This window comes from Brienomyrus brachyistius, unplaced genomic scaffold (assembly GCF_023856365.1).
Source record: "Brienomyrus brachyistius isolate T26 unplaced genomic scaffold, BBRACH_0.4 scaffold27, whole genome shotgun sequence".
Lineage (NCBI taxonomy): Eukaryota > Metazoa > Chordata > Actinopteri > Osteoglossiformes > Mormyridae > Brienomyrus > Brienomyrus brachyistius.
This window is the reverse complement of record NW_026042306.1, coordinates 43,826-332,183: the sequence shown is the minus strand read 5'-3', so window position 1 is coordinate 332,183 and position 288,358 is coordinate 43,826. Positions and strand designations below refer to the sequence as shown.

General features: G+C 44.1%; 3 protein-coding genes and 3 long non-coding RNA genes across 6 annotated transcripts; 3 read left to right on the top strand and 3 right to left on the bottom strand.

Annotated features, from left to right (window-relative positions):
* Positions 1-47,216: 47,216 nt before the first annotated feature.
* On the bottom strand, positions 47,217-57,689 carry LOC125721052 (uncharacterized). The gene is made up of 3 exons (XR_007385665.1): positions 57,624-57,689; positions 57,108-57,455; positions 47,217-47,549 (listed from the first exon to the last, which is right to left on the bottom strand). It is a non-coding gene; the product is annotated as an uncharacterized LOC125721052 (long non-coding RNA).
* Positions 57,690-102,336: 44,647 nt separating this feature from the next.
* On the top strand, positions 102,337-241,733 carry LOC125721049 (H(+)/Cl(-) exchange transporter 7-like). The gene is made up of 16 exons (XM_048996988.1): positions 102,337-102,348; positions 106,007-106,071; positions 106,164-106,280; positions 107,796-107,850; positions 237,073-237,133; positions 237,487-237,628; positions 237,732-237,825; positions 238,551-238,729; positions 239,509-239,560; positions 239,665-239,792; positions 240,218-240,303; positions 240,426-240,558; positions 240,653-240,712; positions 240,989-241,165; positions 241,269-241,349; positions 241,578-241,733. Exons 2-16 carry the CDS (start codon positions 106,054-106,056, stop codon positions 241,662-241,664), a joined length of 1,470 nt encoding a protein of 489 aa, XP_048852945.1. The 5' UTR covers positions 102,337-102,348; positions 106,007-106,053; the 3' UTR covers positions 241,665-241,733.
* LOC125721050 (splicing factor U2AF 65 kDa subunit-like) lies at positions 128,589-137,613 on the top strand. Its single transcript, XM_048996989.1, has 10 exons — positions 128,589-128,747; positions 130,713-130,887; positions 131,235-131,338; positions 131,587-131,738; positions 132,089-132,205; positions 132,293-132,431; positions 133,659-133,738; positions 136,681-136,803; positions 136,895-136,981; positions 137,168-137,613. The coding sequence occupies exons 1-10, from the start codon at positions 128,699-128,701 to the stop codon at positions 137,543-137,545; spliced, it is 1,404 nt and encodes a 467-aa protein (XP_048852946.1). The 5' UTR covers positions 128,589-128,698; the 3' UTR covers positions 137,546-137,613.
* On the bottom strand, positions 174,384-175,471 carry LOC125721054 (uncharacterized). Its single transcript, XR_007385667.1, has 3 exons — positions 175,375-175,471; positions 174,841-174,887; positions 174,384-174,684 (listed from the first exon to the last, which is right to left on the bottom strand). It is a non-coding gene; the product is annotated as an uncharacterized LOC125721054 (long non-coding RNA).
* On the bottom strand, positions 176,225-186,530 carry LOC125721053 (uncharacterized). Its single transcript, XR_007385666.1, has 3 exons — positions 186,465-186,530; positions 185,949-186,296; positions 176,225-176,390 (listed from the first exon to the last, which is right to left on the bottom strand). It is a non-coding gene; the product is annotated as an uncharacterized LOC125721053 (long non-coding RNA).
* A 15,977-nt stretch (positions 241,734-257,710) lies between the features above and the next one.
* Positions 257,711-266,672, top strand: LOC125721051 (splicing factor U2AF 65 kDa subunit-like). Its single transcript, XM_048996990.1, has 10 exons — positions 257,711-257,848; positions 259,814-259,988; positions 260,336-260,439; positions 260,688-260,839; positions 261,190-261,306; positions 261,394-261,532; positions 262,761-262,840; positions 265,786-265,908; positions 266,000-266,086; positions 266,273-266,672. The coding sequence occupies exons 1-10, from the start codon at positions 257,800-257,802 to the stop codon at positions 266,648-266,650; spliced, it is 1,404 nt and encodes a 467-aa protein (XP_048852947.1). The 5' UTR covers positions 257,711-257,799; the 3' UTR covers positions 266,651-266,672.
* Positions 266,673-288,358: the final 21,686 nt, after the last annotated feature.

Genomic DNA, 288,358 nt, shown 5'->3' with positions numbered 1-288,358 from the left:
ATGGGGCAGTTTCCAGTTGAACCCTAAGGAGTAGGTTAAGTCCAGCCTTGGCTTCCAAGCTGACGTTTTTCTACATATGTGCTTGTGTATCATGGACAGTAAGAGGGGGCAGGCAAGGAGAGAATTTCTCTCTTTGGGGATCAATAGAGTGTTGTTATTATAACGTCTAAAACGTATGATGGTCTGTCGATAAATCAATAACAATATCAATGAAGTCAATGTTTATCTAAAGGAATCAGAATTCAGGAAAAGCCAGGGGCCGGACCGAGTGTAGGGGGCGTGGCCAGAGACAGCCTGCTGACTGTTCCAAATCATGGGTGCATGTTACAAGTCCGGAACATATTTTAACTTAGTACTAACTTAGCATCATATTTGATCTGATTCGACTGAATATCCCAGGTTTCCATCTCTCATGCATCTGGTGTGACGTGTTTTCAGACTCTCAGGCTGGCGCAAAGAAATCTTACGGGAATTGAACGTCTCACTCCGGTCAGCTGACCAAAGTTGGTAACCTTGGTATTGTGTGTAGGAGATTCGGTATAACTATAATTTCGTTCTCCATTTACATGCCCGTAGTGTCTTTAAGTGTTATGTAGTTTTGCCTGAAACGCAAAAATAAAACAAAGCAATTAAAGCCGATCAGTGGCTCAAATTCTGCTGTAGCGATTGAAGAACTTTTGTCGGAAGTTGGATTCGAACCCACGCCTTACTTCGGAGAACAGAACACCCCTTACTTTGAAAGGCCATTTTCGCTGCGCAGGAGGCTTTAGACCGCTCGGCCATGGGGCAGTTTCCAGTTGAACCCTAAGGAGTAGGTTAAGTCCAGCCTTGGCTTCCAAGCTGACGTTTTTCTACATATGTGCTTGTGTATCATGGACAGTAAGAGGGGGCAGGCAAGGAGAGAATTTCTCTCTTTGGGGATCAATAGAGTGTTGTTATTATAACGTCTAAAACGTATGATGGTCTGTCGATAAATCAATAACAATATCAATGAAGTCAATGTTTATCTAAAGGAATCAGAATTCAGGAAAAGCCAGGGGCCGGACCGAGTGTAGGGGGCGTGGCCAGAGACAGCCTGCTGACTGTTCCAAATCATGGGTGCATGTTACAAGTCCGGAACATATTTTAACTTAGTACTAACTTAGCATCATATTTGATCTGATTCGACTGAATATCCCAGGTTTCCATCTCTCATGCATCTGGTGTGACGTGTTTTCAGACTCTCAGGCTGGCGCAAAGAAATCTTACGGGAATTGAACGTCTCACTCCGGTCAGCTGACCAAAGTTGGTAACCTTGGTATTGTGTGTAGGAGATTCGGTATAACTATAATTTCGTTCTCCATTTACATGCCCGTAGTGTCTTTAAGTGTTATGTAGTTTTGCCTGAAACGCAAAAATAAAACAAAGCAATTAAAGCCGATCAGTGGCTCAAATTCTGCTGTAGCGATTGAAGAACTTTTGTCGGAAGTTGGATTCGAACCCACGCCTTACTTCGGAGAACAGAATACCCCTTACTTTGAAAGGCCATTTTCGCTGCGCAGGAGGCTTTAGACCGCTCGGCCATGGGGCAGTTTCCAGTTGAACCCTAAGGAGTAGGTTAAGTCCAGCCTTGGCTTCCAAGCTGACGTTTTTCTACATATGTGCTTGTGTATCATGGACAGTAAGAGGGGGCAGGCAAGGAGAGAATTTCTCTCTTTGGGGATCAATAGAGTGTTGTTATTATAACGTCTAAAACGTATGATGGTCTGTCGATAAATCAATAACAATATCAATGAAGTCAATGTTTATCTAAAGGAATCAGAATTCAGGAAAAGCCAGGGGCCGGACCGAGTGTAGGGGGCGTGGCCAGAGACAGCCTGCTGACTGTTCCAAATCATGGGTGCATGTTACAAGTCCGGAACATATTTTAACTTAGTACTAACTTAGCATCATATTTGATCTGATTCGACTGAATATCCCAGGTTTCCATCTCTCATGCATCTGGTGTGACGTGTTTTCAGACTCTCAGGCTGGCGCAAAGAAATCTTACGGGAATTGAACGTCTCACTCCGGTCAGCTGACCAAAGTTGGTAACCTTGGTATTGTGTGTAGGAGATTCGGTATAACTATAATTTCGTTCTCCATTTACATGCCCGTAGTGTCTTTAACCGGCTGCACAAACTGGATCCGCCTCCATTACGACACAACTTTGCCCTTATTGGCTTAAGAATTTAGTCACATACATGACGTATATCTGCTATTTCTCCCGAGAAGCAGGTAAAGCAGTGGTAACTGCTTTGTAGTTAATTTACCTGGTAAAATTAAGTTTAAATAAATGATATAAATACTGTAATAGTACTCGTGAGCTTTGTTTATTTGTTATTAGTTACTGTAATGTTGCGCTGCTTTATTTGTTTAATCGTCTAGTCTGTGGAGACATTCAAGTTAATCAAATAAGAATTGCACTGTACACTGTACATGACCATAAAAACTTTGTATCCTTGAAATAAATGTTTTTGATCTTTTCCTTGGCAGTTATCTTTTTACACAGGGCCTCTATGTACACGATAGTTTTTTTTTTCACGACTAACAGTATGGATCAGGAGTTGGTTATTGTAAAAGAAGTAATGTGCATGCAGGTGATATTTGTATAGATTTATCCACACCCTTGTAGCAGTGCTGCCATTGCAGTCAGATCTCGCAAACTAGGAGTATTAGTTGTCTTTATTTCTCTTTATTTCTTGACGCCAACCCTCTCCATTAATCCGGGCTTGGGACTGGCACCTACCTGAGCTGGCTTGCTCCCTTAAGTGGCTGGGTTAGGCTAAACTATATATATATATTTACCAAGACTACAATAAAACATCTCGAAATGTGTAGTCTAGCAAAACGCAGTTTAAAGAAGGTAGCCTACCTGGCGAAATTGCAAACAAATTAAGGGCGTTAGGCAGCCTTTAGATCCTACCCATCATGCACTGCAGTTTTTTGCTAATTCCTCAAATGGAAAACTGTCCATCCATCCATCCATTTTCCAAACCGCTTATCCTACTGGATCGCGGGGGGTCTGGAGCCTATCCCGGAAGCAATGGGCACGAGACAGGGAACAACCCAGGATGGCGGGCCAGCCCATCGCAGGGCACACTCACACACTATTCACTCACGCATACACTCCTATGGGCAATTTAGCAACTCCAATTAGCCTCAGCATGTTTTTGGACTGTGGGGGAAACCAGAGTACCCGGAGGAAACCCCACGATGACATGGGTAGAACATGCAAACTCCACACACATGTGACCCAGGTGGAGACTCGAACCCGGGCCCTAGAGGTGTGAGGCAACAGTGCTAACCACTGCACCACCATGCTGCCCCCTAAATGGAAAACCATTAAATACAAAAGGAAAACAAAAGTGCTGTAAGACTGTATACTTATGTGTATGTTAGTAAAGGCTGTAGCTGACACAACGGACCCCACTAATTAGAAAGGGGTAATTGTACACATGTGGCATCCAGTATGTTCTTCTATAACAGTTTTTAAAAAAAAAAAAAAAACTCACATTACACAAATTGGCACTATCAAAACGAGGATTATGGGGAAAATGGGGACTGTGATGGAGATTACATACACGTAGGCATGGTATTTAGTTTTTTTTAATCTGGTCACCTTCCAGAGTAATTGTAAACTAAAACCATCTTCACCCTATTTGATTCTTTATAAATGGACAATCAGTCGTGCAGTAAATGGGGGTATAGAGAGACACAGAGCTTGTCTAACAAGAAACCCTGGGAAGCTAACATTAATAGGGTGGGTATGGATAGCAAAACCATTGATACAGATTACAGATTTATATCTCACCTGAACCCTGGCGGGCTCCATGCCAATAGGGGTTGGGATTAGGGTTAGTTAACTTAAGTAGTAATATTGATGTGTATATTCTCCTATTCTCCAGTCAGTGAATCGTGAAACGTAATGTTAATATGTTTCTATACCTATATGTTCTGCTTAAAAACCCATAAAGGCAAGCACAGTGTTTAGACATTCTGTTACTTAGACTAGTAAACACTAAGATCCTTCAGCTTTCAATTAACCTGACACAACAGTCTAAACAACAAATGTGTGCCATGTCATTTGTCATCTTTACATCTTGTATCCTTTATATGGTAATTGGATTTTCAAGGTGGAATTGCAGGTCGATCATTTTAAGGATCTAGATGTAAACCTCCCTGGTGTTGCTTTAATATTTTTTTTGCACAATTTGCTTCACACACTTCCTCCAGCAGAGAAGCTTACAATACTACACCCCACCAAATGACTGGATGATGCCTTTTTATTTAAGGTCTGGCTGTGAGCCTCGATTACCGATACACTATCTTCAGGCTCCTGCCGGGATCAGTCAGTATGGTGGACCTTTGGAGGAATGGGTACAAAACCATCAGGAAAGTTTGCAGGTGCTTCAAGAGTATGTGAAGGCTTAGTTGGAGGAACAAGCCACACCACGAAATCGGAAACACAATGAGTTGGTTAATGATTAGGGGTTTGATGAAGGTCAGCTGGTGTGTTTGCGGAACCATGTTCGAGGTAAAATACAGGATCATTGGGATGCCTGTTTGTATATGGTAGTTCGGTGTCCCCAAGATCAGGGTGCAGTTTACTCTGCAACTCCAATGGAGGGGGACGGGGTTGTCCGTCAAGTTCACCGAACAGAGTTGCGTCCAGTACCACAGGGGGTTGTTATGTCAGGGGAAGATGTTCTGGTAATGTCTCCTGAGTCTGGGTTGCCCACAGGGGCAACAAAAATGGAATCGGATGAGGACTCTGTGATTTTACGGGGACAGGGCTGGTGGGAGGGGTCGCAATAGAGCATCCACAAGTAGGCCTCGTATAATGGAGGAGGTTATGTCCCCCCCGAGGTGTAGAGACCAGTTAAACGTTCGGTGAGGTCCACCACTGGTCATCATACCAACCCTTATAAGTTACCACGGTCAGTGAATGATCGTTCGGTTGGGGAGGAAGACCAGTGGTTTGGGGATAGAATTCTTAGCTGTGATCGTTGGGTCATCAATTTCATTTTGGGGAATGGATTGTAGCCAGGCAATTATAGGCAGGTATAGGAATTGCAGTTAGGACAGGAGGCATAGCCGGGGCGAGATGGCTGTGCATGCTCCGATGGTAGGGCATATTGGCAAAGGAGCAGGCACGGGAAAGACAGGCAGGGTCCTGATAGATTTGGTGGAGCATCGGCGGGCATATTGAATTTGCAGTGTAGCAGCCTTTCTGTTTGCTTGTTTCAGGGGTGAACAATCTTATCCGCAAAGGGCCGGTGTGTATGCAGGTTTTCGCTGCAACTCCCTAATTAGATTTCTAATTAGAGGACTGATTAGCTGAAGAGTCCTCATACCTGGTTTTGAAGAGCTGACCTAAAGGTTACCCCAAAAACCTGTTTTTTTTTTGTTTGAATGGGGCAGTGAGTCATGGGGTAAACTACTGTTCTTTAGGGGTTTTCAAGGTGGAATTACGGGTCGATAATTTTAAGGATCAGGTTGTAAACCTCCCTGGTGTTGCTTTAATATGTTTTATCTGAGGTTGTATCGTGTATTATCAAGCCAGCCGGCTTAGTGGCCTCGGGAGCGGGGTTTAGTGGGAGCAGCTGGCTAGTTTTATTTTCTTTTTTGTTTGTGTCTTTTTCTTTGTTGTATGTATATTTTGGGTTCATTATTAGGCAGGCTGGGCCTTTTGGCACCTGTAGTCTGGGTGCTGGATTGCCCATAGGGGTCTTTTTTATTGCTGTGATTTGCTGTGTCATTCACTAGTGTGATTTGTGCTGGATGTGTTTTTAAGGTTGTGCTGTGGCGTGTACCTGAGCAAACTTTGGGCAACCTGTTCTCTTGTTGGCTTTATTGACAAAGGGTGGATTAGTCTAATTACGGCCTGCTACAAATAGCTGCATATAACGTATAAAAAAAATCACCTTATGGGTGCTCCGTAGGGTAGCAAGATCTTGAGTTTTTTTTACAGTACTCGGGTACGTTTAAAAATTTTCGACCAATCAGCAAACATTATTCTGACAGCATAGCTGGGAAACCAATGAAAAGTGAGTGCAACGTTCTAGAACTTGACTTCGGGTTGACGCTCCCTATAAAAGAGCTGGGTACTGCTTCAAGGCGTTCAGTTGGCGCTACCTCCTGATAGAGTAGCACTGTACGGCTCTTGTTCCGTAAAACAACATCAAAAGGATGAAAAAAAAACAATATTTAAAGAAGACGAAAAAAATCAATTTTTAAAGAAGACGAAAAAAACATCGTCTAAAAAAATAAGCCAAAAAAAATAATATCCGAAGAAGGAAAAACATGCAAAGTAAAAAAAACAAACAAAAATAAAAAACAATATCCAAAGAAGAAGGAAAAAAACATCCAAAGGGAGAAAAGAAGAACTGAAGGGCCAACGAGGTAGGAGGAAATACAAATTTCGTTTCAGCACCGTTGGAGTGCCAAGCCGTGAAAAGCATTTGGCCAGAAGACAAGGTAAGTGTTGTACCTGTTATTTTAAAACAGCGCTTTTCAAAATGCTGCTTTATAATCGTTTGAGATCGTTAGCCAGTGTGACAGGTGAAGGCTTTTTGAGTTTACCAACATAAAGTTTTATTTCTGTATTAGGACATTGTCAGGAACAATGATGTGTTCATCGCTATGATGTGGTCAAAAAGCGATGCATTGAATCTTAGAAACATTTGTGATTTTTCAAACGATGCTTTTCCTTTTATTTAATCAGTAAAATTTCCATCGGTTTTATATAGTGCCCCTTGAAATATGTCTTTAGCTCATTTTCCGGGCATTTTACTAGAATGCATCCTGAGAAATACACAAGCTCTGCTGCATTTCCGTGCCTCGATGTTTAGTGCCGAGTATAATTGTTGCAGTTGCCTTTTATATATTCCATGAGACCTGTTGGTACCAAGAGAAGTGTGAGACTGTCAGGGTGAATTTATCATACAATCGCACGCATAAATACCTGAGGGTTGCCAGTCCTTTTGCGTTGTTACAGGAGGACTAGAGCTGACGAGTGTGTTTCTACACACTATCAAGGGCATTGTAGTACAGTTTTCTCAGGTGGGAGAATGCTGCCGATCTCCTATTTGACAATACAGCCCTTGATATATTAGAATATTACAGAACTAGAAGCCTTTTGCAAGGAAGAATGTGAGAAAATCCCAAGTACAAGAACTGAAAGCCTTTCAGCTGGCTATAAGAAGCGCTTGTAAGCTGTGATATCTGGCAGAGGAGGTGTTACTAAGTACTGATTACGTAGGGTGCCCAAACTTTTGCAGAGTGCCATAATAATGTTTTTATTTTGTAATTTTGTTCAATTTATGGCATAAAAAGTAACTATTCATCAATGTTTGCTGAAAATATTGTGTATTTTTCCCCCAGTTCCTAAAGAGACTGTATTAACTGATATTGTTGCTTTTGTAATTGAAAAGATGTTATTTGTCAAGGGGTGCCAAACCTTTGCATAAGACTGTACACAGTGTGTGTATGTGTTTATGTGAGTGTGTGTCTGTGTGTGTGTGTGTGTGTATATATATATATGTGTGTGTGTGTATATATTTCTGTATATGCATGTGTATATATATATTTATATATAGTTCACACACATTCAAACTTATTTGAATACACATTCAAAATTATTTTTATTATTATTATTTTTGTTTTTTTTTTTTTTTGTGTTTTAAAATTTTTTATTTTTGCAATGGAAATAAAAATAAAGCAGTCCTCCGTAGAGGAGGGGTGGTGGAGGGAATATATATATATATATACATATATATAAAATAATTGTCACACAACTGGGGTGACATGCCTTTCCTGCTCACCCAATTTTAGTTCACTTTAGTTATGCATAATGACCTTCTAGTCTCGATACACCCATATATATATATATATATATATATATATATATATATATATATATATATATATATATATATATATATATATATATATATATGTATATATATAGTTTTTTTGTGTTATTTTTTTGCAATAGACAATAAAAATAACGCAGTTCTCCATAAAGGAGGGATGGTGGATGGAATATATATATACATATATATAAAATAATTGTCACACAACCTGGGTGACATGCCTTGCCTGCTCACCCAGTTTTAGTGCACCTTAGTTATCCATAATGACCAACTAGTCTCGATACACCCATATATATATATATATGTACATATATATAGTTTTTTTATTAGCAATAGAAAAGAAAAATAACGCAGTTCTCCGTAAAGGAGGGATGGTGGATGGAATATATATATATATATATATATATATATATATATATATATATATATATATATATACATTTATATAAAATAATTGTCACACAACCTGGGTGACATGCCTTGCCTGCTCACCCAATTTTAGTGCACTTTAGTTATCCATACTGACCATCTAGTCTCGACACACCCATATATATATATATATATATATATATACAGTGCTCAGCATAAATGAGTACACCCCACTACATTTGTCAGAAAACCTTTAGTTTCCTTTCAGAATCAACATTTTCTATGAGATACTATATTACAAAATACTCTCACAAATGTGGGCCATTGATTGCAAACAAGATTTGTTGATTTGCACACACAAAAAAGTGATTTTCCTAACAAATTCACTCAAGCCCATGTTGCAAAAATGAGTACACCCCAATTATAGTCTTAGGAGAAAAGCCACACTTAAGACTACAAAATTCTAATTAACAGGCATTCAACCACAGGTGAGTCTAATGATTCATTTAAGAGGTGTCCAGCAGACAGGTGACTATAAAAGGGCATTACTTAACAAAGAAAGGCCCTTCCCATTTCATGCTGTCAGCAATGGCTCCACATGGAAGAGAAATGTCACAAAATCTGAGAAAGGCAATCATTTCTTTGCACAAAAAAGGTGAGGGCTACAAGAAGATCAGCAAAGCTTTACCTATCAGTCAAAATACTGTAGCAAAAGTGATCCAAAAATTTAAAAAAGATGGAAGTGCAACGATCTTACAGCGACGTCCAGGCCGTCCACGGAAGTTAACATCTCGAGAGGAGCGTCTGCTGATGAGAAGGGTTGAAGAAAATCGCCATGCAAGTTCACTGCAGTTAGCTAAAGTAGTAGAAAGCCAAACTGGAGTGACCGTTTCCCGTGACACCATACGGCGCACACTGCAGAGGAATGGCATGCATGGGTATCGTCCACGAAGGAAGCCTCTCCTAAAGCCCATGCACAAAAAAGCACGCCTAGAATTTGCTAGGGCCCATGCGGAAAAAGATGAAGACTACTGGGACTCTATACTCTGGAGTGATGAGACAAAAATCCCTGTTTTTGGAACTACTTGTTTCAAAACTGTATGGCGTCGTAAAGGTGAGGATTTCAAAGAAAAATGCATGGTGCCTACAGTGAAGCATGGTGGTGGCAGTGTCCTTATGTGGGGCTGCATGAGTGCTGCTGGTGTTGGGGAGCTGCATTTCATTGATGGTATCATGAACTCAACAATGTACTGCTCTATACTGAAGGAGAAGATGCTGCCATCTCTCCATGCACTTGGTCGTCGTGCACTTTTCCAACACGACAATGATCCAAAACACACATCTAAAGCTACTGTTGCATTTCTGAAGAAGAACAGGGTGAAGGTGATTGAATGGCCAAGTATGTCTCCTGATCTGAACCCAATCGAACACCTGTGGGGAATTCTGAAGCGACAAGTTGAGCATCACTCTCCATCCAGCATCCAGGCTCTAAAACAGGTTATTCTTGAAGGATGGAAAAAGATAGATGTTGCAATATGTCGCCAACTTGTTCATTCCATGCCTAGAAGACTTGGTGCTGTCCTTAAAAATCACGACGGTCATACAAAATACTAGATGTAGTACTTTTTGTTGCGGGGTGTATTCATTTTTGCTTCAACCAATTTGAGTAAAACTGAAGATTTTGTGATCCAAGTTATATTATTAACCTTAATTTCATGTTATGGAGTTAAACAAGTGTTCAATAAAACTCAGCCTTGTGAAAATTTTGGAAGTTATTCTTTTGTTCATTGAGCTACTGATTACATTCGTACTTTTCAAAGGGGGTGTACTCATTTATGCTGAGCACTGTATATATATATGTATATGTATATATATATATAGATATTTTTTCTTTTTCTTGTGTTTTTTTTTCGCAATGGATATTAAAAATAAAGCAGTCCTCCGTAAAGGAGGGATGGTGGATGGAATATATATATAAAATAATTGTCACACAACCGGGGTGACATGCCTTGCCTGCTCACCCAATTTTAGTGCACCTTAGTTATTCATAATGACCATCTAGTCTCGATACACCCATAAATATATATGTATATATATATAGTTTTTTTATTAGCAATAGAAAAGAAAAATAACGCAGTTCTCCGTAAAGGAGGGATGGTGGATGGAATATATATATATATATATACATTTATATAAAATAATTGTCACACAACCTGGGTGACATGCCTTGCCTGCTCACCCAATTTTAGTGCACTTTAGTTATCCATAATGACCATCTAGTCTCGATACACCCATGAATATATATGTATATATATATATATATATATATATATATATATATATATATATATATATAGTTTTTCTGTTTTTTTTTGCAATAGACAATAAAAATAACGCAGTTCTCCATAAAGGAGGGATGGTGGATGGAATATGTATATGCATATATATAAAATAATTGTCACACAACCTGGGTGACATGCCTTGCCTGCTCACCCAATTTTAGTGTACCTTAGTTATCCATACTGACCATCTAGTCTCGATACACCCATATATATATATATATATATATATATATATATATATATATATATATATATATATATATGTACATATATATAGTTTTTTTATTAGCAATAGAAAAGAAAAATAACGCAGTTCTCCGTAAAGGAGGGATGGTGGATGGAATATATATATATATATATATACATTTATATAAAATAATTGTCACACAACCTGGGTGACATGCCTTGCCTGCTCACCCAGTTTTAGTGCACCTTAGTTATCCATAATGACCATCTAGTCTCGATACATCCATAAATATATATGTATATATATATATATATATATATATATATATATAGTTTTTTTTATTTTTTTCGTAATGGACAATAAAAATAACGCAGTTCTCCGTAAAGGAGGGATGGTGGATGGAATATATATATACATATATACATTTATATAAAATAATTGTCACACAACCTGGGTGACATGCCTTGCCTGCTCACCCAGTTTTAGTGCACCTTAGTTATCCATACTGACCATCTAGTCTCGATACACCCATAAATATATATACTGAACAAAAATATAAACGCAACACTCTTGTTTCTGCTCCCATTTTTCATGAGATGGACTTAAAGACCTACAATTCATTCCAGATACACAATATTACCATTTCTCTCAAACATTTCTCACAAATCAGTCTAAATGTGTGATAGTGAGCACTTCTGCTTTGCTGAGATAATCCATCCCACCTCACAGGTGTGCCACATCAAGATGCTGATCTGACATCATGGGTAGTGCACAGGTGTACCTTATACTGCCCACAATAAAAGGCCACCCTGGAATGTGCAGTTTTTTGCTTTATTGGGGGTCTGGGGACTCAGAACCGGTCAGTATCTGGTGTGACCACCATTTGCCTCATACAATGCAACACATCTTCTTCGCATAGAGTTTATCAGATTGTCAATTGTGGCCTGTGGAATGTTGGTCCACTCCTCTTCAATGGCTGTGCGAAGTTGTTGGATATTAGTGGGAACTGGTACACGCTTTCGTATACGCCGGTCAAGCACATCCCAAACATGCTCAACGGGTGACATGTCCGGTGAGTATGCTGGCCATGCAAGAACTGGGACATTTTCAGCTTCCAAGAACTGTGTACAGATCCTTGCAACATGGGGCCGTGCATCATCTGTCTGAGTGGCTGGTCTCAGACGATCTTGGAGGTGAACCTGCTGGATGTGGAGGTCCTGGGCTGGTGTGGTTACATGTGGTCTGCGGTTGTGAGGCCGGTTGGATGTACTGCCATATTCTCTGAAACGCCTTTGGAGACGGCTTATGGTTGAGAAATGAACATTCAATGCACGAGCAACAGATCTGGTTGACATTCCTGCTGTCAGCATGCCAATTGCACGCTCCCTCAATGCTTGTGGCATCTGTGGCATTTTGCTGTGAGACAAAACTGCACATTCCAGGGTGGCCTTTTATTGTGGGCAGTATAAGGTACACCTGTGCACTACCCATGATGTCAGATCAGCATCTTGATGTGGCACACCTGTGAGGTGGGATGGATTATCTCAGCAAAGCAGAAGTGCTCACTATCACACATTTAGACTGATTTGTGAGAAATGTTTGAGAGAAATGGTAATATTGTGTATCTGGAATGAATTGTAGATCTTTAAGTCCATCTCATGAAAAATGGGAGCAAAAACAAAAGTGTTGCGTTTATATTTTTGTTCAGTGTATGTATATGTATACATATAGTTTTTTTTGTGTTTGTGAAAACGGGTCTTTAATCGGGGAAACGGAGCGGGTAGAGCAGGACGGAACGCAGGCATTGACAAACTACAATGACGGACAGGGCAAACAGGTAAGACCAGGACTTAAAATAGGTCATGACTAATCAAAGTAATCGGGCAAAGCAGGAGACGATCAGGGAAGCACACGTGGGTAATCAGGGGGCGTGGCACACACGAGGAGCGGACAAGCCGGGCATATATGTATATCTATATAAAACCTCATTAATGAGGGACAGGGAACAGAACGGACAGACAGAACTGGCACAGGGGAAGGAGCCAGGACAAGACTTGACATAAGACAGGAAAGGCAGAGAAACAGATCAGAAAGGGGGACACGGAGGGAACAGGCAGGACAAAAGGACCGGGAGTGAACGAAGGGAACATCGGGGAAAGAGGAGCAGAAGCCAGAGGGACGAGGGACAAAGAGAGGAGGGACAGAGACAGGAGGAACAAAGCGAGGGGGAGCAGAGGCAGGAGGGACAAAGACGGGAGGCCAGGGAGAGAAGGAGGGGGAACCAAGAGGAGCCCGAGGGAGACCCAGCGGGCGACGGGAGGCAGCCGGAAGGGCTGCAGGCGGCCGGGAGGCCGGAGCCGGAGGGGCCGAGGAGACGGGGTGAGGGACAGACGCAGGGACGAAGGAGGGAGTCGGAGGGGAGACCAGGGAAGGGGACGAAGGAGCTGGAAGGGACCCTGGCGAGGGCAAGGAGAGAGGGGGAGCCGCAGCAGACGGCGACGTCCTCCGACACGCCAGAGCGGGAGGACCAGCAGGCGAATGAGGAGCCGCCGTCGGGGGGCCCGCAGGCAACCGATAAGACGCCGGAGGAGGGACCGAGGCAGGGCGACGAGGCCGCGGAGGGGGACCCGCAGACGACAGCCGACCCGGAGGGCCAGGACCCGCAGGTGCCGACCAAGCCCTAGCGCCGGCGAGGGAGGGCGAGCCAGGGGGCTGGGCGGGTGGGACCCCAGCCGTGCGTCTGTGTCCTCTCCCCTTATGGGACACAGACATAAGGACCTGCGGCCGGGGTCGGGCTCGTCGGGGTGAGGGTACCAGAGTCACAGGGGGAGAAGGGACTGGAGTGGGGCCAGGGACTGGAGCTGCAGGCTGCAGAGGGGGCGCCTGCCCGGGAGCTGCAGGCAGGGAAAGCGCCTCGGACGTGGGCGCGGTAGCTGCAGGCAGCGGAGACGGCTGCTCGGGCTCTGGGGCCGCAGGGGGCACTTATTTTATTATATAAAATAAGTGTCACACAACCGGGGTGACATGCCTTGCCTGCTTGTGGGATGAGGAAGACTCAGGGACTGGAAATGGGATTAAAACTGAAGATGTGCTCATTCCTTTGTGTATTTACAAATTTTCCTTCCGTCAGACATGAGGAGTTTGCTGCTATATTTGGCACTAATAGAGATTCTGATGCTGCTATTTTTATTGTCTATTAGTTTGTTATTATTTACAAGTTCTGTTGTGTTTTTGCATTTTTCTCTTCTGGTTAATTAACTGCTGTCTGTTTGCTGTGAAGTATGAGTGTGGTGAGTAAGACTCAGGGACTGGAAGTGGGATTACAACTAAAGATAACATGCTTATTCCTTTTTGTATTGTTTACAAATTTCCTTCCGTCAAACATGAGGAGTTTGCTGCTATATTGTGCACTAACAGAGATTCTGATGCTGCTATTTTTATTGTTTATAAATGTGTTATTGTTTCCAGTATTCAAGTATTCGAGTATTCAATAAATGCTAAATTGAGAAATTTTGTGTATCGTTTGTTATTATTAGTGTGATATTTTACCATGCAAATAGAGGGGAAAACGTCCAATTATCGGCCAAAAAAAATCAGCAGCATATATCGGCCATCGCCTGACCCTTGACTTGAAAAACCCATATCGGTCGACCTCTAGTAACAGTACATTCTGTCCAATTCATCCATCGAGTTAAGTCACACACCCACTTGAGGGGGCACTCCAGCAGACGTGAGGATGGGGATGTTCTTTCCGCTATAACATCCACTGCAGAAGTACATCTCGCTCCTGTTCACAGGGCTTACTTCAATGATGAAGCAGGGCTGGTTGTCTGGACAAGAAGTTGTCCTGCTGCTGGGTCTCGGTGCCGTTTTTCCACCTAAGCTTGAAGGTGGAAATGTGTTCCAACTTGGTCCCTGGGACTGCAGCATAGCCAAACATCGCGAGCAGCGTCGGCCACACCCACCACCAGAACCATCACACCGTCCTATACACATAAAGAAGAACTAAAACATAGAGTGTTGTGACAATCTATGCGTTAATGTTTGGCAGCATAGGTGATTCATTAAAATTATACCGAAGAATGGAAAATGTGATATTTAGAATATTTTTTGCCATTTAGTAGCTAATTTAAGCACTTACCCAATGCCTCAATTTGTTTTAGGTCAGTAATGTCTGAGCCAAAAGAATGAATGTATGAATTTAATACAATTCACCCACTCCCACCCACACACAAATCTGAAATTCAATTTAAGACACTTCTTAAACATTAGTGCATTAACAAAAAAGGAAAATCTTAAGAGATTCAGTAGGATTTTCTATGTTAGACTTAAGCTAATAGTTCAATAGTTTTTACATATTTCAATATACCAATTTGACTTTAATGTTGAAACAGATGCTAAAACATGGAATAATTTCATAACTAGAGAAACATGTTATTCACAAACACTAGCAAAGGTAGCTTATAGTTAAGCTTACTTAAGTCAGCAAGTCAGGCTACAGTGTGTAAGAATAGTCGTAAACGATAATTTGTCTCAGTCTTACATGACAGAATAAGTAAACAGAAAATATAAAATGGCTGAAACAGCGTCATTAACGCCAGCTACAGTAGAGGCGCAGAAAAGGTGTCATGACTGAAGTATTCCCAAACTCTGGAAGACCGTATGCGAGCCTTTTTTGCCGCGTGTTTCTCCAGAGGCTCCGGAGCTCCGCTGGTTGACACAGCCATGTTGGTTCATGTGCAGGGGGACGAGCGGCAAATTTCTTTTTTGCAGGGTGGTAGGTTGTCACGCTCGATCGCGGGCAGAGCGGCGATCGTGCGGGCGAACAGGCAGAAACGGGCAGAAAGCCGTAATCAGGGCAAACAAGGGGTTTATTACCAATAACGGGGCAGGGAACAGAAGACGCCAACTAACATCAATGACAGACACTGGATTAGTACACAACAGGAACTTAAATACAAGAAACAAGGCAGCAGGAAACAAGACACGACTGGGCACGATCAGGAAATCACACGTGGGTAATTAGGGGGCGTGGCACACACGAGGAGCGGACGGAGCGGGCGTCACAGAACCCCCCCCCAAAGGCGCGCTACACCGGGCGCGCCCGGGAGGAGGCGAAGGACGGGACGAGACCGGGAAACCAGAACCTGAAAGACAAGGGCAAAAAAAAATCAACGGGGAACAGGGAACAAGACAGACAGGCAAAACTGACAAAGAGGCAGGAGCCAGGACAGGACACTACACAAGACAGGAAAAGCCGACAGACAGACCAGGAAGGGAGAAACAGAGGGAACAGGCGGAACAAAAGGAGCGGGAGTGACGGGAGGGAACGACGGGAAACCAGGAACAGAGCGGGGCGGAACAAAGGGACCAGGAACAGAGGACGGCGGGACAAAGGCAGGAGGAGGAACAAAGACAGGCGGGACAGGGACAGGAAAGAAGGGAGAGAAGGAGGAGGAAGGAAGGGGAGCCCGAGGGAGCCCCAGCGGGCGACGGGAGGCAGCCGGAGGGGCCGCAGGCGGCCGGGAGGCCGGAGCCGGAGGGGACCTCGGAGGGGCCGAGGAGGCAGGGCGAGGGACCCGCGGAGGGGCCAGGGAGGAAGCAGGAGGGAGCACCGGGGAAGGGGACGAGGGAGCAGGAGGGGCCCACGGCGAAGGCCCGGAGGAGGGGGGAGCCGCAGCAGGCGGCGACGTCCGGTGGAGGGCCGGAGGTAGGGGCCCCGCAGGCAACCGAGGAGCCGCCGTCGGGGAGCCCGCAGGCGACCGACCAGGCACCGGAGGGGGGGAGCGAGGCAGGGTGACGAGGCATCGGAGGGGGACCCGTAGGCGACAGCCGACCCGGAGGGCCAGGACCTGCAGGCGCCAACCGAGCCAGAGCGCAGGCGAGGGAGGGCGAGCCAGGGGGCAGGGCGGGAGGGACCCCAGTCCGACGTCTGTGTCCCCTCCCTCTGCGGGACACAGACATACCGACCCCCGGTCGGGGTCGATGTCGCCGGGGTGAGGGTGAAGGAGTCACAGGAGCGGGGCCAGGGACAGGAGCGGGGCCAGGGACAGGAGCTGCTGCAGCGCGGTCAGGGGGCGCCTCGGGAGCTGCTGCAGCGCGGTCAGGGGGCGCCTCGGGAGCTGCTGCAGCGCGGTCAGGGGGCGCCTCGGGAGCTGCTGCAGCGCGGTCAGGGGGCGCCTCGGGAGCTGCTGCAGCGCGGTCAGGAACAGGAGCTGGCTGCAGTGGGGGCGCCTGCCCGGGAGCTGCAGCAGATGGCTGCAGTGGGGGCACCTGCCCGGGAGCTGCAGCAGGCGGCTGCAGTGGGGGCACCTGCCCGGGAGCTGCAGCAGGCGGCTGCAGAGGGGGCGCCTCTGCAGGAACAGGAGCGCGGTCAGGAACAGGAGCTGGCTGCAGTGGGGGCGCCTGCCCGGGAGCTGCAGCAGGCGGCTGCAGTGGGGGCGCCTGCCCGGGAGCTGCAGCAGGCGGCTGCAGTGGGGGCGCCTGCCCGGGAGCTGCAGCAGGCGGCTGCAGAGGGGGCGCCTGCCCGGGAGCTGCAGCAGGCGGCTGCAGAGGGGGCGCCTCTGCAGGAACAGGAGCACGGTCAGGAACAGGAGCTGGCTGCAGTGGGGGCGCCTGCCCGGGAGCTGCAGCAGGTGGCTGCAGTGGGGGCGCCTGCCCGGGAGCTGCAGCAGGCGGCTGCAGAGGGGGCGCCTCTGCAGGAACAGGAGCACGGTCAGGAACAGGAGCTGGCTGCAGTGGGGGCGCCTGCCCGGGAGCTGCAGCAGGTGGCTGCAGTGGGGGCGCCTGCCCGGGAGCTGCAGCAGGCGGCTGCAGAGGGGGCGCCTCTGCAGGAACAGGAGCACGGTCAGGAACAGGAGCTGGCTGCAGTGGGGGCGCCTGCCCGGGAGCTGCAGCAGGTGGCTGCAGGCACAGGAGGCGGCTGCTCGGGCTGAGCAGGGGCTGCAGGCACAGGAGGCGGCTGCTCGGGCTGAGCAGGGGCTGCAGGCACAGGAGGCGGCTGCTCGGGCTGAGCAGGGGCTGCAGGCGGCGGGACCGGCAGGTCCCGTGCGGGCAAGACGGACGTGGTCCCTTTAAGTGCCCGGGGCACACGCGGGATAGCGTCCCGCACCGCGCGGGCCCCCTTGTTGGCCAGCCGCTCCGGCCGGTAGTAGTACCGCTCGAGGGGCGGGTAGCAGCTCAGCGGCGGCTGGGTGCTCTCCCCGGACTGGGGAAGCTGCCAGCGCAGGCAGCTTAGCTGCGGTGATGACGTCGAGGTCAGCCGGGGAGTCCTCCAATTCCCCGGTTAGGAGAGAAGCGGGGATGAGCGCGCACGCTCCCAAAACGATTGCAGGGGCGATCGCGTGCTTCTTCTTCTTCTTCTTCTTCCTCTTTGTCACGGTGTCCGCGGGAGGCTGCTCCACGTCCGACAGGACGGACGGCTGGGAAACAACCTCCGGGACGCACCGTGCGTCCAGCCCCAACCTCCGCGCTGTTAGGCGCTGAACCAGCTGGTTGAGGTGGGAGCGCACCTCTCCTAGACGATGCCCGCCCTCCGATGGGGACATCGCCAGCAGGAGATCGCAGCTGTCGGTGGCCAATTGCAGCGCGACGGGGTCCTCCTGGACGTCGGGCTGGTTCAGCCAGTAGTGTACCTCTTGCAGCAGACCGAGACGTTGGCTCTCGGTCTGCTGCTGTGCCTTGTTGAGTGGGTCTGTCATTCTGTCACGCTCGATCGCGGGCAGAGCGGCGATCGTGCGGGGCGAACAGGCAGAAACGGGCAGAAAGCCGTAATCAGGGCAAACAAGGGGTTTATTACCAATAACGGGGCAGGGAACAGAAGACGCCAACTAACATCAATGACAGACACTGGATTAGTACACAACAGGAACTTAAATACAAGAAACAAGGCAGCAGGAAACAAGACACGACTGGGCACGATCAGGAAATCACACGTGGGTAATTAGGGGGCGTGGCACACACGAGGAGCGGACGGAGCGGGCGTCACATAGGTGATGTCTCATTAATATTTATGAGAGAAGTGCTACATGATTGGCCAGTGCATGCCTTACAAAATGGTGCGGCACTGCATCCAAGCCTGCGGCACTCAGAGTCACAAATACAGTGGAAACCATTTGTAGTAATTACGTCTGTCTGGCTGATTTCCAACTAATTGATATTTGTATATTTATTACATGAATATAAGGTAATATAAGGTAATAGAAGAGGTATTTAATGGTTTTCCATCTGAGGAATTTGCAAAAAACTGCAGTGCATGATGGGTCGGATCTAAAGGCTGCCTAACGTCCTCATCTGTAGGACGACTTACATCAAGACTAGGAAGGTGCATAATGTTCATGTCTGGTTGCGTTTGTTGGTCCAGAAAGTAATTCAATTTCGCCATGTAGGTTACGTTCTTAAAAACTGCTTGGATATAGCCCGATTATATGCTGTGGGCCTTTTAATTTCTTTGTTTACCAGGTAGGCTACCTTCTTTAAACTGCGTTTTGTTAGACTACATATTTAGGGAGGTCTTTATAAATTTATAGTAGTCTTCATAAATATGTGCATAGTTTAGCCTAACCCAGCCACTTAAGGGAGAAAGCCAGCTCAACTAGGTGTCGGTCCCAAGCCCGGATTAATGGGGAGGGTTGGCGTCAAGAAATAAAGAGACTGTATCTTCACTGCATGACTGATGTCAAAATGTGTGAAATATGTGGTTGTATAAATAAATTCATTAAAGTAGGTTAATGATTCTGTGCTGTCTAAATTGTATAGAAAATTTCTACGTATAGCCAAACAAATCTCCTCCTGTTTGAAAAGGCATAGAAAAAGCAATTTAGCCACTAAAACTTTACAGTTTTTGTGAGGGACAGTCGAATTCTCTCGTTTCTCTCGTCAAGTTTTTTTGTGATCCTGCACCTACACTTTGCCGGCCCCAGGAGGATGGGCTCCCCCTTTGAGTTTGGTCCCTCCCAAGGTTTCTTCCTTCTTGGGAGTTTTTCCATGCTATCGGCGCCTATGGCTTACTCACTGGGGGCTTTGGGTGGGCATGATATAAAGCAAAGCATTTTCCCTCCCAGTTTCCTCCTCTGGTCCACATTGCAGGACCATCAGCCATCAGAAACAGCCAGATGGTCTCCTTCAGCTTCTTTAGTGTCCTTGGAAGCCAAGGCAGTTTTAGGTCTGAGAAGAGGTTTATCAGAAGGACACATATTACGTCGTTTGTCCTGAAATGTAACATGGGGAGGAAAAGTTAAGCGGTTTAGTCAGATTGGAGTCGTTTATTCAGCAGTGGCAGCGCCAGTGACTTAATGCTACAGGTGCTATAGGGGAGTGAGATTATTTAGACCGGGTGCTTTAGCTTTTCAGCTTATGTAGATGGTGTATAGAAGCACACAGCACGATAAGCTACAGCATGGATAAAATAGGATAAAATATGAAATTCTAACGTCTAGCTCACAGAGCCTCTATGTGTACTTTGAAGAGAAAATACACTACAAGTATGCTGTAAAAACCGCAAAAATGTCTTACACAATATACAGATTTTACAGATAGTTAAAGAAAAAATGAAACCAATATTTTGGGGGTGCTGTGGGGGTACTATGGTCATTGGAGGAGGAGCTAGAGCCCCCCCCCCCCAAGCTTTTCCTTGGTGCTGCCACTGTTGTTCAGATTAAAAGTAACATTGTCATTAATAAACAGTACTCTGATCAAATTTTTGCATGTACAAACACAATCAAAGTTTAACCACATGTTTAGACACAATTCACACACCTGTTACATTTCCATAATGCTAAGACTCTCTACACTTACTTCATCCACTTTCTTGTTTGGTACACAGTCATTTGATGGATGTGTAAGATCATTACCAGACCGTCTGCTGCAAACTCTACAGTTAATGAATGGCTGCAAAAACACACAGACACACAAAAACAGTATTTAAAGAGTGGTGGGCAATAAATACAGTGAGAGAAGGTGTAGTAAAGATATATCTAATGATTTAAGGCAGAGCTGCTGGAGTGCAGGGTTTAATGACACAGAACAATTTTAGAGGAAAGAGCTTCCAAAGCAGGGTCACCATAAGGCTATATTATACAAAGCAAGTTCATCTAAAAGTATGAACAACAAATCCCGTTTAACTGAACACTGCTCTGTATTAAAATACTGTCCTCCGATCAAGCTAAGTGGTCCTGTAGTTCACTATTTAAAGAGGTAAATTTAAAGGGTAATTCACACTGCACATCTACCCTGCTCTGACCAGGTTTAATTACTGGCTTTCTAATTAAAACAAGAGTTAAGTCCTGCCCTTTCACCACAAAACACCACACTGCCATTTAAGGCTGATTTCAACAATGAGTTTTAGTTAACCTGGCTCGATTGAGTTAACTCTGGGTATGTAAAACCCGCTTTGTAGTACAGCCCACAGGTCTTTAAATAAGGCCAGCTAGGGTTCATAGCTCGAAGCATAATCTACAGGTCACCCCTCAGATGATTAGCATTTGCTTCTGCCTGGTAATCCAGCCTTTAAGCCTGTAAACCTACTAAAATTTGAGAATAAGGTGAAGGAACTGGCTCTTTGAGGCCACCTATGTATTTGTTACTTTATTGTTGGCTAACTTTCCCCCGCAGGGCATCAAAAAAGTTAACATGAACCTAAATTAATTTGCTAACTGATATGTCCAATGCTCACAGTCACAGTGACTCTTTACTTACCCTCTTGTCCATGAAAATACAGTCAGCCCGATGGTCTGTTGCAGTTGACTTTGGACATTTTGTTGCTCTCAAGAGAATCTCAATGTCAATGTATTCACTGCTGATCTAAATCACATAAACACGTTATATACAAAATTGCCTACAACTGTTTTAAAGGCAATATAACAAACAATAATCACCCAAAAAATGGCAAACTGTCACAGACTTGACTGCAGCAGATTCAGAGAGAAACTGTGAGAAGGTAAAATTGACCAGGGCTGAGATATACAACCATCACTTTCATTGTGAAGAGACATTAAGCATCATATGCATTGAAATTAAAACATCAAAATCAATGTGATACTCATTAGTTCAGCTTGCAGATGATGAAAGTTTCACACTTTTGTAAACACTTTCTCAGCAGTTACCTTCGGACGGCCCTGGATGTTATAGAAATTCATGTGCTGACGGGTTCCTTGATGAGCATTTTCGACTGCGAGTTTAATGGCCGTCTTGTGAGTGCAGGGAGACTGTGGTAATCTTGCTGGGCCTCTGTGGAGATAAGCAGAGCTCCATAAGCCAAAACCAGAAGCAGCAGGCGGGTCATCTTCCTCTCAGCTTTGAAGGGAGAAGCAGGACTGAGGACACTGATCTGTGGTCCCCTTATCCAGCACGTCCAGGGGCGTGTCCTTCACTCGAAACAAACAGACCTTTGAACAACATTGGAAAACTCTTCAGGATGAATTGAGGCAGGTGGTCAAGTGGGTTTATTGTTATTTCAGCAATATACACAGTACACAGTGAAAGGAAACATTGTTCCTCCTGGACCACGGTGCAACACAAAGAAGAAAAACAGAAACAACACAAGATGACACAAGTGCGGGCAAGATAGAACTATACAGAGTGAAAGGAGCACAAACAGAGGGAGAAAGTGCAAGATAAACACAAGAGCAACAATACAATACTACAGGACAAGACAGCGCAGTCAAGAACACAGAGTGCAGCCAGAGCTAACCTGAATAGGGGTATCAAGGTTGCCAGGCATGCAGAGAAACAGAAAATAGAGGTCTACTTCACATACAACAACCCACAGTGGGTGTGGCAGGGAATACAACACATTACAAACTTCAAAGGCAACAACACCGTCACTGTTAACAGCAACGCCCTTTTAGCAAAGGAGCTAAACAGCTTCTTTGCTCGTCTGGAGGAACACAGAGCAGACATAGCCACACTGCCCCCCTCCCCCAATCTCCAGCACTCACAGACTCCCTCTGCAGGAACACCACGCGAGAAGGCACATTGCATCTCTAGGTGTGTGGAGTTTAAGACAAGGCAAGTGATGCTACGATAATATAATTCCTTGGTAAGACCCCACCTAGAATATTGTGTGCGGGTTTGGTTACCATACCTTAAGAAGGACATTGCTGCCTTGGAAAAGGTGCAACGTAGGGCAACGAGAATGATTCCTGGTCTTAGAGGAATGTCTAATGAGGAGAGGTTAGCTGAGCTGAATCTGTTTAGCCTCGAGCAAAGGAGACTAAGGGGGGACATAATCCAGGTGTTTAAGATTCTAACAGGTCTGGATGCTGTTCAGCCAAATGGCTATTTCAATGTTAGTTTAAATACCAGAACTCGTGGCCATAAGTGGAAATTAGCTGGAGAACATTTTATAACGAATTTGATGAAGCATTTCTGTACACAGCGTGTAGTTAGAGTATGGAATAGTCTTCCTGTTATTGTAACACAAGCTAAAACCCTGGGTTCTTTTAAATCAGAGCTAGATAAGATTTTTGAGCTATTAGCTAAGTTCTCCTCAAAGGAGCTTGATGGGCCGAATGGCCTCCTCTCATTTGTAAATCTCTTTGGTTCTTATGAGTCAGCTTACAGAGATGAGGTCCAGAAACTGATAGGTTGGAGTTCAGCAAACAATTTGGCACTAAACAGCACAAAGACAAAGGAATCACTGACTTCAGGAAGGATGGAGGCGACACTGGCCTGCCTAGATGGATGGATGGATGTTTTTATTGACATTGTAAGTACAATGAGATTTAGTTTGGAACGCGCCAGCAGCTACACAGTATATTTACAATTATATAGATTGTGAGGCATAAAATAAGGTGTGAGTAATATAACATAACGACATAATATAAGTAATCATTAATTAATCATTACAGATGGTATGAGGTGTGAACCGCTAGGCTGCTATGGCATGTTTGGTATCAAACCGATGGAAAATCACTCCAGTTTCCAAATCTGGTCAGTGGTTACCACGAAAGTGAATATATCAAAAGTTACACCAGCCTAACGAAAATCATCAATACAAGGGAAATCACTCTGGTCATAAATCTCAAAAGGACTGATACAGACCCCCTTCCGAAAGCCCGCCAAATGGATGGTCAGCCATTGGTCCAGGAGTCGAATTCCTGGTCACTCCTATTCACGAACTTTACACTATAAAACCTGGCACCTCAGAACAAAGCCAGGAGAGGAGAAACAGAAGGGAGGAGAAAACAAAAGACCATCAGCACGAAGAGAGGCAGAGAACATCAGCCCAAGAGAAGAGAAGCCCACAAGAAGCCCTCCTGAAGCCTATCAGTGAAGACCCAGCTGGACAGAGAACTGCAACCAAGCCCAAGCTTCACCAGGAGAGGGAATCAGAGGGGCTCCACTCCAACAACCGCTGCAAACACCGCGCCTCCCTGAGTGCCATCACCCATCAGCTCATCAGCCTCCGCAACCAACTGCCAAGACCCCCCCCCCCCCCACTCTGCAACCAAGTAAACAAACTTCCTTTCATTTATAACAACCTAAACTCCTATTCACCTGCTATATTACTTTAGGACAGTATTTCCACAAATTGCTTGCTTTGCAGAACAGTATTTTCCCTTTTAAGGTTACTCATTTTAAATCTGGTCATTGCATTTTCATGATTACATTGTTTGTGTCCACTCCGTTATTTCGTGTTTATTGTTTGTTAGGTGTAATGTCTGTCTTATGTTAGTTATAGGAATAAATGCATGTCTTTTACACAACTTCAGCCTCCGTTCATTGAGTGCTCACAAGAATCCCTGCCTGTGCGATCTACGCTCTGAAACCTCAAATTCGCCTGAAATATCGCGAGACTCTCTCTCATTGGCCGTGAGGGGAGCTTCGCTACCGATCGTTTACATTACCTGGTGACGCAGCTCGTTGGACAAGCCTTCTATTCTAACCCAGGTTATTACGTGATACTGGTTATTAATGAGTTCCATTTAAGTCACACATTAACAGACTCACGGTGTTTCGCAAATGAGTTTGAGCCGACCATTCAGCATAAAAATTGGTTAATAATCACAAGGCACAAGGTTTAAACTTATTCTGAGCACACAATTTAAACTTTTTATGACCGAACGTGCAGTGAAGAAGCGCTACTGTGAACTGGTTGCAAAAGTCGCACTCATGGCAATCTGAAGGCATTTAAGCGGGATCATATGGGCTTATTATAGTTATTTTTATTTCTATTATTAGTAGTTATATTATTTTGTTTTATTTTCGGTGATTTCATTGTAGTTCTTTCGTATTAAACTGCAGTAAACTTTAACCCTATGTCTGACGAGATTCTCAGATGTAGCGCTTTGTTTCCAGGTTCAATTCGGACGAGTGTCTCCGTTTCTATATATCCTGGGAGAGATCTCTCTATTAGCGAACGGGAATACTTGTTATGAGGTTCTAACCTAAATTATGTTGCGCTTGGACATAAGACCGATAGCTTAGTTACCTATCAGGATCATACTCGTATGTGTGTGCCTGCTTTAGACAAAGCAAGTTTAACACAACTTTGCGCTGTGAGCCAAGTGTGTGTCATTTAGAAATTGGGAGTCTCCTGTGCTTGAGACCCGCCGTGGTTAAGCACCATTTGCGACGAGATATAGTGCACTCACAATTTAAATCTGTCGCCGTAACGCGTGCGCCGTCTCGCTTCAGTAATTGTTTTAAGGGGTTTTATACTGTGCAAGGCACAGAAGAAGGCCACAAGCAGCATGCGCATGCATTAAATGTGTGTGTCACTCATCTAGCGTCGGCAACCGCCTAGCTATATCTTTGGTTACCTCTAGTGGTCAGGCATAGAACTACCACTCCATTTCGAAATTGCGCCTCTAGTGGCCAGGCATAGAACTACCACTCAATTTCGATATTGCGCCTCTAGTGGCCAGGCATAGAACTACCACTCCATTTTGATATTGCGCCCCCGGTGGTCAGGCATAGAACTACCACTCCATTTCGATATTGCGCCCCCGGTGGTCAGGCATAGAACTACCACTCCAGTTCGAAATTGCGCCTCTAGTGGTCAGGCATAGAACTACCACTCCATTTCGAAATCGCGCTTCTAGTGGTCAGGCATAGAACTACCACTCCATTTCGATATTGCGCCCCCGGTGGTCAGGCATAGAACTACCACTCCATTTCGAAATTGGGCTTCTAGTGGTCAGGCATAGAACTACCACTCAATTTTGAAATTGCGCTTCTAGTGGCAAGCCATAGAAGTACTACTCCATTTCGAAATCGCGCCTCTAGTGGTCAGGCATAGAACTACCACTCCATTTCGATATTGCGCCCCCGGTGGTCAGGCATAGAACTACCACTCCATTTCGAAATTGCGCTTCTAGTGGTCAGGCATAGAACTACCACTCAATTTTGAAATTGCGCTTCTAGTGACAAGCCATAGAACTACTACTCCATTTCGAAATCGCGCCTCTAGTGGTCAGGCATAGAACTACTATTCCATTTCGAAATCGTGCCTCTAGTGGTCAGGCATAGAACTACCACTCCATTTCGAAATTGCGCCTCTAGTGGCCCGGCATAGAACTACCACTCAATTTCGATATTGCGCCTCTAGTGGCCAGGCATAGAACTACCACTCCATTTTGATATTGCGCCCCCGGTGGTCAGGCATAGAACTACCACTCCATTTCGATATTGCGCCCCCGGTGGTCAGGCATAGAACTACCACTCCAGTTCGAAATTGCGCCTCTAGTGGTCAGGCATAGAACTACCACTCCATTTCGAAATCGCGCCTCTAGTGGTCAGGCATAGAACTACCACTCCATTTCGATATTGCGCCCCCGGTGGTCAGGCATAGAACTACCACTCCATTTCGAAATTGGGCTTCTAGTGGTCAGGCATAGAACTACCACTCAATTTTGAAATTGCGCTTCTAGTGGCAAGCCATAGAAGTACTACTCCATTTCGAAATCGCGCCTCTAGTGGTCAGGCATAGAACTACCACTCCATTTCGATATTGCGCCCCCGGTGGTCAGGCATAGAACTACCACTCCATTTCGAAATTGCGCTTCTAGTGGTCAGGCATAGAACTACCACTCAATTTTGAAATTGCGCTTCTAGTGACAAGCCATAGAACTACTACTCCATTTCGAAATCGCGCCTCTAGTGGTCAGGCATAGAACTACTATTCCATTTCGAAATCGTGCCTCTAGTGGTCAGGCATAGAACTACCACTCCATTTCGAAATTGCGCCCCCGGTGGTCAGGCATAGAACTACCACTCCATTTCGATATTGCGCCCCCGGTGGTCAGGCATAGAAGTACCACTCCATTTCGATATTGCGCCCCCGGTGGTCAGGCATAGAACTACCACTCCAGTTCGAAATTGCGCCTCCAGTGGTCAGGCATAGAACTACCACTCCATTTCAAAATCGCGCCTCCAGTGGTCAGGCATAGAACTACAACTCCATTTCGATATTGCGCCCCCGGTGGTCAGGCATAGAACTACCACTCCATTTCGAAATTGCGCTTCTAGTGGTCAGGCATAGAACTACCACTCAATTTTGAAATTGCGCTTCTAGTGGCAAGCCATAGCAGTGCCACTCCATTGAAATTGCACCTCTAGTGGTCCGCCATAGTAGGTTAACAACATCTGAGTTGGGTCTCTGGTGGTCAACTGCGGTGATACAACACGCATAATTGGACACACAGGTTCTTGCCTGAAAGCAGGAATCAACTTCACGGACTAAATCAGTTTGATCACAATACATTAACATCCAATTAGGTTATTGTTGCATAACTAATTGATGTTTACAATTGAATAAGAAACACAATTCATTTGGTTTGATTCCCGTTTAACCTTTTTGATTTATTTTAGGTTTTATTTCACCTTATGCTTTCATTCATTCCGTCTCCCCCAACAAGGGGACTTGCATAGAAGTTCAACCACTATTAACAACAGTAAACCAGTTACGTACACAATCCCATCAGGAAGTCGTTTGGATGTGATCAGTTGAGCCCTTCGGGTGCTGGGTGCTTACCATTCGCTCTCTGTTGGTTGAGCTTGTCTGTGGCTCTGCTGTCACTGCTTGTGATCGTACAGTTTGTCAGAACCGAAGGGGAGTTCTCAGCAATTGGATGCCCAAAAGCGTGTCAGCCCGGCTACACCCACTGACTCATTACGGGCAAGGCTGACAGGTACCTCAGGCGGTCATTACAACTTTTGAGCAGGACTTCGTTTAGGGTGAGTTCTGAGAACGGCCCTAGCTTGGACTCTCACTAGGGTGGGTGATACCTGAAGGCAATTTTGCCAGCCGATAAGCTGAGCTCCACCTGGGTTGTCTCAGTTGTGCATACAGAATACGCCCTTCCAAGTTAACATTGCTGGGGATCGGGGGAGTGGAAGCCGGACTCAGGCTTGCTTGGCTGGGAGAATGATTCCTGGTCTTAGAGGAATGTTTAATGAGGAGAGGTTAGCTGAGCTGAATCTGTTTAGCCTCGAGCAAAGGAGACTAAGGGGGGACATAATCCAGGTGTTAAATCTGGTCATTGCATTACATTTTTTTTGTATCCACTCCTTTATTTCGTGTTTATTGTTTGTTAGGTGTAATGTCTGTCTTATGTTAGTTATATCCATCCATCCATTTTCCAAACTGCTTATCCTACTGGGTCGCGGGTGGTCCGGAACCTATCCCGGAATGTGGAATGGGCACGAGGCAGGGAACAATCCAGGATGGGGGGCAGCCCATCACAGGGCACACTCACACACAAATCGTGATTATATTATTGCACTATACTGTATAAATAAAAAGTAAACTTAATACCAGTTGTGGTAATAAAGTGCACAGAGAGTAAGAGAGAGTAGGGTTTCACATAAACGTATGTTCATTAGCATTTAGTATTCTGATGGCTTTGGGGTTAGAAGCTCTTATTAAATCTGGTTGTTCTGCAATGCATACTGCGGTAACGTTTACCAGAGGGCAGAAGTTCAAACATCTCATGTGCTAGGTGCGTGGGATCTTTTTTAAATATAATTATGCATATGTAGAACTAGGGATATGATCCTGTTAAGTATGATAGTTCTGTCTCATTATTGCAGGATCGACATCCATAGTAACTGTGGTGATCTATCCATTTGTGTGCATGTCTGTGTGTGTGTGTGCGAGCGGGTATACCTATCCTACCCCATAGCGTGATAAATACCTGTTTTTTTTTTCCCTTATGGGGACCACGAAACTGAAAACCAGGAAAACTCTATTTTATAAAAATCTGTGACTGCTGTGGAAAAACTAAAAATGCAAAACCTCTTTTATTTTGCTTGGTTACTTATGGTTATGGTTAGGGCAGGGTGGGGGTTAAGATTGTCATAGTTAGCGTTAGCATTTATCCAATAGAAGTCAATGAGCGGGCCCCATAAGGATAGGTATACCCTATGTGTGTGCATGTGTGTGTTTGTCCCATATTGCCTGGGCTTCAGGATACCTCATAACCCGGAACTTCATCAGAAGTAGTTAGAAAATGGATGAATGGATGGATGGATGGATGGATGGATGGATGGATGGATGGATGGATGGATGGACAGATCAATAAAAGTACAGAACATCCATTTTACAAAGAACCATCAACACTAAATGTATGCACTGGTCATGCTCCTGGAAATTAAACTTTTCTGAAAAGCAGCATGTTCATAAATTAGCTGCTGTTATACCTTGGGGGAACAAATGCAGATGAAATTGTAAAACAAACTGCAGTGGCAAAACAGTTCTGGCTGCCTGTGCTGCCCTGCCTGCCCGCCCTCCTGCCCATTACGTCCTGCCTGTGCCACCCTCCTGCCTGCCCTCCTGCCTGTTTACGTCTTTCCTGTGTGCCCTGCTGCCAGTTATTCTGTATTTACATCCGGACTTAACTAATTGAACCATATAAACCATATAAATCAGGACTTTGTTAACCTGACTTCTGCCCTGTGGAGGATGGGCTCCCCCTTTCACTCTGGTTCCTCCAAAGGTTTCTTACTATGACTGAGTTTATCCTTGCCAATGTCGCTTTCTAATTTTTCAGGCTAGATCTTGCTCACTGGGACAATTGGGCAGGGACAAAGTAAAGTGCTTTGAGACAATGTAAGGCTATGAAAATGTACTATACAAAATAAAGTGAATTGACTTGAGTAATGTGGCACAAAGCAACCCTTCTTTGCCACAGGAAATGTCTGGTGCAATTTCTTTTTTAATTGTACATGTCAATTGCATAATACCCTAAACTAATTCATTATTATTTCTATTATTATCATCATCATCAGTATTTCATTAGTATTCCATGGTATTTAGATTTTTCAGGAATCAGTGTGTGTACTGTATACTTTTTAATTTATTTGCACTATGTGTAGTGTCTCTGCAGCTGTATATACTTGCTGCATTATGCACAAGAACTTCCCTCAGGCATCAGTATAGTTAATCAAATGTAATATTTCTTGCTTGTTTATTAAGTTGTTTTAGGTATTTTGTGTGTTCCACTTAATTTAGTGTAATTAGTCCTAGTTGACTCAGGTTTAGTTAGATTTTTCCTTCTGTTGTTCCTCTGCATCATGCTACTGTCATAAAATTTCAATGTCTTACCTAACTTAAGAGTTTTGTGCATTGTGTTTTGGAGAGAAAGAAATCATTACTTTTTTTCTTTAGATTCATCCACTGATTCTATCACCTATGACACATTCCCCCTGAATATTTGTTTGTTTATTTATGTATTTGCTTGGGGGATGGAATTAACAAACAGAAATAACTGAATGAATCAGGGTAGTGAAAAACATTTATAAACTTATCATTTTGGTATTGGTACGATCCTGTTCTGGTTAGTTAGCCGAGGGAGTAAATCATCCGGAGTTTCATCTCTCAATCTCCTCCTACACCCACTCAGCATCACAGTATGGACTCCCCAATGCAACTGATCTGCACGTATTTGTACTCTGGGAGGAAATTGAAGCCCCCATAGGAAAAACTCAAAGCCTACAGACATATGCACAAAACCAGGGGACATGCTCAGTTCTGCAGGCCTGGAAGTGTGAGAGAAGGCTATTTATTGAGTTTCCCCTCTGCCCCTGGTAAAGATGAAACATGCACAAGTCATTAAACACACATATACTTACATGAAAGTCTGACTGATACTGGAGCTTCCAGTGCCCGTAAACCAGGTACTGGGGTACTCCATTTCCTTCTTGATAATTAGCGCCATTGAAAAAAAAACGGTGCCTTTCCTAATATTAACTGACTCTCAGACAAATGTACTGCTTGAAGACCCTGCCACTATTCGCATTTTCCAGCAGGAGTCACAAATCTTCATTGCATTCAGTTTATTCTCAGATGAGCTCATGCATGTTTCTATGTGCATCTTTACACTTAAACAAATACAGCTAACCTCTGTTGTTATATTCCATATATATTTGTCGTGACTGGCCTTTTTTCTCAAATGATGGATTTCTGAAACTAAAACTGACAGTATTCTAAAATATTTATATTGCCACATCATCGACACATGTTCTAATATGACATAGCATTCCCCTGGACCATAGTGCGACTTAGAGACAAGATATAACATGCCCTTCACGGTAAAACACTAGATAGGTGCAACACTTAATGTCAACGTTGTCAATGTCAATGTTGACTTAATGTCAACGTTAAATTCATGGATTCGCAAATTAAGTAACACGGTTACAGTACAAAAACGAGCAGAGCTGTGTATGGCATGACTATCTCGCGGCGGCGACAAAATATGCTTATCCTTCTAATTATTCAGAAGAAAATATATTTGCAAGCACAGCCGTTCACGGCTTCCGTACAAAAAGCTGTCACTACGCTACAGGAAGAATACACGACCAATATAGGATTTACACAAGTCTGCTTCTTTTGTTTTATTTAGTAACAACTTTCACAAAAATTGACAGCAATACTGCTAAAAGTGCAGATCTGTTGCCAAATTAAATAAACAAAGAAATTAATCATAAAAATATTCAAAGTATATACAGCCAGGGGCGCCGCTAGCAATTTTGGGCCCTATGACAAAATATGAGGTTGGGCCCCCCTACCACACCCATTCAGATCTCTGGGGGCCCCTAAAGGGCGTGGGCCCTTAGAATTGTCCCAACTTTCCCCCCCTTAGCGGCGCCCCTGTATACAGCTAACCATTTCCAATCGAAAAGTACATACAAGTCTCCAATATAAGTTATACAATGGAGCGCAGATAAAACTTTTAAATAGTAATTAACCAAACTATATAAAGAATACAAGTTTGAATACAGGTAATTTGTATAAATTTTACTGTGTTCAGACTGAAAAATCAGCACCAGCCTTACACACATTGCAGTTCTGCTTTTTTCTTCTTTTAGCATAATTACCCGTTTCACGTTCACGAGGCAGAAGATCCCTGCAAATGTGAAAATTCACAAGTAACAGGCACCATTAACCTCAAGCCATAACAGTCTGCTAGCCTGAACAATAGCAAACTCTATGTATTACCAATTATTACGCAGGTTGTCACTTTATCAAATCATGACTGTTACTAAGAAGTGGGAGTGAAACGCGTGTCACGAGATCTCGCGATATTACAACATGACGAGATTTCTCGTTGGAGCGAAAAGCCGTTTCACGAATGCGCTGCAAATGAGCTGCTGTAAATATGTCGGCATCTGACTAAATTACTATAGTAGATACCCCAGACACTTTTGAATCTTTTGTGTGTCAGCATTTCGGGTGCCCAGCGGAAAATATAAATGGCGAAAGGGAGACAGACAAAACACGAACCATCTGTAAGGACTGTAGAAAGCTAATGCCGCACACAGCGGCTAATGCTACTACTAACTACTATGCAAAGCCATTTGCAGCACCATCATAGCTCTTTATTTAAATTCACTGCACCGGTGAAGAAAACATTTTTAAAAAAATGTTATGTTTATTATTGGGTGCTTTCCACTTCATGCACCCACATACAGCGCTAGCTTAAAGCAATGCATTCTGGTCCTGACGCAATGCATCATGGTTATATTTTTTATCGCCCGTTGCATTACGTCACCATGTCACATGGTACCAAAACTCCGCGAGAGCAAGACACATCAGGCAGCACCTCTTAGCAGGCTGCACAGGCTGGATCCGCCTCCATTACGACACAACTTTGCCCTTATTGGCTTAAGATTTTAGTTACATACATGACGTTTGTATATCTGCTATTTCTCCCGAGAAGCAGGTAAAGCGGTAACTGCTTTTCAATTAATTTACTTGGTAAAATTAAATTTAAATAAATGATATGAATATTGTAATAGTACTCGTGAGCTTTGTTTGTTGTTAGTTACTGTAATGTTGCGCTGCTTTATTTGTTTAATCGTCTTGTCTGTGAAGACATTCAAGTTAATCAAATAAGAACTGCACTGTACACTGTACATGACCATAAAAACTTTGAATCCTTGAAATAAATGTTTTTGATCTTTTCCTTGGCAGTTATCTTTTTACACAGGGCCTCTATGTACACAATAGTTATTTTTTTCACGACTAACAGTATGGATCAGGAGTTGGTTATTGTAAAAGAAGTAATGTGCATGCAGGTGATATTTGTATAGATTTATATTTACCCCTAGGTGATAAGTTTGACAGTCATTTCTTTTACCGTTTGGCCTCTCGGTTGAACATAATAGTGGCGCGAGCAGCTCCACTTGGTTTTTTAAAAATACTCAGCCATGAACTTTTGGTGAACTCAGGTGAATCCCTTCCTTCAGTAGTAAACCTTGGTAGTTTCAGCCGTTTACACATTGTCTCACTAAAAGGTTGATAATATATTTGTCCTTTTACATAGTGATAAAATATACGCGATAAAAATGTGAATATTCATAGATTCTGGACTAACAAAGTAGCTAACAGAAACTCAGACTAACAAAAGGTGCAAATACATACTCAGTTGGTTCCATTGTGTTGATTACATTATAATGTTTACATTGTAATGATTATATCATGGATATTTGGCATACTTTTTATAAAATCGTAATTCTTATATTCTGCGTTATATAGTGCTAAATAATATTCCATAGATGGATGGACTTTATTAATCCCCGTGGGGAAATTGTGTTTTTTATGTCTCCCTCAACTTACTCTTTGTGGAGTAAGTTGTCCGCGAAGTGCAGCTACCTGTTGGGGCGCCCAGGGAGCTGGGGGTTAAGGGCCTTGCTCAAGGACCCACAGACGTGCTGAGGCTGGGTTAGTTTCAACTGGTGACCTCATTACAGGCACAAGGACTGACCCCTGCCCCCCAACTGTGTATGAGTAGCATTTATGCTGTTTCTTGAGTGTGAGCTAGTACATAAACCAGCTAGTGCTCACCATTGCAAAAATACTCTAGCTTTCTGTCATACACATTTTTTTATTTTCTTACATTGTCCGTTTTTGTTCATAGTCTGTAATATTCTGAATAACGACAATGTAGAGGAAAAACAGATTAAATTCTCCTTGTTTGTAATTTCCCCATGTAATCCACTGCCTTGTGGTAAGAGGTGCAAAAGTCAGACGCGTTGAATGATGAGGATACGATATTGAGTTTAGTTCTTGAGAGGATTTATTCATATGATATTTTAACACACAGTACTTTGAACTGGTTTGTTTGGCGCAAAAGGGCCGATATGCAGACACCATCACACATGGCAAATACGGTCAATGACTGTTTCACTTTGCACCTTCAGCCCTGAGCCGCGTAATCTCAGCACCTTTAATAACAACCATTGCTGCCTCCTACAGGTGGGAATACACTTAGACAATAGTAAATATCACTAAGGCAGGCAAGTACCTCTCGTTTCAAGTGTTGCAATACTATATAACATTATATTATAAACAATAAATACGAATAAATAAAAACATTAAACAAATAAACATAATCAATAATATTCATGAATAATTATGCTTAATATACAAATAAAAGAATAGCTCCTGCAGATGATTTCAGATAACTACTGGAACAATGAGTTCTGGAGGGGAGCAAGCTCTGTTACATGCTATAGAAATGTTGATCTGATTCCTTTCATTATCAGATTGTTACCACTGTTAAAAACCACAGATATTGTATTCTGATTGTATGCATTTCCTTATTAGGGCATGTCAGTTACTTCTGTTAAAAAATCCGTTTATTCTGACGTCGTAAATTTCCTGATCAGAGTTTACCCTCTTTAAAGTGATGGAGGTCCACTTGTGCCAAAGATACATCGATATGCATATGAGATTTCGTTTGTGCCAAAAATATGTAAATAGCACACAGTCCATGTCGACTGAGCATGTGACAAAGAATTTTTCTGTGACAATTCTATTTTGTCAATGAGTTTGTCTGTGGAGCCCCTGAAGGGACCTAATGGTGTCCGCTAATTAGATACCCAGAAATAAACTGTGTGGCTCCTGCCCAAGCATTGCTGCCCAAACAGCAGCTTCCTCCTTATGCCACCGAGGGAGGAGTAGCCAGTGGTTCCCCTGCCCCTTCCCCTCTCCCCCCTGCAGACGAGGATCATAACCATTCAGCACCCGACTCTACCTCCTTCTCGGTGAAGAAGTGCCGTGGCGAAACACTCAGGCAGCAGGACGAGGTAGCAGAAATTCTTGCCCCTATGTTGGTATGTCCAAATCCTCAAGGGGGAGATAAGGTTTGCTCATCTGACACTGTAGATGAAGGAGTTGAACATAAGAACATAAGAACTATACAAACGAGACGAGGCCATTCGGCCCATCAAGCTCGCTTGGGGAGAACTAAACTAATAGCTCAGAGTCGTTAAAATCTTATCTAGCTCTGATTTAAAGGAACCCAAGGATTCAGCTTGCACTACATTATCAGGAAGACTATTCCATACTCTACACGCTGCGTAAAGAAGTGCTTCCTTAAATCCAGCTTGAAATGTTCTCCCGCTAATTTCCACCTATGGCCACGAGTTCGTGTATTTAAACTAATGCTGAAGTAACTATTTGGTTGAACAGCATCCAAACCTGTTAGAATCTTATATACCTGGATCATGTCCCCCCTCAATCTCCTTTGCTTGAGACTGAACAGATTTAGCTCAAGTAACCGTTCCTCGTATGACATTCCTCTAAGACCAGGAATCATTTTTGTGGCCCTACGCTGCACCTTTTCTAAGGCCACAATGTCCTTTTTAAGATATGGTGACCAAACCTGCACACAATATTCTAGGTGAGGTCTCACCAAGGAATTGTATAATCTTAGCATTACCTCCCTTGACTTAAACTCCACACACCTGGAGATATACCCCAACATCCTATTGGCCTTTTTTATTGCTTCCCCACACTGGCGAGAATGGGACATGGAAGCATCAACATACACACCAAGGTCTTTCTCATGATCAGCTACCTTTATTTCAGTGACACCCATGAAATACCTGTACTTTATATTTCTGCTCCCTAGATGGAGTACCTTATATTTATCGACGTTAAATTTCATCTGCCAGGTATCGGCCCAGTCACTAATTAAATCAAGATCCCGCTGTAGCTGCTGAGCCACTAATTCAGTATCTGCTACACCACCCACCTTGGTGTCATCTGCAAATTTCACCAGTTTACTGTATATATTGGTATCCATATCATTTATGTAAATTAGGAACAATAGTGGTCCTAAAATCGAACCCTGCGGTACCCCACTATGAACGCAAGCCCACTGTGAGTTGAAGGACATTGCCAGTGACCTGCTGGACCCCAGGCAGAACAGGCCTCACCATGCGACAGCCCTTCAGAGACTGGTCCTCCTGCGCATGGACTGGGGCATGATGCATCAGTTTAAACAGGAGCCTGGTAAATCCTGCGAGTGCTACACCAAGCGACTGATGGCAGCATTCTCCAACTACAGTGGGATGGACTCCACAACGGACCGAGAGTGTATGTGATGTAAAATACACTAAGATAGGTAAAAACTCTTTTGTGGACTAAGTAAAACAAACATTTTATGTTCTAGTTTTCTTAAAACTACTGAAACAAATAATTGGCTACACTGCAGTTCCGCTGTTTTGTTTGGCACCCCTGCATGTCGTGCATTGTGTGGAAAAAACCTGAAGGCTGAGGAATGTTACGTAACACAGCTAGAATGTAAAAACTCTCTCTGGTGTAATTCACTGCATAAAACCAATGGTGTTAAGTGTGATGTCTTCTTCATAACACTCCCTGATGTTTGTGTCCGTGACCATGAGATAGGGTGGGCTGCTTTTCTTCCTTCCTTTGACTAGTATTCCTCCTAAATTGTTCATCTGTATTTGCTGCATTGGTACTTGATGTGCGTGTGCCTTGTGTCACGATCGCCATTTAACGGGAGCGGCGGACGGGCAGGAAACAGGCAAGGCAGGCAGGATACGGGGATTTATTAGGAACACGGGGTGCAGGAAACATCTCACGCAGACGGACTTCAATGACGGACACTGAACTCTAGTAAGACATGAACTCAAATAGACAGGACTGATTGAAAATAATCGGACACAGCTGGGTACGATCAGGGAAGCACACGTGGATAATCAGGGGGCGTGGCACACACGGTGGTCAGACTGTCCGGGACCTCCTCGGGGACTAGGGCAGGAAAGTCTGGAGCTGGGTCAGGGACAGGAGTGGGGCCAGGAACAAGAGCCCCAGGGGGCACAGTCATTTGAGGCGGAGGGAGCGCCTCGGGCGTGGGCTCTGGGGCCGCAGGGGGCAGCGGAGGCGGCTGCTCAGGAGCTACGGGCAAAGCAGGCGGCGGCTGCTCGGGCTCTGGGGCCGCAGGGGGCAGCGGAGGCGGCTGCTCGGGCTGCGCAGGAGCTATGGGCGACGAAGGCAACTGCTCAGACGCTGTAGCAGGAACCCAGGACTTTATGCTCAGCCCACTGCTGTTAACTCCGATGACTCACAACTGAGCAGCAATGCACATTTCGAATTCCATCATCAACATCAGGCAGATGACAAGACTGTTGTGGGTCTCATCAATAAAAACGGTGACTCAGCATACAAAGAGGAAGTGTGATGACTATCGGACTGCTGCAGAGCCAACAACCTGTCTCTGAATGTTGACCAAAGAGATGGTTGTTGACGTTAGAAGAACACAAAACACAGAGTGACCACTCTCTGCTGCACATCGATGGCTCATCTGTGGAGATCGTAGAGAGTACCAGATTCCTTGTTGTCCATCTGGCGGAGAATCTCACCAGGTCCTTCAACATCAGCTCCATAGTGAGGAAAGCACAGCAGCACCTCTACTCTCCACGGAAGCTCAGAAAAGCCCATCTCCCATTCTCACACTCTATTGGGGAACTGTTGAAAGCACCCTGAGCAGCTGCATCACGGTCTGCTTTGAGAACTGTGTCGCCTCAGATCACAAGTCCCTACAACAGATAGTGATGACAGGTGAGAAAATCATTGGGAGTATCGTGTTAGAGAAATATGTACTTTTTTTATCATCATTTTGCTAGACGCTTAGAAACAACACCCTGCCGCAGCTTGATCTTAATTGAGCAATAACACGTCTCAAGAACTGTCGCTTGAATATTTCCACCCCATATATGGTGACAAACAATGTTCAATGTCAGTTGCATATCCTGTTTGTGTACCTCAATAAAAGACACTGCGAGGGGAGTTACTCTTTCGAAGTTGGCTGAGTTCGACTGAGAGGCTGACACCTCGAGGTCAGGACCGGGCTTCCCTTTGTAAGGAAAAGTGGTAAAAATGTCCCAAGGTTCTTGGTTGATCATTTGAATGCAGACAATGTTAGGAATTTATGATCATGGGGGAAGCCAGGGAGAGAATGGGGGTTCCAGTTGGCACCACTATGGTGATAAGGATAAGATAAGGTGATAAGAATTGAATTACAATGATCATAAAAGTCTCCACCCTGTCCTGTCCCGTCCCTGTCTCAGGATCCTCACACTCCAGGGGGTCACTCTTTATATGTAAATTCACTCACAACACCTACACACAACACCTTGGTGGGGAGGGCCTTTTTGGGTATAAAGGGGGGTGAAGAACTGTCTTCAATTTGTATCTGAGCTGCCTTTCAGTACCCGGTGTGTCTCTACACTGTATTACATTGTATTATTTTTGCTGTTCAATAAACCATCATTTTGCTGAAACTGCGGAGACTCTGCAAGTGGATTCCCTACACCTTGCAGCAAGTAAAACGTCATCACAGCTGTCTGTGTTGTTCTGTGTTCAGAGACTGGTTTGTTTCCAGCGCATCTTCAGAAGAAGATAACCCTAACATATCTCTCCCCTCCATCACAGATATTCACACCACACACTGCATCCGCAAAGCCACCACCATTGTGGATGACCCCACCCACCCCTCACATTATCGTTTCACCCTCCTGCCTTCTGGAAATAGGTCCCGGAGCATTCGGGCCTTCACAGCCAGACTCAAACAGCTTTATCCCCCTACTGGTCAGACTACTGAACTCTCAGGGACTAATCTGATACCACACACACATACACTCATTAACACACTTTATTATTTAACTACTATTTTTTATCTTATTGTCGCCATGTTTACAGTTACTTTTATTTATTTTTATTGCTACCTCATTGGACAACCAAACTGCGCCTTCTCAGTACTGGGTTTACTGTGCTGTTTGTGCTCGTTGGTGTCAGTTGTCCTCTCTTTTTGCACTGTCCTGCAATGTTTGCACAGTTTTTGCTCATTATGCACCATACAGTATGTTGCTAGGTTGGTATGTGTTAGTCTTCTGTTAATTTAAGTAGCACCTTGGTCCGAGGGAAACAGTTTCTTTTGTAACTGTACTATACTCAACTGTGTAAAGTTAAAAATAACATTAAAGACCTACTTGACTTTTACTGAACAGGTGCTAAAGTGAAATTACTTGCTTCTGGGAAAGAACTCCAGCTGAAATTCTGTACAACAATTATGGGAGACATATGGGAAGGACGCGGTGTCAGACCTGCCCCAGTGGGACGAATGTGGTTTTCCTAGTAACAGCAGCTTCAGTCCCAATCAGATAAGCCAGATGCGTCTGAAATTAGAGGAACGGGATCAGACTGGTTGCTCAGGGACTAATGTGGTAGAACTAAAACAGAGACAAATTGGACGGTGTTTCAATTGTGGGAAAATGAGACAAAGCAGGCAGAGGAGATGCGGGTGGCAAAGAAGCATGAGATAAGGAATGCAGAGAATGTGGATGAGGGTGAGACTCCTGTGAAAACTGTGTATTGAAAATTAGGGCCATAGTATTGTCATCCATCCTGTCAGGGTATGGAAATACACTGAGGGTAAATGGCCTAATGCAGGAAGTGTCTTAATCCTATAACATCCAGCTGATTCAGGCTGTGGGGGACAGTGTAGTACTGCACTCTTCTGGCTGGGACCTTGAATAAATGAATGAATGTTACATTTATACAGCCCTTTTCTAAGATACACAAAGAGCTTTACAGAAGCACTGGGGAGCCACTTCAACCCAAACGTGAGGCAGCAGGAGAGGGGGCCCAGGCAGAGAGAACAGCCAACAAGACGGGTGCTTCCACAGACAGGACGGGGGCCCCGGCAGACCAACGCTGACGACTCCTGGGACCAAGTCAACAGAGCAGCTGTCGTCATTGTGACTCACCCTCATACATCCATCCATTGTCTAAACCGCTTATGCTACTGGGTCGCGGGGGGTCCAGAGCCTATCCTGGCAGGATCTGTGCACGAGGCAGGGAACAACCCAGGACGGGGGGGCAGCTCATTGCAAGGCACATTCACACACCATTCACACACACATGCACTCCTACGGCCAATTTAGCAAGAGAGAACATGCAAACTCCCCACACATGTGACCCAGGCGGAGACTCGAACCTGAGTCCCAGTGGTGGGAGGTAACAGTGCTAATCACTGCACCACCAAGCAGCCCCACCCTCATACATGATTTCTGATTCTTGATTTTAATCCCCTTTTCTGTTTTTGGCAACATATAAAGTGCTGTGAATGTCACTGTCAGATTGTCATATCATCCTCCAGTTGTCCCTTGTCACCCTGGATGCACATTGAGTGTTTGCTAAATATTTTATCTTGTAGTGTTCCTGATTTTTTCCTGTGTTTTAATTTGCAATTCTCAAATTTCATGACTGGCATCCGTGGGGACGATTAATTAAACCTGTTAACTCTGCACTTCAATTTCAAACTGTTGGTAACATGTGTACATATTTTTGTCTGATCTTTTCACCACCAGGTGGCGATATAGCAACTCCAGAGTTATTGATGGCTAGAACAAAAAAAACACAGTAACACAGAGGTGTAGCTAAAAATTCTGGGCCCCTGACAGAATGTCACCTTGCGCCCTCTGTCGAATTTTACATTCTGTGAAAGAGATTTGTTGAGCCATCTTCCAATGTAATCCAATCCAGCTCTTTATTTGAAAAGCACTTTAAACAACCTTATGGACCAAAGTGCTGCACAAAGGAATAAATAAAAACATTCACACACTTAAAAACGAAGTAAAAGAAATTTAATAAAAACCAAAACATTCAATGTGAGTAAAAGGCCATTAATAAAAATTTAAAAAAATCAATTAATTAATAAAGAAAAGGCTAAGATTAAAATAAGATTTACTATTAAAATTAACATCTCACAATGTGTCAAAGGTGAAGGAGAAGAGATTAGAAGAGATTTAAAAACGGACAGAGGGGATTCCTCTCTAATGTGAAAAGGCAAGTCATTCCACATTTTAGGAGCTGCGACTGCAAAGGCTCGATCCCCTCTAAGCTCACGCTGAGTCTTAGGAACCGTCAGGAACAGCTGATCAGCTGACCTGAGAGAGCGGGTGGGGGTGTAAGGGTGAAGCAGCTCACAGAGGTCAGATGGAGCAAGACCACTGAGGGCTTTAAAAGCAAATAACAGAATTTTAAAATGAATCCTAAAATGTACGGGCAGCCAGTGGAGTGAGGCTAAAATGGGGGAGACATGCTCATATTTCCATGTGCGGCAGCATTTTGAACCTTCTGGAGGTGAACAATAGTGGAGCCTCTAACCCCAACATAGAGGGCGTTACAGTGGTCCAAACTAGTAGTGACAAAAGAGTGGATTACTGTCTCAAAGTGCTGCCTAGAAAGAATTGGCTTTATTTTGGCCAACTGCCTCAATTGTAAAAAGCTTGACTTGACAACTAACCTTATCTGAGTGTCAAACTTAAGGTTGGTGTCGACTTTAACCCCTAGGTGTGTGATGACTGGTTTACAATATTGTTCCAAGGAACCTAAAATTACAGTGGAGGTCAGAGGAGTGGAGTTACCAAAAACCAACACTTCTGTCCATTACCTCCCCACTTCCTTGTTAGTTACAATATTTGTTCTGCATTACTGTACTGCTTTGGAGCCTTTTGATATTAAGGTGAATAACACAGGTGAAAAATTAAGGTGAAAAAAGAGACAGATGCATTGACAGCAGTCGTGGCCACACTTTGGACTGGGAGTGTAAGAGCAAAGGAAACTGAATCCACTATGTTCTGTCCTGTAAATTTTTATTAAACACCACATGACACACATACGAGTCCTGTTTTAACTTTCAGGGCTGATGGTCTGCAGCCTGGCTTGTGTTCTACAGTGCAGCGCAGGTGCAGTCACTGTGCTGAGCCCGGCGTTATATTAATGACGCAGCCTTTCACACTGACCAGTGAGAAATAACCTTGAAAATGACTGTGCTCTTTGTGGTTCTCCTTTTTTCTTACCACCAAGCAAGAGACTAAACATATTTTCTACTTATCAGTTATCAGAAATCAGAAATGTCATGCAGTAATCAGAGGTTAGACAGCAAGAATGACTTTTGTATTTTTATCTTTTGTCAATCTTTTATCCAGCGACTACTAATTCTCATCGGGGTCTGGAGAGGGTGGGACCTGTCCCAGGAAGCACAGAGCACAGGCCTGCATGGGATGCCATTCCACACAAGCAAAAACAATTAAGATGGTCAGATTTGCCTCACTGTGTGATTTTGACTGAAAGATGAACTAAGCACAGTCTTGTGTGTATAAAAATGCGTAGATTCATTTAACTTTAACAATGAGATTCAGCAACATGACCTTATAGTGTTAATGATCGGTATCTTACTGGTATTAACTGAATTATGCAAAATTCTACATTATTCTATATTATTGCACCCAAATTGTTCATACTGACTAAATGTAATTACTGACATCCTGGACATACTGCTTTTTAGGTTTGAATTTAAAATGTTAGTAGACAAATTCATGCTGTCAATAACATCTCACTTGCTCACCCACTTTTAGATAAAAATACCCTTTGTGGTTTTTCTAGTGAAGCAGTGGGCCTGAGCTGAGGACCTGATGGTTGTGTGGTTTTCGCTCACTGAGAAGAGAGACACAAACACCCTGCTCTCAGTCGGTCAGTCTTCCTGTAAAATGCAGAGGTGAGACTGCTAGTGGAAAATTACTGACTGCAGCGTCAACAACACATATAAACAGCAGCACAAACAAAATGTTCCACAAATGCAGGACATCTGTATGCTTACAGCACACATCAGACACGCTGACCCTCAGCACTGAGCTCCTCCAGGCTCTGTGCTCTCCCTCTTCTCTTCAATTTCTACACAAATCACTGCTGCTCCAGTGAAGATCCTGAATTTTGCAGGTGATACTACTGTGTTTGCCATCATAACTGAAGGTGATGAGTCTGCCTACAGACTGGAAGTCGTACAGCTGACCATCCAGTTCTGAACTCACATTATCCCAAATGTCCACATGCTTAGACTCCTCTCATCATCAGGGAGGAGCGTCCCTTGGCACTGTAGAGTAGATGGATGAGAGCAGGCTGATAACAAGGCTGTCATCAATTTTATGTGACACCTCTCACCCCCCCAGCAGACTATGGAGGCCCGTAAGGGCAGCTCCTTCAGTAAGAGACTCAGACACCCGGCGTGTGACAGAACGGTACCGCAGGTCATTGGGCCCCACAGCAGTCAGGCTTTATAATCTGCACTCTGCTCATTGAACTTTTCCCCTGTTCACTGTCTTCTGATACAGTTTCTATCTGCTGCTGATCTGCAATATTGTTCCTCCTTATTCACTGATGTGCAGTGTTGCATTGAGCCAGTGCATTATGCCCTGTGTGGCAGCTTCCTTTGGGAGGCTAATATCTGGCACATGAGCAATAATGTTACATGCAATAGGATTGTGTATAAGTTAAGGATTGTGTATAAGTTAATTTTAATATTCCTATAATATTCCTCTGTATGTAATATATTCTTATTTTTTGTTTCTATTATTACCCTATATTTATATATACATCCATTTCTTTTACATTCATAATGATGTTGTTTGTTGTTTTGTGCCCCACTGCTCTTGTAACAAGCCTCAGTCTTGACTCTCCCTTTTAAGGTCTTGGCCTTAAATCACACTCGATATAGGTGGTGTCGTCCCCATCACCCTGACCAGGATACATGCTGTAAGATTAATGGATGGTGTTTATCTGTGTGATGAAAAAGAATGTGAATAAAACAAAAATGTACCATTATAAATGGGAGCCCTAGGATGTGTGGTGGTTAGAGATGTGGACTGATGAGAATTTTGCTTTTCTAAAGTTCTGTTGTGAAAACTGTACATTCCGTTCCATGTACAGTAGTGATATGTAGCAATCATGTGCTCCAGTCAAATGTCCAGCTGCATGAATAATAATGGTGGCTTGTTTGGATAAAATAACTTAGGCTGAATACTTGAAAGCGTGACCTGGGTGAGGTAGAGAGGAAACAGGGTCTTACAAGAAGCAGATATTGTTCTGTCTGTGTGGTTTTTACTCTTTGCAAAGTGAGTCCAGCACAGTGCAGTCAGTGGGTCAGTCTTCCTGAGCTGCATCTAACCAGTGGAAACATCTGCAGCACTGCAGAGAAGCACTCAGCAGACAAACAAACCCAAACAGCTTACAGCTGTATGTCACTTTTGGACAGAGGTGGACAAAGTACACAACTTCACTACTTGAGTTAAGTATAGATACTCCTCGTCAAATAATACTCAAAGTTTTTCAGTTAATTTTTTACTTCAGTTAAAGTACTGGAGTATTTGCATCTAAAAATACTTAAGTATTCAAAAGTACATTATGTTTTAAATGCAAGACATTTTTCAGAACCTAATGACTCCTGAACACCCCACTGAATACACTGACTGGCTTGTACATCTTGTAGAATAAAAAGCTTGTGGAATATGATACAATGACTATAGAAACACAACTGACATAACAAAAGTACAGCCATTGTCATTTTCATCTTATTTAACACCCCCCACCCCACTCACACAAAAGAGCATGGTAGTGTTCTTACAGAGCCGTAGCAGTGTGTGTGTGTGCATGTGTGCATGTGTGTTTGTGTGTGTGTGTGTCTATGTGTGTGTGTGTTTGTGTGTCTGTGTATGTTTGTGTGTGTGTCTATGTGTGTGTATGTTTGTGAGCCAAGTAACAAGACAGGGAGCAAGAAACAAAACTCCTCTTTCTTAATTATCCACATCGTTATTAACGACACAGGTATATATACAGGTACATATACAGGTACATGTATATACTCAAAAATACATCCAGAACACACAATTAAATGAAAAACGTAATTTAAGAACACTTGAAATTTTCATTCAGTTTCTTTCATCTGTTTAATATAATCGATCAGTCCCTGTGCGTTTGCCCCAAACCATTCAGCATGGTACACAAGGGAGACAAGTAAGCATGTGTGACATCAAAGAACTGATTGCAGCAACTCAGCCTTTCCACAACATTAAAGCCGCTTATTCCCCCCCATGCCATGAAGAAATAATCTCTGTGGCTCCCCTCTCCCCCTCCCTCAGCCCCCAGTCTGGCTTGAACATTTGCACTTCCAGTAAAAATGCGCCCCAAACACACTGACACCAAACTCAGCACCGGTGCTCCGTAAAATCCCGTGATTCAGTCTCAGAAGCACTGGCTCCCCTGCCCTCCTCTGAACATTATTAAAGCTACACCCTGAACACTCTGTGTGACTGACATGAATGAGAAGCATCTTTATTCATAATCTCTGTAGCGGAGGTCAGAATACAGAGTGTCATTATTCCCGTCTTTCTTCTGTCTCCTGGGTTTTGGCTTCTTAAGGTTCAGGGCAGCGTAATTCAGTGTGTCCTCGTCATGGCACTGTGGAGACAAAGATGGCAGAATTGGATGGATCAAATCGGTTTGCTATTACCTATTTTCACAAATAGCACTTAAAATGCTGATCCCAGGATGGAAATCAGTCTGAGGTTCATTTGTTTTACTGACGATTTGTAATTTGAAATATTTATTACATACTTGCTTGCGTGACCATTCCACTTTTGATATATCACTGTTCTTTTCATCTGTTTAAAATATATAACACATCAATATATTATTTAATTTCGCACGGTATCATACCGTGGTCAGATAACATTCCAAATTTTCAAGCAATCAACATCCTTTTTGTCTCAAAAATGAAAGTAAAAATGACTTCTGTCAATTTAAGTGTGCATGTTTGGATACGTGTCATTTGTTCTCATATATCATATATAATAAAATTGCTATAAAGGAGATCTTGGTAATAAAAGTTATTGATATGCAACTTATTGCAACATGTATATTTCAATAGATTTTGCAAAATATGAAAGATATAATACAAAAATGTAAATCTTACAGTACAAAAAGGTTTATATAAATAAGGTGAGATTTAATAATGGATTTTAAAACTGTATTACCTGCAAGAGTGGTTTTAATATGAAAATGTTATCTATCATAAAACAATTTTATATTTCTATAATTTGTTAAAATCTACATTTTGTCCTTCTGAGTGCATAAAGCCGGGCAGCGTACCTGCACAGTGTGTACAGGTCAGTTTACATCTTATACAAATGAGAGCAACGTTCAGAATAATGCTGCAAGATAAAACTATCAGCAAGCCAGAGTGAAGAGGATCCAGCAGCTTCTGAAAGCCTGTAACAAAGAGATAGATTTCAGCATAATGATATAGAGACACATTTCCCATTTGCTTACATTACATTAGTTAAAGATCAAATCGATAACACATTACAGCAGTTGTTTTGTAAATAGTCCATTTTTAACATGAACTTCTAGTATTTTGTATTTTAACAATTTATATTAATATTTGAAATAATTATTAAATTAGGCTCCGGACCCCCCGCGACCCAATAGGATAAGCGGTTTGGAAAATGGATGGATGGATGGATATTAATATTTGAAATAATTATTAAATTAGGCTCCGGACCCCCCGCGACCCAATAGGATAAGCGGTTTGGAAAATGGATGGATGGATGGATAATTATTAAATTAACATCTGTGTAATTTAATTTAAGCACTTAAATTAGAAAATTCATTACATTAAAAAAAGAAATAAATGTCTTAATAGCAGAATAAGCTAAATAAAACTTTGAAGCAGATATACTCTCCACACTGGGTGCTACCATCTATATCCAGCTGTGTGCCGTTCCCAAACAGCATCTCCCCACACTGGGTGTTACCATCTATATCCAGCTATGTGCCGTTCCCAAACAGCATCTCCCCACACATGGCCACAGCGCAGTAGTAAGTCCCAGCATCGGAGAGGCTGAGGTTCCCCTTGGGGAGGCTGTAGACGCAGCTCCGTGTAGGAGATCCAGCCTCAGGGCTCTTCTCACACTCATCACTGCTGTTTCCATGGCTGTAAATGACTCCAGGAAGGGATTCTCCTGATCCATGTCTGAACCAGTAAACACTGTGTTCTCCTGCACAGCTCCCAGTCTCTATCGTACACTGCAGGCTCACAGAGTCTCCTGGCTGCAATGTGTCAGACACAGGCTGCTGTACCACAGTCCTGCTGTTGGAGTCTTTACCTGAAAAGCAAAATAGTCATGATGACAGCCCTTTGAGAATAACAATGGAAAATACAGATCCTCAAAAATTGTTCTTACAGATTTTTGGGAACTGAATCGATGTTCTTCTAGCCATCCAAGAAATCAGTAACTTCTTGGAGAACAGCTGACATTCTTCTCTCTTTTTATTGTATTACTGCTTATTAGTATATATCAGGTAACACTATACATTAACTGCACCTACATAATACCTAAATAAAAATTATATGATAATAACAAACATTATAATCATATAATGTCTTGTATTAATGTATGAAGGTAGATGAATATAATTAATTTCAATTCAAAGAAATGAAGTGTGTAAAGTGTACTTTATATTTTCATGATTTTCGTGACTTTACATTTGGTTTATGTTGCCCCTTTTCCACAGGAAGGTATTTATTGTTTTTGCATATTTAGCTCTTGATGTGTTTTGGTATTTTTGAGCATTTTGCTGTAGTACCTGCATAATTTAATTCAAGAGCCGAAGAGCTGTTTGCCCATTACTAGTTTGTCTATCTTTTAACATTAAAGAAAAAGTATACATAGTAAAAGGAATTACTTGGTTTCGTAGTTCCTCCTATTTATTTTCTTATGCACACAAAAGTAAGTTTTTCCGTTCAACCATAGCACTACAGCGAAAAGCAAAACGTCATGGCAAATACAATTATGCTTTATTCCAATACACATTGCTAATTTTTCATTATTATTACATTTATTCAGCATAATATCTTCAAAGGTTTCATGATTTAATTTGCAATCTTCTGGCCTGAAATCTTTTCCTGCTACACTGAAGACTCTCTCAGCGTGTGCAGAGAAAGCTGCAGCCAAAGGGTTGGCATCCTCTGATAAACATGGTTGGTTCAGGTATCGGTGACATTATGTGAACCTTTCATGGCAGGAATAGGGACTAGTTTGACTTTTGATGCAGGAAAAGTGTTTGGGACTGTTAGGTTGAAGAAACAGTTGTTAATCATTTCTGTATGATCAGCAATGAGTGTAAATATATATGTATACGTTATTTCTTATCTTCTAGCCACATACTCTTAGCTATTGTACTCTAAGTAGGTGGTTAACAGCTGCCTACTTAGATAAGAATCTCACTTCCCTCTCTTGCGCCCCCCATTGACTATAAATAAAGAAGACAAGGGGAACCACCCTTTGTAACACATTCTGCTGTAGTTTGCATTGCAGAGAGTGTGGGTACCCTTGCAAGTAAAACTGTAACCTGTGTGTGTCTCATAAATGTGGAGTTGGGGTGGAAACGCCGGGCGCTTTCCCCAACATAGAATTTGGTCCTTCGAGCCGGATCCGAGGAACCCCGAAGACGTCTCCAGTACGCCGAGAGAAGCGACACCGAAGTCTGTCGACAGCCACTCGAAGTCGGGTGCAAGAAAGACCTGTGATGTGAATTCGTCATCAGGCCGGTGGTTAGAACTGCGCTCGACGTCTGGTGATGTCTGAAGGACCTCGGTGACGGATCAGAGAGCACACTATACAGGTGAGAGATATGGCACCTAAGTGAGTAGGTGGCCAAGTGAGAGATACGGCACCTAAATAAGTAGGTGGCCAAGACATGCATGTGGTTGAGGTTAGCCGAAATTAACCGGGAGAGAAAGTAGGCGTTGTTGGAAATATATACAGTGTTGTATGTGGATGTGTTTTTATAGGTTTTAGATTAACCTACACGATCCACCCTAAAAGCAACAACATACTGGTGACTGAAGGATCAAGGACGGGTTTCATCCCTGAAAACTAACACCGCTGCTCTAATAGGGAGCAGTAGAAGGCCGTGTTAGTGTCCTCCTGAGGTCTCATGCCAGAGACTTGCTTTTAGGATTTTTTATTTTTTGTAGTGTATCCATTAAAAGGTAACAATGGGGAAGAATCAAAGTAAACAAATGGAACTAGAGGGAGATGAGAAGTTTATGGAAGGATATAAGCCAGGATCAGGACAAATAAGTAGTCAGAGATGGAGGAAAAAAACATGGGTTTGAAGGAAAACTCCACACTCCAGATATATTAAAATTACAGGGAAACTTAAAACTGGAGATGTTACAGACTACCAATAAGAAAGAAGGTAAAGACAGAAAAAAAGAATATGTTTTTTCTGATGCATGGTTAGAACAGAGTAAATTAAGAGATAATAAAAGACAGCAAAAAAAGGGAAATAAGGAGAAAAAATTACAGGCGACTTTAATTACACTAGATGAGGAGACGGCAACAAAATCTTCTGCCGCTCCAGTTCCCTTACTGCCCCCACAAATTCCAATGATTGCGCCTGCACCAGTTCCAGCTGTAAATAGACGACAAATAGGAGGAGGGGAATCATCTCGAATGATGACCCGAGGGTCTAACCCTTCTCTGTATCCGTTAAAGGATCTGGAGACAAGTAAAGTACGCTGGCATCCAAAAAATGACACAGAACAGGAAGACTGGGAGAATGATTTGGTGTGTCCACTCGTAGAAGTGGCAAATCCAAATCGAGGCCCAAATAATGCAGGACCCGAAACTATGTTAGTATATAGACCCTGGACCGCTGAGGATAGAACAGCGGCTTTAAAAGGAATACCCCCGGTTGAAGAAGGGGTACCCGAGTTTTGGACTGCCATCCTAGAATTACAAAGTAGTTTTCATTTGAACGGCAGGGAAATGTATAGATGTCTCAGACAGTTGTTTACCCATAAATGGGGACGTGTAGCGGGAGACTTCACAGGACATGGTAATAATGATGAAGTCTTAGCACATGACTCGCAGGAACTCATACAAGCATTACGAGACTTGCGAAACAGGGTAGAGACAGCCTTCGTAAGACGCGCAGACTATGGACGAATAGCGCAATGTAAACAAAAAGATGGAGAGGAACCTGAGGATTTTATGGATAGAATGAGAGTTGTATTTAGAGGAAACTCAGGGATCCCATTTGATGAAGAGGCAGTAGGAGTGTACCAACAACAGCTAAAACGAGCTTTTGTCGCAGGCCTAAAGCCCGAATTGCGAAAATATCTTGACAAACATTGGGTACATCAGAATACTGGTTCAGTCCAACAAGCACTATAATATGCTCAACACGCGCAGAAAGCGCAGAAACAGGAAAAGACAGACACAATATTCAGCGCCTCAGAAGTAGTAGCGCTAGTGCAAATGAATCCTCCGGGGAGGGGAGGATTCAGAGGAAGGTCAAGAGGCCGAGGAAGGGGGAGAGGTGTTTTCAGAAACAATTACAGGAATTCGTCTCAGCAAGATAACATTTGCTGGACATGCAGGAAACCTGGACACTTAGCTAGGAATTGTAGAGTAGGGAAACAACCATATAACCCAAACTCCATTGAAAACAATGATCAATGACCCCCCTCGGAGGCCCCTGTTACCGACACCATCCGAGGCAAAACAGAGGTGATTTTAAGAAAGGAAACGGAGGTCACTTTACAAGACCTTTTAGATAAGGAAATAGATTTACAAGCAGTGTGTCAGTTATTAGCAGAAAGGCAGTGGGAAACCTTGCCAAGTCGGAAGTTAGTCATAAACGGCAAAGTATATGAATGTCTGTGTGACACTGGAGCATGTAGGACTGTCCTAACCTCCAGTCCTCCCGGAGTCACATATTCTTCATCAGTCATAAATATAAAAACGGCAGGAGGTCAGACAGACAGACATCAGTTAACAAACCCAGTTGCAGTAAAAGATAAGGAAACTGGACTTGAATGTCAAGCACAGGTGTTAATAAGCCCTTCTTGTCCTGTTAACTTGTTAGGCCGAGACCTTATGGTACAAATGGGCATTAGCGTGGTTGCCACAGCCACTGGCATGAAAGCAATCGTAAATGAAGAAGCTTATGTTGTGCAAGGAACCACAACACCACAATATTACTGGTCTCTGGACCTAGGGGGAACTGCACAGACACGAGAATTATTGCGGAAAACTAGAGAAAAGCAGTCCCCTAGACAGGCCCAGTTCATGCCTGACGATGCCTTACACGTCACTATGTGGTACAAAGACACCCTTGGACCAGATTATGTCTATGACAAAACGTTTCATGCCCTCCAAGACACTTGTATTACCTTACAACATATGTATGTTAACCCCACCACTGGGTTTTCAGCAGCCTCAGTCATTTTATCTAACAAGCAACAGGCTGTATTTAGAGAGAGAACACCACACGTATCTCTTTCAAAACCACCCCAGATGCAGTGGAGAGATGTAGAGATGTTCTTACGAGATTCTATGCACAGTTACAATGACTACCAACCCGTATCTGGCTCCTGTTGGAGCTATGATGAGAAACACAATGTGTGGCGGTTTCCTTTGGGATGGAGAGTTCAAACCACTCCCACCACACACTTAAAGGACCCAACCTGACAAATTTTTTCAACCCTGGAGGAGGGATCATGTCCAGATCTAGATCGCCTCCCAGAAGGGTTGTGGTCGTCCTCCCCCACTGATGTAGGGCTGGTAAAGGGGTTTCCACCTTACAAAGTAATTGTGAAATCAGAACACCGTCCGGTAGTTAGGCAATACCCATTAAAACCTGAAGCAGAAAAAGGTATAGCCCCTGTAGTGCAAGACATGTTAGCATCAGGAATATTGCGAGAGGCTCCTGAAGCCACTTGCAACACTCCTATCTTTCCAGTCCAGAAGGGACATACAGGGAAATGGCGCATGGTGCAGGATTTAAGACCGGTTAATAACATAGTGCAACATGCAGCACCAGACGTGCCTAACCCACACTTATTGCTCAACTCATTGACTCCTGATAAAAGCTACTTCTCAGTAGTGGATCTTAGTAATGCATTTTTCTCAGTACCATTGCACCCTGATTCTCAACATTTATTTGGATTTACCTATAAAGGGAAAAAATATACATATACTAGACTCCCTCAGGGATTTTCTGAAAGTCCACATGTATATACCATGGCCCTTAGATACTCTATGAGTACCTGTGAAATACCATCACATAGTCAGGTATTACTATACGTGGATGATATCTTAATAGCAGCAGATTCAGAACAACATTGCAAAGAAACTACCCTAACTGTGCTTCAGCATTTATACAATACTGGACATAAAGCTTCTAAACAGAAGTTGCAGTATTGCAAAAAGACAGTTGTCTATTTAGGGCATAACCTTTCACAAAAAGGTCGCTCGCTGCTAGAGATAAGGAAACAAGCTATACAGGAAGCACCTAAACCACAGACTAAACAACAGATGATGTCCTTTTTAGGGCTCTGCAATTATTGTAGAGAATGGTTACCAGATTATGCTTTTCTAGTTCAACCTTTGCAAAATTTAATATACGGGAAGGAGATGACTCTAAAGGACAAAATACAATGGACTGAGGACGGAGAAAATGCTTTTACAAATTTAAAAAGAATGTTGCAAACCAATGTGACCCTTGCTCTACCAGATTATCAACAACCATTCACCCTATGTGTAGATGCTAATCAAGGTTATATGAAAGCAGTATTAACACAGCCATTCGGAGCAAAAGAGAGACCGTTAGCATTCTATTCAAAACGATTAGATGCAGTAGCAGCTGGCTTTCCACAGTGTTTACAGGCATGTGCAGCTGCTGCAGAAGCAGTAAAGGTATCAGCAGAATTGGTACTTTGTCACCCCCTCATACTTAAAGTTCCTCATTCTGTGTCTCTAATCTTGTTGCAGACACCGCTTCCATTCTTAACACATACAAGACATCTTACCTTAGTGTCACTTTTGCTCTCACAACCTAACATTGAACTTCAGCGGTGTGGCCTATTGAACCCTAGCACGCTCCTCCCCACCGCAGAGGATGGGGAGCCACATTCTTGCAAAGCAACAATAGAAGAACAAACAAAACCAAGAGCAGATATTCTGCAAACTTTTATACCAGGATCAGAAGTTGTTTATGTAGATGGCTCAGCATCAAAAAATGATATGGGAAAAAATAAAGTTGGGTATGCTGTAGTTACATCTACTGAAGTGTTAGAAGCCAATGCACTCCCTTCTACTTGTTCAGCACAAGCGGCTGAACTCTATGCTGTGATCAGGGCATGTGAACTGTTCAAGAACAAGTCACTTACTATCTACACTGATAGTCAATATGTGTTTGCAGCTGTCCATCACCATGCAAGAGTCTGGAAAAATAGAGGTTTTAGAACATCACAGGGCACATCTCTTACTCATACAAATTTGCTACTTAGATTATTAGACGTTGTGCATTTACCGACTCACTTTGCACTGTGCAAATGCAAAGCACACCAGACTGATGACTCTGCAGAAACCGCAGGAAATAGTTTTGCAGATAAAACCGCCAAAGAAGCGGCACTGAAACAACCTACCTTATCAGTGGCAGACATTCTTTTTATAGATAGCGATGTGCTATGTGATGCACAGATTCATGCTCCTAAAATAGAAGTACAAAGTTGGATCAAAAGAGGAGCAATACAACGAGAGAAAGTTTACTATATGAATGACAAGCCCATCCTACCAAAAAATTTATACAAAACAGCTGCTTTGGTGAGCCATGGAAATACTCATGTCTCAACAGGAGGGATGGTACATATCATACAACAATATTTCTATGCTATAAATTTTTCTGATTATGCAAAACAATTTTGTAGGACATGCTTAATTTGTTGTAAACACAATGCACAAGGAAACATCAGACCAAAACGTGGCCAGTTCCCCACAGCTGAGTATCCGTTTCAAGTTGTACATATGGATTTTATTGAATTATCTTGGTCACAAGGAAAGAAATACTGTCTAGTTATTATAGACACCTTTTCTAAGTGGGTAGAAATATACCCTGTAAAGCATTGTGATGCAATGACCGTTGCAAAATGTTTGGTAAGCCATTATTTCCCTACCTATGGCATACCTCATATTATAAGATCAGACAATGGGACTCATTTTGTAAATCAGACTATGTCCCTTTGCTCACAAGCATTAGGTTTTACGCTTAAGAATCATTGTGCGTATCACCCTCAGAGCGCAGGCTTAGTGGAAAGGACCAACGGCACTATTAAAACAAGGCTAAGAAAGACAGTGGAAGAGACAAAAAGGCCGTGGCCAGAATGTTTGTCTCTAGTAAAATTATGGATGAGAATAACTCCCACTCCTGCAGGATTAACACCTTTTGAAATAGTGTATGGTAGACCATTTCCCCTAGCAACTGAAATGAATGACATAGAAAAAGCAGACCGAGAAAATACGCTGGCCGATTGGATGCGTAAACTACTAACATCACAACAAAAACATAGCCCCAGTAGTCTGCCGGTAAATTCTGTTTCTACTCAACAGGATAACTTGCAGCCGGGAGATTGGGTCCTGGTCAAGGTCCTGTTGCGGAAAGATTGGAGCACACCTCGGTGGGACGGTCCTTATCAAGTCCTCCTTACAACACCAACAGCAGTAAAGATCGCAGAACGACCTTCCTGGATACACAAAAGTCACTGTAAACCCATCAAGCCCTTATCAGAGGCCTCAGCAACAGAGTAGCAGTGGAAGTCCGCTACAAAGGCACAGTAACCAATAGGGTGCTGTTGTCTCAACCCGGTGAAGAAAACAACTGAGCTGCACTCTATTTAGGATGGCCCTGATAGGGTGGGGATGTGGTAAAGTGACTCTAGGGGTCATTCTTGTTGTAGGACTTGTATGGTTGTCCTGGCTCTCACCAGCTCCATTACAGCACCTACGGCGATGGACCCATGATGACTTCCATCTACGCCCGTTGCCCGCTGACCACTCACATCCATTTATGCAAAACTACTGGTACCGATATGTACATGATACTGTAACAGCGAAAAATGTGACAAATTGCTATGTTTGTTCAGTAATGCTCACTCATAGTGAAGGACCTACGGTGTATGGCAGAGCTATGAATATCTTCTGCAGGTATAGGATATCAAAGTAATGTTTCACTTATATTTTCTTTTGTTTTTCATTTTATTTTTCTGTTGTTTTATTACTGTTATACCATGTTTGAAAATGTTTATTAATCAAGCTCTTAACGCTGCTTTTCGGACACGCAGTACAATGTTTCTCTCCCTTACCCAAACTATAGAGACAGAGCCTGTTTCCAGCGATGGCGATGAAGAAGACATATAATTCATAATGACGGCCGAGCCGAAAGCACCCGTGCAGGGCTCGGACCTGAAGAACCGGAATTAAATGTTTTCCAGGATAATGACAATGTGGTCTAAATGAAGGTTGTACCTAAAGTGCTTTTGCAACTTGTACAATGTTGATGCTTCTGATCATACTGTCATGATAAACAGGAGGGACTGTTAGGTTGAAGAAACAGTTGTTAATCATTTCTGTATGATCAGCAATGAGTGTAAATATATATGTATACGTTATTTCTTATCTTCTAGCCACATACTCTTAGCTATTGTACTCTAAGTAGGTGGTTAACAGCTGCCTACTTAGATAAGAATCTCACTTCCCTCTCTTGCGCCCCCCATTGACTATAAATAAAGAAGACAAGGGGAACCACCCTTTGTAACACATTCTGCTGTAGTTTGCATTGCAGAGAGTGTGGGTACCCTTGCAAGTAAAACTGTAACCTGTGTGTGTCTCATAAATGTGGAGTTGGGGTGGAAACGCCGGGCGCTTTCCCCAACAGGGACGTTTCTTAGGTTAGAAACTGCCGTCACTGCAGCCAACACTGACTTTTAAGGAGAGACACTCAGCTCTTCCTATGAGCAGATCCACCATGGTGCACAAAATGACAGTATAATTATTATTTTAGGTGACACTTCAAATGTTGCATTATTTCATTCTTTACAAAACGACATTTTTATAACAATGATGTATAACAATGTTAATGTGTTTATGTATAATTCATATTTAAATTAAAGTTCATATTTTAGTTAAAAGCTACACCTACAGTACGTATATGAACTTGAATTTGAATCCAAACCCTTTTTCGTTCTTCTTCTTTAAATTCAAATATAAATTTCAATGCCACAACCTGTTTTCAACCACAATTCAAATGTAATTCAGATTAACAAAATGAACTGAAATTCAAGTTCATATATGTATTCAAAATCCTGAATTTTAGGATACGTATTTGAGAATTTCATTCTCAAATCAGTTCTGAATGGTGCACATCCCTAGTTCATATGTTAAATCATGCATTTTTTTTTTCAGAGTGAATACACACTGACTGCTCAGATAAATAACGTCAAAAATAATTTTCTTTTGTTGCTTAAGATTTTTGCACAGTCCTATACTGTATATAACAACTCAAACATTTTTTTATGTTATTTGTTTTAAAGAGGCTGCAATGTGTAACATTAACATCTGTATAAAGAGAAGGTTAGGCTTTTGGCTGACAGCAAGCAAAATGCAACAAATTGTATAATAATAATAATAATAATAATAATAATGAATGATTTTTGTTTGATGTTTAGAAAAACATTTATGGAACAAAGCAGACAATAAGGTATCTTTGCTAATTTTATATTGACAAACAACTAAACTGTCAAAATTATTTTGCAGGGAATAATCTTACTGACATTATAATAAAGCAAATATGAAAATAGTTGGAATCTCATTTACCTGTGATTATGACAAAGGTTCCATTCCCGAAGGTGACCTCATGAAGAAACACAGCAGCACAATAATACACTGCAGAATCTGACGGCTCCACGTTAGAAATAGTGAGGTTAAAACTCCCCTCTGCATTCAGTAAGGAGTAACGTTTTATGCTTTTATATTCCTTGTAAAATTCACCAGGTACGTAGAGAAGTGCTTTCGCCATGGGCTGGGGCTTCCGACCAACAGCTTGCTTAAACAAAGTAACAAAAGTTGTTTCTCCTTGACAGAAGCATGTCAGGGTCACACTGTCTCCAAGCTGAACCCTCATCAGGTGACTGGGCTGAACAACATCTGTAGTCAGTGCAGTGTCTGCAAAAACAGAAAAACAAAAAAAATCATAATCAAATAAGACATATAATAGTAATCTAAATAACTATTAACTATGATGCAGATTAAATGGCCAAATTCCACTGATCACATCATACAGATAAATGAAAATATTAAAATCCCAAAATAATTTATATTATAGGGCCTTACTAATGAAAATGAGAAGACCAAAGAGTCTGAACATTTTTGTGCTTCCACTGTTTAGAATAAACTGCTCTGCTGCTAAGTGAGAGATCATGGTCGTGGTCGGGATGAAAGGGCAGGAAACAGAGAGGAAACAGAGAGACACACATCAGGCTGATCTGATTGGCTGTTCACATGAGAACTTAAGTAACAGTGAAAAAGCATTTTAATGTGCACTTACATGACGTTTATTAATTTACTCCTTAACATCCAGTTAAAATGAGAACAATTAGATAAACAGGAGCAGATACTGAGCATATAAAGTTCTTTGTACAGAGTGCTGAGATACTGTGGGAGAGCATTTGCTAATCATCTCTCTCAGACAAGCTCAGCACAGTATGAGTCTGTTATCTATCTGATATTAGACAGTCTCTCATACAGTAATAATAATTGATACTTTATTGGTCCCTGTGGAGAAATTGTCTTAACTTCTCTCTCAACTTGCTCTCTTTTTTTTAGAGTAAACAGAGTAAGTTGTCTGCGAAGGGCAGCCACCCATAGTGATGCCCAGTGAGCTGGGGGTTAAGGGCCTCGCTCAAGGACGCAGAGATGTGCTGTGGCTGGGTTTGAACCAGCGACCATCTTATTACAAGCACACAGGCATTAGATCTTCTAATCACACTTAAAAGGCAGATTAAATGTTCTTTCCACCATGCAAACAGAATGTAAATTGTAGCTTTACTGCTTAGATTTACATTCACACATTTGCATTTAAAACAAGCATTTTAAGTGATGTACATGAGAGTAAATGGTGAATCAGTTTATTTGCCACTCTACACATTACATTGGCGCTCATTATAAGTAACTGTACAGTGACATTGCAGTTCCTCAGTTGCTTTGATGCATTTCTGGAATCACCCTTAACATCTGCAAAACTGTAAGTGCATTTCCCAAAACAATTCGTGCAAACAGCACCACACAGATGGACTGTCTACAAAAAAAGTCATAGAGGCCACCAGCAGCCCGAATACCACACCGTAAGGCCGTATGTTAGGATGCTCTCTATGGCAGAGCGGTAGGAGGCCACCAGCAGCCCGCATACCAGACCGTAAGGCAGCATGTTAGGATGCTCTCTATGGCAGAGCAGTTGAAGGTCCCGATCAAGAAATCCGACAAGTTTCCCCAATAAGCCAGTAACCCCGCTTCATAGAACAGGCCACAGGACTGGTTTTGGTGAGATAGTCCGAGTAGTAGGTAGAAATCAGGATGGAGACTGAGTGTGGGTCTAACAGGTGAGCAGATGTAGGACAGAATGTAGAGCCCTCTGGTGGAGTGCCTGTGCATGACTGAATGTATGGTTTGGGTCTGATGGTCTGAATAGTTGGTAGAAATAGGCACCTTCCTACCTGATGTGGTAGGTCTAGATAAGGGGTCACCAACATGGTGCCCCAAGGATGCCCCCAATGACCACATGAGTTGCCCGTGGACCTGTTCTATAAAATAGCACAACTCACCAGCGAACATCATCTAAAATTTTATTTTGTCCTGTTTCTAATCTATCACATTTGCATTTATATAGATTTGAAATTGAATATAAAAAAGCATTTAAAACATGTTTATCATGCATGAAGTTTAGACATGTTTAGGAGGGCGTTTAAAACTGATATCAAACTTCGTATGGCTCAGTACCCGTGAAGTAGCTCTCCGTTTTAAAAAGGTTGGTGACCCCTGGTCTAGATCTTGCAAGTTTGTTTGTACTGGCTGTGTGAACATACTGTAGCACTGTTAAGAATATGCAACACAGCCTGAGTTGGGGATCTGCTGTATGCATCAGTAATATAATGCTTTGTCCTTTTCTAGGCTGTTCATTAAGACATAAAGCCTGAAAGTTTTCTGAATGGCATTAATGAAATTGAGCACTGCCCCCACCTGCTGGCCAATTTATTAAAACATTGAAATCGCTGTCTGCACAGGCTGACGTGTCATTTAAGTCTGATAATTTTCTATGAGTCAAACGGCAAGAAAATGACAAGAAGTTAAAAACATGGAGTTAGATGAAGGAGAAAAGATTACAAATTTGAAGATTATGAAATCAGGACATGTCAGCTAAGTCAGCCAAGGTGGGTCTTAAACATATGGACGGAAGTATGAGCGCTAAACTTAAACGGGTTCACTTGTAACCGCTGCCACCAAATTTCGTTAAATTGCTGGGGAGGTCCAGATACATGAGACAGGAATAGAAGGATTATTCTTTATTAATATACAGACGAGGGTTACAACCCTCCCTAGGGCAATAGAAGGGGATACCTGCCACGGGACATTCTAAAACGCTTAATGTGAAAATGCGTAACGCAACTTAATGTATTAAAACAGTCACCACAAATCACCAAATTTCTCGCGAATGTATCTGGCCATAAAGACTTACCTGACAAGAAATCAAAACCGAAATGCTAGGAATATGGACTTTAAGCCTTTTCTTTATGGGCGTCAATGGAGGGGAAAACGCTTGACGTAAGATGAAGTCCATATTCCTAGCATTTCGGTTTTGATTTCTTCCCTGGCATGGGTGACGGGTGCACCACGTTCCCAAAGCCACGTTAGCCTCGAGCGAACTGCCCGGAGAAACCGCTCACACCAGCGCTGCAACCCGATCTCCTCCCCTTTTAAACACACATTTCTATGGCGTTAAATTAGTGCCAAAAGTCGTGCGCATAAAAACAGAAAATCCATGCTCTCTACGCGCTCGCGATTGCACAGCACTCACTCACTCGCTCGCCGTTAAATTAGGGCCAAAAGTCGAACCACGCGCGTGCGTGTGCTCGAGTGCTGAAAACCCATCCCCTCTACGCACTCGCGTCTGCACAGCACTCGCTCGCTCGAATTTCCCGCTTCGTCTTACCGTATATAAAAGAATGGGCCAATGTACGGTAAATTGCATTGTGAATAAAATTTCTTAATACAACATCACAAAACCAATTTAATAAATTCAAATCCTGGGAAGAACGCTCCTCAGATATTAGTTCTCGGGTTAGTGTTAGCAGACTATAGGCGAAACCACCTTAAGTGCTATCTGTTAATGTTTATTAAATTAGCATTAAAATGGAGAGGTTTATAATATCTTTTGTCCTTGTAGCTGCTAAATACACTCATTATTAAAGCCATAAAGTTGTCTGCCTACTACATTGGAATCTCCACTGAGTAAGTGTTTTTGATGGATTTTATTTAACTTTATTATACTCTGGTCCTTAGATCTAATGTCATACTTCTTCACTTATATTGTTTGTGAAAAGGTTTACCACGGTCAAACAGAGCAGCCACTACATCATCATACATGAACAAGCACCTCACAAAACAAAAACATTTCATTTTCATAATTAAAACTTTTGAATGGTAGGCCTAGTGTGTGGATCAGAGACAAGATCTTGACACCTCATTAACTATAATTTGTTCTGTGAACAGCTCAGATACCACCTTCTCGAAAGTCTTCTGCATAAAATAGAAATAGGATTCAGCGCGACTCCACTAAATTTGGATTACCTGGAGTTCCTTTGTCATCAGGAGCTGTATCTTCTGCAGGCCCTGTCTAATCACATTGAAGTACCTCCTGCTATCACCCTGGCTTTGCAAGAGCTCTTTGACCTTGTGAGGGCACATCTGGAACGTCCAGCCCCATGTGTCACACAGGAAGTCGCTGCCACCAATAGACGACCCAAGATTTTGATTGAAGAACAATGTTTGAAAGAAATGCTCCATACTCAACTTCCTGTGCCTTGCATAGCCACACTGATGGGTGTTTCAAGAAGAACAATCTTAAGAAGAATAAAAGAGTATGAGCTCTGTGTTAGGGAACTTGACAATTTGGTTTCTTCTGTCAAGAATGATCTACCAAATGCAGGCTACAGGATAGTCAATGCAGGCTGCAGTCAATGGGCTACAGGGTTCGGTGGAGAAGAGTTGCAGCCTCCATGCATAGGGTTGATTCCATGCGCATCATATAAAGGTTGTCAAGTCTTGGCTGTGTTGTACGCAGAATGTACCAGGGCCTTTGTCTCTAGTACACGTGGACACAAACCACAAGTTGATCCGGTTTGTATTACCAGCAAATTTATTTGGAGTAAACCCTGGGTGGATTGGTGTGAGGTGGTGGTGGGGCTTTGGAGAAGATTTCCTGCCGATCAACACTAGCAACTTATATCTATCTGTCATGGAGGTCTCGGGACTCACAGATATTCAGAGACATGTGGATAGTTTACCAGTGGTTTTCAGCAGGAAATAGTTATTACTACAAATTGTCACCCCCCCCCCCGCCCCCCACAGAAACTGGATCTGGCTATAGTGGGAAAATCTTTTTTTTTTTTTTATTTGTGAGAACTTGAAAGCAAAACAAAACTTGGAAAAAATATATGCTCATTCACCAATTTTCTAATCTGGGGTCTAAAGTGGTCAGGCTTGCAAGTGTATTTGGTTATTTGTCTATCCTAGCCTGTTGCAGTGTACATTTCCTGTATATTTTGCATGTAAAAAATGTTGTTTGTTATGTCAGTGCTTAATATTATCATGTAGTCTTCATGAACTTTCTTCATCTTGGCCAGGGACTGCATTTGAAAAGTAGCCACTTGACTAAAATTGGCACATTTTCAGAAATGCCAGCAACAATACTGATAATGAACACCCCTCTAACTGACTCTCAGTTGGTTTAGAAAAAAGACTTTTAAGAGAAAAGAAAGCCTTCCTTTGGTTTTGCATTTTTCTCTTTTTTGTTGGCTGTGCACAATATATTAGAAGAATACCTTACAATTATATTAGTTAAGAAATAACAGATTGCGTATATACAATATTAAGGTGATAACAACAACCCTCACTGTCTCTAGGTGCTGCTTCAGACAGGGCATTCTGCAGCAGGGACACCACCCGTCGTGCAGCATCCAGCAAATCTCCCTATCACAACAGCCCACATAACAGAATAACATTAGTGTATGATTCAGTAGGGCTAGTCCAGGTCTGGAAAGTAGTTGGGCCAGATTTTTAAACCAAGAAATTTAGCTGGGCCAGACATTTTCAGCGGCCCAGTAAGCAACAGGTAATGGCATTTTAAACAAACACAAATCAAGGTACATTATTTTAAAAAACTACAACTGAACAGAATCTGAGAGCAATATTTTTTTTCACTTCTGAAATGAGAAAAATATTTTGGTCGTATCTGACCTAGACGCATCCCAAAGAAAAAAAATGCCTATTAGATGGTAAACAGACATAAAGAAAAAGGGAAAAATCGTCTATAATCATCATCCGCTTATACTGTGGTGATCCATTTCACCCACACAGGCATGATCACCATTAGCGGTTTTCACATTATTGTCGAGGTGACTATTCACTTTACCTCTGCTTTCTCCGACATCTTCCTGATTCTGCCGCCAACAAGGGGCTCATAGGGTGGAGACTGAGGGTGTTAAACAGACCAATCTTTTGTCACTGAATGCAACAAATAATGTATTTATCTGTCAAAAGTCCAGCACCAGGAAAAGCAACAGAGTGACAGTAGAAACTGTAATAATAATGGAAGTGCGCCGCCCTACAGGGAAGGAGGAGTGATGGGAGTCCCGGTGGTGGCTAAGCGCGCGTGGGGAGAGGCGTCGTACTGTGAGGCTTCATGAACTTCCGATGGGGCAGTGCTGTCATACAGCGGGGAGCCTGAGAGGGGCACTGTGGCCGGGTGCGAGAGCCCTGGGTAATGAGTTGTAGAGCTGCGCAGTGTCACGATCGGGTACAAGCAGGCAGGCGATCGTGCGGGCAAGGCGTGCAAGGAGCAAGCGGACAGGCAAAAACGGGAGTTTAATTAGGAAGCGCGGACGGGGAAACATCTCACGCATACAAACATCAATGACAGACACTGGACTCAGGTAAGACACGGACTGAAATACACAGGACTGAGCAAATTAACTAGATACAGCTGGGTACAAATCGGGAGAAAACACGTGGGTAATCAGGGGGCGTGGCACACAGGAGGAGCGGACGAGCCGGGCATGACACGCAGGAACTGAGAGCCCAAGCTGTTGGACATTCCACTGGACTAGGAGACTGGGGTGAGTGAGGAGGAGCTCATTGACCACAAACTGGGATACTGGCTGTGTGTGAGCAATGGGGTGGAGATTAAGGAAAGACGTTAAATCAGCATGCAGTGTTGCCTGGAAACAACAACAAATATACTAGTGTCACTGTACTAAAACAATATCAAAATAATGCCTATTTTTTATTCATTTTACTTGTAGAGTGCAAAGTACAAAGGAAAACAAAGAGTAACTATGGCGAAATAAATCAAAGCATGTCCCAGAATGATGGGCCTGAATGGATCAGGACAGAAGAAGGCGAAAGTCCTGTTAACGAGGTGAGACGATGCAGACACAGGCCAGGATGTGGGTATAGGCGAGAACAAGAGGGAAGACGGGGGCCCGAGACTCAGCATGGGGACAGGTGGGGGAGGGGAGGCACGGGCTCACCTGGAGCTGCTCCCGGAGGTGCCGCTATGACTCATGGGTAACATGCCGGAATGGGACGGCACCTGTAGGCTGGACCAGTTGTCATGGGAGGGCAACATGGACAGACAGGTAGACGAGCTGTCTGAATAAGCAGCTGCAAGTATAAAACAATAAATGAAGCAGGTATGTGGTGGGCAGTGTTACAGCGTCCTTAATATGGTCAATACAGAAAAGGCATGTTATCATGTTATGTATATACTGCCTCCAGTTACTTAATGCCTAACTTTAATACATTGATTGATTTGTTCACTGCTGCAGCCTGTGTCAACTTTCCTTTCAGACAGATGTAAAGTCCATTCTGTTTTTGTTCTGTGTAGTTTTTTTTGAACAGCATATGGCTGAATTCTGTTAAACCTCAGACTGAAGAAAATTGTGTTAATTGAAAAGCAAATATCAAAAACTCAGTCTGCAGGAATGTTTTTCTAAATATTTCTGTGGACTTTTGGAAATTTCACGAAATTCCATTGCTCCATTACATAAACACTGAGTGAGATTTCATTCCCATTACTGCAACGTATGAAGAGGATTATGACTTATTACTTTAGGTTATCGGACTGAGTGAGTTTTGGAAATTTGCTCTTCGATAACTGAAGCAGTGCTGTGAATGCAGAGGTTATATGCGTCGCATATCAACAGAACTGTATGTTTATGTCTTGTCTTAATTATTTTGATTAAATGTCTAACTATTCCCAATATGTGTGAACATACTTGGCCAAATAAAGCTGATTCTGATTCAGTCAGAGGGTAATCGTCGGTGTGCTGTACTATCGTGGTGACCCACACAGAGAGCTTAGGACCATGATTTCAGTGTGTGCTTGTGTGAGGGGACAGGCAGGGCGGCGGCTCACTGGGTGATGCACTCCTGTGGGTATAGGGGCTGGGATAGGGGGCGGAGCAGTTACTCCTCAAGGAGGAGTAACAGTCACAGCCGTGGGGGGAGGAGAGGGAGAGGGTGCTCCCAAACTGGGGGTGTGGGTTTGATGAAGAGCAGAGAGACCCTGAGCCTGGGATGAACCAGCTGCCTACTGAAACGAAAGCGGATAAAGACAGAAACTAGAACCTCAAACTAAACAACACAAACAACAATATCAAGTTATATTCAATCATTAAACCGTTATATATTTAATCTAAACAATAGTAATAAATATCGTTCCGATTCAAAATATCATTTACGGGTGAATCTTATGACTTGCATTGGGAAACAGGAAACGGGCCAAGCTGCAGGGCCAGTTCAAAGGCATAGTGCGAGGCGCCCAGAAAGGGGGCGAGGTCTGGGCGGAGTCAGCTAAAGAAGAAAAAGGCCTGACCTTTTTCTGGATGCTGTGGACTGTGTTTGTGTGTGAGCTGCAGCTGCATGTTCCTTACATTTTTTTTATTAACACCAGCACCGTGAGGTTTGGCCTGGACTGGGTCCTGTCCTGCACGGTTGAAGACATGTTGACTGATGGTCAGCCCGTGTTCTGTTGGATCCCACAGAAAGGAAATGGGAATCCCGTTTGGATCGGATGCTGACAGTTGAAAAAAAACTCATGTCTGTGTGTTATGAAAGAATATCAATAAATGTTTCCGAAAGGGGATGACTCATTTGGTAATTATTTACGGCTTATGTTATGGCTGAGAAATTTACAGTCTTTACTAAAGTCTGACTTCTTTCGAGTCACCTTTAATATAGATTGGACACTCTCTATGCTATGTACAATACTTATATAGATGGTACATGTTTACTTGCTTGCACAGATGGTTGATTAGGTAATTAGTGTAAGTGTGTGTGTGTGTGTGTGTGTGTCCAATCGCATGTATGTCCAAGGTCCATAGTAAGTAATATACACTGATCAAGAGATGCCTGAAAGTGGATGAAAGAGGACATTAGTGGGTGTATCACTTAGTGTAACGGGTGCAGGAAAATGAGCAGGACTGCAAGCCATATAATGACCCACTGTCCTTATCTAGCTCTTAATACAGTATGCATACAGTGATGTATCTACAATGGACAGCTACTATAAGCAGATAGCACAGTACAGGTGCTTAATCTGTATGCTATTTCCATCCATCCATTGTCCAAACCGCTTATCCTACTGGGTCACAGGGGGTCCGGAGTCTATCCCGGAATCAATGGGCACGAGGCAGGGAAGAACCCAGGATGGGGGGCCAGCCCATCACAGCTCACACTCACACACCATTCACTCACACATGCACACCTACGGGCAATTTAGCTACTCCAATTAGCCTCAGCATGTTTTTGGACTGTGGGGGGAAACCGGAGGAAACTAGCAGCTTTGTGTGGTAATTGTATGTATTAAAAATACATTGGATCAAGTCAAATTATTTTTATGAAGAATTAACATCTAAAAGCTGCTAGTAGACCGTGGGAAAATAATTTTTCTATTTTCTTGCTGCCATCTCGTGGCCAAAAGTAGGTATTGCAATTTCCATCATATGTAAGAGGGCCTGCCCATCAGAGTAATGTACATCCTGTGACATGTATTGACTATCAAGACAAACTGAAACACGGTGTATTAGGCTGTCAATGAGTACTGGACTAGGGTGAAAAACTGCCTGATAATCTACCTATTAACTAGAAGAGTACAAACTGGAGACGGATCCCCTAATACAGAGGGATTAACGTCTGTGCCACATCCAGAACCATTCAGTGTAGGAGTCTGGTGGTTCTACTGGATACTGACAAGTACCCAGCCCCTTTGTTCCCTCTGATAATCATCAGTCCTCCTCTGAATGCCTTCACCACTCTATTCCTGAATAGGTACACATTTAAATATGCTAGCAAGATCAAGGTATTGGGATAACTGTTAGGTTCGCTGTTAAGAGAGTTGCAGTGAAAACCATCATACACAGTGGCCCTTTCTGGATAAGATTACCTCCCTCTGATCTAACAGGTCAAGATCAAAGCAAGGTGCATTGCAATGTCTGACACCCAGCACACTACAGCATATAAAATACAGGTATCCATCGCCTTCCGCATTTGGAACCAGGACCACTTGTTGCAAGTCAATTTGGGCGTATCTCAAGTTATACGAGAGAGGCAAGACATTAAGGACAGTATACACAGTACTGAAATAATAATGTACATATTAAACCACAGCACTTAATAAACAGATACTGCACTTACATTTCACAAAAAAAAAATAAAGCACAGATTGCACTAAGAAATCAAAAGATGCATGTGCTAGCAAACAGTGGGAGCTGAGGAAGAAGCAGTGGTGAAATACTTTATTGTACAGTACAGTAAGTTTCTTTTTATAGAATGAAATAGCATACAGGGGGCGGCATGGTGGTGCAGTGGTTAGCACTGTTGCCTCACACCTCTGGGACCCGGGTTCGAGTCTCTGCCTGGGTCACATGGGTGTGGAGTTTGCATGTTCTCCCCATGTCGTCGTGGGGTTTCCTCCCGCAGTCCAAGAATATGCTGAGAATATGCTGAGGCTAACTGGAGTTACTAAATTGCCCGTAGGTATGCATGTATGAGTGAATAGTGTGTGAGTGTGCCCTGTGATGGGCTGGCTCCCCATCCTGGGTTGTTCCCTGCCTCGTGCCCATTGCTTCCGGGATAGGCTCCAGACCCCCCACGACCCAGTAGGATAAGCGGTTTGGACAATGGATGGATGGATGGAAATAGCATACAGATCTTATAAGCACCTGTACTGTGCTATCTGCTCATAGTAGCTGTCCATTGTAGATACATCACTGTATGCATACTGTATTAAGAGCTAGACAAGGGTCATTATATGGCTTGCAGTCCTGCTCATTTTCCTGCACGCGTTACACTAAGTGATACACCCACTAATGTCCTCTTTTATCCACTTTCGGGCATCTCTTGATCAGTGTATATTATTTACTATGGACCTTGGACATACATGCGATTGAACACACACACACACTTACACTAATTACCTAATCATCCATCTGTGCAAGCAGGTAAACATTTACCATCTATGTAAGTATTGCACATTGCATAGAGAGTGTCCAATCTATATTAAAGGTGACTCAAAAGAAGTCAGACTTCAGTAAAGACTGTAAATTGGCAGCCATAACATAAGCCGTAAATAATTACCAAATGAGTCATCCCCTTTCGGAAACATTTATTGATATTCTTTCATAACACACAGACATGAGTTTTTTTTCAACTGTCAGCATCCTTCTCGATTGTCAGAAGCTCTGCGCTAGAGGGAGGTTTACTGGTCTTATACTCTTCTGGCACCTTGTGTGATTCCTGACTTGGGACATCAGTTTGGCTCCTTCTGTATGTGGTTTACATTGTATTTGTTCTTTAAAGTTGCCCCTTCAGAATTAGACAGTGTAACCAGCTTGCCACATATTGCCTGGATGACATAAGGTCCGGTAAAATCCGGTTCCGTTCTTCCTCCTTTCCGTCCCCGCTTCCTCATGTTGAACAGAAGCGCCTCATCTCCAACATGATAAACTGTGTTTTGGTACCTCTTTTGTATTCGTTTACCACATGCCTGCTTCTGTTTTTCCTGTGACTAGGAGATGTTTTCAGCTGTTGTTGCTTATTGTCTCAACTACTTTATTTTTTTCATCAAAAAACGTGCCGTAGCTTTTCTCATCGGGAAGAATAATTGTGGAAAGCTGAAGTGGAAAAACATTCATAGCAAATTATTATTATTCACAGATCATTATAAAGAGTCATTTTCTAAAAGCATTAAGAACAATGTAATTTGCTGTTTCAAGATATGTTTTTAAATAACTACTTGTCAGTCATAAGAAACTCTTCAACACACATGATCCGATCTTGCCACAAATCATTTTTAATCTCACTTTTGTTGCCAGCAGTTCAGACATTAATGGCTGTGTGTTGAGTTATTTTGAGGGGACATCAAATTTACACCATTATACAAGCTGTACACTGATTACTTTACATTCTATCAGAGTTTCATATCTTTAACGTTGTCCCTTGAAAAGATATAATAAAATATTTACAAAAATGTGTGGGGTGTACTCACTTTTGTGAGATACTGTATATTAAGGGATTGATTGTCAATAATATCAGTAATTCCTGATGTAATGTTAAAAGAATAGAGCCTGTCTCACACAGTTCTAAAACAACCTCAAAAACAGACTTACCATTTTATGTCATCATTCGTTTTCTCATCCAGGCCATTGGTTTGGGGATGATATGCAGCAGTGATCAACGGCAGAACAGGGGCTCTGAACGCAGTATGGATTAAAAAGGAATTAACCATCTCTCTCAATATAAAATTAGGATCATTTATTCTCTACAGAGGCCCCCATAGAATAGTGCATCCATCCCCTCACTCATGTTTAGACAGACGTAAGGCAACAGGCCAATGACATTCAGAACAGCAACAACATCAACAATTGTACAGCTAGTTTTAAAATTTAATAAAAAAGACAAACCAATTAGGTAATATTAATGAAATTATTAAAATGTGCAGATTAATAGTCAGAAATAATTTGCGATTTTAAGAGCGGAAAGGATACATTAAAACTCAATTACATTTATCCCTTAATAATAAAAAAAAGGTTTTTGAATTTTACATCATGATAAATGAGAACTATATGTGATTACTAATTACTGTTGACTAATTTCCTGTCTGGACGTTTCCCTCCTCATTGTTAAAAGTCATTATATGTCTGGGTGCCAGTCAGTGGAAGCACACAGACATGTTGGCCAGCTGTCATATTCATTCAGCACCAGCCCATCAAGTAGAGAATTCAGCACCACGGACAGTGACCTGTGTTACAATGACATCAGGTCATTGGCTCTAAATATTTTTCTAGAAATAACTAAATGGCTCTATTGTAGAAATTTCCAGCCAGAGTCTTGTGGTGCGTTCGTTTTTCTCTCGGAACTTGGAAATTCCAAATTGGGTGACATCACATCCAACAATCTCCCGTTCAAGCTAGCACAACTCGGAACAAACATGGCTGCCTCCATGAATACGCTGCTGTGTTGTTGCTTTATATTTTAGCAGTTATGGAGTAAGATTATTATTTCAGACAAATAAACAAGAAACAGGAACTAGTCAAACCACATTAAAAGCTTTATAAAGTATTTTAGTACATTCATAGCGATATTCTTTTTTCGAGAGGCAAACAAACTACAAACAAACCAAAAACACTAACAAGTCTGGTAAAAATCTGATATTGCATGTTAGGATACTGTTTACGGTCACAATATGGTATTCTCTAAATCGAACACGTGCAATTACATTAATAATTACTAATAATTATAAATAATAATAATAATAAATGGGCGGTATGGTCGTGCACTGGTTAGCACTGTTGCCTCACACCTCTGGGACCCAGGTTCAAATCTCCGCCTGGGTCACATGTGTGTGGAGTTTGCATGTTCTCCCCATGTCGTCGTGGGGTTTCCTCCGGGTACTCCGGTTCCCCCCCACAGTCCAAAAACATGCTGAGGCTAATTGGACTTGCTAAATTGCCCGTAGGAATGCATGTGAGAGTGCATGGTGTGTGTGAGTGTGCCCTGCGATGGGCTGGCCCCCCATCCTGGGTTGTTCCCAGCCTCGTGCCCATTGCTTCCGGGATAGGCTCCGGACCCCCCGTGACCCAGTAGGATAAGCAGTTTGGAAAATGGATGGATGGGATAATAATAAATTTAACAAAATAAACATTTTTAAGGATTTGTAAAATAGAATTAATGTTGAGTGTGTAAGCCGCCATGTTGAAATTACGTCACAGGGGCAACTCGGACAAGAAGATTCTGTCAGACATTAACGTCATAAAAGAGGCGTTTCTAATGGGAAGTGATGTTTTTCGTGACGTTTTTGTCCGAGTTGGAGTGAAATAATCAAACGCAGCATGTGTTCCTATTTGAAGAGAATATTCTATTTTTATTCTAAGGAACTACAGAAAATCAGCTCTGCATGTGATCTCCCCTTTACTGCTCGAGCAGGGCACACGCACATCAACAAGTGTCAAGGCAGCAAGTGCATGCAAACAACTTCTCAGGACGGTTACAGTATAGGACCTTCAGAAAGAGCCAGACTGCGGCGTCATTCAGAGATTCCATTGTCTAAGGCTTGCACTAAAACATTACAGCATATTTAAACAAAGTAGCATGGCACCTGTGTCAGAATCCCTCCCTGCCTTGTTCTGTTCTCTCTTTGTTGTCCCCATTTAGCCAGCACATGTCACTGGCCATCCTGACTCCTCTTTTGATTGTGGGTTTTAAGGATATCAGTGGGTCTGTGTTTTCATAATTGTCCCCCAGGCCACCATGCTGCTCAGCCCTTGATTCCAACTACAGTTGCAATCAGGTGGTTCTCAATCTACTAGGACTGTATAACAGGATTGGCCACCTGTTCTACCTTTACTCGTTCAGCCGCATTCATGAGTCTGGCCTATAGGTTATTCAAATTTTGTCCTGCCAAATTTACCGGACAGGAGGTGGACACTGCAAATGAATGTGTGAATACTCCAATACCTACATCTTTACAAGTTACCTGAAGTGGTTTGGTAAATGATTGTGAGGTTGGAAGTCCTTCTTGATGTCTGTTTGCAGCTCATCCACCAGCAACTGCACGAGTTGTCGCTCCCAGAGGGAATCCCACTCTCGGTCCGCTGGAGGGTCCATCTCACTGTAGCTGGAGTATGTTTCCATCAGTCACTTGGCGTGGGGCTCACAGAATTTACCAGGCTCCTGTTTAATCTGACGCACCTTAGTCCAGTCCATGCATCTGGGGAACTTCTCTGAAAATCTCTGGCAGATTCTTTGCAGCTATACTTGATATTGGGTACTTGCCGCAACTAAGTAATGGGTTGTTGAATCAAAGTCCCGTTCCATGTCAAAAATAACCCCATTTTAGGGTTTTGTTAAACAACTGGTCTAATTTGGATGCAGAGGTTCTGCACGGAAGGCCCAGTCTCTGAAGGGCTGTGGCATAGCGAGGCCTGTTCTGCCTGGAATCCGGCAGGTCACTGGCAACATCCCCCAACTCCTTCATCTATAAGGTCGGGAAACCAGAACGTTTACTCCCCCTTATGGATAAGGACATACCAACGTTGGGGCAACTCCTGCTGCCTGAGTCTTCAACCAAGTCCAAAACAAAAGTATACAATGTTAGGAAGGGTAATTCAATGGTATGAGACTGAAACTAGAAACTGTAAATCGGATGGAGTTAAATAGCAATACTGTGGAAGAGGCATGGGAATTTTTTAAAAGCACATTGTTGCAAGTGCAAAAGAACTTCATACCCGTTTCCAGAAAAACTAAATCTAGGAAACTGCAACCAAGCTGGTGTCATGACCTGCTTGTACGATCCTCGTGTGTGCCACGCCCCCTCATTAACCATGTGTGCTGCCCCGATTGTAACCAGCTGTTTTCTGTCAGTTTGAGTAGTCCTGTGTATTTAGTCCACATTCAAGTCTGTTTCCCCAGTCCTGTCATTGAAATCTCTCGCTGTTGGTACCTGTTTTCATCAATAAACCCTCATTCCCGACTCTCCGTTTCCCGGATCCTTGATTCCTCGCTTCCTGCCTGTTCGTCCAGCACGCGATGTCACAGGTGGTTTACTACGAAAATTAAGAATAAAGTCAGGAGCAAAAGGGCTTTCTTCCACAAATGGAAATTAACTAATGATTTCAAAATAAAGCAGGAGTATCTAAGTCTACAGGTTTAGTTAATAACAGTTATAAGGATGACGTTAAAAGTTTCTTCCAATATTTTAACTCCGAAAGAGCTCTAAAAGCTGAAAATCACTCATTTGCAGGATAGTAAGGGCCTTATAATTGAAAATGAAATTGATATAAATGAGTTTAATGATTATTTTACAATGGCTGTTCACAGTAGAATAGCTTACCACCATTTAGTACAAATACAACGATGTCTATGACCAATATATGTATAACTGAGGCTGATGTGGTACAAAGCCTAGCTAAGCTCAAAATAAATAAATCGCAAGGCCCTGATGGCATCTTATCTATAGTTTTAAAAGAGATGAGGGGTATTATTAGCCAACCTTTAACTTTACTATTCCAGAAATCATTATCTGCTGGTGTGGTATCTTCTGATTGATGTTAGATCATGTCTCATGTCCAGAGAGGCTACAACAGGATCTGGATTTAATTAGCGACTGGGCTCATACGTGGCAGATGAAATTTAACATAGATAAATATAAGGTAATCCATGCAGGGAGCAGAAATATAGTAAATATAGTAAAGTACAGATATTTTATGGGTTCCACTGAAATAAAGGTAGCTGATTACGAGAAAGATCTCGGTGTGTATGTTGATACTTCCATGTCCCACTCTTGCCAGTGTGGGGAAGCATTAAAAAAAGGCAAAAGGATGTTGGATTAAACTCCACACACCTAGAGATGTAAGTCAAGAGAAGTGATGCTACGATTATATAATTCCTTGGTAAGATCCCACCTAGAATACTGTGTGCAGGTTTGGTCACCATACCTTCAGAAGGACATTGCTGCCTTGGAAAAGGTGCAACGTAGGATGACTAGAATGATTCCTGCACTTAGAGGAATGTCTTATGAGGAGAGGTTCGCTGAGCTGAATCTGTTTAGCCTCAAGCAAAGGAGACTATGGGGGGACATGATCCAGGTATATAAGATTCTAACAGGTCGGGATGCTGTTCAGCCAAATGACCATTTCAATATTAATTTAAAATACTAGAACTCGTGGCCATAGTGGAAATTAGCTGGAGAACATTTAAAAATGAATCTGAGGAAGCACTTCAATTCAATTCAATTTTATTTATATAGCGCTTTTAACGACATGCATTGTCACAAAGCACTTTACATTTAACCGGCCAGAACCCCACCAAGCAAGCCTGAGGCGACAGTGGCAAGGAAACTCCCTCTAGCAGGAAGAAACCTTGAGTGGAACCTAGACTCAGAAGGGGACCCCATCCTCCTCTGGGCGACCAAGGAGCATGAAACTGCATTTACATTGACATTCATTAGAGTTCATATAGTTATAAAGTCCCAGTTGGTTTCATGTAGTTATATCCAGGAGTCCAGGTGCGGGTTCACACGGTGTAGTCGGCTCGGTATCAGCTCGAAAAAGAGAAGATGGAGAAGAGTTATTGCCCTACACCTAACCGGCAGGACTAAAGCAACTATGACAGCCTGCCTAAAAGAGTGACCTGGAAGGAAGCACAGGCATGAGGGTTTACAGAGGTTTTGGCGTCAAGCCACCTCCCATCCACAGCTTAAGTGATCGGCGAGAGTGGCAGGACGACAGCACCAATCCCCCCTTTCCCCTTCAATCTCAAATAACTATGAACCTCCAGATTTCCCATTCACCTTAGAAAAGAAGATTTAACTATCCAAAAGACTGGCGAAAGAGGTACATCTTAAGCCTTGACTTAAAAGCAGAGATTGTGTCTGAGTTCCGAACACTAATAGGAAGTTTATTCCATAGCTGTGGTGCTTTATGAGCAAATGCTCTTCCCCCAAAGGTAATGTTCTTTATTCTGGGTACGGATAGAATACCTCCATCTCGTCATCTAAGTGTATGATTCGGAACGCAAATGAGGTCACTCACATACTGCGGTGCAAGACCATTTACAGCTTTATAGGTTAAGAGCAGTGTTTTGTAGTCAACACGAAATCTAACTGGCAGCCAGTGCAGTGAAGATAAAATTGGGGTAATATGATTATATGTTTTAGTTTAACTATTGCTAGTAGCGGTTCAATCAATGCTGGGAGCATCGCTGAATAATTTTGATGGAACAGGGTCTAGCATACAAGTAGATGAATTTGAAGATAAAATTAAGTACATCAGTTCTGACTGGTTAACCAATATTCAATATTCAAAATGTTCTGTTTAATTGAGCATATTTTTGGTCAAAAAGTTTCATAAAGTCGTCACTGGAAAATAACCAGTGGTCTGGTTATTAGTCAGCTTGGACACCATAGTAAATAGGAATCTAGGATTATTTTTGTTTATTTCAATTAGTTCTGATAGATACTAGATGATTTGGCGGCACTAAGAGCCTTTTTGTAGCTACCCATAGCCTCTTTCCATGCTAGTTCGAACACCACTAGTTTAGTATGATGCCACTTACATTCTGTAAGGACATAAAACTTATAGGTCCTGCAGGCCCCAACTCTGATCAGCCTGCATCAGTCTATTTCAGAGCTCCGCTGGCCCAGGCAAGACTGGACTCAACTCGTCAAACCACCCCTTTTAAGGAAGGCAAAGGCCTGCCGGCTCCTGAGAGACTGGATAGGAATAACTGGAGCAGCACAGAAAAAGCAAGACCTTTCAGCCCCGGAGTGACCAGAGTTCCACAATCAATCCACAGCAACAACAGCTGTCAGCCTCCAGACACAGACACCTTTTCCACTATAAACAGGATAACTCAGCACACATAGATGTTAGGGACAAATACACGCATGTTTGGTCTCGTTTGAATAGGCATGAGACGAGGAGTATTATACTCTCAGATTTAAGGCAGTATAGCTTTTCCTAAGAGAAATACAGAAACTTCGGCTCAACCCACCAAACTGAGAGAGATTCTCTCATGGTAGAACAAGGGAATTACAACCACCCCCTAAAGTGATCTGATTGGCTGGGGACTTGAGAACCAAGGTCAGCAATGCCCCTAAAATTAACCATTGACCGAAATTAGTCAGTCTTCAGAAACATGCCATCACCTGGTCTGGATACTTAAGGAAGGGCTTCAGAAGTAGTCGGGGAGTCACTCTGTAATCAGAGCTCCCGCAGAGAACTGGGTGAAAGTCTATCTGTAGTCAGATACTTTCCACAGAACTTTGTTCACTCTCAGCTGAGGAATGTGATTGTTTAATATTGTATTTGTCCAAATGTATTTACAAGTATGTGTCCACATGTCAATAATTGTATATTGTAGTATTTTTAATAAATGTTGTTTCGATTACTTTATGACTGTCTGATTTGCTAACTTCTTCATAAACTTTCCAGATTGGACTTCTATCCTTATTAGGACTATGGTGGTAAATACTATCTTGCAGCCTCTGGGTTAAATCCCATTTATTTATCCGGGTCCCAAACTTGACTGCCCAAGTTAAGTTAGGTGGATACCAAAACTACACCTCTGGAGTTCGCACACGCTGATGACAGGTACCGGTCTACCCTCTGAGGGGCGTACACACTATGTTCCTAGGCACCGGGCATAGTCCCTGAGACGCTCACATGGTAAGACAATGGGTGGCATCGGCGGAGGCCCAAAGTAAACCTCGTACAACCTTTTTTATTTTTAACTGAGCAATTTTCTCTAGTGGAATTAAGCATAGATGCTAAATAATCCGTAATGCTATCAAGTTCAGCAGAATTCGACATTAGTTTGGTTGAAAACGATAGCTCAGGGAGGTTATCGATAAAGTTACTTGCTGTATTTGACGTGATTGTACGTTTGGCATATAGAAGCGAGTCGGGGGGCTAATATTTTGAGCAAGGGAAATATTGAACGCAATAAGATGATGGTCAGAGATAATACTGGACTGAGGCAGTAGAGTTGAATACATGATATGAAGACAACTGGATCACAACTGGATCACGGGGGAATCATAAGCAGGGAAGAACACACAGGCAAACAGCAGCAGCAACATTAAAGGCAGGACTGAGAAGCACATTTATACAAGGCTAAGCAGGGAGCAAACTAGAGGCACCTGAAATGAGTAACACAAGGGCAGGAAGGAGAGGTAAAACAAACGCGGAACAGGCATGGCACGTTATACCACACTAGGGAGGAAACGGGAGGTTCAGGAGGGCAGGGTGTGGCAGGGATCCGTTTCAAAATTTAATTTTGGCTTGTACAAACCTTGGTAAAAGCTGCAAAAGATCGATCAACCACTTTCTGAGCTATTGTCTTAACAAACAAAGCATCTGTTGGGGTGGCGGTGTCTGGGGAATACCATGTGTAATACACCTTGTGAAGATTTATATGTAAAACAAAATATTTTTTGATTCTATCACACATATAGAAATTATCCATCCATCCATTTTCCAAACCGCTTATCCTATTGGGTCGCGGGGGGTCCGGAGCCTATCCCAGAATCAATGGGCACGAGGCAGGGAACAACCCAGGATGGGGGGCCAGCCCATCGCAGGGCACACTCACACACCATCCACTCACACACACACACCTACGGGCAATTCAGCAACTCCAATTAGCCCCAGCATGTTTTTGGACTGTGGGGGGAAACTGGAGTACCCAGAGGAAACCCCACAACGACATGGGGAGAACATGCAAACTCCACACACATGTGACCCAGGCGGAGACACGAACCCGGGTCCCAGAGGTGTGAGGCGACAGTGCTAACCACTGCACCACCATGCCGCCCCTTATAGAAATTATTCTAGGTTTAAATAGTAATTTAGCTGAGTAACTAGGCTGAAATTCTAGATAGTTGCAATTTTAAGAATTATTACTATTATTCACAGCTTTTAAGCATGCAGTTGGATGACGGATGGATGGATATTCAGCCACCAGAAATGCCAATTGTTGTTAAGAGGATCAAAGTCTGCAAAGTAGTATGCAGGGTTTAAGGCCAGAACACAGCATACTCTCCGACAGAAAGCATAAAGTTCACTGGGGGAATTTCTGTGGCCACTGCCTGAACAGCATGTGTGGAGAATGTTTATGAGGGTCGAGCCATGCAGAGCTGCTGGCCCTGGCATGTAATGATGAATCACAAATCAGTTAAAAATCGGTGCAAATGCATGAAGATTTAAACCGGCTGATGTGGAAAATGAATCACTATTGTAGGAGTACTTCACAGTACTTTAACAGAAAAACTGGTGTAATATTACATTTGATTTCACAATGTGAGTTTGACGTCAGATGTCACTGCGTATCACGTCGACATCGTACGTCAGTTTTTGGTTTTGAGCGAACGCGAGATGATGAATGAATTTGAAACTGAGGACGGCACAGTGGTTAGTGCTGGCTTCGGTCCAGGGCCCTTTCTGTGTGGAGTTCGCATGCTCTCCCCGTTTTCGCCGGGGACTCCAGGTTCCTCCCACGGTCCAAAAGCATGCAGGATAGGTTGACTGGTGAGTCTAAATTGGCCCTGTAGTTGTGTGAGTGTGTGCGACCTGCGGTGTGTAGGTGACTGCCTGGGCTTGGTTCCTGTCTGCGCCCCTTGTTCCCGGGATAGGCTCCGGTCTCCCCCGCGATCCCAGTTGGGATTAAGTGGTTTCAGAAAATGGATGGATGGACGCACCGCCCGATCTTCAATTGGCGGTGTGGCAGCATATTAGCTTTCCGGTAATCACAAACGAGGAGGAAACAGCGAGAAAAGCACAGACAAGACATAAACTGCATGCAAACATTGTAATAGACTGATAACATACACAAACAGGTCCACTGGCACCACCGTGAGCTGAGTGAAGATTATTAAAAGGGCAAAGCACGCTAAAAAGCTGCACATGCAAACCTTAGCTTATTTATTTGATTTATTTTTTTTTATTTACTTATTTTGATTTGGGATTTTTTTCAACAGTATTTTATTCAAATTCAGTTGCACTGTTCACAACAGTGTCAACAGTTCAGAAAGATAAATATAAGAATATTTTTGAATATATTTGTCTGCAGCTCATTCTGCAAAAAATGAGAAAATTGAACTCAGAATCGTGAATCGTATCAAATGGTGAGTTGAATGTATCGTTACATCCCTAGTTCTTACAGTAGTACTATGGTATGGTGGAGCCACATGACAGGAAGGCAGTACATTGCGAAGTCTGTTAAGAACATCATTCGCACTGAACTGCCCTCCATTGACCAGCTGTACTTTAACTGCCACAGTAACAAGGTTCAGTCTATAATCCAGGACTCTGACCACCATCCACAAACACTGACTAGCAGATTCATGAACAGCTTCATTCGCCAAACAATTCAAACCTGCAGCTTTTGCATCCCCTGTAACAGTCATTTCCACGGCAGCTGCACTGTACAGCTGTTACTGCACTTTATCCACCACTGACCACGTATCATCCAGTTTTGTCCTGCTTTGTATCGCACTGTTTCTGCACCATGTTGTCTTGTACTCCCTTGTGTTGTTATGCACCATCTGTGTTGTTCTGAGCAGTGCCATGATGCAATATTACAAAAAGATCTTGAGGAAATGCAGAGTTCTGGAGGAGATTCTCACAGATCATGGCATGTGTTTATACTGAAGAAACTGTACAAATTGCTAGACATAAAACACAGGACTGGCAACTGTGGTACGTTTTAACACCTTGATAAAAAACTTAAAATCCATAGTAAGTAGGACAACCTCATAGAACCTTTACTAGTCATTGTTCAGAAGATTAACACGGATTAAAAACCATTACTATGAAAGCACGCTAATCAGTTAAGTTGATTATGTGGAGAGAGAGAAAAAAAACTGTCTTTGAAAAAGATCAACCATAGAACGAAGCTGCAGCATTGACACCCCCTAGTGGTGATTTGAAGATAGTTCTGTCTGTAGCAGCTAAGCAGTAGATTTGGCGTCAGGTGCCATGACAAACTCAGTGCTGCTCGGTTTGAACGGCAGAAGCACAAAAATAAAGGGGGCATCTACTGCACGCCCCCCACCCTTGAAAATGGTACAAATTATCATGCAACAGTTTTCTTAAGTAAGTCTTTTTGGGCGTCTGCAGAAACCTCCACGATGCGATTGCCCTGATTAAGAAGTGCGCAGCGGATACAATTTGGGATGCATCGTTCATCCGATTTATTAATATATAATTATTAGTATGTCTATATTATTTTAGAAACGTTACTTGACGAATATTTTTCATTGAGATTGATTCCCCGTTTAAAATTTTGGTGACACTTCATATTTTTTAAGAGAGACAGACAATTTGACGCATGCAATTTGCAGAAATATGTTGTGCCGCTATAAAGTACACAGGCAGCATGACAAACATAAGTACTCACTGAAGCCACGACATACGCCCGGCTGGCCCCAGCGGTACCCCTAAGAAGAAGGCTTTTTTCACAACCCACGACCATCACGAGGGCAAAAAAAACTGAATAGCCTAGAATTTAGTTAATTACAAGGCACATATTTATTGGAGCAAGAGCTCTAACATAAAACTACCTTGTAATTATAAAGTATTATGGCTGTGAACAATGTACAAACAGGCACAGAAAGTAAAATACTCCAAAAATGCAAAGAACCTAAATATTTTTGTTTCCACCGATTCACTCTTGATGTGTTAGGAGTCACAGTTCAGTAGCCTATTCTTCAGTATCTGCATTTAAGACCACCAACTGCTCTTTCTCCTCCTTCGCTCGTCGGCTCAGAGTATTGGACTTGGTAAGTAATGTTGCCCTTTTGGTTCCAGCAGCACTCTCTGCTTCCTCTGCCATGTGCTCAGCATCCTTTTGTAAACTCTCACATACACTTTCCAGTGAGACTCTCTTCCTCTTGAGTTCCTCAAGTTTTCTTTTTTGCTTTTCGCTCATCTTTCACCTTTGGTCAGAGGCGCTTTGGTTGCTCCCCCACACACTCTGACATGGTCGCATATAAGCCTCTGTGCAACAACTGTTTCCTCTGATAAGTTGCAGGTCTCCACCTCTATTCGTTCCACTTCGGCTTGCCCATAGGACAGCAGCAGCAAGTTCTTGCAGAACATCCAGAGGTCAGGATAAGGCCCACTAACTTTTTGATGTAAAAAGACATCAACTTTGGATGGTGCTGAAGGAATGAAGGATATAAAATCCAAGCCTTTTGCCTCATTGTGCAGGTGATTATCAGACTGCTGGGATATTGCATCACCTGTAATTACATTAATTACAGTAGATTAGATGCAGATCAACAATGTCAATACACAGAATCACATGTAGAATAGGAAAGTGATTTATAACCCAATTTTCCTATGATACCATAAATGTGCAATCATTTTAATTTAATCTTGAGATATCTCTAGGCTCATCAAAGAAAATATAACTGGGCTGATGCTTCTTTTCAAACACCAAGAGTCGGTCTTCTAAATACTGCTAAAATCTACGTGTTAACACTATTCAGTTCAGGGACGGATTATGGGTTGTGTGGGCCCCTGGGTAAAACGTTCGCGAGGCCCCCCCCCACCACCACCACCTGCACCACCACCACAACCACCACAAGTCAAGGGCCCTTGGCAGCCAAACACCCTCCCTATAGGGTCAGGGGACCTTGTAGGCAGAGGATCAAAGAATGTAGGCCCTCTAAAATAGACAAACGAAAATACATTGCTGATAAGCGTTGCAAATTGTTTTGGGCTTGGGGCCCACGGGCCCCCTGCACCCCAAGGGCCCCTGGGCAGCGGCCCCGCTAACCCGGTTTGTAATCCGTCCCTGATTCAGTTAGATGTGAAAAAAGAAAAGCATAATTTAAAAATAATATTCTGAACTATCCTATTCTTATCCTATGATTTACCAGCAGATATCCTGCCTGCCAACCGATTCTCCTGCGCAAACTTCTGCATGAGATTTCTCCTTTTCTGCTGGCAGTTATTGTCACGATCGGGTACGGGTGAAGCGGCGATCGTGCGGGCAAGCAGGCAAGCAGGAAGCAGGAATACGGGGCAAACGGGAGTTTAATACGAGGACAGGGACCGGGAAACAGCTCACGCTTACGAACATCAGACATTAATGACAGACAAAGCAAACTGGGGAGACCAGGACTTAAATACACAGAACAAGGCAGCAGGAAACAAGACACGACTGGGCAGGATCAGGAAATCACACGTGGGTAATTAGGGGGCGTGGCACACACGAGGAGCGGACGAGCCGGGCATGACAGAACCCCCCCCCAAAGGCGCGCTACACCGGGCGCGCCAAGGAAGGGGGCGACGGACGGGACGAGGCAGAACAGGACCTGGAAAACAAGAACAGAATTAACGCACGACGGGAAACAGGACCGAAGCACAAAACAAAGCCAGGGACAAGACGTGCGACAAGAGCTGACAAAGGGATGGGAAGGCAGACAGACAGATCAGGAAGGGAGAAACAGAGGGAACAGGCGGAACACAAGGAGCGGGAGTGACGGGAGGGAACGACGGGAAACCAGGAATGGAGAAAGGAGGAAAGACAGGAGGAGGAGCAAACAAAGGAGGGACCAGGGCAGGAGAGAAGGGAGAGAAGGCGGGGGAACAAAGGGGAGCCCGTGGGAGCCCCAGCGGGCGACGGGCGGCAGCCGGAGGGGCCGCAGGCGGCCGGGAGGCCGGAGCCGGAGGGGACCGAGAAGGGGCAGAGGAGACAGGGCGAGGGACCCGCGGAGGGGCCAGGGAGGGAGCAGGAGGGAGCACCAGGGAAGGGGACGAGGGAGCTGGAAGGGGCCAGGGCGAAGGCACGGAGGAGGGGGGAGCCGCAGCAGGCGGCGATGTCCGGGGGAGGGCCGGAGGTAGGGGCCCCGCAGGCGACCGACCAGGACCCGGAGAGGGGAGCGAGGCAGGGCGACGAGGCACCGGAGAGGGACCCGCAGGCGCCAACCGAGCCCCAGCGCAGGCGAGGCAGGGCGAGCCAGGGGGCAGGGCGGGCGGGACCCCAGCCCTGCGTCTGTGTCCCCTCCCTTTACGGGACACAGACCCCAGGTCGGGGTCGAATTCGCCGGGGTGAGAGAGACAAAGTCACTGGAGGAGAAGGGACAGGAGCTGGAGCTGCTGCAGGCGGAGGGGGCGCCTCTGGAGCGCGGTCAGGGACTGGAGCGCGGTCAGGGACTGGAGCGCGGTCAGCTGGCCCGGGAGCCGCTGGAGCGCGGTCAGGACTTGGAGCGCGGTCAGGGGGCGCCTGCCCTGGAGCTGCAGCAGGCGGCTGCAGTGGGGGCGCCTGCCCTGGAGCTGCAGCAGGCGGCTGCAGAGGGGGCGCCTGCCCTGGAGCTGCAGCAGGCGGCTGCAGAGGGGGCGCCTCTGCAGGAACTGGAGCGCGGTCAGGAACTGGAGCGCGGTCAGGAACTGGAGCGCGGTCAGGAACTGGAGCGCGGTCAGGAACTGGAGCGCGGTCAGGAACTGGAGGTGGCTGCAGTGGGGGCGCCTGCCCGGGAGCTGCAGCACGGTCAGGAACTGGAGGTGGCTGCAGTGGGGGCGCCGGCCCGGGAGCTGCAGCAGGCGGCTGCAGAGGGGGCGCCTCTGCAGGAACTGGAGCGCGGTCAGGAACTGGAGCGCGGTCAGGAACAGGAGCTGGCTGCAGAGGGGGCGCCTGCCCGGGAGCTGCAGCAGGCGGCTGCAGAGGGGGCGCCTGCCCGGGAGCTGCAGCAGGCGGCTGCAGAGGGGGCGCCTGCCCGGGAGCTGCAGCAGGCGGCTGCAGAGGGGGCGCCTGCCCGGGAGCTGCAGCAGGCGGCTGCAGAGGGGGCGCCTCTGCAGGAACTGGAGCGCGGTCAGGAACTGGAACGCGGTCAGGAACAGGAACGCGGTCAGGAACAGGAGCTGGCTGCAGTGGGGGCGCCTGCCCTGGAGCTGCAGGTGGCTGCAGTGGGGGCGCCTGCCCTGGAGCTGCAGGTGGCTGCAGTGGGGGCGCCTGCCCTGGAGCTGCAGGTGGCTGCAGTGGGGGCGCCTGCCCTGGAGCTGCAGGTGGCTGCAGTGGGGGCAGCGAAGGCGGCTGCGCAGGCGGCGGCGGCTGCACGGGAGCGGGGTCCGCCGGCAATGGCGGCTGCACGGGAGCGGGGTCCGCCGGCAATGGCGGCTGCACGGGAGCGGGGTCCGCCGGCAATGGCGGCTGCACGGGAGCGGGGTCCGCCGGCAATGGCGGCTGCACGGGAGCGGGGTCCGCCGGCAATGGCGGCTGCACGGGAGCGGGGACTGCAGCCCTCTGGAGCAGTAAGAGCTGCCGCACGTCCTCTGCCATACTCACCAGCTCCTCGGGGTCGGAAGCGGGAGTAAATGCTGCAAAGCTCCTCTGGAGTCGCTCCGCTAGCCCCGCTACCTCCGGACTTACTGGAGGGACCAGTTCCCCCCAGATCCTCCAGAACAACCCCTGGAGGGCAAAGAACTGGGAGGCGCAGTTCACCGGCTTCCCTAAGTGAGGCGCGGGCAGCGCCTCCGGGGTGGTTACTGCAGGGGGAGAGAGCTGTGTGTCCGTGGGCGTTAACGGAGGGAGCTCCTCGGGACAGGCAATCGCCGGTCTCCTCCTCCTTCTCCGGCGCCCAGCGGCGGCGAGAGGTGGTGCGATGTCCTGAAAAACAGGCGGTGAAAGGATCGGCTCCGGGTAAGGGTAGAGGAAGGGCTCCTCGTCCTCATCCTCACTGGAGAGCCAGTACTTCCACACGGGATCGGGGTAGTGTGTGGTCAGCTTCCGGGCTGGAGGTAGAGCGGGTACTTCCCTCTCATTCTCCTCCGAAGTGATCCATAGCCGGGAGAGCGAACAGGCTCCCAGGCGGATCGTCTCCTCCGGTCCTCTCCTCCTTCTCCGGGGGCCTTTCCTTTTGTGGTCTGTCATTCTGTCACGATCGGGTACGGGTGAAGCGGCGATCGTGCGGGCAAGCAGGCAAGCAGGAAGCAGGAATACGGGGCAAACGGGAGTTTAATACGAGGACAGGGACCGGGAAACAGCTCACGCTTACGAACATCAGACATTAATGACAGACAAAGCAAACTGGGGAGACCAGGACTTAAATACACAGAACAAGGCAGCAGGAAACAAGACACGACTGGGCAGGATCAGGAAATCACACGTGGGTAATTAGGGGGCGTGGCACACACGAGGAGCGGACGAGCCGGGCATGACAGTTATCTGGCTGGTGTGCATTTTGTTTGGGTCCAAGCACGTCATCTCATGTACAATCGAGTACTTCAGAGGGCATTTATCCAAGGCCTTTTTGCACATTTTTGAGAGCACAATCTGGCAATTTTTTTTAATCTGAAGGACACCAAGGTCACTTCCACTGCCTTTGGCTCCTGACTGTCTCTGACAAAAAGATGGTTTGTCAAATTTCCAGAATCTTTCTGCACACTCAGCCCAAGGTTAACACTACCTCAGCTGTACATATCAAACCAGCTCAAACTCCATGTTATTCACATATTTTTTACTTCACAATTGTTTGATACATTTGTATGTAAAGATACCAGTGAATTCACAGAAGTCCCACCTTGATGACAGCCATTCCTATATCCACCTCCTTTGGACTGAGCCAGAGTTTTTGCCTGTACAACAGCTGTACATGTTGCTACACAACACTTAAACATTCTATTTCCTCAATGAACTATTTTTTTTGCAGCAAAAGCCATGAAGCAGCAATAAAATCTTTAAAATATGCTTACCAATAAATATGGTTCTCCCATTTAAACACATGTAAAGATAAACCATGGATATTTAAAAATCATGGGTTCGTTAATGAGTTTAAATGTTATTGAATGGCTTACCTTAAACTTCTCCAGTAAGTCTTCAGCGGTGGAGTGGCTCATGTACTGTGATCCCAGAACCAGGACTGCACTCGAGAGCCATTCTCATAATTCACCCAATACCTGACATGCACATCCAGTTGTTTTCTTTTGATGGTCCTGTTCATACTTACGTCAAACATGACAACGAAGCTCCCTTTTAATATATGGAGCGAGTCCAAATCGCGCAAGAAAAGCGGTTTTATCTTTACCACAAGTGACCCTGCGAGTCAGGGAACATCACCCTGGAGACGGTGTGAATGTCATCATTGGACGTATAGGAGTGATGTCGGCAAACCGTTTGCAAAGCCCATAGCACTTCTGCTTTCAGTGTGGGTTGAGGAGGATGTACTGAAGGCATTATTTGTCATGGGATCCGGAGACACTGCCAAAACGGGTGTAGGCCTATCTTTAGAGGTTGTACTTATCTCCACTGAATAAACATTTGAGGAAAATTTTTAGGTTAAAATCTGGGCTTATTCTATACTGAACAAAAATATAAACGCAACACTCTTGTTTCTGCTCCCATTTTTCATGAGATGGACTTAAAGACCTACAATTCATTCCAGATACACAATATTACCATTTCTCTCAAACATTTCTCACAAATCAGTCTAAATGTGTGATAGTGAGCACTTCTGCTTTGCTGAGATAATCCATCCCACCTCACAGGTGTGCCACATCAAGATGCTGATCTGACATCATGGGTAGTGCACAGGTGTACCTTATACTGCCCACAATAAAAGGCCACCCTGGAATGTGCAGTTTTTTGCTTTATTGGGGGTCTGGGGACTCAGAACCGGTCAGTATCTGGTGTGACCACCATTTGCCTCATGCAATGCAACACATCTTCTTCGCATAGAGTTTATCAGATTGTCAATTGTGGCCTGTGGAATGTTGGTCCACTCCTCTTCAATGGCTGTGCGAAGTTGTTGGATATTAGTGGGAACTGGTACACGCTGTCGTATACGCCGGTCAAGCACATCCCAAACATGCTCAACGGGTGACATGTCCGGTGAGTATGCTGGCCATGCAAGAACTGGGACATTTTCAGCTTCCAAGAACTGTGTACAGATCCTTGCAACATGGGGCCGTGCATCATCTGTCTGAGTGGCTGGTCTCAGACGATCTTGGAGGTGAACCTGCTGGATGTGGAGGTCCTGGGCTGGTGTGGTTACACGTGGTCTGCGGTTGTGAGGCCGGTTGGATGTACTGCCATATTCTCTGAAACGCCTTTGGAGACGGCTTATGGTTGAGAAATGAACATTCAATGCACGAGCAACAGATCTGGTTGACATTCCTGCTGTCAGCATGCCAATTGCACGCTCCCTCAATGCTTGTGGCATCTGTGGCATTTTGCTGTGAGACAAAACTGCACATTCCAGGGTGGCCTTTTATTGTGGGCAGTATAAGGTACACCTGTGCACTACCCATGATGTCAGATCAGCATCTTGATGTGGCACACCTGTGAGGTGGGATGGATTATCTCAGCAAAGCAGAAGTGCTCACTATCACACATTTAGACTGATTTGTGAGAAATGTTTGAGAGAAATGGTAATATTGTGTATCTGGAATGAATTGTAGATCTTTAAGTCCATCTCATGAAAAATGGGAGCAAAAACAAAAGTGTTGCGTTTATATTTTTGTTCAGTGTACATTGATTTACAGAATCAAATTTAAAAAACAAAGATACACTGATTTTATACAGATTACTAACTTTTGGGGATCACAATACAAATCTAAATATTTTAGACAAGTTACTTATCTGCTTATTGAATGGTGGGCGAAAAAAATATCTGTATAGTGTCCATTATCTAAAACCCCGCAATGACGTAGTTTGTGTTGTTCTTAAAATAATATTAACTTAAACGGTCAATCTGATTTTCTGGAGGAAAAATAATAGTTTTGATGAATCAACAGCTTGGGAAAATAGTCGCTAGATTAATTCAAAGAAAAATTGTCTGTAGTTGCACCTCAACAGTATAACCAGTGATAATACTATATAAATAAAATTAAAGTAATGGCACCAGCATAGACAGACACAGTAACAGTACAGAATGAGGTAACAGTGGCAGTGTGAGGAAATGTCAGCGTCACTGGCTGGTTAACAGCAATGGGGAGGAAACTTGTCTCTAAATCTGGAAATGCTTGTGCAGATGGATGGATGGAAGGTGAAAAGTGACAGTGCTGGGTGGCTAGAGTCTCTCAAGGTGCTGCTTGCTTTTCTGAGGCAGCACCTGAAGACGATGCCTTTGACCGCCAGAAGCTGTGTGCCCGAGGAACTGGAAGCTGTTGAAGCCTCTACAGCATCCTCTGCGATGTAGATAGGACTTTGGGGAGTCATCCGTTTGCGAAAGTCCAGGATCAGCTCCTTGGTTTCTCTAGCGTTGAGGGTGATGTTGTTATACATGGTGAAGAGCTGGGCCTACAAATCCCAGCATTCAAGAGGTGAAAATACAGACTTAGAGGGAATTTGGGAAAAGTGAAAAAATCCTCTTTACTCGTGTCTGTATAAATCTCACCAAGCGTAACTTTGCAGATTAAAGACTGGCTGAGAGTGTAAATGTAAACGCTGATAAGGAGTCAGGAACAAAGTGCTCATGTAGTGCACACCTGGGTCCAGAGGGCCCTTGTTCAGATGGAAAACTGAACAGGCATCTTTTGTGCTAAATGACAGCCGGTGCTGCTCAAGATGATGGACACTATGGGGAAATAAAAAAAAAAAGAGTTTTGAATGAAAAGACACACAAGAGTAACAGTGCAGCCTTGGTCACGTCTCCCCAGCTCATGACTGGACCAGGCTCCACATTGACCCCAAAACTGGCTTTACACACAGGAAACTCACTGAAACTCAACACAACATTGTCCTGATCTTGCCTGGGGAGTTTCACCTGGTTACTGAGATGACCGGCAGCACAGACAGTCTTACCAGCAACAGATATGCTATTAAGGGGTGCGAAGCGTCTGCTGCCAGCACATGGCTTTATATCTGTCGGCTGCATTTGCGCTGCTCCTCCCTCCTATAAAGAGGACAGTTGAACAGCAGTGTGAAGAAAGGGCACAGAAGCAGAAGTCAGTGGAAAAAGCCCCATTACTAACCCTAAGCCCAACTTACTGCAAACAGCCCACTGTATTTCATATGTCTGCTTCATATTTTCCATTTAATTGCCATAATCTCTGGCAGTCAGTGACAAAAGTTATTTACCCTTAAACAGTACTGAGATTGAGTAGAGTGAGGTACTTAAGCGGTATTATGGAAGAATAAAAGCTGAGTCCCATGTCCAGGCGAGATGCGTAGCTGACAGGCTGATGAATGTTTCAAACTCTTACCTCCACCGTACTGACAGGAACGGCGAGCTGCTGTGGCATCATGGCATTAAACTTCTGTTTCTCCAGGGAAGAAAACAACCAAGACCAACCTTAATAATCCACACACTTTGAAGACTGACATAAATGGTAAATATGAGACGTAAATATCATCCAACACTACCAGGTACTCAGTGAATACTCAGTCATGCAGAAATATAATCTAAAGTTATAATTATGGGGACACGTGGCCGTCCACTGCAGGTGACAATGTCCTAAACTCTTTCATACTTAAAGAACACATACAGTTATTACTTTGTAAGGATGCATAAAACTCCAGTTCAGTAAATTTATGGAATATATACTGCAGCAACTACTTTATAGTCATTTATTAAGTAACTGACTTATTTCTTCCCTGCGGGAACTTGTAATTATGCTGAAATAAAAATGTAACTTAACAGCGTTAAAAAGAACTCAGGAATCCAGTCCAAAATGCTTTAGTTTGACATGTGATCAAAATTCAAACTAAATTTCATAGAGTAAACTAATACATGATAGCATCCATGCAAAAGATCAACGGCAGAACAGGGGCTCTTAAGGCAGACTGCATTAAAAAGGAATTAATCATCTCTCTCAATTTAAATTTGGGATAATAATTCTCTTCAGAAGCCTCCATAGAATAGTGCATCCATCCCCTCACTTATGTGTAGAGACGTATCCTAAGGCTCTGGCAACAACATTCAGGTCAACAGCATCAAAAATTTCACAGCTAGTTTTAAAACTTGTTTTTCACTTTACGTTACAGCAAGTTAGTTAATATTAAATTATTGCAACGTGCAGATTAATAGTCAGAAAAGGTTTTTGAAATTTACATAATGATAAATGAGAACTATATTTGATTACTAATTACTGTTGACTAATTTCCTGTCTGGACTTTTCCCCCTTCATTGTTAAAAGTCATTATATGTCTGGGTGCCAGTCAGTGGAAGCACACAGACACCTGGCCTATTCATTCAGCACCAGCCCATCAAGTAGAGAATTCAGCACCACGGACAGTGACCTGTGTTACTATGACATCAGGTCATTGGCTCTAAATATTTTTCTAGAAATAACTAAATGGCTCTATTGTAGAAATTTCCAGCCAGAGACTGGGTTCCTATATGAAGAGAATATTATTATTCAGACAAAGAAAATAAACTACAGAAAACTAGCTCTGCATGTCATCTCCCCTTTACTCCTTAAGCAGGGCACACGCACATCAACAAGTACCAATGCAGCAAATACAGATGAACAATTTCACAGCTTCAGAAGAAGTCAGATTTCTGTGTAATTCAGAGATTGTCAAAGACTTCTGATAGAACATTTTCTGCACTTGAGTCTAATTTCAAGATAAATTGCACCTGGGTCTATTAAAACAAGGTGATGCTGCCTGACCTACCAACCAAGGCTGGGGAGGAAACGTAGGAATACAAGGAAAGCAAGGAAGAAAAGCAGCCACCCTATCTCATGGTCACGGACACAAACATCAGGGAGTGTTATGAAGAAGACACCACACTTAGGACCATTGGTTTTACGCAGTGAATTACACCAGAGAGAGTTTTTACATTCTAGCTGTGTTATGTAACATTCCTCAGCCTTCAGCTTTTTTCCCCACACAATGCAGGACATGCAGGGGTGCCAAACAAAACAGTGGAGCTGCAGTGTAGCCAATTATTTCTTTCAGTAGTTTTAAGATGGTTTGTGAGGTTGTGTGTTAGAGATGGCGGTGAGCAACACTGAGGCATCTCAGGGAACCATGTTGCCCATATTAAAAAACATGCACGCATGCAACTCAGGCAATCCAGCATTTCTTATTTCAGTTACGTATGACACTGCATGTTGCGGTTTTACATGTTCACTACAAGTCAGTGGTTTTTTCCTTGTATGATTATGGCCACATTCACACCAAAAACACACTAGACATACTGTACAAGGCACTCAAGGGAAAAATTCTCAGAACACAAAGTGAATGTATCAACCGAAGAAGGATTTTTCCTTTTCGGAATATTCATTTTTTTCCATGTGGAACCACTGTCCATGATTCAATTGAGTGCATTCAAAGAATGATACATCAAAACTAATAGTGACAAAATATTCATTTAATATGCATTGTACATGAATGTAGGACTTAGATGTTGATGAATTTCTCATCAGTGAAGGGCATATACACTTAAGGGGTATTATGAAAAAAAAAGTTGAGAACCCAGAAGTAACTATCCGATTAAAGATGTAATCTGGTACATGTGCAGACCAGTGATGGATATGTAAATGATTCAAATTGCAAGGAGTTGGCATGTTTAATCACCAGACACAGGATGCCTCGTAGTCACATTAGACAGTGTTAACGGCACTTGACGGAGTTTGATAGGGTTGCATTGCGGGTTTACATGAAGCCAGGTGGTCATGTGCTGCAATTGCATGTGGGCCATGCGGATATCACAGTGGCCTGATATTGAAACCAATGGGCACGTGAGGCATCCACACACGTCGTGAAGTTTCTGGTCATCCAAGACAGACCACGCCAAGGAAGGATCGTCGGATTGTGCTCCAAGCATCACAGATCCCCATGACACCTGCGCCTGATATATGGACACAGCTACTGGACTCTCTACAACACCCTATATCATCGTGTCGCGATGACTGGCATCAGCTGGACTACGGGTTCACCGTCCCATGCATAGGCTGCCGTTCACAATAGCACAGAAACGGTTGCGTTTGGAGTGGTGTAGTCACTGGGAGGCATGGACTGATGGACTGATGACGACTGGCGTCCTACCATGTTCAGCGATACATCTCAGTTCTGCAGTACCACAGATGACCGTCATGTGCGTATGGTGGCGCTGCAGGGAGAGGAGCAATCCTGCCAATGCTGTGGAGTGACACACCACACTCTGACGGCACAGTGGTACACCAGTGACATCCTAGTAGTATCCGGGCCCAGGGGTGTGCTATACCCTACTGACATGGGACCAGCAGTGTGACCATACCGCCAACTCCGTGGTCCGTTTGATCTGATGATTATAATCATCGCGATACAGTCACATGCCCTTTCATCACATGCAGATTTCATTTTCACAACTTAGTCTGTTGCCCTTCACTTTTTTGCCACTGAGTTTGTGTTTTGACACTAAGTTGATGGGAATTGATTATTTAAGCGTCATCTAAAGAGCTTATATTAATTGGGTAAATTGCATAAGACTCACATGGTATTTTGAAAAGATTCCCATATGCGCTGATTAGCTGGGGTTGATCCAAGCAGCTGTGCACTTTTCTCCTGTAACATAAAAGTTTGCTTTTAGGACAGAAAACAAGGTTAAGACCATATTATGTAGTTTACATCTATCAAAATAAAACCAAAGTCACTGTTACCAAAAGAGTAACTATGTGTTATCAAATTTCCTAACATTTTGCTTCATCTTACTTTGGATGCCCATGGTTAGGAGAGAAGCAGAAATCTGCTCAATCATAAGAAAGACTTTTATTGCTACAGGGAGTGAGATCTTGTTGCAGGTGACAAGGCAGGATAGAGTGTGTTTAGAAAAATAATGAAGAGGGAATGTGAGTGTGAGCTATCGTGGCATCTGTGTATAACCCAATATGGCGGCATCCTTCTGAATGTAAATAACATAGCCGGCTTAATTAGCTTAATCAAGCGTAATTGAACTAAGGAAAATTTAGCAATATACTTTCCCTGCTTGGTGTGATAAATACAGCAGCAGCTGCTGGTGGACGGGCTACAAACAGACATCAAGAAGAAATCCCACCTCACAGCCATTTACTGTACCAAACCCCTTAATGTAACTTGTAAAGATGTAGGTATTGGCGTATTCACACATTCATTTGCAGTGTCCACTTCCTGTCCAGTAAATTTGGCAGGACGGAATTTGAATAACCTATAGGTCTGACTCATGTATGCGGCTGAAGGAGTAAAGATAGAATGGGTGAAGAATCCTGTTATACAGTCCTAGTAGACCGAGAACCACCTGATTGCTACTGTAGTTGGAATCAAGGGCTGAGCTGCATGGTGGCCTGGGGGACAATCATGAAAACACAGACCCACTGATATCCTCAAAACCCACAATCAAAAGGGGAGTCAGGCACGGTGGCCAACCACTTGGCCCGTTAAGCCACATGGTGGCCCGATGAGCAGGCAAACACACTATGGGCTAAGGGGTACAAGACAGAGGAGAGAATAGGATGGCCAGTGACATGTGAACAGGACAAGGCAGGGATGGATTCTGACATAGGTACCATACTACTTTGTTTAAATATGCCCAAGTGCATAGAATGTTTTAGTGCAAGTCTTAGACAATGGTATCTCTGAATGACACCGCAGTCTGACTCTTCCTGAAGGCCCTGAGAAGTTGTTTGTATGCACTTGCTGCCTTGACACTTGCTGATGTGCGTGTGCTCTGCTTGAGCAGTAAAGGGGAGATCACATGCAGAGATGATTTTCTGTAGCTTCTCAGTCCGAGTAAAAATAAAATCTTCTCGTTATATAGGAACCAAGTCTCTGGCTGGAAATTTCTACAACAGAGCCATTTAGTCATTTATAGAAATATACAGAGCCAATGAAGGAACCAGATGTCACAGCACAGTAACACAGGTCACTGTCCGTGGAACTGAATGAATAGGATAACCGGCCAATGTGTTTGTGTGCTTACACTGATTATATGTCAGGGGGGGAAATATTTATATCATTGTTGCGATGAACGTCATTCCAGCAAGTGGTTACGTCGTTCACGCAAGTGGTCATGCGGAACCAAAGTTTACTCACCTGTGTGCACCCGAGGGGAAGGCATTAACGGACGCACCTGCTCTTTATTTTGGATAAAGTCGGCAAAACGCATTGGTAACGCGACAAGCAAAGGGTCAAATCTACACCAAGTGCTTCTGGAACTGTGCTGCGATTGTGTACTGAAAAGTAGACTCTGAACGGACAGCCGGTAAGACCATGAACCATGCGTGTTGGACTTTGTTGCAAATGTTATTTGTAGCAAGCACTACCTGTTGCGAGTGGGGTTTATTTCTTAATGGGGTGCGCTAATGAGGCATTGAGGCGCTGGTGCTGGCTTGTAACATTATATGAGTTGTGGTATTTGACTGTATTAGGAATAAATGGTGTGCTGTAAGTGTCTTAATGACAATATGTGGAATGCTGTTTTATTGATTCAGATGTTTGCATTAATGCGGTTTAAAAGGGGGGGTTCTATTTTTAGTTTATCTAAAAGTTAAATATTAAATTGCTAAAAAGAAAAAAAAAAAGTATTAAGGGTGAACTTTCCTTTTAATAATTCATATGGGCAGAAGTGTTAAACCTATTGTTCGATTGTCTAATTGGTTAGCTTTTCATTGCAATTTATTGCGTTGAGTAACTCATTTATGTGTTTCCCCAGTGGTTTGATCTTAAACTTTGATGTTTGGAGGAATTTTATTCAGAACAAGTTATGTATAATTGTGTGGAAATTTGAAGCTGAGATTGGTCATTCATTGTATATTTTGTGTGTATGTATATATATATATATATATATATGCATTTAAAGTAAAATTTTGTGTTTGCTCATAAGATAGATTGGTGAAAGTTGGTGTTTTGTGGTTTAAGGTTTTTCACCTGTAAATGCCTGGCTTGAGGAAAGCGAAGATAAAATAAAAAGGGATAAAGAGTCCAAAAAGAAGGCCTGGTTATTCTGAGTGAAATCCAGTTATATGTTCAGTTTTGGTACATCTCTATCAAGTGAGGGGTAAAGCACAGTAAGAATTGTGATCACTTGACAATCATTGAGGGGAAAAATGTAAAAATATATACAGTAAGGACAATATAATCGTAATTTAATGTATCCCTTCTGCTCTTTAAAAAGCACAATGTCTGACTGACAAATATGTCTATTATTAGCACATTTTAATAATTTAATTAATATTAAGCAGTACACCTATTTCCTGTAATCACTCTGCGTTAAAGCAATTTTTAAAACTAGCTGTGAACTGGATGCTGTTCTGACTGTTGTTGCCATGGTGCCTTATTTACTTTCAAATCGCATTGTCCACAACCTGATCAAAGGACCAAACTTTAAAATCAGTGCAGGGTAGTGTCGCAAGTAGTGATGCTTAGGCTTTAACCTATGTCCTGGAAAGAAAGAAAATCTACAAGCAAGATATTCTTGGATAAGAACGTCAAGGTATGCAACCTCTGGCAATAAAATTTTCTGTGCACAAATCAGCTCCACAATGTCTTTTAGCTGAAGGGTCAACTGCCAATCATCATCTGTGGGCTCTTTCACCTTGTCACACATGATCACAGGAAGAAGTCTTAGAAAATTCCAGTTCTGAACAGCCTGACCATAAAGCTTTACTCCATTGGAGTTTACTGCACATGGCTTACTCAACACATCAGAGCCACTGTACTTAAATTTCTTAATGCGTCTATTCAGAATTGAATAAGTGAACCACTTTTTTTGCTTGATGAAGTACTTCAGGTAAAGGGCTAAATCATAGGAAAGGATACCCTCAAAAATGTCATGGCCTAAACAAGGTGGCAGGCCAGGCATACAAACATCGAAGTAATTCAATGAATTAAAACTCAGATATTATACCTTCAACGTTTTGTTGTTCCTCAGACTGTAAAATGCATTTGGATCTGTTTGAAAATCTGTTCGGGTTGTCCGGCAATACCTGCAGAAATATTCAGAAAAACTAAAATTTTCTGTAAATCCACCGATATTATGAGACCCCAAATTGTCCCCTGCAATGCACAAAACAGTCCCTTTAACTTTTTCCTCTGCCACCGTTATTCCATTGTCTTCCAGGTCTTTTAAGTCTGCAATGAGCCTTGAGAAAACTTTGTCATGGCCAAAGTGTTTGAAGTCTTTTTCCTGACACAGCATTACAAGTGACATGTGGTCTGTACTTGATGAGGTGGTAAATTAGCCAGAGACAAATATACAGCTACTACTTTGTGCTGCTTTTTGCTGAACCTAATGGGTTCACCGCCTCAAAAGAATCTTGATATAGAATTAGTTTTAGACATGATGGGTTTTGAGAAAAGAACTCATTGTTTTTATATACCTGACCATCACTGACATCACAAAGCACATCAGTGTATGGTACGTATGTACCCTGTGCAGCACAATTCTGCCATAAGTCTGACTCCAGTAAATGTCTCAAAGTGTCTTTCAATGGAACATAGTAGGCAAACCTCTGTGACCTTGTTTCATCCCTTCCTAAGTACAACTTTACAGGTTCTGTGTATCTAAACATCTGTTTAAAAGCCCTAGTTCTTGAAAAATTGGTTCTCATTGGTCCTTCATGACTAATGGTGAAAAGGTCAGATTCCTTCACAACATCACATATACTACCAATAACCTCATCTGTTAATTCAGTTAAGTCACTTTTCAGGAATGCACTTAATTTATTCAAAGTATATGTCTGTCCTAGTTCATGTATGCTTAGCATCTCTTCAATAATATTTTGTATAGTTGATGCTGGCAGAAGAAACTGCCCATGTAATTTCAAGTAGAAAAGAGAAATATTTCTAAGAAAAAGGTCACTGAAATTTTCTGTAAGATGGACTTCACCTTCATCAGTCTCACTAAATCTCTCTGTAGGGCCTGTAACTAACGGTTCAGTTTCAAGAAACTGAGAAACTGTCTCCTTATTAAGATCTCTTATACTGTCCACAGAACATTGTCTGTGTTTCCTGGACATGTAGGCTGTAAACGACGATCTCACAGTGAACGTATGGTCGCATCCTGTCACCGGACATGTCACAACACGTCCTTCGGCTATATGTTCCTTTAAGTGAGCTGTTAGTGATCTGACATCGCGACATTGGCGCTGGCACATAGACATATTACACGTAAACACCGTAAGGGCATTTGTAGTATCAATATATGAATCTGTGTTATGTTTACGGTAAAAATGAGCCTTAAATTCCCCATATGAACGAAACGTATTGTGGCAATCTGTAGCGCCACACTTGAACACGCATCGTGGTTCATGACGGTGAAGTTTGACATGTAAAACATGTTCCCTAAGGGTTTGCACTGATGTTCCACAGAAATAACAACTAAACATTGTAACTGCGTGAACAAACACGCACTCTATTGCTGTTTTAAACACCTAAATGCTGTTTCACATCCCGCTTGCAAATCTAAGTTTTACATGTGCTGCCAAGATACGTTCATGCGCCGTCAACACGGTACATGCTACTCGTGTTTAAAACCACACACTGCTTAACACTGCTTAAAACGATTTAATTTAACTTACCAATTTGCCCAGACACATTTATTTTATTTTATATTCCCACTAGTTTGTAGATTTTTTTTAAATGTTATGTTTGTTATTGGGTGCTTTCCACTTCATGTACCCACATACAGCGCTGGCTTAAAGCAATACATTCTGGTCCTGACGCAATGCATTGTGGTTAGATTTTTATCGTCCGCTGCATTATGTCACCATGTCACGTCGTACAAAAACCTCGCGAGAGCAAGACAGATCATCCTGCACCTCTTAAGTGTTATGTAGTTTTGCCTGAAACGCAAAAATAAAACAAAGCAATTAAAGCCGATCAGTGGCTCAAATTCTGCTGTAGCGATTGAAGAACTTTTGTCGGAAGTTGGATTCGAACCCACGCCTTACTTCGGAGAACAGAATACCCCTTACTTTGAAAGGCCATTTTCGCTGCGCAGGAGGCTTTAGACCGCTCGGCCATGGGGCAGTTTCCAGTTGAACCCTAAGGAGTAGGTTAAGTCCAGCCTTGGCTTCCAAGCTGACGTTTTTCTACATATGTGCTTGTGTATCATGGACAGTAAGAGGGGGCAGGCAAGGAGAGAATTTCTCTCTTTGGGGATCAATAGAGTGTTGTTATTATAACGTCTAAAACGTATGATGGTCTGTCGATAAATCAATAACAATATCAATGAAGTCAATGTTTATCTAAAGGAATCAGAATTCAGGAAAAGCCAGGGGCCGGACCGAGTGTAGGGGGCGTGGCCAGAGACAGCCTGCTGACTGTTCCAAATCATGGGTGCATGTTACAAGTCCGGAACATATTTTAACTTAGTACTAACTTAGCATCATATTTGATCTGATTCGACTGAATATCCCAGGTTTCCATCTCTCATGCATCTGGTGTGACGTGTTTTCAGACTCTCAGGCTGGCGCAAAGAAATCTTACGGGAATTGAACGTCTCACTCCGGTCAGCTGACCAAAGTTGGTAACCTTGGTATTGTGTGTAGGAGATTCGGTATAACTATAATTTCGTTCTCCATTTACATGCCCGTAGTGTCTTTAACCGGCTGCACAAACTGGATCCGCCTCCATTACGACACAACTTTGCCCTTATTGGCTTAAGAATTTAGTCACATACATGACGTATATCTGCTATTTCTCCCGAGAAGCAGGTAAAGCAGTGGTAACTGCTTTGTAGTTAATTTACCTGGTAAAATTAAGTTTAAATAAATGATATAAATACTGTAATAGTACTCGTGAGCTTTGTTTATTTGTTATTAGTTATTGTAATGTTGCGCTGCTTTATTTGTTTAATCGTCTAGTCTGTGGAGACATTCAAGTTAATCAAATAAGAATTGCACTGTACACTGTACATGACCATAAAAACTTTGTATCCTTGAAATAAATGTTTTTGATCTTTTCCTTGGCAGTTATCTTTTTACACAGGGCCTCTATGTACACGATAGTTTTTTTTTTCACGACTAACAGTATGGATCAGGAGTTGGTTATTGTAAAAGAAGTAATGTGCATGCAGGTGATATTTGTATAGATTTATCCACACCCTTGTAGCAGTGCTGCCATTGCAGTCAGATCTCGCAAACTAGGAGTATTAGTTGTCTTTATTTCTCTTTATTTCTTGACGCCAACCCTCTCCATTAATCCGGGCTTGGGACTGGCACCTACCTGAGCTGGCTTGCTCCCTTAAGTGGCTGGGTTAGGCTAAACTATATATATATATTTACCAAGACTACAATAAAACATCTCGAAATGTGTAGTCTAGCAAAACGCAGTTTAAAGAAGGTAGCCTACCTGGCGAAATTGCAAACAAATTAAGGGCGTTAGGCAGCCTTTCCAAACCGCTTATCCTACTGGATCGCGGGGGGTCTGGAGCCTATCCCGGAAGCAATGGGCACGAGACAGGGAACAACCCAGGATGGCGGGCCAGCCCATCGCAGGGCACACTCACACACTATTCACTCACGCATACACTCCTATGGGCAATTTAGCAACTCCAATTAGCCTCAGCATGTTTTTGGACTGTGGGGGAAACCAGAGTACCCGGAGGAAACCCCACGATGACATGGGTAGAACATGCAAACTCCACACACATGTGACCCAGGTGGAGACTCGAACCCGGGCCCTAGAGGTGTGAGGCAACAGTGCTAACCACTGCACCACCATGCTGCCCCCTAAATGGAAAACCATTAAATACAAAAGGAAAACAAAAGTGCTGTAAGACTGTATACTTATGTGTATGTTAGTAAAGGCTGTAGCTGACACAACGGACCCCACTAATTAGAAAGGGGTAATTGTACACATGTGGCATCCAGTATGTTCTTCTATAACAGTTTTTAAAAAAAAAAAAAAACTCACATTACACAAATTGGCACTATCAAAACGAGGATTATGGGGAAAATGGGGACTGTGATGGAGATTACATACACGTAGGCATGGTATTTAGTTTTTTTTAATCTGGTCACCTTCCAGAGTAATTGTAAACTAAAACCATCTTCACCCTATTTGATTCTTTATAAATGGACAATCAGTCGTGCAGTAAATGGGGGTATAGAGAGACACAGAGCTTGTCTAACAAGAAACCCTGGGAAGCTAACATTAATAGGGTGGGTATGGATAGCAAAACCATTGATACAGATTACAGATTTATATCTCACCTGAACCCTGGCGGGCTCCGTGCCAATAGGGGTTGGGATTAGGGTTAGTTAACTTAAGTAGTAATATTGATGTGTATATTCTCCTATTCTCCAGTCAGTGAATCGTGAAACGTAATGTTAATATGTTTCTATACCTATATGTTCTGCTTAAAAACCCATAAAGGCAAGCACAGTGTTTAGACATTCTGTTACTTAGACTAGTAAACACTAAGATCCTTCAGCTTTCAATTAACCTGACACAACAGTCTAAACAACAAATGTGTGCCATGTCATTTGTCATCTTTACATCTTGTATCCTTTATATGGTAATTGGATTTTCAAGGTGGAATTGCAGGTCGATCATTTTAAGGATCTAGATGTAAACCTCCCTGGTGTTGCTTTAATATTTTTTTTGCACAATTTGCTTCACACACTTCCTCCAGCAGAGAAGCTTACAATACTACACCCCACCAAATGACTGGATGATGCCTTTTTATTTAAGGTCTGGCTGTGAGCCTCGATTACCGATACACTATCTTCAGGCTCCTGCCGGGATCAGTCAGTATGGTGGACCTTTGGAGGAATGGGTACAAAACCATCAGGAAAGTTTGCAGGTGCTTCAAGAGTATGTGAAGGCTTAGTTGGAGGAACAAGCCACACCACGAAATCGGAAACACAATGAGTTGGTTAATGATTAGGGGTTTGATGAAGGTCAGCTGGTGTGTTTGCGGAACCATGTTCGAGGTAAAATACAGGATCATTGGGATGCCTGTTTGTATATGGTAGTTCGGTGTCCCCAAGATCAGGGTGCAGTTTACTCTGCAACTCCAATGGAGGGGGACGGGGTTGTCCGTCAAGTTCACCGAACAGAGTTGCGTCCAGTACCACAGGGGGTTGTTATGTCAGGGGAAGATGTTCTGGTAATGTCTCCTGAGTCTGGGTTGCCCACAGGGGCAACAGAAATGGAATCGGATGAGGACTCTGTGATTTTACGGGGACAGGGCTGGTGGGAGGGGTCGCAATAGAGCATCCACAAGTAGGCCTCGTATAATGGAGGAGGTTATGTCCCCCCCGAGGTGTAGAGACCAGTTAAACGTTCGGTGAGGTCCACCACTGGTCATCATACCAACCCTTATAAGTTACCACGGTCAGTGAATGATCGTTCGGTTGGGGAGGAAGACCAGTGGTTTGGGGATAGAATTCTTAGCTGTGATCGTTGGGTCATCAATTTCATTTTGGGGGATGGATTGTAGCCAGGCAATTATAGGCAGGTATAGGAACTGCAGTTCGGACTGGAGGCATAGCCGGGGCGAGATGGCTGTGCATGTTCCGATGGTAGGGCATATTGGCAAAGGAGCAGGCACGGGAAAGACAGGCAGGGTCCTGATAGATTTGGTGGAGCATCGGCGGGCATATTGAATTTGCAGTGTAGCAGCCTTTCTGTTTGCTTGTTTCAGGGGTGAACAATCTTATCCGCAAAGGGCCGGTGTGTATGCAGGTTTTCGCTGCAACTCCCTAATTAGATTTCTAATTAGAGGACTGATTAGCTGAAGAGTCCTCATACCTGGTTTTGAAGAGCTGACCTAAAGGTTACCCCAAAAACCTGTTTTTTTTTTGTTTGAATGGGGCAGTGAGTCATGGGGTAAACTACTGTTCTTTAGGGGTTTTCAAGGTGGAATTACGGGTCGATAATTTTAAGGATCAGGTTGTAAACCTCCCTGGTGTTGCTTTAATATGTTTTATCTGAGGTTGTATCGTGTATTATCAAGCCAGCCGGCTTAGTGGCCTCGGGAGCGGGGTTTAGTGGGAGCAGCTGGCTAGTTTTATTTTCTTTTTTGTTTGTGTCTTTTTCTTTGTTGTATGTATATTTTGGGTTCATTATTAGGCAGGCTGGGCCTTTTGGCACCTGTAGTCTGGGTGCTGGATTGCCCATAGGGGTCTTTTTTATTGCTGTGATTTGCTGTGTCATTCACTAGTGTGATTTGTGCTGGATGTGTTTTTAAGGTTGTGCTGTGGCGTGTACCTGAGCAAACTTTGGGCAACCTGTTCTCTTGTTGGCTTTATTGACAAAGGGTGGATTAGTCTAATTACGGCCTGCTACAAATAGCTGCATATAACGTATAAAAAAAATCACCTTATGGGTGCTCCGTAGGGTAGCAAGATCTTGAGTTTTTTTACAGTACTCGGGTACGTTTTAAAATTTTCGACCAATCAGCAAACATTATTCTGACAGCATAGCTGGGAAACCAATGAAAAGTGAGTGCAACGTTCTAGAACTTGACTTCGGGTTGACGCTCCCTATAAAAGAGCTGGGTACTGCTTCAAGGCGTTCAGTTGGCGCTACCTCCTGATAGAGTAGCACTGTACGGCTCTTGTTCCGTAAAACAACATCAAAAGGATGAAAAAAAAAAACAATATTTAAAGAAGACGAAAAAAATCAATTTTTAAAGAAGACGAAAAAAACATCGTCTAAAAAAATAAGCCAAAAAAATAATATCCGAAGAAGGAAAAACATGCAAAGTAAAAAAAACAAACAAAAATAAAAAACAATATCCAAAGAAGAAGGAAAAAAACATCCAAAGGGAGAAAAGAAGAACTGAAGGGCAAACGAGGTAGGAGGAAATACAAATTTCGTTTCAGCACCGTTGGAGTGCCAAGCCGTGAAAAGCATTTGGCCAGAAGACAAGGTAAGTGTTGTACCTGTTATTTTAAAACAGCGCTTTTCAAAATGCTGCTTTATAATCGTTTGAGATCGTTAGCCAGTGTGACAGCTGAAGGCTTTTTGAGTTTACCAACATAAAGTTTTATTTCTGTATTAGGACATTGTCAGGAACAATGATGTGTTCATCGCTATGATGTGGTCAAAAAGCGATGCATTGAATCTTAGAAACATTTGTGATTTTTCAAACGATGCTTTTCCTTTTATTTAATCAGTAAAATTTCCATCGGTTTTATATAGTGCCCCTTGAAATATGTCTTTAGCTCATTTTCCGGGCATTTTACTAGAATGCATCCTGAGAAATACACAAGCTCTGCTGCATTTCCGTGCCTCGATGTTTAGTGCCGAGTATAATTGTTGCAGTTGCCTTTTATATATTCCATGAGACCTGTTGGTACCAAGAGAAGTGTGAGACTGTCAGGGTGAATTTATCATACAATCGCACGCATAAATACCTGAGGGTTGCCAGTCCTTTTGCGTTGTTACAGGAGGACTAGAGCTGACGAGTGTGTTTCTACACACTATCAAGGGCATTGTAGTACAGTTTTCTCAGGTGGGAGAATGCTGCCGATCTCCTATTTGACAATACAGCCCTTGATATATTAGAATATTACAGAACTAGAAGCCTTTTGCAAGGAAGAATGTGAGAAAATCCCAAGTACAAGAACTGAAAGCCTTTCAGCTGGCTATAAGAAGCGCTTGTAAGCTGTGATATCTGGCAGAGGAGGTGTTACTAAGTACTGATTACGTAGGGTGCCCAAACTTTTGCAGAGTGCCATAATAATGTTTTTATTTTGTAATTTTGTTCAATTTATGGCATAAAAAGTAACTATTCATCAATGTTTGCTGAAAATATTGTGTATTTTCCCCCCAGTTCCTAAAGAGACTGTATTAACTGATATTGTTGCTTTTGTAATTGAAAAGATGTTATTTGTCAAGGGGTGCCAAACCTTTGCATAAGACTGTACACAGTGTGTGTATGTGTTTATGTGAGTGTGTGTCTGTGTGTGTCTTTATATATATATATGTGTGTGTGTGTGTGTATATATTTCTGTATATGCATGTGTATATATATATTTATATATAGTTCACACACATTCAAACTTATTTGAATACACATTCAAAATAATTATTATTATTATTTTCGTTTTTTTTTTTTTTTGTGTTGTAAAATGTTTTATTTTTGCAATGGAAATAAAAATAAAGCAGTCCTCCGTAGAGGAGGGGTGGTGGAGGGAATATATATATATATATACATATATATAAAATAATTGTCACACAACTGGGGTGACATGCCTTGCCTGCTCACCCAGTTTTAGTGCACCTTAGTTATTCATAATGACCATCTAGTCTCGATACACCCATATATATATATATATATATATATATATATATAGTTTTTCTGTTTTTTTTTTGCAATAGACAATAAAAATAACGCAGTTCTCCGTAAAGGAGGGATGGTGGATGGAATATATATATACATATATATATAAAATAATTGTCACACAACCTGGGTGACATGCCTTGCCTGCTCACCCAATTTTAGTGCACCTTAGTTATCCATACTGACCATCTAGTCTCGACACACCCATATATATATATATATATGTATATATATATATAGATATTTTTTCTTTTTCTTGTGTTTTTTTTTTCGCAATGGATATTAATAATAAAGCAGTCCTCCGTAAAGGAGGGGTGGTGGAGGGAATATATATATACATTTATATAAAATAATTGTCACACAACTGGGGTGACATGCCTTGCCTGCTCACCCAATTTTAGTGCACCTTAGTTATCCATAATGACCATCTAGTCTCGATACACCCATAAATATATATGTATATATATATATATATATAGTTTTTTTTTTTTTTTGCAATAGACAATAAAAATAACGCAGTTCTCCATAAAAGAGGGATGGTGGATGGAATATATATATACATATATATAAAATAATTGTCACACAACCTGGGTGACATGCCTTGCCTGCTCACCCAATTTTAGTGCACCTTAGTTATCCATACTGACCATCTAGTCTCGACACACCCATATATATATATATATATATATATATATATATATATATATATATATATATATATATGTATATATATAGATATTTTTTCTTTTTCTTGTGTTTTTTTTTTCGCAATGGATATTAATAATAAAGCAGTCCTCCGTAAAGGAGGGGTGGTGGAGGGAATATATATATACATTTATATAAAATAATTGTCACACAACCTGGGTGACATGCCTTGCCTGCTCACCCAATTTTAGTGCAACTTAGTTATCCATAATGACCAACTAGTCTCGATACACCCATAAATATATATGTGTGTATATATATATATAGTTTTTTTGTGTTATTTTTTTGCAATAGACAATAAAAATAACGCAGTTCTCCATAAAGGAGGGATGGTGGATGGAATATATATATACATATATATAAAATAATTAATGTCACACAACCTGGGTGACATGCCTTGCCTGCTCACCCAATTTGAATGCACCTTAGTTATCCATAATGACCATCTAGTCTCGATACACCCATAAATATATATGTATATATATAGTTTTTTTTTTTCGCAATGGACAATAAAAATAACGCAGTTCTCCGTAAAGGAGGGATGGTGGATGGAATATATATATACATACATATAAAATAATTGTCACACAACCGGGGTGACATGCCTTGCCTGCTCACCCAATTTTAGTGCACCTTAGTTATTCATAATGACCATCTAGTCTCGATACACCCATAAATATATATGTATATATGTATTGTTTTTTTTTTTTTTTTTTTGCAATAGACAATAAAAATAACGCAGTTCTCCATAAAAGAGGGATGGTGGATGGAATATATATATACATATATATAAAATAATTGTCACACAACCTGGGTGACATGCCTTGCCTGCTCACCCAATTTTAGTGCACCTTAGTTATCCATAATGACCATCTAGTCTCGATACACCCATATATATATATATATATATATATATATATATATATATATATATATATATATATATATATATATATATATATATATATATATATATATATATATATAGTTTTTTTTTTCTTCGTAATGGACAATAAAAATAACGCAGTTCTCCGTAAAGGAGGGATGGTGGATGGAATATATATATACATATATATAAAATAATTGTCACACAACCTGGGTGACATGCCTTGCCTGCTCACCCAATTTTAGTGCACCTTAGTTATCCATACTGACCATCTAGTCTCGACACACCCATATACACACCCGAAGCTCTGATCTCAGATCAGTTCCATGCCTCCAGAATCTAATGTTACCCTCAAGGAAGAAGGGAAGCTATGATGAGTAAAAAAAAGGTTATTAGAGTGTCCTGTCAGCGTTGGGCTTCTTCGGCCTCCGCCATTGATTTTTCGGTTTCAGGATGGAAAGTACAAGGTGGCTCTGTGTTGATGAATAATCCAGGAAAAAAATGCCACAAAGGCATGGAGTCACACCAGTGGAGTCTTATCCTTGCAATAAAGACCCCTGTATGACCTTTGCTGAATATTTCCAGTTTAGTGGAGCTGATCTGTGAGTAATGCAGTTATGCAGCAGTTTCTGATGGTTTCCGGTTTTGCAGGTGGTGTCCTTTTCAGCTTGGAGGAGGGAGCCTCCTTCTGGAACCAGATGTTGACCTGGAGAATCGTGAGTGACGTTTCCGATTAGCATACCTGATCTCCTTGCCCCGCCACGGGGCTCTGGTGAAATGTAACTATTCAGTGACCCGTATCTTTCAGTTCTTCGCTTCCATGATCTCGACCTTCACCTTGAACTTCTTCATGAGTATCTACCACAACAAGCCGGGAGATTTTAGTAACCCAGGTCTCATCAACTTTGGACGCTTTGACAACGATGTAAGTTTCCCATTTCTGTCGGTGTTGTGATGTAGATTGTCCTTTTTAAAAGTCTGTAGATGGAATCTTGAAAATCAAAATATTGGGCATCGGTAATTGATCTGGTTGTCTTGGCCAATGGTATGCTGTCCGCAAGTCAAGTAGCTCTTGGGAGATGTCGGCCGTTACCCTCTGACATTGGTTTCCTGCCTCCCGTTAGTCAGTGGGGAAAATGTGATGTTTATGGATGTCTGGACAACTTAGAGTGGAGAGCATTTTATAATCATTACCTCGTTTGGGAAAGGCGAAAGAAGACGGTATAATTTTGACCAAAATCCAGAATGAGACCAAGTTCACACTGTTCCCGAACATGTTTTGGTCTTTCCTGTCCGTGCCGTTCAAGAAGGGGCTGATCTGTGAACTTTATGGGGAAACAAGGGTGAGAGAGAAAAGGATGAGCTGTTATTTCCAGAAAGGGCTCGACTCGGTACCCTGTCACATGAGCAGTGATGTATTTTTACCTGCCTTCTGGTCACATGGGTTGGAAAGGAAACCATGAAACGTTTGTTGGGGGACTTGGACACAGCCCCCACCCCGCAGCGCATGACTTTCCTGGGAGGCCCCCTGGGCTGGAAATATAGTCATCACCTCGGTGGACATGAGTACCGCGCTGTTTTAGTTGGGCCTCCTGGTTTAGGTAGGCATGTTAGCCATGGTTGTGGATGTTTCTCGTTACAAGAGAGGCACCTGTAGCAGTTTACATGGTATGCAGATACGGTTGTTTATTTTATTTTTTTTAAACGCAGCAGAATTTTTCCCGCCTTCGGTGCCTGAAGTTTTTGGGAAACGTTTGCCCCGGATGCCCACTGTATGCTTCCTGTAGGATCACAACACGTTCACCATTTTTTTAAAAATTATACACTACTGTGCAAAAGTCTTAGGCAGGCAAAGAAAATGATATTTAGATTATCCTCGTGTTGGTGTAAAACTATGATATTATGCCTGTGAAAGTGTGTCAACTTCGCCATTTCAGAACCTCTGCTAAAATCATCCTAGTATTTGCAGCGACCGTCCAATGCAGCCATGTGTTTTTTTTGACTTGGCCACCAGCACACCTCATACAGCTAGTCAGTCTCTCACTGACTTTTTAAGCCAGTATATTTAACTTTTTTTAATTCAGCTGTTGGTGAAATTTAACAAAATCATGGAACGGCTGAGGTGCCCCTGAGGAGAAGTTTGGGAACTGAAGCGGTGTTCATCTAGCCATCCAACTAGATATCAGTAACTTTTTAGAAAATAGAAGAAATTACTCTATATATATATATATATATATATATATATATATATATATATATATATATATATATATATATATATATATATATATATAAAATAAAATTAAATTAAAAAAAAAGAGGCAAACAAGAGGTGCCCCCATGTGTGTAGTCCTGTAGGGTGTGATGTTGTCATTTGCATGTTTGACTGGAGGATTCTGGGTATTGATTTTTTTTTCTTTTTTTTTACCCCCCCCCTCAGAGCACGGAGTACTACCTGTATGAGATTCCTCTGTTTATCGTCATGGGAGCCTTCGGTGAGAGAGAGAGAGAGAGAGGGAGCGTCTTATTGTGGAAACCCAAACCTTGCTCTTTTACATCTTAACGGACTGGTTCTGTTTCTGGTTTTCTCATGCCGGGCCCATGTCTCTTTCCCCCCCGCAGGTGGATTGCTGGGAGCACTGTTCAACGTCCTGAACTACTGGCTCACCATCCTCAGGATCAGGTGTGCCTGTGTGCGTGTGCCTGTGTGCGTGTGTGTGCCTGTGTGTGTGTGTGTGTGCGTACTTCTGTGCGCATGTGTGCCTGTGTGTGTGTGTGTGTGTGCGTACCTCTGCCTGTGTGTGTGCACGTAAGTGAGGCCTGTTTGGTTTTTACTGTGTCACGCCTGTCTGAAACTTAGGCATCTTAACACTTGAAATTAAATAATTAAATAAATATATCCCGAGACTGTGGGGCTGACCTTGAAACTGCCCCACACTGGTTTGATGCAAATGAAAGTTGTCCCACAACAAAATCATTAGCTGAGCCACCATGCCCCCCCCCCCCCCCCCCCCATCCCCAGGTATATCCACCGGCCCTGCCTGCAGGTGATCGAGGCCATACTGGTTGCTGCCGTGACGGCCACTGTGTTCTTCACTATGATCTACTTCTCCAACGACTGCCAGCCCCTGGGGGAGGATCAGCTGGAGGAATACCCCTTGCAGGTAAGGCAGCTGGAGGTGGGCTCTCTGTGATTTCATTGGCTGAACAGCTGAGAGGGTGTGTATCCTGTCCTCAGGCCTGAACCTCCACTTATCCCTCTCACAGCTGTTCTGTGCTGATGGCGAGTACAATTCCATGCCACGATCGTCTTCAACACCCCGGAGAGGAGTGTCCGCAGCCTGTTCCACAGCCCCGCAGGTCCGTGGAGTTTCCAGCACGTGTTTTCAGGGCAGGATGGGTCGTGACCTGAAGCCGGATTGGTCGCCCCTGTTGTGCCCTTCTTCTGGAAGAGATTATAATTACAGTCCGTTGTCCATCTTTAGAATGAACAGCTGTGTTTGATATTGGTGACAGGCTGGCTAGGTCCGGGGCAGCTGTTTGAACAGTCAGACTCGTCTGCCACCTCTGTCGTGTCGTAGGTTTGTTTACGGGCCGCTTCTGGCTGATTGTTTTCCCAGACAGACAGCTAAACCCATACACACAATCCTCCTCAATTATTCAAGGCTTCCCTCATTTGGGATGGGGGGACTGTCACCCTGCCTGGGGAGAACAGGAGCGCTTCTCAAGTGCCCTGACGAATGCCACCGTAGGCAAGTTCGAACGGCACTAAACTGTGTTCATCCATGCCCTCTAGTGATGAAAGACATACCAAAGTAACATGGCTTGGTCTTGATCGGCTCCAAATTGCACTTTACACCAGGTAGAAAAATGGAAATGATCATATGAAAAATGCCATTCATCATGAAATAATTTCTGTACACCTGTATCCTCATTACAGGGTGAATCAAGTAAAAACTAGCTGGTTTCGCTAGATTAGCGTTCTTGGGGATCAACTACATGATCAACATTTTAGCAAAAACGTGGGAAACACTGACTTAGGTGATGAATTCCACCACCACCACCCCCCCCCCCCCCCCGGCAGGTTCCTACAATCCCGTGACCCTGGGAATCTTCACCATCACCTACTTCTTCCTGGCCTGCTGGACATACGGCCTGACTGTGTCCGCCGGGGTCTTCATCCCCTCGCTGCTCATCGGCGCCGCCTGGGGGCGGCTCTTTGGCATTTTGCTGGCCTCCATTACGCCGCACAATTCCATACAGGTACATCAGGACCGGGTCGCCGTTCCTGGGGAAGCGCCGTATAGCCGGTGAGGCGGCGTGGTCCGCTGGCGGAGGAGGGGCCGTCACGATAGCAGAACTCTTCCCTCAGCAGAGAGAAACCTCACAGTGGCGACGTTTTCCACTGACCTTGATTTTTTTGCACATTTTGAAGAAGCAAAACTGAAAATCCGTTAATGGGTACGATTATATTTCAGGAGGACAAGCCCTCAAACGCTTTCAGTTTGATTGAAGTGGTTTTTGTGGCGATTCGCAAAACTGAAATGGAAGCCGATTTTGCGAACTTGTTGCTGTGTAGGACACGATGACTTGGTTCTAGAGCTCGTATCTCATGAAAAGCTCAATCCATGTTGAGGCACGGAATCATAAATTGCAGGTGTTGTTTCCATGATGTTACTTAATGGAAACACCCTTTATGCAATTTCACTTTGTCAACAAATTTGCTTGTTTGTGCAGACTTTAATGGAAACGCTGCAGGTTTTGATATATTAAGGAAATTGAACGGGGTCTTTAGAAGTCAGAGGGCCTCCTTCAACACCCGCTTTAGATTGATTTCCTCTTTGTTGTCCAATCAGATTTACTCTTTAAGCAGTCACGTGACTCTTTGAAGGTGCCCTATTGGTTAGTGCTGTATCGATTTCCTGGGCCGCCAGCGTCATGTCGGCATAGATGTAGTTTAACATAATGTTTGTTGGAAGTAAAGCCCCCTCGAAGTTTTTGAATGAGCATGTTTTATGATTTGTGGCGTTTCGTTTGACAGACCTTGGCCGACCCTGGGAAGTACGCTCTGATTGGAGCCGCCGCCCAGCTTGGTGAGTGTCCGTCCGCGGTCAGCCTGCTTTTCAGAGCTCGTCTAGAGGTGCATGGAGGCACATGAGGCTTCGGGTTTGCGTCTGTTTACGAAGGTCCTTTGCCAGGTGGGATCGTGAGGATGACCCTCAGCCTGACTGTCATCATGGTGGAAGCCACCGGAAATGTCACCTACGGCCTACCCATAATGCTGGTTCTGATGACGGCGAAGATCGTGGGCGATTATTTCGTGGAGGTCAGTGTTGACGTTTCGGGTTGGAGCGGGTTGGTCCATTTGGCATTATGTGTGAGCCTGTCAGTGAGTGATGAGCTCATCGCCTTTCAGACCGTGCAGAACTTGGAATCGGGCCAGTCGTGTTTCGTTAACTGCTCCGGTCTCATGTTTGCTTTTGGTGTGGGTGGTGCAGCTAGCCACCAGTCTGACGCCATCTTTTTTTCATCTGTCCTTCCAGTGACTGATTTTGAGAACCCTTCCGTTGTTTTTGCACAGCTGTCTAACTTAAGGTGGCACATCATGCTGTGACAGCTCGTTTCGCTTCTCTGTTCCTCAATGTGCCAGCAAATCTGCTTAGAGGAAGTAAAACTTCAAGGGGTGGCAGCTTGTGAATGTTGTGCAGATGTGATCCTAAGCTCTTCTGAGTGACTCGAATTTTCCCACAGGGGCTATACGACATCCACATCAAGCTGCAGAGTGTGCCCTTCCTGCACTGGGATGCCCCAGCCACCTCCCACTCCCTGACTGCCAGGTATATTGCCCCCTACAGGATTTTCCCTGCTAATGCTTCAATGAGCCCAGTACACGCCTTTAGCAAGACATTGGTGCTTCATTCTCACTGTATATTCAGGTTTGGTGTGTCTGTCCATTCAGGGAGGTTATGAGCTCTCAGTAACCTGCTTCAACCTGGTGGAGAAAGTGGGCACTATTGTGGATGTGCTCAGCAACACCTCGACCAATCACAACGGGTTCCCTGTAGTCTCCGGGTTGAGTGATGGCTGTGAGGTATGTCCCTCCCACTAGGGGTGATTTTGTTTTCCTGGAGATTTGTCACATGATGTACTTTGGGGCTTTGCTAATCTGAATTTTGTGCTCTTAGCCAGGGAAAATCTGTGGCTTAATCCTGCGTTCCCAGCTTATCGTGCTCCTGAAACACAAGGTGAGTGTGACCTAAGGTTCCTGCAGAGGTCAGCTGAATAAGGAGCATGTCTGTCCACACTAACACCTATCAGGGTGCTTGGTGTATATGCATGCCTGTGAATGACAGTGCAGCTGACCAATGAGGGGTTTGATTATTGAATACCTGGATGTGACTGGCAGTGCGATTGACCAATGAGGGGTCTGTTTACTGCGTACACGGTTGCGAATGTCAGTGCAGCAAGCCAATGAGAAGTGTGCTCATCCACGTTGTGACCGGTGTACTCTTTTCAACCAGGTGTTTGTGGAACGGGCTCGTTCTCGTCTCAATCTGCGCAAACTGCAGCTGAAGGACTTCCGGGATGCCTACCCTCGCTTCCCTCCGATCCAGTCCATCCATGTGTCCCAAGACGAGAGGGAGTGCATGATGGACCTGACGGAGTTCATGAATCCCACCCCCTACACTGTCACGCAGGTACTAGTCTCAGTCTCAGCCTTGGTCTTGGTCCTTGAGAACCAGAGACACATTTGACTAAACAGTCATGTTCTGCGACTGTGTTCTTCTGCCTCTTTTTCAGGAGACGTCGCTTCCTCGTGTCTTCAAGCTGTTCAGGGCCCTTGGTCTGCGGCACCTCATTGTGGTGGACAGTGACAACCAGGTGCGTCTGCCTTGCGAGGTCCTCAGGCCTTCGTCATCTCCAGCACATATCTCCATTCTCATTGTAAAATTCGAAAATTACTGCATCGGTTTTCAGCCAGTGGCCGTTGGGGCATCCATCTAGATCAAGGTTATCACCCTGGTTTCCTGTGCTACTCCCACCCCTCCCTCATAACATAACCAGCTATCTATGCCCTGTTCTACGTACCAATCATGTTCCCGGTGCCCAGGTGGTGGGACTGGTGACGCGGAAGGACCTGGCCCGTTACCACCTGGGCAAAGACGGCCTGGAGGAGCTGCAGCTGGCACAGACGTGATGCGTGGAAGGCGACTGCCGCGCTGCTCACCAGGCCAACCCCCCCTGCCCCCAGTCAGCCCCCGCCAGAACCCGCACCGGTCGTGCATTTCAGCAAAGTCCGGAACCCGGGATGCCAATGACTGACTTTCTGGTTTCGTTCACCGAGGGTTGGTTGTGATGGGGGAGGGGATCGATTCCATGTGTGTTTTGCGACTTTTTGTTGCCCCCTCCCAGTTTGCACATAAAATAATTTATCCGTTATGTTTTTAAAGCACTTCAGAGAGAGAGTGTGTGTGTGTGTGTGTGTGTGTGTGTGTGTGTGTGTGTGTGTGTGTGTGTGTGTGTGTGTGTGTGTGTGTGTGTGTGTGTGGTTCTACACACACTTGGGTGTCAGTCCCGCTCTGTGGTCATTTGCAAAGCTTTGGTAGCATTGTGATATACATTAGTGTAAATGTGTAAAAAGCATTTCAAGCTGTGTGTGTGAGAGAGAGAGAGAGAGAGAGAGAGAGAGAGATTAGCCAGGCCAATAACGTTCCTCTTTTACTCAGAGTTTTTTGAGTGTGGTCTATTGACAGAGGGTACCACAGTTTTCTTGTGACTTTAGTTTTACTTTAGGGGAAGTTAATTTCCTCTCCCAGATAATTGTCTTGCACATTGTACCATTAACCAATGCCTCCCACCCCTCCCATGCCAGTGTAGGTAAGACCAACCCTGCCCCCCCCCCCCCCCCCGGAAAAACCTGACTCGCTTTGACCTTTTTCTCTCATGCTGGATGCTAGCGGTTTTTAACATACAGTGTTTTTTCTCGTGAATTCGCCCATTGGCTGACTGCCACACTGCCTGCGTCCTCCCCCACCCACGCCAGTACGTGACAGTATGTATCCCCCCCACCCCGGGTGATTCTCCAGGTCCTGTGTTTTTGATGGCGATTTGTCTCTTGTTGCGCCGTACAGCCTCTAGGTGGCAGAAACCCTGGTTTCTGATATATACCTGAATAAATTATGCAAATCGGGGTCAGGTTTACATGGTCGGGTGCCAAACAATGCCAGTAGTGTGTGTGTGTGTGTGTGGGGGGGTGACTTCACAGGTGCTCTCCTGAAATGTGTGTATATCATTGTTTTTAAATGGCACTTACTGAAAGCAGAGTGGGGTTCAGGGCAGCTTAATGATTTGCAAGGTGACCATGGGTCGTGTTTGGCCAAGGGGGCGCTAGTGTGTTGAGGAAAGGAACTTATTCTGGTCTTTGCAGGCTGTGCTAGAAACCCAAACCCACCCCCATGGCTGTATGTGGCTCCGCACTTTAATGCTTCTTACCCCACCTCGTTTCCCATCTGCGCCCTACAACTTACAAATCCTTGCAATGTCACGTGCAAGGGGGCCCCCTACTGGCCAAGCAAGGCCCTACAGTCGCTGGTGCCCTTGGGGGTCCAGCCGTACAGTTTTTGCCAACAGCAGAGTTTACACTTTGACTAGTTATGTGCTGTTTAGTTATTTTGTTTTTAATTAAGGTGAACTTGCCTAAGTGACCCTGATCAGTTAAATAGGGTTTTTACCCACCCAACAAGCCTATCGAAAATGGACATACCAGTTAAACGGTAAACGATGTGAATCCCTTATCAGATTTTGATTTTATTCTGAATATTAAATGTCGTGTTTTAACTCAACCTTAAATAAATTAAAGTATCTCCATTTTAAAGAGCACTGTGACTGGATGAGAGAATTGTTTCGGCGTTGGCAAGTACCACCTTAGCGTACATTTATAGAAACGGCTGAAATATACTGGATAATTTTGCATAATTTTTATTTTGCCAAGCTTGATTTTCTTCTGTGATTTCTGAAATCTAATAAAGGTTTTGATGCATATGCCTATTTGTATTGCACGAGTCCAGTCATGCTGTTTAATAAGAATCATTTGTATTTATACAAACAATGATAAAAAAATTATTGTATTAAATGGCGTGTTTGATGATACTGCTGGTGACTCCGTGGCACTCTTTGAGCAACGTGTCCGTATCCTAATTTTCTACCTTCTGACACACAAATTCTCAGACTAAATGAGATTACTGCAGTCCCGTTGCCGGGGTAATGCAATTGTTTAGGTGGATGTCGCTGAATGCATTTCAGTGGGAGGTCCAGAAAGCCCTGGGAACGCGATTTGACGGGGTAGAAATGAGATGAACGGTTCTGTTGTACCTTGCAGATTTGTACCTTGCAGATTTCCCTCGATTTGCTTATTAGTTGCTGGAAATCAATATTTAAAAAAAAATGTGCGTTGAACATGCCTTTCCATCCCGATCCATGAACCCAGTTTTCCCAGATATCAGCAAAACAATGAGAAATTCTATATATAAAAAAAAAAAAATCAACATTTGATTAAGTTTTATTAATGCTTGCTTTCATGTTAAAAAATTTTGGTGCACAATTTAATTTTTTTTTTAACACACAACATTTGGTTGAAATTGTAACGTGGAACATCAAGTCTGGGGCGCAGTTAAGGGGGGGAGATTAGGACAGTAAAAAACTTGGAACATAACTGCATTGGTGTGGGTTTGTGGCCCAATATGATATGCATTCATGGGCCCAAATTCTCTAGGCAGAATCACAGCATAGATTTCTTTGTATATTTTTTAGGTTTAAAGGACTCCGGAGATTGAGATATTGTGTTTTTAAAGTTTCCTTGGACTCCCACAGTAAATTTTACAGAGCTGGGGTCTCCATAACTTTTGCTGTGCAATAAATTTTGCTGACTGGGAAAGGGGGGGGGGGTTCCCCAAGATTTTTGCCGGCTCGCCTACCCATCGGCTCACCTTGAAAATGCCCAAAATGCCACCTGGCTGTTCAGCCCTGCTATAAAGTTGCAGAAAGACACGACGTTGTACTGTGACCTTACGATGTTACAGATCCGAGAAATAGCGTACTAAGCAGCACGTGTTTCCCTGCTGTGTTAAGGTGGGCCTTAGAAACCCATAACGCACTAATGCAGCTCTGGATGGCGGGCTATGCGTCAGTAATGCTGTCAGAGAAGATTCACTCATTAGTCTGATGTGAACTTAATCAGATTATGGGTCCCTTTTTAGTCGCAGAATACAACATAATCCATGGCAAATGGACATCGGTGCCGTCTTTATGATGTTATGCTGACAGTGCCTTTAATCCCACCCCCCACCCCCCACCAATCCCTTTCCCAACTTCATGTTGTCTCTTAATCCTGTATGTTTCAGTAATATGAAGACGGAATTTCAGTATTCTCTGTTGCGGTTGTTTTATTTTTATCTCGCGAGTTTCATGCATTTTTAAGAACCGCGCAGAACATCAGTTAACTCTGTGCTGCCTGGAATCCTGAGGATTGCCTTGATGGGTAGTGTAGGAGTTGAAGGATTTGCGTAATCAGATTTAATTTTTTAAAAAGGAAATCTATTAAAAAGTAACATGCAAAGTAGTTTATTATTATTATTTTTTTTTTTTTTTACATAAGAATTTCAAGAGAAACTGAGAGCCTCGTTTTAATGGGCTTGTCTGGTAAAGTTAGTTTGACACTTGTACTGCATGTATTATTAAACATTTATCTATCCATCCATCCATCCATCCCGGCTCCGTCAACATGCAAACTTCAGTAATTCAAAACACTTAGTATTGAGCTTCCATTGTGAGCCTTAGCAGCCAATAAACAAACCGCCAATAATGAATATCACAGGCTTTGGTGATGGACACAGACTTCCAGACACGCCCCATATTCCTGACGCATTCCTCACCATGACCCTGTCTACTTCACATTCGCAGCCCAATATTTAATTCAAACTGGAGTTCGAAAGCTTGTTGGAGCCGAATGGACAATTTTAAAGACCAACATGGCAGAAAATTCAGTTCTGAAAGAAAGGAAGTTTCGATTTTTAATGAACTTATGAGATGCAGCAGAGATTCATCTTACCCTCAGTAATCTTTAGTTATAGCTTTCAGGGACTGGGATATAGATAATTTAGAAATGTGCTGCTTTTTAAAACACTAAGTAGGATTCCAATACTTTTCCAAGACACGGTATAATAGTATAATGTATTGTTGGTGCGCTGTGGGAGGGAGGTGCTGTCCTGGCAGGGGAGACAGGTGACTGAAACCTTTTGTAGCGATTTGTTCCGCCTGTCTGTTGGGCAGAATTTAGTTTGCTCTCTTTGTGCTTCCAGTAAATCTAGGTCCCGTTCCCATCATACCAGCAAGTCCGTGCAGGGTGGATCTCTGGCTAATCTCTTTTGTTGTTTGATTCCCTCCACGGAGGAAAAAAAAAAGAACTCGAGGTCACCTGCGGTTCCGAACCACATCTCCAGCAGGTCAGTGATCTCAGAGTAGCACATGCCGTTTATAAGCCAAAAGAAAAATGGTTGAAAAGTACGACACCTGTGTTATTCTATTTTGGTATTTAAGTGACAGAATTCCACTAAAGGTGAATTAAAAACTTGCTTAATTTATTGAGAAATGCTGAAGAAGTAAATGAACAAAGGATGAGAGAAGCTGCTGGAATCTGAAGCAGACATGATGCAGGTTCGAAACTGCACAGTTTTGATCTGGAATATGGGACACAATCCACATTATAAGCACTGAGCTAAATGCCAAGTTTTAAATGGCTATTTATCTATTACAACCATTGTTTCAGTGAAAGTTGTATGCAGATGTTTATTACTTAGTAATAAGGCAATATTTGGCTCAACTATGGTTTGTCTGTTACTAATGAAATAAACTTTTCCTATATATAGAGACACAGGACTTTTCTCACTTCTGATCTAAACCATAATTTAGTCTGTTCTTATTTAACATGACACTATAATAAAAATACATCCGAAGTTAAAAATCCTGGAAGACTGCGTCAAATAGAGCAGCAGAGCACCGCCCCCAAACAGCCTCTGTGGGGCAGCAGTGAGCTCAGAGTGCATCCCCCCCCCAGGAGGCAGTGTTAGGAAGAGCAGGCTGCTGTGGGACTTGCTGGTGACCCCAGGGACTTGGTCTTGCCGTTGTCCTCTAAGGCCTGGGCGAAAAGGGCAGGGTTACGGCTGGAGTGCCGCTGGCGTCTCACAAAGGGAAAGACACTGGGGCATGATGGGAAGGAGAACATGTTAGCGTTCCGCTAACACTTGTGGCACTGCCTTTTCTAAGTCAGCCATGTTGGAAAATCCTTGACTACCGTGGAATTACAAACAGAAACTGGAGAGCATCACAGGGGACGCAAAAGCAATTAACATTACAGAACTCTGTGTAGTCTTAGTGACGAAGCTAAGCTGAAGCCAGCAGTTCACACTAAGCCCAAAAATCCCTGGAATTAATCGTTAACAACCCCAGAAACAGAACCTGTGTGTATCCCACACCCAATATGAGTCTTATCCCCTTATATAAAATACATGGAATATATTACAGAAAGACTCCTTTTATAGAAGATAATAGTTTTACCTTTTTTTGGTCTCTTGTGGTTCTATGGCTCTAGCCAGCATGTTTTTGTAGAGATCGGACTTTAAATAGCGGGCGTAGGAGTCCTGAGGGTGAGAGGAGAGGCCGAGAGCCCGTTTTAATGAAGCTGTCATCCACTTTCATGGCTGTGCACAGTTAATGCTCCTACCTTCTTCATCAGGAAATAGATGTGCATCTGGGCGTCATCCAGGACAAAACGATGTGGGCTTTTCATGCCCTGCAGGGTCTTCTCCATGGTCTTGCTGTCCACGTTTACCCACTTGCTGGCTCCCGGGGCCAGGAACTGCCTGGGGGGAAGGAAGTGATGAGCCTGAGCTTTGCAGTCCCACTGGGAGTAAGCAAGTGCCACATCAGGGCCTGCTCTAAATTCAACTGGGATGCAAACTGTCCCACTGGGCCACAAGGTCGCACTCACTTGTAGACCTCTTCCACCTTCTGCGGGATCGTAGCGCTCTCGCCGTGCCGGATGTCCTCACAGGCCTCCCAGAAACAGAGGTTCTCCACTGTGAATGAAACAGCGCATGCATCAGCTACCTGCAGGAGGCGCTCATCACGATGCCAATATGGAGGAGAATTGCCTTTCATAGAGGGATCATGATTATTAATTTAGCAGATGCTAGATCCTATTTTTTTTTTTTTTTGAGAGGGCAGGGTCAGTCAGTCCCTGGAGTAACTGATCGACGGCCCAATAGTGAGGTCACTCAGCTGACTCTGGGATTTGAGCTGATGACCTCCTGCAATGAATCCCAATCTGCTGAGTCACACACTGCCCAAATAGGCCCGCAGTGATCAAATAATGAATATGATTCTTACTTGCTGACGATGCCTCCATGAAGCTGATCTACTTGGGCGGGGGGGTCTACATGCTGCTCACCACTGAACTCCTTCTCCAGGTACTCCCTGAACTTGCACCGTCCCAGAGGGTCCCTAAGGAGCTCCGTGAAGCCGAACCCCCATCGTTCCACCCGCAGCTTGGTGGGTGTCTCCACCCTGCACCAGGAGGCGTGGAAGTGAAGAGACGACAGTCACCTCTGGGGGTGTGGCCCTGAAGAGGCAGGATGGGGCGCGGTAACGCACACTCACATGTCGGCATTCAGCGTCCAGAGTGCCGTGTCATCTGTTATCCAGGGGTTGCTGGGGGGGCAGCCTTGCATCATGGGGTCATGGTTCAGGTACTGCTCGCTGAACTTAAGGAAGCTGAACACAGAAGACCAGCCATTCCCAGTTTTAGTCCTACTTTCTATAATCCTTGCAAGTCATCAAATATTCAGGTTCAATGCTGGCATATTCCAGCAAACTGGAGCTCGAAATGGTGACGAAATGATTATACGTCATTGAACCCTATAAGGAAATTCTCTTTTCATCTCCTCCATCTTGCTCTCCATAGGTGAGAGAAAGCTTGGTAGCAAAGGGCAGCTGCCCGTAGAGGCTCCCAGGAACCTGGGGGTTAAGGGCCTTGTTCAAGGACCCACAAGTGTGCTGAAGCCAGGCTTGAACCGGCGACCTTCTGATCAATATTAAGTAATTATTTGCAGTTAAATACAGTTCAATTCAGTTTAATAGTCAACCGGTTTCAATATTAGTTAGGCATCATTAATCCAGGATATGTGTGACTCTGAGATTTATGGTGAAAGATGGATGGGCAGATGGACGAAAGAACGAAATAACGAGGTTAGATTTTCACAAAGAGCAGTCCCCAGCATTTTTGTCAGAATTAACATGAAATAGATCCCCCCCCCCCCACCAATCAGAGGCACAGTATACAGAATACCCAGAGATATCCCCCAGTTAGGGACTAATGTGGACTGGTGTCGAACCAGTGGTCCCCCAGCTATGCTGGGACTGAGGCTGAATCACAGGTGTTGGGGGGGGGTAGGTGGGGGAGGCTGTTATCCAACCTTTCCAGGCAGATGGAGGACTTGACCCTCGAGCGGCCCAGGGATTTCCTGATGTGTTCAATCTGGTGTCGGGAGCCATGAAAAATCACACGGGGAATATAAGAGTCAGAAAAAAGGCACAGCATGGTACACATCCAAGCCCTGATAAGAGCCATGCTGTTGTACCTTTAAACAGAATTTGTCAATATCTGAGAGCCAAAAAAAGAAAACGACAACACAGATGTAGATCCTTCCGAAGCAATTTTCTTATGACAGCATTCTTAAGAGCCCACTTAATCACCCTCTTTGGTTGTTCTTGGCAACCATCCCATCAGCTGAAATAGGTTCACTCTAAATTCTTTCAGGCTTACCTCTCTTTTGTAGTAGTCCGCGTTCTGTTCTGTAAAGAAGGAAGAAACAAAACCGTCTCTAAACATGATATAAGCCACATGTTTATGGGAGTTTTACTTGCGCAAAAATGTTCTGAGGGCACAAGGTTCATTGGTTCAGAGAGATAACCAATCAGACTGTAGAAGTGGTGGATACAGGCAACTAGAGGAGGGGGGGGGGGTCAACCAATCAGATGTCTTGTTCCTGCCTCCTCTAGTTCCTTAGACCCACCTCCTCTACAATCTAATTGGTTATCTCTCTGAACCAATCATTTTTCCTTCTGCCCTCAGAACATTTTTGTGAGGGTAAAACTCCCACGAGCGAATCACATGCAAGGAATCAGACAGTAGGAATTCTGCTCACACTCAGCTCCTGGCTTTACTAAGCAGACATCCAGTCTAGAAACCATGAATAATATAGCACTATTACGAGTATGTATTGTGGGACTGCTGACGTACTTACGTTAGCATGGAAAACGAGAGCAGGAAGTGAGGAAGAAGTGAGACAGAAAGATGAGCACAACGAAGTGCTGTCACACTCACACACGAGCTTCCCTCGGATGCCCTCCCACCAAAAACACTGATTATCACTTCACTTCCTTGGGTAATTTGGGGGCCCAAGGCAACAGCCTATTCTGCCTATAGCTGCCATATATATATAGATATTAATATACATATTTTTTCTTCATGACTTTGATCTTATCTAGGCCCCGAGCGGCTCTCTTGTTTGCCCGGATCCGGTCCTGTGACTGACAGAGGCGATAAACAGCAGGTACTGGCATTACGGAAAAAATGTATATGCTTAATAAAAAGCTCAGACCAGCTGGACTCGGGAGTTGTGCCGGTTCCTTCGCTCAGGGCCTTGTTCTTGAACGCTGAATGTTCCCGGCTGCAGAAAATCAGAGGGTGAGAAATCCTTAGCTGAACTTCAGATGAAGAGTGAGCTCGTTTCTCTCAAGCAGACTGACGCCGGTCTAACGCTGCATTAATACCCCTTAGCACTACTGGTCACATTTCCCATGATGCCACTGGGTACAGCCCATGGCGACACTGCCCAGTAGGGGACAGTGTGACAGCTTTCCAAAAGGACCATTCGGTCCTGGAGGGCCAGTCGGTGACACAGTATCCATGATCAGGACTGGGGTACCCTGCTTTACAGAATAAACTAACCAAATGTCGATACTGAATGCAATCTGATTTAACATGGTTTCCTTAAATCCCAATTAAAGTGCTTCAGATCAGCTCAGGACTTAACAGCAGAGAGACTATTTGGCAAATTATTACGCTGCTATTTGCAATTACATCCATTATCTCTCCGCTAACATGCAGCATTAAGCCTGAGCCGCAGGAATAGAGGTCAGATAATGGATCCGGTATTCCGGAGGTGGGATCCTCTTCCAGCTCGTTTAAAAGGCCCAACAAGTGGGGGGGTGGTGGGGGGGGAGACGCAAACACAGCATGTCTGCATTTTAGCTTCAGGCCGTCTCCCAGTCCCTTCGCACTCCTCTCTCCCAGATCCAAGCATCACCAGTCTTAGCGATGCGTCTCGTGTTTCTCGGGCAAAGAGAAAGGAGGCAGGAAGCGGCCATTTTGTCATTTGCTGGTTTTAATCCCCCCCCCCCCCCCCCAGCTTCCCCCGTCCACCTGGCCGTACCAGAGTGCAGAGCGTCCCTGCCTTTTAAACACGAGCAGCACCTGACTGGGGGGCCCTACGCTGCGTGGTTTTTGGCTCAACTGTGTTTCCGTCTAATTGGCGTCAAAACGGTGGGTTTCATCAATGAAGGTGGTGTGTGGCTGAGCGGGTTGGCAGTCGCCGCCTATGACTGGAAGGTTGCCGGTTTAAATCCCACAGTCAGCAGAGTGACATCACCACTGGACCCCTGAGAGAAGTCCCTAAACCCCCAACTGCTCTAGTCTCAATAAAAGGTACATCTGCAAAATAAGCTGAATTTAGGATGTGATCCGCAGCTGCGTGGCTGCCATTCCCACCTCCTGATGCCGCCCCGGATGGGGATAATGGCCCACATAAACGCTGATGCTTATTAGCCCTGAGAGATGCTGCGCACCCAGCAGAAAGGGGCCCTAGTGACGGCCGGGATTAAGCCAGATACACACCACACTCTGCTCCTGTCCCACACTTTCATTCTCCACTCTCCTGTGTTATTCATGAACTCCAAATTACACTCAGCGAGGGTGCAGTTGCTCATTCCCGCAGCCTGCTGTCCTGTCTGTCTTCTGAAAGCTCTCGTCCCACAGAACATAGGCTTCTTCCCAGCTAAGTAAATATTTCATGATCACACTGAAGCAGTAGTGGGTTATCAGGCCTGAAGTGATATATTCCTCCCCCACAAAGTATGCATGGAGACACTCTGTGTGTCTTACTTAACGAAGATAAAACTCCCCCCCCCCCCCCCCCCCCCGTGAATTTTGCTGAGCTCAATGCTCTGGAGATGACGGAGATCGAAAATTATACCGGAAATGTTCCATATGTCCTTACAGATGTTTCCTTTGCCTTCCTTCATTGAACAAACCCGTTGTCGTGGGAGAGAACTGCACAACCCCCCAGCTCTCTGTGGGGGAATGGGACCCTGCCTATGCCTTCCTGCCAATCCTGCCAAGTTTCCCCTGTAAGTTGAAGGATCTCCTAACAGGCCTGCATGTAGATTAATGTCATACCCAGGACAAAGCAATTGCAGGTTAAGGCCCTTGCTGAAAGGCCCAACGGAGTAGAATCACTCTGGGCATTCACAGGATTTGAACCAACAACCTTCCACTTGCTTGCACAGATCCCTAGGCCCAGAGCCACCACTCTGCCCCACAACCTCAAAAAAATCCTAGAATCGCCCCCAGCCTGAGGCGATATTCGAGCTGCCAAGGTGCATTGAGTTCAGGTTTACCCAGTGTGTGCTTTACTCTAATCACAGCATACTGGGTTTTCGCCGGGGCAGATGTAGGGAGTCAGGGGTTTCGGGGGAGGTGCTTACTGGCGGTCTGTTGACGAGCCAGTAGGCCTGTTCCTGACATTCCAGCACGATGCGGTCCGCCTTGCGCCTCTGTTTGGCTGCCCTGGTAGGAGCAGAGCAGTCGATGGAGAGTCAGAAAGCATACTGGGTAATTAGCATATAGCGGTAATCACTGAACTGCAAGGTAGGGTTTTCATTTTTCTGTTTCCTTTTTCACTTAGAAATGGATTTCCGACTCTAGTGTTTAGGCTGAGGTCTGATTTAACAGATAGGAGGGAAATTATGACCACACACCATGTTACTTTTTAATTTAGGTAACATCATCATCCTCTTAATACGAGATTTATTCATCCATTCTCATCTGTCCCCTTGTGTGCATTTATGAAATTGATTTCATAGCTCGATGCGACAGTATTCCCGGGCTGGGGTGGGGTTTACCTGAGCTGCTCCTTCGCCTGCATCACCACGAAGTCCCAGGTGTGGTTGATCCGTTTGTGCAACATGTTGTAGCTGTCCTGCGGAGACGATGTTTAAATGCGACATTGCCAGGTCGCACGGCTGGCTGCGTTGCTGCATGGGTTCACGTTATGACTCACAGGCCGAACCCCTCCCAGGATATCAGCTGGCAGTGTCGGATTCACAAACCCTCTTACTGATGAGAACCTAAAATGCGTTGACCCTGACGCAACATGGCGGCAAGTTGGTGGATGTCTATGTGCGATCCTACTATGTGCATAATTGGTGGGAGGTTTTCTTACACAAAAATGTTCTGAGGGCAGAAGGAAAATGATTGGTTCGGATAGATAACCAATCAGATTGCAGAGGAGGCAGGACCAAGACATCTGATTGGTTGCTCCTGCCTCCTCTAGTTGCTCGGATCCACCTCATGTACAATCTAATTGGTTATCTCTCTGAACCAATCATTTTTCCTTCTACCCTCATAATATTTTGTGTAAGTAAAACTCCCATGAGCATTCAGCTATCACATGATCTCATCAAGCAATGCTTCAGACCAGCGAATAAGAATAGCATTGAAATGTACATAAATAAAAATTTTCTCTTACCTTTTCATAGTCTATCAGCTGCCCTTGCTTTCTGATATTCTTCTTAGTCAAATAAATCGCTTTAGAAGAGCAAAAGAAAGACATGGCAAGAAACTGTGTTTTTCTATTATTCTAGTAAAGGGAAGTAATGATGTAATAGGCGAGCACATGATTAATAATTGGTAATCACCGTAATCTAGCTCGGAGGCTGGCCACTGCTGAGAGCTCCAGAAGTACGGAGTCTAGCAAAAAGGAGATGCTGTCATTTGAAACTATTCAGAAGCAGCGTGACAAAGGTGCTTTGTGATTTAACATGTCAGGGACAAGGCGGGTGGAAGGCATTTTGCTACTTTAACTGGCATTGGTTCTCATACATCAGTGTTTCCCAATCCGGTCCTCGGCGACACACAGATGATCCACGTTTTTGCTCCCTCCCAGCTCCCTACCAGACAGTCTACGTTTTTGCACCCTCTCAGCTCTGGAGCCCGGACCAGATTGAGAAATACTGTCCTACACGGTAATTCCGCAGTCTCTCCAACGAATAGTTTCGATATGCGTGCCCCCCCACATGGCCACCACCCTCTCGCGCTGCCCTCCATCTGAAGAAACCGTGGTTTTAGGTTACCTGGAAGCGATACGGCGTCTCGTCGGGCCGCAGGACGAGCGTCCTGGGGTCCTTTAGGGGGTAAATGTAGCCGTGCTTCACGATCAGATTCCCCACATGAAGTGCCTCTGAAAACACACAAAGTGGTCACTCATTTCCACGTAAACTACTCAAAGCTCAAACAAATCCACTACTCGTAGCCCAGATTTAGGCATAGTAATTCTCTAAATTTTTGTCAGTGGAATACAGTAGAACACACGATAACTAGAAACTGAGTAGGCATATTATATTTTATTTTACGGTATAGCAAGTAACTGGAAAAAACGTTGACATGGTGCACAGAATAAGCCGCGGGGATGGTGCATTCCTCATCGGAACTATAATTAATTACGAGTAATTGGGACTTTCCACTTTCCGGCTGCCTCCGCGGCCATTGGCAGTCAGGCGCTCCCGGGGGTTTCAGACCGGCGCAGCAACAGCGCTGCTAGGGGGAAGCCTAGTGTTTACAGGGAGGGGTAACTGCTTACCGGGGCAACAGGTTTTTTGCCCATTCAAGTCTGTTAATGCATCTGCCATCTACTGCCTAAAAGTCCCCTCCTTTCCATTCCGACTTCTTTTCCAATCTGGGCTGTAAATCAGGGAAATCTGCTCCCTTGCTATTTAAAACCTCATCTGCATCGCCCGGGAATTCAGGACAACAGCGTCTTGCAGAAGTGCATAATGAGGGAGACGGATAGCGATATTTCTCCAGGCATGACTGACTGCCTCTGGCTATCAGCGAAGTTTGCATCGGGACTATCAAACCGTACAGCTCAGCATGCGTAGCGGCGCGACTCGGGACTGGCCTACAGATTATTTGTACTAATAGCCTCTCAGCAGAAAGATAAATAATTCAGCAGATAAATTGACGCCAGGGGAAGAAAATCCCAAAAGCTTCAGGCGAATGGGGTGTCTATGTTATGGACAAGCTCAATTCTGACATTTATTAATTCACAGGCTCAGCAATATCAATGGAACAGAACATGCTTCTGTCAGACACGTGAATTGCATATGCTTACACATAAATGCAGCTAGGCTAATCTGTTGTATGGATGACAAATTCTATTACTTCATTTGTATTTATTATTCAAAAGACTCGTTTATTTCTGTTATTTTATTACAAAAAAAAAAAAACCTGATGACGTCTTTCGCCAGCAGGGGCGCCATCGTCGTCACGAAGGGAAAAAAACAATCGATTAACCTCACATAAGAGCACCAGGTAACGCTTCCCTACATACTTCTCGGCCCTACCTTCTTCCATGATGGAGTACTTCTGAATTAGCCACTCCACGATATCATTTCCTGGGAAGGCATAGCGAGGAAGGCATCTAGTTAGAGTCGAGAAATGCATTAAGCCGTCATAAATCAAAAACGCTGAACTCGATAAATAAATTACATAAATAAATATGAGCGCAAGGAGATCGATGACAGTCTTAATGCACAGGATTCCCGAAGACCGCCGATGTATGGGCTTTCCTGTGAAGGGCTTAAATGACCATTAGGACCCGCCCCCCGGGACACTGCACGGCCGGGTGTAAGACAACCCGGGCGGCACGAAAAATTATTTTTAAAAAGTAAAATATGTATCGTGCACCTGTCATCGCATGTGGAATCACTGTGATTAACAGTCTTTGATTCTTCATCTTTATCCCCATGTCGGGATCTTGCATCGCCACAATGACTTGTTCAATCTGGGATAAGAAGAATAGTCAAAATCGTGAAATCAAGGTGACGACAGACATAGTGAAAACGTTCAACCTAGTAATATAATAATTGCTTAATGTGTGATTTGATATGTAATCGTTATATTCATCATTAAATCACCGGAGAGACACACTCATATATTTAGGCATATATATAAGTAAACTACAAGGTTTTTCCTCTGACTATCTTAACTGCACGTCAAAGACGTTATCGGATATTCCCGACTACAGACTTTCGGTTTGATCATTTATTCGCGTTATTAATTCGGCTCCTGATTACATTAAACTAAACATGCTCAGATTGTTACAACCTTTGCTTGTCGGTTATTTTTGGGATCTTTCTGGATGGGCTCAAGGCGGGGTCTGTAAGCACAAGCAAACTGCCAGCACTTTTGTTTTACATGAAAATAGTTTGATGTCGGCCTATTGCGTTATTGTCTGGCTATAATTTGGAGGCAATATTAAACAATAGGCCCATATATTGTAAATATACATGTTGTGTTGTTTTGTTGTTATCACAAACGTATAGCCTGATCATAAATTTCATGGATACCTGGATGTTGTATGTTCCATTATATTTATGAATGAATGATTTATGTGAAGTCTGGCTTAGATTCGAGAATTAATCATATAGATTAAAAAAAGTTTTCATTTAAAACTTATCTCATATAATAAAATCCTCGTCCGAACGAACATATGTCAGAATGAAAAAACATTTAAATTATTTTTGTGATGCATCAGTATCAATAGCTACAACGTCATAACAGATATAGATATAATGCGGTTCATACTTTTGAAGTTGATGCGTATCTCCCGAAAAAAATCAACTCCAGAAGAGTCCGCGTCTGTAAATGCCTGAACTTCGGAATCGATCCTACCTTTGTTAGGCGCGGCATCTGTGTCTTGCAGCTGTTCCCTTGGATAAAGATGTTAATTGTCATGCTTACAGCATCTCGATCTCCGGCGTTTGTGAAGTTGGGATTGATGCTGTCCTGTGTTTTTTTTTTCCTTCCACACTTAAGCTCTGCTTGTTACTGCCCCATAGCGGAGCGCAAGTGAAACGGACTACCGGAGATTTGCACTGTTTTTCTGTTAGTGTGTATAATCAAAATATGACTCAGTTTGGCCAGTTAGAAAAATATGATAATAGAAAAGTATTCTTTTCCTCTCACTTTTTTTTCTTGATTTAATTACCGACTTCACGTACTTACACTGTGTCCCGTTGCACGATGTAATATTGCGAAACTATGATTTTGTGGCAGTGTTTTGTAAAGGAATTTTCCGTTTAATCATCGTCTTAGTATAAAGCTATATGGTTGTTCTGGTATCAGTGGACGTACATTATGTATTTTTTCTTCTCTTGAGCACCATGGTCATGACATGAAGCTCAGTCATTGATTACTCGCAAATGTTAGTAGTCATCCGCTGTTTATCTTGAAGATGTAAAAGTAGTGCGCGTACATCTCCTCGTTAGTATAGTGGTGAGTATCCCCGCCTGTCACGCGGGAGACCGGGGTTCGATTCCCCGACGGGGAGAGTCTGCATCTTTTTGCCTCGGTCTCAAAAGGCACCAAGCTAGAACCGGCCCCGTGTTAGTGGAAACGGGGCTTGTGACTTGTACTCATGCATAATATTCTGCGGGTCGCTCAGCAGCGCAGCATATGAAACTAGACTCGGATTGTAAGTGTGTGGTTTTGATAATTGATGTATGGATGGATGGATCCTTAATAAGAGATATAAACAATAAGGTCCAGTCGCCAACTAATCATGTAAAATACGTCATAAACTCATGGTTGTTAAACCCAGAATAAAAATGAAGACGTATAACTAGGAAAGTCAACTTGCACATTTCAATTTTGGTTCGATATAATCACGTTGTCCTTAACCCTCCAGTGCAGGAGGGGACGGTAATGCGCATCGAATGTTTCCGAACCTGTGTGTGATACAACCGAGGAAGAGCCGATGACTTCGGGGGAGGAGGGGCAGGCGACTCGGAAGAAAAAGCAGCAGAACCCAATGCAGCCTGTAGCCCATTCAAAGGCCTACTGTTGGACCTCTGCTTATTTTGCAATACGTCTTTAGTACGGACTGAAAAATGTCCGATTTCGATGAGTTTGAGAAGCAGTTAAGCGAAAATCGGCAAGGTAAGTTTGGCTTTGAAGATCGGTGTATGCTCCCTGTTTTAGGGTAATAAAGTGGCCGGCGTGTCCTAGCGCCGAGGATGGTGCGGAGGGCACTTCTGCTGGTTCCGAAAAGAAAAGCGCGGCTGGGAAATCGGTGCCTTTTATCCGAGCGCTCGCCGATTCTGAAACCTGCCCGATTCTTCTTCTCCCAGCTGCCGCAGGATCCCCGAAAACTGACCGCTTTGGTAAATCAGTGACATTCTTTGCTTGGCATTGTTATAGAGATCGCTAGGCCTGCATCCATCAGTGCCCGGCGTACATAACATGGACATTTCAATGAAACGTTATTGGGGTGCACTCGATGTGAAAGCCTGCGGTTTTATTTATTTAATTATTTACCATTATACACTTGGATCATAAATTGCGACCCGCGTATTTTCATTCGCAGTAACACACTATGCATGGATGTTTGTTGCAAGCGTTATATTTTCAAGATCACGTTTAAAGTTTTATGCAAATAAAAACGACCGCGACCACTTGATTTAAAGTCCGCACTTAATAACAGTGTTAGTTACTTGGTTTTTAAATACTACGACGAGTTTTCTATATAATGATATGATTTTGTCTCTTTCCGATGCACAATAGCCTTTCCCTTGGGTCCGAAATGCTGGCCCTGTCATCCGTACAGAATAAGTCTTTCTCACACGATCGCCGTTTCTTCATGATGTATAGACTCTAAAAATCAGCCGCGTTCCCTGGAATCATAACAACTGCTTTTAGGTCGTTATTGCAAAGTCTTGCACCTGTATCTACCTTTACAGCGGATAGCAGTAACTAACAATGATGTACAGTTATATAACAATACACATATAACTTCATTAAAGTGCAGAGAATCCAGTAAACTGAATAAACTTAAGCCATACTAACGCAACTGAAATATACAACATGCGTTACAACGGAGTCGAAAGTAGGATTGATTTATGTACCTATCAAATGGCAATCTTGTCATATCAGCTCCTTATCACTAAATCACTAAAATGTCATTCGAAACGACCTGATTCGGCTAGACGAGCACTAAGTGCCGCCGTGTTTGATAAACTAGCAGTTCCAGTCATTCATATCTGCGCTCTGACTATGCCTGCGATTGCGGTAATTGGTTATTACCGATTTACGTAAGATGCATTGGCCGCTCCGTGTCTGTACTTTTGCAGCGGTGCATTACCGTAACGCTGTTATAACTGATGCATGAAGCTGATTCCTCGAGCAGCACCTGCGTTTAAATGCTTCACTGAAAACTGCACCTTCAGGGATTTATTTAAGCTTCTATATGAAGGACCTGCTGGGATAGAAAGGTGATATTTTATTGCTAGTTTAATAAAGTGCTGTCTGTCAGATTGAAACGATATTAATTACCCATCCATCGTCCAACCAGTTATCTTAGTCAGGCTCCCCTGGAGCCTATTCCAGGCAAATTCCCCATACAGAGAGCAGAGGCAAAATTCAGGCCTCCAGACTCGGAGGCGTGAGGCAACTGTACTCACCACTGTGCTCCTATATCATTAATTAGTCTGGTTATGTTTTTATTGTTTCACAACAGACTGACATTCAAGGGGATGTCCTTGTGCCCTTGAAATTATTAGCCATTGAGAGATGGGTGTGTTTGTTTCAGGAGGGTGTGATTGAATATGTGAATTGAATGGAGGTGCTTCATTCTGGTGAGGAAACTGGGGAGTTAGACCCCGTACCACATCTTGGTCTCCGTAAGTGACTTTTAAGGCATAGCGCTGGGTCAGTCAGCATCCAGCACCCCAGGGAAGTTGGTAATATGATTACTCTGTGACTCATGGGCTTCAAACCCACAACCATCCGGACACACATTCATAATCCCTCTGAGTTACACATCTTGGATTTATCGAAATGGATGGTAGGGGGGCAGTCATGTCGCTCCGCCCACCGTCTCACTGGTACCACGGTGTCGTCCCCCAGAGCGGGAGAAGGAGCGACACAAGAAGCGTAGCCGCAGCCGGTCTCTGAGCCGTGGCGAGAAGCACCGCCGCTGGAGCAAGGACTCCAGGGGGCGGAGTCACGAGAAGCGCAGCAGCAGCCGCGACCGCAAGGGTCGTGACCGACGGAGCAGCTCACGCGAGCACAAGAAGCACAGGTACCCCCCCTCACGGTCCCGGTTACAGGCACTGAAGCTGATATCTAGCATGGTTTGAGGCCTCTTAACAAGTTTCTTTCACAATCAACCAATTGGTTTCTTCGTGGTGGGAAGGGGGACTGTACCCATATTAAATTTTAACTGGCGTTTATAAGTAGCCCCCGCCATAGCGATGGGACCTCAAAGCCAGCCTAAAAAGTGGCGCATGGTCACACCCTCATGACCTTAAACTGCCTGCGATCCAAAGTTAAATGTAAACATTCTGCCATCTGTTTGTTTTTGCCAGATTCTGAGTGTTTACACTGTATTGTTTGGGGAAAACAACCTTCTGTTTTGTGTTTGGGCAGCTACTCTCCTCGGAGAAGCCGTAAGAAAAGGACATACAAGTACTGGGATGTTCCCCCTCCGGGATTCGAGCACATCACCCCCATGCAGTACAAGGCAATGCAAGGTTTGGATGCGACGCTTCCATGTGTGCTAGTTCAGTATTGCAAGGTTATGGTATATTGGTTGCAATGAAAGCATTTATTCTGGAGTGCCCTCCTCCCCCCTGCTGGTCAAAGAGGGAATAACACTTGGGATGATTTCAGACAGTGTGAAGAGAGCTTAAACCTAGGGGTTAGAAGCAAATGAAGGCGACGATCCGGATGTTCTGGCCGTCCCTGGTTGGGGTCTTGAAGCCCTTTCTCCTCCCCACAGCTGCAGGGCAGATCCCCACGATAGCTTTACTGGCAACATCCACCACCAGCGGCGTGGCAGTGACGCCCACCCAGGTGCCGATGGTCGGCAGCCAGATGACCCGGCAGGCCAGGCGGCTTTATGTCGGCAACATCCCCTTCGGCCTGACGGAGGTGAGTCCAGGCAAAGTCCCGCGTTGCCTTCTGTCATGCATACTGGTGTCATGTGTAGCTCAGTGAGTTAGGACACTGAGCCGGTCACAAGAAGGTTGTTGGTTCAAATCCCTTGGGCAGCAGAGTGATTTCACCATTGGGCCCCCGAGCGCAGCCCTTAAGCACTATTTGCTCTAGGAACTGTCTGGTCCTGCTTCTTCAATGAAATGTATGTTGCTTTGGATGAAAGTGTCCGCAAAATAAATAGATAAATGTACTAGACTTGTCAGTCATTTTTTTTCTCGTTTGCCTGTTTTGATGTCTTCAGACGTCTGCCTGTCTTCATTCAGTGTGTCTGCCTGTCTTTTTAGGAGGCCATGGCGGATTTCTTCAATACCCAGATGCGATTGGCTGGCTTATGTCAAGGTCCCACCAATCCCGTCCTCGCTGTTCAGATAAACCAGGACAAGAACTTTGCCTTCCTTGAAGTAAGAGTCTTTCCTGCCTAATGGCTGCTGTGTCCAGGCGGAGACCGCAGCCTTCCCTGATTAACGACGTTCTTCGTTCTGCCCTAGTTTCGGTCCGTGGATGAGACCACGCAGGCAATGGCCTTCGACGGCATCATTTTCCAGGGTCAGTCGTTAAAAATCAGGCGGCCCCACGACTATCGCCCCCTGCCTGGCATCTCAGAGCAGCCCGCCTTCCACGTACCAGGTCCGTTTTGCTTGTCGCCGTCATAACCTTAATCTTTATTTACCTTTGAAGAGCCGATCGGCAAGGCCAGTTTTTTGTACTCGTTACGGACTGACTGTCCTTCGCAAGCTGCGGATGTCTTGTCATATAAAGAGGGAGACTTTCACTTTTATTTACTTAATGTTGTAAATATTTAGCAGACAGTTTTATCCAAAGTGAAGAATGTTTTTTTTTTTTTTTTTTTTTGAGAAATCAGGGTCAGCCTGTCCCTAGAGCAAACTCGCCGGCCCAGTGGTGTGATCACCAGTGATGTGAACCAGTGATCTTCTGATGATAACGCTGGCATCCTAACCAGCTGAGCCACACACACACACACACAGCTCAGTCACTCACTTCTTACTGTTAACATAGGGGTGTTGTGTGGCTCTGTGATGTTTGCCCATGAAAAGAAGGTTGCTGGTTGGCAGGGTTGGCAGAGTGATTTCACCACTGGGCCCTTGAGCAAGGACCCTAACCCCCAAATTGTTCTAGGGTTGCTGGCTCCTATTCTAGTTAAAAATTCTGGACACACCTACTGAAAATGACTTGTTTTTCAGCAAGATAATGACCCAAAGCCCACCTTGAAGGTTATGCAAGTAGCTTATTACCTTGTGAACTAGGAAAGAGATGGTCCCCACAGCCCCCCAACCTAAACTCTATAGAGCTGGTTTGGGATCAGTTGGATGAGAGTAAGAGTAAGGTAGCCAGCTTGCGCGCAGAACTTGTGGAAACTCGAGGACTGTTGGAGAAACGGTCCAGGTGGGTACATATGTTAGCTGGTTGAGTCCGCAATGCTGTCATCGAAGCCAATGGCTCCTATTTTGAAGAGACAAAAATTTTGTCTTTGCAGTACTTCATATGCATAACTTCCATGCCCAAAGGCCTTTTACTATAAGGTGAATAACAGCTAAAATAGAGACAAATGCATTAAGAGCAGGTGTGTCCATACTTTTGACTGGTGCTGCATGTGTCAGCATCTCCCATGGAGAGCAAGATGGGAGAGACAAAAAACAGTCGTCAAACTGCCCCAGTATTTAGGTATTTTTTTGCTGGAGTTACATTTATCTGATATTATATAGGAGATAACGACGTCATACTGATTTGAAGTTGGCTTATTTCACTCGCGCCGTTTGCTCGTGGTCATTATCCGGCATGTTGACGGTTTGCTGTGATCGGCCGGCTTTGGGCGCCGTGCCGCTCTGTCTGCAGGGGTCGTCTCCACCGTGGTTCCAGACTCGCCACACAAGCTCTTTGTCGGAGGCCTGCCCAACTATCTCAGTGACGATCAGGTACCCCGCCCTCAGTCTCTGTCGCCGGGGAGCCGACCCACAACCCTCCTGTGTTTCTGTCCCACTGCTGCACGTGGAACTCAAGCAGGCATGCACACACACGCACACGCACGCACGCACGCACGCGCACGCACATACATACATAAAATAAACACTCGTCTCTGTGTAACTGATTAGTAGGAAAAGAAAGCCTGTCAAAGTTACCTCACCGCTTAAAATTCATTACAAGATACTGGGGGGTCAAATGTCAGCATCATGTTTAAAGCTAGCTGCTGAAAATAGCCGCACATTTGAGGTTTTTTTTTTTTTTTTTTTAAAGATATTCATGGGATTTATTAAACATTTATTAGACATGTAGGTAATGAGTTGACAGTTACATTACGCTCATTGTTTATCCAGCTGTAAATTATGAAGATATTGAGACCCCGCTAATGTAAAAGGTACGTTTCCCAAAACCTCATGTTATCGACTTGCATAGTTGGAACCATTCAGTTGTTATCTAATGTTGTTAGCAAATAACCTTATTAGCAACAAAGGCTTTGGGAAACGTGCCTTACAGCTGGCGGCTTGCCAAACCAGTCACGTAGCCAGTCCCTGTGCTGCCTGTTGCTGGGTACCCTGGAATATTTGTATATCGGGTTAATTGCTGAGTGTTAGTCGGATGAATCAGCCGCGTCGTTTTGCTGCATGAAAATTTAAAATCGAGTCATCTGCGCGTCACCTAACTGACGAATACCTCCACATTGCCGTACACCTGTGTTTGCCCAATCCCAGTCCTCGGGGAACCGCCGACTGTCCACATTTTCGCTCCCTCCTAGCTCCCAGCCAATCAGGAACACCGAATACCTGGTACAGGTGTGCTGAGAGGAAGCAAAAACGTGGACTGACCGGGGGGGTACCCCCGAGGACTGGGCTGGGAAACACTACCATAGACTGTGCTTGAAATGTGGGGGAGATCGACCAAGTCCCCAAACGCTTCAGTATTCGCAGACGTGCCGTGTCTCACGTCCATGTCCGCACACTGAGAACGATGACTTCACATCCCGTTAACAGCGATGGGGAGCTGCGGAAGAATCGTTCCCTACATTGCTGTGTCGCTCGAAAGGCAGAAAATACTTCGGACCTTTTTCCCGGTGAACGATTATCAGCTTCACTGGAGTTTTCACATCGTGCCCCATGCCCTATTCTGTTATGACGTCAGTGATGGATAATATTACCATAACAACATGCACAGATGAGGTCGTCTTACTCTGAAAGTGTTGAAAGGGTCACATTTTAGACATTTTCTACTTCTCATTAGCATCTTTTATGATTTTTTTTTTTTCTTCCTATATCGCCACCCCACTGAAATCGGCCCATTATAGACATAATCCATACAGGCATTTAATAGTTTACCTATTTATTTTGCAAAAGTTAATCGCAAAACGTTTTGCGTCCACCCCTGCATTGTAACATTTTGAGCTCCGGTGTCCCACTCACTTTAGCCTAAACTGTTAAAAATGGCAAGACTCAGCCCACAAGATAGTGATCGCGGTTTCAGTGAAAGGTAAGTGAGAAGTGCAGTCAGTTTGTTTTTCTTTGATTTTTTTCCTCCTTTTCGGATTGTCATCGTAATCTTTCTTATCCAGTGTGAGTCACATGTAATCCAAGTCAAGAGGAAGGCTGTACCAAAGCAGCACTGGGGGGAGAGAGTTTGAATCCAGCAGAACTGTTAATGTATTTCACGTCAAAGCCAGTAAATGTGCCATAGACAGGTGAAATGGAAACCGCTGCTTGTATCCTGGTGTTTACATTTTTTTTGCAGTCCCTGCTACCGCTTTGATACTTACAGCTCTTTCATTTTTGTTCCCCACTTTGTCCCCAGCTAGGGGCCTGTAAGATCGTTAAGTCTTCGCTCATAATTTGTTCAGTAGTACTGACCTACTGCTGCCATGCCAACATGTAACACAAGGCAAGTAAGACATTCCGTCCCTCGCACGGATATCCTCCCTGTCGACGGCCTGCCCCTGTGGGGGGGCTCTGTCCTGGAGTGCTCTTAAGCATATGGGGTCCTTTTTTTGGGGGTTGAAGGCTGGGGAGAGACTTATTATGCTGATCACAGGGTATAAATTTGATTTTTTTTTTTTTTTGCCCCTAAGAGAAGGTAGGAGGTAGCGCCCTCTTGTGGCTGCCAGTGTCCCAGGTGACTCCTTTCTGAAGTCAGTGGTTAATGCGGCTTTACAGTAGATTCCTGTAGAATAAGTGAGGAATGATGTTAGCAGAGCTATTTCGTCCTGTTTGGCTTCAAGCCGTGGCCCCTTTAGCAGGACCCTGTGGCGGCTCTTAGCTTTACCTGTGAGTTTATCTCCTGTAGGCTTTGTCCCTCTAATTAACTGCACCAATGTGGTTCTTGGTTTTAAGAACAGGAAGTCAGTGATTCGGCTGGGTTTGTGTTCTGCCGAGTCGCCCCCCCCCCCTCCACATTGTATACATGGAACACTTAACATATAATTAGCTGTTTTTATTTAGTTTTTTTTTTATATACCATCTAGCTTAATTATTGTGGCCCTTAAAATCAGATGCAACTCGGTCCATATTTCAAAATTCGTAGTTGGAATTATCAGAGAACTTGATTAGGAATTCAGTTGTGTTGTATATGCTGTAGGATGGGGGGGGGAATCTGTGTTATCATTCATTGACAAGAATCAAAATAGTTACTTTTGTACGCTCCCAGTAAGTAAGTCATGCAGAAAGGGCACAGGGGGCTTTGAGCTCTAGTGTTGCACCGTAATGTCGAGCCACTTGTCATAAAGCCATTTTCCTGATGTCTTCACTGTTTCCTCATGTCGTTTTGCAAAGTTTAACATGCTGCTTCTCCCACAGTTAAGATTAGCATTTCTAGCGAGGCGCCGTGCCTGGACTGTTGGGCTAATCGCCCCCCCGCGTCTCCTCCTCTTGCCCAGGTGAAGGAACTCTTGACGTCGTTCGGACCTCTTAAGGCCTTCAACCTTGTGAAGGACAGTGCCACGTCACTGTCTAAGGGTTATGCTTTCTGTGAATACGTGGACATCAGTGCCACTGACCAGGTGCGTGAGGTGGGGCAGCAGCTGGAAGGTCTGGGGTGACTCGGGGCTTCCGGATGGAATTGCTGACGCTTGTGTGGGATGCATCCCGCAGGCCGTGGCTGGACTCAATGGCATGCAGCTCGGAGACAAGAAGCTCATCGTCCAGCGGGCAAGCGTGGGGGCTAAGAATGCCAACGCTGTGAGTATTTGCCCTCGGCTGCCGCCTTTCTGATGTCCTAAACCCAACTTGGTTCCTGGGTGCCTCCCAGGAAGCTTAATGCCCCTATTTCTTGGGTTTATTTGGGTCCATGTAAATTTCTCGCTGTTACTCGAGACGATTGGACGATCAGGGGGTATCTGACACTCTTGTCGCCCCCCGGGACAGACGGCCATCATCGAGACGCCGGTGACGCTGCAGGTTCCAGGGCTGCAGCGGCTGCAGAGCTCCGGCATGCCCACGGAGGTGCTGTGCCTCCTCAACATGGTCATGCCCGAGGAGCTGGTGGACGACGAGGACTACGAGGAGATCCTGGAGGACATCCGGGAGGAGTGTTGCAAGTACGGCAACGTGCGCTCCATCGAGATTCCGCGGCCCGTCGATAGCGTGGAGGTGCCTGGCTGTGGCAAGGTGGGACCCGTACTCTCCTGTACCAGTGGCAAAAAGAAGACCTCTGTAGGCACTAAACACAGGCTCATGGGAGCATTTCTTGCACAAAAGTGTTTTGAAAACGGAATAATTTTTTGTGTAAGAAAAACAATCTGATTGGTTCAGATAGACGACGGACGATCTGATTGGTTCAGATAGGCGACGGACAATCTGATTGGTTCAGATAGGCGACGGACAATCTGATTGCTTCAGATAGGCGACGGACAATCTGATTGCTTCAGATAGGCGACGGACAATCAGATTGGTTCAGATAGGCGACGGACAATCAGATTGGTTCAGATAGGCGACGGACAATCAGATTGGTTCAGATAGGCGACGGACAATCTGATTGGTTCAGATAGGCGACGGACAATCTGATTGGTTCAGATAGGCGACGGACAATCTGATTGGTTCAGATAGGCGACGGACAATCTGATTGGTTCAGATAGGCGACGGACAATCTGATTGGTTCAGATAGGCGACGGGACAATCTGATTGGTTCAGATAGGCGACGGACAATCTGATTGGTTCAGATAGGCGACGGACAATCTGATTGGTTCAGATAGGCGACGGACAATCTGATTGGTTCAGATAGTGCGACGGACAATCTGATTGGTTCAGATAGGCGACGGACAATCTGATTGGCTCAGATAGGCGACGGACAATCTGATTGGCTCAGATAGGCGACGGACAATCTGATTGGCTCAGATAGGCGACGGACAATCTGATTGGCTCAGATAGGCGACGGACAATCTGATTGGCTCAGATAGGCGACGGACAATCTGATTGGCTCAGATAGGCGACGGACAATCTGATTGGCTCAGATAGGCGACGGACGGACAATCTGATTGGCTCAGATAGGCGACGGACAATCTGATTGGCTCAGATAGGCGACGGACAATCTGATTGGCTCAGATAGGCGACGGACAATCTGATTGGCTCAGATAGGCGACGGACAATCTGATTGGCTCAGATAGGCGACGGACAATCTGATTGGCTCAGATAGGCGACGGACCAATCTGATTGGCTCAGATAGGCGACGGACAATCTGATTGGCTCAGATAGGCGACGGACAATCTGATTGGCTCAGATAGGCGACGGACAATCTGATTGCTCAGATAGGCGACGGACAATCTGATTGGCTCAGATAGGCGACGGACAATCTGATTGGCTCAGATAGGCGACGGACAATCTGATTGGCTCAGATAGGCGACGGACAATCTGATTGGCTCAGATAGGCGACGGACAATCTGATTGGCTCAGATAGGCGACGGACAATCTGATTGGCTCAGATAGGCGACGGACAATCTGATTGGCTCAGATAGGCGACGGACAATCTGATTGGCTCAGATAGGCGACGGACAATCTGATTGGCTCAGATAGGCGACGGACAATCTGATTGGCTCAGATAGGCGACGGACAATCTGATTGGCTCAGATAGGCGACGGACAATCTGATTGGCTCAGATAGGCGACGGACAATCTGATTGGCTCAGATAGGCGACGGACAATCTGATTGGCTCAGATAGGCGACGGACAATCTGATTGGCTCAGATAGGCGACGGACAATCTGATTGGCTCAGATAGGCGACGGACAATCTGATTGGCTCAGATAGGCGACGGACAATCTGATTGCTCAGATAGGCGACGACATCTGATTGGCTCAGATAGGCGACGGACAAATCTGATTGGCTCAGATAGGCGACGGACAATCTGATTGGCTCAGATAGGCGACGGACAATCTGATTGGCTCAGATAGGCGACGGACAATCTGATTGGCTCAGATAGGCGACGGACAATCTGATTGGCTCAGATAGGCGACGGACAATCTGATTGGCTCAGATAGGCGACGGACAATCTGATTGGCTCAGATAGGCGACGGACAATCTGATTGGCTCAGATAGGCGACGGACAATCTGATTGGCTCAGATAGGCGACGGACAATCTGATTGGCTCAGATAGGCGACGGACAATCTGATTGGCTCAGATAGGCGACGGACAATCTGATTGGCTCAGATAGGCGACGGACAATCTGATTGGCTCAGATAGGCGACGGACAATCTGATTGGCTCAGATAGGCGACGGACAATCTGATTGGCTCAGATTGGCGACGGACAATCTGATTGGCTCAGATTGGCGACGGACAATCTGATTGGCTCAGATTGGCGACGGACAATCTGATTGGCTCAGATTGGCGACGGACAATCTGATTGGCTCAGATTGGCGACGGACAATCTGATTGGCTCAGATTGGCGACGGACAATCTGATTGGCTCAGATAGGCGACGGACAATCTGATTGGCTCAGATAGGCGACGGACAATCTGATTGGCTCAGATAGGCGACGGACAATCTGATTGGCTCAGATAGGCGACGGACAATCTGATTGCTCAGATAGGCGACGGACAATCTGATTGGCTCAGATAGGCGACGGACAATCTGATTGGCTCAGATAGGCGACGGACAATCTGATTGGCTCAGATAGGCGACGGACAATCTGATTGCTCAGATAGGCGACGGACAATCTGATTGGCTCAGATAGGCGACGGACAATCTGATTGGCTCAGATAGGCGACGGACAATCTGATTGGCTCAGATAGGCGACGGACAATCTGATTGGCTCAGATAGGCGACGGACAATCTGATTGGCTCAGATAGGCGACGGACAATCTGATTGGCTCAGATAGGCGACGGACAATCTGATTGGCTCAGATAGGCGACGGACAATCTGATTGGCTCAGATAGGCGACGGACAATCTGATTGGCTCAGATAGGCGACGGACAATCTGATTGGCTCAGATAGGCGACGGACAATCTGATTGGCTCAGATAGGCGACGGACAATCTGATTGGCTCAGATAGGCGACGGACAATCTGATTGGCTCAGATAGGCGACGGACAATCTGATTGGCTCAGATAGGCGACGGACAATCTGATTGGCTCAGATAGGCGACGGACAATCTGATTGGCTCAGATAGGCGACGGACAATCTGATTGGCTCAGATAGGCGACGGACAATCTGATTGGCTCAGATAGGCGACGGACAATCTGATTGGCTCAGATAGGCGACGGACAATCTGATTGGCTCAGATAGGCGACGGACAATCTGATTGGCTCAGATAGGCGACGGACAATCTGATTGGCTCAGATAGGCGACGGACAATCTGATTGGCTCAGATAGGCGACGGACAATCTGATTGGCTCAGATAGGCGACGGACAATCTGATTGGCTCAGATAGGCGACGGACAATCTGATTGGCTCAGATAGGCGACGGACAATCTGATTGGCTCAGATAGGCGACGGACAATCTGATTGGCTCAGATAGGCGACGGACAATCTGATTGGCTCAGATAGGCGACGGACAATCTGATTGGCTCAGATAGGCGACGGACAATCTGATTGGCTCAGATAGGCGACGGACAATCTGATTGGCTCAGATAGGCGACGGACAATCTGATTGGCTCAGATAGGCGACGGACAATCTGATTGGCTCAGATAGGCGACGGACAATCTGATTGGCTCAGATAGGCGACGGACAATCTGATTGGCTCAGATAGGCGACGGACAATCTGATTGGCTCAGATAGGCGACGGACAATCTGATTGGCTCAGATAGGCGACGGACAATCTGATTGGCTCAGATAGGCGACGGACAATCTGATTGGCTCAGATAGGCGACGGACAATCTGATTGGCTCAGATAGGCGACGGACAATCTGATTGGCTCAGATAGGCGACGGACAATCTGATTGGCTCAGATAGGCGACGGACAATCTGATTGGCTCAGATTGGCGACGGACAATCTGATTGGCTCAGATTGGCGACGGACAATCTGATTGGCTCAGATTGGCGACGGACAATCTGATTGGCTCAGATTGGCGACGGACAATCTGATTGGCTCAGATAGGCGACGGACAATCTGATTGGCTCAGATAGGCGACGGACAATCTGATTGGCTCAGATAGGCGACGGACAATCTGATTGGCTCAGATAGGCGACGGACAATCTGATTGGCTCAGATAGGCGACGGACAATCTGATTGGCTCAGATAGGCGACGGACAATCTGATTGGCTCAGATAGGCGACGGACAATCTGATTGGCTCAGATAGGCGACGGACAATCTGATTGGCTCAGATAGGCGACGGACAATCTGATTGGCTCAGATAGGCGACGGACAATCTGATTGGCTCAGATAGGCGACGGACAATCTGATTGGCTCAGATAGGCGACGGACAATCTGATTGGCTCAGATAGGCGACGGACAATCTGATTGGCTCAGATAGGCGACGGACAATCTGATTGGCTCAGATAGGCGACGGACAATCTGATTGGCTCAGATAGGCGACGGACAATCTGATTGGCTCAGATAGGCGACGGACAATCTGATTGGCTCAGATAGGCGACGGACAATCTGATTGGCTCAGATAGGCGACGGACAATCTGATTGGCTCAGATAGGCGACGGACAATCTGATTGGCTCAGATAGGCGACGGACAATCTGATTGGCTCAGATAGGCCACGGACAATCTGATTGGCTCAGATAGGCCACGGACAATCTGATTGGCTCAGATAGGCCACGGACAATCTGATTGGCTCAGATAGGCCACGGACAATCTGATTGGCTCAGATAGGCCACGGACAATCTGATTGGCTCAGATAGGCCACGGACAATCTGATTGGCTCAGATAGGCCACGGACAATCTGATTGGCTCAGATAGGCCACGGACAATCTGATTGGCTCAGATAGGCCACGGACAATCTGATTGGCTCAGATAGGCCACGGACAATCTGATTGGCTCAGATAGGCCACGGACAATCTGATTGGCTCAGATAGGCCACGGACAATCTGATTGGCTCAGATAGGCCACGGACAATCTGATTGGCTCAGATAGGCCACGGACAATCTGATTGGCTCAGATAGGCCACGGACAATCTGATTGGCTCAGATAGGCCACGGACAATCTGATTGGCTCAGATAGGCCACGGACAATCTGATTGGCTCAGATAGGCCACGGACAATCTGATTGGCTCAGATTGGCGACGGACAATCTGATTGGCTCAGATTGGCGACGGACAATCTGATTGGCTCAGATTGGCGACGGACAATCTGATTGGCTCAGATAGGCGACGGACAATCTGATTGGCTCAGATAGGCGACGGACAATCTGATTGGCTCAGATAGGCGACGGACAATCTGATTGGCTCAGATAGGCGACGGACAATCTGATTGGCTCAGATAGGCGACGGACAATCTGATTGGCTCAGATAGGCGACGGACAATCTGATTGGCTCAGATAGGCGACGGACAATCTGATTGGCTCAGATAGGCGACGGACAATCTGATTGGCTCAGATAGGCGACGGACAATCTGATTGGTTCAGATAGGCGACGGACAATCTGATTGGTTCAGATAGGCGACGGACAATCTGATTGGCTCAGATAGGCGACGGACAATCTGATTGGCTCAGATAGGCGACGGACAATCTGATTGGCTCAGATAGGCGACGGACAATCTGATTGGCTCAGATAGGCGACGGACAATCTGATTGGCTCAGATAGGCGACGGACAATCTGATTGGCTCAGATAGGCGACGGACAATCTGATTGGCTCAGATAGGCGACGGACAATCTGATTGGCTCAGATAGGCGACGGACAATCTGATTGGCTCAGATTGGCGACGGACAATCTGATTGGCTCAGATTGGCGACGGACAATCTGATTGGCTCAGATTGGCGACGGACAATCTGATTGGCTCAGATTGGCGACGGACAATCTGATTGGCTCAGATTGGCGACGGACAATCTGATTGGCTCAGATTGGCGACGGACAATCTGATTGGCTCAGATTGGCGACGGACAATCTGATTGGCTCAGATTGGCGACGGACAATCTGATTGGCTCAGATAGGCGACGGACAATCTGATTGGCTCAGATAGGCGACGGACAATCTGATTGGCTCAGATAGGCGACGGACAATCTGATTGGCTCAGATAGGCGACGGACAATCTGATTGGCTCAGATAGGCGACGGACAATCTGATTGGTTCAGATAGGCGACGGACAATCTGATTGGTTCAGATAGGCGACGGACAATCTGATTGGTTCAGATAGGCGACGGACAATCTGATTGGTTCAGATAGGCGACGGACAATCTGATTGGTTCAGATAGGCGACGGACAATCTGATTGGTTCAGATAGGCGACGGACAATCTGATTGGTTCAGATAGGCGACGGACAATCTGATTGGTTCAGATAGGCGACGGACAATCTGATTGGCTCAGATAGGCGACGGACAATCTGATTGGCTCAGATAGGCGACGGACAATCTGATTGGCTCAGATAGGCGACGGACAATCTGATTGGCTCAGATAGGCGACGGACAATCTGATTGGCTCAGATAGGCGACGGACAATCTGATTGGCTCAGATAGGCGACGGACAATCTGATTGGCTCAGATAGGCGACGGACAATCTGATTGGCTCAGATAGGCGACGGACAATCTGATTGGTTCAGATTGTCCGTCGCCTATCTGAACCAATCAGATTGTCCGTCGCCTATCTGAGCCAATCAGATTGTCCGTCGCCTATCTGAGCCAATCAGATTGTCCGTCGCCTATCTGAGCCAATCAGATTGTCCGTCGCCTATCTGAGCCAATCAGATTGTCCGTCGCCTATCTGAGCCAATCAGATTGTCCGTCGCCTATCTGAGCCAATCAGATTGTCCGTCGCCTATCTGAGCCAATCAGATTGTCCGTCGCCTATCTGAGCCAATCAGATTGTCCGTCGCCTATCTGAGCCAATCAGATTGTCCGTCGCCTATCTGAGCCAATCAGATTGTCCGTCGCCTATCTGAGCCAATCAGATTGTCCGTCGCCTATCTGAGCCAATCAGATTGTCCGTCGCCTATCTGAGCCAATCAGATTGTCCGTCGCCTATCTGAGCCAATCAGATTGTCCGTCGCCTATCTGAGCCAATCAGATTGTCCGTCGCCTATCTGAGCCAATCAGATTGTCCGTCGCCTATCTGAGCCAATCAGATTGTCCGTCGCCTATCTGAGCCAATCAGATTGTCCGTCGCCTATCTGAGCCAATCAGATTGTCCGTCGCCTATCTGAGCCAATCAGATTGTCCGTCGCCTATCTGAGCCAATCAGATTGTCCGTCGCCTATCTGAGCCAATCAGATTGTCCGTCGCCTATCTGAGCCAATCAGATTGTCCGTCGCCTATCTGAGCCAATCAGATTGTCCGTCGCCTATCTGAGCCAATCAGATTGTCCGTCGCCTATCTGAGCCAATCAGATTGTCCGTCGCCTATCTGAGCCAATCAGATTGTCCGTCGCCTATCTGAGCCAATCAGATTGTCCGTCGCCTATCTGAACCAATTTTTTGTGTTTGTGAAAACGGGTCTTTAATCGGGGAAACGGAGCGGGTAGAGCAGGACGGAACGCAGGCATTGACAAACTACAATGACGGACAGGGCAAACAGGTAAGACCAGGACTTAAAATAGGTCATGACTAATCAAAGTAATCGGGCAAAGCAGGAGACGATCAGGGAAGCACACGTGGGTAATCAGGGGGCGTGGCACACACGAGGAGCGGACAAGCCGGGCATATATGTATATCTATATAAAACCTCATTAATGAGGGACAGGGAACAGAACGGACAGACAGAACTGGCACAGGGGAAGGAGCCAGGACAAGACTTGACATAAGACAGGAAAGGCAGAGAAACAGATCAGAAAGGGGGACACGGAGGGAACAGGCAGGACAAAAGGACCGGGAGTGAACGAAGGGAACATCGGGGAAAGAGGAGCAGAAGCCAGAGGGACGAGGGACAAAGAGAGGAGGGACAGAGACAGGAGGAACAAAGCGAGGGGGAGCAGAGGCAGGAGGGACAAAGACGGGAGGCCAGGGAGAGAAGGAGGGGGAACCAAGAGGAGCCCGAGGGAGACCCAGCGGGCGACGGGAGGCAGCCGGAAGGGCTGCAGGCGGCCGGGAGGCCGGAGCCGGAGGGGCCGAGGAGATGGGGTGAGGGACAGATGCAGGGACGAAGGAGGGAGTCGGAGGGGAGACCAGGGAAGGGGACGAAGGAGCTGGAAGGGACCCTGGCGAGGGCAAGGAGAGAGGGGGAGCCGCAGCAGACGGCGACGTCCTCCGACACGCCAGAGCGGGAGGACCAGCAGGCGAATGAGGAGCCGCCGTCGGGGGGCCCGCAGGCAACCGATAAGACGCCGGAGGAGGGACCGAGGCAGGGCGACGAGGCCGCGGAGGGGGACCCGCAGACGACAGCCGACCCGGAGGGCCAGGACCCGCAGGCGCCGACCAAGCCCTAGCGCCGGCGAGGGAGGGCGAGCCAGGGGGCTGGGCGGGTGGGACCCCAGCCGTGCGTCTGTGTCCTCTCCCCTTATGGGACACAGACATAAGGACCCGTGGCCGGGGTCGGGCTCGTCGGGGTGAGGGTACCAGAGTCACAGGGGGAGAAGGGACTGGAGTGGGGCCAGGGACTGGAGCTGCAGGCTGCAGAGGGGGCGCCTGCCCGGGAGCTGCAGGCAGGGAAAGCGCCTCGGACGTGGGCGCGGTAGCTGCAGGCAGCGGAGACGGCTGCTCGGGCTCTGGGGCCGCAGGGGGCACTTATTTTATTATATAAAATAAGTATTATATAAAATAAGTGTCACACAACCGGGGTGACATGCCTTGCCTGCTTGTGGGATGAGGAAGACTCAGGGACTGGAAATGGGATTAAAACTGAAGATGTGCTCATTCCTTTGTGTATTTACAAATTTTCCTTCCGTCAGACATGAGGAGTTTGCTGCTATATTTGGCACTAATAGAGATTCTGATGCTGCTATTTTTATTGTCTATTAGTTTGTTATTATTTACAAGTTCTGTTGTGTTTTTGCATTTTTCTCTTCTGGTTAATTAACTGCTGTCTGATTGCTGTGAAGTATGAGTGTGGTGAGTAAGACTCAGGGACTGGAAGTGGGATTACAACTGAAGATAACATGCTTATTCCTTTTTGTATCGTTTACAAATTTCCTTCCGTCAAACATGAGGAGTTTGCTGCTATATTGTGCACTAACAGAGATTCTGATGCTGCTATTTTTATTGTTTATAAATGTGTTATTGTTTCCAAGTTGAGTATTCAATAAATGCTAAATTGAGAAATTTTGTGTATCGTTTGTTATTATTAGTGTGATATTTTACCATGCAAATAGAGGGGAAAACGTCCAATTATCGGCCAAAAAAAATCAGCAGCATATATCGGCCATCGCCTGACCCTGACTCCTAAATATCGGCATCGGCTATTGAAAAACCCATATCGGTCGACCTCTAGTAACAGTACATTCTGTCCAATTCATCCATCGAGTTAAGTCACACACCCACTTGAGGGGGCACTCCGGCAGACGTGAGGATGGGGATGTTCTTTCCGCTATAACATCCACTGCAGAAGTACATCTCGCTCCTGTTCACAGGGCTTACTTCAATGATGAAGCAGGGCTGGTTGTCTGGACAAGTGAAGTTGTCCTGCTGCTGGGTCTCGGTGCCGTTTTTCCACCTAAGCTTGAAGGTGGAAATGTGTTCCAACTTGGTCCCTGGGACTGCAGCATAGCCAAACATCGCGAGCAGCGTCGGCCACACCCACCACCAGAACCATCACACCGTCCTATACACATAAAGAAGAACTAAAACATAGAGTGTTGTGACAATCTATGCGTTAATGTTTGGCAGCATAGGTGATTCGTTAAAATTATACCGAAGAATGGAAAATGTGATATTTAGAATATTTTTTGCCATTTAGTAGCTAATTTAAGCACTTACCCAATGCCTCAATTTGTTTTAGGTCAGTAATGTCTGAGCCAAAAGAATGAATGTATGAATTTAATACAATTCACCCACTCCCACCCACACACAAATCTGAAATTCAATTTATTAAGACACTTCTTAAACATTAGTGCATTAACAAAAAAGGAAAATCTTAAGAGATTCAGTAGGATTTTCTATGTTAGACTTAAGTTAATAGTTCAATAGTTCAATAGTTCAATGAAATATATTTCAGTATACCAATTTGACTTTAATGTTGAAACAGATGCTAAAACATGGAATAATTTCATAACTAGAGAAACATGTTATTCACAAACACTAGCAAAGGTAGCTTATAGTTAAACTTACTTAAGTCAGCAAGTCAGGCTACAGTGTGTAAGAATTGTCGTAAACGATAATTTGTCTCAGTCTTACATGACAGAATAAGTAAACAGAAAATATAAAATGGCTGAAACAGCATCATTAACGCCAGCTACAGTAGAGGCGCAGAAAAGGTGTCATGACTGAAGTATTCCCAAACTTTGGAAGACCGCATGCGAGCCTTTTTTGCCGCGTGTTTCTCCAGAGGCTCCGGAGCTCCGCTGGTTGACGCAGCCAAGTTGGCTCATGTGCAGGGGGACAAGCGGCAAATTTCTTTTTTGCAGGGTGGTAGGTGATGTCTCATTAATATTTCTGAGAGAAGTGCTACATGATTGGCCAGTGCATGCCTTACAAAATGGTGCGGCACTGCATCCAAGCCTGCGGCACTCAGAGTCACAAATACAGTGGAAACCATTTGTAGTAATTACGTCTGTCTGGCTGATTTCCAACTAATTGATATTTGTATATTTATTACATGAATATAAGGTAATATAAGGTAATAGAAGAGGTATTTAATGGTTTTCCGTCTGAGGAATTTGCAAAAAACTGCAGTGCATGATGGGTCGGATCTAAAGGCTGCCTAACGTCCTCATCTGTAGGACGACTTACATCAAGACTAGGAAGGTGCATAATGTTCATGCCTGGTTGCGTTTGTTGGTCCAGAAAGTAATTCAATTTCGCCATGTAGGTTACGTTCTTAAAAACTGCTTGGAATATAGCCCGATTATATGCTGTGGGCCTTTTAATTTCTTTGTTTACCAGGTAGGCTACCTTCTTTAAACTGCGTTTTGTTAGACTACATATTTAGGGAGGTCTTTATAAATTTATTGTAGTCTTTATAAATATGTACATAGTTTAGCCTAACCCAGCCACTTAAGGGAGCAAGCCAGCTCAACTAGGTGTCGGTCCCAAGCCCGGATTAATGGGGAGGGTTGGCGTCAAGAAATAAAGAGACTGTATCTTCACTGCATGACTGATGTCAAAATGTGTGAAATATGTGGTTGTATAAATAAATTCATTAAAGTAGGTTAATGATTCTGTGCTGTCTAAATTGTATAGAAAATTTCTACATATAGCCAAACAAATCTCCTCCTGTTTGAAAAGGCATAGAAAAAGCAATTTAGCCACTAAAACTTTACAGTTTTTGTGAGGGACAGTCGAATTCTCTCGTTAAGTTTTTTGTGATCCTGCACCTACACTTTGCCGGCCCCAGGAGGATGGGCTCCCCCTTTGAGTTTGGTCCCTCCCAAGGTTTCTTCCTTCTTGGGAGTTTTTCCATGCTATCGGCGCCTATGGCTTACTCACTGGGGGCTTTGGGTGGGCATGATATAAAGCAAAGCATTTTCCCTTCCAGTTTCCTCCTCTGGTCCACATTGCAGGACCATCAGCCATCAGAAACAGCCCAGACAGTCTCCTTCAGCTTCTTTAGTGTCCTTGGAAGCCAAGGCAGTTTTAGATCTGAGAGGAGGTTTATCAGAAGGACACATATTACGTCGTTTGTCCTGAAATGTAACATGGGGAGGAAAAGTTAAGCGGTTTAGTCAGATTGGAGTCGTTTATTCAGCAGTGGCAGCGCCAGTGACTTAATGCTACAGGTGCTATAGGGGAGTGAGATTATTTAGAGCGGGTGCTTTAGCTTTTCAGCTTATGTAGATGCTGTATAGAAGCACACAGCACGATAAGCTACAGCATGGATAAAATATGATAAAATATGAAATTCTAACGTCTAGCTCACAGAGCCTCTATGTGTACTTTGAAGAAAAAATACACTACAAGTATGCTATAAAAACCGCAAAAATGTCTTACACAATATACAGATTTTACAGATAGTTAAAGAAAAAATGAAACCAATATTTTGGGGGTGCTGTGGGGGTACTATGGTCATTGGAGGAGGAGCTAGAGCCCCCCCCCCCAAGCTTTTCCCTGGTGCTGCCACTGTTGTTCAGATTAAAAGTAACCTTGTCATTAATAAACAGTACTCTGATCAAATTTTTGCATGTACAAACACAATCAAAGTTTAACCACATGTTTAGACACAATTCACACACCTGTTACATTTCCATAATGCTAAGACTCTCTACACTTACTTCATCCACTTTCTTGTTTGGTACACAGTCAATTGATGGATGTGTAAGATTATTACCAGACCGTCTGCTGCAAACTCTACAGTTAATGAATGGCTGCAAAAACACACAGACACACAAAAACAGTATTTAAAGAGTGGTGGGCAATAAATACAGTGAGAGAAGGTGTAGTAAAGATATATCTAAAGATTTAAGGCAGAGCTGCTGGACTGCAGGGTTTAATGACACAGAACAATTTTAGAGGAAAGAGCTTCCAAAGCAGGGTCACCTTAAGGCTATATTATACAAAGCAAGTTCATCTAAAAGTATGAACAACAAATCCCGTTTAACTGAACACTGCTCTGTATTAAAATACTGTCCTCCGATCAAGCTAAGTGGTCCTGTAGTTCACTATTTAAAGAGGTAAATTTAAAGGGTAATTCACACTGCGCATCTACCCTGCTCTGACCAGATTTAATTGCCCTTTCACCACAAAACACCACACTGCCATTTAAGGCTGATTTCAACTGCCTGGTAATCCAGCCTTTAAGCCTGTAAACCTACTAAAATTTGAGAATAAGGTGATGGAACTGGCTGTTTGAGGCCACCTATCTATTTGTTACTTTATTGTTGGCTAACTTTCCTCCGCAGGGCATCAAAAAAGTTAACATGAACCTAAATTAATTTGCTAACTGATATGTCCAATGCTCACAGTCACAGTGACTCTTTACTTACCCTCTTGTCCATGAAAATACAGTCAGCCCGATGGTCTGTTGCAGTTGACTTTGGACATTTTGTTGCTCTCAAGAGAATCTCAATGTCAATGTATTCACTGCTGATCTAAATCACATAAACACGTTATATACAAAATTGCCTACAACTGTTTTAAAGGCAATATAACAAACAATAATCACCCAAAAAATGGCAAACTGTCACAGACTTGACTGCAGCAGATTCAGAGAGAAACTGTGAGAAGGTAAAATTGACCAGGGCTGAGATATACAACCATCACTTTCATTGTGAAGAGACATTAAGCATCATATGCATTGAAATTAAAACATCAAAATCAATGTGATTCTCATTAGTTCAGCTTGCAGATGATGAAAGTTTCACACTTTTGTAAACACTTTCTCAGCAGTTACCTTCGGACGGCCCTGGATGTTATAGAAATTCATGTGCTGACGGGTTCCTTGATGAGCATTTTCGACTGCGAGTTTAATGGCCGTCTTGTAGAGTGCAGGGAGACTGTGGTAATCTTGCTGGGCCTCTGTGGAGATAAGCAGAGCTCCATAAGCCAAAACCAGAACCAGCAGGCGGGTCATCTTCCTCTCAGCTTTGAAGGGAGAAGCAGGACTGAGGACACTGATCTGTGGTCCCCTTATCCAGCACGTCCAGGGGCGTGTCCTTCACCCGAAACAAACAGACCTTTGAACAACATTGGAAAACTCTTCAGGATGAATCGAGGCAGGTGGTCAAGTGGGTTTATTGTTATTTCAGCAATATACACAGTACACAGTGAAAGGAAACATTGTTCCTCCTGGACCACGGTGCAAGACAAAGAAGAAAAACAGAAACAACACAAGATGACACAAGTGCGGGCAAGATAGAACTATACAGAGTGAAAGGAGCACAAACAGAGGGAGAAAGTGCAAGATAAACACAAGAGCAACAATACAATACTACAGGACAAGACAGCGCAGTCAAGAACACAGAGTGCAGCCAGAGCTAACCTGAATAGGGGCATCAAGGTTGCCAGGCAGGCAGAGAAACAGAAAATAGAGGTCTACTTCACATACAACAACCCACAGTGGGTGTGGCAGGGAATACAACACATTACAAACTTCAAAGGCAACAACACCGTCACTGTTAACAGCAACGCCCTTTTAGCAAAGGAGCTAAACAGCTTCTTTGCTCGTCTGGAGGAACACAGAGCAGACATAGCCACACTGCCCCCTCCCCCAATCTCCAGCACTCACAGACTCCCTCTGCAGGAACACCACGCGAGAAGGCACATTGCATCTCTAGGTGTGTGGAGTTTAAGACAAGGCAAGTGATGCTACGATAATATAATTCCTTGGTAAGACCCCACCTAGAATATTGTGTGCGGGTTTGGTTACCATACCTTAAGAAGGACATTGCTGCCTTGGAAAAGGTGCAACGTAGGGCAACGAGAATGATTCCTGGTCTTAGAGGAATGTCTAATGAGGAGAGGTTAGCTGAGCTGAATCTGTTTAGCCTCGAGCAAAGGAGACTAAGGGGGGACATAATCCAGGTGTTTAAGATTCTAACAGGTCTGGATGCTGTTCAGCCAAATGGCTATTTCAATGTTAGTTTAAATACCAGAACTCGTGGCCATAAGTGGAAATTAGCTGGAGAACATTTTAAAACGAATTTGATGAAGCATTTCTGTACACAGCGTGTAGTTAGAGTATGGAATAGTCTTCCTGTTATTGTAACACAAGCTAAAACCCTGGGTTCTTTTAAATCAGAGCTAGATAAGATTTTTGAGCTATTAGCTAAGTTCTCCTCAAAGGAGCTTGATGGGCCGAATGGCCTCCTCTCATTTGTAAATCTCTTTGGTTCTTATGAGTCAGCTTACAGAGATGAGGTCCAGAAACTGATAGGTTGGAGTTCAGCAAACAATTTGGCACTAAACAGCACAAAGACAAAGGAATCACTGACTTCAGGAAGGATGGAGGCGACACTGGCCTGCCTAGATGGATGGATGGATGTTTTTATTGACATTGTAAGTACAATGAGATTTAGTTTGGAACGCGCCAGCAGCTACACAGTATATTTACAATTATATAGATTGTGAGGCATAAAATAAGGTGTGAGTAATATAACATAACGACATAATATAAGTAATCATTAATTAATCATTACAGATGGTATGAGGTGTGAACCGCTAGGCTGCTATGGCATGTTTGGTATCAAACCGATGGAAAATCACTCCAGTTTCCAAATCTGGTCAGTGGTTACCACGAAAGTGAATATATCAAAAGTTACACCAGCCTAACGAAAATCATCAATACAAGGGAAATCACTCTGGTCATAAATCTCAAAAGGACTGATACAGACCCCCTTCCGAAAGCCCGCCAAATGGATGGTCAGCCATTGGTCCAGGAGTCGAATTCCTGGTCACTCCTATTCACGAACTTTACACTATAAAACCTGGCACCTCAGAACAAAGCCAGGAGAGGAGAAACAGAAGGGAGGAGAAAACAAAAGACCATCAGCACGAAGAGAGGCAGAGAACATCAGCCCAAGAGAAGAGAAGCCCACAAGAAGCCCTCCTGAAGCCTATCAGTGAAGACCCAGCTGGACAGAGAACTGCAACCAAGCCCAAGCTTCACCAGGAGAGGGAATCAGAGGGGCTCCACTCCAACAACCGCTGCAAACACCGCGCCTCCCTGAGTGCCATCACCCATCAGCTCATCAGCCTCCGCAACCAACTGCCAAGACCCCCCCCCCCCCACTCTGCAACCAAGTAAACAAACTTCCTTTCATTTATAACAACCTAAACTCCTATTCACCTGCTATATTACTTTAGGACAGTATTTCCACAAATTGCTTGCTTTGCAGAACAGTATTTTCCCTTTTAAGGTTACTCATTTTAAATCTGGTCATTGCATTTTCATGATTACATTGTTTGTGTCCACTCCGTTATTTCGTGTTTATTGTTTGTTAGGTGTAATGTCTGTCTTATGTTAGTTATAGGAATAAATGCATGTCTTTTACACAACTTCAGCCTCCGTTCATTGAGTGCTCACAAGAATCCCTGCCTGTGCGATCTACGCTCTGAAACCTCAAATTCGCCTGAAATATCGCGAGACTCTCTCTCATTGGCCGTGAGGGGAGCTTCGCTACCGATCGTTTACATTACCTGGTGACGCAGCTCGTTGGACAAGCCTTCTATTCTAACCCAGGTTATTACGTGATACTGGTTATTAATGAGTTCCATTTAAGTCACACATTAACAGACTCACGGTGTTTCGCAATTGAGTTTGAGCCGACCATTCAGCATAAAAATTGGTTAATAATCACAAGGCACAAGGTTTAAACTTATTCTGAGCACACAATTTAAACTTTTTATGACCGAACGTGCAGTGAAGAAGCGCTACTGTGAACTGGTTGCAAAAGTCGCACTCATGGCAATCTGAAGGCATTTAAGCGGGATCATATGGGCTTATTATAGTTATTTTTATTTCTATTATTAGTAGTTATATTATTTTGTTTTATTTTCGGTGATTTCATTGTAGTTCTTTCGTATTAAACTGCAGTAAACTTTAACCCTATGTCTGACGAGATTCTCAGATGTAGCGCTTTGTTTCCAGGTTCAATTCGGACGAGTGTCTCCGTTTCTATATATCCTGGGAGAGATCTCTCTATTAGCGAACGGGAATACTTGTTATGAGGTTCTAACCTAAATTATGTTGCGCTTGGACATAAGACCGATAGCTTAGTTACCTATCAGGATCATACTCGTATGTGTGTGCCTGCTTTAGACAAAGCAAGTTTAACACAACTTTGCGCTGTGAGCCAAGTGTGTGTCATTTAGAAATTGGGAGTCTCCTGTGCTTGAGACCCACCGTGGTTAAGCACCATTTGCGACGAGATATAGTGCACTCACAATTTAAATCTGTCGCCGTAACGCGTGCGCCGTCTCGCTTCAGTAATTGTTTTAAGGGGTTTTATACTGTGCAAGGCACAGAAGAAGGCCACAAGCAGCATGCGCATGCATTAAATGTGTGTGTCACTCATCTAGCGTCGGCAACCGCCTAGCTATATCTTTGGTTACCTCTAGTGGTCAGGCATAGAACTACCACTCCATTTCGAAATTGCGCCTCTAGTGGCCAGGCATAGAACTACCACTCAATTTCGATATTGCGCCTCTAGTGGCCAGGCATAGAACTACCACTCCATTTTGATATTGCGCCCCCGGTGGTCAGGCATAGAACTACCACTCCATTTCGATATTGCGCCCCCGGTGGTCAGGCATAGAACTACCACTCCAGTTCGAAATTGCGCCTCTAGTGGTCAGGCATAGAACTACCACTCCATTTCGAAATCGCGCCTCTAGTGGTCAGGCATAGAACTACCACTCCATTTCGAAATTGGGCTTCTAGTGGTCAGGCATAGAACTACCACTCAATTTTGAAATTGCGCTTCTAGTGGCAAGCCATAGAAGTACTACTCCATTTCGAAATCGCGCCTCTAGTGGTCAGGCATAGAACTACCACTCCATTTCGATATTGCGCCCCCGGTGGTCAGGCATAGAACTACCACTCCATTTCGAAATTGCGCTTCTAGTGGTCAGGCATAGAACTACCACTCAATTTTGAAATTGCGCTTCTAGTGACAAGCCATAGAACTACTACTCCATTTCGAAATCGCGCCTCTAGTGGTCAGGCATAGAACTACTATTCCATTTCGTAATCGTGCCTCTAGTGGTCAGGCATAGAACTACCACTCCATTTCGAAATTGCGCTCCCGGTGGTCAGGCATAGAACTACCACTCCATTTCGATATTGCGCCCCCGGTGGTCAGGCATAGAAGTACCACTCCATTTCGATATTGCGCCCCCGGTGGTCAGGCATAGAACTACCACTCCAGTTCGAAATTGCGCCTCCAGTGGTCAGGCATAGAACTACCACTCCATTTCAAAATCGCGCCTCCAGTGGTCAGGCATAGAACTACAACTCCATTTCGATATTGCGCCCCCGGTGGTCAGGCATAGAACTACCACTCCATTTCGAAATTGCGCTTCTAGTGGTCAGGCATAGAACTACCACTCAATTTTGAAATTGCGCTTCTAGTGGCAAGCCATAGCAGTGCCACTCCATTGAAATTGCACCTCTAGTGGTCCGCCATAGTAGGTTAACAACATCTGAGTTGGGTCTCTGGTGGTCAACTGCGGTGATACAACACGCATAATTGGACACACAGGTTCTTGCCTGAAAGCAGGAATCAACTTCACGGACTAAATCAGTTTGATCACAATACATTAACATCCAATTAGGTTATTGTTGCATAACTAATTGATGTTTACAATTGAATAAGAAACACAATTCATTTGGTTTGATTCCCGTTTAACCTTTTTGATTTATTTTAGGTTTTATTTCACCTTATGCTTTCATTCATTCCCTCTCCCCCAACAAGGGGACTTGCATAGAAGTTCAACCACTATTAACAACAGTAAACCAGTTACGTACACAATCCCATCAGGAAGTCGTTTGGATGTGATCAGTTGAGCCCTTCGGGTGCTGGGTGCTTACCATTCGCTCTCTGTTGGTTGAGCTTGTCTGTGGCTCTGCTGTCACTGCTTGTGATCGTACAGTTTGTCAGAACCGAAGGGGAGTTCTCAGCAATTGGATGCCCAAAAGCGTGTCAGCCCGGCTACACCCACTGACTCATTACGGGCAAGGCTGACAGGTACCTCAGGCGGTCATTACAACTTTTGAGCAGGACTTCGTTTAGGGTGAGTTCTGAGAACGGCCCTAGCTTGGACTCTCACTAGGGTGGGTGATACCTGAAGGCAATTTTGCCAGCCGATAAGCTGAGCTCCACCTGGGTTGTCTCAGTTGTGCATACAGAATACGCCCTTCCAAGTTAACATTGCTGGGGATCGGGGGAGTGGAAGCCGGACTCAGGCTTGCTTGGCTGGGAGAATGATTCCTGGTCTTAGAGGAATGTTTAATGAGGAGAGGTTAGCTGAGCTGAATCTGTTTAGCCTCGAGCAAAGGAGACTAAGGGGGGACATAATCCAGGTGTTAAATCTGGTCGTTGCATTACATTTTTTTTGTATCCACTCCTTTATTTCGTGTTTATTGTTTGTTAGGTGTAATGTCTGTCTTATGTTAGTTATATCCATCCATCCATTTTCCAAACTGCTTATCCTACTGGGTCGCGGGTGGTCCGGAACCTATCCCGGAATGTGGAATGGGCACGAGGCAGGGAACAATCCAGGATGGGGGGCAGCCCATCACAGGGCACACTCACACACAAATCGTGATTATATTATTGCACTATACTATATAAATAAAAAGTAAACTTAATACCAGTTGTGGTAATAAAGTGCACAGAGAGTAAGAGAGAGTAGGGTTTCACATAAACGTATGTTCATTAGCATTTAGTATTCTGATGGCTTTGGGGTTAGAAGCTCTTATTAAATCTGGTTGTTCTGCAATGCATACTGCGGTAACGTTTACCAGAGGGCAGAAGTTCAAACATCTCATGTGCTGGGTGCGTGGGATCTTTTTTAAATATAATTATGCATATGTAGAACTAGGGATATGATCCTGTTAAGTATGATAGTTCTGTCTCATTATTGCAGGATCGACATCCATAGTAACTGTGGTGATCTATCCATTTGTGTGCATGTCTGTGTGTGTGTGTGCGAGCGGGTATACCTATCCTACCCCATAGCGTGATAAATACCTGTTTTTTTTTTCCCTTATGGGGACCACGAAACTGAAAACCAGGAAAACTCTATTTTATAAAAATCTGTGACTGCTGTGGAAAAACTAAAAATGCAAAACCTCTTTTATTTTGCTTGGTTACTTATGGTTATGGTTAGGGCAGGGTGGGGGTTAAGATTGTCATAGTTAGCGTTAGCATTTATCCAATAGAAGTCAATGAGCGGGCCCCATAAGGATAGGTATACCCTATGTGTGTGCATGTGTGTGTTTGTCCCATATTGCCTGGGCTTCAGGATACCTCATAACCCGGAACTTCATCAGAAGTAGTTAGAAAATGGATGAATGGATGGATGGATGGATGGATGGATGGATGGACAGATCAATAAAAGTACAGAACATCCATTTTACAAAGAACCATCAACACTAAATGTATGCACTGGTCATGCTCCTGGAAATTAAACTTTTCTGAAAAGCAGCATGTTCATAAATTAGCTGCTGTTATACCTTGGGGGAACAAATGCAGATGAAATTGTAAAACAAACTGCAGTGGCAAAACAGTTCTGGCTGCCTGTGCTGCCCTGCCTGCCCGCCCTCCTGCCCATTACGTCCTGCCTGTGCCACCCTCCTGCCTGCCCTCCTGCCTGTTTACGTCTTTCCTGTGTGCCCTGCTGCCAGTTATTCTGTATTTACATCCGGACTTAACTAATTGAACCATATAAACCATATAAATCAGGACTTTGTTAACCTGACTTCTGCCCTGTGGAGGATGGGCTCCCCCTTTCACTCTGGTTCCTCCAAAGGTTTCTTACTATGACTGAGTTTATCCTTGCCAATGTCGCTTTCTAATTTTTCAGGCTAGATCTTGCTCACTGGGACAATTGGGCAGGGACAAAGTAAAGTGCTTTGAGACAATGTAAGGCTATGAAAATGTACTATACAAAATAAAGTGAATTGACTTGAGTAATGTGGCACAAAGCAACCCTTCTTTGCCACAGGAAATGTCTGGTGCAATTTCTTTTTTAATTGTACATGTCAATTGCATAATACCCTAAACTAATTCATTATTATTTCTATTATTATCATCATCATCAGTATTTCATTAGTATTCCATGGTATTTAGATTTTTCAGGAATCAGTGTGTGTACTGTATACTTTTTAATTTATTTGCACTATGTGTAGTGTCTCTGCAGCTGTATATACTTGCTGCATTATGCACAAGAACTTCCCTCAGGCATCAGTATAGTTAATCAAATGTAATATTTCTTGCTTGTTTATTAAGTTGTTTTAGGTATTTTGTGTGTTCCACTTAATTTAGTGTAATTAGTCCTAGTTGACTCAGGTTTAGTTAGATTTTTCCTTCTGTTGTTCCTCTGCATCATGCTACTGTCATAAAATTTCAATGTCTTACCTAACTTAAGAGTTTTGTGCATTGTGTTTTGGAGAGAAAGAAATCATTACTTTTTTTCTTTAGATTCATCCACTGATTCTATCACCTATGACACATTCCCCCTGAATATTTGTTTGTTTATTTATGTATTTGCTTGGGGGATGGAATTAACAAACAGAAATAACTGAATGAATCAGGGTAGTGAAAAACATTTATAAACTTATCATTTTGGTATTGGTACGATCCTGTTCTGGTTAGTTAGCCGAGGGAGTAAATCATCCGGAGTTTCATCTCTCAATCTCCTCCTACACCCACTCAGCATCACAGTATGGACTCCCCAATGCAACTGATCTGCACGTATTTGTACTCTGGGAGGAAATTGAAGCCCCCATAGGAAAAACTCAAAGCCTACAGACATATGCACAAAACCAGGGGACATGCTCAGTTCTGCAGGCCTGGAAGTGTGAGAGAAGGCTATTTATTGAGTTTCCCCTCTGCCCCTGGTAAAGATGAAACATGCACAAGTCATTAAACACACATATACTTACATGAAAGTCTGACTGATACTGGAGCTTCCAGTGCCCGTAAACCAGGTACTGGGGTACTCCATTTCCTTCTTGATAATTAGCGCCATTGAAAAAAAAAACGGTGCCTTTCCTAATATTAACTGACTCTCAGACAAATGTACTGCTTGAAGACCCTGCCACTATTCGCATTTTCCAGCAGGAGTCACAAATCTTCATTGCATTCAGTTTATTCTCAGATGAGCTCATGCATGTTTCTATGTGCATCTTTACACTTAAACAAATACAGCTAACCTCTGTTGTTATATTCCATATATATTTGTCGTGACTGGCCTTTTTTCTCAAATGATGGATTTCTGAAACTAAAACTGACAGTATTCTAAAATATTTATATTGCCACATCATCGACACATGTTCTAATATGACATAGCATTCCCCTGGACCATAGTGCGACTTAGAGACAAGATATAACATGCCCTTCACGGTAAAACACTAGATAGGTGCAACACTTAATGTCAACGTTGTCAATGTCAATGTTGACTTAATGTCAACGTTAAATTCATGGATTCGCAAATTAAGTAACACGGTTACAGTACAAAAACGAGCAGAGCTGTGTATGGCATGACTATCTCGCGGCGGCGACAAAATATGCTTATCCTTCTAATTATTCAGAAGAAAATATATTTGCAAGCACAGCCGTTCACGGCTTCCGTACAAAAAGCTGTCACTACGCTACAGGAAGAATACACGACCAATATAGGATTTACACAAGTCTGCTTCTTTTGTTTTATTTAGTAACAACTTTCACAAAAATTGACAGCAATACTGCTAAAAGTGCAGATCTGTTGCCAAATTAAATAAACAAAGAAATTAATCATAAAAATATTCAAAGTATATACAGCCAGGGGCGCCGCTAGCAATTTTGGGCCCTATGACAAAATATGAGGTTGGGCCCCCCTACCACACCCATTCAGATCTCTGGGGGCCCCTAAAGGGCGTGGGCCCTTAGAATTGTCCCAACTTTCCCCCCCTTAGCGGCGCCCCTGTATACAGCTAACCATTTCCAATCGAAAAGTACATACAAGTCTCCAATATAAGTTATACAATGGAGCGCAGATAAAACTTTTAAATAGTAATTAACCAAACTATATAAAGAATACAAGTTTGAATACAGGTAATTTGTATAAATTTTACTGTGTTCAGACTGAAAAATCAGCACCAGCCTTACACACATTGCAGTTCTGCTTTTTTCTTCTTTTAGCATAATTACCCGTTTCACGTTCACGAGGCAGAAGATCCCTGCAAATGTGAAAATTCACAAGTAACAGGCACCATTAACCTCAAGCCATAACAGTCTGCTAGCCTGAACAATAGCAAACTCTATGTATTACCAATTATTACGCAGGTTGTCACTTTATCAAATCATGACTGTTACTAAGAAGTGGGAGTGAAACGCGTGTCACGAGATCTCGCGATATTACAACATGACGAGATTTCTCGTTGGAGCGAAAAGCCGTTTCACGAATGCGCTGCAAATGAGCTGCTGTAAATATGTCGGCATCTGACTAAATTACTATAGTAGATACCCCAGACACTTTTGAATCTTTTGTGTGTCAGCATTTCGGGTGCCCGGCGGAAAATATAAATGGCGAAAGGGAGACAGACAAAACACGAACCATCTGTAAGGACTGTAGAAAGCTAATGCCGCACACAGCGGCTAATGCTACTACTAACTACTATGCAAAGCCATTTGCAGCACCATCATAGCTCTTTATTTAAATTCACTGCACCGGTGAAGAAAACATTTTTTAAAAAATGTTATGTTTATTATTGGGTGCTTTCCACTTCATGCACCCACATACAGCGCTAGCTTAAAGCAATGCATTCTGGTCCTGACGCAATGCATCATGGTTATATTTTTTATCGCCCGTTGCATTACGTCACCATGTCACATGGTACCAAAACTCCGCGAGAGCAAGACACATCAGGCAGCACCTCTTAGCAGGCTGCACAGGCTGGATCCGCCTCCATTACGACACAACTTTGCCCTTATTGGCTTAAGATTTTAGTTACATACATGACGTTTGTATATCTGCTATTTCTCCCGAGAAGCAGGTAAAGCGGTAACTGCTTTTCAATTAATTTACTTGGTAAAATTAAATTTAAATAAATGATATGAATATTGTAATAGTACTCGTGAGCTTTGTTTGTTGTTAGTTACTATAATGTTGCGCTGCTTTATTTGTTTAATCGTCTTGTCTGTGAAGACATTCAAGTTAATCAAATAAGAACTGCACTGTACACTGTACATGACCATAAAAACTTTGAATCCTTGAAATAAATGTTTTTGATCTTTTCCTTGGCAGTTATCTTTTTACACAGGGCCTCTATGTACACAATAGTTATTTTTTTCACGACTAACAGTATGGATCAGGAGTTGGTTATTGTAAAAGAAGTAATGTGCATGCAGGTGATATTTGTATAGATTTATATTTACCCCTAGGTGATAAGTTTGACAGTCATTTCTTTTACCGTTTGGCCTCTCGGTTGAACATAATAGTGGCGCGAGCAGCTCCACTTGGTTTTTTAAAAATACTCAGCCATGAACTTTTGGTGAACTCAGGTGAATCCCTTCCTTCAGTAGTAAACCTTGGTAGTTTCAGCCGTTTACACATTGTCTCACTAAAAGGTTGATAATATATTTGTCCTTTTACATAGTGATAAAATATACGCGATAAAAATGTGAATATTCATAGATTCAGGACTAACAAAGTAGCTAACAGAAACTCAGACTAACAAAAGGTGCAAATACATACTCAGTTGGTTCCATTGTGTTGATTACATTATAATGTTTACATTGTAATGATTATATCATGGATATTTGGCATACTTTTTATAAAATCGTAATTCTTATATTCTGCGTTATATAGTGCTAAATAATATTCCATAGATGGATGGACTTTATTAATCCCCGTGGGGAAATTGTGTTTTTTATGTCTCCCTCAACTTACTCTTTGTGGAGTAAGTTGTCCGCGAAGTGCAGCTACCTGTTGGGGCGCCCAGGGAGCTGGGGGTTAAGGGCCTTGCTCAAGGACCCACAGACGTGCTGAGGCTGGGTTAGTTTCAACTGGTGACCTCATTACAGGCACAAGGACTGACCCCTGCCCCCCAACTGTGTATGAGTAGCATTTATGCTGTTTCTTGAGTGTGAGCTAGTACATAAACCAGCTAGTGCTCACCATTGCAAAAATACTCTAGCTTTCTGTCATACACATTTTTTTATTTTCTTACATTGTCCGTTTTTGTTCATAGTCTGTAATATTCTGAATAACGACAATGTAGAGGAAAAACAGATTAAATTCTCCTTGTTTGTAATTTCCCCATGTAATCCACTGCCTTGTGGTAAGAGGTGCAAAAGTCAGACGCGTTGAATGATGAGGATACGATATTGAGTTTAGTTCTTGAGAGGATTTATTCATATGATATTTTAACACACAGTACTTTGAACTGGTTTGTTTGGCGCAAAAGGGCCGATATGCAGACACCATCACACATGGCAAATACGGTCAATGACTGTTTCACTTTGCACCTTCAGCCCTGAGCCGCGTAATCTCAGCACCTTTAATAACAACCATTGCTGCCTCCTACAGGTGGGAATACACTTAGACAATAGTAAATATCACTAAGGCAGGCAAGTACCTCTCGTTTCAAGTGTTGCAATACTATATAACATTATATTATAAACAATAAATACGAATAAATAAAAACATTAAACAAATAAACATAATCAATAATATTCATGAATAATTATGCTTAATATACAAATAAAAGAATAGCTCCTGCAGATGATTTCAGATAACTACTGGAACAATGAGTTCTGGAGGGGAGCAAGCTCTGTTACATGCTATAGAAATGTTGATCTGATTCCTTTCATTATCAGATTGTTACCACTGTTAAAAACCACAGATATTGTATTCTGATTGTATGCATTTCCTTATTAGGGCATGTCAGTTACTTCTGTTAAAAAATCCGTTTATTCTGACGTCGTAAATTTCCTGATCAGAGTTTACCCTCTTTAAAGTGATGGAGGTCCACTTGTGCCAAAGATACATCGATATGCATATGAGATTTCGTTTGTGCCAAAAATATGTAAATAGCACACAGTCCATGTCGACTGAGCATGTGACAAAGAATTTTTCTGTGACAATTCTATTTTGTCAATGAGTTTGTCTGTGGAGCCCCTGAAGGGACCTAATGGTGTCCGCTAATTAGATACCCAGAAATAAACTGTGTGGCTCCTGCCCAAGCATTGCTGCCCAAACAGCAGCTTCCTCCTTATGCCACCGAGGGAGGAGTAGCCAGTGGTTCCCCTGCCCCTTCCCCTCTCCCCCCTGCAGACGAGGATCATAACCATTCAGCACCCGACTCTACCTCCTTCTCGGTGAAGAAGTGCCGTGGCGAAACACTCAGGCAGCAGGACGAGGTAGCAGAAATTCTTGCCCCTATGTTGGTATGTCCAAATCCTCAAGGGGGAGATAAGGTTTGCTCATCTGACACTGTAGATGAAGGAGTTGAACATAAGAACATAAGAACTATACAAACGAGACGAGGCCATTCGGCCCATCAAGCTCGCTTGGGGAGAACTAAACTAATAGCTCAGAGTCGTTAAAATCTTATCTAGCTCTGATTTAAAGGAACCCAAGGATTCAGCTTGCACTACATTATCAGGAAGACTATTCCATACTCTACACGCTGCGTAAAGAAGTGCTTCCTTAAATCCAGCTTGAAATGTTCTCCCGCTAATTTCCACCTATGGCCACGAGTTCGTGTATTTAAACTAATGCTGAAGTAACTATTTGGTTGAACAGCATCCAAACCTGTTAGAATCTTATATACCTGGATCATGTCCCCCCTCAATCTCCTTTGCTTGAGACTGAACAGATTTAGCTCAAGTAACCGTTCCTCGTATGACATTCCTCTAAGACCAGGAATCATTTTTGTGGCCCTACGCTGCACCTTTTCTAAGGCCACAATGTCCTTTTTAAGATATGGTGACCAAACCTGCACACAATATTCTAGGTGAGGTCTCACCAAGGAATTGTATAATCTTAGCATTACCTCCCTTGACTTAAACTCCACACACCTGGAGATATACCCCAACATCCTATTGGCCTTTTTTATTGCTTCCCCACACTGGCGAGAATGGGACATGGAAGCATCAACATACACACCAAGGTCTTTCTCATGATCAGCTACCTTTATTTCAGTGACACCCATGAAATACCTGTACTTTATATTTCTGCTCCCTAGATGGAGTACCTTATATTTATCGACGTTAAATTTCATCTGCCAGGTATCGGCCCAGTCACTAATTAAATCAAGATCCCGCTGTAGCTGCTGAGCCACTAATTCAGTATCTGCTACACCACCCACCTTGGTGTCATCTGCAAATTTCACCAGTTTACTGTATATATTGGTATCCATATCATTTATGTAAATTAGGAACAATAGTGGTCCTAAAATCGAACCCTGCGGTACCCCACTATGAACGCAAGCCCACTGTGAGTTGAAGGACATTGCCAGTGACCTGCTGGACCCCAGGCAGAACAGGCCTCACCATGCGACAGCCCTTCAGAGACTGGTCCTCCTGCGCATGGACTGGGGCATGATGCATCAGTTTAAACAGGAGCCTGGTAAATCCTGCGAGTGCTACACCAAGCGACTGATGGCAGCATTCTCCAACTACAGTGGGATGGACTCCACAACGGACCGAGAGTGTATGTGATGTAAAATACACTAAGATAGGTAAAAACTCTTTTGTGGACTAAGTAAAACAAACATTTTATGTTCTAGTTTTCTTAAAACTACTGAAACAAATAATTGGCTACACTGCAGTTCCGCTGTTTTGTTTGGCACCCCTGCATGTCGTGCATTGTGTGGAAAAAACCTGAAGGCTGAGGAATGTTACGTAACACAGCTAGAATGTAAAAACTCTCTCTGGTGTAATTCACTGCATAAAACCAATGGTGTTAAGTGTGATGTCTTCTTCATAACACTCCCTGATGTTTGTGTCCGTGACCATGAGATAGGGTGGGCTGCTTTTCTTCCTTCCTTTGACTAGTATTCCTCCTAAATTGTTCATCTGTATTTGCTGCATTGGTACTTGATGTGCGTGTGCCTTGTGTCACGATCGCCATTTAACGGGAGCGGCGGACGGGCAGGAAACAGGCAAGGCAGGCAGGATACGGGGATTTATTAGGAACACGGGGTGCAGGAAACATCTCACGCAGACGGACTTCAATGACGGACACTGAACTCTAGTAAGACATGAACTCAAATAGACAGGACTGATTGAAAATAATCGGACACAGCTGGGTACGATCAGGGAAGCACACGTGGATAATCAGGGGGCGTGGCACACACGGTGGTCAGACTGTCCGGGACCTCCTCGGGGACTAGGGCAGGAAAGTCTGGAGCTGGGTCAGGGACAGGAGTGGGGCCAGGAACAAGAGCCCCAGGGGGCACAGTCATTTGAGGCGGAGGGAGCGCCTCGGGCGTGGGCTCTGGGGCCGCAGGGGGCAGCGGAGGCGGCTGCTCAGGAGCTACGGGCAAAGCAGGCGGCGGCTGCTCGGGCTCTGGGGCCGCAGGGGGCAGCGGAGGCGGCTGCTCGGGCTGCGCAGGAGCTATGGGCGACGAAGGCAACTGCTCAGACGCTGTAGCAGGAACCCAGGACTTTATGCTCAGCCCACTGCTGTTAACTCCGATGACTCACAACTGAGCAGCAATGCACATTTCGAATTCCATCATCAACATCAGGCAGATGACAAGACTGTTGTGGGTCTCATCAATAAAAACGGTGACTCAGCATACAAAGAGGAAGTGTGATGACTATCGGACTGCTGCAGAGCCAACAACCTGTCTCTGAATGTTGACCAAAGAGATGGTTGTTGACGTTAGAAGAACACAAAACACAGAGTGACCACTCTCTGCTGCACATCGATGGCTCATCTGTGGAGATCGTAGAGAGTACCAGATTCCTTGTTGTCCATCTGGCGGAGAATCTCACCAGGTCCTTCAACATCAGCTCCATAGTAAGGAAAGCACAGCAGCACCTCTACTCTCCACGGAAGCTCAGAAAAGCCCATCTCCCATTCTCACACTCTATTGGGGAACTGTTGAAAGCACCCTGAGCAGCTGCATCACGGTCTGCTTTGAGAACTGTGTCGCCTCAGATCACAAGTCCCTACAACAGATAGTGATGACAGGTGAGAAAATCATTGGGAGTATCGTGTTAGAGAAATATGTACTTTTTTTATCATCATTTTGCTAGACGCTTAGAAACAACACCCTGCCGCAGCTTGATCTTAATTGAGCAATAACACGTCTCAAGAACTGTCGCTTGAATATTTCCACCCCATATATGGTGACAAACAATGTTCAATGTCAGTTGCATATCCTGTTTGTGTACCTCAATAAAAGACACTGCGAGGGGAGTTACTCTTTCGAAGTTGGCTGAGTTCGACTGAGAGGCTGACACCTCGAGGTCAGGACCGGGCTTCCCTTTGTAAGGAAAAGTGGTAAAAATGTCCCAAGGTTCTTGGTTGATCATTTGAATGCAGACAATGTTAGGAATTTATGATCATGGGGGAAGCCAGGGAGAGAATGGGGGTTCCAGTTGGCACCACTATGGTGATAAGGATAAGATAAGGTGATAAGAATTGAATTACAATGATCATAAAAGTCTCCACCCTGTCCTGTCCCGTCCCTGTCTCAGGATCCTCACACTCCAGGGGGTCACTCTTTATATGTAAATTCACTCACAACACCTACACACAACACCTTGGTGGGGAGGGCCTTTTTGGGTATAAAGGGGGGTGAAGAACTGTCTTCAATTTGTATCTGAGCTGCCTTTCAGTACCCGGTGTGTCTCTACACTGTATTACATTGTATTATTTTTGCTGTTCAATAAACCATCATTTTGCTGAAACTGCGGAGACTCTGCAAGTGGATTCCCTACACCTTGCAGCAAGTAAAACGTCATCACAGCTGTCTGTGTTGTTCTGTGTTCAGAGACTGGTTTGTTTCCAGCGCATCTTCAGAAGAAGATAACCCTAACATATCTCTCCCCTCCATCACAGATATTCACACCACACACTGCATCCGCAAAGCCACCACCATTGTGGATGACCCCACCCACCCCTCACATTATCGTTTCACCCTCCTGCCTTCTGGAAATAGGTCCCGGAGCATTCGGGCCTTCACAGCCAGACTCAAACAGCTTTATCCCCCATGCCGTCAGACTACTGAACTCTCAGGGACTAATCTGATACCACACACACATACACTCATTAACACACTTTATTATTTAACTACTATTTTTTATCTTATTGTCGCCATGTTTACAGTTACTTTTATTTATTTTTATTGCTACCTCATTGGACAACCAAACTGCGCCTTCTCAGTACTGGGTTTACTGTGCTGTTTGTGCTCGTTGGTGTCAGTTGTCCTCTCTTTTTGCACTGTCCTGCAATGTTTGCACAGTTTTTGCTCATTATGCACCATACAGTATGTTGCTAGGTTGGTATGTGTTAGTCTTCTGTTAATTTAAGTAGCACCTTGGTCCGAGGGAAACAGTTTCTTTTGTAACTGTACTATACTCAACTGTGTAAAGTTAAAAATAACATTAAAGACCTACTTGACTTTTACTGAACAGGTGCTAAAGTGAAATTACTTGCTTCTGGGAAAGAACTCCAGCTGAAATTCTGTACAACAATTATGGGAGACATATGGGAAGGACGCGGTGTCAGACCTGCCCCAGTGGGACGAATGTGGTTTTCCTAGTAACAGCAGCTTCAGTCCCAATCAGATAAGCCAGATGCATCTGAAATTAGAGGAACGGGATCAGACTGGTTGCTCAGGGACTAATGTGGTAGAACTAAAACAGAGACAAATTGGACGGTGTTTCAATTGTGGGAAAATGAGACAAAGCAGGCAGAGGAGATGCGGGTGGCAAAGAAGCATGAGATAAGGAATGCAGAGAATGTGGATGAGGGTGAGACTCCTGTGAAAACTGTGTATTGAAAATTAGGGCCATAGTATTGTCATCCATCCTGTCAGGGTATGGAAATACACTGAGGGTAAATGGCCTAATGCAGGAAGTGTCTTAATCCTATAACATCCAGCTGATTCAGGCTGTGGGGGACAGTGTAGTACTGCACTCTTCTGGCTGGGACCTTGAATAAATGAATGAATGTTACATTTATACAGCCCTTTTCTAAGATACACAAAGAGCTTTACAGAAGCACTGGGGAGCCACTTCAACCCAAACGTGAGGCAGCAGGAGAGGGGGCCCAGGCAGAGAGAACAGCCAACAAGACGGGTGCTTCCACAGACAGGACGGGGGCCCCGGCAGACCAACGCTGACGACTCCTGGGACCAAGTCAACAGAGCAGCTGTCGTCATTGTGACTCACCCTCATACATCCATCCATTGTCTAAACCGCTTATGCTACTGGGTCGCGGGGGGTCCAGAGCCTATCCTGGAAGGATCTGTGCACGAGGCAGGGAACAACCCAGGACGGGGGGGCAGCTCATTGCAAGGCACATTCACACACCATTCACACACACATGCACTCCTACGGCCAATTTAGCAAGAGAGAACATGCAAACTCCCCACACATGTGACCCAGGCGGAGACTCGAACCTGAGTCCCAGTGGTGGGAGGTAACAGTGCTAATCACTGCACCACCAAGCAGCCCCACCCTCATACATGATTTCTGATTCTTGATTTTAATCCCCTTTTCTGTTTTTGGCAACATATAAAGTGCTGTGAATGTCACTGTCAGATTGTCATATCATCCTCCAGTTGTCCCTTGTCACCCTGGATGCACATTGAGTGTTTGCTAAATATTTTATCTTGTAGTGTTCCTGATTTTTTCCTGTGTTTTAATTTGCAATTCTCAAATTTCATGACTGGCATCCGTGGGGACGATTAATTAAACCTGTTAACTCTGCACTTCAATTTCAAACTGTTGGTAACATGTGTACATATTTTTGTCTGATCTTTTCACCACCAGGTGGCGATATAGCAACTCCAGAGTTATTGATGGCTAGAACAAAAAAAACACAGTAACACAGAGGTGTAGCTAAAAATTCTGGGCCCCTGACAGAATGTCACCTTGCGCCCTCTGTCGAATTTTACATTCTGTGAAAGAGATTTGTTGAGCCATCTTCCAATGTAATCCAATCCAGCTCTTTATTTGAAAAGCACTTTAAACAACCTTATGGACCAAAGTGCTGCACAAAGGAATAAATAAAAACATTCACACACTTAAAAACGAAGTAAAAGAAATTTAATAAAAACCAAAACATTCAATGTGAGTAAAAGGCCATTAATAAAAATTTAAAAAAATCAATTAATTAATAAAGAAAAGGCTAAGATTAAAATAAGATTTACTATTAAAATTAACATCTCACAATGTGTCAAAGGTGAAGGAGAAGAGATTAGAAGAGATTTAAAAACGGACAGAGGGGATTCCTCTCTAATGTGAAAAGGCAAGTCATTCCACATTTTAGGAGCTGCGACTGCAAAGGCTCGATCCCCTCTAAGCTCACGCTGAGTCTTAGGAACCGTCAGGAACAGCTGATCAGCTGACCTGAGAGAGCGGGTGGGGGTGTAAGGGTGAAGCAGCTCACAGAGGTCAGATGGAGCAAGACCACTGAGGGCTTTAAAAGCAAATAACAGAATTTTAAAATGAATCCTAAAATGTACGGGCAGCCAGTGGAGTGAGGCTAAAATGGGGGAGACATGCTCATATTTCCATGTGCGGCAGCATTTTGAACCTTCTGGAGGTGAACAATAGTGGAGCCTCTAACCCCAACATAGAGGGCGTTACAGTGGTCCAAACTAGTAGTGACAAAAGAGTGGATTACTGTCTCAAAGTGCTGCCTAGAAAGAATTGGCTTTATTTTGGCCAACTGCCTCAATTGTAAAAAGCTTGACTTGACAACTAACCTTATCTGAGTGTCAAACTTAAGGTTGGTGTCGACTTTAACCCCTAGGTGTGTGATGACTGGTTTACAATATTGTTCCAAGGAACCTAAAATTACAGTGGAGGTCAGAGGAGTGGAGTTACCAAAAACCAACACTTCTGTCCATTACCTCCCCACTTCCTTGTTAGTTACAATATTTGTTCTGCATTACTGTACTGCTTTGGAGCCTTTTGATATTAAGGTGAATAACACAGGTGAAAAATTAAGGTGAAAAAAGAGACAGATGCATTGACAGCAGTCGTGGCCACACTTTGGACTGGGAGTGTAAGAGCAAAGGAAACTGAATCCACTATGTTCTGTCCTGTAAATTTTTATTAAACACCACATGACACACATACGAGTCCTGTTTTAACTTTCAGGGCTGATGGTCTGCAGCCTGGCTTGTGTTCTACAGTGCAGCGCAGGTGCAGTCACTGTGCTGAGCCCGGCGTTATATTAATGACGCAGCCTTTCACACTGACCAGTGAGAAATAACCTTGAAAATGACTGTGCTCTTTGTGGTTCTCCTTTTTTCTTACCACCAAGCAAGAGACTAAACATATTTTCTACTTATCAGTTATCAGAAATCAGAAATGTCATGCAGTAATCAGAGGTTAGACAGCAAGAATGACTTTTGTATTTTTATCTTTTGTCAATCTTTTATCCAGCGACTACTAATTCTCATCGGGGTCTGGAGAGGGTGGGACCTGTCCCAGGAAGCACAGAGCACAGGCCTGCATGGGATGCCATTCCACACAAGCAAAAACAATTAAGATGGTCAGATTTGCCTCACTGTGTGATTTTGACTGAAAGATGAACTAAGCACAGTCTTGTGTGTATAAAAATGCGTAGATTCATTTAACTTTAACAATGAGATTCAGCAACATGACCTTATAGTGTTAATGATCGGTATCTTACTGGTATTAACTGAATTATGCAAAATTCTACATTATTCTATATTATTGCACCCAAATTGTTCATACTGACTAAATGTAATTACTGACATCCTGGACATACTGCTTTTTAGGTTTGAATTTAAAATGTTAGTAGACAAATTCATGCTGTCAATAACATCTCACTTGCTCACCCACTTTTAGATAAAAATACCCTTTGTGGTTTTTCTAGTGAAGCAGTGGGCCTGAGCTGAGGACCTGATGGTTGTGTGGTTTTCGCTCACTGAGAAGAGAGACACAAACACCCTGCTCTCAGTCGGTCAGTCTTCCTGTAAAATGCAGAGGTGAGACTGCTAGTGGAAAATTACTGACTGCAGCGTCAACAACACATATAAACAGCAGCACAAACAAAATGTTCCACAAATGCAGGACATCTGTATGCTTACAGCACACATCAGACACGCTGACCCTCAGCACTGAGCTCCTCCAGGCTCTGTGCTCTCCCTCTTCTCTTCAATTTCTACACAAATCACTGCTGCTCCAGTGAAGATCCTGAATTTTGCAGGTGATACTACTGTGTTTGCCATCATAACTGAAGGTGATGAGTCTGCCTACAGACTGGAAGTCGTACAGCTGACCATCCAGTTCTGAACTCACATTATCCCAAATGTCCACATGCTTAGACTCCTCTCATCATCAGGGAGGAGCGTCCCTTGGCACTGTAGAGTAGATGGATGATCATGAGAAAGACCTTGGTGTGTATGTTGATGCTTCCATGTCCCATTCTCGCCAGTGTGGGGAAGCAATAAAAAAGGCCAATAGGATGTTGGGGTATATCTCCAGGTGTGTGGAGTTTAAGTCAAGGGAGGTAATGCTAAGATTATACAATTCCTTGGTGAGACCTCACCTAGAATATTGTGTGCAGGTTTGGTCACCATATCTTAAAAAGGACATTGTGGCCTTAGAAAAGGTGCAGCGTAGGGCCACAAAAATGATTCCTGGTCTTAGAGGAATGTCATACGAGGAACGGTTACTTGAGCTAAATCTGTTCAGTCTCAAGCAAAGGAGATTGAGGGGGGACATGATCCAGGTATATAAGATTCTAACAGGTTTGGATGCTGTTCAACCAAATAGTTACTTCAGCATTAGTTTAAATACACGAACTCGTGGCCATAGGTGGAAATTAGCGGGAGAACATTTCAAGCTGGATTTAAGGAAGCACTTCTTTACGCAGCGTGTAGTCAGAGTATGGAATAGCCTTCCTGATAATGTAGTGCAAGCTGAATCCTTGGGTTCCTTTAAATCAGAGCTAGATAAGATTTTAACGACTCTGAGCTATTAGTTTAGTTCTCCCCAAGCGAGCTTGATGGGCCGAATGGCCTCCTCTCGTTTGTATAGTTCTTATGTTCTTATGTTCTTATGAGAGCAGGCTGATAACAAGGCTGTCATCAATTTTATGTGACACCTCTCACCCCCCCAGCAGACTATGGAGGCCCGTAAGGGCAGCTCCTTCAGTAAGAGACTCAGACACCCGGCGTGTGACAGAACGGTACCGCAGGTCATTGGGCCCCACAGCAGTCAGGCTTTATAATCTGCACTCTGCTCATTGAACTTTTCCCCTGTTCACTGTCTTCTGATACAGTTTCTATCTGCTGCTGATCTGCAATATTGTTCCTCCTTATTCACTGATGTGCAGTGTTGCATTGAGCCAGTGCATTATGCCCTGTGTGGCAGCTTCCTTTGGGAGGCTAATATCTGGCACATGAGCAATAATGTTACATGCAATAGGATTGTGTATAAGTTAAGGATTGTGTATAAGTTAATTTTAATATTCCTATAATATTCCTCTGTATGTAATATATTCTTATTTTTTGTTTCTATTATTACCCTATATTTATATATACATCCATTTATTTTACATTCATAATGATGTTGTTTGTTGTTTTGTGCCCCACTGCTCTTGTAACAAGCCTCAGTCTTGACTCTCCCTTTTAAGGTCTTGGCCTTAAATCACACTCGATATAGGTGGTGTCGTCCCCATCACCCTGACCAGGATACATGCTGTAAGATTAATGGATGGTGTTTATCTGTGTGATGAAAAAGAATGTGAATAAAACAAAAATGTACCATTATAAATGGGAGCCCTAGGATGTGTGGTGGTTAGAGATGTGGACTGATGAGAATTTTGCTTTTCTAAAGTTCTGTTGTGAAAACTGTACATTCCGTTCCATGTACAGTAGTGATATGTAGCAATCATGTGCTCCAGTCAAATGTCCAGCTGCATGAATAATAATGGTGGCTTGTTTGGATAAAATAACTTAGGCTGAATACTTGAAAGCGTGACCTGGGTGAGGTAGAGAGGAAACAGGGTCTTACAAGAAGCAGATATTGTTCTGTCTGTGTGGTTTTTACTCTTTGCAAAGTGAGTCCAGCACAGTGCAGTCAGTGGGTCAGTCTTCCTGAGCTGCATCTAACCAGTGGAAACATCTGCAGCACTGCAGAGAAGCACTCAGCAGACAAACAAACCCAAACAGCTTACAGCTGTATGTCACTTTTGGACAGAGGTGGACAAAGTACACAACTTCACTACTTGAGTTAAGTATAGATACTCCTCGTCAAATAATACTCAAAGTTTTTCAGTTAATTTTTTACTTCAGTTAAAGTACTGGAGTATTTGCATCTAAAAATACTTAAGTATTCAAAAGTACATTATGTTTTAAATGCAAGACATTTTTCAGAACCTAATGACTCCTGAACACCCCACTGAATACACTGACTGGCTTGTACATCTTGTAGAATAAAAAGCTTGTGGAATATGATACAATGACTATAGAAACACAACTGACATAACAAAAGTACAGCCATTGTCATTTTCATCTTATTTAACACCCCCCACCCCACTCACACAAAAGAGCATGGTAGTGTTCTTACAGAGCCGTAGCAGTGTGTGTGTGTGCATGTGTGCATGTGTGTTTGTGTGTGTGTGTGTCTATGTGTGTGTGTGTTTGTGTGTCTGTGTATGTTTGTGTGTGTGTCTATGTGTGTGTATGTTTGTGAGCCAAGTAACAAGACAGGGAGCAAGAAACAAAACTCCTCTTTCTTAATTATCCACATCGTTATTAACGACACAGGTATATATACAGGTACATATACAGGTACATGTATATACTCAAAAATACATCCAGAACACACAATTAAATGAAAAACGTAATTTAAGAACACTTGAAATTTTCATTCAGTTTCTTTCATCTGTTTAATATAATCGATCAGTCCCTGTGCGTTTGCCCCAAACCATTCAGCATGGTACACAAGGGAGACAAGTAAGCATGTGTGACATCAAAGAACTGATTGCAGCAACTCAGCCTTTCCACAACATTAAAGCCGCTTATTCCCCCCCATGCCATGAAGAAATAATCTCTGTGGCTCCCCTCTCCCCCTCCCTCAGCCCCCAGTCTGGCTTGAACATTTGCACTTCCAGTAAAAATGCGCCCCAAACACACTGACACCAAACTCAGCACCGGTGCTCCGTAAAATCCCGTGATTCAGTCTCAGAAGCACTGGCTCCCCTGCCCTCCTCTGAACATTATTAAAGCTACACCCTGAACACTCTGTGTGACTGACATGAATGAGAAGCATCTTTATTCATAATCTCTGTAGCGGAGGTCAGAATACAGAGTGTCATTATTCCCGTCTTTCTTCTGTCTCCTGGGTTTTGGCTTCTTAAGGTTCAGGGCAGCGTAATTCAGTGTGTCCTCGTCATGGCACTGTGGAGACAAAGATGGCAGAATTGGATGGATCAAATCGGTTTGCTATTACCTATTTTCACAAATAGCACTTAAAATGCTGATCCCAGGATGGAAATCAGTCTGAGGTTCATTTGTTTTACTGACGATTTGTAATTTGAAATATTTATTACATACTTGCTTGCGTGACCATTCCACTTTTGATATATCACTGTTCTTTTCATCTGTTTAAAATATATAACACATCAATATATTATTTAATTTCGCACGGTATCATACCGTGGTCAGATAACATTCCGAATTTTCAAGCAATCAACATCCTTTTTGTCTCAAAAATGAAAGTAAAAATGACTTCTGTCAATTTAAGTGTGCATGTTTGGATACGTGTCATTTGTTCTCATATATCATATATAATAAAATTGCTATAAAGGAGATCTTGGTAATAAAAGTTATTGATATGCAACTTATTGCAACATGTATATTTCAATAGATTTTGCAAAATATGAAAGATATAATACAAAAATGTAAATCTTACAGTACAAAAAGGTTTATATAAATAAGGTGAGATTTAATAATGGATTTTAAAACTGTATTACCTGCAAGAGTGGTTTTAATATGAAAATGTTATCTATCATAAAACAATTTTATATTTCTATAATTTGTTAAAATCTACATTTTGTCCTTCTGAGTGCATAAAGCCGGGCAGCGTACCTGCACAGTGTGTACAGGTCAGTTTACATCTTATACAAATGAGAGCAACGTTCAGAATAATGCTGCAAGATAAAACTATCAGCAAGCCAGAGTGAAGAGGATCCAGCAGCTTCTGAAAGCCTGTAACAAAGAGATAGATTTCAGCATAATGATATAGAGACACATTTCCCATTTGCTTACATTACATTAGTTAAAGATCAAATCGATAACACATTACAGCAGTTGTTTTGTAAATAGTCCATTTTTAACATGAACTTCTAGTATTTTGTATTTTAACAATTTATATTAATATTTGAAATAATTATTAAATTAGGCTCCGGACCCCCCGCGACCCAATAGGATAAGCGGTTTGGAAAATGGATGGATGGATGGATATTAATATTTGAAATAATTATTAAATTAGGCTCCGGACCCCCCGCGACCCAATAGGATAAGCGGTTTGGAAAATGGATGGATGGATGGATAATTATTAAATTAACATCTGTGTAATTTAATTTAAGCACTTAAATTAGAAAATTCATTACATTAAAAAAAGAAATAAATGTCTTAATAGCAGAATAAGCTAAATAAAACTTTGAAGCAGATATACTCTCCACACTGGGTGCTACCATCTATATCCAGCTGTGTGCCGTTCCCAAACAGCATCTCCCCACACTGGGTGTTACCATCTATATCCAGCTATGTGCCGTTCCCAAACAGCATCTCCCCACACATGGCCACAGCGCAGTAGTAAGTCCCAGCATCGGAGAGGCTGAGGTTCCCCTTGGGGAGGCTGTAGACGCAGCTCCGTGTAGGAGATCCAGCCTCAGGGCTCTTCTCACACTCATCACTGCTGTTTCCAGGGCTGTAAATGACTCCAGGAAGGGATTCTCCTGATCCATGTCTGAACCAGTAAACACTGTGTTCTCCTGCACAGCTCCCAGTCTCTATCGTACACTGCAGGCTCACAGAGTCTCCTGGCTGCAATGTGTCAGACACAGGCTGCTGTACCACAGTCCTGCTGTTGGAGTCTTTACCTGAAAAGCAAAATAGTCATGATGACAGCCCTTTGAGAATAACAATGGAAAATACAGATCCTCAAAAATTGTTCTTACAGATTTTTGGGAACTGAATCGATGTTCTTCTAGCCATCCAAGAAATCAGTAACTTCTTGGAGAACAGCTGACATTCTTCTCTCTTTTTATTGTATTACTGCTTATTAGTATATATCAGGTAACACTATACATTAACTGCACCTACATAATACCTAAATAAAAATTATATGATAATAACAAACATTATAATCATATAATGTCTTGTATTAATGTATGAAGGTAGATGAATATAATTAATTTCAATTCAAAGAAATGAAGTGTGTAAAGTGTACTTTATATTTTCATGATTTTCGTGACTTTACATTTGGTTTATGTTGCCCCTTTTCCACAGGAAGGTATTTATTGTTTTTGCATATTTAGCTCTTGATGTGTTTTGGTATTTTTGAGCATTTTGCTGTAGTACCTGCATAATTTAATTCAAGAGCCGAAGAGCTGTTTGCCCATTACTAGTTTGTCTATCTTTTAACATTAAAGAAAAAGTATACATAGTAAAAGGAATTACTTGGTTTCGTAGTTCCTCCTATTTATTTTCTTATGCACACAAAAGTAAGTTTTTCCGTTCAACCATAGCACTACAGCGAAAAGCAAAACGTCATGGCAAATACAATTATGCTTTATTCCAATACACATTGCTAATTTTTCATTATTATTACATTTATTCAGCATAATATCTTCAAAGGTTTCATGATTTAATTTGCAATCTTCTGGCCTGAAATCTTTTCCTGCTACACTGAAGACTCTCTCAGCGTGTGCAGAGAAAGCTGCAGCCAAAGGGTTGGCATCCTCTGATAAACATGGTTGGTTCAGGTATCGGTGACATTATGTGAACCTTTCATGGCAGGAATAGGGACTAGTTTGACTTTTGATGCAGGAAAAGTGTTTGGGACTGTTAGGTTGAAGAAACAGTTGTTAATCATTTCTGTATGATCAGCAATGAGTGTAAATATATATGTATACGTTATTTCTTATCTTCTAGCCACATACTCTTAGCTATTGTACTCTAAGTAGGTGGTTAACAGCTGCCTACTTAGATAAGAATCTCACTTCCCTCTCTTGCGCCCCCCATTGACTATAAATAAAGAAGACAAGGGGAACCACCCTTTGTAACACATTCTGCTGTAGTTTGCATTGCAGAGAGTGTGGGTACCCTTGCAAGTAAAACTGTAACCTGTGTGTGTCTCATAAATGTGGAGTTGGGGTGGAAACGCCGGGCGCTTTCCCCAACATAGAATTTGGTCCTTCGAGCCGGATCCGAGGAACCCCGAAGACGTCTCCAGTACGCCGAGAGAAGCGACACCGAAGTCTGTCGACAGCCACTCGAAGTCGGGTGCAAGAAAGACCTGTGATGTGAATTCGTCATCAGGCCGGTGGTTAGAACTGCGCTCGACGTCTGGTGATGTCTGAAGGACCTCGGTGACGGATCAGAGAGCACACTATACAGGTGAGAGATATGGCACCTAAGTGAGTAGGTGGCCAAGTGAGAGATACGGCACCTAAATAAGTAGGTGGCCAAGACATGCATGTGGTTGAGGTTAGCCGAAATTAACCGGGAGAGAAAGTAGGCGTTGTTGGAAATATATACAGTGTTGTATGTGGATGTGTTTTTATAGGTTTTAGATTAACCTACACGATCCACCCTAAAAGCAACAACATACTGGTGACTGAAGGATCAAGGACGGGTTTCATCCCTGAAAACTAACACCGCTGCTCTAATAGGGAGCAGTAGAAGGCCGTGTTAGTGTCCTCCTGAGGTCTCATGCCAGAGACTTGCTTTTAGGATTTTTTATTTTTTGTAGTGTATCCATTAAAAGGTAACAATGGGGAAGAATCAAAGTAAACAAATGGAACTAGAGGGAGATGAGAAGTTTATGGAAGGATATAAGCCAGGATCAGGACAAATAAGTAGTCAGAGATGGAGGAAAAAAACATGGGTTTGAAGGAAAACTCCACACTCCAGATATATTAAAATTACAGGGAAACTTAAAACTGGAGATGTTACAGACTACCAATAAGAAAGAAGGTAAAGACAGAAAAAAAGAATATGTTTTTTCTGATGCATGGTTAGAACAGAGTAAATTAAGAGATAATAAAAGACAGCAAAAAAAGGGAAATAAGGAGAAAAAATTACAGGCGACTTTAATTACACTAGATGAGGAGACGGCAACAAAATCTTCTGCCGCTCCAGTTCCCTTACTGCCCCCACAAATTCCAATGATTGCGCCTGCACCAGTTCCAGCTGTAAATAGACGACAAATAGGAGGAGGGGAATCATCTCGAATGATGACCCGAGGGTCTAACCCTTCTCTGTATCCGTTAAAGGATCTGGAGACAAGTAAAGTACGCTGGCATCCAAAAAATGACACAGAACAGGAAGACTGGGAGAATGATTTGGTGTGTCCACTCGTAGAAGTGGCAAATCCAAATCGAGGCCCAAATAATGCAGGACCCGAAACTATGTTAGTATATAGACCCTGGACCGCTGAGGATAGAACAGCGGCTTTAAAAGGAATACCCCCGGTTGAAGAAGGGGTACCCGAGTTTTGGACTGCCATCCTAGAATTACAAAGTAGTTTTCATTTGAACGGCAGGGAAATGTATAGATGTCTCAGACAGTTGTTTACCCATAAATGGGGACGTGTAGCGGGAGACTTCACAGGACATGGTAATAATGATGAAGTCTTAGCACATGACTCGCAGGAACTCATACAAGCATTACGAGACTTGCGAAACAGGGTAGAGACAGCCTTCGTAAGACGCGCAGACTATGGACGAATAGCGCAATGTAAACAAAAAGATGGAGAGGAACCTGAGGATTTTATGGATAGAATGAGAGTTGTATTTAGAGGAAACTCAGGGATCCCATTTGATGAAGAGGCAGTAGGAGTGTACCAACAACAGCTAAAACGAGCTTTTGTCGCAGGCCTAAAGCCCGAATTGCGAAAATATCTTGACAAACATTGGGTACATCAGAATACTGGTTCAGTCCAACAAGCACTATAATATGCTCAACACGCGCAGAAAGCGCAGAAACAGGAAAAGACAGACACAATATTCAGCGCCTCAGAAGTAGTAGCGCTAGTGCAAATGAATCCTCCGGGGAGGGGAGGATTCAGAGGAAGGTCAAGAGGCCGAGGAAGGGGGAGAGGTGTTTTCAGAAACAATTACAGGAATTCGTCTCAGCAAGATAACATTTGCTGGACATGCAGGAAACCTGGACACTTAGCTAGGAATTGTAGAGTAGGGAAACAACCATATAACCCAAACTCCATTGAAAACAATGATCAATGACCCCCCTCGGAGGCCCCTGTTACCGACACCATCCGAGGCAAAACAGAGGTGATTTTAAGAAAGGAAACGGAGGTCACTTTACAAGACCTTTTAGATAAGGAAATAGATTTACAAGCAGTGTGTCAGTTATTAGCAGAAAGGCAGTGGGAAACCTTGCCAAGTCGGAAGTTAGTCATAAACGGCAAAGTATATGAATGTCTGTGTGACACTGGAGCATGTAGGACTGTCCTAACCTCCAGTCCTCCCGGAGTCACATATTCTTCATCAGTCATAAATATAAAAACGGCAGGAGGTCAGACAGACAGACATCAGTTAACAAACCCAGTTGCAGTAAAAGATAAGGAAACTGGACTTGAATGTCAAGCACAGGTGTTAATAAGCCCTTCTTGTCCTGTTAACTTGTTAGGCCGAGACCTTATGGTACAAATGGGCATTAGCGTGGTTGCCACAGCCACTGGCATGAAAGCAATCGTAAATGAAGAAGCTTATGTTGTGCAAGGAACCACAACACCACAATATTACTGGTCTCTGGACCTAGGGGGAACTGCACAGACACGAGAATTATTGCGGAAAACTAGAGAAAAGCAGTCCCCTAGACAGGCCCAGTTCATGCCTGACGATGCCTTACACGTCACTATGTGGTACAAAGACACCCTTGGACCAGATTATGTCTATGACAAAACGTTTCATGCCCTCCAAGACACTTGTATTACCTTACAACATATGTATGTTAACCCCACCACTGGGTTTTCAGCAGCCTCAGTCATTTTATCTAACAAGCAACAGGCTGTATTTAGAGAGAGAACACCACACGTATCTCTTTCAAAACCACCCCAGATGCAGTGGAGAGATGTAGAGATGTTCTTACGAGATTCTATGCACAGTTACAATGACTACCAACCCGTATCTGGCTCCTGTTGGAGCTATGATGAGAAACACAATGTGTGGCGGTTTCCTTTGGGATGGAGAGTTCAAACCACTCCCACCACACACTTAAAGGACCCAACCTGACAAATTTTTTCAACCCTGGAGGAGGGATCATGTCCAGATCTAGATCGCCTCCCAGAAGGGTTGTGGTCGTCCTCCCCCACTGATGTAGGGCTGGTAAAGGGGTTTCCACCTTACAAAGTAATTGTGAAATCAGAACACCGTCCGGTAGTTAGGCAATACCCATTAAAACCTGAAGCAGAAAAAGGTATAGCCCCTGTAGTGCAAGACATGTTAGCATCAGGAATATTGCGAGAGGCTCCTGAAGCCACTTGCAACACTCCTATCTTTCCAGTCCAGAAGGGACATACAGGGAAATGGCGCATGGTGCAGGATTTAAGACCGGTTAATAACATAGTGCAACATGCAGCACCAGACGTGCCTAACCCACACTTATTGCTCAACTCATTGACTCCTGATAAAAGCTACTTCTCAGTAGTGGATCTTAGTAATGCATTTTTCTCAGTACCATTGCACCCTGATTCTCAACATTTATTTGGATTTACCTATAAAGGGAAAAAATATACATATACTAGACTCCCTCAGGGATTTTCTGAAAGTCCACATGTATATACCATGGCCCTTAGATACTCTATGAGTACCTGTGAAATACCATCACATAGTCAGGTATTACTATACGTGGATGATATCTTAATAGCAGCAGATTCAGAACAACATTGCAAAGAAACTACCCTAACTGTACTTCAGCATTTATACAATACTGGACATAAAGCTTCTAAACAGAAGTTGCAGTATTGCAAAAAGACAGTTGTCTATTTAGGGCATAACCTTTCACAAAAAGGTCGCTCGCTGCTAGAGATAAGGAAACAAGCTATACAGGAAGCACCTAAACCACAGACTAAACAACAGATGATGTCCTTTTTAGGGCTCTGCAATTATTGTAGAGAATGGTTACCAGATTATGCTTTTCTAGTTCAACCTTTGCAAAATTTAATATACGGGAAGGAGATGACTCTAAAGGACAAAATACAATGGACTGAGGACGGAGAAAATGCTTTTACAAATTTAAAAAGAATGTTGCAAACCAATGTGACCCTTGCTCTACCAGATTATCAACAACCATTCACCCTATGTGTAGATGCTAATCAAGGTTATATGAAAGCAGTATTAACACAGCCATTCGGAGCAAAAGAGAGACCGTTAGCATTCTATTCAAAACGATTAGATGCAGTAGCAGCTGGCTTTCCACAGTGTTTACAGGCATGTGCAGCTGCTGCAGAAGCAGTAAAGGTATCAGCAGAATTGGTACTTTGTCACCCCCTCATACTTAAAGTTCCTCATTCTGTGTCTCTAATCTTGTTGCAGACACCGCTTCCATTCTTAACACATACAAGACATCTTACCTTAGTGTCACTTTTGCTCTCACAACCTAACATTGAACTTCAGCGGTGTGGCCTATTGAACCCTAGCACGCTCCTCCCCACCGCAGAGGATGGGGAGCCACATTCTTGCAAAGCAACAATAGAAGAACAAACAAAACCAAGAGCAGATATTCTGCAAACTTTTATACCAGGATCAGAAGTTGTTTATGTAGATGGCTCAGCATCAAAAAATGATATGGGAAAAAATAAAGTTGGGTATGCTGTAGTTACATCTACTGAAGTGTTAGAAGCCAATGCACTCCCTTCTACTTGTTCAGCACAAGCGGCTGAACTCTATGCTGTGATCAGGGCATGTGAACTGTTCAAGAACAAGTCACTTACTATCTACACTGATAGTCAATATGTGTTTGCAGCTGTCCATCACCATGCAAGAGTCTGGAAAAATAGAGGTTTTAGAACATCACAGGGCACATCTCTTACTCATACAAATTTGCTACTTAGATTATTAGACGTTGTGCATTTACCGACTCACTTTGCACTGTGCAAATGCAAAGCACACCAGACTGATGACTCTGCAGAAACCGCAGGAAATAGTTTTGCAGATAAAACCGCCAAAGAAGCGGCACTGAAACAACCTACCTTATCAGTGGCAGACATTCTTTTTATAGATAGCGATGTGCTATGTGATGCACAGATTCATGCTCCTAAAATAGAAGTACAAAGTTGGATCAAAAGAGGAGCAATACAACGAGAGAAAGTTTACTATATGAATGACAAGCCCATCCTACCAAAAAATTTATACAAAACAGCTGCTTTGGTGAGCCATGGAAATACTCATGTCTCAACAGGAGGGATGGTACATATCATACAACAATATTTCTATGCTATAAATTTTTCTGATTATGCAAAACAATTTTGTAGGACATGCTTAATTTGTTGTAAACACAATGCACAAGGAAACATCAGACCAAAACGTGGCCAGTTCCCCACAGCTGAGTATCCGTTTCAAGTTGTACATATGGATTTTATTGAATTATCTTGGTCACAAGGAAAGAAATACTGTCTAGTTATTATAGACACCTTTTCTAAGTGGGTAGAAATATACCCTGTAAAGCATTGTGATGCAATGACCGTTGCAAAATGTTTGGTAAGCCATTATTTCCCTACCTATGGCATTCCTCATATTATAAGATCAGACAATGGGACTCATTTTGTAAATCAGACTATGTCCCTTTGCTCACAAGCATTAGGTTTTACGCTTAAGAATCATTGTGCGTATCACCCTCAGAGCGCAGGCTTAGTGGAAAGGACCAACGGCACTATTAAAACAAGGCTAAGAAAGACAGTGGAAGAGACAAAAAGGCCGTGGCCAGAATGTTTGTCTCTAGTAAAATTATGGATGAGAATAACTCCCACTCCTGCAGGATTAACACCTTTTGAAATAGTGTATGGTAGACCATTTCCCCTAGCAACTGAAATGAATGACATAGAAAAAGCAGACCGAGAAAATACGCTGGCCGATTGGATGCGTAAACTACTAACATCACAACAAAAACATAGCCCCAGTAGTCTGCCGGTAAATTCTGTTTCTACTCAACAGGATAACTTGCAGCCGGGAGATTGGGTCCTGGTCAAGGTCCTGTTGCGGAAAGATTGGAGCACACCTCGGTGGGACGGTCCTTATCAAGTCCTCCTTACAACACCAACAGCAGTAAAGATCGCAGAACGACCTTCCTGGATACACAAAAGTCACTGTAAACCCATCAAGCCCTTATCAGAGGCCTCAGCAACAGAGTAGCAGTGGAAGTCCGCTACAAAGGCACAGTAACCAATAGGGTGCTGTTGTCTCAACCCGGTGAAGAAAACAACTGAGCTGCACTCTATTTAGGATGGCCCTGATAGGGTGGGGATGTGGTAAAGTGACTCTAGGGGTCATTCTTGTTGTAGGACTTGTATGGTTGTCCTGGCTCTCACCAGCTCCATTACAGCACCTACGGCGATGGACCCATGATGACTTCCATCTACGCCCGTTGCCCGCTGACCACTCACATCCATTTATGCAAAACTACTGGTACCGATATGTACATGATACTGTAACAGCGAAAAATGTGACAAATTGCTATGTTTGTTCAGTAATGCTCACTCATAGTGAAGGACCTACGGTGTATGGCAGAGCTATGAATATCTTCTGCAGGTATAGGATATCAAAGTAATGTTTCACTTATATTTTCTTTTGTTTTTCATTTTATTTTTCTGTTGTTTTATTACTGTTATACCATGTTTGAAAATGTTTATTAATCAAGCTCTTAACGCTGCTTTTCGGACACGCAGTACAATGTTTCTCTCCCTTACCCAAACTATAGAGACAGAGCCTGTTTCCAGCGATGGCGATGAAGAAGACATATAATTCATAATGACGGCCGAGCCGAAAGCACCCGTGCAGGGCTCGGACCTGAAGAACCGGAATTAAATGTTTTCCAGGATAATGACAATGTGGTCTAAATGAAGGTTGTACCTAAAGTGCTTTTGCAACTTGTACAATGTTGATGCTTCTGATCATACTGTCATGATAAACAGGAGGGACTGTTAGGTTGAAGAAACAGTTGTTAATCATTTCTGTATGATCAGCAATGAGTGTAAATATATATGTATACGTTATTTCTTATCTTCTAGCCACATACTCTTAGCTATTGTACTCTAAGTAGGTGGTTAACAGCTGCCTACTTAGATAAGAATCTCACTTCCCTCTCTTGCGCCCCCCATTGACTATAAATAAAGAAGACAAGGGGAACCACCCTTTGTAACACATTCTGCTGTAGTTTGCATTGCAGAGAGTGTGGGTACCCTTGCAAGTAAAACTGTAACCTGTGTGTGTCTCATAAATGTGGAGTTGGGGTGGAAACGCCGGGCGCTTTCCCCAACAGGGACGTTTCTTAGGTTAGAAACTGCCGTCACTGCAGCCAACACTGACTTTTAAGGAGAGACACTCAGCTCTTCCTATGAGCAGATCCACCATGGTGCACAAAATGACAGTATAATTATTATTTTAGGTGACACTTCAAATGTTGCATTATTTCATTCTTTACAAAACGACATTTTTATAACAATGATGTATAACAATGTTAATGTGTTTATGTATAATTCATATTTAAATTAAAGTTCATATTTTAGTTAAAAGCTACACCTACAGTACGTATATGAACTTGAATTTGAATCCAAACCCTTTTTCGTTCTTCTTCTTTAAATTCAAATATAAATTTCAATGCCACAACCTGTTTTCAACCACAATTCAAATGTAATTCAGATTAACAAAATGAACTGAAATTCAAGTTCATATATGTATTCAAAATCCTGAATTTTAGGATACGTATTTGAGAATTTCATTCTCAAATCAGTTCTGAATGGTGCACATCCCTAGTTCATATGTTAAATCATGCATTTTTTTTTTCAGAGTGAATACACACTGACTGCTCAGATAAATAACGTCAAAAATAATTTTCTTTTGTTGCTTAAGATTTTTGCACAGTCCTATACTGTATATAACAACTCAAACATTTTTTTATGTTATTTGTTTTAAAGAGGCTGCAATGTGTAACATTAACATCTGTATAAAGAGAAGGTTAGGCTTTTGGCTGACAGCAAGCAAAATGCAACAAATTGTATAATAATAATAATAATAATAATAATAATGAATGATTTTTGTTTGATGTTTAGAAAAACATTTATGGAACAAAGCAGACAATAAGGTATCTTTGCTAATTTTATATTGACAAACAACTAAACTGTCAAAATTATTTTGCAGGGAATAATCTTACTGACATTATAATAAAGCAAATATGAAAATAGTTGGAATCTCATTTACCTGTGATTATGACAAAGGTTCCATTCCCGAAGGTGACCTCATGAAGAAACACAGCAGCACAATAATACACTGCAGAATCTGACGGCTCCACGTTAGAAATAGTGAGGTTAAAACTCCCCTCTGCATTCAGTAAGGAGTAACGTTTTATGCTTTTATATTCCTTGTAAAATTCACCAGGTACGTAGAGAAGTGCTTTCGCCATGGGCTGGGGCTTCCGACCAACAGCTTGCTTAAACAAAGTAACAAAAGTTGTTTCTCCTTGACAGAAGCATGTCAGGGTCACACTGTCTCCAAGCTGAACCCTCATCAGGTGACTGGGCTGAACAACATCTGTAGTCAGTGCAGTGTCTGCAAAAACAGAAAAACAAAAAAAATCATAATCAAATAAGACATATAATAGTAATCTAAATAACTATTAACTATGATGCAGATTAAATGGCCAAATTCCACTGATCACATCATACAGATAAATGAAAATATTAAAATCCCAAAATAATTTATATTATAGGGCCTTACTAATGAAAATGAGAAGACCAAAGAGTCTGAACATTTTTGTGCTTCCACTGTTTAGAATAAACTGCTCTGCTGCTAAGTGAGAGATCATGGTCGTGGTCGGGATGAAAGGGCAGGAAACAGAGAGGAAACAGAGAGACACACATCAGGCTGATCTGATTGGCTGTTCACATGGGAACTTAAGTAACAGTGAAAAAGCATTTTAATGTGCACTTACATGACGTTTATTAATTTACTCCTTAACATCCAGTTAAAATGAGAACAATTAGATAAACAGGAGCAGATACTGAGCATATAAAGTTCTTTGTACAGAGTGCTGAGATACTGTGGGAGAGCATTTGCTAATCATCTCTCTCAGACAAGCTCAGCACAGTATGAGTCTGTTATCTATCTGATATTAGACAGTCTCTCATACAGTAATAATAATTGATACTTTATTGGTCCCTGTGGAGAAATTGTCTTAACTTCTCTCTCAACTTGCTCTCTTTTTTTTAGAGTAAACAGAGTAAGTTGTCTGCGAAGGGCAGCCACCCATAGTGATGCCCAGTGAGCTGGGGGTTAAGGGCCTCGCTCAAGGACGCAGAGATGTGCTGTGGCTGGGTTTGAACCAGCGACCATCTTATTACAAGCACACAGGCATTAGATCTTCTAATCACACTTAAAAGGCAGATTAAATGTTCTTTCCACCATGCAAACAGAATGTAAATTGTAGCTTTACTGCTTAGATTTACATTCACACATTTGCATTTAAAACAAGCATTTTAAGTGATGTACATGAGAGTAAATGGTGAATCAGTTTATTTGCCACTCTACACATTACATTGGCGCCCATTATAAGTAACTGTACAGTGACATTGCAGTTCCTCAGTTGCTTTGATGCATTTCTGGAATCACCCTTAACATCTGCAAAACTGTAAGTGCATTTCCCAAAACAATTCGTGCAAACAGCACCACACAGATGGACTGTCTACAAAAAAAGTCATAGAGGCCACCAGCAGCCCGAATACCACACCGTAAGGCCGTATGTTAGGATGCTCTCTATGGCAGAGCGGTAGGAGGCCACCAGCAGCCCGCATACCAGACCGTAAGGCAGCATGTTAGGATGCTCTCTATGGCAGAGCAGTTGAAGGTCCCGATCAAGAAATCCGACAAGTTTCCCCAATAAGCCAGTAACCCCGCTTCATAGAACAGGCCACAGGACTGGTTTTGGTGAGATAGTCCGAGTAGTAGGTAGAAATCAGGATGGAGACTGAGTGTGGGTCTAACAGGTGAGCAGATGTAGGACAGAATGTAGAGCCCTCTGGTGGAGTGCCTGTGCATGACTGAATGTATGGTTTGGGTCTGATGGTCTGAATAGTTGGTAGAAATAGGCACCTTCCTACCTGATGTGGTAGGTCTAGATAAGGGGTCACCAACATGGTGCCCCAAGGATGCCCCCAATGACCACATGAGTTGCCCGTGGACCTGTTCTATAAAATAGCACAACTCACCAGCGAACATCATCTAAAATTTAATTTTGTCCTGTTTCTAATCTATCACATTTGCATTTATATAGATTTGAAATTGAATATAAAAAAGCATTTAAAACATGTTTATCATGCATGAAGTTTAGACATGTTTAGGAGGGCGTTTAAAACTGATATCAAACTTCGTATGGCTCAGTACCCGTGAAGTAGCTCTCCGTTTTAAAAAGGTTGGTGACCCCTGGTCTAGATCTTGCAAGTTTGTTTGTACTGGCTGTGTGAACATACTGTAGCACTGTTAAGAATATGCAACACAGCCTGAGTTGGGGATCTGCTGTATGCATCAGTAATATAATGCTTTGTCCTTTTCTAGGCTGTTCATTAAGACATAAAGCCTGAAAGTTTTCTGAATGGCATTAATGAAATTGAGCACTGCCCCCACCTGCTGGCCAATTTATTAAAACATTGAAATCGCTGTCTGCACAGGCTGACGTGTCATTTAAGTCTGATAATTTTCTATGAGTCAAACGGCAAGAAAATGACAAGAAGTTAAAAACATGGAGTTAGATGAAGGAGAAAAGATTACAAATTTGAAGATTATGAAATCAGGACATGTCAGCTAAGTCAGCCAAGGTGGGTCTTAAACATATGGACGGAAGTATGAGCGCTAAACTTAAACGGGTTCACTTGTAACCGCTGCCACCAAATTTCGTTAAATTGCTGGGGAGGTCCAGATACATGAGACAGGAATAGAAGGATTATTCTTTATTAATATACAGACGAGGGTTACAACCCTCCCTAGGGCAATAGAAGGGGATACCTGCCACGGGACATTCTAAAACGCTTAATGTGAAAATGCGTAACGCAACTTAATGTATTAAAACAGTCACCACAAATCACCAAATTTCTCGCGAATGTATCTGGCCATAAAGACTTACCTGACAAGAAATCAAAACCGAAATGCTAGGAATATGGACTTTAAGCCTTTTCTTTATGGGCGTCAATGGAGGGGAAAACGCTTGACGTAAGATGAAGTCCATATTCCTAGCATTTCGGTTTTGATTTCTTCCCTGGCATGGGTGACGGGTGCACCACGTTCCCAAAGCCACGTTAGCCTCGAGCGAACTGCCCGGAGAAACCGCTCACACCAGCGCTGCAACCCGATCTCCTCCCCTTTTAAACACACATTTCTATGGCGTTAAATTAGTGCCAAAAGTCGTGCGCATAAAAACAGAAAATCCATGCTCTCTACGCGCTCGCGATTGCACAGCACTCACTCACTCGCTCGCCGTTAAATTAGGGCCAAAAGTCGAACCACGCGCGTGCGTGTGCTCGAGTGCTGAAAACCCATCCCCTCTACGCGCTCGCGTCTGCACAGCACTCGCTCGCTCGAATTTCCCGCTTCGTCTTACCGTATATAAAAGAATGGGCCAATGTACGGTAAATTGCATTGTGAATAAAATTTCTTAATACAACATCACAAAACCAATTTAATAAATTCAAATCCTGGGAAGAACGCTCCTCAGATATTAGTTCTCGGGTTAGTGTTAGCAGACTATAGGCGAAACCACCTTAAGTGCTATCTGTTAATGTTTATTAAATTAGCATTAAAATGGAGAGGTTTATAATATCTTTTGTCCTTGTAGCTGCTAAATACACTCATTATTAAAGCCATAAAGTTGTCTGCCTACTACATTGGAATCTCCACTGAGTAAGTGTTTTTGATGGATTTTATTTAACTTTATTATACTCTGGTCCTTAGATCTAATGTCATACTTCTTCACTTATATTGTTTGTGAAAAGGTTTACCACGGTCAAACAGAGCAGCCACTACATCATCATACATGAACAAGCACCTCACAAAACAAAAACATTTCATTTTCATAATTAAAACTTTTGAATGGTAGGCCTAGTGTGTGGATCAGAGACAAGATCTTGACACCTCATTAACTATAATTTGTTCTGTGAACAGCTCAGATACCACCTTCTCGAAAGTCTTCTGCATAAAATAGAAATAGGATTCAGCGCGACTCCACTAAATTTGGATTACCTGGAGTTCCTTTGTCATCAGGAGCTGTATCTTCTGCAGGCCCTGTCTAATCACATTGAAGTACCTCCTGCTATCACCCTGGCTTTGCAAGAGCTCTTTGACCTTGTGAGGGCACATCTGGAACGTCCAGCCCCATGTGTCACACAGGAAGTCGCTGCCACCAATAGACGACCCAAGATTTTGATTGAAGAACAATGTTTGAAAGAAATGCTCCATACTCAACTTCCTGTGCCTTGCATAGCCACACTGATGGGTGTTTCAAGAAGAACAATCTTAAGAAGAATAAAAGAGTATGAGCTCTGTGTTAGGGAACTTGACAATTTGGTTTCTTCTGTCAAGAATGATCTACCAAATGCAGGCTACAGGATAGTCAATGCAGGCTGCAGTCAATGGGCTACAGGGTTCGGTGGAGAAGAGTTGCAGCCTCCATGCATAGGGTTGATTCCATGCGCATCATATAAAGGTTGTCAAGTCTTGGCTGTGTTGTACGCAGAATGTACCAGGGCCTTTGTCTCTAGTACACGTGGACACAAACCACAAGTTGATCCGGTTTGTATTACCAGCAAATTTATTTGGAGTAAACCCTGGGTGGATTGGTGTGAGGTGGTGGTGGGGCTTTGGAGAAGATTTCCTGCCGATCAACACTAGCAACTTATATCTATCTGTCATGGAGGTCTCGGGACTCACAGATATTCAGAGACATGTGGATAGTTTACCAGTGGTTTTCAGCAGGAAATAGTTATTACTACAAATTGTCACCCCCCCCCCGCCCCCCACAGAAACTGGATCTGGCTATAGTGGGAAAATCTTTTTTTTTTTTTTATTTGTGAGAACTTGAAAGCAAAACAAAACTTGGAAAAAATATATGCTCATTCACCAATTTTCTAATCTGGGGTCTAAAGTGGTCAGGCTTGCAAGTGTATTTGGTTATTTGTCTATCCTAGCCTGTTGCAGTGTATATTTCCTGTATATTTTGCATGTAAAAAATGTTGTTTGTTATGTCAGTGCTTAATATTATCATGTAGTCTTCATGAACTTTCTTCATCTTGGCCAGGGACTGCATTTGAAAAGTAGCCACTTGACTAAAATTGGCACATTTTCAGAAATGCCAGCAACAATACTGATAATGAACACCCCTCTAACTGACTCTCAGTTGGTTTAGAAAAAAGACTTTTAAGAGAAAAGAAAGCCTTCCTTTGGTTTTGCATTTTTCTCTTTTTTGTTGGCTGTGCACAATATATTAGAAGAATACCTTACAATTATATTAGTTAAGAAATAACAGATTGCGTATATACAATATTAAGGTGATAACAACAACCCTCACTGTCTCTAGGTGCTGCTTCAGACAGGGCATTCTGCAGCAGGGACACCACCCGTCGTGCAGCATCCAGCAAATCTCCCTATCACAACAGCCCACATAACAGAATAACATTAGTGTATGATTCAGTAGGGCTAGTCCAGGTCTGGAAAGTAGTTGGGCCAGATTTTTAAACCAAGAAATTTAGCTGGGCCAGACATTTTCAGCGGCCCAGTAAGCAACAGGTAATGGCATTTTAAACAAACACAAATCAAGGTACATTATTTTAAAAAACTACAACTGAACAGAATCTGAGAGCAATATTTTTTTTCACTTCTGAAATGAGAAAAATATTTTGGTCGTATCTGACCTAGACGCATCCCAAAGAAAAAAAATGCCTATTAGATGGTAAACAGACATAAAGAAAAAGGGAAAAATCGTCTATAATCATCATCCGCTTATACTGTGGTGATCCATTTCACCCACACAGGCATGATCACCATTAGCGGTTTTCACATTATTGTCGAGGTGACTATTCACTTTACCTCTGCTTTCTCCGACATCTTCCTGATTCTGCCGCCAACAAGGGGCTCATAGGGTGGAGACTGAGGGTGTTAAACAGACCAATCTTTTGTCACTGAATGCAACAAATAATGTATTTATCTGTCAAAAGTCCAGCACCAGGAAAAGCAACAGAGTGACAGTAGAAACTGTAATAATAATGGAAGTGCGCCGCCCTACAGGGAAGGAGGAGTGATGGGAGTCCCGGTGGTGGCTAAGCGCGCGTGGGGAGAGGCGTCGTACTGTGAGGCTTCATGAACTTCCGATGGGGCAGTGCTGTCATACAGCGGGGAGCCTGAGAGGGGCACTGTGGCCGGGTGCGAGAGCCCTGGGTAATGAGTTGTAGAGCTGCGCAGTGTCACGATCGGGTACAAGCAGGCAGGCGATCGTGCGGGCAAGGCGTGCAAGGAGCAAGCGGACAGGCAAAAACGGGAGTTTAATTAGGAAGCGCGGACGGGGAAACATCTCACGCATACAAACATCAATGACAGACACTGGACTCAGGTAAGACACGGACTGAAATACACAGGACTGAGCAAATTAACTAGATACAGCTGGGTACAAATCGGGAGAAAACACGTGGGTAATCAGGGGGCGTGGCACACAGGAGGAGCGGACGAGCCGGGCATGACACGCAGGAACTGAGAGCCCAAGCTGTTGGACATTCCACTGGACTAGGAGACTGGGGTGAGTGAGGAGGAGCTCATTGACCACAAACTGGGATACTGGCTGTGTGTGAGCAATGGGGTGGAGATTAAGGAAAGACGTTAAATCAGCATGCAGTGTTGCCTGGAAACAACAACAAATATACTAGTGTCACTGTACTAAAACAATATCAAAATAATGCCTATTTTTTATTCATTTTACTTGTAGAGTGCAAAGTACAAAGGAAAACAAAGAGTAACTATGGCGAAATAAATCAAAGCATGTCCCAGAATGATGGGCCTGAATGGATCAGGACAGAAGAAGGCGAAAGTCCTGTTAACGAGGTGAGACGATGCAGACACAGGCCAGGATGTGGGTATAGGCGAGAACAAGAGGGAAGACGGGGGCCCGAGACTCAGCATGGGGACAGGTGGGGGAGGGGAGGCACGGGCTCACCTGGAGCTGCTCCCGGAGGTGCCGCTATGACTCATGGGTAACATGCCGGAATGGGACGGCACCTGTAGGCTGGACCAGTTGTCATGGGAGGGCAACATGGACAGACAGGTAGACGAGCTGTCTGAATAAGCAGCTGCAAGTATAAAACAATAAATGAAGCAGGTATGTGGTGGGCAGTGTTACAGCGTCCTTAATATGGTCAATACAGAAAAGGCATGTTATCATGTTATGTATATACTGCCTCCAGTTACTTAATGCCTAACTTTAATACATTGATTGATTTGTTCACTGCTGCAGCCTGTGTCAACTTTCCTTTCAGACAGATGTAAAGTCCATTCTGTTTTTGTTCTGTGTAGTTTTTTTTGAACAGCATATGGCTGAATTCTGTTAAACCTCAGACTGAAGAAAATTGTGTTAATTGAAAAGCAAATATCAAAAACTCAGTCTGAAGGAATGTTTTTCTAAATATTTCTGTGGACTTTTGGAAATTTCACGAAATTCCATTGCTCCATTACATAAACACTGAGTGAGATTTCATTCCCATTACTGCAACGTATGAAGAGGATTATGACTTATTACTTTAGGTTATCGGACTGAGTGAGTTTTCGAAATTTGCTCTTCGATAACTGAAGCAGTGCTGTGAATGCAGAGGTTATATGCGTCGCATATCAACAGAACTGTATGTTTATGTCTTGTCTTAATTATTTTGATTAAATGTCTAACTATTCCCAATATGTGTGAACATACTTGGCCAAATAAAGCTGATTCTGATTCAGTCAGAGGGTAATCGTCGGTGTGCTGTACTATCGTGGTGACCCACACAGAGAGCTTAGGACCATGATTTCAGTGTGTGCTTGTGTGAGGGGACAGGCAGGGCGGCGGCTCACTGGGTGATGCACTCCTGTGGGTATAGGGGCTGGGATAGGGGGCGGAGCAGTTACTCCTCAAGGAGGAGTAACAGTCACAGCCGTGGGGGGAGGAGAGGGAGAGGGTGCTCCCAAACTGGGGGTGTGGGTTTGATGAAGAGCAGAGAGACCCTGAGCCTGGGATGAACCAGCTGCCTACTGAAACGAAAGCGGATAAAGACAGAAACTAGAACCTCAAACTAAACAACACAAACAACAATATCAAGTTATATTCAATCATTAAACCGTTATATATTTAATCTAAACAATAGTAATAAATATCGTTCCGATTCAAAATATCATTTACGGGTGAATCTTATGACTTGCATTGGGAAACAGGAAACGGGCCAAGCTGCAGGGCCAGTTCAAAGGCATAGTGCGAGGCGCCCAGAAAGGGGGCGAGGTCTGGGCGGAGTCAGCTAAAGAAGAAAAAGGCCTGACCTTTTTCTGGATGCTGTGGACTGTGTTTGTGTGTGAGCTGCAGCTGCATGTTCCTTACATTTTTTTTATTAACACCAGCACCGTGAGGTTTGGCCTGGACTGGGTCCTGTCCTGCACGGTTGAAGACATGTTGACTGATGGTCAGCCCGTGTTCTGTTGGATCCCACAGAAAGGAAATGGGAATCCCGTTTGGATCGGATGCTGACAGTTGAAAAAAAACTCATGTCTGTGTGTTATGAAAGAATATCAATAAATGTTTCCGAAAGGGGATGACTCATTTGGTAATTATTTACGGCTTATGTTATGGCTGAGAAATTTACAGTCTTTACTAAAGTCTGACTTCTTTCGAGTCACCTTTAATATAGATTGGACACTCTCTATGCTATGTACAATACTTATATAGATGGTACATGTTTACTTGCTTGCACAGATGGTTGATTAGGTAATTAGTGTAAGTGTGTGTGTGTGTGTGTGTGTGTCCAATCGCATGTATGTCCAAGGTCCATAGTAAGTAATATACACTGATCAAGAGATGCCTGAAAGTGGATGAAAGAGGACATTAGTGGGTGTATCACTTAGTGTAACGGGTGCAGGAAAATGAGCAGGACTGCAAGCCATATAATGACCCACTGTCCTTATCTAGCTCTTAATACAGTATGCATACAGTGATGTATCTACAATGGACAGCTACTATAAGCAGATAGCACAGTACAGGTGCTTAATCTGTATGCTATTTCCATCCATCCATTGTCCAAACCGCTTATCCTACTGGGTCACAGGGGGTCCGGAGTCTATCCCGGAATCAATGGGCACGAGGCAGGGAAGAACCCAGGATGGGGGGCCAGCCCATCACAGCTCACACTCACACACCATTCACTCACACATGCACACCTACGGGCAATTTAGCTACTCCAATTAGCCTCAGCATGTTTTTGGACTGTGGGGGGAAACCGGAGGAAACTAGCAGCTTTGTGTGGTAATTGTTTGTATTAAAAATACATTGGATCAAGTCAAATTATTTTTATGAAGAATTAACATCTAAAAGCTGCTAGTAGACCGTGGGAAAATAATTTTTCTATTTTCTTGCTGCCATCTCGTGGCCAAAAGTAGGTATTGCAATTTCCATCATATGTAAGAGGGCCTGCCCATCAGAGTAATGTACATCCTGTGACATGTATTGACTATCAAGACAAACTGAAACACGGTGTATTAGGCTGTCAATGAGTACTGGACTAGGGTGAAAAACTGCCTGATAATCTACCTATTAACTAGAAGAGTACAAACTGGAGACGGATCCCCTAATACAGAGGGATTAACGTCTGTGCCACATCCAGAACCATTCAGTGTAGGAGTCTGGTGGTTCTACTGGATACTGACAAGTACCCAGCCCCTTTGTTCCCTCTGATAATCATCAGTCCTCCTCTGAATGCCTTCACCACTCTATTCCTGAATAGGTACACATTTAAATATGCTAGCAAGATCAAGGTATTGGGATAACTGTTAGGTTCGCTGTTAAGAGAGTTGCAGTGAAAACCATCATACACAGTGGCCCTTTCTGGATAAGATTACCTCCCTCTGATCTAACAGGTCAAGATCAAAGCAAGGTGCATTGCAATGTCTGACACCCAGCACACTACAGCATATAAAATACAGGTATCCATCGCCTTCCGCATTTGGAACCAGGACCACTTGTTGCAAGTCAATTTGGGCGTATCTCAAGTTATACGAGAGAGGCAAGACATTAAGGACAGTATACACAGTACTGAAATAATAATGTACATATTAAACCACAGCACTTAATAAACAGATACTGCACTTACATTTCACAAAAAAAAAATAAAGCACAGATTGCACTAAGAAATCAAAAGATGCATGTGCTAGCAAACAGTGGGAGCTGAGGAAGAAGCAGTGGTGAAATACTTTATTGTACAGTACAGTAAGTTTCTTTTTATAGAATGAAATAGCATACAGGGGGCGGCATGGTGGTGCAGTGGTTAGCACTGTTGCCTCACACCTCTGGGACCCGGGTTCGAGTCTCTGCCTGGGTCACATGGGTGTGGAGTTTGCATGTTCTCCCCATGTCGTCGTGGGGTTTCCTCCCGCAGTCCAAGAATATGCTGAGAATATGCTGAGGCTAACTGGAGTTACTAAATTGCCCGTAGGTATGCATGTATGAGTGAATAGTGTGTGAGTGTGCCCTGTGATGGGCTGGCTCCCCATCCTGGGTTGTTCCCTGCCTCGTGCCCATTGCTTCCGGGATAGGCTCCAGACCCCCCACGACCCAGTAGGATAAGCGGTTTGGACAATGGATGGATGGATGGAAATAGCATACAGATCTTATAAGCACCTGTACTGTGCTATCTGCTCATAGTAGCTGTCCATTGTAGATACATCACTGTATGCATACTGTATTAAGAGCTAGACAAGGGTCATTATATGGCTTGCAGTCCTGCTCATTTTCCTGCACGCGTTACACTAAGTGATACACCCACTAATGTCCTCTTTTATCCACTTTCGGGCATCTCTTGATCAGTGTATATTATTTACTATGGACCTTGGACATACATGCGATTGAACGCACACACACACTTACACTAATTACCTAATCATCCATCTGTGCAAGCAGGTAAACATTTACCATCTATGTAAGTATTGCACATTGCATAGAGAGTGTCCAATCTATATTAAAGGTGACTCAAAAGAAGTCAGACTTCAGTAAAGACTGTAAATTGGCAGCCATAACATAAGCCGTAAATAATTACCAAATGAGTCATCCCCTTTCGGAAACATTTATTGATATTCTTTCATAACACACAGACATGAGTTTTTTTTCAACTGTCAGCATCCTTCTCGATTGTCAGAAGCTCTGCGCTAGAGGGAGGTTTACTGGTCTTATACTCTTCTGGCACCTTGTGTGATTCCTGACTTGGGACATCAGTTTGGCTCCTTCTGTATGTGGTTTACATTGTATTTGTTCTTTAAAGTTGCCCCTTCAGAATTAGACAGTGTAACCAGCTTGCCACATATTGCCTGGATGACATAAGGTCCGGTAAAATCCGGTTCCGTTCTTCCTCCTTTCCGTCCCCGCTTCCTCATGTTGAACAGAAGCGCCTCATCTCCAACATGATAAACTGTGTTTTGGTACCTCTTTTGTATTCGTTTACCACATGCCTGCTTCTGTTTTTCCTGTGACTAGGAGATGTTTTCAGCTGTTGTTGCTTATTGTCTCAACTACTTTATTTTTTTCATCAAAAAACGTGCCGTAGCTTTTCTCATCGGGAAGAATAATTGTGGAAAGCTGAAGTGGAAAAACATTCATAGCAAATTATTATTATTCACAGATCATTATAAAGAGTCATTTTCTAAAAGCATTAAGAACAATGTAATTTGCTGTTTCAAGATATGTTTTTAAATAACTACTTGTCAGTCATAAGAAACTCTTCAACACACATGATCCGATCTTGCCACAAATCATTTTTAATCTCACTTTTGTTGCCAGCAGTTCAGACATTAATGGCTGTGTGTTGAGTTATTTTGAGGGGACATCAAATTTACACCATTATACAAGCTGTACACTGATTACTTTACATTCTATCAGAGTTTCATATCTTTAACGTTGTCCCTTGAAAAGATATAATAAAATATTTACAAAAATGTGTGGGGTGTACTCACTTTTGTGAGATACTGTATATTAAGGGATTGATTGTCAATAATATCAGTAATTCCTGATGTAATGTTAAAAGAATAGAGCCTGTCTCACACAGTTCTAAAACAACCTCAAAAACAGACTTACCATTTTATGTCATCATTCGTTTTCTCATCCAGGCCATTGGTTTGGGGATGATATGCAGCAGTGATCAACGGCAGAACAGGGGCTCTGAACGCAGTATGGATTAAAAAGGAATTAACCATCTCTCTCAATATAAAATTAGGATCATTTATTCTCTACAGAGGCCCCCATAGAATAGTGCATCCATCCCCTCACTCATGTTTAGACAGACGTAAGGCAACAGGCCAATGACATTCAGAACAGCAACAACATCAACAATTGTACAGCTAGTTTTAAAATTTAATAAAAAAGACAAACCAATTAGGTAATATTAATGAAATTATTAAAATGTGCAGATTAATAGTCAGAAATAATTTGCGATTTTAAGAGCGGAAAGGATACATTAAAACTCAATTACATTTATCCCTTAATAATAAAAAAAAGGTTTTTGAATTTTACATCATGATAAATGAGAACTATATGTGATTACTAATTACTGTTGACTAATTTCCTGTCTGGACGTTTCCCTCCTCATTGTTAAAAGTCATTATATGTCTGGGTGCCAGTCAGTGGAAGCACACAGACATGTTGGCCAGCTGTCATATTCATTCAGCACCAGCCCATCAAGTAGAGAATTCAGCACCACGGACAGTGACCTGTGTTACAATGACATCAGGTCATTGGCTCTAAATATTTTTCTAGAAATAACTAAATGGCTCTATTGTAGAAATTTCCAGCCAGAGTCTTGTGGTGCGTTCGTTTTTCTCTCGGAACTTGGAAATTCCAAATTGGGTGACATCACATCCAACAATCTCCCGTTCAAGCTAGCACAACTCGGAACAAACATGGCTGCCTCCATGAATACGCTGCTGTGTTGTTGCTTTATATTTTAGCAGTTATGGAGTAAGATTATTATTTCAGACAAATAAACAAGAAACAGGAACTAGTCAAACCACATTAAAAGCTTTATAAAGTATTTTAGTACATTCATAGCGATATTCTTTTTTCGAGAGGCAAACAAACTACAAACAAACCAAAAACACTAACAAGTCTGGTAAAAATCTGATATTGCATGTTAGGATACTGTTTACGGTCACAATATGGTATTCTCTAAATCGAACACGTGCAATTACATTAATAATTACTAATAATTATAAATAATAATAATAATAAATGGGCGGTATGGTCGTGCACTGGTTAGCACTGTTGCCTCACACCTCTGGGACCCAGGTTCAAATCTCCGCCTGGGTCACATGTGTGTGGAGTTTGCATGTTCTCCCCATGTCGTCGTGGGGTTTCCTCCGGGTACTCCGGTTCCCCCCCACAGTCCAAAAACATGCTGAGGCTAATTGGACTTGCTAAATTGCCCGTAGGAATGCATGTGAGAGTGCATGGTGTGTGTGAGTGTGCCCTGCGATGGGCTGGCCCCCCATCCTGGGTTGTTCCCAGCCTCGTGCCCATTGCTTCCGGGATAGGCTCCGGACCCCCCGTGACCCAGTAGGATAAGCAGTTTGGAAAATGGATGGATGGGATAATAATAAATTTAACAAAATAAACATTTTTAAGGATTTGTAAAATAGAATTAATGTTGAGTGTGTAAGCCGCCATGTTGAAATTACGTCACAGGGGCAACTCGGACAAGAAGATTCTGTCAGACATTAACGTCATAAAAGAGGCGTTTCTAATGGGAAGTGATGTTTTTCGTGACGTTTTTGTCCGAGTTGGAGTGAAATAATCAAACGCAGCATGTGTTCCTATTTGAAGAGAATATTCTATTTTTATTCTAAGGAACTACAGAAAATCAGCTCTGCATGTGATCTCCCCTTTACTGCTCGAGCAGGGCACACGCACATCAACAAGTGTCAAGGCAGCAAGTGCATGCAAACAACTTCTCAGGACGGTTACAGTATAGGACCTTCAGAAAGAGCCAGACTGCGGCGTCATTCAGAGATTCCATTGTCTAAGGCTTGCACTAAAACATTACAGCATATTTAAACAAAGTAGCATGGCACCTGTGTCAGAATCCCTCCCTGCCTTGTTCTGTTCTCTCTTTGTTGTCCCCATTTAGCCAGCACATGTCACTGGCCATCCTGACTCCTCTTTTGATTGTGGGTTTTAAGGATATCAGTGGGTCTGTGTTTTCATAATTGTCCCCCAGGCCACCATGCTGCTCAGCCCTTGATTCCAACTACAGTTGCAATCAGGTGGTTCTCAATCTACTAGGACTGTATAACAGGATTGGCCACCTGTTCTACCTTTACTCGTTCAGCCGCATTCATGAGTCTGGCCTATAGGTTATTCAAATTTTGTCCTGCCAAATTTACCGGACAGGAGGTGGACACTGCAAATGAATGTGTGAATACTCCAATACCTACATCTTTACAAGTTACCTGAAGTGGTTTGGTAAATGATTGTGAGGTTGGAAGTCCTTCTTGATGTCTGTTTGCAGCTCATCCACCAGCAACTGCACGAGTTGTCGCTCCCAGAGGGAATCCCACTCTCGGTCCGCTGGAGGGTCCATCTCACTGTAGCTGGAGTATGTTTCCATCAGTCACTTGGCGTGGGGCTCACAGAATTTACCAGGCTCCTGTTTAATCTGACGCACCTTAGTCCAGTCCATGCATCTGGGGAACTTCTCTGAAAATCTCTGGCAGATTCTTTGCAGCTATACTTGATATTGGGTACTTGCCGCAACTAAGTAATGGGTTGTTGAATCAAAGTCCCGTTCCATGTCAAAAATAACCCCATTTTAGGGTTTTGTTAAACAACTGGTCTAATTTGGATGCAGAGGTTCTGCACGGAAGGCCCAGTCTCTGAAGGGCTGTGGCATAGCGAGGCCTGTTCTGCCTGGAATCCGGCAGGTCACTGGCAACATCCCCCAACTCCTTCATCTATAAGGTCGGGAAACCAGAACGTTTACTCCCCCTTATGGATAAGGACATACCAACGTTGGGGCAACTCCTGCTGCCTGAGTCTTCAACCAAGTCCAAAACAAAAGTATACAATGTTAGGAAGGGTAATTCAATGGTATGAGACTGAAACTAGAAACTGTAAATCGGATGGAGTTAAATAGCAATACTGTGGAAGAGGCATGGGAATTTTTTAAAAGCACATTGTTGCAAGTGCAAAAGAACTTCATACCCGTTTCCAGAAAAACTAAATCTAGGAAACTGCAACCAAGCTGGTGTCATGACCTGCTTGTACGATCCTCGTGTGTGCCACGCCCCCTCATTAACCATGTGTGCTGCCCCGATTGTAACCAGCTGTTTTCTGTCAGTTTGAGTAGTCCTGTGTATTTAGTCCACATTCAAGTCTGTTTCCCCAGTCCTGTCATTGAAATCTCTCGCTGTTGGTACCTGTTTTCATCAATAAACCCTCATTCCCGACTCTCCGTTTCCCGGATCCTTGATTCCTCGCTTCCTGCCTGTTCGTCCAGCACGCGATGTCACAGGTGGTTTACTACGAAAATTAAGAATAAAGTCAGGAGCAAAAGGGCTTTCTTCCACAAATGGAAATTAACTAATGATTTCAAAATAAAGCAGGAGTATCTAAGTCTACAGGTTTAGTTAATAACAGTTATAAGGATGACGTTAAAAGTTTCTTCCAATATTTTAACTCCGAAAGAGCTCTAAAAGCTGAAAATCACTCATTTGCAGGATAGTAAGGGCCTTATAATTGAAAATGAAATTGATATAAATGAGTTTAATGATTATTTTACAATGGCTGTTCACAGTAGAATAGCTTACCACCATTTAGTACAAATACAACGATGTCTATGACCAATATATGTATAACTGAGGCTGATGTGGTACAAAGCCTAGCTAAGCTCAAAATAAATAAATCGCAAGGCCCTGATGGCATCTTATCTATAGTTTTAAAAGAGATGAGGGGTATTATTAGCCAACCTTTAACTTTACTATTCCAGAAATCATTATCTGCTGGTGTGGTATCTTCTGATTGATGTTAGATCATGTCTCATGTCCAGAGAGGCTACAACAGGATCTGGATTTAATTAGCGACTGGGCTCATACGTGGCAGATGAAATTTAACATAGATAAATATAAGGTAATCCATGCAGGGAGCAGAAATATAGTAAATATAGTAAAGTACAGATATTTTATGGGTTCCACTGAAATAAAGGTAGCTGATTACGAGAAAGATCTCGGTGTGTATGTTGATACTTCCATGTCCCACTCTTGCCAGTGTGGGGAAGCATTAAAAAAAGGCAAAAGGATGTTGGATTAAACTCCACACACCTAGAGATGTAAGTCAAGAGAAGTGATGCTACGATTATATAATTCCTTGGTAAGATCCCACCTAGAATACTGTGTGCAGGTTTGGTCACCATACCTTCAGAAGGACATTGCTGCCTTGGAAAAGGTGCAACGTAGGATGACTAGAATGATTCCTGCACTTAGAGGAATGTCTTATGAGGAGAGGTTCGCTGAGCTGAATCTGTTTAGCCTCAAGCAAAGGAGACTATGGGGGGACATGATCCAGGTATATAAGATTCTAACAGGTCGGGATGCTGTTCAGCCAAATGACCATTTCAATATTAATTTAAAATACTAGAACTCGTGGCCATAGTGGAAATTAGCTGGAGAACATTTAAAAATGAATCTGAGGAAGCACTTCAATTCAATTCAATTTTATTTATATAGCGCTTTTAACGACATGCATTGTCACAAAGCACTTTACATTTAACCGGCCAGAACCCCACCAAGCAAGCCTGAGGCGACAGTGGCAAGGAAACTCCCTCTAGCAGGAAGAAACCTTGAGTGGAACCTAGACTCAGAAGGGGACCCCATCCTCCTCTGGGCGACCAAGGAGCATGAAACTGCATTTACATTGACATTCATTAGAGTTCATATAGTTATAAAGTCCCAGTTGGTTTCATGTAGTTATATCCAGGAGTCCAGGTGCGGGTTCACACGGTGTAGTCGGCTCGGTATCAGCTCGAAAAAGAGAAGATGGAGAAGAGTTATTGCCCTACACCTAACCGGCAGGACTAAAGCAACTATGACAGCCTGCCTAAAAGAGTGACCTGGAAGGAAGCACAGGCATGAGGGTTTACAGAGGTTTTGGCGTCAAGCCACCTCCCATCCACAGCTTAAGTGATCGGCGAGAGTGGCAGGACGACAGCACCAATCCCCCCTTTCCCCTTCAATCTCAAATAACTATGAACCTCCAGATTTCCCATTCACCTTAGAAAAGAAGATTTAACTATCCAAAAGACTGGCGAAAGAGGTACATCTTAAGCCTTGACTTAAAAGCAGAGATTGTGTCTGAGTTCCGAACACTAATAGGAAGTTTATTCCATAGCTGTGGTGCTTTATGAGCAAATGCTCTTCCCCCAAAGGTAATGTTCTTTATTCTGGGTACGGATAGAATACCTCCATCTCGTCATCTAAGTGTATGATTCGGAACGCAAATGAGGTCACTCACATACTGCGGTGCAAGACCATTTACAGCTTTATAGGTTAAGAGCAGTGTTTTGTAGTCAACACGAAATCTAACTGGCAGCCAGTGCAGTGAAGATAAAATTGGGGTAATATGATTATATGTTTTAGTTTAACTATTGCTAGTAGCGGTTCAATCAATGCTGGGAGCATCGCTGAATAATTTTGATGGAACAGGGTCTAGCATACAAGTAGATGAATTTGAAGATAAAATTAAGTACATCAGTTCTGACTGGTTAACCAATATTCAATATTCAAAATGTTCTGTTTAATTGAGCATATTTTTGGTCAAAAAGTTTCATAAAGTCGTCACTGGAAAATAACCAGTGGTCTGGTTATTAGTCAGCTTGGACACCATAGTAAATAGGAATCTAGGATTATTTTTGTTTATTTCAATTAGTTCTGATAGATACTAGATGATTTGGCGGCACTAAGAGCCTTTTTGTAGCTACCCATAGCCTCTTTCCATGCTAGTTCGAACACCACTAGTTTAGTATGATGCCACTTACATTCTGTAAGGACATAAAACTTATAGGTCCTGCAGGCCCCAACTCTGATCAGCCTGCATCAGTCTATTTCAGAGCTCCGCTGGCCCAGGCAAGACTGGACTCAACTCGTCAAACCACCCCTTTTAAGGAAGGCAAAGGCCTGCCGGCTCCTGAGAGACTGGATAGGAATAACTGGAGCAGCACAGAAAAAGCAAGACCTTTCACCCCCGGAGTGACCAGAGTTCCACAATCAATCCACAGCAACAACAGCTGTCAGCCTCCAGACACAGACACCTTTTCCACTATAAACAGGATAACTCAGCACACATAGATGTTAGGGACAAATACACGCATGTTTGGTCTCGTTTGAATAGGCATGAGACGAGGAGTATTATACTCTCAGATTTAAGGCAGTATAGCTTTTCCTAAGAGAAATACAGAAACTTCGGCTCAACCCACCAAACTGAGAGAGATTCTCTCATGGTAGAACAAGGGAATTACAACCACCCCCTAAAGTGATCTGATTGGCTGGGGACTTGAGAACCAAGGTCAGCAATGCCCCTAAAATTAACCATTGACCGAAATTAGTCAGTCTTCAGAAACATGCCATCACCTGGTCTGGATACTTAAGGAAGGGCTTCAGAAGTAGTCGGGGAGTCACTCTGTAATCAGAGCTCCCGCAGAGAACTGGGTGAAAGTCTATCTGTAGTCAGATACTTTCCACAGAACTTTGTTCACTCTCAGCTGAGGAATGTGATTGTTTAATATTGTATTTGTCCAAATGTATTTACAAGTATGTGTCCACATGTCAATAATTGTATATTGTAGTATTTTTAATAAATGTTGTTTCGATTACTTTATGACTGTCTGATTTGCTAACTTCTTCATAAACTTTCCAGATTGGACTTCTATCCTTATTAGGACTATGGTGGTAAATACTATCTTGCAGCCTCTGGGTTAAATCCCATTTATTTATCCGGGTCCCAAACTTGACTGCCCAAGTTAAGTTAGGTGGATACCAAAACTACACCTCTGGAGTTCGCACACGCTGATGACAGGTACCGGTCTACCCTCTGAGGGGCGTACACACTATGTTCCTAGGCACCGGGCATAGTCCCTGAGACGCTCACATGGTAAGACAATGGGTGGCATCGGCGGAGGCCCAAAGTAAACCTCGTACAACCTTTTTTATTTTTAACTGAGCAATTTTCTCTAGTGGAATTAAGCATAGATGCTAAATAATCCGTAATGCTATCAAGTTCAGCAGAATTCGACATTAGTTTGGTTGAAAACGATAGCTCAGGGAGGTTATCGATAAAGTTACTTGCTGTATTTGACGTGATTGTACGTTTGGCATATAGAAGCGAGTCGGGGGGCTAATATTTTGAGCAAGGGAAATATTGAACGCAATAAGATGATGGTCAGAGATAATACTGGACTGAGGCAGTAGAGTTGAATACATGATATGAAGACAACTGGATCACAACTGGATCACGGGGGAATCATAAGCAGGGAAGAACACACAGGCAAACAGCAGCAGCAACATTAAAGGCAGGACTGAGAAGCACATTTATACAAGGCTAAGCAGGGAGCAAACTAGAGGCACCTGAAATGAGTAACACAAGGGCAGGAAGGAGAGGTAAAACAAACGCGGAACAGGCATGGCACGTTATACCACACTAGGGAGGAAACGGGAGGTTCAGGAGGGCAGGGTGTGGCAGGGATCCGTTTCAAAATTTAATTTTGGCTTGTACAAACCTTGGTAAAAGCTGCAAAAGATCGATCAACCACTTTCTGAGCTATTGTCTTAACAAACAAAGCATCTGTTGGGGTGGCGGTGTCTGGGGAATACCATGTGTAATACACCTTGTGAAGATTTATATGTAAAACAAAATATTTTTTGATTCTATCACACATATAGAAATTATCCATCCATCCATTTTCCAAACCGCTTATCCTATTGGGTCGCGGGGGGTCCGGAGCCTATCCCAGAATCAATGGGCACGAGGCAGGGAACAACCCAGGATGGGGGGCCAGCCCATCGCAGGGCACACTCACACACCATCCACTCACACACACACACCTACGGGCAATTCAGCAACTCCAATTAGCCCCAGCATGTTTTTGGACTGTGGGGGGAAACCGGAGTACCCAGAGGAAACCCCACAACGACATGGGGAGAACATGCAAACTCCACACACATGTGACCCAGGCGGAGACACGAACCCGGGTCCCAGAGGTGTGAGGCGACAGTGCTAACCACTGCACCACCATGCCGCCCCCTATAGAAATTATTCTAGGTTTAAATAGTAATTTAGCTGAGTAACTAGGCTGAAATTCTAGATAGTTGCAATTTTAAGAATTATTACTATTATTCACAGCTTTTAAGCATGCAGTTGGATGACGGATGGATGGATATTCAGCCACCAGAAATGCCAATTGTTGTTAAGAGGATCAAAGTCTGCAAAGTAGTATGCAGGGTTTAAGGCCAGAACACAGCATACTCTCCGACAGAAAGCATAAAGTTCACTGGGGGAATTTCTGTGGCCACTGCCTGAACAGCATGTGTGGAGAATGTTTATGAGGGTCGAGCCATGCAGAGCTGCTGGCCCTGGCATGTAATGATGAATCACAAATCAGTTAAAAATCGGTGCAAATGCATGAAGATTTAAACCGGCTGATGTGGAAAATGAATCACTATTGTAGGAGTACTTCACAGTACTTTAACAGAAAAACTGGTGTAATATTACATTTGATTTCACAATGTGAGTTTGACGTCAGATGTCACTGCGTATCACGTCGACATCGTACGTCAGTTTTTGGTTTTGAGCGAACGCGAGATGATGAATGAATTTGAAACTGAGGACGGCACAGTGGTTAGTGCTGGCTTCGGTCCAGGGCCCTTTCTGTGTGGAGTTCGCATGCTCTCCCCGTTTTCGCCGGGGACTCCAGGTTCCTCCCACGGTCCAAAAGCATGCAGGATAGGTTGACTGGTGAGTCTAAATTGGCCCTGTAGTTGTGTGAGTGTGTGCGACCTGCGGTGTGTAGGTGACTGCCTGGGCTTGGTTCCTGTCTGCGCCCCTTGTTCCCGGGATAGGCTCCGGTCTCCCCCGCGATCCCAGTTGGGATTAAGTGGTTTCAGAAAATGGATGGATGGACGCACCGCCCGATCTTCAATTGGCGGTGTGGCAGCATATTAGCTTTCCGGTAATCACAAACGAGGAGGAAACAGCGAGAAAAGCACAGACAAGACATAAACTGCATGCAAACATTGTAATAGACTGATAACATACACAAACAGGTCCACTGGCACCACCGTGAGCTGAGTGAAGATTATTAAAAGGGCAAAGCACGCTAAAAAGCTGCACATGCAAACCTTAGCTTATTTATTTGATTTATTTTTTTTTATTTACTTATTTTGATTTGGGATTTTTTTCAACAGTATTTTATTCAAATTCAGTTGCACTGTTCACAACAGTGTCAACAGTTCAGAAAGATAAATATAAGAATATTTTTTAATATATTTGTCTGCAGCTCATTCTGCAAAAAATGAGAAAATTGAACTCAGAATCGTGAATCGTATCAAATGGTGAGTTGAATGTATCGTTACATCCCTAGTTCTTACAGTAGTACTATGGTATGGTGGAGCCACATGACAGGAAGGCAGTACATTGCGAAGTCTGTTAAGAACATCATTCGCACTGAACTGCCCTCCATTGACCAGCTGTACTTTAACTGCCACAGTAACAAGGTTCAGTCTATAATCCAGGACTCTGACCACCATCCACAAACACTGACTAGCAGATTCATGAACAGCTTCATTCGCCAAACAATTCAAACCTGCAGCTTTTGCATCCCCTGTAACAGTCATTTCCACGGCAGCTGCACTGTACAGCTGTTACTGCACTTTATCCACCACTGACCACGTATCATCCAGTTTTGTCCTGCTTTGTATCGCACTGTTTCTGCACCATGTTGTCTTGTACTCCCTTGTGTTGTTATGCACCATCTGTGTTGTTCTGAGCAGTGCCATGATGCAATATTACAAAAAGATCTTGAGGAAATGCAGAGTTCTGGAGGAGATTCTCACAGATCATGGCATGTGTTTATACTGAAGAAACTGTACAAATTGCTAGACATAAAACACAGGACTGGCAACTGTGGTACGTTTTAACACCTTGATAAAAAACTTAAAATCCATAGTAAGTAGGACAACCTCATAGAACCTTTACTAGTCATTGTTCAGAAGATTAACACGGATTAAAAACCATTACTATGAAAGCACGCTAATCAGTTAAGTTGATTATGTGGAGAGAGAGAAAAAAAACTGTCTTTGAAAAAGATCAACCATAGAACGAAGCTGCAGCATTGACACCCCCTAGTGGTGATTTGAAGATAGTTCTGTCTGTAGCAGCTAAGCAGTAGATTTGGCGTCAGGTGCCATGACAAACTCAGTGCTGCTCGGTTTGAACGGCAGAAGCACAAAAATAAAGGGGGCATCTACTGCACGCCCCCCACCCTTGAAAATGGTACAAATTATCATGCAACAGTTTTCTTAAGTAAGTCTTTTTGGGCGTCTGCAGAAACCTCCACGATGCGATTGCCCTGATTAAGAAGTGCGCAGCGGATACAATTTGGGATGCATCGTTCATCCGATTTATTAATATATAATTATTAGTATGTCTATATTATTTTAGAAACGTTACTTGACGAATATTTTTCATTGAGATTGATTCCCCGTTTAAAATTTTGGTGACACTTCATATTTTTTAAGAGAGACAGACAATTTGACGCATGCAATTTGCAGAAATATGTTGTGCCGCTATAAAGTACACAGGCAGCATGACAAACATAAGTACTCACTGAAGCCACGACATACGCCCGGCTGGCCCCAGCGGTACCCCTAAGAAGAAGGCTTTTTTCACAACCCACGACCATCACGAGGGCAAAAAAAACTGAATAGCCTAGAATTTAGTTAATTACAAGGCACATATTTATTGGAGCAAGAGCTCTAACATAAAACTACCTTGTAATTATAAAGTATTATGGCTGTGAACAATGTACAAACAGGCACAGAAAGTAAAATACTCCAAAAATGCAAAGAACCTAAATATTTTTGTTTCCACCGATTCACTCTTGATGTGTTAGGAGTCACAGTTCAGTAGCCTATTCTTCAGTATCTGCATTTAAGACCACCAACTGCTCTTTCTCCTCCTTCGCTCGTCGGCTCAGAGTATTGGACTTGGTAAGTAATGTTGCCCTTTTGGTTCCAGCAGCACTCTCTGCTTCCTCTGCCATGTGCTCAGCATCCTTTTGTAAACTCTCACATACACTTTCCAGTGAGACTCTCTTCCTCTTGAGTTCCTCAAGTTTTCTTTTTTGCTTTTCGCTCATCTTTCACCTTTGGTCAGAGGCGCTTTGGTTGCTCCCCCACACACTCTGACATGGTCGCATATAAGCCTCTGTGCAACAACTGTTTCCTCTGATAAGTTGCAGGTCTCCACCTCTATTCGTTCCACTTCGGCTTGCCCATAGGACAGCAGCAGCAAGTTCTTGCAGAACATCCAGAGGTCAGGATAAGGCCCACTAACTTTTTGATGTAAAAAGACATCAACTTTGGATGGTGCTGAAGGAATGAAGGATATAAAATCCAAGCCTTTTGCCTCATTGTGCAGGTGATTATCAGACTGCTGGGATATTGCATCACCTGTAATTACATTAATTACAGTAGATTAGATGCAGATCAACAATGTCAATACACAGAATCACATGTAGAATAGGAAAGTGATTTATAACCCAATTTTCCTATGATACCATAAATGTGCAATCATTTTAATTTAATCTTGAGATATCTCTAGGCTCATCAAAGAAAATATAACTGGGCTGATGCTTCTTTTCAAACACCAAGAGTCGGTCTTCTAAATACTGCTAAAATCTACGTGTTAACACTATTCAGTTCAGGGACGGATTATGGGTTGTGTGGGCCCCTGGGTAAAACGTTCGCGAGGCCCCCCCCCACCACCACCACCTGCACCACCACCACAACCACCACAAGTCAAGGGCCCTTGGCAGCCAAACACCCTCCCTATAGGGTCAGGGGACCTTGTAGGCAGAGGATCAAAGAATGTAGGCCCTCTAAAATAGACAAACGAAAATACATTGCTGATAAGCGTTGCAAATTGTTTTGGGCTTGGGGCCCACGGGCCCCCTGCACCCCAAGGGCCCCTGGGCAGCGGCCCCGCTAACCCGGTTTGTAATCCGTCCCTGATTCAGTTAGATGTGAAAAAAGAAAAGCATAATTTAAAAATAATATTCTGAACTATCCTATTCTTATCCTATGATTTACCAGCAGATATCCTGCCTGCCAACCGATTCTCCTGCGCAAACTTCTGCATGAGATTTCTCCTTTTCTGCTGGCAGTTATTGTCACGATCGGGTACGGGTGAAGCGGCGATCGTGCGGGCAAGCAGGCAAGCAGGAAGCAGGAATACGGGGCAAACGGGAGTTTAATACGAGGACAGGGACCGGGAAACAGCTCACGCTTACGAACATCAGACATTAATGACAGACAAAGCAAACTGGGGAGACCAGGACTTAAATACACAGAACAAGGCAGCAGGAAACAAGACACGACTGGGCAGGATCAGGAAATCACACGTGGGTAATTAGGGGGCGTGGCACACACGAGGAGCGGACGAGCCGGGCATGACAGAACCCCCCCCCAAAGGCGCGCTACACCGGGCGCGCCAAGGAAGGGGGCGACGGACGGGACGAGGCAGAACAGGACCTGGAAAACAAGAACAGAATTAACGCACGACGGGAAACAGGACCGAAGCACAAAACAAAGCCAGGGACAAGACGTGCGACAAGAGCTGACAAAGGGATGGGAAGGCAGACAGACAGATCAGGAAGGGAGAAACAGAGGGAACAGGCGGAACACAAGGAGCGGGAGTGACGGGAGGGAACGACGGGAAACCAGGAATGGAGAAAGGAGGAAAGACAGGAGGAGGAGCAAACAAAGGAGGGACCAGGGCAGGAGAGAAGGGAGAGAAGGCGGGGGAACAAAGGGGAGCCCGTGGGAGCCCCAGCGGGCGACGGGCGGCAGCTGGAGGGGCCGCAGGCGGCCGGGAGGCCGGAGCCGGAGGGGACCGAGAAGGGGCAGAGGAGACAGGGCGAGGGACCCGCGGAGGGGCCAGGGAGGGAGCAGGAGGGAGCACCAGGGAAGGGGACGAGGGAGCTGGAAGGGGCCAGGGCGAAGGCACGGAGGAGGGGGGAGCCGCAGCAGGCGGCGATGTCCGGGGGAGGGCCGGAGGTAGGGGCCCCGCAGGCGACCGACCAGGACCCGGAGAGGGGAGCGAGGCAGGGCGACGAGGCACCGGAGAGGGACCCGCAGGCGCCAACCGAGCCCCAGCGCAGGCGAGGCAGGGCGAGCCAGGGGGCAGGGCGGGCGGGACCCCAGCCCTGCGTCTGTGTCCCCTCCCTTTACGGGACACAGACCCCAGGTCGGGGTCGAATTCGCCGGGGTGAGAGAGACAAAGTCACTGGAGGAGAAGGGACAGGAGCTGGAGCTGCTGCAGGCGGAGGGGGCGCCTCTGGAGCGCGGTCAGGGACTGGAGCGCGGTCAGGGACTGGAGCGCGGTCAGCTGGCCCGGGAGCCGCTGGAGCGCGGTCAGGACTTGGAGCGCGGTCAGGGGGCGCCTGCCCTGGAGCTGCAGCAGGCGGCTGCAGTGGGGGCGCCTGCCCTGGAGCTGCAGCAGGCGGCTGCAGAGGGGGCGCCTGCCCTGGAGCTGCAGCAGGCGGCTGCAGAGGGGGCGCCTCTGCAGGAACTGGAGCGCGGTCAGGAACTGGAGCGCGGTCAGGAACTGGAGCGCGGTCAGGAACTGGAGCGCGGTCAGGAACTGGAGGTGGCTGCAGTGGGGGCGCCTGCCCGGGAGCTGCAGCACGGTCAGGAACTGGAGGTGGCTGCAGTGGGGGCGCCGGCCCGGGAGCTGCAGCAGGCGGCTGCAGAGGGGGCGCCTCTGCAGGAACTGGAGCGCGGTCAGGAACTGGAGCGCGGTCAGGAACAGGAGCTGGCTGCAGAGGGGGCGCCTGCCCGGGAGCTGCAGCAGGCGGCTGCAGAGGGGGCGCCTGCCCGGGAGCTGCAGCAGGCGGCTGCAGAGGGGGCGCCTGCCCGGGAGCTGCAGCAGGCGGCTGCAGAGGGGGCGCCTCTGCAGGAACTGGAGCGCGGTCAGGAACTGGAACGCGGTCAGGAACAGGAACGCGGTCAGGAACAGGAGCTGGCTGCAGTGGGGGCGCCTGCCCTGGAGCTGCAGGTGGCTGCAGTGGGGGCGCCTGCCCTGGAGCTGCAGGTGGCTGCAGTGGGGGCGCCTGCCCTGGAGCTGCAGGTGGCTGCAGTGGGGGCGCCTGCCCTGGAGCTGCAGGTGGCTGCAGTGGGGGCGCCTGCCCTGGAGCTGCAGGTGGCTGCAGTGGGGGCAGCGAAGGCGGCTGCGCAGGCGGCGGCGGCTGCACGGGAGCGGGGTCCGCCGGCAATGGCGGCTGCACGGGAGCGGGGTCCGCCGGCAATGGCGGCTGCACGGGAGCGGGGTCCGCCGGCAATGGCGGCTGCACGGGAGCGGGGTCCGCCGGCAATGGCGGCTGCACGGGAGCGGGGACTGCAGCCCTCTGGAGCAGTAAGAGCTGCCGCACGTCCTCTGCCATACTCACCAGCTCCTCGGGGTCGGAAGCGGGAGTAAATGCTGCAAAGCTCCTCTGGAGTCGCTCCGCTAGCCCCGCTACCTCCGGACTTACTGGAGGGACCAGTTCCCCCCAGATCCTCCAGAACAACCCCTGGAGGGCAAAGAACTGGGAGGCGCAGTTCACCGGCTTCCCTAAGTGAGGCGCGGGCAGCGCCTCCGGGGTGGTTACTGCAGGGGGAGAGAGCTGTGTGTCCGTGGGCGTTAACGGAGGGAGCTCCTCGGGACAGGCAATCGCCGGTCTCCTCCTCCTTCTCCGGCGCCCAGCGGCGGCGAGAGGTGGTGCGATGTCCTGAAAAACAGGCGGTGAAAGGATCGGCTCCGGGTAAGGGTAGAGGAAGGGCTCCTCGTCCTCATCCTCACTGGAGAGCCAGTACTTCCACACGGGATCGGGGTAGTGTGTGGTCAGCTTCCGGGCTGGAGGTAGAGCGGGTACTTCCCTCTCATTCTCCTCCGAAGTGATCCATAGCCGGGAGAGCGAACAGGCTCCCAGGCGGATCGTCTCCTCCGGTCCTCTCCTCCTTCTCCGGGGGCCTTTCCTTTTGTGGTCTGTCATTCTGTCACGATCGGGTACGGGTGAAGCGGCGATCGGGCGGGCAAGCAGGCAAGCAGGAAGCAGGAATACGGGGCAAACGGGAGTTTAATACGAGGACAGGGACCGGGAAACAGCTCACGCTTACGAACATCAGACATTAATGACAGACAAAGCAAACTGGGGAGACCAGGACTTAAATACACAGAACAAGGCAGCAGGAAACAAGACACGACTGGGCAGGATCAGGAAATCACACGTGGGTAATTAGGGGGCGTGGCACACACGAGGAGCGGACGAGCCGGGCATGACAGTTATCTGGCTGGTGTGCATTTTGTTTGGGTCCAAGCACGTCATCTCATGTACAATCGAGTACTTCAGAGGGCATTTATCCAAGGCCTTTTTGCACATTTTTGAGAGCACAATCTGGCAATTTTTTTTAATCTGAAGGACACCAAGGTCACTTCCACTGCCTTTGGCTCCTGACTGTCTCTGACAAAAAGATGGTTTGTCAAATTTCCAGAATCTTTCTGCACACTCAGCCCAAGGTTAACACTACCTCAGCTGTACATATCAAACCAGCTCAAACTCCATGTTATTCACATATTTTTTACTTCACAATTGTTTGATACATTTGTATGTAAAGATACCAGTGAATTCACAGAAGTCCCACCTTGATGACAGCCATTCCTATATCCACCTCCTTTGGACTGAGCCAGAGTTTTTGCCTGTACAACAGCTGTACATGTTGCTACACAACACTTAAACATTCTATTTCCTCAATGAACTATTTTTTTTGCAGCAAAAGCCATGAAGCAGCAATAAAATCTTTAAAATATGCTTACCAATAAATATGGTTCTCCCATTTAAACACATGTAAAGATAAACCATGGATATTTAAAAATCATGGGTTCGTTAATGAGTTTAAATGTTATTGAATGGCTTACCTTAAACTTCTCCAGTAAGTCTTCAGCGGTGGAGTGGCTCATGTACTGTGATCCCAGAACCAGGACTGCACTCGAGAGCCATTCTCATAATTCACCCAATACCTGACATGCACATCCAGTTGTTTTCTTTTGATGGTCCTGTTCATACTTACGTCAAACATGACAACGAAGCTCCCTTTTAATATATGGAGCGAGTCCAAATCGCGCAAGAAAAGCGGTTTTATCTTTACCACAAGTGACCCTGCGAGTCAGGGAACATCACCCTGGAGACGGTGTGAATGTCATCATTGGACGTATAGGAGTGATGTCGGCAAACCGTTTGCAAAGCCCATAGCACTTCTGCTTTCAGTGTGGGTTGAGGAGGATGTACTGAAGGCATTATTTGTCATGGGATCCGGAGACAATGCCAAAACGGGTGTAGGCCTATCTTTAGAGGTTGTACTTATCTCCACTGAATAAACATTTGAGGAAAATTTTTAGGTTAAAATCTGGGCTTATTCTATACTGAACAAAAATATAAACGCAACACTCTTGTTTCTGCTCCCATTTTTCATGAGATGGACTTAAAGACCTACAATTCATTCCAGATACACAATATTACCATTTCTCTCAAACATTTCTCACAAATCAGTCTAAATGTGTGATAGTGAGCACTTCTGCTTTGCTGAGATAATCCATCCCACCTCACAGGTGTGCCACATCAAGATGCTGATCTGACATCATGGGTAGTGCACAGGTGTACCTTATACTGCCCACAATAAAAGGCCACCCTGGAATGTGCAGTTTTTTGCTTTATTGGGGGTCTGGGGACTCAGAACCGGTCAGTATCTGGTGTGACCACCATTTGCCTCATGCAATGCAACACATCTTCTTCGCATAGAGTTTATCAGATTGTCAATTGTGGCCTGTGGAATGTTGGTCCACTCCTCTTCAATGGCTGTGCGAAGTTGTTGGATATTAGTGGGAACTGGTACACGCTGTCGTATACGCCGGTCAAGCACATCCCAAACATGCTCAACGGGTGACATGTCCGGTGAGTATGCTGGCCATGCAAGAACTGGGACATTTTCAGCTTCCAAGAACTGTGTACAGATCCTTGCAACATGGGGCCGTGCATTATCTGTCTGAGTGGCTGGTCTCAGACGATCTTGGAGGTGAACCTGCTGGATGTGGAGGTCCTGGGCTGGTGTGGTTACACGTGGTCTGCGGTTGTGAGGCCGGTTGGATGTACTGCCATATTCTCTGAAACGCCTTTGGAGACGGCTTATGGTTGAGAAATGAACATTCAATGCACGAGCAACAGATCTGGTTGACATTCCTGCTGTCAGCATGCCAATTGCACGCTCCCTCAATGCTTGTGGCATCTGTGGCATTTTGCTGTGAGACAAAACTGCACATTCCAGGGTGGCCTTTTATTGTGGGCAGTATAAGGTACACCTGTGCACTACCCATGATGTCAGATCAGCATCTTGATGTGGCACACCTGTGAGGTGGGATGGATTATCTCAGCAAAGCAGAAGTGCTCACTATCACACATTTAGACTGATTTGTGAGAAATGTTTGAGAGAAATGGTAATATTGTGTATCTGGAATGAATTGTAGATCTTTAAGTCCATCTCATGAAAAATGGGAGCAAAAACAAAAGTGTTGCGTTTATATTTTTGTTCAGTGTACATTGATTTACAGAATCAAATTTAAAAAACAAAGATACACTGATTTTATACAGATTACTAACTTTTGGGGATCACAATACAAATCTAAATATTTTAGACAAGTTACTTATCTGCTTATTGAATGGTGGGCGAAAAAAATATCTGTATAGTGTCCATTATCTAAAACCCCGCAATGACGTAGTTTGTGTTGTTCTTAAAATAATATTAACTTAAACGGTCAATCTGATTTTCTGGAGGAAAAATAATAGTTTTGATGAATCAACAGCTTGGGAAAATAGTCGCTAGATTAATTCAAAGAAAAATTGTCTGTAGTTGCACCTCAACAGTATAACCAGTGATAATACTATATAAATAAAATTAAAGTAATGGCACCAGCATAGACAGACACAGTAACAGTACAGAATGAGGTAACAGTGGCAGTGTGAGGAAATGTCAGCGTCACTGGCTGGTTAACAGCAATGGGGAGGAAACTTGTCTCTAAATCTGGAAATGCTTGTGCAGATGGATGGATGGAAGGTGAAAAGTGACAGTGCTGGGTGGCTAGAGTCTCTCAAGGTGCTGCTTGCTTTTCTGAGGCAGCACCTGAAGACGATGCCTTTGACCGCCAGAAGCTGTGTGCCCGAGGAACTGGAAGCTGTTGAAGCCTCTACAGCATCCTCTGCGATGTAGATAGGACTTTGGGGAGTCATCCGTTTGCGAAAGTCCAGGATCAGCTCCTTGGTTTCTCTAGCGTTGAGGGTGATGTTGTTATACATGGTGAAGAGCTGGGCCTACAAATCCCAGCATTCAAGAGGTGAAAATACAGACTTAGAGGGAATTTGGGAAAAGTGAAAAAATCCTCTTTACTCGTGTCTGTATAAATCTCACCAAGCGTAACTTTGCAGATTAAAGACTGGCTGAGAGTGTAAATGTAAACGCTGATAAGGAGTCAGGAACAAAGTGCTCATGTAGTGCACACCTGGGTCCAGAGGGCCCTTGTTCAGATGGAAAACTGAACAGGCATCTTTTGTGCTAAATGACAGCCGGTGCTGCTCAAGATGATGGACACTATGGGGAAATAAAAAAAAAAAGAGTTTTGAATGAAAAGACACACAAGAGTAACAGTGCAGCCTTGGTCACGTCTCCCCAGCTCATGACTGGACCAGGCTCCACATTGACCCCAAAACTGGCTTTACACACAGGAAACTCACTGAAACTCAACACAACATTGTCCTGATCTTGCCTGGGGAGTTTCACCTGGTTACTGAGATGACCGGCAGCACAGACAGTCTTACCAGCAACAGATATGCTATTAAGGGGTGCGAAGCGTCTGCTGCCAGCACATGGCTTTATATCTGTCGGCTGCATTTGCGCTGCTCCTCCCTCCTATAAAGAGGACAGTTGAACAGCAGTGTGAAGAAAGGGCACAGAAGCAGAAGTCAGTGGAAAAAGCCCCATTACTAACCCTAAGCCCAACTTACTGCAAACAGCCCACTGTATTTCATATGTCTGCTTCATATTTTCCATTTAATTGCCATAATCTCTGGCAGTCAGTGACAAAAGTTATTTACCCTTAAACAGTACTGAGATTGAGTAGAGTGAGGTACTTAAGCGGTATTATGGAAGAATAAAAGCTGAGTCCCATGTCCAGGCGAGATGCGTAGCTGACAGGCTGATGAATGTTTCAAACTCTTACCTCCACCGTACTGACAGGAACGGCGAGCTGCTGTGGCATCATGGCATTAAACTTCTGTTTCTCCAGGGAAGAAAACAACCAAGACCAACCTTAATAATCCACACACTTTGAAGACTGACATAAATGGTAAATATGAGACGTAAATATCATCCAACACTACCAGGTACTCAGTGAATACTCAGTCATGCAGAAATATAATCTAAAGTTATAATTATGGGGACACGTGGCCGTCCACTGCAGGTGACAATGTCCTAAACTCTTTCATACTTAAAGAACACATACAGTTATTACTTTGTAAGGATGCATAAAACTCCAGTTCAGTAAATTTATGGAATATATACTGCAGCAACTACTTTATAGTCATTTATTAAGTAACTGACTTATTTCTTCCCTGCGGGAACTTGTAATTATGCTGAAATAAAAATGTAACTTAACAGCGTTAAAAAGAACTCAGGAATCCAGTCCAAAATGCTTTAGTTTGACATGTGATCAAAATTCAAACTAAATTTCATAGAGTAAACTAATACATGATAGCATCCATGCAAAAGATCAACGGCAGAACAGGGGCTCTTAAGGCAGACTGCATTAAAAAGGAATTAATCATCTCTCTCAATTTAAATTTGGGATAATAATTCTCTTCAGAAGCCTCCATAGAATAGTGCATCCATCCCCTCACTTATGTGTAGAGACGTATCCTAAGGCTCTGGCAACAACATTCAGGTCAACAGCATCAAAAATTTCACAGCTAGTTTTAAAACTTGTTTTTCACTTTACGTTACAGCAAGTTAGTTAATATTAAATTATTGCAACGTGCAGATTAATAGTCAGAAAAGGTTTTTGAAATTTACATAATGATAAATGAGAACTATATTTGATTACTAATTACTGTTGACTAATTTCCTGTCTGGACTTTTCCCCCTTCATTGTTAAAAGTCATTATATGTCTGGGTGCCAGTCAGTGGAAGCACACAGACACCTGGCCTATTCATTCAGCACCAGCCCATCAAGTAGAGAATTCAGCACCACGGACAGTGACCTGTGTTACTATGACATCAGGTCATTGGCTCTAAATATTTTTCTAGAAATAACTAAATGGCTCTATTGTAGAAATTTCCAGCCAGAGACTGGGTTCCTATATGAAGAGAATATTATTATTCAGACAAAGAAAATAAACTACAGAAAACTAGCTCTGCATGTCATCTCCCCTTTACTCCTTAAGCAGGGCACACGCACATCAACAAGTACCAATGCAGCAAATACAGATGAACAATTTCACAGCTTCAGAAGAAGTCAGATTTCTGTGTAATTCAGAGATTGTCAAAGACTTCTGATAGAACATTTTCTGCACTTGAGTCTAATTTCAAGATAAATTGCACCTGGGTCTATTAAAACAAGGTGATGCTGCCTGACCTACCAACCAAGGCTGGGGAGGAAACGTAGGAATACAAGGAAAGCAAGGAAGAAAAGCAGCCACCCTATCTCATGGTCACGGACACAAACATCAGGGAGTGTTATGAAGAAGACACCACACTTAGGACCATTGGTTTTACGCAGTGAATTACACCAGAGAGAGTTTTTACATTCTAGCTGTGTTATGTAACATTCCTCAGCCTTCAGCTTTTTTCCCCACACAATGCAGGACATGCAGGGGTGCCAAACAAAACAGTGGAGCTGCAGTGTAGCCAATTATTTCTTTCAGTAGTTTTAAGATGGTTTGTGAGGTTGTGTGTTAGAGATGGCGGTGAGCAACACTGAGGCATCTCAGGGAACCATGTTGCCCATATTAAAAAACATGCACGCATGCAACTCAGGCAATCCAGCATTTCTTATTTCAGTTACGTATGACACTGCATGTTGCGGTTTTACATGTTCACTACAAGTCAGTGGTTTTTTCCTTGTATGATTATGGCCACATTCACACCAAAAACACACTAGACATACTGTACAAGGCACTCAAGGGAAAAATTCTCAGAACACAAAGTGAATGTATCAACCGAAGAAGGATTTTTCCTTTTCGGAATATTCATTTTTTTCCATGTGGAACCACTGTCCATGATTCAATTGAGTGCATTCAAAGAATGATACATCAAAACTAATAGTGACAAAATATTCATTTAATATGCATTGTACATGAATGTAGGACTTAGATGTTGATGAATTTCTCATCAGTGAAGGGCATATACACTTAAGGGGTATTATGAAAAAAAAAGTTGAGAACCCAGAAGTAACTATCCGATTAAAGATGTAATCTGGTACATGTGCAGACCAGTGATGGATATGTAAATGATTCAAATTGCAAGGAGTTGGCATGTTTAATCACCAGACACAGGATGCCTCGTAGTCACATTAGACAGTGTTAACGGCACTTGACGGAGTTTGATAGGGTTGCATTGCGGGTTTACATGAAGCCAGGTGGTCATGTGCTGCAATTGCATGTGGGCCATGCGGATATCACAGTGGCCTGATATTGAAACCAATGGGCACGTGAGGCATCCACACACGTCGTGAAGTTTCTGGTCATCCAAGACAGACCACGCCAAGGAAGGATCGTCGGATTGTGCTCCAAGCATCACAGATCCCCATGACACCTGCGCCTGATATATGGACACAGCTACTGGACTCTCTACAACACCCTATATCATCGTGTCGCGATGACTGGCATCAGCTGGACTACGGGTTCACCGTCCCATGCATAGGCTGCCGTTCACAATAGCACAGAAACGGTTGCGTTTGGAGTGGTGTAGTCACTGGGAGGCATGGACTGATGGACTGATGACGACTGGCGTCCTACCATGTTCAGCGATACATCTCAGTTCTGCAGTACCACAGATGACCGTCATGTGCGTATGGTGGCGCTGCAGGGAGAGGAGCAATCCTGCCAATGCTGTGGAGTGACACACCACACTCTGACGGCACAGTGGTACACCAGTGACATCCTAGTAGTATCCGGGCCCAGGGGTGTGCTATACCCTACTGACATGGGACCAGCAGTGTGACCATACCGCCAACTCCGTGGTCCGTTTGATCTGATGATTATAATCATCGCGATACAGTCACATGCCCTTTCATCACATGCAGATTTCATTTTCACAACTTAGTCTGTTGCCCTTCACTTTTTTGCCACTGAGTTTGTGTTTTGACACTAAGTTGATGGGAATTGATTATTTAAGCGTCATCTAAAGAGCTTATATTAATTGGGTAAATTGCATAAGACTCACATGGTATTTTGAAAAGATTCCCATATGCGCTGATTAGCTGGGGTTGATCCAAGCAGCTGTGCACTTTTCTCCTGTAACATAAAAGTTTGCTTTTAGGACAGAAAACAAGGTTAAGACCATATTATGTAGTTTACATCTATCAAAATAAAACCAAAGTCACTGTTACCAAAAGAGTAACCATGTGTTATCAAATTTCCTAACATTTTGCTTCATCTTACTTTGGATGCCCATGGTTAGGAGAGAAGCAGAAATCTGCTCAATCATAAGAAAGACTTTTATTGCTACAGGGAGTGAGATCTTGTTGCAGGTGACAAGGCAGGATAGAGTGTGTTTAGAAAAATAATGAAGAGGGAATGTGAGTGTGAGCTATCGTGGCATCTGTGTATAACCCAATATGGCGGCATCCTTCTGAATGTAAATAACATAGCCGGCTTAATTAGCTTAATCAAGCGTAATTGAACTAAGGAAAATTTAGCAATATACTTTCCCTGCTTGGTGTGATAAATACAGCAGCAGCTGCTGGTGGACGGGCTACAAACAGACATCAAGAAGAAATCCCACCTCACAGCCATTTACTGTACCAAACCCCTTAATGTAACTTGTAAAGATGTAGGTATTGGCGTATTCACACATTCATTTGCAGTGTCCACTTCCTGTCCAGTAAATTTGGCAGGACGGAATTTGAATAACCTATAGGTCTGACTCATGTATGCGGCTGAAGGAGTAAAGATAGAATGGGTGAAGAATCCTGTTATACAGTCCTAGTAGACCGAGAACCACCTGATTGCTACTGTAGTTGGAATCAAGGGCTGAGCTGCATGGTGGCCTGGGGGACAATCATGAAAACACAGACCCACTGATATCCTCAAAACCCACAATCAAAAGGGGAGTCAGGCACGGTGGCCAACCACTTGGCCCGTTAAGCCACATGGTGGCCCGATGAGCAGGCAAACACACTATGGGCTAAGGGGTACAAGACAGAGGAGAGAATAGGATGGCCAGTGACATGTGAACAGGACAAGGCAGGGATGGATTCTGACATAGGTACCATACTACTTTGTTTAAATATGCCCAAGTGCATAGAATGTTTTAGTGCAAGTCTTAGACAATGGTATCTCTGAATGACACCGCAGTCTGACTCTTCCTGAAGGCCCTGAGAAGTTGTTTGTATGCACTTGCTGCCTTGACACTTGCTGATGTGCGTGTGCTCTGCTTGAGCAGTAAAGGGGAGATCACATGCAGAGATGATTTTCTGTAGCTTCTCAGTCCGAGTAAAAATAAAATCTTCTCGTTATATAGGAACCAAGTCTCTGGCTGGAAATTTCTACAACAGAGCCATTTAGTCATTTATAGAAATATACAGAGCCAATGAAGGAACCAGATGTCACAGCACAGTAACACAGGTCACTGTCCGTGGAACTGAATGAATAGGATAACCGGCCAATGTGTTTGTGTGCTTACACTGATTATATGTCAGGGGGGAAAATATTTATATCATTGTTGCGATGAACGTCATTCCAGCAAGTGGTTACGTCGTTCACGCAAGTGGTCATGCGGAACCAAAGTTTACTCACCTGTGTGCACCCGAGGGGAAGGCATTAACGGACGCACCTGCTCTTTATTTTGGATAAAGTCGGCAAAACGCATTGGTAGCGCGACAAGCAAAGGGTCAAATCTACACCAAGTGCTTCTGGAACTGTGCTGCGATTGTGTACTGAAAAGTAGACTCTGAACGGACAGCCGGTAAGACCATGAACCATGCGTGTTGGACTTTGTTGCAAATGTTATTTGTAGCACTACCTGTTGCGAGTGGGGTTTATTTCTTAATGGGGTGCGCTAATGAGGCATTGAGGCGCTGGTGCTGGCTTGTAACATTATATGAGTTGTGGTATTTGACTGTATTAGGAATAAATGGTGTGCTGTAAGTGTCTTAATGACAATATGTGGAATGCTGTTTTATTGATTCAGATGTTTGCATTAATGCGGTTTAAAAGGGGGGGTTCTATTTTTAGTTTATCTAAAAGTTAAATATTAAATTGCTAAAAAGAAAAAAAAAAAGTATTAAGGGTGAACTTTCCTTTTAATAATTCATATGGGCAGAAGTGTTAAACCTATTGTTCGATTGTCTAATTGGTTAGCTTTTCATTGCAATTTATTGCGTTGAGTAACTCATTTATGTGTTTCCCCAGTGGTTTGATCTTAAACTTTGATGTTTGGAGGAATTTTATTCAGAACAAGTTATGTATAATTGTGTGGAAATTTGAAGCTGAGATTGGTCATTCATTGTATATTTTGTGTGTATGTATATATATATATATATATATATATATATATATATATATATATATATATATATATATATATATATATATATATATATGCATTTAAAGTAAAATTTTGTGTTTGCTCATAAGATAGATTGGTGAAAGTTGGTGTTTTGTGGTTTAAGGTTTTTCACCTGTAAATGCCTGGCTTGAGGAAAGCGAAGATAAAATAAAAAGGGATAAAGAGTCCAAAAAGAAGGCCTGGTTATTCTGAGTGAAATCCAGTTATATGTTCAGTTTTGGTACATCTCTATCAAGTGAGGGGTAAAGCACAGTAAGAATTGTGATCACTTGACAATCATTGAGGGGAAAAATGTAAAAATATATACAGTAAGGACAATATAATCGTAATTTAATGTATCCCTTCTGCTCTTTAAAAAGCACAATGTCTGACTGACAAATATGTCTATTATTAGCACATTTTAATAATTTAATTAATATTAAGCAGTACACCTATTTCCTGTAATCACTCTGCGTTAAAGCAATTTTTAAAACTAGCTGTGAACTGGATGCTGTTCTGACTGTTGTTGCCATGGTGCCTTATTTACTTTCAAATCGCATTGTCCACAACCTGATCAAAGGACCAAACTTTAAAATCAGTGCAGGGTAGTGTCGCAAGTAGTGATGCTTAGGCTTTAACCTATGTCCTGGAAAGAAAGAAAATCTACAAGCAAGATATTCTTGGATAAGAACGTCAAGGTATGCAACCTCTGGCAATAAAATTTTCTGTGCACAAATCAGCTCCACAATGTCTTTTAGCTGAAGGGTCAACTGCCAATCATCATCTGTGGGCTCTTTCACCTTGTCACACATGATCACAGGAAGAAGTCTTAGAAAATTCCAGTTCTGAACAGCCTGACCATAAAGCTTTACTCCATTGGAGTTTACTGCACATGGCTTACTCAACACATCAGAGCCACTGTACTTAAATTTCTTAATGCGTCTATTCAGAATTGAATAAGTGAACCACTTTTTTTGCTTGATGAAGTACTTCAGGTAAAGGGCTAAATCATAGGAAAGGATACCCTCAAAAATGTCATGGCCTAAACAAGGTGGCAGGCCAGGCATACAAACATCGAAGTAATTCAATGAATTAAAACTCAGATATTATACCTTCAACGTTTTGTTGTTCCTCAGACTGTAAAATGCATTTGGATCTGTTTGAAAATCTGTTCGGGTTGTCCGGCAATACCTGCAGAAATATTCAGAAAAACTAAAATTTTCTGTAAATCCACCGATATTATGAGACCCCAAATTGTCCCCTGCAATGCACAAAACAGTCCCTTTAACTTTTTCCTCTGCCACCGTTATTCCATTGTCTTCCAGGTCTTTTAAGTCTGCAATGAGCCTTGAGAAAACTTTGTCATGGCCAAAGTGTTTGAAGTCTTTTTCCTGACACAGCATTACAAGTGACATGTGGTCTGTACTTGATGAGGTGGTAAATTAGCCAGAGACAAATATACAGCTACTACTTTGTGCTGCTTTTTGCTGAACCTAATGGGTTCACCGCCTCAAAAGAATCTTGATATAGAATTAGTTTTAGACATGATGGGTTTTGAGAAAAGAACTCATTGTTTTTATATACCTGACCATCACTGACATCACAAAGCACATCAGTGTATGGTACGTATGTACCCTGTGCAGCACAATTCTGCCATAAGTCTGACTCCAGTAAATGTCTCAAAGTGTCTTTCAATGGAACATAGTAGGCAAACCTCTGTGACCTTGTTTCATCCCTTCCTAAGTACAACTTTACAGGTTCTGTGTATCTAAACATCTGTTTAAAAGCCCTAGTTCTTGAAAAATTGGTTCTCATTGGTCCTTCATGACTAATGGTGAAAAGGTCAGATTCCTTCACAACATCACATATACTACCAATAACCTCATCTGTTAATTCAGTTAAGTCACTTTTCAGGAATGCACTTAATTTATTCAAAGTATATGTCTGTCCTAGTTCATGTATGCTTAGCATCTCTTCAATAATATTTTGTATAGTTGATGCTGGCAGAAGAAACTGCCCATGTAATTTCAAGTAGAAAAGAGAAATATTTCTAAGAAAAAGGTCACTGAAATTTTCTGTAAGATGGACTTCACCTTCATCAGTCTCACTAAATCTCTCTGTAGGGCCTGTAACTAACGGTTCAGTTTCAAGAAACTGAGAAACTGTCTCCTTATTAAGATCTCTTATACTGTCCACAGAACATTGTCTGTGTTTCCTGGACATGTAGGCTGTAAACGACGATCTCACAGTGAACGTATGGTCGCATCCTGTCACCGGACATGTCACAACACGTCCTTCGGCTATATGTTCCTTTAAGTGAGCTGTTAGTGATCTGACATCGCGACATTGGCGCTGGCACATAGACATATTACACGTAAACACCGTAAGGGCATTTGTAGTATCAATATATGAATCTGTGTTATGTTTACGGTAAAAATGAGCCTTAAATTCCCCATATGAACGAAACGTATTGTGGCAATCTGTAGCGCCACACTTGAACACGCATCGTGGTTCATGACGGTGAAGTTTGACATGTAAAACATGTTCCCTAAGGGTTTGCACTGATGTTCCACAGAAATAACAACTAAACATTGTAACTGCGTGAACAAACACGCACTCTATTGCTGTTTTAAACACCTAAATGCTGTTTCACATCCCGCTTGCAAATCTAAGTTTTACATGTGCTGCCAAGATACGTTCATGCGCCGTCAACACGGTACATGCTACTCGTGTTTAAAACCACACACTGCTTAACACTGCTTAAAACGATTTAATTTAACTTACCAATTTGCCCAGACACATTTATTTTATTTTATATTCCCACTAGTTTGTAGATTTTTTTTAAATGTTATGTTTGTTATTGGGTGCTTTCCACTTCATGTACCCACATACAGCGCTGGCTTAAAGCAATACATTCTGGTCCTGACGCAATGCATTGTGGTTAGATTTTTATCGTCCGCTGCATTATGTCACCATGTCACGTCGTACAAAAACCTCGCGAGAGCAAGACAGATCATCCTGCACCTCTTAAGTGTTATGTAGTTTTGCCTGAAACGCAAAAATAAAACAAAGCAATTAAAGCCGATCAGTGGCTCAAATTCTGCTGTAGCGATTGAAGAACTTTTGTCGGAAGTTGGATTCGAACCCACGCCTTACTTCGGAGAACAGAATACCCCTTACTTTGAAAGGCCATTTTCGCTGCGCAGGAGGCTTTAGACCGCTCGGCCATGGGGCAGTTTCCAGTTGAACCCTAAGGAGTAGGTTAAGTCCAGCCTTGGCTTCCAAGCTGACGTTTTTCTACATATGTGCTTGTGTATCATGGACAGTAAGAGGGGGCAGGCAAGGAGAGAATTTCTCTCTTTGGGGATCAATAGAGTGTTGTTATTATAACGTCTAAAACGTATGATGGTCTGTCGATAAATCAATAACAATATCAATGAAGTCAATGTTTATCTAAAGGAATCAGAATTCAGGAAAAGCCAGGGGCCGGACCGAGTGTAGGGGGCGTGGCCAGAGACAGCCTGCTGACTGTTCCAAATCATGGGTGCATGTTACAAGTCCGGAACATATTTTAACTTAGTACTAACTTAGCATCATATTTGATCTGATTCGACTGAATATCCCAGGTTTCCATCTCTCATGCATCTGGTGTGACGTGTTTTCAGACTCTCAGGCTGGCGCAAAGAAATCTTACGGGAATTGAACGTCTCACTCCGGTCAGCTGACCAAAGTTGGTAACCTTGGTATTGTGTGTAGGAGATTCGGTATAACTATAATTTCGTTCTCCATTTACATGCCCGTAGTGTCTTTAACCGGCTGCACAAACTGGATCCGCCTCCATTACGACACAACTTTGCCCTTATTGGCTTAAGAATTTAGTCACATACATGACGTATATCTGCTATTTCTCCCGAGAAGCAGGTAAAGCAGTGGTAACTGCTTTGTAGTTAATTTACCTGGTAAAATTAAGTTTAAATAAATGATATAAATACTGTAATAGTACTCGTGAGCTTTGTTTATTTGTTATTAGTTATTGTAATGTTGCGCTGCTTTATTTGTTTAATCGTCTAGTCTGTGGAGACATTCAAGTTAATCAAATAAGAATTGCACTGTACACTGTACATGACCATAAAAACTTTGTATCCTTGAAATAAATGTTTTTGATCTTTTCCTTGGCAGTTATCTTTTTACACAGGGCCTCTATGTACACGATAGTTTTTTTTTTCACGACTAACAGTATGGATCAGGAGTTGGTTATTGTAAAAGAAGTAATGTGCATGCAGGTGATATTTGTATAGATTTATCCACACCCTTGTAGCAGTGCTGCCATTGCAGTCAGATCTCGCAAACTAGGAGTATTAGTTGTCTTTATTTCTCTTTATTTCTTGACGCCAACCCTCTCCATTAATCCGGGCTTGGGACTGGCACCTACCTGAGCTGGCTTGCTCCCTTAAGTGGCTGGGTTAGGCTAAACTATATATATATATTTACCAAGACTACAATAAAACATCTCGAAATGTGTAGTCTAGCAAAACGCAGTTTAAAGAAGGTAGCCTACCTGGCGAAATTGCAAACAAATTAAGGGCGTTAGGCAGCCTTTCCAAACCGCTTATCCTACTGGATCGCGGGGGGTCTGGAGCCTATCCCGGAAGCAATGGGCACGAGACAGGGAACAACCCAGGATGGCGGGCCAGCCCATCGCAGGGCACACTCACACACTATTCACTCACGCATACACTCCTATGGGCAATTTAGCAACTCCAATTAGCCTCAGCATGTTTTTGGACTGTGGGGGAAACCAGAGTACCCGGAGGAAACCCCACGATGACATGGGTAGAACATGCAAACTCCACACACATGTGACCCAGGTGGAGACTCGAACCCGGGCCCTAGAGGTGTGAGGCAACAGTGCTAACCACTGCACCACCATGCTGCCCCCTAAATGGAAAACCATTAAATACAAAAGGAAAACAAAAGTGCTGTAAGACTGTATACTTATGTGTATGTTAGTAAAGGCTGTAGCTGACACAACGGACCCCACTAATTAGAAAGGGGTAATTGTACACATGTGGCATCCAGTATGTTCTTCTATAACAGTTTTTTAAAAAAAAAAAAAACTCACATTACACAAATTGGCACTATCAAAATGAGGATTATGGGGAAAATGGGGACTGTGATGGAGATTACATACACGTAGGCATGGTATTTAGTTTTTTTTAATCTGGTCACCTTCCAGAGTAATTGTAAACTAAAACCATCTTCACCCTATTTGATTCTTTATAAATGGACAATCAGTCGTGCAGTAAATGGGGGTATAGAGAGACACAGAGCTTGTCTAACAAGAAACCCTGGGAAGCTAACATTAATAGGGTGGGTATGGATAGCAAAACCATTGATACAGATTACAGATTTATATCTCACCTGAACCCTGGCGGGCTCCGTGCCAATAGGGGTTGGGATTAGGGTTAGTTAACTTAAGTAGTAATATTGATGTGTATATTCTCCTATTCTCCAGTCAGTGAATCGTGAAACGTAATGTTAATATGTTTCTATACCTATATGTTCTGCTTAAAAACCCATAAAGGCAAGCACAGTGTTTAGACATTCTGTTACTTAGACTAGTAAACACTAAGATCCTTCAGCTTTCAATTAACCTGACACAACAGTCTAAACAACAAATGTGTGCCATGTCATTTGTCATCTTTACATCTTGTATCCTTTATATGGTAATTGGATTTTCAAGGTGGAATTGCAGGTCGATCATTTTAAGGATCTAGATGTAAACCTCCCTGGTGTTGCTTTAATATTTTTTTTGCACAATTTGCTTCACACACTTCCTCCAGCAGAGAAGCTTACAATACTACACCCCACCAAATGACTGGATGATGCCTTTTTATTTAAGGTCTGGCTGTGAGCCTCGATTACCGATACACTATCTTCAGGCTCCTGCCGGGATCAGTCAGTATGGTGGACCTTTGGAGGAATGGGTACAAAACCATCAGGAAAGTTTGCAGGTGCTTCAAGAGTATGTGAAGGCTTAGTTGGAGGAACAAGCCACACCACGAAATCGGAAACACAATGAGTTGGTTAATGATTAGGGGTTTGATGAAGGTCAGCTGGTGTGTTTGCGGAACCATGTTCGAGGTAAAATACAGGATCATTGGGATGCCTGTTTGTATATGGTAGTTCGGTGTCCCCAAGATCAGGGTGCAGTTTACTCTGCAACTCCAATGGAGGGGGACGGGGTTGTCCGTCAAGTTCACCGAACAGAGTTGCGTCCAGTACCACAGGGGGTTGTTATGTCAGGGGAAGATGTTCTGGTAATGTCTCCTGAGTCTGGGTTGCCCACAGGGGCAACAGAAATGGAATCGGATGAGGACTCTGTGATTTTACGGGGACAGGGCTGGTGGGAGGGGTCGCAATAGAGCATCCACAAGTAGGCCTCGTATAATGGAGGAGGTTATGTCCCCCCCGAGGTGTAGAGACCAGTTAAACGTTCGGTGAGGTCCACCACTGGTCATCATACCAACCCTTATAAGTTACCACGGTCAGTGAATGATCGTTCGGTTGGGGAGGAAGACCAGTGGTTTGGGGATAGAATTCTTAGCTGTGATCGTTGGGTCATCAATTTCATTTTGGGGGATGGATTGTAGCCAGGCAATTATAGGCAGGTATAGGAACTGCAGTTCGGACTGGAGGCATAGCCGGGGCGAGATGGCTGTGCATGTTCCGATGGTAGGGCATATTGGCAAAGGAGCAGGCACGGGAAAGACAGGCAGGGTCCTGATAGATTTGGTGGAGCATCGGCGGGCATATTGAATTTGCAGTGTAGCAGCCTTTCTGTTTGCTTGTTTCAGGGGTGAACAATCTTATCCGCAAAGGGCCGGTGTGTATGCAGGTTTTCGCTGCAACTCCCTAATTAGATTTCTAATTAGAGGACTGATTAGCTGAAGAGTCCTCATACCTGGTTTTGAAGAGCTGACCTAAAGGTTACCCCAAAAACCTGTTTTTTTTTTTGTTTGAATGGGGCAGTGAGTCATGGGGTAAACTACTGTTCTTTAGGGGTTTTCAAGGTGGAATTACGGGTCGATAATTTTAAGGATCAGGTTGTAAACCTCCCTGGTGTTGCTTTAATATGTTTTATCTGAGGTTGTATCGTGTATTATCAAGCCAGCCGGCTTAGTGGCCTCGGGAGCGGGGTTTAGTGGGAGCAGCTGGCTAGTTTTATTTTCTTTTTTGTTTGTGTCTTTTTCTTTGTTGTATGTATATTTTGGGTTCATTATTAGGCAGGCTGGGCCTTTTGGCACCTGTAGTCTGGGTGCTGGATTGCCCATAGGGGTCTTTTTTATTGCTGTGATTTGCTGTGTCATTCACTAGTGTGATTTGTGCTGGATGTGTTTTTAAGGTTGTGCTGTGGCGTGTACCTGAGCAAACTTTGGGCAACCTGTTCTCTTGTTGGCTTTATTGACAAAGGGTGGATTAGTCTAATTACGGCCTGCTACAAATAGCTGCATATAACGTATAAAAAAAATCACCTTATGGGTGCTCCGTAGGGTAGCAAGATCTTGAGTTTTTTTACAGTACTCGGGTACGTTTTAAAATTTTCGACCAATCAGCAAACATTATTCTGACAGCATAGCTGGGAAACCAATGAAAAGTGAGTGCAACGTTCTAGAACTTGACTTCGGGTTGACGCTCCCTATAAAAGAGCTGGGTACTGCTTCAAGGCGTTCAGTTGGCGCTACCTCCTGATAGAGTAGCACTGTACGGCTCTTGTTCCGTAAAACAACATCAAAAGGATGAAAAAAAAAACAATATTTAAAGAAGACGAAAAAAATCAATTTTTAAAGAAGACGAAAAAAACATCGTCTAAAAAAATAAGCCAAAAAAATAATATCCGAAGAAGGAAAAACATGCAAAGTAAAAAAAACAAACAAAAATAAAAAACAATATCCAAAGAAGAAGGAAAAAAACATCCAAAGGGAGAAAAGAAGAACTGAAGGGCAAACGAGGTAGGAGGAAATACAAATTTCGTTTCAGCACCGTTGGAGTGCCAAGCCGTGAAAAGCATTTGGCCAGAAGACAAGGTAAGTGTTGTAGCTGTTATTTTAAAACAGCGCTTTTCAAAATGCTGCTTTATAATCGTTTGAGATCGTTAGCCAGTGTGACAGCTGAAGGCTTTTTGAGTTTACCAACATAAAGTTTTATTTCTGTATTAGGACATTGTCAGGAACAATGATGTGTTCATCGCTATGATGTGGTCAAAAAGCGATGCATTGAATCTTAGAAACATTTGTGATTTTTCAAACGATGCTTTTCCTTTTATTTAATCAGTAAAATTTCCATCGGTTTTATATAGTGCCCCTTGAAATATGTCTTTAGCTCATTTTCCGGGCATTTTACTAGAATGCATCCTGAGAAATACACAAGCTCTGCTGCATTTCCGTGCCTCGATGTTTAGTGCCGAGTATAATTGTTGCAGTTGCCTTTTATATATTCCATGAGACCTGTTGGTACCAAGAGAAGTGTGAGACTGTCAGGGTGAATTTATCATACAATCGCACGCATAAATACCTGAGGGTTGCCAGTCCTTTTGCGTTGTTACAGGAGGACTAGAGCTGACGAGTGTGTTTCTACACACTATCAAGGGCATTGTAGTACAGTTTTCTCAGGTGGGAGAATGCTGCCGATCTCCTATTTGACAATACAGCCCTTGATATATTAGAATATTACAGAACTAGAAGCCTTTTGCAAGGAAGAATGTGAGAAAATCCCAAGTACAAGAACTGAAAGCCTTTCAGCTGGCTATAAGAAGCGCTTGTAAGCTGTGATATCTGGCAGAGGAGGTGTTACTAAGTACTGATTACGTAGGGTGCCCAAACTTTTGCAGAGTGCCATAATAATGTTTTTATTTTGTAATTTTGTTCAATTTATGGCATAAAAAGTAACTATTCATCAATGTTTGCTGAAAATATTGTGTATTTTCCCCCCAGTTCCTAAAGAGACTGTATTAACTGATATTGTTGCTTTTGTAATTGAAAAGATGTTATTTGTCAAGGGGTGCCAAACCTTTGCATAAGACTGTACACAGTGTGTGTATGTGTTTATGTGAGTGTGTGTCTGTGTGTGTGTTTATATATATATATGTGTGTGTGTGTGTATATATTTCTGTATATGCATGTGTATATATATATTTATATATAGTTCACACACATTCAAACTTATTTGAATACACATTCAAAATAATTTTTATTATTATTATTTTCGTTTTTTTTTTTTTTTGTGTTTTAAAATGTTTTATTTTTGCAATGGAAATAAAAATAAAGCAGTCCTCCGTAGAGGAGGGGTGGTGGAGGGAATATATATATATATATACATATATATAAAATAATTGTCACACAACTGGGGTGACATGCCTTGCCTGCTCACCCAATTTTAGTGCACTTTAGTTATGCATAATGACCTTCTAGTCTCGATACACCCATATATATATATATATATATGTGTGTGTATATATGTATATATATAGTTTTTTTGTGTTATTTTTTTGCAATAGACAATAAAAATAACGCAGTTCTCCATAAAGGAGGGATGGTGGATGGAATATATATATACATATATATAAAATAATTGTCACACAACCTGGGTAACATGCCTTGCCTGCTCACCCAGTTTTAGTGCACCTTAGTTATTCATAATGACCATCTAGTCTCGATACACCCATGAATATATATGTATATATATATATATATATATATAGTTTTTCTGTTTTTTTTTTGCAATAGACAATAAAAATAACGCAGTTCTCCGTAAAGGAGGGATGGTGGATGGAATATATATATACATATATATATAAAATAATTGTCACACAACCTGGGTGACATGCCTTGCCTGCTCACCCAATTTTAGTGCACCTTAGTTATCCATACTGACCATCTAGTCTCGACACACCCATATATATATATATATATATATATGTATATATATATAGATATTTTTTCTTTTTCTTGTGTTTTTTTTTTCGCAATGGATATTAATAATAAAGCAGTCCTCCGTAAAGGAGGGGTGGTGGAGGGAATATATATATACATTTATATAAAATAATTGTCACACAACTGGGGTGACATGCCTTGCCTGCTCACCCAATTTTAGTGCACCTTAGTTATCCATAATGACCATCTAGTCTCGATACACCCATAAATATATATGTATATATATATATATATATATAGTTTTTTTTTTTTTTTGCAATAGACAATAAAAATAACGCAGTTCTCCATAAAAGAGGGATGGTGGATGGAATATATATATACATATATATAAAATAATTGTCACACAACCTGGGTGACATGCCTTGCCTGCTCACCCAATTTTAGTGCACCTTAGTTATCCATACTGACCATCTAGTCTCGACACACCCATATATATATATATATATATATATATATATATATATATATATATATTCATATATATATATATATATATGTATATATATAGATATTTTTTCTTTTTCTTGTGTTTTTTTTTCGCAATGGATATTAATAATAAAGCAGTCCTCCGTAAAGGAGGGGTGGTGGAGGGAATATATATATATACATTTATATAAAATAATTGTCACACAACCTGGGTGACATGCCTTGCCTGCTCACCCAATTTTAGTGCAACTTAGTTATCCATAATGACCAACTAGTCTCGATACACCCATAAATATATATGTGTGTATATATATATATAGTTTTTTTGTGTTATTTTTTTGCAATAGACAATAAAAATAACGCAGTTCTCCATAAAGGAGGGATGGTGGATGGAATATATATATATACATATATATAAAATAATTAATGTCACACAACCTGGGTGACATGCCTTGCCTGCTCACCCAATTTGAATGCACCTTAGTTATCCATAATGACCATCTAGTCTCGATACACCCATAAATATATATGTATATATATAGTTTTTTTTTTTCGCAATGGACAATAAAAATAACGCAGTTCTCCGTAAAGGAGGGATGGTGGATGGAATATATATATACATACATATAAAATAATTGTCACACAACCGGGGTGACATGCCTTGCCTGCTCACCCAATTTTAGTGCACCTTAGTTATTCATAATGACCATCTAGTCTCGATACACCCATAAATATATATGTATATATGTATTGTTTTTTTTTTTTTTTTTTTGCAATAGACAATAAAAATAACGCAGTTCTCCATAAAAGAGGGATGGTGGATGGAATATATATATACATATATATAAAATAATTGTCACACAACCTGGGTGACATGCCTTGCCTGCTCACCCAATTTTAGTGCACCTTAGTTATCCATAATGACCATCTAGTCTCGATACACCCATATATATATATATATATATATATATATATATATATATATATATATATATATATATATATATATATATATATATATATATATATATATATAGTTTTTTTTTTCTTCGTAATGGACAATAAAAATAACGCAGTTCTCCGTAAAGGAGGGATGGTGGATGGAATATATATATACATATATATAAAATAATTGTCACACAACCTGGGTGACATGCCTTGCCTGCTCACCCAATTTTAGTGCACCTTAGTTATCCATACTGACCATCTAGTCTCGACACACCCATATACACACCCGAAGCTCTGATCTCAGATCAGTTCCATGCCTCCAGAATCTAATGTTACCCTCAAGGAAGAAGGGAAGCTATGATGAGTAAAAAAAAGGTTATTAGAGTGTCCTGTCAGCGTTGGGCTTCTTCGGCCTCCGCCATTGATTTTTCGGTTTCAGGATGGAAAGTACAAGGTGGCTCTGTGTTGATGAATAATCCAGGAAAAAAATGCCACAAAGGCATGGAGTCACACCAGTGGAGTCTTATCCTTGCAATAAAGACCCCTGTATGACCTTTGCTGAATATTTCCAGTTTAGTGGAGCTGATCTGTGAGTAATGCAGTTATGCAGCAGTTTCTGATGGTTTCCGGTTTTGCAGGTGGTGTCCTTTTCAGCTTGGAGGAGGGAGCCTCCTTCTGGAACCAGATGTTGACCTGGAGAATCGTGAGTGACGTTTCCGATTAGCATACCTGATCTCCTTGCCCCGCCACGGGGCTCTGGTGAAATGTAACTATTCAGTGACCCGTATCTTTCAGTTCTTCGCTTCCATGATCTCGACCTTCACCTTGAACTTCTTCATGAGTATCTACCACAACAAGCCGGGAGATTTTAGTAACCCAGGTCTCATCAACTTTGGACGCTTTGACAACGATGTAAGTTTCCCATTTCTGTCGGTGTTGTGATGTAGATTGTCCTTTTTAAAAGTCTGTAGATGGAATCTTGAAAATCAAAATATTGGGCATCGGTAATTGATCTGGTTGTCTTGGCCAATGGTATGCTGTCCGCAAGTCAAGTAGCTCTTGGGAGATGTCGGCCGTTACCCTCTGACATTGGTTTCCTGCCTCCCGTTAGTCAGTGGGGAAAATGTGATGTTTATGGATGTCTGGACAACTTAGAGTGGAGAGCATTTTATAATCATTACCTCGTTTGGGAAAGGCGAAAGAAGACGGTATAATTTTGACCAAAATCCAGAATGAGACCAAGTTCACACTGTTCCCGAACATGTTTTGGTCTTTCCTGTCCGTGCCGTTCAAGAAGGGGCTGATCTGTGAACTTTATGGGGAAACAAGGGTGAGAGAGAAAAGGATGAGCTGTTATTTCCAGAAAGGGCTCGACTCGGTACCCTGTCACATGAGCAGTGATGTATTTTTACCTGCCTTCTGGTCACATGGGTTGGAAAGGAAACCATGAAACGTTTGTTGGGGGACTTGGACACAGCCCCCACCCCGCAGCGCATGACTTTCCTGGGAGGCCCCCTGGGCTGGAAATATAGTCATCACCTCGGTGGACATGAGTACCGCGCTGTTTTAGTTGGGCCTCCTGGTTTAGGTAGGCATGTTAGCCATGGTTGTGGATGTTTCTCGTTACAAGAGAGGCACCTGTAGCAGTTTACATGGTATGCAGATACGGTTGTTTATTTTATTTTTTTTAAACGCAGCAGAATTTTTCCCGCCTTCGGTGCCTGAAGTTTTTGGGAAACGTTTGCCCCGGATGCCCACTGTATGCTTCCTGTAGGATCACAACACGTTCACCATTTTTTTAAAAATTATACACTACTGTGCAAAAGTCTTAGGCAGGCAAAGAAAATGATATTTAGATTATCCTCGTGTTGGTGTAAAACTATGATATTATGCCTGTGAAAGTGTGTCAACTTCGCCATTTCAGAACCTCTGCTAAAATCATCCTAGTATTTGCAGCGACCGTCCAATGCAGCCATGTGTTTTTTTTGACTTGGCCACCAGCACACCTCATACAGCTAGTCAGTCTCTCACTGACTTTTTAAGCCAGTATATTTAACTTTTTTTAATTCAGCTGTTGGTGAAATTTAACAAAATCATGGAACGGCTGAGGTGCCCCTGAGGAGAAGTTTGGGAACTGAAGCGGTGTTCATCTAGCCATCCAACTAGATATCAGTAACTTTTTAGAAAATAGAAGAAATTACTCTATATATATATATATATATATATATATATATATATATATATATATATATATATATATATATATATATATATATATAAAATAAAATTAAATAAAAAAAAAAGAGGCAAACAAGAGGTGCCCCCATGTGTGTAGTCCTGTAGGGTGTGATGTTGTCATTTGCATGTTTGACTGGAGGATTCTGGGTATTGATTTTTTTTTTCTTTTTTTTTACCCCCCCCCCTCAGAGCACGGAGTACTACCTGTATGAGATTCCTCTGTTTATCGTCATGGGAGCCTTCGGTGAGAGAGAGAGAGAGAGAGGGAGCGTCTTATTGTGGAAACCCAAACCTTGCTCTTTTACATCTTAACGGACTGGTTCTGTTTCTGGTTTTCTCATGCCGGGCCCATGTCTCTTTCCCCCCCGCAGGTGGATTGCTGGGAGCACTGTTCAACGTCCTGAACTACTGGCTCACCATCCTCAGGATCAGGTGTGCCTGTGTGCGTGTGCCTGTGTGCGTGTGTGTGCCTGTGTGTGTGTGTGTGTGTGCGTACTTCTGTGCGCATGTGTGCCTGTGTGTGTGTGTGTGTGTGTGCGTACCTCTGCCTGTGTGTGTGCACGTAAGTGAGGCCTGTTTGGTTTTTACTGTGTCACGCCTGTCTGAAACTTAGGCATCTTAACACTTGAAATTAAATAATTAAATAAATATATCCCGAGACTGTGGGGCTGACCTTGAAACTGCCCCACACTGGTTTGATGCAAATGAAAGTTGTCCCACAACAAAATCATTAGCTGAGCCACCATGCCCCCCCCCCCCCCCCCCCCCCCCCCCCCCATCCCCAGGTATATCCACCGGCCCTGCCTGCAGGTGATCGAGGCCATACTGGTTGCTGCCGTGACGGCCACTGTGTTCTTCACTATGATCTACTTCTCCAACGACTGCCAGCCCCTGGGGGAGGATCAGCTGGAGGAATACCCCTTGCAGGTAAGGCAGCTGGAGGTGGGCTCTCTGTGATTTCATTGGCTGAACAGCTGAGAGGGTGTGTATCCTGTCCTCAGGCCTGAACCTCCACTTATCCCTCTCACAGCTGTTCTGTGCTGATGGCGAGTACAATTCCATGGCCACGATCGTCTTCAACACCCCGGAGAGGAGTGTCCGCAGCCTGTTCCACAGCCCCGCAGGTCCGTGGAGTTTCCAGCACGTGTTTCAGGGCAGGATGGGTCGTGACCTGAAGCCGGATTGGTCGCCCCTGTTGTGCCCTTCTTCTGGAAGAGATTATAATTACAGTCCGTTGTCCATCTTTAGAATGAACACCTGTGTTTGATATTGGTGACAGGCTGGCTAGGTCCGGGGCAGCTGTTTGAACAGTCAGACTCGTCTGCCACCTCTGTCGTGTCGTAGGTTTGTTTACGGGCCGCTTCTGGCTGATTGTTTTCCCAGACAGACAGCTAAACCCATACACACAATCCTCCTCAATTATTCAAGGCTTCCCTCATTTGGGATGGGGGGACTGTCACCCTGCCTGGGGAGAACAGGAGCGCTTCTCAAGTGCCCTGACGAATGCCACCGTAGGCAAGTTCGAACGGCACTAAACTGTGTTCATCCATGCCCTCTAGTGGATGAAAGACATACCAAAGTAACATGGCTTGGTCTTGATCGGCTCCAAATTGCACTTTACACCAGGTAGAAAAATGGAAATGATCATATGAAAAATGCCATTCATCATGAAATAATTTCTGTACACCTGTATCCTCATTACAAGGGTGAATCAAGTAAAACTAGCTGGTTTCGCTAGATTAGCGTTCTTGGGGATCAACTACATGATCAACATTTTAGCAAAAACGTGGGAAACACTGACTTAGGTGATGAATTCCACCACCACCACCCCCCCCCCCCCCCCCGGCAGGTTCCTACAATCCCGTGACCCTGGGAATCTTCACCATCACCTACTTCTTCCTGGCCTGCTGGACATACGGCCTGACTGTGTCCGCCGGGGTCTTCATCCCCTCGCTGCTCATCGGCGCCGCCTGGGGGCGGCTCTTTGGCATTTTGCTGGCCTCCATTACGCCGCACAATTCCATACAGGTACATCAGGACGGGTCGCCGTTCCTGGGGAAGCGCCGTATAGCCGGTGAGGCGGCGTGGTCCGCTGGCGGAGGAGGGGCCGTCACGATAGCAGAACTCTTCCCTCAGCAGAGAGAAACCTCACAGTGGCGACGTTTTCCACTGACCTTGATTTTTTTGCACATTTTGAAGAAGCAAAACTGAAAATCCGTTAATGGGTACGATTATATTTCAGGAGGACAAGCCCTCAAACGCTTTCAGTTTGATTGAAGTGGTTTTTGTGGCGATTAGCAAAACTGAAATGGAAGCCGATTTTGCGAACTTGTTGCTGTGTAGGACACGATGACTTGGTTCTAGAGCTCGTATCTCATGAAAAGCTCAATCCATGTTGAGGCACGGAATCATAAATTGCAGGTGTTGTTTCCATGATGTTACTTAATGGAAACACCCTTTATGCAATTTCACTTTGTCAACAAATTTGCTTGTTTGTGCAGAACTTTAATGGAAACGCTGCAGGTTTTGATATATTAAGGAAATTGAACGGGGTCTTTAGAAGTCAGAGGGCCTCCTTCAACACCCGCTTTAGATTGATTTCCTCTTTGTTGTCCAATCAGATTTACTCTTTAAGCAGTCACGTGACTCTTTGAAGGTGCCCTATTGGTTAGTGCTGTATCGATTTCCTGGGCCGCCCAGCGTCATGTCGGCATAGATGTAGTTTAACATAATGTTTGTTGGAAGTAAAGCCCCCTCGAAGTTTTTGAATGAGCATGTTTTATGATTTGTGGCGTTTCGTTTGACAGACCTTGGCCGACCCTGGGAAGTACGCTCTGATTGGAGCCGCCGCCCAGCTTGGTGAGTGTCCGTCCGCGGTCAGCCTGCTTTTCAGAGCTCGTCTAGAGGTGCATGGAGGCACATGAGGCTTCGGGTTTGCGTCTGTTTACGAAGGTCTTTGCCAGGTGGGATCGTGAGGATGACCCTCAGCCTGACTGTCATCATGGTGGAAGCCACCGGAAATGTCACCTACGGCCTACCCATAATGCTGGTTCTGATGACGGCGAAGATCGTGGGCGATTATTTCGTGGAGGTCAGTGTTGACGTTTCGGGTTGGAGCGGGTTGGTCCATTTGGCATTATGTGTGAGCCTGTCAGTGAGTGATGAGCTCATCGCCTTTCAGACCGTGCAGAACTTGGAATCGGGCCAGTCGTGTTTCGTTAACTGCTCCGGTCTCATGTTTGCTTTTGGTGTGGGTGGTGCAGCTAGCCACCAGTCTGACGCCATCTTTTTTTCATCTGTCCTTCCAGTGACTGATTTTGAGAACCCTTCCGTTGTTTTTGCACAGCTGTCTAACTTAAGGTGGCACATCATGCTGTGACAGCTCGTTTCGCTTCTCTGTTCCTCAATGTGCCAGCAAATCTGCTTAGAGGAAGTAAAACTTCAAGGGGTGGCAGCTTGTGAATGTTGTGCAGATGTGATCCTAAGCTCTTCTGAGTGACTCGAATTTTCCCACAGGGGCTATACGACATCCACATCAAGCTGCAGAGTGTGCCCTTCCTGCACTGGGATGCCCCAGCCACCTCCCACTCCCTGACTGCCAGGTATATTGCCCCCTACAGGATTTTCCCTGCTAATGCTTCAATGAGCCCAGTACACGCCTTTAGCAAGACATTGGTGCTTCATTCTCACTGTATATTCAGGTTTGGTGTGTCTGTCCATTCAGGGAGGTTATGAGCTCTCCAGTAACCTGCTTCAACCTGGTGGAGAAAGTGGGCACTATTGTGGATGTGCTCAGCAACACCTCGACCAATCACAACGGGTTCCCTGTAGTCTCCGGGTTGAGTGATGGCTGTGAGGTATGTCCCTCCCACTAGGGGTGATTTTGTTTTCCTGGAGATTTGTCACATGATGTACTTTGGGGCTTTGCTAATCTGAATTTTGTGCTCTTAGCCAGGGAAAATCTGTGGCTTAATCCTGCGTTCCCAGCTTATCGTGCTCCTGAAACACAAGGTGAGTGTGACCTAAGGTTCCTGCAGAGGTCAGCTGAATAAGGAGCATGTCTGTCCACACTAACACCTATCAGGGTGCTTGGTGTATATGCATGCCTGTGAATGACAGTGCAGCTGACCAATGAGGGGTTTGATTATTGAATACCTGGATGTGACTGGCAGTGCGATTGACCAATGAGGGGTCTGTTTACTGCGTACACGGTTGCGAATGTCAGTGCAGCAAGCCAATGAGAAGTGTGCTCATCCACGTTGTGACCGGTGTACTCTTTTCAACCAGGTGTTTGTGGAACGGGCTCGTTCTCGTCTCAATCTGCGCAAACTGCAGCTGAAGGACTTCCGGGATGCCTACCCTCGCTTCCCTCCGATCCAGTCCATCCATGTGTCCCAAGACGAGAGGGAGTGCATGATGGACCTGACGGAGTTCATGAATCCCACCCCCTACACTGTCACGCAGGTACTAGTCTCAGTCTCAGCCTTGGTCTTGGTCCTTGAGAACCAGAGACACATTTGACTAAACAGTCATGTTCTGCGACTGTGTTCTTCTGCCTCTTTTTCAGGAGACGTCGCTTCCTCGTGTCTTCAAGCTGTTCAGGGCCCTTGGTCTGCGGCACCTCATTGTGGTGGACAGTGACAACCAGGTGCGTCTGCCTTGCGAGGTCCTCAGGCCTTCGTCATCTCCAGCACATATCTCCATTCTCATTGTAAAATTCGAAAATTACTGCATCGGTTTTCAGCCAGTGGCCGTTGGGCATCCATCTAGATCAAGGTTATCACCCTGGTTTCCTGTGCTACTCCCACCCCTCCCTCATAACATAACCAGCTATCTATGCCCTGTTCTACGTACCAATCATGTTCCCGGTGCCCAGGTGGTGGGACTGGTGACGCGGAAGGACCTGGCCCGTTACCACCTGGGCAAAGACGGCCTGGAGGAGCTGCAGCTGGCACAGACGTGATGCGTGGAAGGCGACTGCCGCGCTGCTCACCAGGCCAACCCCCCCTGCCCCCAGTCAGCCCCCGCCAGAACCCGCACCGGTCGTGCATTTCAGCAAAGTCCGGAACCCGGGATGCCAATGACTGACTTTCTGGTTTCGTTCACCGAGGGTTGGTTGTGATGGGGGAGGGGATCGATTCCATGTGTGTTTTGCGACTTTTTGTTGCCCCCTCCCAGTTTGCACATAAAATAATTTATCCGTTATGTTTTTAAAGCACTTCAGAGAGAGAGTGAGTGTGTGTGTGTGTGTGTGTGTGTGTGTGTGTGTGTGTGTGTGTGTGTGTGTGTGTGTGTGTGTGTGTGTGTGGTTCTACACACACTTGGGTGTCAGTCCCGCTCTGTGGTCATTTGCAAAGCTTTGGTAGCATTGTGATATACATTAGTGTAAATGTGTAAAAAGCATTTCAAGCTGTGTGTGTGAGAGAGAGAGAGAGAGAGAGAGAGAGAGAGATTAGCCAGGCCAATAACGTTCCTCTTTTACTCAGAGTTTTTTGAGTGTGGTCTATTGACAGAGGGTACCACAGTTTTCTTGTGACTTTAGTTTTACTTTAGGGGAAGTTAATTTTCCTCTCCCAGATAATTGTCTTGCACATTGTACCATTAACCAATGCCTCCCACCCCTCCCATGCCAGTGTAGGTAAGACCAACCCTGCCCCCCCCCCCCCCCCCGGAAAAACCCTGACTCGCTTTGACCTTTTTCTCTCATGCTGGATGCTAGCGGTTTTTAACATACAGTGTTTTTTCTCGTGAATTCGCCCATTGGCTGACTGCCACACTGCCTGCGTCCTCCCCCACCCACGCCAGTACGTGACAGTATGTATCCCCCCCACCCCGGGTGATTCTCCAGGTCCTGTGTTTTTGATGGCGATTTGTCTCTTGTTGCGCCGTACAGCCTCTAGGTGGCAGAAACCCTGGTTTCTGATATATACCTGAATAAATTATGCAAATCGGGGTCAGGTTTACATGGGTCGGGTGCCAAACAATGCCAGTAGTGTGTGTGTGTGTGTGTGGGGGGGTGACTTCACAGGTGCTCTCCTGAAAATGTGTGTATATCATTGTTTTTAAATGGCACTTACTGAAAGCAGAGTGGGGTTCAGGGCAGCTTAATGATTTGCAAGGTGACCATGGGTCGTGTTTGGCCAAGGGGGCGCTAGTGTGTTGAGGAAAGGAACTTATTCTGGTCTTTGCAGGCTGTGCTAGAAACCCAAACCCACCCCCATGGCTGTATGTGGCTCCGCACTTTAAATGCTTCTTACCCCACCTCGTTTCTCATCTGCGCCCTACAACTTACAAATCCTTGCAATGTCACGTGCAAGGGGGCCCCCTACTGGCCAAGCAAGGCCCTACAGTCGCTGGTGCCCTTGGGGGTCCAGCCGTACAGTTTTTGCCAACAGCAGAGTTTACACTTTGACTAGTTATGTGCTGTTTAGTTATTTTGTTTTTAATTAAGGTGAACTTGCCTAAGTGACCCTGATCAGTTAAATAGGGTTTTTACCCACCCAACAAGCCTATCGAAAATGGACATACCAGTTAAACGGTAAACGATGTGAATCCCTTATCAGATTTTGATTTTATTCTGAATATTAAATGTCGTGTTTTAACTCAACCTTAAATAAATTAAAGTATCTCCATTTTAAAGAGCACTGTGACTGGATGAGAGAATTGTTTCGGCGTTGGCAAGTACCACCTTAGCGTACATTTATAGAAACGGCTGAAATATACTGGATAATTTTGCATAATTTTTATTTTGCCAAGCTTGATTTTCTTCTGTGATTTCTGAAATCTAATAAAGGTTTTGATGCATATGCCTATTTGTATTGCACGAGTCAGTCATGCTGTTTAATAAGAATCATTTGTATTTATACAAACAATGATAAAAAAATTATTGTATTAAATGGCGTGTTTGATGATACTGCTGGTGACTCCGTGGCACTCTTTGAGCAACGTGTCCGTATCCTAATTTTCTACCTTCTGACACACAAATTCTCAGACTAAATGAGATTACTGCAGTCCCGTTGCCGGGGTAATGCAATTGTTTAGGTGGATGTCGCTGAATGCATTTCAGTGGGAGGTCCAGAAAGCCTGGGACGCGATTTGACGGGGTAGAAATGAGATGAACGGTTCTGTTGTACCTTGCAGATTTGTACCTTGCAGATTTCCCTCGATTTGCTTATTAGTTGCTGGAAATCAATATTTAAAAAAAAATGTGCGTTGAACATGCCTTTCCATCCCGATCCATGAACCCAGTTTTCCCAGATATCAGCAAAACAATGAGAAATTCTATATATAAAAAAAAAAAAATCAACATTTGATTAAGTTTTATTAATGCTTGCTTTCATGTTAAAAAATTTTGGTGCACAATTTAATTTTTTTTTTAACACACAACATTTGGTTGAAATTGTAACGTGGAACATCAAGTCTGGGGCGCAGTTAAGGGGGGGAGATTAGGACAGTAAAAAACTTGGAACATAACTGCATTGGTGTGGGTTTGTGGCCCAATATGATATGCATTCATGGGGCCCAAATTCTCTAGCAGAATCACAGCATAGATTTCTTTGTATATTTTTTAGGTTTAAAGGACTCCGGAGATTGAGATATTGTGTTTTTAAAGTTTCCTTGGACTCCCACAGTAAATTTTACAGAGCTGGGGTCTCCATAACTTTTGCTGTGCAATAAATTTTGCTGACTGGGAAAGGGGGGGGGGGTTCCCCAAGATTTTTGCCGGCTCGCCTACCCATCGGCTCACCTTGAAAATGCCCAAAATGCCACCTGGCTGTTCAGCCCTGCTATAAAGTTGCAGAAAGACACGACGTTGTACTGTGACCTTACGATGTTACAGATCCGAGAAATAGCGTACTAAGCAGCACGTGTTTCCCTGCTGTGTTAAGGTGGGCCTTAGAAACCCATAACGCACTAATGCAGCTCTGGATGGCGGGCTATGCGTCAGTAATGCTGTCAGAGAAGATTCACTCATTAGTCTGATGTGAACTTAATCAGATTATGGGTCCTTTTTAGTCGCAGAATACAACATAATCCATGGCAAATGGACATCGGTGCCGTCTTTATGATGTTATGCTGACAGTGCCTTTAATCCCACCCCCCACCCCCCACCAATCCCTTTCCCAACTTCATGTTGTCTCTTAATCCTGTATGTTTCAGTAATATGAAGACGGAATTTCAGTATTCTCTGTTGCGGTTGTTTTATTTTTATCTCGCGAGTTTCATGCATTTTTAAGAACCGCGCAGAACATCAGTTAACTCTGTGCTGCTGGAATCCTGAGGATTGCCTTGATGGGTAGTGTAGGAGTTGAAGGATTTGCGTAGTCAGATTTAATTTTTTAAAAAGGAAATCTATTAAAAAGTAACATGCAAAGTAGTTTATTATTATTATTTTTTTTTTTTTTTACATAAGAATTTCAAGAGAAACTGAGAGCCTCGTTTTAATGGGCTTGTCTGGTAAAGTTAGTTTGACACTTGTACTGCATGTATTATTAAACATTTATCTATCCATCCATCCATCCATCCCGGCTCCGTCAACATGCAAACTTCAGTAATTCAAAACACTTAGTATTGAGCTTCCATTGTGAGCCTTAGCAGCCAATAAACAAACCGCCAATAATGAATATCACAGGCTTTGGTGATGGACACAGACTTCCAGACACGCCCCATATTCCTGACGCATTCCTCACCATGACCCTGTCTACTTCACATTCGCAGCCCAATATTTCATTCAAACTGGAGTTCGAAAGCTTGTTGGAGCCGAATGGACAATTTTAAAGACCAACATGGCAGAAAATTCAGTTCTGAAAGAAAGGAAGTTTCGATTTTTAATGAACTTATGAGATGCAGCAGAGATTCATCTTACCCTCAGTAATCTTTAGTTATAGCTTTCAGGGACTGGGATATAGATAATTTAGAAATGTGCTGCTTTTTAAAACACTAAGTAGGATTCCAATACTTTTCCAAGACACGGTATAATAGTATAATGTATTGTTGGTGCGCTGTGGGAGGGAGGTGCTGTCCTGGCAGGGGAGACAGGTGACTGAAACCTTTTGTAGCGATTTGTTCCGCCTGTCTGTTGGGCAGAATTTAGTTTGCTCTCTTTGTGCTTCCAGTAAATCTAGGTCCCGTTCCCATCATACCAGCAAGTCCGTGCAGGGTGGATCTCTGGCTAATCTCTTTTGTTGTTTGATTCCCTCCACGGAGGAAAAAAAAAAGAACTCGAGGTCACCTGCGGTTCCGAACCACATCTCCAGCAGGTCAGTGATCTCAGAGTAGCACATGCCGTTTATAAGCCAAAAGAAAAATGGTTGAAAAGTACGACACCTGTGTTATTCTATTTTGGTATTTAAGTGACAGAATTCCACTAAAGGTGAATTAAAAACTTGCTTAATTTATTGAGAAATGCTGAAGAAGTAAATGAACAAAGGATGAGAGAAGCTGCTGGAATCTGAAGCAGACATGATGCAGGTTCGAAACTGCACAGTTTTGATCTGGAATATGGGACACAATCCACATTATAAGCACTGAGCTAAATGCCAAGTTTTAAATGGCTATTTATCTATTACAACCATTGTTTCAGTGAAAGTTGTATGCAGATGTTTATTACTTAGTAATAAGGCAATATTTGGCTCAACTATGGTTTGTCTGTTACTAATGAAATAAACTTTTCCTATATATAGAGACACAGGACTTTTCTCACTTCTGATCTAAACCATAATTTAGTCTGTTCTTATTTAACATGACACTATAATAAAAATACATCCGAAGTTAAAAATCCTGGAAGACTGCGTCAAATAGAGCAGCAGAGCACCGCCCCCAAACAGCCTCTGTGGGGCAGCAGTGAGCTCAGAGTGCATCCCCCCCCCAGGAGGCAGTGTTAGGAAGAGCAGGCTGCTGTGGGACTTGCTGGTGACCCCAGGGACTTGGTCTTGCCGTTGTCCTCTAAGGCCTGGGCGAAAAGGGCAGGGTTACGGCTGGAGTGCCGCTGGCGTCTCACAAAGGGAAAGACACTGGGGCATGATGGGAAGGAGAACATGTTAGCGTTCCGCTAACACTTGTGGCACTGCCTTTTCTAAGTCAGCCATGTTGGAAAATCCTTGACTACCGTGGAATTACAAACAGAAACTGGAGAGCATCACAGGGGACGCAAAAGCAATTAACATTACAGAACTCTGTGTAGTCTTAGTGACGAAGCTAAGCTGAAGCCAGCAGTTCACACTAAGCCCAAAAATCCCTGGAATTAATCGTTAACAACCCCAGAAACAGAACCTGTGTGTATCCCACACCAATATGAGTCTTATCCCCTTATATAAAATACATGGAATATATTACAGAAAGACCCCTTTTATAGAAGATAATAGTTTTACCTTTTTTTGGTCTCTTGTGGTTCTATGGCTCTAGCCAGCATGTTTTTGTAGAGATCGGACTTTAAATAGCGGGCGTAGGAGTCCTGAGGGTGAGAGGAGAGGCCGAGAGCCCGTTTTAATGAAGCTGTCATCCACTTTCATGGCTGTGCACAGTTAATGCTCCTACCTTCTTCATCAGGAAATAGATGTGCATCTGGGCGTCATCCAGGACAAAACGATGTGGGCTTTTCATGCCCTGCAGGGTCTTCTCCATGGTCTTGCTGTCCACGTTTACCCACTTGCTGGCTCCCGGGGCCAGGAACTGCCTGGGGGGAAGGAAGTGATGAGCCTGAGCTTTGCAGTCCCACTGGGAGTAAGCAAGTGCCACATCAGGGCCTGCTCTAAATTCAACTGGGATGCAAACTGTCCCACTGGGCCACAAGGTCGCACTCACTTGTAGACCTCTTCCACCTTCTGCGGGATCGTAGCGCTCTCGCCGTGCCGGATGTCCTCACAGGCCTCCCAGAAACAGAGGTTCTCCACTGTGAATGAAACAGCGCATGCATCAGCTACCTGCAGGAGGCGCTCATCACGATGCCAATATGGAGGAGAATTGCCTTTCATAGAGGGATCATGATTATTAATTTAGCAGATGCTAGATCCTATTTTTTTTTTTTTTTGAGAGGGCAGGGTCAGTCAGTCCCTGGAGTAACTGATCGACGGCCCAATAGTGAGGTCACTCAGCTGACTCTGGGATTTGAGCTGATGACCTCCTGCAATGAATCCCAATCTGCTGAGTCACACACTGCCCAAATAGGCCCGCAGTGATCAAATAATGAATATGATTCTTACTTGCTGACGATGCCTCCATGAAGCTGATCTACTTGGGCGGGGGGGTCTACATGCTGCTCACCACTGAACTCCTTCTCCAGGTACTCCCTGAACTTGCACCGTCCCAGAGGGTCCCTAAGGAGCTCCGTGAAGCCGAACCCCCATCGTTCCACCCGCAGCTTGGTGGGTGTCTCCACCCTGCACCAGGAGGCGTGGAAGTGAAGAGACGACAGTCACCTCTGGGGGTGTGGCCCTGAAGAGGCAGGATGGGGCGCGGTAACGCACACTCACATGTCGGCATTCAGCGTCCAGAGTGCCGTGTCATCTGTTATCCAGGGGTTGCTGGGGGGGCAGCCTTGCATCATGGGGTCATGGTTCAGGTACTGCTCGCTGAACTTAAGGAAGCTGAACACAGAAGACCAGCCATTCCCAGTTTTAGTCCTACTTTCTATAATCCTTGCAAGTCATCAAATATTCAGGTTCAATGCTGGCATATTCCAGCAAACTGGAGCTCGAAATGGTGACGAAATGATTATACGTCATTGAACCCTATAAGGAAATTCTCTTTTCATCTCCTCCATCTTGCTCTCCATAGGTGAGAGAAAGCTTGGTAGCAAAGGGCAGCTGCCCGTAGAGGCTCCCAGGAACCTGGGGGTTAAGGGCCTTGTTCAAGGACCCACAAGTGTGCTGAAGCCAGGCTTGAACCGGCGACCTTCTGATCAATATTAAGTAATTATTTGCAGTTAAATACAGTTCAATTCAGTTTAATAGTCAACCGGTTTCAATATTAGTTAGGCATCATTAATCCAGGATATGTGTGACTCTGAGATTTATGGTGAAAGATGGATGGGCAGATGGACGAAAGAACGAAATAACGAGGTTAGATTTTCACAAAGAGCAGTCCCCAGCATTTTTGTCAGAATTAACATGAAATAGATCCCCCCCCCCACCAATCAGAGGCACAGTATACAGAATACCCAGAGATATCCCCCAGTTAGGGACTAATGTGGACTGGTGTCGAACCAGTGGTCCCCCAGCTATGCTGGGACTGAGGCTGAATCACAGGTGTTGGGGGGGGGTAGGTGGGGGAGGCTGTTATCCAACCTTTCCAGGCAGATGGAGGACTTGACCCTCGAGCGGCCCAGGGATTTCCTGATGTGTTCAATCTGGTGTCGGGAGCCATGAAAAATCACACGGGGAATATAAGAGTCAGAAAAAAGGCACAGCATGGTACACATCCAAGCCCTGATAAGAGCCATGCTGTTGTACCTTTAAACAGAATTTGTCAATATCTGAGAGCCAACAAAAGAAAACGACAACACAGATGTAGATCCTTCCGAAGCAATTTTCTTATGACAGCATTCTTAAGAGCCCACTTAATCACCCTCTTTGGTTGTTCTTGGCAACCATCCCATCAGCTGAAATAGGTTCACTCTAAATTCTTTCAGGCTTACCTCTCTTTTGTAGTAGTCCGCGTTCTGTTCTGTAAAGAAGGAAGAAACAAAACCGTCTCTAAACATGATATAAGCCACATGTTTATGGGAGTTTTACTTGCGCAAAAATGTTCTGAGGGCACAAGGTTCATTGGTTCAGAGAGATAACCAATCAGACTGTAGAAGTGGTGGATACAGGCAACTAGAGGAGGGGGGGGGGGTCAACCAATCAGATGTCTTGTTCCTGCCTCCTCTAGTTCCTTAGACCCACCTCCTCTACAATCTAATTGGTTATCTCTCTGAACCAATCATTTTTCCTTCTGCCCTCAGAACATTTTTGTGAGGGTAAAACTCCCACGAGCGAATCACATGCAAGGAATCAGACAGTAGGAATTCTGCTCACACTCAGCTCCTGGCTTTACTAAGCAGACATCCAGTCTAGAAACCATGAATAATATAGCACTATTACGAGTATGTATTGTGGGACTGCTGACGTACTTACGTTAGCATGGAAAACGAGAGCAGGAAGTGAGGAAGAAGTGAGACAGAAAGATGAGCACAACGAAGTGCTGTCACACTCACACACGAGCTTCCCTCGGATGCCCTCCCACCAAAAACACTGATTATCACTTCACTTCCTTGGGTAATTTGGGGGCCCAAGGCAACAGCCTATTCTGCCTATAGCTGCCATATATATATAGATATTAATATACATATTTTTTCTTCATGACTTTGATCTTATCTAGGCCCCGAGCGGCTATCTTGTTTGCCCGGATCCGGTCCTGTGACTGACAGAGGCGATAAACAGCAGGTACTGGCATTACGGAAAAAATGTATATGCTTAATAAAAAGCTCAGACCAGCTGGACTCGGGAGTTGTGCCGGTTCCTTCGCTCAGGGCCTTGTTCTTGAACGCTGAATGTTCCCGGCTGCAGAAAATCAGAGGGTGAGAAATCCTTAGCTGAACTTCAGATGAAGAGTGAGCTCGTTTCTCTCAAGCAGACTGACGCCGGTCTAACGCTGCATTAATACCCCTTAGCACTACTGGTCACATTTCCCATGATGCCACTGGGTACAGCCCATGGCGACACTGCCCAGTAGGGGACAGTGTGACAGCTTTCCAAAAGGACCATTCGGTCCTGGAGGGCCAGTCGGTGACACAGTATCCATGATCAGGACTGGGGTACCCTGCTTTACAGAATAAACTAACCAAATGTCGATACTGAATGCAATCTGATTTAACATGGTTTCCTTAAATCCCAATTAAAGTGCTTCAGATCAGCTCAGGACTTAACAGCAGAGAGACTATTTGGCAAATTATTACGCTGCTATTTGCAATTACATCCATTATCTCTCCGCTAACATGCAGCATTAAGCCTGAGCCGCAGGAATAGAGGTCAGATAATGGATCCGGTATTCCGGAGGTGGGATCCTCTTCCAGCTCGTTTAAAAGGCCCAACAAGTGGGGGGGTGGTGGGGGGGGAGACGCAAACACAGCATGTCTGCATTTTAGCTTCAGGCCGTCTCCCAGTCCCTTCGCACTCCTCTCTCCCAGATCCAAGCATCACCAGTCTTAGCGATGCGTCTCGTGTTTCTCGGGCAAAGAGAAAGGAGGCAGGAAGCGGCCATTTTGTCATTTGCTGGTTTTAATCCCCCCCCCCCCCCCCAGCTTCCCCCGTCCACCTGGCCGTACCAGAGTGCAGAGCGTCCCTGCCTTTTAAACACGAGCAGCACCTGACTGGGGGGCCCTACGCTGCGTGGTTTTTGGCTCAACTGTGTTTCCGTCTAATTGGCGTCAAAACGGTGGGTTTCATCAATGAAGGTGGTGTGTGGCTGAGCGGGTTGGCAGTCGCCGCCTATGACTGGAAGGTTGCCGGTTTAAATCCCACAGTCAGCAGAGTGACATCACCACTGGACCCCTGAGAGAAGTCCCTAAACCCCCAACTGCTCTAGTCTCAATAAAAGGTACATCTGCAAAATAAGCTGAATTTAGGATGTGATCCGCAGCTGCGTGGCTGCCATTCCCACCTCCTGATGCCGCCCCGGATGGGGATAATGGCCCACATAAACGCTGATGCTTATTAGCCCTGAGAGATGCTGCGCACCCAGCAGAAAGGGGCCCTAGTGACGGCCGGGATTAAGCCAGATACACACCACACTCTGCTCCTGTCCCACACTTTCATTCTCCACTCTCCTGTGTTATTCATGAACTCCAAATTACACTCAGCGAGGGTGCAGTTGCTCATTCCCGCAGCCTGCTGTCCTGTCTGTCTTCTGAAAGCTCTCGTCCCACAGAACATAGGCTTCTTCCCAGCTAAGTAAATATTTCATGATCACACTGAAGCAGTAGTGGGTTATCAGGCCTGAAGTGATATATTCCTCCCCCACAAAGTATGCATGGAGACACTCTGTGTGTCTTACTTAACGAAGATAAAACTCCCCCCCCCCCCCCCCCCCCCGTGAATTTTGCTGAGCTCAATGCTCTGGAGATGACGGAGATCGAAAATTATACCGGAAATGTTCCATATGTCCTTACAGATGTTTCCTTTGCCTTCCTTCATTGAACAAACCCGTTGTCGTGGGAGAGAACTGCACAACCCCCCAGCTCTCTGTGGGGGAATGGGACCCTGCCTATGCCTTCCTGCCAATCCTGCCAAGTTTCCCCTGTAAGTTGAAGGATCTCCTAACAGGCCTGCATGTAGATTAATGTCATACCCAGGACAAAGCAATTGCAGGTTAAGGCCCTTGCTGAAAGGCCCAACGGAGTAGAATCACTCTGGGCATTCACAGGATTTGAACCAACAACCTTCCACTTGCTTGCACAGATCCCTAGGCCCAGAGCCACCACTCTGCCCCACAACCTCAAAAAAATCCTAGAATCGCCCCCAGCCTGAGGCGATATTCGAGCTGCCAAGGTGCATTGAGTTCAGGTTTACCCAGTGTGTGCTTTACTCTAATCACAGCATACTGGGTTTTCGCCGGGGCAGATGTAGGGAGTCAGGGGTTTCGGGGGAGGTGCTTACTGGCGGTCTGTTGACGAGCCAGTAGGCCTGTTCCTGACATTCCAGCACGATGCGGTCCGCCTTGCGCCTCTGTTTGGCTGCCCTGGTAGGAGCAGAGCAGTCGATGGAGAGTCAGAAAGCATACTGGGTAATTAGCATATAGCGGTAATCACTGAACTGCAAGGTAGGGTTTTCATTTTTCTGTTTCCTTTTTCACTTAGAAATGGATTTCCGACTCTAGTGTTTAGGCTGAGGTCTGATTTAACAGATAGGAGGGAAATTATGACCACACACCATGTTACTTTTTAATTTAGGTAACATCATCATCCTCTTAATACGAGATTTATTCATCCATTCTCATCTGTCCCCTTGTGTGCATTTATGAAATTGATTTCATAGCTCGATGCGACAGTATTCCCGGGCTGGGGTGGGGTTTACCTGAGCTGCTCCTTCGCCTGCATCACCACGAAGTCCCAGGTGTGGTTGATCCGTTTGTGCAACATGTTGTAGCTGTCCTGCGGAGACAATGTTTAAATGCGACATTGCCAGGTCGCACGGCTGGCTGCGTTGCTGCATGGGTTCACGTTATGACTCACAGGCCGAACCCCTCCCAGGATATCAGCTGGCAGTGTCGGATTCACAAACCCTCTTACTGATGAGAACCTAAAATGCGTTGACCCTGACGCAACATGGCGGCAAGTTGGTGGATGTCTATGTGCGATCCTACTATGTGCATAATTGGTGGGAGGTTTTCTTACACAAAAATGTTCTGAGGGCAGAAGGAAAATGATTGGTTCGGATAGATAACCAATCAGATTGCAGAGGAGGCAGGACCAAGACATCTGATTGGTTGCTCCTGCCTCCTCTAGTTGCTCGGATCCACCTCATGTACAATCTAATTGGTTATCTCTCTGAACCAATCATTTTTCCTTCTACCCTCATAATATTTTGTGTAAGTAAAACTCCCATGAGCATTCAGCTATCACATGATCTCATCAAGCAATGCTTCAGACCAGCGAATAAGAATAGCATTGAAATGTACATAAATAAAAATTTTCTCTTACCTTTTCATAGTCTATCAGCTGCCCTTGCTTTCTGATATTCTTCTTAGTCAAATAAATCGCTTTAGAAGAGCAAAAGAAAGACATGGCAAGAAACTGTGTTTTTCTATTATTCTAGTAAAGGGAAGTAATGATGTAATAGGCGAGCACATGATTAATAATTGGTAATCACCGTAATCTAGCTCGGAGGCTGGCCACTGCTGAGAGCTCCAGAAGTACGGAGTCTAGCAAAAAGGAGATGCTGTCATTTGAAACTATTCAGAAGCAGCGTGACAAAGGTGCTTTGTGATTTAACATGTCAGGGACAAGGCGGGTGGAAGGCATTTTGCTACTTTAACTGGCATTGGTTCTCATACATCAGTGTTTCCCAATCCGGTCCTCGGCGACACACAGATGATCCACGTTTTTGCTCCCTCCCAGCTCCCTACCAGACAGTCTACGTTTTTGCACCCTCTCAGCTCTGGAGCCCGGACCAGATTGAGAAATACTGTCCTACACGGTAATTCCGCAGTCTCTCCAACGAATAGTTTCGATATGCGTGCCCCCCCACATGGCCACCACCCTCTCGCGCTGCCCTCCATCTGAAGAAACCGTGGTTTTAGGTTACCTGGAAGCGATACGGCGTCTCGTCGGGCCGCAGGACGAGCGTCCTGGGGTCCTTTAGGGGGTAAATGTAGCCGTGCTTCACGATCAGATTCCCCACATGAAGTGCCTCTGAAAACACACAAAGTGGTCACTCATTTCCACGTAAACTACTCAAAGCTCAAACAAATCCACTACTCGTAGCCCAGATTTAGGCATAGTAATTCTCTAAATTTTTGTCAGTGGAATACAGTAGAACACACGATAACTAGAAACTGAGTAGGCATATTATATTTTATTTTACGGTATAGCAAGTAACTGGAAAAAACGTTGACATGGTGCACAGAATAAGCCGCGGGGATGGTGCATTCCTCATCGGAACTATAATTAATTACGAGTAATTGGGACTTTCCACTTTCCGGCTGCCTCCGCGGCCATTGGCAGTCAGGCGCTCCCGGGGGTTTCAGACCGGCGCAGCAACAGCGCTGCTAGGGGGAAGCCTAGTGTTTACAGGGAGGGGTAACTGCTTACCGGGGCAACAGGTTTTTTGCCCATTCAAGTCTGTTAATGCATCTGCCATCTACTGCCTAAAAGTCCCCTCCTTTCCATTCCGACTTCTTTTCCAATCTGGGCTGTAAATCAGGGAAATCTGCTCCCTTGCTATTTAAAACCTCATCTGCATCGCCCGGGAATTCAGGACAACAGCGTCTTGCAGAAGTGCATAATGAGGGAGACGGATAGCGATATTTCTCCAGGCATGACTGACTGCCTCTGGCTATCAGCGAAGTTTGCATCGGGACTATCAAACCGTACAGCTCAGCATGCGTAGCGGCGCGACTCGGGACTGGCCTACAGATTATTTGTACTAATAGCCTCTCAGCAGAAAGATAAATAATTCAGCAGATAAATTGACGCCAGGGGAAGAAAATCCCAAAAGCTTCAGGCGAATGGGGTGTCTATGTTATGGACAAGCTCAATTCTGACATTTATTAATTCACAGGCTCAGCAATATCAATGGAACAGAACATGCTTCTGTCAGACACGTGAATTGCATATGCTTACACATAAATGCAGCTAGGCTAATCTGTTGTATGGATGACAAATTCTATTACTTCATTTGTATTTATTATTCAAAAGACTCGTTTATTTCTGTTATTTTATTACAAAAAAAAAAAAACCTGATGACGTCTTTCGCCAGCAGGGGCGCCATCGTCGTCACGAAGGGAAAAAAACAATCGATTAACCTCACATAAGAGCACCAGGTAACGCTTCCCTACATACTTCTCGGCCCTACCTTCTTCCATGATGGAGTACTTCTGAATTAGCCACTCCACGATATCATTTCCTGGGAAGGCATAGCGAGGAAGGCATCTAGTTAGAGTCGAGAAATGCATTAAGCCGTCATAAATCAAAAACGCTGAACTCGATAAATAAATTACATAAATAAATATGAGCGCAAGGAGATCGATGACAGTCTTAATGCACAGGATTCCCGAAGACCGCCGATGTATGGGCTTTCCTGTGAAGGGCTTAAATGACCATTAGGACCCGCCCCCCGGGACACTGCACGGCCGGGTGTAAGACAACCCGGGCGGCACGAAAAATTATTTTTAAAAAGTAAAATATGTATCGTGCACCTGTCATCGCATGTGGAATCACTGTGATTAACAGTCTTTGATTCTTCATCTTTATCCCCATGTCGGGATCTTGCATCGCCACAATGACTTGTTCAATCTGGGATAAGAAGAATAGTCAAAATCGTGAAATCAAGGTGACGACAGACATAGTGAAAACGTTCAACCTAGTAATATAATAATTGCTTAATGTGTGATTTGATATGTAATCGTTATATTCATCATTAAATCACCGGAGAGACACACTCATATATTTAGGCATATATATAAGTAAACTACAAGGTTTTTCCTCTGACTATCTTAACTGCACGTCAAAGACGTTATCGGATATTCCCGACTACAGACTTTCGGTTTGATCATTTATTTGCGTTATTAATTCGGCTCCTGATTACATTAAACTAAACATGCTCAGATTGTTACAACCTTTGCTTGTCGGTTATTTTTGGGATCTTTCTGGATGGGCTCAAGGCGGGGTCTGTAAGCACAAGCAAACTGCCAGCACTTTTGTTTTACATGAAAATAGTTTGATGTCGGCCTATTGCGTTATTGTCTGGCTATAATTTGGAGGCAATATTAAACAATAGGCCCATATATTGTAAATATACATGTTGTGTTGTTTTGTTGTTATCACAAACGTATAGCCTGATCATAAATTTCATGGATACCTGGATGTTGTATGTTCCATTATATTTATGAATGAATGATTTATGTGAAGTCTGGCTTAGATTCGAGAATTAATCATATAGATTAAAAAAAGTTTTCATTTAAAACTTATCTCATATAATAAAATCCTCGTCCGAACGAACATATGTCAGAATGAAAAAACATTTAAATTATTTTTGTGATGCATCAGTATCAATAGCTACAACGTCATAACAGATATAGATATAATGCGGTTCATACTTTTGAAGTTGATGCGTATCTCCCGAAAAAAATCAACTCCAGAAGAGTCCGCGTCTGTAAATGCCTGAACTTCGGAATCGATCCTACCTTTGTTAGGCGCGGCATCTGTGTCTTGCAGCTGTTCCCTTGGATAAAGATGTTAATTGTCATGCTTACAGCATCTCGATCTCCGGCGTTTGTGAAGTTGGGATTGATGCTGTCCTGTGTTTTTTTTTTCCTTCCACACTTAAGCTCTGCTTGTTACTGCCCCATAGCGGAGCGCAAGTGAAACGGACTACCGGAGATTTGCACTGTTTTTCTGTTAGTGTGTATAATCAAAATATGACTCAGTTTGGCCAGTTAGAAAAATATGATAATAGAAAAGTATTCTTTTCCTCTCACTTTTTTTTCTTGATTTAATTACCGACTTCACGTACTTACACTGTGTCCCGTTGCACGATGTAATATTGCGAAACTATGATTTTGTGGCAGTGTTTTGTAAAGGAATTTTCCGTTTAATCATCGTCTTAGTATAAAGCTATATGGTTGTTCTGGTATCAGTGGACGTACATTATGTATTTTTTCTTCTCTTGAGCACCATGGTCATGACATGAAGCTCAGTCATTGATTACTCGCAAATGTTAGTAGTCATCCGCTGTTTATCTTGAAGATGTAAAAGTAGTGCGCGTACATCTCCTCGTTAGTATAGTGGTGAGTATCCCCGCCTGTCACGCGGGAGACCGGGGTTCGATTCCCCGACGGGGAGAGTCTGCATCTTTTTGCCTCGGTCTCAAAAGGCACCAAGCTAGAACCGGCCCCGTGTTAGTGGAAACGGGGCTTGTGACTTGTACTCATGCATAATATTCTGCGGGTCGCTCAGCAGCGCAGCATATGAAACTAGACTCGGATTGTAAGTGTGTGGTTTTGATAATTGATGTATGGATGGATGGATCCTTAATAAGAGATATAAACAATAAGGTCCAGTCGCCAACTAATCATGTAAAATACGTCATAAACTCATGGTTGTTAAACCCAGAATAAAAATGAAGACGTATAACTAGGAAAGTCAACTTGCACATTTCAATTTTGGTTCGATATAATCACGTTGTCCTTAACCCTCCAGTGCAGGAGGGGACGGTAATGCGCATCGAATGTTTCCGAACCTGTGTGTGATACAACCGAGGAAGAGCCGATGACTTCGGGGGAGGAGGGGCAGGCGACTCGGAAGAAAAAGCAGCAGAACCCAATGCAGCCTGTAGCCCATTCAAAGGCCTACTGTTGGACCTCTGCTTATTTTGCAATACGTCTTTAGTACGGACTGAAAAATGTCCGATTTCGATGAGTTTGAGAAGCAGTTAAGCGAAAATCGGCAAGGTAAGTTTGGCTTTGAAGATCGGTGTATGCTCCCTGTTTTAGGGTAATAAAGTGGCCGGCGTGTCCTAGCGCCGAGGATGGTGCGGAGGGCACTTCTGCTGGTTCCGAAAAGAAAAGCGCGGCTGGGAAATCGGTGCCTTTTATCCGAGCGCTCGCCGATTCTGAAACCTGCCCGATTCTTCTTCTCCCAGCTGCCGCAGGATCCCCGAAAACTGACCGCTTTGGTAAATCAGTGACATTCTTTGCTTGGCATTGTTATAGAGATCGCTAGGCCTGCATCCATCAGTGCCCGGCGTACATAACATGGACATTTCAATGAAACGTTATTGGGGTGCACTCGATGTGAAAGCCTGCGGTTTTATTTATTTAATTATTTACCATTATACACTTGGATCATAAATTGCGACCCGCGTATTTTCATTCGCAGTAACACACTATGCATGGATGTTTGTTGCAAGCGTTATATTTTCAAGATCACGTTTAAAGTTTTATGCAAATAAAAACGACCGCGACCACTTGATTTAAAGTCCGCACTTAATAACAGTGTTAGTTACTTGGTTTTTAAATACTACGACGAGTTTTCTATATAATGATATGATTTTGTCTCTTTCCGATGCACAATAGCCTTTCCCTTGGGTCCGAAATGCTGGCCCTGTCATCCGTACAGAATAAGTCTTTCTCACACGATCGCCGTTTCTTCATGATGTATAGACTCTAAAAATCAGCCGCGTTCCCTGGAATCATAACAACTGCTTTTAGGTCGTTATTGCAAAGTCTTGCACCTGTATCTACCTTTACAGCGGATAGCAGTAACTAACAATGATGTACAGTTATATAACAATACACATATAACTTCATTAAAGTGCAGAGAATCCAGTAAACTGAATAAACTTAAGCCATACTAACGCAACTGAAATATACAACATGCGTTACAACGGAGTCGAAAGTAGGATTGATTTATGTACCTATCAAATGGCAATCTTGTCATATCAGCTCCTTATCACTAAATCACTAAAATGTCATTCGAAACGACCTGATTCGGCTAGACGAGCACTAAGTGCCGCCGTGTTTGATAAACTAGCAGTTCCAGTCATTCATATCTGCGCTCTGACTATGCCTGCGATTGCGGTAATTGGTTATTACCGATTTACGTAAGATGCATTGGCCGCTCCGTGTCTGTACTTTTGCAGCGGTGCATTACCGTAACGCTGTTATAACTGATGCATGAAGCTGATTCCTCGAGCAGCACCTGCGTTTAAATGCTTCACTGAAAACTGCACCTTCAGGGATTTATTTAAGCTTCTATATGAAGGACCTGCTGGGATAGAAAGGTGATATTTTATTGCTAGTTTAATAAAGTGCTGTCTGTCAGATTGAAACGATATTAATTACCCATCCATCGTCCAACCAGTTATCTTAGTCAGGCTCCCCTGGAGCCTATTCCAGGCAAATTCCCCATACAGAGAGCAGAGGCAAAATTCAGGCCTCCAGACTCGGAGGCGTGAGGCAACTGTACTCACCACTGTGCTCCTATATCATTAATTAGTCTGGTTATGTTTTTATTGTTTCACAACAGACTGACATTCAAGGGGATGTCCTTGTGCCCTTGAAATTATTAGCCATTGAGAGATGGGTGTGTTTGTTTCAGGAGGGTGTGATTGAATATGTGAATTGAATGGAGGTGCTTCATTCTGGTGAGGAAACTGGGGAGTTAGACCCCGTACCACATCTTGGTCTCCATAAGTGACTTTTAAGGCATAGCGCTGGGTCAGTCAGCATCCAGCACCCCAGGGAAGTTGGTAATATGATTACTCTGTGACTCATGGGCTTCAAACCCACAACCATCCGGACACACATTCATAATCCCTCTGAGTTACACATCTTGGATTTATCGAAATGGATGGTAGGGGGGCAGTCATGTCGCTCCGCCCACCGTCTCACTGGTACCACGGTGTCGTCCCCCAGAGCGGGAGAAGGAGCGACACAAGAAGCGTAGCCGCAGCCGGTCTCTGAGCCGTGGCGAGAAGCACCGCCGCTGGAGCAAGGACTCCAGGGGGCGGAGTCACGAGAAGCGCAGCAGCAGCCGCGACCGCAAGGGTCGTGACCGACGGAGCAGCTCACGCGAGCACAAGAAGCACAGGTACCCCCCCTCACGGTCCCGGTTACAGGCACTGAAGCTGATATCTAGCATGGTTTGAGGCCTCTTAACAAGTTTCTTTCACAATCAACCAATTGGTTTCTTCGTGGTGGGAAGGGGGACTGTACCCATATTAAATTTTAACTGGCGTTTATAAGTAGCCCCCGCCATAGCGATGGGACCTCAAAGCCAGCCTAAAAAGTGGCGCATGGTCACACCCTCATGACCTTAAACTGCCTGCGATCCAAAGTTAAATGTAAACATTCTGCCATCTGTTTGTTTTTGCCAGATTCTGAGTGTTTACACTGTATTGTTTGGGGAAAACAACCTTCTGTTTTGTGTTTGGGCAGCTACTCTCCTCGGAGAAGCCGTAAGAAAAGGACATACAAGTACTGGGATGTTCCCCCTCCGGGATTCGAGCACATCACCCCCATGCAGTACAAGGCAATGCAAGGTTTGGATGCGACGCTTCCATGTGTGCTAGTTCAGTATTGCAAGGTTATGGTATATTGGTTGCAATGAAAGCATTTATTCTGGAGTGCCCTCCTCCCCCCTGCTGGTCAAAGAGGGAATAACACTTGGGATGATTTCAGACAGTGTGAAGAGAGCTTAAACCTAGGGGTTAGAAGCAAATGAAGGCGACGATCCGGATGTTCTGGCCGTCCCTGGTTGGGGTCTTGAAGCCCTTTCTCCTCCCCACAGCTGCAGGGCAGATCCCCACGATAGCTTTACTGGCAACATCCACCACCAGCGGCGTGGCAGTGACGCCCACCCAGGTGCCGATGGTCGGCAGCCAGATGACCCGGCAGGCCAGGCGGCTTTATGTCGGCAACATCCCCTTCGGCCTGACGGAGGTGAGTCCAGGCAAAGTCCCGCGTTGCCTTCTGTCATGCATACTGGTGTCATGTGTAGCTCAGTGAGTTAGGACACTGAGCCGGTCACAAGAAGGTTGTTGGTTCAAATCCCTTGGGCAGCAGAGTGATTTCACCATTGGGCCCCCGAGCGCAGCCCTTAAGCACTATTTGCTCTAGGAACTGTCTGGTCCTGCTTCTTCAATGAAATGTATGTTGCTTTGGATGAAAGTGTCCGCAAAATAAATAGATAAATGTACTAGACTTGTCAGTCATTTTTTTTCTCGTTTGCCTGTTTTGATGTCTTCAGACGTCTGCCTGTCTTCATTCAGTGTGTCTGCCTGTCTTTTTAGGAGGCCATGGCGGATTTCTTCAATACCCAGATGCGATTGGCTGGCTTATGTCAAGGTCCCACCAATCCCGTCCTCGCTGTTCAGATAAACCAGGACAAGAACTTTGCCTTCCTTGAAGTAAGAGTCTTTCCTGCCTAATGGCTGCTGTGTCCAGGCGGAGACCGCAGCCTTCCCTGATTAACGACGTTCTTCGTTCTGCCCTAGTTTCGGTCCGTGGATGAGACCACGCAGGCAATGGCCTTCGACGGCATCATTTTCCAGGGTCAGTCGTTAAAAATCAGGCGGCCCCACGACTATCGCCCCCTGCCTGGCATCTCAGAGCAGCCCGCCTTCCACGTACCAGGTCCGTTTTGCTTGTCGCCGTCATAACCTTAATCTTTATTTACCTTTGAAGAGCCGATCGGCAAGGCCAGTTTTTTGTACTCGTTACGGACTGACTGTCCTTCGCAAGCTGCGGATGTCTTGTCATATAAAGAGGGAGACTTTCACTTTTATTTACTTAATGTTGTAAATATTTAGCAGACAGTTTTATCCAAAGTGAAGAATGTTTTTTTTTTTTTTTTTTTTTTGAGAAATCAGGGTCAGCCTGTCCCTAGAGCAAACTCGCCGGCCCAGTGGTGTGATCACCAGTGATGTGAACCAGTGATCTTCTGATGATAACGCTGGCATCCTAACCAGCTGAGCCACACACACACACACACAGCTCAGTCACTCACTTCTTACTGTTAACATAGGGGTGTTGTGTGGCTCTGTGATGTTTGCCCATGAAAAGAAGGTTGCTGGTTGGCAGGGTTGGCAGAGTGATTTCACCACTGGGCCCTTGAGCAAGGACCCTAACCCCCAAATTGTTCTAGGGTTGCTGGCTCCTATTCTAGTTAAAAATTCTGGACACACCTACTGAAAATGACTTGTTTTTCAGCAAGATAATGACCCAAAGCCCACCTTGAAGGTTATGCAAGTAGCTTATTACCTTGTGAACTAGGAAAGAGATGGTCCCCACAGCCCCCCAACCTAAACTCTATAGAGCTGGTTTGGGATCAGTTGGATGAGAGTAAGAGTAAGGTAGCCAGCTTGCGCGCAGAACTTGTGGAAACTCGAGGACTGTTGGAGAAACGGTCCAGGTGGGTACATATGTTAGCTGGTTGAGTCCGCAATGCTGTCATCGAAGCCAATGGCTCCTATTTTGAAGAGACAAAAATTTTGTCTTTGCAGTACTTCATATGCATAACTTCCATGCCCAAAGGCCTTTTACTATAAGGTGAATAACAGCTAAAATAGAGACAAATGCATTAAGAGCAGGTGTGTCCATACTTTTGACTGGTGCTGCATGTGTCAGCATCTCCCATGGAGAGCAAGATGGGAGAGACAAAAAACAGTCGTCAAACTGCCCCAGTATTTAGGTATTTTTTTGCTGGAGTTACATTTATCTGATATTATATAGGAGATAACGACGTCATACTGATTTGAAGTTGGCTTATTTCACTCGCGCCGTTTGCTCGTGGTCATTATCCGGCATGTTGACGGTTTGCTGTGATCGGCCGGCTTTGGGCGCCGTGCCGCTCTGTCTGCAGGGGTCGTCTCCACCGTGGTTCCAGACTCGCCACACAAGCTCTTTGTCGGAGGCCTGCCCAACTATCTCAGTGACGATCAGGTACCCCGCCCTCAGTCTCTGTCGCCGGGGAGCCGACCCACAACCCTCCTGTGTTTCTGTCCCACTGCTGCACGTGGAACTCAAGCAGGCATGCACACACACGCACACGCACGCACGCACGCACGCGCACGCACATACATACATAAAATAAACACTCGTCTCTGTGTAACTGATTAGTAGGAAAAGAAAGCCTGTCAAAGTTACCTCACCGCTTAAAATTCATTACAAGATACTGGGGGGTCAAATGTCAGCATCATGTTTAAAGCTAGCTGCTGAAAATAGCCGCACATTTGAGGTTTTTTTTTTTTTTTTTTTTAAAGATATTCATGGGATTTATTAAACATTTATTAGACATGTAGGTAATGAGTTGACAGTTACATTACGCTCATTGTTTATCCAGCTGTAAATTATGAAGATATTGAGACCCCGCTAATGTAAAAGGTACGTTTCCCAAAACCTCATGTTATCGACTTGCATAGTTGGAACCATTCAGTTGTTATCTAATGTTGTTAGCAAATAACCTTATTAGCAACAAAGGCTTTGGGAAACGTGCCTTACAGCTGGCGGCTTGCCAAACCAGTCACGTAGCCAGTCCCTGTGCTGCCTGTTGCTGGGTACCCTGGAATATTTGTATATCGGGTTAATTGCTGAGTGTTAGTCGGATGAATCAGCCGCGTCGTTTTGCTGCATGAAAATTTAAAATCGAGTCATCTGCGCGTCACCTAACTGACGAATACCTCCACATTGCCGTACACCTGTGTTTGCCCAATCCCAGTCCTCGGGGAACCGCCGACTGTCCACATTTTCGCTCCCTCCTAGCTCCCAGCCAATCAGGAACACCGAATACCTGGTACAGGTGTGCTGAGAGGAAGCAAAAACGTGGACTGACCGGGGGGGTACCCCCGAGGACTGGGCTGGGAAACACTACCATAGACTGTGCTTGAAATGTGGGGGAGATCGACCAAGTCCCCAAACGCTTCAGTATTCGCAGACGTGCCGTGTCTCACGTCCATGTCCGCACACTGAGAACGATGACTTCACATCCCGTTAACAGCGATGGGGAGCTGCGGAAGAATCGTTCCCTACATTGCTGTGTCGCTCGAAAGGCAGAAAATACTTCGGACCTTTTTCCCGGTGAACGATTATCAGCTTCACTGGAGTTTTCACATCGTGCCCCATGCCCTATTCTGTTATGACGTCAGTGATGGATAATATTACCATAACAACATGCACAGATGAGGTCGTCTTACTCTGAAAGTGTTGAAAGGGTCACATTTTAGACATTTTCTACTTCTCATTAGCATCTTTTATGATTTTTTTTTTTTCTTCCTATATCGCCACCCCACTGAAATCGGCCCATTATAGACATAATCCATACAGGCATTTAATAGTTTACCTATTTATTTTGCAAAAGTTAATCGCAAAACGTTTTGCGTCCACCCCTGCATTGTAACATTTTGAGCTCCGGTGTCCCACTCACTTTAGCCTAAACTGTTAAAAATGGCAAGACTCAGCCCACAAGATAGTGATCGCGGTTTCAGTGAAAGGTAAGTGAGAAGTGCAGTCAGTTTGTTTTTCTTTGATTTTTTTCCTCCTTTTCGGATTGTCATCGTAATCTTTCTTATCCAGTGTGAGTCACATGTAATCCAAGTCAAGAGGAAGGCTGTACCAAAGCAGCACTGGGGGGAGAGAGTTTGAATCCAGCAGAACTGTTAATGTATTTCACGTCAAAGCCAGTAAATGTGCCATAGACAGGTGAAATGGAAACCGCTGCTTGTATCCTGGTGTTTACATTTTTTTTTGCAGTCCCTGCTACCGCTTTGATACTTACAGCTCTTTCATTTTTGTTCCCCACTTTGTCCCCAGCTAGGGGCCTGTAAGATCGTTAAGTCTTCGCTCATAATTTGTTCAGTAGTACTGACCTACTGCTGCCATGCCAACATGTAACACAAGGCAAGTAAGACATTCCGTCCCTCGCACGGATATCCTCCCTGTCGACGGCCTGCCCCTGTGGGGGGGCTCTGTCCTGGAGTGCTCTTAAGCATATGGGGTCCTTTTTTTGGGGGTTGAAGGCTGGGGAGAGACTTATTATGCTGATCACAGGGTATAAATTTGATTTTTTTTTTTTTTTGCCCCTAAGAGAAGGTAGGAGGTAGCGCCCTCTTGTGGCTGCCAGTGTCCCAGGTGACTCCTTTCTGAAGTCAGTGGTTAATGCGGCTTTACAGTAGATTCCTGTAGAATAAGTGAGGAATGATGTTAGCAGAGCTATTTCGTCCTGTTTGGCTTCAAGCCGTGGCCCCTTTAGCAGGACCCTGTGGCGGCTCTTAGCTTTACCTGTGAGTTTATCTCCTGTAGGCTTTGTCCCTCTAATTAACTGCACCAATGTGGTTCTTGGTTTTAAGAACAGGAAGTCAGTGATTCGGCTGGGTTTGTGTTCTGCCGAGTCGCCCCCCCCCCCTCCACATTGTATACATGGAACACTTAACATATAATTAGCTGTTTTTATTTAGTTTTTTTTTTATATACCATCTAGCTTAATTATTGTGGCCCTTAAAATCAGATGCAACTCGGTCCATATTTCAAAATTCGTAGTTGGAATTATCAGAGAACTTGATTAGGAATTCAGTTGTGTTGTATATGCTGTAGGATGGGGGGGGGGAATCTGTGTTATCATTCATTGACAAGAATCAAAATAGTTACTTTTGTACGCTCCCAGTAAGTAAGTCATGCAGAAAGGGCACAGGGGGCTTTGAGCTCTAGTGTTGCACCGTAATGTCGAGCCACTTGTCATAAAGCCATTTTCCTGATGTCTTCACTGTTTCCTCATGTCGTTTTGCAAAGTTTAACATGCTGCTTCTCCCACAGTTAAGATTAGCATTTCTAGCGAGGCGCCGTGCCTGGACTGTTGGGCTAATCGCCCCCCCGCGTCTCCTCCTCTTGCCCAGGTGAAGGAACTCTTGACGTCGTTCGGACCTCTTAAGGCCTTCAACCTTGTGAAGGACAGTGCCACGTCACTGTCTAAGGGTTATGCTTTCTGTGAATACGTGGACATCAGTGCCACTGACCAGGTGCGTGAGGTGGGGCAGCAGCTGGAAGGTCTGGGGTGACTCGGGGCTTCCGGATGGAATTGCTGACGCTTGTGTGGGATGCATCCCGCAGGCCGTGGCTGGACTCAATGGCATGCAGCTCGGAGACAAGAAGCTCATCGTCCAGCGGGCAAGCGTGGGGGCTAAGAATGCCAACGCTGTGAGTATTTGCCCTCGGCTGCCGCCTTTCTGATGTCCTAAACCCAACTTGGTTCCTGGGTGCCTCCCAGGAAGCTTAATGCCCCTATTTCTTGGGTTTATTTGGGTCCATGTAAATTTCTCGCTGTTACTCGAGACGATTGGACGATCAGGGGGTATCTGACACTCTTGTCGCCCCCCGGGACAGACGGCCATCATCGAGACGCCGGTGACGCTGCAGGTTCCAGGGCTGCAGCGGCTGCAGAGCTCCGGCATGCCCACGGAGGTGCTGTGCCTCCTCAACATGGTCATGCCCGAGGAGCTGGTGGACGACGAGGACTACGAGGAGATCCTGGAGGACATCCGGGAGGAGTGTTGCAAGTACGGCAACGTGCGCTCCATCGAGATTCCGCGGCCCGTCGATAGCGTGGAGGTGCCTGGCTGTGGCAAGGTGGGACCCGTACTCTCCTGTACCAGTGGCAAAAAGAAGACCTCTGTAGGCACTAAACACAGGCTCATGGGAGCATTTCTTGCACAAAAGTGTTTTGAAAACGGAATAATTTTTTGTGTAAGAAAAACAATCTGATTGGTTCAGATAGACGACGGACGATCTGATTGGTTCAGATAGGCGACGGACAATCTGATTGGCTCAGATAGGCGACGGACAATCTGATTGGCTCAGATAGGCGACGGACAATCTGATTGGCTCAGATAGGCGACGGACAATCTGGCTCAGATAGGCGACGGACAATCTGATTGGCTCAGATAGGCGACGGACAATCTGATTGGCTCAGATAGGCGACGGACAATCTGATTGGCTCAGATAGGCGACGGACAATCTGATTGGCTCAGATAGGCGACGGACAATCTGATTGGCTCAGATAGGCGACGGACAATCTGATTGGCTCAGATAGGCGACGGACAATCTGATTGGCTCAGATAGGCGACGGACAATCTGATTGGCTCAGATAGGCGACGGACAATCTGATTGGCTCAGATAGGCGACGGACAATCTGATTGGCTCAGATAGGCGACGGACAATCTGATTGGCTCAGATAGGCGACGGACAATCTGATTGGCTCAGATAGGCGACGGACAATCTGATTGGCTCAGATAGGCGACGGACAATCTGATTGGCTCAGATAGGCGACGGACAAGCTGATTGGCTCAGATAGGCGACGGACAATCTGATTGGCTCAGATAGGCGACGGACAATCTGATTGGCTCAGATAGGCGACGGACAATCTGATTGGCTCAGATAGGCGACGGACAATCTGATTGGCTCAGATAGGCGACGGACAATCTGATTGGCTCAGATAGGCGACGGACAATCTGATTGGCTCAGATAGGCGACGGACAATCTGATTGGCTCAGATAGGCGACGGACAATCTGATTGGCTCAGATAGGCGACGGACAATCTGATTGGCTCAGATAGGCGACGGACAATCTGATTGGCTCAGATTGGCGACGGACAATCTGATTGGCTCAGATTGGCGACGGACAATCTGATTGGCTCAGATTGGCGACGGACAATCTGATTGGCTCAGATTGGCGACGGACAATCTGATTGGCTCAGATTGGCGACGGACAATCTGATTGGCTCAGATTGGCGACGGACAATCTGATTGGCTCAGATAGGCGACGGACAATCTGATTGGCTCAGATAGGCGACGGACAATCTGATTGGCTCAGATAGGCGACGGACAATCTGATTGGCTCAGATAGGCGACGGACAATCTGATTGGCTCAGATAGGCGACGGACAATCTGATTGGCTCAGATAGGCGACGGACAATCTGATTGGCTCAGATAGGCGACGGACAATCTGATTGGCTCAGATAGGCGACGGACAATCTGATTGGCTCAGATAGGCGACGGACAATCTGATTGGCTCAGATAGGCGACGGACAATCTGATTGGCTCAGATAGGCGACGGACAATCTGATTGGCTCAGATTGGCGACGGACAATCTGATTGGCTCAGATTGGCGACGGACAATCTGATTGGCTCAGATAGGCGACGGACAATCTGATTGGCTCAGATAGGCGACGGACAATCTGATTGGCTCAGATAGGCGACGGACAATCTGATTGGCTCAGATAGGCGACGGACAATCTGATTGGCTCAGATAGGCGACGGACAATCTGATTGGCTCAGATAGGCGACGGACAATCTGATTGGCTCAGATAGGCGACGGACAATCTGATTGGCTCAGATAGGCGACGGACAATCTGATTGGCTCAGATAGGCGACGGACAATCTGATTGGCTCAGATAGGCGACGGACAATCTGATTGGCTCAGATAGGCGACGGACAATCTGATTGGCTCAGATAGGCGACGGACAATCTGATTGGCTCAGATAGGCGACGGACAATCTGATTGGCTCAGATAGGCGACGGACAATCTGATTGGCTCAGATAGGCGACGGACAATCTGATTGGCTCAGATAGGCGACGGACAATCTGATTGGCTCAGATAGGCGACGGACAATCTGATTGGCTCAGATAGGCGACGGACAATCTGATTGGCTCAGATAGGCGACGGACAATCTGATTGGCTCAGATAGGCGACGGACAATCTGATTGGCTCAGATAGGCGACGGACAATCTGATTGGCTCAGATAGGCGACGGACAATCTGATTGGCTCAGATAGGCGACGGACAATCTGATTGGCTCAGATAGGCGACGGACAATCTGATTGGCTCAGATAGGCGACGGACAATCTGATTGGCTCAGATAGGCGACGGACAATCTGATTGGCTCAGATAGGCGACGGACAATCTGATTGGCTCAGATAGGCGACGGACAATCTGATTGGCTCAGATAGGCGACGGACAATCTGATTGGCTCAGATAGGCGACGGACAATCTGATTGGCTCAGATAGGCGACGGACAATCTGATTGGCTCAGATAGGCGACGGACAATCTGATTGGCTCAGATAGGCGACGGACAATCTGATTGGCTCAGATAGGCGACGGACAATCTGATTGGCTCAGATAGGCGACGGACAATCTGATTGGCTCAGATAGGCGACGGACAATCTGATTGGCTCAGATAGGCGACGGACAATCTGATTGGCTCAGATAGGCGACGGACAATCTGATTGGCTCAGATTGGCGACGGACAATCTGATTGGCTCAGATTGGCGACGGACAATCTGATTGGCTCAGATTGGCGACGGACAATCTGATTGGCTCAGATTGGCGACGGACAATCTGATTGGCTCAGGTAGGCGACGGACAATCTGATTGGCTCAGGTAGGCGACGGACAATCTGATTGGCTCAGGTAGGCGACGGACAATCTGATTGGCTCAGGTAGGCGACGGACAATCTGATTGGCTCAGGTAGGCGACGGACAATCTGATTGGCTCAGATAGGCGACGGACAATCTGATTGGCTCAGATAGGCGACGGACAATCTGATTGGCTCAGATAGGCGACGGACAATCTGATTGGCTCAGATAGGCGACGGACAATCTGATTGGCTCAGATAGGCGACGGACAATCTGATTGGCTCAGATAGGCGACGGACAATCTGATTGGCTCAGATAGGCGACGGACAATCTGATTGGCTCAGATAGGCGACGGACAATCTGATTGGCTCAGATAGGCGACGGACAATCTGATTGGCTCAGATAGGCGACGGACAATCTGATTGGCTCAGATAGGCGACGGACAATCTGATTGGCTCAGATAGGCGACGGACAATCTGATTGGCTCAGATAGGCGACGGACAATCTGATTGGCTCAGATAGGCGACGGACAATCTGATTGGCTCAGATAGGCGACGGACAATCTGATTGGCTCAGATAGGCGACGGACAATCTGATTGGCTCAGATAGGCGACGGACAATCTGATTGGCTCAGATAGGCGACGGACAATCTGATTGGCTCAGATAGGCGACGGACAATCTGATTGGCTCAGATAGGCGACGGACAATCTGATTGGCTCAGATAGGCGACGGACAATCTGATTGGCTCAGATAGGCGACGGACAATCTGATTGGCTCAGATAGGCGACGGACAATCTGATTGGCTCAGATAGGCGACGGACAATCTGATTGGCTCAGATAGGCGACGGACAATCTGATTGGCTCAGATAGGCGACGGACAATCTGATTGGCTCAGATAGGCGACGGACAATCTGATTGGCTCAGATAGGCGACGGACAATCTGATTGGCTCAGATAGGCCACGGACAATCTGATTGGCTCAGATAGGCCACGGACAATCTGATTGGCTCAGATAGGCCACGGACAATCTGATTGGCTCAGATAGGCGACGGACAATCTGATTGGCTCAGATAGGCCACGGACAATCTGATTGGCTCAGATAGGCCACGGACAATCTGATTGGCTCAGATAGGCCACGGACAATCTGATTGGCTCAGATAGGCCACGGACAATCTGATTGGCTCAGATAGGCCACGGACAATCTGATTGGCTCAGATAGGCCACGGACAATCTGATTGGCTCAGATAGGCCACGGACAATCTGATTGGCTCAGATAGGCCACGGACAATCTGATTGGCTCAGATTGGCGACGGACAATCTGATTGGCTCAGATTGGCGACGGACAATCTGATTGGCTCAGATTGGCGACGGACAATCTGATTGGCTCAGATTGGCGACGGACAATCTGATTGGCTCAGATAGGCGACGGACAATCTGATTGGCTCAGATTGGCGACGGACAATCTGATTGGCTCAGATAGGCGACGGACAATCTGATTGGCTCAGATAGGCGACGGACAATCTGATTGGCTCAGATAGGCGACGGACAATCTGATTGGCTCAGATAGGCGACGGACAATCTGATTGGCTCAGATAGGCGACGGACAATCTGATTGGCTCAGATAGGCGACGGACAATCTGATTGGCTCAGATAGGCGACGGACAATCTGATTGGTTCAGATAGGCGACGGACAATCTGATTGGTTCAGATAGGCGACGGACAATCTGATTGGCTCAGATAGGCGACGGACAATCTGATTGGCTCAGATAGGCGACGGACAATCTGATTGGCTCAGATAGGCGACGGACAATCTGATTGGCTCAGATAGGCGACGGACAATCTGATTGGCTCAGATAGGCGACGGACAATCTGATTGGCTCAGATAGGCGACGGACAATCTGATTGGCTCAGATAGGCGACGGACAATCTGATTGGCTCAGATTGGCGACGGACAATCTGATTGGCTCAGATTGGCGACGGACAATCTGATTGGCTCAGATTGGCGACGGACAATCTGATTGGCTCAGATTGGCGACGGACAATCTGATTGGCTCAGATTGGCGACGGACAATCTGATTGGCTCAGATAGGCGACGGACAATCTGATTGGCTCAGATAGGCGACGGACAATCTGATTGGCTCAGATAGGCGACGGACAATCTGATTGGCTCAGATAGGCGACGGACAATCTGATTGGCTCAGATAGGCGACGGACAATCTGATTGGCTCAGATAGGCGACGGACAATCTGATTGGTTCAGATAGGCGACGGACAATCTGATTGGTTCAGATAGGCGACGGACAATCTGATTGGTTCAGATAGGCGACGGACAATCTGATTGGTTCAGATAGGCGACGGACAATCTGATTGGTTCAGATAGGCGACGGACAATCTGATTGGTTCAGATAGGCGACGGACAATCTGATTGGCTCAGATAGGCGACGGACAATCTGATTGGCTCAGATAGGCGACGGACAATCTGATTGGCTCAGATAGGCGACGGACAATCTGATTGGTTCAGATAGGCGACGGACAATCTGATTGGTTCAGATAGGCGACGGACAATCTGATTGGTTCAGATAGGCGACGGACAATCTGATTGGTTCAGATTGTCCGTCGCCTATCTGAACCAATCAGATTGTCCGTCGCCTATCTGAGCCAATCAGATTGTCCGTCGCCTATCTGAGCCAATCAGATTGTCCGTCGCCTATCTGAGCCAATCAGATTGTCCGTCGCCTATCTGAGCCAATCAGATTGTCCGTCGCCTATCTGAGCCAATCAGATTGTCCGTCGCCTATCTGAGCCAATCAGATTGTCCGTCGCCTATCTGAGCCAATCAGATTGTCCGTCGCCTATCTGAGCCAATCAGATTGTCCGTCGCCTATCTGAGCCAATCAGATTGTCCGTCGCCTATCTGAGCCAATCAGATTGTCCGTCGCCTATCTGAGCCAATCAGATTGTCCGTCGCCTATCTGAGCCAATCAGATTGTCCGTCGCCTATCTGAGCCAATCAGATTGTCCGTCGCCTATCTGAGCCAATCAGATTGTCCGTCGCCTATCTGAGCCAATCAGATTGTCCGTCGCCTATCTGAGCCAATCAGATTGTCCGTCGCCTATCTGAGCCAATCAGATTGTCCGTCGCCTATCTGAGCCAATCAGATTGTCCGTCGCCTATCTGAGCCAATCAGATTGTCCGTCGCCTATCTGAGCCAATCAGATTGTCCGTCGCCTATCTGAGCCAATCAGATTGTCCGTCGCCTATCTGAGCCAATCAGATTGTCCGTCGCCTATCTGAGCCAATCAGATTGTCCGTCGCCTATCTGAGCCAATCAGATTGTCCGTCGCCTATCTGAGCCAATCAGATTGTCCGTCGCCTATCTGAGCCAATCAGATTGTCCGTCGCCTATCTGAGCCAATCAGATTGTCCGTCGCCTATCTGAGCCAATCAGATTGTCCGTCGCCTATCTGAGCCAATCAGATTGTCCGTCGCCTATCTGAGCCAATCAGATTGTCCGTCGCCTATCTGAGCCAATCAGATTGTCCGTCGCCTATCTGAGCCAATCAGATTGTCCGTCGCCTATCTGAGCCAATCAGATTGTCCGTCGCCTATCTGAGCCAATCAGATTGTCCGTCGCCTATCTGAGCCAATCAGATTGTCCGTCGCCTATCTGAGCCAATCAGATTGTCCGTCGCCTATCTGAGCCAATCAGATTGTCCGTCGCCTATCTGAGCCAATCAGATTGTCCGTCGCCTATCTGAGCCAATCAGATTGTCCGTCGCCTATCTGAGCCAATCAGATTGTCCGTCGCCTATCTGAGCCAATCAGATTGTCCGTCGCCTATCTGAGCCAATCAGATTGTCCGTCGCCTATCTGAGCCAATCAGATTGTCCGTCGCCTATCTGAGCCAATCAGATTGTCCGTCGCCTATCTGAGCCAATCAGATTGTCCGTCGCCTATCTGAGCCAATCAGATTGTCCGTCGCCTATCTGAGCCAATCAGATTGTCCGTCGCCTATCTGAGCCAATCAGATTGTCCGTCGCCTATCTGAGCCAATCAGATTGTCCGTCGCCTATCTGAGCCAATCAGATTGTCCGTCGCCTATCTGAGCCAATCAGATTGTCCGTCGCCTATCTGAGCCAATCAGATTGTCCGTCGCCTATCTGAGCCAATCAGATTGTCCGTCGCCTATCTGAGCCAATCAGATTGTCCGTCGCCTATCTGAGCCAATCAGATTGTCCGTCGCCTATCTGAGCCAATCAGATTGTCCGTCGCCTATCTGAGCCAATCAGATTGTCCGTCGCCTATCTGAACCAATTTTTTGTGTTTGTGAAAACGGGTCTTTAATCGGGGAAACGGAGCGGGTAGAGCAGGACGGAACGCAGGCATTGACAAACTACAATGACGGACAGGGCAAACAGGTAAGACCAGGACTTAAAATAGGTCATGACTAATCAAAGTAATCGGGCAAAGCAGGAGACGATCAGGGAAGCACACGTGGGTAATCAGGGGGCGTGGCACACACGAGGAGCGGACAAGCCGGGCATATATGTATATCTATATAAAACCTCATTAATGAGGGACAGGGAACAGAACGGACAGACAGAACTGGCACAGGGGAAGGAGCCAGGACAAGACTTGACATAAGACAGGAAAGGCAGAGAAACAGATCAGAAAGGGGGACACGGAGGGAACAGGCAGGACAAAAGGACCGGGAGTGAACGAAGGGAACATCGGGGAAAGAGGAGCAGAAGCCAGAGGGACGAGGGACAAAGAGAGGAGGGACAGAGACAGGAGGAACAAAGCGAGGGGGAGCAGAGGCAGGAGGGACAAAGACGGGAGGCCAGGGAGAGAAGGAGGGGGAACCAAGAGGAGCCCGAGGGAGACCCAGCGGGCGACGGGAGGCAGCCGGAAGGGCTGCAGGCGGCCGGGAGGCCGGAGCCGGAGGGGCCGAGGAGATGGGGTGAGGGACAGACGCAGGGACGAAGGAGGGAGTCGGAGGGGAGACCAGGGAAGGGGACGAAGGAGCTGGAAGGGACCCTGGCGAGGGCAAGGAGAGAGGGGGAGCCGCAGCAGACGGCGACGTCCTCCGACACGCCAGAGCGGGAGGACCAGCAGGCGAATGAGGAGCCGCCGTCGGGGGGCCCGCAGGCAACCGATAAGACGCCGGAGGAGGGACCGAGGCAGGGCGACGAGGCCGCGGAGGGGGACCCGCAGACGACAGCCGACCCGGAGGGCCAGGACCCGCAGGCGCCGACCAAGCCCTAGCGCCGGCGAGGGAGGGCGAGCCAGGGGGCTGGGCGGGTGGGACCCCAGCCGTGCGTCTGTGTCCTCTCCCCTTATGGGACACAGACATAAGGACCCGTGGCCGGGGTCGGGCTCGTCGGGGTGAGGGTACCAGAGTCACAGGGGGAGAAGGGACTGGAGTGGGGCCAGGGACTGGAGCTGCAGGCTGCAGAGGGGGCGCCTGCCCGGGAGCTGCAGGCAGGGAAAGCGCCTCGGACGTGGGCGCGGTAGCTGCAGGCAGCGGAGACGGCTGCTCGGGCTCTGGGGCCGCAGGGGGCACTTATTTTATTATATAAAATAAGTGTCACACAACCGGGGTGACATGCCTTGCCTGCTTGTGGGATGAGGAAGACTCAGGGACTGGAAATGGGATTAAAACTGAAGATGTGCTCATTCCTTTGTGTATTTACAAATTTTCCTTCCGTCAGACATGAGGAGTTTGCTGCTATATTTGGCACTAATAGAGATTCTGATGCTGCTATTTTTATTGTCTATTAGTTTGTTATTATTTACAAGTTCTGTTGTGTTTTTGCATTTTTCTCTTCTGGTTAATTAACTGCTGTCTGATTGCTGTGAAGTATGAGTGTGGTGAGTAAGACTCAGGGACTGGAAGTGGGATTACAACTGAAGATAACATGCTTATTCCTTTTTGTATTGTTTACAAATTTCCTTCCGTCAAACATGAGGAGTTTGCTGCTATATTGTGCACTAACAGAGATTCTGATGCTGCTATTTTTATTGTTTATAAATGTGTTATTGTTTCCAAGTTGAGTATTCAATAAATGCTAAATTGAGAAATTTTGTGTATCGTTTGTTATTATTAGTGTGATATTTTACCATGCAAATAGAGGGGAAAACGTCCAATTATCGGCCAAAAAAAATCAGCAGCATATATCGGCCATCGCCTGACCCTGACTCCTAAATATCGGCATCGGCTATTGAAAAACCCATATCGGTCGACCTCTAGTAACAGTACATTCTGTCCAATTCATCCATCGAGTTAAGTCACACACCCACTTGAGGGGGCACTCCGGCAGACGTGAGGATGGGGATGTTCTTTCCGCTATAACATCCACTGCAGAAGTACATCTCGCTCCTGTTCACAGGGCTTACTTCAATGATGAAGCAGGGCTGGTTGTCTGGACAAGTGAAGTTGTCCTGCTGCTGGGTCTCGGTGCCGTTTTTCCACCTAAGCTTGAAGGTGGAAATGTGTTCCAACTTGGTCCCTGGGACTGCAGCATAGCCAAACATCGCGAGCAGCGTCGGCCACACCCACCACCAGAACCATCACACCGTCCTATACACATAAAGAAGAACTAAAACATAGAGTGTTGTGACAATCTATGCGTTAATGTTTGGCAGCATAGGTGATTCGTTAAAATTATACCGAAGAATGGAAAATGTGATATTTAGAATATTTTTTGCCATTTAGTAGCTAATTTAAGCACTTACCCAATGCCTCAATTTGTTTTAGGTCAGTAATGTCTGAGCCAAAAGAATGAATGTATGAATTTAATACAATTCACCCACTCCCACCCACACACAAATCTGAAATTCAATTTATTAAGACACTTCTTAAACATTAGTGCATTAACAAAAAAGGAAAATCTTAAGAGATTCAGTAGGATTTTCTATGTTAGACTTAAGTTAATAGTTCAATAGTTTTTATATATTTCAGTATACCAATTTGACTTTAATGTTGAAACAGATGCTAAAACATGGAATAATTTCATAACTAGAGAAACATGTTATTCACAAACACTAGCAAAGGTAGCTTATAGTTAAACTTACTTAAGTCAGCAAGTCAGGCTACAGTGTGTAAAAATTGTCGTAAACGATAATTTGTCTCAGTCTTACATGACAGAATAAGTAAACAGAAAATATAAAATGGCTGAAACAGCATCATTAACGCCAGCTACAGTAGAGGCGCAGAAAAGGTGTCATGACTGAAGTATTCCCAAACTTTGGAAGACCGCATGCGAGCCTTTTTTGCCGCGTGTTTCTCCAGAGGCTCCGGAGCTCCGCTGGTTGACGCAGCCAAGTTGGCTCATGTGCAGGGGGACGAGCGGCAAATTTCTTTTTTGCAGGGTGGTAGGTGATGTCTCATTAATATTTCTGAGAGAAGTGCTACATGATTGGCCAGTGCATGCCTTACAAAATGGTGCGGCACTGCATCCAAGCCTGCGGCACTCAGAGTCACAAATACAGTGGAAACCATTTGTAGTAATTACGTCTGTCTGGCTGATTTCCAACTAATTGATATTTGTATATTTATTACATGAATATAAGGTAATATAAGGTAATAGAAGAGGTATTTAATGGTTTTCCGTCTGAGGAATTTGCAAAAAACTGCAGTGCATGATGGGTCGGATCTAAAGGCTGCCTAACGTCCTCATCTGTAGGACGACTTACATCAAGACTAGGAAGGTGCATAATGTTCATGCCTGGTTGCGTTTGTTGGTCCAGAAAGTAATTCAATTTCGCCATGTAGGTTACGTTCTTAAAAACTGCTTGGAATATAGCCCGATTATATGCTGTGGGCCTTTTAATTTCTTTGTTTACCAGGTAGGCTACCTTCTTTAAACTGCGTTTTGTTAGACTACATAAGCCAGCTCAACTAGGTGTCGGTCCCAAGCCCGGATTAATGGGGAGGGTTGGCGTCAAGAAATAAAGAGACTGTATCTTCACTGCATGACTGATGTCAAAATGTGTGAAATATGTGGTTGTATAAATAAATTCATTAAAGTAGGTTAATGATTCTGTGCTGTCTAAATTGTATAGAAAATTTCTACATATAGCCAAACAAATCTCCTCCTGTTTGAAAAGGCATAGAAAAAGCAATTTAGCCACTAAAACTTTACAGTTTTTGTGAGGGACAGTCGAATTCTCTCGTTAAGTTTTTTGTGATCCTGCACCTACACTTTGCCGGCCCCAGGAGGATGGGCTCCCCCTTTGAGTTTGGTCCCTCCCAAGGTTTCTTCCTTCTTGGGAGTTTTTCCATGCTATCGGCGCCTATGGCTTACTCACTGGGGGCTTTGGGTGGGCATGATATAAAGCAAAGCATTTTCCCTTCCAGTTTCCTCCTCTGGTCCACATTGCAGGACCATCAGCCATCAGAAACAGCCCAGACAGTCTCCTTCAGCTTCTTTAGTGTCCTTGGAAGCCAAGGCAGTTTTAGATCTGAGAGGAGGTTTATCAGAAGGACACATATTACGTCGTTTGTCCTGAAATGTAACATGGGGAGGAAAAGTTAAGCGGTTTAGTCAGATTGGAGTCGTTTATTCAGCAGTGGCAGCGCCAGTGACTTAATGCTACAGGTGCTATAGGGGAGTGAGATTATTTAGAGCGGGTGCTTTAGCTTTTCAGCTTATGTAGATGCTGTATAGAAGCACACAGCACGATAAGCTACAGCATGGATAAAATATGATAAAATATGAAATTCTAACGTCTAGCTCACAGAGCCTCTATGTGTACTTTGAAGAAAAAATACACTACAAGTATGCTATAAAAACCGCAAAAATGTCTTACACAATATACAGATTTTACAGATAGTTAAAGAAAAAATGAAACCAATATTTTGGGGGTGCTGTGGGGGTACTATGGTCATTGGAGGAGGAGCTAGAGCCCCCCCCCCAAGCTTTTCCCTGGTGCTGCCACTGTTGTTCAGATTAAAAGTAACCTTGTCATTAATAAACAGTACTCTGATCAAATTTTTGCATGTACAAACACAATCAAAGTTTAACCACATGTTTAGACACAATTCACACACCTGTTACATTTCCATAATGCTAAGACTCTCTACACTTACTTCATCCACTTTCTTGTTTGGTACACAGTCAATTGATGGATGTGTAAGATTATTACCAGACCGTCTGCTGCAAACTCTACAGTTAATGAATGGCTGCAAAAACAGTGGTGGGCAATAAATACAGTGAGAGAAGGTGTAGTAAAGATATATCTAAAGATTTAAGGCAGAGCTGCTGGACTGCAGGGTTTAATGACACAGAACAATTTTAGAGGAAAGAGCTTCCAAAGCAGGGTCACCTTAAGGCTATATTATACAAAGCAAGTTCATCTAAAAGTATGAACAACAAATCCCGTTTAACTGAACACTGCTCTGTATTAAAATACTGTCCTCCGATCAAGCTAAGTGGTCCTGTAGTTCACTATTTAAAGAGGTAAATTTAAAGGGTAATTCACACTGCGCATCTACCCTGCTCTGACCAGATTTAATTGCCCTTTCACCACAAAACACCACACTGCCATTTAAGGCTGATTTCAACTGCCTGGTAATCCAGCCTTTAAGCCTGTAAACCTACTAAAATTTGAGAATAAGGTGATGGAACTGGCTGTTTGAGGCCACCTATCTATTTGTTACTTTATTGTTGGCTAACTTTCCTCCGCAGGGCATCAAAAAAGTTAACATGAACCTAAATTAATTTGCTAACTGATATGTCCAATGCTCACAGTCACAGTGACTCTTTACTTACCCTCTTGTCCATGAAAATACAGTCAGCCCGATGGTCTGTTGCAGTTGACTTTGGACATTTTGTTGCTCTCAAGAGAATCTCAATGTCAATGTATTCACTGCTGATCTAAATCACATAAACACGTTATATACAAAATTGCCTACAACTGTTTTAAAGGCAATATAACAAACAATAATCACCCAAAAAATGGCAAACTGTCACAGACTTGACTGCAGCAGATTCAGAGAGAAACTGTGAGAAGGTAAAATTGACCAGGGCTGAGATATACAACCATCACTTTCATTGTGAAGAGACATTAAGCATCATATGCATTGAAATTAAAACATCAAAATCAATGTGATTCTCATTAGTTCAGCTTGCAGATGATGAAAGTTTCACACTTTTGTAAACACTTTCTCAGCAGTTACCTTCGGACGGCCCTGGATGTTATAGAAATTCATGTGCTGACGGGTTCCTTGATGAGCATTTTCGACTGCGAGTTTAATGGCCGTCTTGTAGAGTGCAGGGAGACTGTGGTAATCTTGCTGGGCCTCTGTGGAGATAAGCAGAGCTCCATAAGCCAAAACCAGAACCAGCAGGCGGGTCATCTTCCTCTCAGCTTTGAAGGGAGAAGCAGGACTGAGGACACTGATCTGTGGTCCCCTTATCCAGCACGTCCAGGGGCGTGTCCTTCACCCGAAACAAACAGACCTTTGAACAACATTGGAAAACTCTTCAGGATGAATCGAGGCAGGTGGTCAAGTGGGTTTATTGTTATTTCAGCAATATACACAGTACACAGTGAAAGGAAACATTGTTCCTCCTGGACCACGGTGCAAGACAAAGAAGAAAAACAGAAACAACACAAGATGACACAAGTGCGGGCAAGATAGAACTATACAGAGTGAAAGGAGCACAAACAGAGGGAGAAAGTGCAAGATAAACACAAGAGCAACAATACAATACTACAGGACAAGACAGCGCAGTCAAGAACACAGAGTGCAGCCAGAGCTAACCTGAATAGGGGCATCAAGGTTGCCAGGCAGGCAGAGAAACAGAAAATAGAGGTCTACTTCACATACAACAACCCACAGTGGGTGTGGCAGGGAATACAACACATTACAAACTTCAAAGGCAACAACACCGTCACTGTTAACAGCAACGCCCTTTTAGCAAAGGAGCTAAACAGCTTCTTTGCTCGTCTGGAGGAACACAGAGCAGACATAGCCACACTGCCCCCTCCCCCAATCTCCAGCACTCACAGACTCCCTCTGCAGGAACACCACGCGAGAAGGCACATTGCATCTCTAGGTGTGTGGAGTTTAAGACAAGGCAAGTGATGCTACGATAATATAATTCCTTGGTAAGACCCCACCTAGAATATTGTGTGCGGGTTTGGTTACCATACCTTAAGAAGGACATTGCTGCCTTGGAAAAGGTGCAACGTAGGGCAACGAGAATGATTCCTGGTCTTAGAGGAATGTCTAATGAGGAGAGGTTAGCTGAGCTGAATCTGTTTAGCCTCGAGCAAAGGAGACTAAGGGGGGACATAATCCAGGTGTTTAAGATTCTAACAGGTCTGGATGCTGTTCAGCCAAATGGCTATTTCAATGTTAGTTTAAATACCAGAACTCGTGGCCATAAGTGGAAATTAGCTGGAGAACATTTTAAAACGAATTTGATGAAGCATTTCTGTACACAGCGTGTAGTTAGAGTATGGAATAGTCTTCCTGTTATTGTAACACAAGCTAAAACCCTGGGTTCTTTTAAATCAGAGCTAGATAAGATTTTTGAGCTATTAGCTAAGTTCTCCTCAAAGGAGCTTGATGGGCCGAATGGCCTCCTCTCATTTGTAAATCTCTTTGGTTCTTATGAGTCAGCTTACAGAGATGAGGTCCAGAAACTGATAGGTTGGAGTTCAGCAAACAATTTGGCACTAAACAGCACAAAGACAAAGGAATCACTGACTTCAGGAAGGATGGAGGCGACACTGGCCTGCCTAGATGGATGGATGGATGTTTTTATTGACATTGTAAGTACAATGAGATTTAGTTTGGAACGCGCCAGCAGCTACACAGTATATTTACAATTATATAGATTGTGAGGCATAAAATAAGGTGTGAGTAATATAACATAACGACATAATATAAGTAATCATTAATTAATCATTACAGATGGTATGAGGTGTGAACCGCTAGGCTGCTATGGCATGTTTGGTATCAAACCGATGGAAAATCACTCCAGTTTCCAAATCTGGTCAGTGGTTACCACGAAAGTGAATATATCAAAAGTTACACCAGCCTAACGAAAATCATCAATACAAGGGAAATCACTCTGGTCATAAATCTCAAAAGGACTGATACAGACCCCCTTCCGAAAGCCCGCCAAATGGATGGTCAGCCATTGGTCCAGGAGTCGAATTCCTGGTCACTCCTATTCACGAACTTTACACTATAAAACCTGGCACCTCAGAACAAAGCCAGGAGAGGAGAAACAGAAGGGAGGAGAAAACAAAAGACCATCAGCACGAAGAGAGGCAGAGAACATCAGCCCAAGAGAAGAGAAGCCCACAAGAAGCCCTCCTGAAGCCTATCAGTGAAGACCCAGCTGGACAGAGAACTGCAACCAAGCCCAAGCTTCACCAGGAGAGGGAATCAGAGGGGCTCCACTCCAACAACCGCTGCAAACACCGCGCCTCCCTGAGTGCCATCACCCATCAGCTCATCAGCCTCCGCAACCAACTGCCAAGACCCCCCCCCCCCACTCTGCAACCAAGTAAACAAACTTCCTTTCATTTATAACAACCTAAACTCCTATTCACCTGCTATATTACTTTAGGACAGTATTTCCACAAATTGCTTGCTTTGCAGAACAGTATTTTCCCTTTTAAGGTTACTCATTTTAAATCTGGTCATTGCATTTTCATGATTACATTGTTTGTGTCCACTCCGTTATTTCGTGTTTATTGTTTGTTAGGTGTAATGTCTGTCTTATGTTAGTTATAGGAATAAATGCATGTCTTTTACACAACTTCAGCCTCCGTTCATTGAGTGCTCACAAGAATCCCTGCCTGTGCGATCTACGCTCTGAAACCTCAAATTCGCCTGAAATATCGCGAGACTCTCTCTCATTGGCCGTGAGGGGAGCTTCGCTACCGATCGTTTACATTACCTGGTGACGCAGCTCGTTGGACAAGCCTTCTATTCTAACCCAGGTTATTACGTGATACTGGTTATTAATGAGTTCCATTTAAGTCACACATTAACAGACTCACAGTGTTTCGCAATTGAGTTTGAGCCGACCATTCAGCATAAAAATTGGTTAATAATCACAAGGCACAAGGTTTAAACTTATTCTGAGCACACAATTTAAACTTTTTATGACCGAACGTGCAGTGAAGAAGCGCTACTGTGAACTGGTTGCAAAAGTCGCACTCATGGCAATCTGAAGGCATTTAAGCGGGATCATATGGGCTTATTATAGTTATTTTTATTTCTATTATTAGTAGTTATATTATTTTGTTTTATTTTCGGTGATTTCATTGTAGTTCTTTCGTATTAAACTGCAGTAAACTTTAACCCTATGTCTGACGAGATTCTCAGATGTAGCGCTTTGTTTCCAGGTTCAATTCGGACGAGTGTCTCCGTTTCTATATATCCTGGGAGAGATCTCTCTATTAGCGAACGGGAATACTTGTTATGAGGTTCTAACCTAAATTATGTTGCGCTTGGACATAAGACCGATAGCTTAGTTACCTATCAGGATCATACTCGTATGTGTGTGCCTGCTTTAGACAAAGCAAGTTTAACACAACTTTGCGCTGTGAGCCAAGTGTGTGTCATTTAGAAATTGGGAGTCTCCTGTGCTTGAGACCCACCGTGGTTAAGCACCATTTGCGACGAGATATAGTGCACTCACAATTTAAATCTGTCGCCGTAACGCGTGCGCCGTCTCGCTTCAGTAATTGTTTTAAGGGGTTTTATACTGTGCAAGGCACAGAAGAAGGCCACAAGCAGCATGCGCATGCATTAAATGTGTGTGTCACTCATCTAGCGTCGGCAACCGCCTAGCTATATCTTTGGTTACCTCTAGTGGTCAGGCATAGAACTACCACTCCATTTCGAAATTGCGCCTCTAGTGGCCAGGCATAGAACTACCACTCAATTTCGATATTGCGCCTCTAGTGGCCAGGCATAGAACTACCACTCCATTTTGATATTGCGCCCCCGGTGGTCAGGCATAGAACTACCACTCCATTTCGATATTGCGCCCCCGGTGGTCAGGCATAGAACTACCACTCCAGTTCGAAATTGCGCCTCTAGTGGTCAGGCATAGAACTACCACTCCATTTCGAAATCGCGCCTCTAGTGGTCAGGCATAGAACTACCACTCCATTTCGAAATTGGGCTTCTAGTGGTCAGGCATAGAACTACCACTCAATTTTGAAATTGCGCTTCTAGTGGCAAGCCATAGAAGTACTACTCCATTTCGAAATCGCGCCTCTAGTGGTCAGGCATAGAACTACCACTCCATTTCGATATTGCGCCCCCGGTGGTCAGGCATAGAACTACCACTCCATTTCGAAATTGCGCTTCTAGTGGTCAGGCATAGAACTACCACTCAATTTTGAAATTGCGCTTCTAGTGACAAGCCATAGAACTACTACTCCATTTCGAAATCGCGCCTCTAGTGGTCAGGCATAGAACTACTATTCCATTTCGTAATCGTGCCTCTAGTGGTCAGGCATAGAACTACCACTCCATTTCGAAATTGCGCTCCCGGTGGTCAGGCATAGAACTACCACTCCATTTCGATATTGCGCCCCCGGTGGTCAGGCATAGAAGTACCACTCCATTTCGATATTGCGCCCCCGGTGGTCAGGCATAGAACTACCACTCCAGTTCGAAATTGCGCCTCCAGTGGTCAGGCATAGAACTACCACTCCATTTCAAAATCGCGCCTCCAGTGGTCAGGCATAGAACTACAACTCCATTTCGATATTGCGCCCCCGGTGGTCAGGCATAGAACTACCACTCCATTTCGAAATTGCGCTTCTAGTGGTCAGGCATAGAACTACCACTCAATTTTGAAATTGCGCTTCTAGTGGCAAGCCATAGCAGTGCCACTCCATTGAAATTGCACCTCTAGTGGTCCGCCATAGTAGGTTAACAACATCTGAGTTGGGTCTCTGGTGGTCAACTGCGGTGATACAACACGCATAATTGGACACACAGGTTCTTGCCTGAAAGCAGGAATCAACTTCACGGACTAAATCAGTTTGATCACAATACATTAACATCCAATTAGGTTATTGTTGCATAACTAATTGATGTTTACAATTGAATAAGAAACACAATTCATTTGGTTTGATTCCCGTTTAACCTTTTTGATTTATTTTAGGTTTTATTTCACCTTATGCTTTCATTCATTCCCTCTCCCCCAACAAGGGGACTTGCATAGAAGTTCAACCACTATTAACAACAGTAAACCAGTTACGTACACAATCCCATCAGGAAGTCGTTTGGATGTGATCAGTTGAGCCCTTCGGGTGCTGGGTGCTTACCATTCGCTCTCTGTTGGTTGAGCTTGTCTGTGGCTCTGCTGTCACTGCTTGTGATCGTACAGTTTGTCAGAACCGAAGGGGAGTTCTCAGCAATTGGATGCCCAAAAGCGTGTCAGCCCGGCTACACCCACTGACTCATTACGGGCAAGGCTGACAGGTACCTCAGGCGGTCATTACAACTTTTGAGCAGGACTTCGTTTAGGGTGAGTTCTGAGAACGGCCCTAGCTTGGACTCTCACTAGGGTGGGTGATACCTGAAGGCAATTTTGCCAGCCGATAAGCTGAGCTCCACCTGGGTTGTCTCAGTTGTGCATACAGAATACGCCCTTCCAAGTTAACATTGCTGGGGATCGGGGGAGTGGAAGCCGGACTCAGGCTTGCTTGGCTGGGAGAATGATTCCTGGTCTTAGAGGAATGTTTAATGAGGAGAGGTTAGCTGAGCTGAATCTGTTTAGCCTCGAGCAAAGGAGACTAAGGGGGGACATAATCCAGGTGTTAAATCTGGTCGTTGCATTACATTTTTTTTGTATCCACTCCTTTATTTCGTGTTTATTGTTTGTTAGGTGTAATGTCTGTCTTATGTTAGTTATATCCATCCATCCATTTTCCAAACTGCTTATCCTACTGGGTCGCGGGTGGTCCGGAACCTATCCCGGAATGTGGAATGGGCACGAGGCAGGGAACAATCCAGGATGGGGGGCAGCCCATCACAGGGCACACTCACACACAAATCGTGATTATATTATTGCACTATACTATATAAATAAAAAGTAAACTTAATACCAGTTGTGGTAATAAAGTGCACAGAGAGTAAGAGAGAGTAGGGTTTCACATAAACGTATGTTCATTAGCATTTAGTATTCTGATGGCTTTGGGGTTAGAAGCTCTTATTAAATCTGGTTGTTCTGCAATGCATACTGCGGTAACGTTTACCAGAGGGCAGAAGTTCAAACATCTCATGTGCTGGGTGCGTGGGATCTTTTTTAAATATAATTATGCATATGTAGAACTAGGGATATGATCCTGTTAAGTATGATAGTTCTGTCTCATTATTGCAGGATCGACATCCATAGTAACTGTGGTGATCTATCCATTTGTGTGCATGTCTGTGTGTGTGTGTGCGAGCGGGTATACCTATCCTACCCCATAGCGTGATAAATACCTGTTTTTTTTTTCCCTTATGGGGACCACGAAACTGAAAACCAGGAAAACTCTATTTTATAAAAATCTGTGACTGCTGTGGAAAAACTAAAAATGCAAAACCTCTTTTATTTTGCTTGGTTACTTATGGTTATGGTTAGGGCAGGGTGGGGGTTAAGATTGTCATAGTTAGCGTTAGCATTTATCCAATAGAAGTCAATGAGCGGGCCCCATAAGGATAGGTATACCCTATGTGTGTGCATGTGTGTGTTTGTCCCATATTGCCTGGGCTTCAGGATACCTCATAACCCGGAACTTCATCAGAAGTAGTTAGAAAATGGATGAATGGATGGATGGATGGATGGATGGATGGATGGACAGATCAATAAAAGTACAGAACATCCATTTTACAAAGAACCATCAACACTAAATGTATGCACTGGTCATGCTCCTGGAAATTAAACTTTTCTGAAAAGCAGCATGTTCATAAATTAGCTGCTGTTATACCTTGGGGGAACAAATGCAGATGAAATTGTAAAACAAACTGCAGTGGCAAAACAGTTCTGGCTGCCTGTGCTGCCCTGCCTGCCCGCCCTCCTGCCCATTACGTCCTGCCTGTGCCACCCTCCTGCCTGCCCTCCTGCCTGTTTACGTCTTTCCTGTGTGCCCTGCTGCCAGTTATTCTGTATTTACATCCGGACTTAACTAATTGAACCATATAAACCATATAAATCAGGACTTTGTTAACCTGACTTCTGCCCTGTGGAGGATGGGCTCCCCCTTTCACTCTGGTTCCTCCAAAGGTTTCTTACTATGACTGAGTTTATCCTTGCCAATGTCGCTTTCTAATTTTTCAGGCTAGATCTTGCTCACTGGGACAATTGGGCAGGGACAAAGTAAAGTGCTTTGAGACAATGTAAGGCTATGAAAATGTACTATACAAAATAAAGTGAATTGACTTGAGTAATGTGGCACAAAGCAACCCTTCTTTGCCACAGGAAATGTCTGGTGCAATTTCTTTTTTAATTGTACATGTCAATTGCATAATACCCTAAACTAATTCATTATTATTTCTATTATTATCATCATCATCAGTATTTCATTAGTATTCCATGGTATTTAGATTTTTCAGGAATCAGTGTGTGTACTGTATACTTTTTAATTTATTTGCACTATGTGTAGTGTCTCTGCAGCTGTATATACTTGCTGCATTATGCACAAGAACTTCCCTCAGGCATCAGTATAGTTAATCAAATGTAATATTTCTTGCTTGTTTATTAAGTTGTTTTAGGTATTTTGTGTGTTCCACTTAATTTAGTGTAATTAGTCCTAGTTGACTCAGGTTTAGTTAGATTTTTCCTTCTGTTGTTCCTCTGCATCATGCTACTGTCATAAAATTTCAATGTCTTACCTAACTTAAGAGTTTTGTGCATTGTGTTTTGGAGAGAAAGAAATCATTACTTTTTTTCTTTAGATTCATCCACTGATTCTATCACCTATGACACATTCCCCCTGAATATTTGTTTGTTTATTTATGTATTTGCTTGGGGGATGGAATTAACAAACAGAAATAACTGAATGAATCAGGGTAGTGAAAAACATTTATAAACTTATCATTTTGGTATTGGTACGATCCTGTTCTGGTTAGTTAGCCGAGGGAGTAAATCATCCGGAGTTTCATCTCTCAATCTCCTCCTACACCCACTCAGCATCACAGTATGGACTCCCCAATGCAACTGATCTGCACGTATTTGTACTCTGGGAGGAAATTGAAGCCCCCATAGGAAAAACTCAAAGCCTACAGACATATGCACAAAACCAGGGGACATGCTCAGTTCTGCAGGCCTGGAAGTGTGAGAGAAGGCTATTTATTGAGTTTCCCCTCTGCCCCTGGTAAAGATGAAACATGCACAAGTCATTAAACACACATATACTTACATGAAAGTCTGACTGATACTGGAGCTTCCAGTGCCCGTAAACCAGGTACTGGGGTACTCCATTTCCTTCTTGATAATTAGCGCCATTGAAAAAAAAAACGGTGCCTTTCCTAATATTAACTGACTCTCAGACAAATGTACTGCTTGAAGACCCTGCCACTATTCGCATTTTCCAGCAGGAGTCACAAATCTTCATTGCATTCAGTTTATTCTCAGATGAGCTCATGCATGTTTCTATGTGCATCTTTACACTTAAACAAATACAGCTAACCTCTGTTGTTATATTCCATATATATTTGTCGTGACTGGCCTTTTTTCTCAAATGATGGATTTCTGAAACTAAAACTGACAGTATTCTAAAATATTTATATTGCCACATCATCGACACATGTTCTAATATGACATAGCATTCCCCTGGACCATAGTGCGACTTAGAGACAAGATATAACATGCCCTTCACGGTAAAACACTAGATAGGTGCAACACTTAATGTCAACGTTGTCAATGTCAATGTTGACTTAATGTCAACGTTAAATTCATGGATTCGCAAATTAAGTAACACGGTTACAGTACAAAAACGAGCAGAGCTGTGTATGGCATGACTATCTCGCGGCGGCGACAAAATATGCTTATCCTTCTAATTATTCAGAAGAAAATATATTTGCAAGC

Bases quoted from the DNA above. Each gene is read 5' to 3' on its own strand.
- LOC125721049 (XM_048996988.1), top strand. The intron at 107,851-237,072 runs GTGAGAGAGAGA...TCCCCCCCGCAG, and splicing joins TATCGTCATGGGAGCCTTCG to GTGGATTGCTGGGAGCACTG. The intron at 239,793-240,217 runs GTCAGTGTTGAC...ATTTTCCCACAG, and splicing joins TGGGCGATTATTTCGTGGAG to GGGCTATACGACATCCACAT.
- LOC125721050 (XM_048996989.1), top strand. From the start codon at position 128,699: ATGTCCGATTTCGATGAGTTTGAGAAGCAGTTAAGCGAAAATCGGCAA. The intron at 128,748-130,712 runs GTAAGTTTGGCT...GTCGTCCCCCAG, and splicing joins GTTAAGCGAAAATCGGCAAG to AGCGGGAGAAGGAGCGACAC. The intron at 132,432-133,658 runs GTCCGTTTTGCT...CTCTGTCTGCAG, and splicing joins GCCCGCCTTCCACGTACCAG to GGGTCGTCTCCACCGTGGTT.
- LOC125721051 (XM_048996990.1), top strand. From the start codon at position 257,800: ATGTCCGATTTCGATGAGTTTGAGAAGCAGTTAAGCGAAAATCGGCAA. The intron at 260,840-261,189 runs GTGAGTCCAGGC...CTGTCTTTTTAG, and splicing joins TCCCCTTCGGCCTGACGGAG to GAGGCCATGGCGGATTTCTT. The intron at 261,533-262,760 runs GTCCGTTTTGCT...CTCTGTCTGCAG, and splicing joins GCCCGCCTTCCACGTACCAG to GGGTCGTCTCCACCGTGGTT.